At 40.8% G+C, this 288,358-nt stretch overlaps 1 protein-coding gene across 3 annotated transcripts; it reads right to left on the reverse strand.

The window, feature by feature from the left end:
• Positions 1–293: 293 nt before the first annotated feature.
• On the reverse strand, positions 294–160,723 carry NR3C1 (nuclear receptor subfamily 3 group C member 1). Of its 3 annotated transcripts, XM_077825412.1 has the most exons (10): positions 158,992–159,011; positions 156,853–157,709; positions 156,539–156,690; positions 55,553–55,716; positions 44,653–44,769; positions 26,003–26,281; positions 22,586–22,730; positions 8,573–8,703; positions 5,313–5,470; positions 294–4,640 (listed from the first exon to the last, which is right to left on the reverse strand). In XM_077825412.1, exons 2-10 carry the CDS (start codon positions 157,693–157,695, stop codon positions 4,488–4,490), a joined length of 2,142 nt encoding a protein of 713 aa, XP_077681538.1. In that variant the 5' UTR covers positions 157,696–157,709; positions 158,992–159,011; the 3' UTR covers positions 294–4,487. The 3 variants fall into 3 exon arrangements, with proteins under 3 accessions (XP_077681538.1, XP_077681537.1, XP_077681536.1); XM_077825411.1 differs by lacking the exon at positions 158,992–159,011 and adding an exon at positions 160,193–160,723 and having other exon boundaries at positions 156,539–157,709; XM_077825410.1 differs by having other exon boundaries at positions 156,539–157,709.
• Positions 160,724–288,358: the final 127,635 nt, after the last annotated feature.

Genomic DNA, 288,358 nt, shown 5'->3' on the forward strand with positions numbered 1-288,358 from the left:
TTATTTCTAAATCAATTTGTTTTTCCTGGTATTGATTTTAATTCCAATGGTTTTCTTACTTTAATTTAGTTTTACTGAGGGGGCTGCTAAATCTGCACATTTCAGTGAATTCGAGTTTAGCCGTCAGACATTCGTGCACTCCATAACAACTACAGAAGAGGCTGGGGCTTTAGACCAGTAAGATGTTAATTCCTGTGTATGTGGTGAATGGAGAAGAATAACATAAACTGATTGATTTAACTGGCTTCAATAATCCTTTTATCAGGGTACACAACAAAAACTCTATCAAAGCATTTTGGAGCTATTTAATGAAAAAAGCAGAATTTTATTATGTGATTTCTGTCCATTATTTGGCATTGCTGTAAATGGTTCACATTTACTGCAACTTCTGTACAGATGTGTGGTTTTGTATTACCAGAACAGCAAATTTAAATGAAAAATAAATGTTCAACAGTTCCACACAAGATTTTACAGTCCAACATTTCACTGAGTAGGTGAAAACTACAGAATTGTTACTACAGAATTATTCAGCATGAATAAAAAACTACAACTTTTATTTTTAAACAGGAGTCACTGGTTTTAATTTTTACACTGTTTAAAATTACTGTGATAAAAAATAATGAAAAAAGCTTTTTAATATGCCATACACCAGTATAATATAGGATCTGTCCCCATTATATATCTTTTGTTTAATATACAAAATAGAATAATGACACACTGTTGAATCTATGCTGTTAAGCAATGAGTTTAGGGTTGGGGTATATTTTCATACACACAGCCTTTTATCAGAAGTAAAACCCTCCAAAAATGTTTTTTTAAAAAAAAAGCTGTTGTAAAGAGGCTCTATTCCTATCCTGAAAAATTGGTTCCTATGTGACATCAATGGTGCATCAATACCTGGCTTTGGACTTGACAAATGGTGGAGCTTGTAACCATTCAGCTAGTATAGACTACAATCCTTTTAAACATTCTCTTATTGGGTTGGCTCCTGCAGTCCTAACTCACACAAACAGTTCCACTGAAGTGTGGCTACGGGAAACAGGATTTGGGCTACTGCTGCTCACTGCTCCAGGCACTTTCTCCTCCTCCTCGCCCATTCTCAACACTTAATTTTTGTGAGACTACAGAGGCTATTATTTAAGCTAGGTTGGCACTTAGTCCCATACTCTTCCTCTCTTACCAGTTGCAAAGTAGATTCTAAGCAGAATTTTGTTTTACAAAAACACTGTACAAGATTAAAGTTCCTCCTCTCTCCATCCCATGCCCTGGCTTATCCTATGTAAGGCCATTCCTTTCAGTTTCCATGTGCAATTATAACATACAGCATGTATCTCTAGGGCCGTCCAAATGTCCCTTTGTCAGATGTATGCATTATGTGATAAGGCACTGAAGAGACAGAAATCAGGATTCTCTCTGCTTTATCTAAATTGTAGGTTTTTCCCAATGCTAAAAGACTAATCGTGCAGGGAACATGTAAAATTTCACTGCTTGCTAAATGATTACATATTTAAAACGGTGTGGGTTTAAGACTTTAACAGCACATACAGAATGAATTCTCTCTTCCGACATCACAGTTTCTTCTTTTCTTTGAATCTATAACTGAAGAATGAATATATGGGCACACAGATCAAAGGGGTTAGAGCCTCTTTCCTTTGAAGTACTTATTCTCACAAGGTAACACTATTTTGTTCACGTACATTTTGGTTACTTTTCTATTGGCAAACAAATAACAGCACATACCTTTGTCCACACACACTATGAAATTTCTTGAGAGCTCGAATTGAGGTATCGGGGACTAAAGTGAGAGATTAATGCATTGGAGTGTCTCAGATTAAGTTTTAGACCATTCTCTGAAATAAGAACAGTTTTCAAGCTCATCCTTTTAATTAAAGAGCCCTTTTTTAGAGCAAACACTATGAATCTCCTAACTGTACCTCAAACAGCATAAATATTTTTATCCAGTTGGGTTGCCAATGATAGTTAAAATACTTTTTGAGGTTTCGTTTAACTGTTACAAAATGTACATATTCTTTAGAGATCATTCAGAGAGAATAGAATGATTTTTTTAAATTAAATTTGATATTTTACTCCAAAGTACGGAATACATCTTTTTAATAGGTATAGCATTCAAAAAAAGATGTAAGAAACGACAAAAATGCAGTTTCCTATGTCAATTGGAAACAAACTTTTGCTGATCAACACAAATGTATAAGTGTATTGTGAACAACCTATGCTCTATATTTACATATTGCTGGTACCTGTATGCATATTATTGCCAAATTTTTCAAACTGTTTTTGCTATCCCGTGTGAGGCTGTATATGACATTAACCCCATAAGTTCATACATCTTTTCAGTTTACATTTTTTGCAGTGGAGTCAAGTAAACCTACAAAGTCTGAAGATTTACTATTGGAATGTGAAGGGTAACCAAACATGGGCTCCAAGTTCCAAGCTGTGGTTCTATACAGTGATCTAATGAATGTAAATTTCAGCCCTAGGAACAACCCACTCAGCATGGGTTTCTTCCTTTAAAAAAAGTACCTAACACCTTTGCTGCCAGTATTAATACTTCCAGAAAAAACACACTTTGTATGGGTTACCATTCAGCATATTTGTGACCCCTACCAAAACTATAATCATGTGTCATGATAAAGCAATCTGTCATCTAAAAATCACTTATTATACACTATACAAGCTATTTAACAATCATTCAATAAATTGCTTTTTAAGCTGCAGTAGCCCTTTCCTTCTTTGCTTAGATTAGTGAATATACCAATTACATATATTTGAAACTACAACTAAATATAAAAATATATTAGAGATTTCATATTTTATCAATTAGATTTTTTCCCCATTTTCTATTACACAAATAATTGGGCCACTTTGAATAAAAATCTAATTTCAGGGTACTTAGTAAGTATTTAAATTATGCTTATACAGAAAGTTGTTAAGGTGCACACAGAAAGGGCTACTACAGCTTCTAAACTATTTAAAACATCATTATCAATGGTGACAAGAAGTTCACAATACATATGGTAATTTTATGGCACACTAGTAATTTGACATGAAGGGATGCAGCCTTACAAAGACAGAAGTCTGACATACAATTCTAAACTACAAAATCAGTAGCGGAACCTTCCTGCTCTCCGGGAAAAGAAGATGAACCAATCAGTGACAGATGAAAGTGTGAAAATGGGTGACTAACCACACTCAGGTCTGAGGTCTGTATACCCAGCAAGTTACAATGTGTCAGTACAGTTGGTCTGTTTTACGGTCTGCTTAAAGGTAAAGGTCTAATTGAAGAAAACCCTTCAAGAACCAATACAATATTAAAAAAATACTCGGGCATCATTACAAGTCGGTCTCATAGGCCAATAACGGGTTTTCTACAAGAACTTGTAGGACGAGACATTTATGTGCCTGGAAAACGTGAACTTCTCCACGCACAACTATTTTTTTTAAGCTATGCGTATTTTTGTGAAAGTTTCCTGATGGGCAGTCAGGACTGATCTTGACATCGATGCAGCCCAAGACTACTGCACATATGGCTGTTGTATGGTATGCAAAAATCGGTTTAGCTTTTTGTATAAAATAACCCGCTTGTTCGCATCCAGTTAGGACTGGGCTAATTTTCTATGATCTGTATACCAACACATTTTCACATATACCAAAAATGTGTGTTTCATTCATGTCTACTTGGGTTAGATTTGAGCATACTCTCCCCTCCACCCTAAAAAAACCCAAAAACAACAACAACAAAAAAACCAAGCCAAATTTTTATGGTCATCTTGACAATTAAAGCAATCAGGTTAGAAAAGCCAACCCATTTTCACATGAATATGCTCAAGGATTAATGGCTAGAGGTCATTTAGGAAAGCTACAAGCTGCCCCACCTTAAAAAATAGTTGTACAATAGGCATCTTGAAGTATTACAAAAAATTATGTAAGAAAAAATGAGCAAGCCTAGTTCACGGTATATAAAGTTAAAGGAAATTGCTAAAACCAGACAGTAATAGCTATAAAAGGCACAACTTCCCTTTTCTGATATACACTTGTAAACTTTCTTCAGGTTACATGCATAAATCAAAATGCTATCTTAACTATACAAAAAACCCAAACCATTTTACTGGAAAACAAACCACCAGAAAATGGTACCCAGCCAACTGCAGCAATTACTAGCAGGATGCTCGTATATCAGCCTCGGATCTTGACACCAGTAGTTTTGGTGCATCCACTGGGGGGGTGGAATCCAATTCCTAGCACGTAAGGGTTAATTACCTTTCCTTTCCTCTCCCTCCTCATTCTAATCATCCAATGTGAGCAATCTGCTGCTTCTGTAGCTTAAGTCTTGGCCCTCTGTAAACCACATGTAGTGCATAATTACAAAAGAAACACCGTTGCAAGACAAAATTAACAAGTCTGATAGTTTGTACAAAAAAAGCTATAGTTTGACTTTTTCTTAAGGCAATCTTTTCATATTAAGGCAGTCACTTTTGATGAAATAAGAGTTTCTTGATATTTCCATTTGAATATTTTGGTATCTGATTGCTGATGATTTCTGCCAACATCTCTGGGAACTCAATACTCATGGATTTATCCAAAAATGTCTGGAAGCAAAAGCTTAGAAGATTTTCAACCACCTACAATTGATAAAGAGAAGATTTAGTCTCAGGCTAATGCACAGAGGAAAAAACACTGCTTTGGTACTGTACTTCTTCACTGTTATTCATATTTTGCTGTAATGGGGGGGTCTTATAAATACCACCTAAAACACAACATATTTGAAAACTTAGCTAAAACATTCATATCTAAAGGCTGTAATGTTATATTGACTACTGTGTCATTCTGTAATGACATACATAAAATGATACATAAAAACACTATAATAGACCTTAAAACTTTTTTGTGTTACTCTATTTTAAAAGAGACACAATCAACTTTAAATCTAGTCAGTTTCAAAACACGAGTTAGAAGTAGTTTCATGTACTATACTACACTTGCCCCTGAGACTGTCCGCCAAAATTCCGTGAAGTGCACAAAGTAAATAAACTAAAAAACAACAACAAAATTCTCTAATAATTTTCTATTAATCTTCTTAGGTGTCGCATATAAAAAGACAAAAAAATACGCTTGATATTTTTAAGCTGACAGTGTCCCATTAACACCTATTTATTACAAAAACTTCAGGAGAACAAAATATTTTATCTTAACCATTTTAAGTGGTCTGATAAGTTCAGGTTCTAAGGGCACAGTACCTTTCCACAAACTTATCTATACAGAACATGTACAGTGCACATTTAAAAAAAACTTACATCATGCATGGAGTCCAAAAGTTTAGTCAGTTGATAAAATCTCTGCCAGTTCTGGCTCGAGTTCCCCTCTCTCTTCACTATGGCTTTCCCCAACTCTTTGATGTACGTCATACGAATCTCATCAAACAGAGCCTGACTCTTCAGGCCCTCCTTGGGAACTGAAACATTGAAATTAACTTTTGAGATGTTACAGATCTCAGCTGGTTCTACCATACATGTGGTTATAAAAGTGCTCTTTTCACACTAATTCCACTTACATTTTAATATGTTCCTGGGCCTAAGCAGGACTTGTCCTGCAATTGCACTTCCCAACATCTCTGGGCCATTTGAGGTACAAATCTGGGCACCTAAACTGAGGGTAGGGAGCCTCTCTCTTCTGTGCTCTGAAAGCTTCTTCCCCTGGTGGGCTCAGACAGCCTGGATGAGGCAGCTGCTCGATTAGAATGCAGAGGAGATAAGAACTGGAAAGGGGGGTGGGGGTGGAGAGTAGATTAGGGAGAAAGCCTGGGAGTGAATTAAGGAGCTGGTGGAGGGAAGACTGCGGCAGACAGGGCAACGAGACTGGAAATGGGAAGGAAGGAAGAAGGGGCAGACGAGACTGTACAAGGAATGGTAGATGTGAAAGGGGGCATAGGAGCCAGTATGGGGAGTTTGGGACTGGTATCCAGTGAAGTGTGGGAAAGGCGGTGGAGGTAGGAGAGGAGACAGATCAGACAGGGAGGCAGTGTGTTTGTGACAGGAGAACTGGGACTGGCTGGGCAGAGCCTGGGACAAGGAGAACAATCATCTTTGAAACATTTTTACAAAGTATCTCATTCCCCTCTAGTGATGGTCCACACAGAGGATGACAACCTACTACTGCTATCAGTTATTCCATAAGTTCATGGGACAGATATCTGCATGGTGAATTTAAATGTCCCAACCTGCTGATGACCCATGTATGTGTCAATATGATGCCATATGATGGAATACAGTTTTTCCAGTTTGTTTTTCAAAAACCTAAGAAATTTTATATGCCCTCCCCCCGCCCCAAACCCTCCTCCATTGGTAAAAGAGATTTATGAAGACTACAAAGTCAAGCACTCAAAAGTTAGGAAATGCTAGAGTTAAGGTTGTCTGTGGAAGCTTAATTTTGCCTTCTTGCAGAAACGCATCATGATACTATCTTTAATTATATGAACACACACTATTTTTTCCACACAAACATTCCCTCATTCAGTGCACAGTCTGGATCCCCTCCATGGATGAATGAGGGACGTGTAGTGAAGAAAATGGTTGTCTGTATGACCCCTGCCTCATGCGTTTACAGAAGTTGGAAGATGTAAAATGAATGAGACAGGAACCGCAGGAAGAGAAAGGATGGTCTCACAGTAAAGGTAGCTGAATGCTGCCCTGGATTCTATCCCTACTTCTGTCACAGAATCCCAGTGTGATGCTAGGCAAGCCACTTAAACCAGTCTCTTCACAGGTGGTCACTAACTGGTGATCATTTCTGGGTACCTGACTAGAAACCCTGTGGTCTAATTTACAGAAGTGCTTATCATTTGCAATTGAAGTCAATGGGAGCTGTGCCTTGAACATACAAAGTGCTATGTAACAAGCTCTAAACATCAGGTTGTAGGTGTCTCAAAGTGGATACTTTTGACCTTAATCCTCTCTGTACGACATCTGTAAATTGGGGCTAATGCGCCCCTCATCTCACAGGTGTTCTGCAAAAATAAATTAATTACTGTTTGTGAAACACTGAGATACTGTAGTCATGAGCGCAAGAGAAAAGCCCAGAAAGTTAATAATTCTGTCTTCAGAGCAGGGTTTGAATAGTGTAGAGCAAATAAGACATAGGGCCACACATAGAACAGAGAGAACAACAAAACATTGAAATAGTGGCACATTAAGTGAGTTCTGTACCATTCTGTGCACTGAATGAGGTAAGAGTCCTGAAGGAAAACGAAAGACTATCATAATGCATAAGCACAAGGGAGCCAAATTATGGTTGCACAGTGCACTTTAATACTGTCATCTCCTAGCTTCTGAGGACTTGACTTTGCAACCTTACTATTCTTTTAACAGTTTTTTGTGTTTTATTATACAGAGGGACCACGTAGTTATATGTCCTACTATTCAAAACATATTATAGTAGCATCCATGAACCCCAAAAAGATGAGCCCCATTCTATAAGGTGCTGCACAGCCACATATGAAGGCATCATATCTGTCCCTTACACACGAGCATACAAATCTGTAGTCAAACTCGTAAAGTTTATGAAATGTGGATAACTTACCATCAATGTCATATGTAAGTAAAACAAAAAACATGAGCCCAAATTATCCCCAAGCACAAATTCACATGCAGCAAGGGAGATCTTTGTCTCAGTTTGAACCACTGTTGCTTTGTGGGTTATTGTACATGGGATAAGAGAAAGTACTGTTGCCTTCTCCCAATCTTGAATGATGATTCTGATTTGAAAAAGTTTTCTCAGAGGCCAAAAATTCTCAAGCAAAAGTTCTTTTGACAATGTTACCCTAAGTCTCAGTTTGAGAAGTGAAAAATCAATGAGACTTGGGTGCTTTTGAAAATTTACCTTTGGCCTGGGGTTTGAAGCAGATTCTTTATTTTGTATAGAATAGCAGCAAATGCATCATCTATAGAATGGTGTCTAGAGAATTAAGAAATGACTTGGTGTAACACCCCCCAAAATTTGTGTTGTATATCCAAAAAATTCGAGGAGTTTAAAGAGAGCTGTCAGATGGCTGTCTCATAACTTCAGTTTCAAAGGCCCCACAATACATGTAGAAGTGTGGAGCTGAAACATTATGAATGCTTCCTTTCAAAAGAACCTTTGTCCCAGTTTTTGGGTTCGGAAGGCAAACGCTGCACTAGGGTCGTCTGTCAGGACACTGAGGAAACTACTCATGGAATAGCTTGGAATTTTGCACACTGAAGATTCTTACTTTGTGCTCTTGAAACAAACTTGCATGGATGTACAATAGTTTGAACATATAGGCTGCAATATCTTACCACTGAATAGTTCAATTTAATAATATATCCAGTTACAATAATCAGAAGTACAGTTTCCTTCAATAGCATGATGCAGTCATGTTGGAAGAGTAGCATTTTTGTACAGTGCTCAGTAAGAAACTCAAACTTTGAGCTTTAACTCTGTGTGAGATGTCTGCCAGACCATCAACCTAATACACACATACAATCTCATGATCTTGCAAGATTCATTCTTCACACAGATTTTGTAACTGGCCACTTACTTGTAGAGAGAAGCAGCAAGGTTTTCATGCAGAGATATTCTTCATATGACACTTGAAGCCGTGATAGCTCATTGGCAACCATAAGCATATGTTTGCATTGGTCATACATACAGGGCAAATTCATTCTCTGCCTGAAAAATGACAGCATAAAAATCAATTAAGTAAAATCCTACGGGTGTAAAAAAAAAAATCCTATTGTATGCACTGAAGTTTCAACAGAAGAATCTTCACTTTCAACAACTGGTGAATTCAATTGTGACTATTGTTCTGCTAACTGGATCTAGAGAAGGCCTGAAAGTGAAGGGGGAATAAAGTATTAAAATCCCACTTTGTATGCTGATAGACAAACCCAGTTTCACAACAGAAGCTTATTTAAGCCAGGCCATGCATTCGGTAACCTAGCAGTCCTACTGGTTGCCAAAAGACAACTTTTGAGATTTCACCACCATCTTGAGGTAACAAACAGATTTTCAGATTGAGTAGCTTTGCGACAGGTTTCTCTTCCCAAAACCAGCAGTCCTACAGATTTAACAGTGTGATCCACTGGCTACAGTGAAATGAAATGAAATGACACACTAAGCTGGGATTTTCAAATGGGTCCAAGGGAGTGAGGTGTCCATATCCCACTGAATTTAATTGGGCACCTTGCTCCTTTAGGCTCCCAGGCCAAACTACCAATCTGTTCACCACTAATGACACCATTACATCTTTTTAGAACAACTTCCCCAGTTATAGCTTAGCCTTCAAAGCTACTTTATTACTAGTCTTGCATCCTGTGATGTTCTCAAAGAGGTCCCAAATCTAGCAGATAAATTTTAATACACATAATCAGGTTTCTAAACATGGTTTAGAAAGTGAAGATGAAAAGCACCAGGCTAGAATCAGTTTGGCTGACACACTATGTTTATGCATTGTGATAGACCCAGGCCAGTTGGGTACAACAGAGTAGCAGAAGGCAGATATACTGGCCACTGGATTAGCAGTTTTCTGTTCCCTGACTGACCAGAACAGGGGCTGCTCCAGGCTAATGAGAACCCCTGACTCCAATTAACCTGCAAAGAGTCAGGTGAGGCCATTAAGTTAATGTGAACACCTGACTCTAATTAAGGCCCTTCTGATACTATAAAAGGGCGCACTCCAGTCAGGCTGAGGAGAGCTAGGGGATGAGAAAGTGTGGCTGAAAGGCTGAGTAATGAAGATACCCTCAAGCCATCAGTAAGGGAGCCCTAAGGTAAGGGTGAAGAAGAGAGAAGCAGGAGAACTGTGGGAAAGTGCCCCAGGGAAATGTAGCAACTCTGGCAGTGAAAGGTCGGCTGCCAACAGCTGCTACCATTAGGCTCCTTGGGCCGGAACCCAGAGTAGAGGGTGGGCCTGGGTTCCCCCCCAACCCGCCACTACAGAAACACCTCCTGGAGGGGAAGATAGGCCCCTGTCAGGACAGGAGGCTAAAATGTTCTGGAATAAGCCCCTAGGGACAACAGAGACTGTGGGAGTTCTCTCACCAACCTCCTTGCTGGCTTTTGATGAAAAGGGCTCCGTAGACTGTAACCCTGGCCCTAGAGAGAGAAGGGCTATGTGGAGGGTTGCAGCGAGCCTCTGAGGCTAGCATAAACCACCTGGAAGCGCGGGACCCACGGGGCTCTGCCGCAGCATTTATCTTCTCACTCATTCTCCATGTCTAATGCAGTCGTTTCCAAACTTGTTCCGTCGCTTGTGCAGGGAAAGCCCATGGCGGGCCGGACTGGTTTGTTTACCTGCCGTGTCCGTAGGTTCGGCCGATCGCGGCTCCCAGCGGCTGCAGTTCGCTGCTCTAGGCCAATGGGAGCTGCTGGAAGTGGCGTGGGCCGAGGGACGTACTGGCCACCGCTTCCAGCAGCTCCCGTTAGTCTGGAACAGCGAACTGCGGTCGCTGGGAGCTGCGATCGGCCGAACCTGGGAAAGCGACAGGTAAACAAACCAGCCCGGCCCGCCAGGGGCTTTTCCCGCACAAGTGGTGGAACAAGTCTGGGAACCACTGGTCTAACGAAATCTGTGTCGGGATGGGAAATCTCCTTCTTAACCATCCTGTTTAGTTTTCCACCTAGCAATTACAATTAAATGCTGTGAATATGGCTCTCACAGGATTACAACTTCAGGAGGGGAACAAGAACCAAGACCACATCAACTCTGAAAGTGGTAGGAAGGAGAGGAATACAGGCTGCATTCACGCAAATTGTTGGTGGGGGGAAAAAAAAAAGGTGGGAGAAGATAAACAGAAAAATGATAGTACACAAGGTGAATTGTTTCAAATACAGTGATTTTCTAATTTTTCAATGAGGTGTTAGCATGCTTTTTTTTTAAATATTAAATGTAGTCTCCCTTAACACAGATCTTATTCTATTACTTTTCAATTTATAATCCAAGAGCTTCAATATAACCTTACTCCTGAGGGAATTCTGCGCCACTGCGCAAGTGCAGAATTAATGTCCTCCCCACAGATTCTCCCCCTGCAGAATAACTGATTCTGACAGGGAGGCAAAGGAAAGCCGTGAGACGTGTCACACTGCAATTACCCTTTTTGCGCACCAGAGGCTGATGTGGCACCAGAAGAGAGGGCAGCTGGCTGGCTCTTGGCCCAGAGCAGCCAGCCGCAGAGAGGGCCAGGTGAAGAGGCATGGCATGTGAGGGGGGAGACAGACTGGGGTTCAAAAGAGCTAGTAGGGGGGACAGACTGGGGTGGGGGCACAGAAGCTAGTGGGGTGACATCGAGCCAGGGGTTGAATGGAGTTGGGGTGCAGGGACTCATGGAGACATGGACAGCTATGCCTGGCTGAGTGGAGGTACAGACCCACACGGGGACTGGGGCATTTGTGCCTGGCTGAATGGGAGAGGCTAAGGGTCAGCCAGGGTCTGCATGGGGGAGGCTCCCCATCTCCCTAACAATCCTCTGTCAAAAACCTGTTGTTGGGTATGGGTAGGAGACACACACAACTCTCCAGGTCCACTCCCAGGCTCCTTCCCAGCAATTATGTCCCTCTCCCTCTGTTACCCCTGTCTTCCCCAAGCTTTTGCACTGCTTCTGAGGGGTGCAGGAAATATGTTTCTGCATTACAGTTTAAATGAATTACTACTCGAAGTTCTGTAGTAATATGCCTAGTAAGGAATCTATTTTGCTGTCTGCATTGTAACAGACATACTTGCTGACAGGTATTTTGAAATAAATTACCAAAATAATTGAAACTGGAGTGATTTATATGGTGTTATTTTGACAAATAAAATATGCAGAATTTTGCAAATTTTAAAATAGTGTGTGCAGAATTCCCCCAGGAGTAAAACTAGGTCTTGTGTATGAAATTTTCCCAATTTTTTTCAAAGCTAGGATCATTTTTCAGGTCTCCTTCCACTACCCCATGCAAGAGAAATATACAATATACACTCACAAAAATGTTCAGCCCAGGAAATACCATTAAAAAAAAAAACTAACTGAAAACAAGAAGACATGCTTCTTCCACAAGGACACAATAAAAAATACAGAAAGAATATGAACTGAGATGGGCAGTTTAAGAAATTGGTGACTGCACAGCAAGAAACATGGACCCTTTAAAGACTATTATAAACAAATCTGAATAAAATTCTGGAAAACCCTGTTTACAAATGCATGTTGCAGTACCACTTTTTGAACTGTATTAAAACTATTATTTGTGACATTTTCCTATATCATCTCTAGAAACTAAAGCTTAATGCCAGAGTTTAACAATCAAGCAGCAGCTGAAAGAAGTAATCTTACAAGGCAACAGGTCATATGGGGCTGTGAATAAACATTAAGAGACCTACCTTTTCTCTGGGATCTTGACATAAATCTACACTAAGTCTGCTAATTTTCTGCTGTCTCCTTTAGGTATCAAAGAGTAATTTAAGTGTTTTAAACTGAGTAATTGTAACACATTTTGTGAGAAGGCTCAGCAATTTTCCTTTTGTAAAATATTACCATTTCTGGGCAGAAGGTTAAAATAAATATTATGAAACAGGCCAGTCTATTTATTTTTATCTAGTATAAATACACCCATCAGTAAATATCTAGGTGCCTGTACAAAGCCAAACACAAATTTTATTACCAAAGCTACATAAAATGCACTCTCTACCAAAAAAACAGAGTATAAACACACCCTACGTCCTTTCAGGCAAGGCTAAGTAAACAGATGAGCTTTGCACTGTGTCCTGAAGGGCAACAGACAGGCTGTGTCAGAACAACGGGAAAGCTAATTCAGTGGTGGGTTCTCAATGCTAGAAAGCAGTCTGGGAGCAGGTCCCAGACATTCCACTCTGAGATCTCCTGGCAGGAGAGCATCAGATGATCTCAGCTGCCACAGTGGTGCACAGGGAGGAAGAAAAGGGACAAAAGGATTATGTACAAATGATGGAGCAGGGAACCAACCAAGAGTCAGGGCTCCTGGGTTTTTTTCCAGTGCTATCCCTTACATATGGCCACACAGCAGGAAAGTAAGAAACAGCAAAATGAATCTGTAGGGTGACCAGATAGCAACTATGAAAAAACAGGACAGGGGGTTGGGATAATAGGTGCCTATATAAGAAAAAGTCCCCCAAAATGGGACTGTCCCTTTAAAAACGGGACATCTGGTCACCTATGAATTTGTTTATCCACATATAAAATGGGTATAATACTTAACGACGGTACCTAAGGTGGCCTAGTCTTTGGATAGTGCATGAAAAGCAACACATACTCAAGGTGCAGAGGATTTATTATTAGGTAGGACACAATAAATGCAGAGGTCTGAGTGGGCGTATACAGACATACCACTGGTTTCAGAATAGCAATACTGTAATACAGGTGACTGGTAACTACAGAGTAGTTTAATTACACTATAATTGGAATGCAACAGTGATTTTCCTTTCCAGTATGTAATTACTGCCTGTTCTTATAAGTGGAGCATTAACTAGATGACTATATTACTTATTATTCCTCTAGTAGGGTTCTTGTTTTGATAGTGATTTTAAAACTGATAAGAGTTGGTCACTTTATTGTTTCTTATAAATCAATTATGTTTCATTCTCTTGATCAGCTACACTGCAAGGAAACAAACTGGTGAGTTATTTAACTATCAAGTACCTCCGTGTTGAGTCATCTGCCACTCTCATGCCATTGGTATAGTAAAGAAGTACACTATGTGTTTCAAACATAAAATAATGGGTGAGTCTCCAAAAGCAAGAACTGGGTACTAATGCTTAGAACTGCTGAGTTAGTGCTATTATCAGACATACACTGCCCCTAGGAAATCCCAGCTCTCATTGCCTAAACTCTTATTCAAAGTGTGCTATCCTATATGCCTACTTTATTTTACAATGCCAGAAAAAAACCCCCAGCCATACAGCATCTGGATGTCACATCTCCCATGTATAGCAAAATTACATATGCTTTTATTAGAAAGATTACGCAGTTACTTAGACTATAATATTTTTATGTTTTAAAGACTGCCTTCTCTGAACTGATCTTAATAAAAATATATAGGATTTTGGAGTAAACTTTACACAGAATATACAGCGCTAGTTAAAATCTATATAATTTACAGTTAAAGGGCACATGAGGTTTGCGTGGGACACAAGAGGTAGTTAAAGGCATGTGATTTTCAACATTCAATATGAGTCACTCAGCTCTATTAAATCTATGAAAGAATAAAATCAGTAAACAAGGTGCTGACACTGAACAACAGGCTATTCTGATTCAACAGTCTGATGTACAAACAAATATTTTTTAAAGAAATTGTTCTGGGAAACAAGAAAACTTGCCTTTTAAAAATTTTTTTCAAAAAGCCAAAATACTTAGATTTATTTTCTTTCCACTTAAATTTTATAGGGTATATAACACTGGAGAAAATGAAACAGAGGAGCAGGCCTCAGAGTTAAGAACAGAGAACTGATGAAGTGGTGAGCAGGCAAACAAGAATAGGAGTTTCAAAACATGATTTATAAAAACCTTTTTATAAGGCCATGCAGTCATTACATGCCGTACACTGCTTCATGGCCACAAATGCATGTGATTTGCTGTTGCTTAATATGTTTCACATACAATTGGGAGACCTTCTCCTGAAGACAATAGCTGAAGTATGCAGACATGGGCTCTGATATAAAGTGAGTATTGCATGGTAATTTTGGCAGTAATGATACAGCACTATAAAATTTCACACTTTTATAGTCCCAAAATACTAAAACATGTTCTGGAGCTTCAGATATGGTGGGCTGCCAAGCTCCACCCCAGCTTTTAAAATGGGTCATATAAGCACATGCTATAATGGTGCATTTGTAAGCCAATACACACACAATTTGGATGTGTTCTTTTTTACATTTCAAGTTGTAACGTGATGTATTGGTTAAGCATAAAAATATTAATTCCCCAAAGAATATGGTTCCCACATGGGAAAAAAATTTAAAATTTGATTTTGTACACTCTTCCCAGTGTGTTTTTTTTTGCCGGGGGGGGGGGGCGGGAGGGTTAAAGAAAAGTTGAGTTCAATGGGCATTAGGAATCTAGATGCTTTTGAAAATCCCAGTAGGTGCCTAGATACTTTTAAAAATCTGCCCCTTAATTTCTCTGTGCCTCAGTACCCATATGTAAAATGTAGATAATACTCACAGGGTGCTGTGTGAATAAATACACTAAAGGAGCTCAGATATTATTGAGATGGGGGGGCAACATATGAGTAGCTGAGATATAAAGAACCGTTTTTCAAAACATTCTGCATAGTTTACACATATTTAAATCCCTTATTTTTGGAATAGCATTAGCAGACACTTTCTCTCCCTCAAGCATCATAGTATTGATGAACCTTTAAAACACAAATTGATTAGATAATAAGCACAAAAAATATAAAAATATAAAATGTACCAGTCTACATCTGTATAGCTAAAAAGCAGCTAAACAAATCGTGGTGTTTTTTCTTTATATTAGGTATTATTTTGCAATTTTTGATATGCCCAAAAATCACACACTTGATAATATGCTAGGAGTAATATCAAATACTGTTAAATTCTCTGAAGCCAGTTTATCTTAGTAACTTTTCCTGTGCTTTACTCTTGCAGCAAATTATGGTAAATTGACTTTATATAGGAAGTAGTTTAAGATCAGCTCCATCATGTTGCTGTACGGGGATGACACAGAAAGATGTGATCTGATGATGTCCTAATCAATAACTTCAAATTATTTAAATAGTGTGATTGTTAACAACTTGCACTGCCAATAAACATGCTACTTTTAAATGTTGTCTGAGTGCAAACTGAGAGGGAGAAAGTATGTTAATAATAGGGATTTCAGATTTCTCAGCTTAACTGCAGTAAAATACATTTAAAATTACTCTCATACCAGATATTTCTAGCTGAAAACTGCAACTGTGCAGATACCTTTAAAATATTATGAATTATTTTTATACTGTATTTTGCATAAAGACAGTCCCTCTGCCCTGGGGAACATGCATTTAAATAGGATCCCTCCTCTCCTCAGTCTCTGATTAAAAGTGTTGCAACAACTGTAAAATTCAAGAAATATGTACATGGATGAAGTACATGTAGTGTTTAGAGGTTGGAACTGTGAATCAAGAGCCAAAAAAAAATTCCTCGCTCAGCAGCAGACTTCCTTTGTGACTTGGGTCACATGACTTATCCTCATTTTCCTGATGGGGAAGCAGGTAACTCAGAGGCTACCTCTTTCCTGCATCAGATGGATACCGTGAGGCTAAATTTGTTGTTTCTAAGGTAACTAGAAATCTTTGGGTGAAGGGCACTATTCATTAAAAACACATTTCATTACTTGCATAAGTGCTTCAAGATAATAATTTCACACCATATGCTATACAAACTGTTGTTTGTTGTTGTAATGAGTCTAAAATCTATCACAAGAACTTTTTTGCCACAGTTTTGTATGATTGAACGGCTATAATCCATCCCATGTGGGTGAGTCCATACAGCCCCGCAAAGTCTTGCCAAATCTTCAGTTATGCAATACTCAGCTAAAAGAAAAGGACTATCTACTGAAATTAATCTCATCTAGTATGATATGGATCAAAGAAAGTGGCAGACAATTCTATTTCTATTAGAGAAAGTAACCAATGAATCAAAATTTGTCCGTGACTGAAATTAAACATATCTGAGGCCAAAGACAGATGATTGTTTTTATTGTTGCAAGTGGGAAATGTTGTGCAATATAAAAGGATGGGAGTATGGAAATGCTGTGGGCTATTTACATGCCTTGAGATGGAAAGCTCAAGCAACTCCTATTTCCTAAACTTTTTTTTTTCCTTGTTAGAATTCTGCAACATTGCCTGGGAAGTCAGAGTTCTGGTGCAGAATTCCAGTGCCTGTGTTGCTGCATTGAAATAGTCTACTCCTAATCTACTTTGCTTAGATAAGAGATAGTCGGATCAAATATAGATACACGATCCTGTTACCACAGCTAATAATGATTAAGTGCCTGATTCACTGGGTACTGAACACCTCCTCACAGGTGCTGAATGCCTTCAACTCTCAGAATCACACCCTAAAACAGCAGTATTCACAAAGAACAATTAATAAATTTCTCCCACTATACAGTATACTAAAAATTGCTAAGTCAATGCTACACAACTGAGAGTTTTGATAATACTAAACAGCACTTTTCATTTTTAAAGGATTAAATATTAGATAATTAATTTAAAATGTTTGGAAACGTTAAGACTTGGGTCTCCCAACAAATGAAACTTATCACTCTGCCTTGGACTGTGATTCTATTCTATTACACAGGTTAAGCACTGTTGAGTCTGGTTCATACTTGGATAAGAGACCTTCAAAACACCCCTAACTTCAACAGAAAGTGGTGTTAGTGATTCAATAGACAGTAGTCTTCCCTTTGAGTTAGTATTGAACCACAGCCCCAGCATGGTATTAAGGGATGCTATGCTTCAGTTGGTGTCATCTTTTGGGTCACAGGTAAAGAAGAGGCCGTGGCCACTTGTGTTTTTTTAAAAAGCTCAAGGCATTTTTTGCAGGTATAGGGACATTACGCCAATGTGCTTGCCAAAGTCTCTAGTTTTGGTAATTATATTCTGCCTACAATGCCCGAAGTGATCCTTGTAGTCTCAGTTGAATATGATATTCTTCTTTTCCTGTCTTACAGCAGTTATGTATTGTTTTTGTGCACTATTCAATAGTTGCCATGCTTCATTCAGAAATGCCTACCATTTACTGACAAGTGACATGTGAGAAATTTCAGCCAGGAAGGTAATTTTGGTGAATATGTAACACTGAAAATAAGACGTTAGAAAGAAAGTGCCAATCTAATTTTACGTACAATGCCACTATCCCCACGCTAATTTCATCTCTCAGTGTACGTGCTTTACTCAAAATTAATGAAGTTGTATATTCAAACAATATTTCAAGATTGTAACTAAATTATGGAAATAAATTAGTTATATCTGAGAATTAACCATAGTTAATAATTTATCGCTTAGAATGTACGCTCCTTGGAGTCACACTGTCTTATCTGTAAAGCTTTATTCATATTTACAGCACTATATTAAACAACAGAAGCTTTCAGAGGTAAAGCATTTTGTGCACCAGTTTAGGAAATTAGATGGTGTTAATCCCATGAACAGTAGTATCAGAATAATCAACCACTTGAAGGTTGCAGCTATTCAACAAAGACATATTCAACATATTTTAATATATAAACAAAGTGAGAATGGCAAAATCCAAGGCTTTTACAACATAATTACTAAAAAGAACAATAAAAGGTTTACAAAGGGCAAGACAAATATTTACACCAAAAAATGAAATGGAATGTGCACATGAAAAGATATTTGAAACACAAATGGCCAATCATATAGAAAATAAAAGGTATTACTGGCTCCTGTCAGCAAACTAAGACAAGACTGGAGAGAAATTCTTTAACAATGTCATATTTTCTGCTTCTACAGTGCCTTCTCTCCAAGGATCTCAAAGTACTTTAACTGCACTACATAAGTCTCAAAACACCCCAGTGCGGTGGATATCATACCCATTTTAAATATGGGGAAATTGAGGCACGGTTTAAGAAGCCACTTCTGCTCACAGGGACATCAAAAGCCACAGTGCTATAATGGTGCAGGATCTGGTCTTAAGTGTTTTGTTCAAGGCTACACAGCAAATGTATGGCACAATCTGGATGAGGATCCAGATTTTCTGACTCCCAGTACAGGGTGGCTTTAACCCTGTAAAGCAGCACAACCTCTTATGCAATGGACACAAAGTCCAATTGTAAAGCCAGAATTAGAAATCAAAACTTAGAAATTAGAGTAAATACAAATCAGCAAAACCATACTGACCTTCATAGCTTCACTGGCATTTTCAGCCATTTACAAAACATTGCCATTAAAATTGTGATAATGATAAAAAAAGCTTAGTGGCACTGTATTTTGAGTGCCCTGAATGTACCAATATTTCATAGTCTGTATGCCACAAAGGGTATGATGTTTGAGTTCATGAATAAAAGAGAAGCCAATTTCACATTTTTCATAGTAAACCTCACATTTACTTTAAGTCTGCGGGTGGTTAAACTGAATCTTGGACTGTTCTGGCCAGCAACCTCAAAGAATTTATTTACAGACTGCTTCAAACAATCAAGTGAGTCAAGAGAGTTTTAATTAAAACGTCACAAAATATATTGTAACAAGAGTAAAAACCACAAGAAGACAAAACCAGTAAAGAAGCACAAAAGCAATAAAGAAGCTGAAGTGACTAATAAAAGTAAAGCTATAGCGCACATTTAAGTTATTTTCTTGTCCTGATAGACAAATATTTTTATGCTCAAAAGCAACCAACAAGCAGTCATACTGTAATCTATAAAAAGTAACAGTGCACACTGGAAACAGCAAGCTAGCAAATAAATTAGTGCCCCTGATCATTCATCCTCAGAGTCATTAGTTTAAACAGCTAAGATCAGATGTTTTTATTATATGATTGGCTCATCTTGACTTCACATTCATCCTGGGCATTATTTTAGCATAGTGATGTCACCTCTGAAATCCATGTGCATAAGGGCCTAATTTTCAAAAGTAATGAGCACCTGCAGCTCTTCTTGCCTTGAACTGAAGTTGGGGGTGCTCGCTACTTCCAAAAATCAGGCTCTAAAAGCTTATTGTTTTCTTGTTTGGGAATACAACAGAGAAAGTGACAATCAAATTAGGTGCTAATATGCTGCATTAGGAATTCTCTAATTTGTTTTCTCCCTGGCTAGTGAACAAAATACATATCCTGCCTCCAGTGCCTCCGGTTAATTTTGGACAGGTTTAGACAACATGATGGTAAGAATGCCTGAGACCTCTACTAGTATCATCAGAGCTGCCACAATGGAAGTTTACCTGAAATAACTATTGTAGAGTATTTTGACCATTTCTATTCCATAGAAGAAATAGGTTTTAAAAGTGAGCTAAAGGAGATGGTTCCAATGAGATCCATCTCAAGTAGAAAGAAGGCATAGAGCAGTGATCTATCAGCCTTGCAAGCAAGTTACAAATTGCCCTGTAACTTCTGAATATTTTGGCATTATGTTTACAAGCAATCAAATGGTGTCAGAAATACCACATATACATCAGTCATATATTGGTTTTAATCAACTCAAATGAATGGGCAGCACCACACAATTTCTTAAATCAGCCTCCCTGTTTCTGCTTTAGCTTTTCTATCAAACACAAACAACCTCCTCCTCCCCAGCCCCCAAGTTCACTAATCCAATGAGACTCAAATCCATATGAAAGGGTTAAAAAACTAAAAAAATGTAAATATTTAAAAATCTTACCTTCAGAAGAGTCCAACAATTCAGTAGAGCACCTACCCTCAGAATGTTTTATTTAAAACTAAATACAACAACACAGTTTGACATCGATGCACAAAATTGTGTTTCGTATAGAAAAAAGGCTCTACCCCTGTTATGTTACTTATCTAAAAAGAGAGGATGGGAGAATTAGTGTTTGAAGGTACACAGTGCTAATCAAACACTATTTATCATAGTTACTATTCATCTGTTTAGGGTGACCAGATTCCCGATTTTATAGGGACAGTAGCAATATTTGGGGCTTTTTTAAATATGGGCTCTTATTACCCTCCAACCCTTGTCCCAATTTTTCACACTTGCTATCTCGTCACCCTACATCTGTTAGATACTTACATGGCATTCTCTCACCGTAATATCTGAGATATAACACCCCTTACTCAGGGGAAGATTAAGCTGATGTGGCAGAGGGAAGCAAGAACTTAATTAAATTCTTTCGGGGCAGAAACCTTTAGTACTCGACTTATTAGGATAAAAGGGTTCACAAATGTAAAAGAGCAGAACGGATATCTGTCAGACCATTGTCATGCCTTCCTAATAGTTTCTGGTCCAGCCTTCAAACAGTATATTTTGGAAATTGTTTTGGTTTTGTGATTTAAATCCCTTTGTGCTTCTCTCTAGAACCATTAAGATGAAAATATTAATATACATAAGTATTTAAAATACATAAATATTATGTTAAATAAACTGATTTACTTGACTGACCAGCCTACCTTGAAGCCATGCTAATCTGTTGAGTAACTAATGTGTTTTATATCTTTTTTCCCCATTGACCTGCCCAACTATTTTCTTCTCCTTCTATGATTATGGACTTTCAGTGAATGGCTTCATTTTTTAACCCCTTTTAAAAAAATTAAAACAATGTGCCACACTTTGCAAGACAACTTATTTGTATTCAAACTAAACACTGAAAAAAAGCAAAAAGCAAGTATGTTTAGACACACCAAGAAGCTGAAGTCTTATTTGAGTTTGAGTGGTTCTACAGTGAACTAGAAAACTTGTAGGAACTGTTACAAAGAGAAAGTCTTTTGAAAACATGTACCCACAGAACAGATACCTTTGTTTTGAAATAAGGCTAGTGTGTATACCCAAATCTGATTTTAAAGCTACAAAAATTGTTCTGCATTTTATCATCAAAATATCAAAAACTAAAAAAGTTAGAACTAGGTTAGACGTAAAGCCTAATGTTATACTTATATTATATAAGGTATGGGCCTGATTTTCTTCTAGACCAATGTTATATGCTAGTGTAACTCCACTGTCTTAACTGGATTTGCTCAAAATTCACAGTAAAGCAATCAGAAAAGTATAAGGCCCCATAAGAACAAGAGAAAAAAAAGTCCAAATGCTTTAGCAAATTACTCAAAAAAAATTGCACAATAAGAACAACGAGTGTTTCCTGAAAATGGATAAAACTGGTTAGAAAAGAGCATTATCCTGGGCACAAGATTTGTCTATAAACTTTGACTTTCTGCAATCTGCAGTTTTACAGTAGATTCCTATTAGGGAGTTCAAAACAGAACAGCTGTGGAATTACAAACAGCAATCTATGGGCCTACTTGTAGAATAAGGGTGACACAGAAGCATAATTAGTTAGCTACACAATTCTTTAAATTGTGTTTTGTAAAAATTTTTTTTATGGGTTCAAATTACGCAAACATTTTAACTATATACCAGCAGCTAGATCAACAGTACCATAAATGCCACCAACTGATTTAACTGATCAGTTCAGTGACAATGATGGTATTATTGTTTAGGAGTTTATTCCATTTGCCAGTCTTCTTTTTTTGACAAAGAATTTTAACAGAAATATCCTGTTAGCATAATTTTTTCCTGAACCTTTAGAACTAATTATTGTAATGAATGATGCAGCTGCATCAACAAAATAGAATCCATCCACCCATCAATCCTCCCCCCACTCTAGACAGAAACACAAACTTTCAGCTAGTTCTAAAAGACCATTAGTTCATTTGACTTATTTAAAAGAATACATATCATGTGCTAAAAGGAAACTGATTTTGCAGGCAAAATGTCAGTACAGTGATTCTTTGCACAACTTTGTTACCTAGTGACATACATTAAGTAGGATTTACTCTCTATAAAAAATACTTATGGCAGAAAAATGGTTCGGGGAGTTTAATACAGCTCTGGCATATGGGGAAAATGACTCATACACTACTTACTCATTAATAATCAGATCTGGTGCAAAACACAGCAGGTTTCCATTTGACTGTTTATATGATCTCCATCCTAGAGCAAAAGCCATCAGGAACATCCATGAGTACTGCAGAAGGGTCATTTGGTCGTCCAAATGTAAATTTCGGAAACCTAAAAAATACAAAATATAACAGTATAGGCAGTGAACAAGTAACGCTTAGGAAATGCTCCTTTTCAAATCTATCAAACAAATCATCAGTACAAATAAAAGTGTTATTAATACACAGCAGTATTTTAAAATGTGTTTCATATTATTTTCTTTAGTTGCAGTGGTGCATGTAGACTTGAAGACATCAAAATTGTGTGTTGAACTGCAATGAACAGATATAATCAAGTACTTCTGTATTTTATGTTGTTAGATGCTAAATAATCTGATCTAACTAAAAGTGCATCTGTATGCTGAGAAAGAACAGACTGCACTTGTGGTGGTAGGGAAGATGAAGACATGAGATTAGAAAAACTAACAGTGCGTCTCTTACCTGCAAATTCTTGCTGTTGATCAAAGTAATATACAAAACTTCAGCATAATTTTAAAGTTACCAAGATTACATTCAGCTGCTTAGCATACGACTGTAATGTATCTTTTATTAGTCTACAAAATTTTTTGCCTATGCAGACGAAACAGTACCCACCCACAGGACCCAGCTTAATGTGGTTATAGTCACAATCTCTTTGCCAGTCTTCGGACTTTGGAAGTCTTTAACATAACTAAATTCTTGAGCTGGTTTGAATTTGTGGCCTTCCACAGTTTTAATTACACAGAATACAGAAATGTACTGAAAAGGATAAGTAGCAGAAAAGATAACATTTATACCTTAATTTTAAAAAATATTATATATTATTCCTGAGTACATGTACACACTCCACCCCTAACCTCCAGGTGATTGTTTCCTCCTGGAAGAGTATGTGTCACTCGGAGATCGCTTGAAAACTACTACAGAAATCAGAAGGGAGTGTAATATTAAAAGTTCAGAAAATGTTATTTTTCCATGTAATTGGAAATGAAGGTGAATGAAAAATATCCTACAAGTGATTAATTAAGTTAATGTATTTCCTCATAACCAGACAAAATTGGTTTAAGTGTCTTGTGTAAATATTACAGTAACTTCAGACTGAAGTCCACTGGCTTTATTTTAAACTTTTATTCAACAGTAGTTTTACACAGTAGTCACAAATCACAGAATATGTACCATGTTACTCATCGTCACTAACTGCCTGTAACATTATAGCAACATACAGAATGAACAGGGCCAACAAAAATAATGAAGAAATGTGTTATATCTTAAAATTGCTCCCCTGAGCAGATTTAAAACGTAGACAGCTTTTAATCTACAGTGGTAGCTCATATCAAGCCCTGGCTGCTTTTAACAAGATTTTCTGCCACACCGAGTCCTTATTAAAATTTAGATTCAAGTTCACTTTATTTAATATCATCAGATACTTGACATCCCAAAAAGGTCACTTCAGTGCTATTTCCTTAAGATGTTTAAAATGATAATATCTGGTGAATTAATATGCCCAAATTATATAGCCTCTCAATCTGGTCTACTCCAAAATAAAGGCTGGCAGCTTTGAAGGTAGGAAACCCCCCCTCCATATTGCTACTTTTAAGACTTAGTAATACTGTTTAGAACTCATTTCAAAATTATTGGGTCAAACCTCGAGGTCCTTACTCAAACATTGCTCAGTCAAAACTCCTCTGAAGTAAAAACTTCAGGATACAGCTCATTTTATTTTCCATACATTTATTTCATCGTTCTTTATTGTTAACTAACGATACTAGGGCTAACAAAATGATCTTTGTCCCTTATCAGTTCCATCTGCTTGCATTGGTTATTTCCCACCTGAGACACTAGTCCTCTGGACATCATAAACATTTCCACAGCAACTAACTGTGATATCCCAAATGGAGGACTACTATGATTTCTGCAGGGGTGCCAGAAATCAAAGTAAGTAAACACAGTAAAATGAAAGACTGTTGTGAAGAAAAGCTTTAGTGATAGATTGATCAAGAAAAGGAAGACAAAAAGTCCTGTTATGATCAGAACAGTTACTAGTAATAATATTATTATTATTAAATTAATAGAGTGGCCTTTCAAGGAGTATCATCTTCTGTAAGATTAAGAGCTTGTCTACCTGGGGAAATTAACTAGAATAGTTCCTCATGTGGACACACTAATTCAGAATAAAAAGTGTGCTTCCAAAGCAAAGTGTTTATCCTGGAATAAAGTCACTTTTATCCCAGACTAGATAGCATCCACCCAACAGTTTTGTTATGCTAACTTCACACCTTTACTTTATTCAAATTATTTTCCCAGCGTAGACAAGCCAGAAAGGACGTTTCAATCTCCCTATTCCAGCATAAATGTTTGAATCTAGTCTTTCCTTGTAACTCCAAATAGGTTTATTTTCAAAAAAAGGTGAGACCATCATGTAAAATTAGAGGGCAAGTTACATTACATCTTTACTTATGTGTACATTGTATGTCACCCTTTAGATTTATTTATGGAAACAGGTGGCTAATAGCACTGGCTAGAGCCAAACACAGCAGAAGCAGGTGTGACAGTTTTCCTGTTTATAGCTCTCCCAGATGCTCAACGGCACCACATTTCAGTCTGTCTGAGGACCATGCAATAGGATGCTATGCATAATGTCAGAACTTGAGGACTCATTTTAGCTACCTGTTTCCTGACGTGAAAGAAAGCCAAAGCAAGCTGTAAATGCAACATCCTTACTAACTTACAAATGGGAGGCATATTGGCAATTCTCCTTTAAAAGTCCCATGTAACACACCCAATTTTGTGGAAGCAGCTATGGTGCCTGAACAAAATGGAATATCAGGCTTTACTCCTGGCCTGGGATTAGAGATGGCAATGACTGTTCCCATTCAGGTAGGAAGGATGGGCAGAGTGGAGGAAGCGTGAGGACAAAGTAGCTATGGAGACAAAAAGATACAGGACAATTCCGTTAAGGAGAAGGGGATCAGATGGGTTGCTCCCTGAATCATGGGAACCCTCTTGCTAAAAATTAATAACGAAGCACTGCATTCAAAACTGCTGTGGAAACAGACCCAGGAACACTTCTCTTTTTCTGTGTTAGTGTTTTTAAAAAAGATTTGTGTTGTGTGTGTATTTTATCTCACAGGGACTGAAGAGTCCAACCTAATTTAACCTCAAATTGTAATCAAAGAAATCAAAAAGAGATTTTGGGTCTGTTTTATGTCTGTTTTGTTGATAGGTATTTGAAACATAATTTATCTAAGATATTAATCAATAAGAGTTAGTCCAGAAAAGTATGGAAGGAAAGCATCAAAGTAAAAGACAAAATACTATAATTTGGGACAAAAAACTGACATCTTTTACAAAACAACATCTCTGTATTACCTGGTATTGCCTTTGCCCATTTTACTGCAGCTACCACTTGCCTTCCTCCTAACATGTTGAGAGTTGACATTATACGCCATGTTGAGTCAGGTAGAGTACTGTCGTAGCCCGAATACAGAACTTCCGGCTCAATGACTTCCAGCAGGGAAACCAGGGTAGGGGTTAGCTGCGGCAGAGATGCAGGAACTATACTCTTGCTTACTGGACTTTCAGAAGCATCCCTCGTTGCTGTCACATTGGACTGCTGAATTCCTTTGATCTTCTTCTTTGTTTTTCGAGCTAGGAAAGATTTTAGAAATTACATGTTAATTAAGGAATCTACAAAGTAAAAAAAAAAAAAAGATAGGAAGTGCTGCTCATGCAGGGAATACTCCTTTTTCTTTACATTAGTCATTGGCAACTTCTAAAATATTTTTTCATAGGTTTTTGTAAAAATTTGCATCAGTGAAATGCAGCTAAATCCCTGTTGTAAACTGATTTATCTCAGAGATTTCTAAGAAAGGAGAAGTCACGTTAATGTATCAGAGATGCAGAACAAGGCAGACAGACTAATGTGGGGCTGCAAACTGTATTGGGTGTGACTGCTGGATTTCAATGAGACTTCTCATAATACTGAGCCCCACTTAGTACTAACTGTTTGCAGGACTGGGCACTTGATCATATGCTGAATATGTGAACTACAGAAAACACACAGAAGAAAGGAAAACTGTATTTTATAAATAGAATGCTACTGAATACTCAGAGCCAGGAAAAACATTTTTGGGGGATGACACTGGGCAAGAAAAGAGAATTTTCTCTGGCATCCCTCCTGCAAACAAATTATTGCTGCAGTAATTAAACAGTAAATAAAATTCATATGATATACCAGATAAACACAGCATAAGCAACACATTGCCAGAGATGTCTGCTCTAAAATAGAAAGACTATTTATTAGTGTATCAAAAGTAACTGAGTCTCCTGCTTCCCTTTTGACTCCCCAGAATGTAGATTGCCAACTGTGTAGATTATTTAGTAAATATTTTGCAGTACAGGAAAGTAACTGAAACAATTCTTTTCTGAAGTCTGCATCTTGGTCCATACAGGGGTCCCACAGATACACCAACAGCACATAATAATGCCACTTGTGTAACTTCTAAGAGGGGGAGGGACATAATTTCTGTCCTCTTATAATTTGACTCACCACCACTGCAGAGTAACATAAAATACAACACAGATATAATATGAGACTGTGGTTTTCTCATTTAATTGTGTCCGTTCCATTGTCCAGATGATTATGAATTGTGGATTATGACAGAAATGGTCTCAATTATTATTTTGAAAGCATACAATGATATAAAAAGATGCCACAAGCGCAAGTCTGATCTGCCATGAATGGCAAATGAACACATAATACAGAGCCTGCCTAGTTATTCAAAAACCTCAGTTTTAAATTCAGTAACTTTTCAATTATTTTATTTCTACCCATGCTGTAGGTAACATAAGTCTCTCATGGACAGACAAGTTACTTGCACTGAATATTGGAAGTAAATTGATATTACTTTTAAAAACATTGCATGACCATACTAAATGTCTACAGAACAAAACTTAAGGATATGTGATGAATGGATAATTTTATTATGTCTCCACGCCAACTAGTGCCTTGATTATAACTAATGCATTATTAGAAAATGTATCAGATAACTCAGTAACTTTACAGTTTCAAATTTTTGGAGGTAATATATACTAAAAAGAAATTAATTGAAAAAATGTTAAGGCAACAGTATGGCAGGCTTTGCAACAGAACAAAATTCAGAAAATGCAAAAGTTTAGATTTACAATATGATGGGTATTTTGTGGGAACGAAAAAGACTTTTAGTTTTTTAAATGAAAAATAGTTTCATACACTACACATGGTCCAGAATCCCGTTTGTGGTTTACAATCACATTTTCTTATTTTTTTAAAATGCTCTCTCCCCTGCTCTTTAAAAGGCCCAAAACAAACATAACAGCTTGATCTTGCAAAAATAAAGGGCCTGAATTTTAACTCTTACTACACTGGTGTAGAGTTACTTACCTGAATAATTAATGCTACTCACATCAGTGTGAGTAAGGGGTTCAAAATCTCTTTCTTATGCAAGTGAGTGCGTGCAAGTGTTTGCAGATTAGGCATAAGTGACTATCTGGACAGTAAAGTGAAATTGACAAAACACAAATTGTCAAAAGCCCAAAGTAAACAAGAGAAATATATAATTTTCTACAATTTTTCAGTTCTGATATTTCAGTGTTGCTTAGTAGTACGTGAGGTAATATAATTTTCAAGGAGAAGCATCATTTTAAAGTTGACTGTGTCTATTTATGTAACAACTTAGAATTGGAATTAATTATACAAGTACTGCAATTTTTTTTTTTTACACCATGATTTTCTACTGTCCCAGATGCAGAGGCAGTGCTTTACGGAAGGATTTATCCATGTGCAAATGAACAAGATATTTAAAATCTCTCTCATGCAAATTATTGCAGCAGCAACCTCTGTGCCTGTCAAGCTAAACAAGTAAAATGTATAGTGAAGCAACAAAGGGGAGCAGTTAGGTACTACTACTGTGTGAAAAAGATAACACTTCTGAACACAGAGGCCTGGTGTACGCTGGGAGGAAGATGGGGAGGAGAAAATAATGGAAATCAATTTTGCAAATTTAGCTATGGGTAATCCCAAACAGATGTTATAATTATTTTTTATTTAGAACAATTTCAGAAATTACCACAAAAACTACATTAAAAGAATGTTATTAAGGTTGCATGGTCAAGCACTCACAAGTTAGGAGATACCACAATTAAAGGTTCCCTATACAACCGTAATTTTCCGCTCCCCTCTCGTCTCTGCACATTATGATACAGTCTTTACTTACATGATTACATACTATTTTTTTCATGGGACCATTGCCTCATTTAGTGCACAGGATGAACTTTGCCCAGCCAGTCCCAACTCCCTGTCCCCAGTGTCCTTGTCCAGACAGTTCCAGTTCTCCCATCCTGACTACTCGTCCGATTCCACCCCACTGCTGAGCTGTTTCCCTTTCCACATTCCTCATCTAATCTTAGAGCCATACCCGCTCTCTCCCTCAGCTCCTTGTCCCAATCCCCCCCGTCGCCTGCCTGGCTCCTTGTCCCACTTTCTTTGTGAAGCCACTCAGAGTTCTCCCCCAGTTCCTTGTCTGATGTCTACTCTTCCTCAAACCCTATTCTCCACCCACTAGTTCTTAGTCTCAGTCTCTTTGCCCTACCCTCCCCTCCTCCCAGCTCTCAGTCCCAGTTTCTCTCTTTCCTGCTCTCCATGTCTCAATCTATTCCTTCCCCTCCCCCTCCCCCACAGTCTGGCTTTTATTTCTTCATTAATTGAATTAAAGAACTTCCTTCTCCATGATACCTGGGTGCCAGGGTTGAGTCAGTGAGAGCTCAGGAGAGAGACGCTCCCTGTTCTCAGTTCCATTGTCTGGCTCTACCCAGATCCAAACCAGCTGGGAGCAGCCATAAGAGGGAAAGTCTGGATTTGCTCCTGTCCACATGCACAGGCCCATTACATGTAAGAGCTGTAGGGCGGTGGCGCATGCAGAATCCGGTCAGCACTAAAAGAGGCTCAAGTATGCTTAGAGAAGACAGTCTTCTGAGATTTAACTGCTAAAATGGACACAAGTCTCTATGATGCATGTGCAAATTGACTTTTTCAAAGTCTTACAACTTGGCCAAATCAGGGCACATTTTCACAATGATGACAAAAGGCACACTCCTGACACAAAGGCCACCCACTTGTCAAGTTTCAAGCCTCTGTTCCAAATCCAGACAGTATTACAGATGTTAAAAGAAAGGGACTTAAGAACTTTTTCATGTGGGCAAAACAGCATTTTTTTTCCTAGCCTCATTCTCAGAAATGACTAAAATATTTTGGCTTAAATTTTTCACAAATATTCAGTCCGAGGCAGCTAAACAGCTGAAGTTTGGCAAAGCAATAAGCAACTAAAAACAGGGTCTTTTATAGTAGAAAGTGTCAAGAAACCTGCTTATAATAACGTGCCAATATTACCCATGAAAAAGAGAAATGTTGAGGTAATGTATGTTTTTTCAGTACACTGTTTTTAAACATGCATCTTCTGTAAGACATAGTATTGGGTTTCTCAACTGTTTACACAGACATGTCTTCATATAGATATTGTCTGATGGACCAACTGCCCTCTTGTTCACAAATTGCACATCATCACTGACAACTAAAGAGGTTTCCCAAGTATTAGAGTCTCTTTTCAGTTTACTGCTATTAAAACTGATTTGTTTCCAAAGACTTTTACTGTCTCTGCTGTTTAAGAGGATTGTGTTTAAGAGGATTAGAGTGACTGACTCCAAAACGACTGTTTGTAAATGTTGCCCCAATCAGTAGGGGGTTTCCCTTCATAGTCATATTAAAGATCTGGAATGAAAAAATATTTTCTCTAGATGTTCTCCTGTGGTAGCATACCATGCCTTTATTAGTACCTAATCTCAAAAGGTACTCAGTTCCCAACATTCTCATTAATTTAAATGGCAACTGTAGGCGTTCAGCAACTCTCAAGATTAAGCCTGCAGCTATAGCCTGAAACCGGATTTGATATATAGTGTTCCCATTTGGTTAGTAAGATCAGAACTTTAAATTATATCAGAATTTGGTGTAAACAGGCATAATTTTCACTGACTTACTTCTCACAAGCTACAGTTGTTTACACCAGCACAGATTATGGCAAACACAAACTTTAAGTGGATAAAGATGATGGTCTGAGATTAACAGTTAGCCTCAGGTCTAAATTAATTAACAAATTACCCATTTAATAAGTTTAAAAATTCCTACTGTCTCAACAGTTGACATTAATGAAACAATTTTGCCTTCCTGGAATTTGCAATACACAATATCGTACATTATGCATACGCAAATGTTCTCTTTCACATACTTTTTACTTGTTTAATTGCTCACTAAATCTGAGTAAACATTCATGACACTAGCAAAAACAGAATCAACAGCAATAAAACTGAAAGCAGAAGAAAAGCAAAAATTGGCAGGTTGAGCTGCAGATGGTTTACAAAAAGAAAAGGAGTACTTGTGGCACCTTAGAGACTAACCAATTTATTTGAGCATGAGCTTTCGTGAGCTACAGCTCACTTCATATCCGATGAAGTGAGCTGTAGCTCACGAAAGCTCATGCTCAAATAAATTGGTTAGTCTCTAAGGTGCTACAAGTACTCCTTTTCTTTTTGCGAATACAGACTAACACGGCTGTTACTCTGAAAGATGGTTTACATACTTTTAAAATTAAAAATACAACAACAGAACCAATATATAACAAAGTAAAAAGTCCACCCAAATCAGAGACAAGGAATATCCATCACCACTACAAAATGGGAACTATGGCCTAAATTTTCTGGACACATTCTTGTGATCGTGGTTGCTTCAATTTCTGGGAATCCAACTTGAGACACCTTAAAGTGGCCTGATATTTATGGAGTGCTAAGCACTTTCCCTCTTAAAAGAAATATTGAGCTTCTTTAAAATGTGTTCGCCCAGAAAAGAGACAACCCCTGCCCCAACCTCCCTCCTCACTAGCCATTTTTGAATATATTACTTGAATATTCAAGTTTTTGAAAGGAAAATGAGACAATTTTCCATAGCACTCAGGGCACTGGAAATGTCAATTTTTTTCAAGTTTTTGAACTTGAAAAAAAAAAGGATATAAATAATGTTACAGTGGTCAAGAGGAAACCAACTGATGAGAAGAAACAAGGGCACCCAAGAGAAACCTTAAGACCCATACTTAGCAGGGAGGGCAGAATAGAACAGATTACCTCAATGCCACAGAGCAGATGGACGCAGCAGTTAATAATACAGAGGGATTCAAGAGTGTAGTTACTGCCATGTGCCAACACTAGTGTGAGAAGAATGTAAATAATAATGTAATGCCTACAGGATAGTTTATTAAACCCAGCAGAATTTATCATTTTTAAAAGCAATGCCCCCTCCCCAATATTTGAAATCTGCTGGATCATTTCATTATTCAAAATTTAGTTGTCTTGTCTGAGATGTTTATTTGCCTTCCTTTCACATACAATTTCCCCAAAATTTTTCATTTATTTTGATAACCTACCTTTCTAGTAAGTTGTAAAAACACATTTTCTATAATGTTTATGGATGGTTGCAACAAGAAAATTGAAGTCCAAAATTCGAGCTGGTGTACAAAAATGTACCCTCAAAAATTTGCACATGGCCTTTTTAAACAAGCAAATAAGGTCAAATTTGTACTCATTATAGAAGTCTTGCTGAAAAGTTGGCCCTTGAGGTTCAGTGCTTAAACTGTCATAGTGGGGCAGAACTGTATTAGAAAGAGAAAAAAATTAACCTGTAAGTGCAAGTTACTGCACCCTATTAAAGGATATATCAGTTATAAACGGACTATACTTGATCTTAGCTAAAAAACTGAGATGATATTTAGATGTTTATTTTGATTAATTTTGCTGTGTTTTTAGAAATACAGTTTAAATATTTTTCACATCTGGAATGGGCTAAGCAGGGATCTTCTGAGGGAACAAAATGTTTGCAGTTCACTTTTAAAACATATTACTAATTTATGTTTTTCAGAAGAAATGCTTAACAATAAGCATAGTGGTAGTCTGGGATAAGCATCTTTACTGACAAAAATCCATACGTCTTTACTCGTATATCATAGCTAGTCAGCTAATTCACATTTGAAATCAATAGCTGCCTCTTATTTTATCTCTGTTTGCCACCAACACTCATTCTGGCATGGACAAAGCATGTAGGAAGGATTACAATGGTCAGAGAACATTTTTGTTCAGTAGGAAAAATAAATACAATGAAAATGAAAACTATGAAACTTCAGTGAGGAGTCCAACAGCAAGATTTTCTATCTATTGCATCATATACTTCTAATATTTTCTCCTTTGGTTTTAAAGATCTGTTTGTATTCTAAAAAGCCTTTAGCTCTGTTCAGCCAATCAGGTTACTCAACTCCTTAAATATACTGAACTCTAGAATAAGAGCGGTCATTTTTCCATGATACTTTTTGGGGAAGATTATCAATTAACTTCAGCAAAATTCAGCAGCAACACTGATTTGTTTTTACTGAATCACCTTTGTACGTCCAGACTTTTGCTGCATTAAGATTTTGTTCACTCATTAAGATAGCAGTCAGGGATGTAGAAATGTGCTTCAAAACATGAAAGTGCACTTATACTCTGTTGGTGTCTGATGGCACCATCAGATGGTAACGTAGCTTCCCAGGCTTGTTCTCTTTGAGTAATTCCCTAGTAAAAGTTTAAAGTAATGGTGTCCCCCACTCCCAACTACCAGCCCAGCAAATTCACCCTGAAATCTGGAGGTCAAATTCCTAAATATACATCAGTTGCTCCTGTCTTTGATGGGTATGCACACGTGTAACTGAAGGGTTGATTTTGAGCATATAATCAGAGTGCAAGGTAACAATTCTGTTGATGAATTGTGAGATAGCAGCACCGCTACGATAGCCATTTTGTTCTAACACAAGTCAAAAAATTTTATTCTCAACACAAAGGTGAGCAGATAAGACTCTATAAAAGGACAGGAATCACCTCTCAAGTAAGAAGGTGCCATTTACACAGTCACTTTTAAGAGTAAGCCTCACTTCCACAGGCATTCAAAGAAGCATTTTTCATCCTTGCACCTGAAGAAGATTACAAACTGCCAAGAGAAATCTACGAGTGATACTGCTTTGTATTTGGCTGCCGTGCTCTTTGTGTACTGGAAACAAATTTATCATAGGCTTTGTGGTCTTATGCCAGATTGCTAGTTTCCTAAAGGCATATATTATCTCATTGTTTTCTTGTACTCCCCTGTAAGTCTGTATGTATCTGCTGTCTCTCATGTTAGACTGTAAGATCTTTGGGGCAGGGTCAGTCTTTGTTAGGGTGACCAGATGTCCCAAATTTATAGGGACAATCCTAATATTCGGGGCTGTGTCTTATATAGATGCCTATTACCCCATGTCCCCGTCCCGATTTTTCATACTTGCTCCCTGGCCACCCTAGTCTTTGTGTTCTGTGTTTGTACAACGGGGTGCTGATCCATGAATGGGGCAGGCACCACAGTAATACAAGTAATAAATAATAATAATACATAACATTACAAAAAACTACATTAAAAAAATTAGGTTTGGAAAATCAAGAACCAAAAACTTAGGAAATCCCAGAATTAATATTATTGGTGCTCTCATTTCAGGTGCCTGGACCTGGCATGGCCCACAGCAGCCCAGAACTATAATTACAGGAAAAGTCCTGCTCAGCCCCAGGCTGAATCACGCTTAGTGTGGATGAAATCTTCAGGGAATTTAGCTGCTAAAAATCTAAGAAGTCTACTGAGCATGCGATTTTTCAAAGGCCTATAACTTGGCCAAATTTTGGGTAGATTTTCTAAGCAAAGCACATCTATGATACAAAAGTTGCCACCATCTCTAATCATGTACCACCCATATTTCAAGTCTCTACAGCAAAGCGAGGGGGGTGCTAGACCTTTTAAAAGAAAAGGTTGTCAGAATTTCTTAATATGGGCAAAACAATGTTAAAAAATTTAAAAAATAAATTCACCCTGAGGCGCCACTTGGCACAGAAAATTTAAGTCCAAACTGTTAGAATATGGCAAAAGTCATAAGCATCTGAAAAAAATAATGGGGAAGTTTAATAATAGGTTGTGCTACTGTCCCCACGTTAACGTTATAGGTTAGGGGTTCTCAAACTGGGGGTCGGGACCCCTCAGGGGGTCCTGAGGTTATTACATGGGGGATCACGAGCTGTCAGCCTCCATCCCAAACCCAGTTCCGCCTCCAGCATTTATAATGGTGTTAAATATATAAAAAAGTATTTTTAATTTATAAGGGGGGGGGTCGCACTCAGAGGCTTGCTATGTGAAAGGGCTCACCAGTACAAAATTTGAGAACTACTGTTATAGGTGGTAATGCTAGCAACACCTACAATTAAAGCTGCCCAACACTTCCCAATATAAACCCTTATTTTCAGCTGCTTATAACTATGGGTCAAATCTTTTTCCTAATGATGGCAAAAATCCCCACTGACTTCAACGGGGCCAGGACTTCTGTTTATAGATAACTAGATAAAACACAAAAACACCCACTAATATATGTGGGCTTTTACTGTGTAATCATCAAGGTGTGAAATTATAAAAACCATGGAAATGTACAGCTGAAAGGTAGAGGTTATTTATATTTAGTCCAGTGCCCTGTGCTGAAGCAGAACCAAAGAATCTAAACTATCCCTGACTGATGTTTGTCAAGCTTGTTCTTAAAAACCTTGAGTGAGGGGGATTCCACAACCTACTTTGGAAGCTATTCAAGAGCTTAACTACCCTCACAGCTAGAAAGTTTCCCCTAATATCTAACTTAAATCTCCCCTTGCTGCAGATTAAGCCCATTACTTTTTGTCCTATCTTCAGTGGACACAGAGACAATTGATCACCATCCCCTTTATAAAAACCCTTAACATATTTGAAAACTGTTACGAGGGCCTGCCTCAGCCTCTTTTTCTCAAGACTAAACATATGCAGTTTTTTTAACCTTTCTCATAAAAGTTTTAGAAAAGTTTTTATCATTGGTGGTTGCTCTCCTCTGAACTTTCTCCAGTTTCGCTACATCTTATTTAAAGTGTGACTACCAAAACTGGACAATACTCCAGTTGAGGCCTCGCAAGTGTCAAGGGGAGCAGGACAATTACCTCCTGTGTCTTATACATGACATTTTTGTTAATACACCCCCAAATGATATTAGCCTTTTTAGCAACTACATCACATTGTTTGATCATGTTCAATTTGTAATCCACTATAATTCCCAAATTCTTTACTGCAGTACTATCACTTAGCCACTTATCCCCCATTTTGTAGTTGTGATTTTTCCTTCTTAAGTGTAGTACTTTGCATTTGTCTTTACCAAATTTTACCTTGTTGGTTTCAGACCAATTCTCCAATTTATCAAGGTCATTTTGAATTTTAATCCTGTTCTCCAAAGCGCTAGCAACCCCTCTCACCTTGGTGTCAGTTGAAAATATATATGCACATTTTTGTCCCATTATCCAGGTCTTTAATGAAAATATTGAACAAACCTAGGACATATCCCTGTAGGACCCAGGTAGATAAATGCTCCCAGTGTGACAATTAACCATACCTACTCTATGTACAATTTTTCAACCAGTTGTGCACCCATCTTATAGTAAATTTCATCTAGCCCATATTTCCCTAGTTTGCTTAGGAGAATGTCTTGGGGGACTCAATTGTAAATCTTACTCAAAATCAAGATATATCATGTCTATGGTTTCCCCTCATCCACTACACCAGTAACCCTGTCAAAGATGCAAATCCAGGGTTTCAAGAAACTTTCCCATAAAGACTGTCCCCTGTACTGTTTGGTTTTGCTCCTGTTTTATTATTTGGAATCTTCCTCTTTTTTCTTTTCTTTTGCTCTTCAATTTCAGTCCTCTGTTCTAATTCTTGACTCATTTCTACCTTCTTTTTTCTTTATCAATAAAGTTCTGGGTAACTCTTCAGCCCCGTCATTGTGGTAAAGCCTTTACAAAAAGCTACTGGGGGAAGTCATGATTAAGGCTGTTTTAGTCATGGGTATTTTTAGTAAAAGTCATGAACAGGTCATGGACAATGAACAAAAATTCACAGCCTGTGACCTGTCCAAGACTTGTACTATAAATATCCCTAACTAAAACTTCAGCCACGGGGCCGCACGTGCTCTGGGGCGAGTGATCCAAGGTGGCGAGGGTGCTTGGGGGGTGGGGCGGTTCAGGGGCGCTGCAGGTGCTGGGGGTGTGGCCCACAACACCTGCTGGTGCTGAGGGGGAAGAGGGATAGGCCGCAACGCACAGCTCAGGACCACTACTAGTGCTCGGGGGGAGGGGGGGTGAATTTGCTGGGGCTGGTAGGCTCCCTACCTGGCTCTGCGTGTCCCTGCAGCTCTTAGTGGGAGGGAAGGCCAGGTGGGCTCCCCGCGCTGCCCCCGCCACAAGCTCCGGCTCCACAGGTCCCATTGACTGGGAACCCCAGTCAATGGGAGCTGCAGGGGTGGGGCCTGTGTGCGCAGGCAGTGCGCAGAGTGCCCTGGCCCCATTGGGAGCTGCAGGGACATGCTAGCCACTTCTGGGGAGCCCCTCACCGAGGTTAGCACTGTCCCACACCCCAACCCCCTGCCCCAGCCATAAGCCCCCTCCCACACCCAAACTGCACCAGCGCCGGCCGCTGCAGAAGTCATGGATGTCATGGAAAGTCACAGAATCTGTGACCTCTGTGACAGACACACAGCCTTAGTCATGATCACAGAGGGAGAGACAATCCCTAAGGCAATTGGATCCAGTCATCATGGTGGGGATTTGAATATGAGGACAGAGAGATTGATATGAACACTGTTTTCAATAGGAAGTCAGTGCAGAAAAGAGAACTGGGGGATAGTGCCCGTATGTATCTGTTGTAAAAATTTAGAGCTGTGTGTCTTAATTTCACTGAAACTTCTACCTGTGTTGTTTCAATAGCTCTCCCAATGGTTTTACACAGATGCTGAATAACAGGGAGATGATTCAAGTCCTGTCTAGGCTCAATGAATCAGAACAAATGTCACCAGAAACCCTTCATGTAATTATTTACATGCCTTTCACTACAACTCTATCAAATCATTTAATTTTAAAAATACTATCAATACCTTCCTGCAAATAATTCCTTTAACTTCTCTATACAGGACATCCCTACTGGCTAGTGGAATGTTTTGTCAGATTTCTTTTCTTCTGCCTAAATCTTTAGTCATACTGAACATCACTTCCTGCTAATAAATGCAATTTAAAAATGAACTGGAGAGTTTTACTTTAAAAGTTAACAAAAATCAAAAACAGATTGTGTGCTTACACAGTGGTGCATTTCTTGAATACAAAACACTCCCCAACTCTGTATCACTTTTCAATTTTCCATTTGGCCTCAAATCCAAGCATTTTTGTTTTTCTTGCTATTTAATTCTGTTTTTCAGTCTTAAAAAATGGTAGTTTACAAAGCACTAAATTAAAATAAAACTAATGTTTAACTCCTGGTTACAGATATATATTTTAAATAAAGAAAAAATGATGAATTTTGCTGAATCTCGTGAAGTTACCTACAGCACCTGGAACTTCAAGGGTGTGCATCTGCACATGTTCATAAGACACTAACTTTTAGTCACTGAATGCCATTTTTATGTTTAATGACACAGTTACTGTTAATCAGGTTAAATGGGATAGATTTATGGAACAGTCTAACACTAGCGGCAACCTGAGTTCTGATTTGTTACAGCTTCCATTAACCTATTTTGCACTTATCTGACTCCCTTTGGATAGCAGAAATGAAGCACCACATCTGACAGATTACAGTCCGTGGTATAAGAAGAAAAGTACATTAATCAAATTAAAGATTGGACTGAAAAAGCTGTGCTATCTATAACTGCAATAATTCTGAAGCAGCAAAGCATGACAGACAACAATAAACCTTCAATGTTCAGCAGCTATGAGTCCTGGAGATCTTTACTGCCTTGTCCTCACTACGTCATTTTGGGCCTATCACTTTATAATAAAACTGCTTGGGGCTCCAGGTAAAAAAATCTGATGGGCTGGAGAATATTTCTTAAGGTTAAAATAATAAGAAATGTAAAATACATGTCTCTTGACACTTCTCCCCTACATCTAAGGCAGCCAACTATTTCTAGCACAAAAATATAGCTTTACCCAAAACAAAGGTTTATTACTAAAATGATCAATACAAAAAATTGAGTTTGACAAACTCTAGAAATTTACAGGTTTCAGAGTAGCAGCCGTGTTAGTCTGTATCCGCAAAAAGAAAAGGAGCACTTGTGGCACCTTAGAGACTAACAAATTTATTTGAGCATAAGCTTTTGTGAGCTACAGCTCACTTCATCGGATGCATGCCTATTTAAAATTTACAGTAAATGTTTCTTGCTACAGTAATATTTATGTCTCGTTTACACAAAAAAGTTAATTTGGAATAAAGTGGAGAGTGAATTTAAATATGTTCTGCAACTATGAATTAGGATTTTTTTCTTCTATGAATTACTGAATATAAGAACATAAGAACGGCCCCAAAGATCTATCTAGCCCAGTATCCTGTCTTCCGACAATGGCCAATGCCAGGTGCTTCAGAGTGAATGAATAGAATAGGTAATCATCAAGTGATCCATTCCCTATTGCCCATTCCCAGCTTCTGGCAAACAGATGCTAGGGACACCATTCCTGCCCATCCTGGAATTATCCTCTATGAATTTATCTAGTTCTTTTTTGAACCCTGTTATAGTCTTGGCCTTCACACCACCCTCTGGCAAGGAGTTCCACGGGTGCATTTTGTGAAGAAATACTTTCTTTTGTTTGTTTTAAACCAGCTGTTTATTAATTTCATTTGGTGACTCCTAGTTCTTGTGTTATGAGGAGGAGTAAACAACACTTCCTTATTTACTTTCTCCACACCCATCGTAATTTTATACCTTACTTATTTTCTCCACACCAGTCATGATTTTACAAGAAGTGGAAGTTTTAAATAGCCCTCATTCTTCAGCATTCCGGAGGCATTATTTTGCATTAGAGAGAAAGGTTTATCAAATCAGATTTTAAAATAAAAAGCTGTGTTTCCGTAACAAGTGTGGAAAAAAGTCTGAAAACCAGAAACATAATACTACAACATAAACTAAAATCCATTTTAAAAATGTCATTTTATTTTTCATTCCAAATTGAAAGTTGTACTCCCAAACCTCCTTTAGAGTGGTCTTTACAGACTTATAAGACTTTTAAGGTCAGAAGGGACCATCATGATCATCTAGTCTGATCTCCTACACACTGCAGGCCACAGAACCTCACCCACCCACTCCTGTAATAGACCCCTAATCTCTGGCAGAGTTACTGAGGACTTCAAATCATGAGTTAAAGATTTCAAGTTACAGAGAATCCACCATTTACACTAGTTTAAACCTGCAAGTGAGCAGTGCCCATTCTGCAGAGGAAGGTGAAAACCCCTCAGGGTCTCTGCCAATCTGATCGGGGAGAAATTCCTTACAAATGCCAAATATGGGGCTCAGTTAAACCCTGAGCATGTGGAAAGACCCCTGGGAAAGAATTATCTGTAGTAACTCAGAGCCCTTCCCATCTAGTGTCCCATCATTGGAGATATTTGCAACTAGCAGTCGCCAGATCAGCTATATGCCATTGTAGGCAATCTCATCATAACATCCCCTCCATAAACTTACCAAGCTCAGACAGTTAGGTTTTTTGCCCCCACAACTCCCCTTGGAAGGCTGTTCCAGAACTTCACTCTTTTAATGGTTAGAAACCTTTGTCTAATATGAAGCCTAAAGGTGTTGATGGCCAGTTTATATTCATTCCTTCTTGTGTCAACACTGGTGCTTAACTTAAGTAACTCCTCCTCCTCCTCTCTGTTATTTATCCCTCTGATGTACTTATAGAGAACAATCATATCTCCCCTCAGCCTTTGTTTGGTTAGGCTAAACAAACAAGCTCGGAGTCTTCTCTCATAAGGTAGATTTTCCATTCTCTGATCATCCTAATAGCCCTTCTCTGCACTGGTTCAAGTTTGAATTAATCTTTCTTAAACATGGGAAACCAGAATTGCACACAGTATTCCAGATGAGGTCTCGCCAGTGCCTTGTGTAACAGTACTAACACTTCCCTGTCTCTATTGGAAATACCTCTCGCCTGATGCGTCCTAGGACTGCATTAGCTTTTTTCACAGCTGCATCAGACTGGTGGCTAATAGTCATCCTGTGATCAACCAATACATCCAGGTCTTTCTTCTCCTCTGTTGCTTCCAACTCATAAGCCCTCAGGTTATAGCAAAAATTCTTGTTAGTCCCTAAGAGCATGATCTTGCATTTTGCACTATTAGATTCCATTTAATTTATATTACTGTAAACTCTACCTGCTACTTGGCTATTACACCCCTTAACAAGGCAACACTTGTCTATTGTATACCACGACTAGGTAAATCATACTTAGATTTTAAACCTGCTTGTTAAAATTGCTCACTTTTGTAAAAATACCTTACATACTAAGTCCATGCACTCTGTAAGAATCGGGAAATAAAAATCCAAGAGCAGACAGTATATGATATGCTACAGTTAAATCCACAATTAGTTTAGTGCCAAGGTATAAAGCCTTAAAAATAGAACCTATCAAAGAAGACTGGGAAACTCAATATTATAATAGGGCTTGTGGAGTCCGATTATAAGCAGTTAAACTAGAGTACAAGCTGCAACCAAGTACCCTGGATACTAATGGCATCTCTATATTAATTTTGTACAGTTAATATCAGATCAGGATGATTAACCAAAAAACCTATTTAAGACTAAAAAGTGTATGTGACACCAATAGTTCTCTTGCCTTTGTGTAGTTTTTAGACTGAAGTTTTCAATGTGAAAAGTTAACATTGCCTCATTGACCAAAGTATCTTAAAATGGAAGCTTAAACTAGCAGTTCCAACAACTCCTTTATTTTACACTTTCCATATTAACCCCTGAACAAGTGCAAAATTCACTATCACATTCCAAGTGTAATCCAAAGTAATGAGGGGTTGGTCATCACCTGCCGTGCGATCTTGGGCCCCTCACAAAACAGCCAAACAGCATGCAGGTCACATCCTGAATGTCTGTGTATAAATGCAATCTGCTAGCAACACTCCAGTTACACACTGGTTTCCACCAACCTTGTGTAGCTCAAAAACTTGTCTCTCTCACCAAAAGAATTTGGTCCAATAAAAAATATTACCTCACTCACCTTGTCTCTCTAATATCCTGGGACTGACACAGCTACAACTACACTGAATGCCAAATTCAAATTCAGATAACTGGAAAGGAAACTCAGCTTCTAGATAAGAAGTTTGGAAGGCAGTACTGATCTCCATCTAAATGATAGCTTTTAACTTGGAGAAACGTGAGAAATATATTACATTTGCCAGTTTCCATAATTGTGATTTCCTCTGAAAGAGATGAAGTTCAAGTCCCCTAAAATGCCACACAATTGTGTTTTAGAGAGAGAAAATACATAACACATTTCTTAGATCAGGATAGTTCATATGTTTAACTTTAGCAGCTGATCACGCTTTGCACCTTAGGGATGTTGAGTTTTCCATACTTTAAAAAGAGAAATACACTTTTTCCAAAATCTGCACAGTTGTTTTGTGTAGAAACAAACCGAGCTGAGATAGCAGATCTTGTAACACCTTTTCAAACTACTAGTCCTGCCAGTCACTTTTGCCATCCAAAAGTGTTAAAGCAAAAGGGCAAAAATCTTAATTTGGATGAGAGAGCTGCTCACATTCTTTTTGGGTATGCCAATATAACAGCTGGAAAGGTACTTCCCAGGGCGGATAAGCAGATGCGCTAGCTCTGCTTGTGCTAGCATACTAAAAATGGCAGCGTGGCTGTGGTGGCACATTCCTGCGTGCACACATGCCTGCGTTGGATTCTTTTTCATTATTTTATTTGAATCTATAAAGTTTTAAAATAGAAACTTTCCATGCTGGCAGGAAATGTTTTTCTATTTTCCAAAGCTATAGAATCTGAGTTAGAAATCTCTCCCTGCACCCTATCTTTCCAATAAATTAATTTTCTCATTCCTATATTTCAACTAATTGCAATGCAATGCAAATGTTTAATATATTTTGGCAAAGAAAAGGCCAGAAAGAACATGTAACCAGTTAACATACAATAAAACAGGAGTTTTGTTAATTTCGTACACTATGGCTTTTAATAACCAAAAGCCAAATCTAGGATTTGAACCTAAGCAGGCAATTCAAAACCAAAATGCTACGAAAGCTTATGCCCAAATAAATCTGTTAGTCTTTAAGGTGTCACCAGTCTCCTTGTTCTTTTTGTGGATACAGACTACCCCCTGATACTTGTCACTATATTGGATACTTAACATTTCAAAAGCTCACTTAACCAGACTCCTGGTTTGCCACGTCATTTTTATAATGAAGGGTAACTCTTCACTTAATATTTTGTTAATTTTCTTTGTTTGTTAGATCAATACAGAGCCATTATTTTGGGTTTCCAACAGCTACCTTGCCACTCAAGCTTCATGTTTTGTTTTTTGTTTAAAATCAACCGCAAATTATTTACAAATTTATATCCAACAAAATATATTTTACATATATCTAACAATTTTGGATACATACATATCTTTGGGATATCTGCACCTAAATAAGCAGGATTACTTTGTACAACTGTCATCATCCATGTCCAAGAAAGATTAATTCAAACTGAAGCAGGACCAGAGAAGGGCTACTTGGATGATCAGGGAAAGGAGAACCTATCTTATAAAATAAGAGTAATACAGCTTGGCGTAGTTGGCCAAGGGGAAATGTGACTGCTCTTTATAAATACATCAGAAGGTAAACACCAAAGAGAGAGAAGAACTATTTAAAAAAAAGCATAATGTTAGCACAAGAACAAATGGATATTAACCGGATACAAATAAATTTATGCTGGAAATTAGAATAAAGTTACTAACCATCAGAGGAGCGTGGTTCTGGAACAGCCCTCCAATAAGTAATGGGTGCAAACAACTTAACGAGTTTTAAGGTGGAATTTCATAAATTTATGAATGGCATTATATGATAGGGTTGCCTGCAATAGCAGAGGAACAGACTATGACCCAGGAAGTCCCTTCTGGTCCTACATTCCTTATGTATGCCTGGCAGTAAAAGGCATTAATCACAACAATTCAATAGAAATGTATCAAGCATAAATAGAGAGCTATACTAATTTATTAGTAGAAAAAGTTTGCTGTGATTATGCTTGATACTGAATGCTAGGGAAAAAAGTTTTAAAGCAGCTAACCACTACATCTGCAGCTGATATGGTTTTGGATTTCTCAGTAGTCATCTATGACTTAACACAAAGCAACCCACACTAGTACGTGTGTATCTGTTAATGGTATATTTTCCAGAAAATTTGGCACAAGGTTTTTAAGGACCAAAATAAGTATTAATTTTCCACTGCCTACACAGAAAGCTGACTCTCTCCACCCAGACTTTCCCTTCCTTCAATTTTGGAAGCACAAATCTACTTCATTTCAGTTCTCTGTCCTTGATCTTTTCTTCATTTGAGTTTTCAAATGGCACATCATATTCCTAAGTGATATGGGATATGTAGGATACTTTCCACATCTCACCCATAGCTAGGTTCCCGCTGTCTGAGATTCAGTGAAGGAAAGAGGGCAAGGGATATCTGTGTGTGAGGGTGGGGGAAAGAAATGTCCTAATTTTTGTGCATGTGTTCTGTCTGTGAATAAAAACAGGACATTGGTTCATACCAGTGGATTGTTAAAAGACAAGTATGGTAAGAGATATAGCTGTTGTAGGAGAGAAGGAAAGATTAGAAGCAGCGCACAAAGAAAATCTTAATTTTTGCCAACAAGGATGTGGGGTTATACCATAAAATAATGAATAACTATTTTGAACATTTTAAGGCACTGCTCAGATGCATGCTTACATGATAAAACCAAATGATCCTTGTTAGGGGTTCAGAGAAACAATCCATTCAAGTATTTTAAGTTACCTTCTAGATTCATGCCAGCTTGAAGACATTTCCGGTAGCGACAGGCCGGACAGTTTTTTCTTCGAATTTTGTCAATGATACAATCATTTCTTCCAGCACATAGATAATTGTGCTGTCCTGTATTTACACAAAAAGAAAATATGTCCAGTTAAAATAGTGGGTACATTTGTCCAGTTAATTTTGGTTTTAGAGTTAAGAAATTGGGAAGTATATAATGTACTGAATCACTGCACCTCATTTTTAGCAGACTTATTATAGTAATATCAGTATCCACAATTCCCCATCACCACGCACATTTCCTAGGCAAGACATATGAAGAACTCAATACAAATAAATGTTTAAAAATTCTGTTTCTTTATGACCAATTTAGGTGGATTTTTCTCTTAAATTTATCACAAGTCATCCTCTACTGAATCTCCTCAAATTCTTTATAATGCTTTTTATAAAGTCACAAAAATATCAAAATTATCAGATGATAGTATGGAAAGTTAGAGGCAAGAGGAAATTATCAAACAGTCTAAATGCACCATATAGCCCCCTTGAGAGAAATTTGAGAATTACAATAAAAAATTAACATTCATAAAGCAGTTCACTTTAAAATATCGAACTCTATTGCTTATAGGAAAATAAGATTTCAGAAACAGCAATATGTAATTCTGCATTTCTGAGATTATGAGAAGCCAGACAGCACCAAGGCCAACTGCCAGAAAGGCCAATTTGAGTGTGTTCATTTATAAATTCTTCAGAATATACTGATTTTACCACTTTTAAAACATGGAGGAAGAGCTCCTTGGGTAGAGTTTGTGAAGTGGACAGACTAAATCCCTTGGTATTTTTATGGAACCAAAACTAAGCTGACCTTGGAAGCCTAGAAAATTGAACTACATAACTTAAAGAGTTGCTGCTCTCCATGATGGATTTCTCAGCAGAGTTAAAACAGGAGGAACACTAGAGTATATATTAATGAGTTTTAACTGTTTTAACTGTGACTAATTTTCTAAAGATCTTTTCCTGTTCAGAAATAACTGTCATCAAAGGACAGCTTCTTCTCCAGTTTGAAAACTAAAATAGACTCCAGAAGCAGGTCTCTCTTCATCTGGTCTAATGCTACTGATACATAGGCTGATTAAATGGTAATTCTAAAATCTCATACTCATTGAGTAAGAACTGAATCCAACTTTTGCTCTAATGGATTATTACAGTCCTGATCACTGTCCTGGCAATTTTCACATAGCATTCAACTACTGCAGAATATAAGTGGGAAACAGAAGAAAGCTTTTTACCTTTGCATTAGGGATTCAGCACGTTTTCTAAAAATACCTGTGAATTTAATATTTTTTTGCTACAATGTATCACCATTATCACCCCACCCATGAAGCAGGCAGAGGCTATTCCAGTCTGTTTAATTCAAAATTGGCACAAATTGTTTAATGAAGTAACTGAAAGCCCTACTGTAGTATGATAACACTAAAGAGGTAATTTCATTATAAAAACTCTTTTACAACTCTGAGAATGAATCAAGGGTACAGGAAATAGATTGAATTCACACTCATTTAATTGGCTAGCATTTAAAGTCTGCTGATTCTATGCCAAGTTTCTGGGACAACAGATACTTCACCTATGGGAGGGCAGTCTGGGAATTTTTTAAGGTGAAAATAAACATTCAACTTTTCCCTGATTATTTGAGCTGTGAAAACCGCCTGCTTAGTAGCAAAAAAGTTTGATTAAGGAGTGCATCAGGTCAATTTGTGTAATTGGCTGTGAAGGTGGGGTACAAAGACTATTACTGTGGCTTCACTCAGGCTTACTTCCTTAGGTAGCTCACTGATTTCTTGATATTCATAGGGAGCTTTTTTCATTCAGTTTTGTACAAGCTCCAAAAATCTTCTATTTGGAGAAGAGGAAGCAACAGGGACCTTCAGGCACTAAGTTCCATCCAGAATGAAAGTAGTAAATGGACGTCACAACCAGGACACTTGTTCTCATTAACAAATATGTATGTAAGTATGTGTATATATAGATACACAAATGGACACTGCAGATCAACTAAGTAGAAATACCAATCACTGCAATAAAATGAAAAAAGAGTAATTTTTCTTGCTTTCTCACAGAGATGCTGAAATTCAGAATATGAATATTGCAGAACAATTACAGATGATGTTCCAGGTAGGTAGTCTTTAGGAGCTGCTCCTCTTTTCCTGACACATGGTACCACTTATGGTGCTTATGTACACTACCATTAGTGATTAGCCATCATTCCTTTTTTAGATGGAATGCTCCATTGCTTCTATGGTGTTGTAGACCTCTGTCCCCCCATTAACATTTTGTGGTGAATGGAAGTAAGGTGATTGCACACTGCTCTGCTTCATGCAAGCCTGGAAGCTATGCAAAGGTATAGGGTTGTATAAAAAACACCAACCTTTTCAGTCACCTTTGTAACTAAACAATGGCAGTTGAGGCAATACAGTGGTAAAGGTAGCTAATGATTAGAGAACAAATTGGAAAGTTTTTAAAAGCGCTTACCGCAGATATGAATGCTTCAAACGTAGTGCTGAGGACTATATTAGACCATGATGGGAGCAGTGAAAGGTTGTTGTTGATCTAACCACTCTTGCTTTACAAACCACACTGCAGGCATGCTGCTTCTGGATATCAGAACAGACCAAACAAATCTGCTGACCCCCACGAAACAGTCACAATATAATTTCCTGATTCTGTCTCTTTTGAGATTCCAGCACCTTCCCACTCTTGCTTGTGTGCCTTTTCTCATGCTGCTCCCTTCTCCGGAAATGACACTCCTCCCCACCTTTCAGCAGGGCCGGCTCCAGCTTTTTTGCCGCCCCAAGCGGCGAAGGAAAAAAAACAACCACCAAGCCTGCTTGAGGTGCCGCCGAAGTGCCGCTGAAGAGGAAGAGAGGGACTGCAGGGCCCGCTACCGAAGACTTGGAAGTGCCACCCTGATGACAGACGGAGTGCTGCCCCTTTCTATTGGCTGCCCCAGGCACCTGCTTCCTTTCCTGGTGCCTGGAGCCGGCCCTGCCTTTCAGTATACTCATTCTCCTTTGAATCCCTCCTCAAAACCCACTTGTTCCATTTGGGTATTCACCAGTCTCCTTCACACCCTTTTCCACTACCTTATTTTCAATTGAAGAGAATATCAGGACTTCTCAACCTATTTGCCTCTCCTCTACCCTCTCTTTGTCAATGCAGAGCATTGCAGCAGGGATCAAGTTTCTTTTAAGTCTATATAAATGTGTTATGAAGTGTTACAATGATATAACTATATAATAATTATCACTGTTATTGGAATCCTCTAAAAAGGAGATGCAGTATTTGTGAGTTTCTTGTATACTTACAAATAAGGACTCTGATAGGTATACCATTTAACCAAACTGTACAAGGATAAAGATTATTTCATTAAAATACAGTAATCCTCAAGGATTACAAATGGAAGGTATTAAAACTGCAGCAAATAAAGACCTTTACTCCCTTAATGACATTTAAAAGTTTAAATTACAGGGCCTGTCATGTCATATCTTATCCCACCACAGTTCATTCAGGAGTGTCACATAGCTAAAACTGCTAATTAAACTTCCCTTCTTAAAGCAGCTTCCGAAAACTGAAACGAGCACACAACCCTGTGGGCCAGATTTTCAAAAGGGCGTGGAATCCTGATTCCCCCTGCTGAGAACAACGGCAACCACTGGGTGCAGAGCACTTTTCACAGTATGGCCCTGCTCTTCTAGGTTTACAATACAGGAGCTACTAAATATGCTTTGCACAAGGAAGTTCTCTGTCACAACCCAGTCCAGTTCCATCCTCTGAATGGATACGAGTCTGTTGTGAGGAGATCCAACCACTGATGACCATATGCTCCAAAGCTCCCTAGGTCTGGATAGTGACTCATCCCTATTAATAGCTCTGGGTCACTCAGGAACACTCTCCCCTCTTGGCAACAGGATGGATAAAAATGGCTGATTTTTAATGTTTTGTATATCGGATTTTTTAATTTAAATTAAATACTTATTTAAAAAAAATAAACCTACTTAAAATTACATTTGAAATTATAACAACCTCTGTTAAGGCCTAAACTTAGTATAATCTATTAAAACAATTTAAATTAAATAAAAAATATTAAGCAGTACATGTTTGCTGCCAAGCTTTTTTTAAAAGTCAGACTGCTGAACTGGTGGAAATCACTCCCTAAGCACCTGAACCTAGAGTTTATGACGTGCTAAACCAGCTTTCAACAGCAGTAACCTCTTCTGCAGGTCCAGAAAGAGGATTTTCTTCATTTCAGTTTATTCAACTAGTTGAGTTCCATGACTAGTTGAGAGGATGAGATTTGCTAGTTCTAAAATCTTTAAGGACATGATGAACAGAAATAATCAGTTCAATTCACTAACTATAGATCATACTTCCTTTGCTTAATAAATCAATTAGTTTTAAATATAAAACATGTTTTGATAACTGTTCTGATAACTTTCTTCTTATGCATGTGGAATATCTTTAGGTAGTTTCATTTAAATAATCAATCAATATTAAAATACTGTTTTTGTGCATTTTAAATTGAATTTCCATCCAAATAGAACTTGACACAAAGCACGAGTAAAAAAATGAATCATCATCTGATAAATAAGAAGTGTATTATTCATCATTTTCTTGCAAAATAAAAGTAATAAAAATTAAGAATCTGAATAAATATACGTTAAGCTATATATATAGTGTATCTGCCTGATTAGCAAAAAGAACCACCAAATATACCATAAAAGGCTATATTTAGTTGCAAATCAGTCTGGATGACTCTTCCTAATGTCAGCTCTCCACCAGGTAAGAAACACCTCCTCCTTTTCCGGCCGTTTTATACATTAAAAACAAGCTACACATATACCAGTTCAAGCTGGCTCCCAATAGAGGACACAAGGTCTGATATAAAATGGAAGTCAAAAAACAAATTAGGTGACATAACTTAGTACAGATCTACAGCAATCTGTCACATCCTCAAACTGTGGGCCCAATCCCGTTATGCTGCACTCCATACCAGGAAAATTCCATGCTTACCTGAAAGTTTCCTGTCTTCAGGCAGTAAAGTCCACAGATCAGTTATAATGGATATTTCAGCCTGCTTGCAGCTCGAAGGCAGAACCAGACCTGTCAGTCACTGGGCAGAAGAGGAATGCCTCACCCAGAGAAGCTGCTGTCAGTTGAGAGAACTTCCACAGCCAGAATAATTCCATTCTAGTTTCCTAAATTATGGATTGGGCTAAATATTCTTTGAGGAAAAAAAGCATAATCTCTCCTTTGGCAGAGAGAATGGGATATTCTTCTTAATGAAACAAATCCAAGTCTTTGGGTTTCAATTTCCATCTATATTCTGGATGATCCATTTGTTTCCAGTGTGGGCTAGATCTGTGGACCTTATTATCTGAAGAAAGGAAATTTTACATATATCCTCTATCTTCTTCCCTTTGGCACGAAGACATTGAGAAGTTTTCTGCCAAAAAATGGCACTGACAAAAGACTGTATGATAAATATGTAGAAGTTGGTGAATGTATGTATTGATGGCTGTGTAGCAGATATCAATATAGGAAATACTCCAGAAAATTTATTACTCTGGGTGTGTTTCTACTTTTTCTCTCTGTACAGAACGATGATAAGAAAAATTGCCCTTTGGGACAGATAAAGGTGAATCAAATTTGGGAAGCCACCCCCAGCCTCCACAAAAGCTACCATCCATATGCACACCAGAAGAACTGTCTATGGAACAGTACAATGGGAAATGGAGATAAGCCTCCTTTAGGAACTTATTCAGATGTATCAGACAGAGCTCTGCTATGTGTGCTCCTGATTATCTGTGGCTAAAAACAGCATGTGGAATAGGCTGTATGTCTCTGATGTGAAGTAGATGATGGGTAGTTTCATTCAGGTCCTGACATTTCTATGGGGTTGCTAGAGACTGGGAATAGAACAAAGTTGTTCCTATGATCCTTGCACACCTCCACAGAATATCCCCTTTGGACAATGTCCAGTGACAACAGTTTTTACCAAAGCTATAGGTAGCCATATGCTCCCAAAATAAAAGACTCTGACATCAATTGGGGGTCTAATTCCAGACAGGGCTGGCTGGAGGCCACGCGGATAGCTCTGAGGCAACTGATAGCAGCTAGTGATGTCGCCTCAGCCCTTGTTCTAGCTACCACTTGCAAAGTGGTATTTTTTCCTGTTATACTTCAGAGACTGCTTCAACTTTCTAAAAATCTGTATTCCTTCCTATAGTGTCTGGCAGGAGCCAGGACTGCAAGATGGCTTTTCTGATAATTCTGAATAACCTCAGGTTTTCATAAAAGCTTCCCATTATATCACAAAAAGAGCTGGGAGCTGCTTTGCCTACACATTTAATTTCAAGGACCAAAGCCCCACATACCTGTATGAAACAGATTTGTATCCCACTGTTTTCCGGGGAGAAGCCCTTAGAGATATTTTGGTTGAGAATAATGTCCCCCCATGTTGGCGTTGTTTGTGAAAGATGGGTAGCCAGCTAGGATGATTCATCTCAAAATGAGTAAGGATTGCTGCAAGCAAGAGACATCAGACACCAAACCTTTTCATCTGCCCTTTAGGAGCTAGCATGATTCTTCCAAGGCAAGACTGACATTATGTAGCTTAGGGTGTGAGAATTATGGTAAGCTTTTAATTAAAAAAAAATCTTCCCCAACAACTGCAACTTGCCCACATCTTTCTGCTGGTCATATAAGGAGGCAGAACCTGGTCCATTTCATAATGCTTGTGTATGCACCCCAAAATCATATTGGTGCTGGGGGAAGGGGAAGAAGGGTTGAGCTGCCTTACACATTGTAAGTTCATAGCTTCTCTCTCTCTCTCTCTCTCTTTTTTTTAAATTGTTGCTTTACTACTACTTAGATCAGGGAGAAACCTTGACAGTCGTTTATCACAATGCTGTCATCTAGTGATCTCAAAAAATACATACACTCATTTATAGAATATAACAGGTTGATGAGCATAATTGTTTACAGCAAATGTTGTAAAACTGCTATAATACTATTATGGGATTGTTTAAGATAAACTTATCAATTTCCATATAGGATGTCACACATAGCTGGCATACAGTCTACTTAAACTTTGACCTTCAAAATCACATGCCCTATATAAGTTTTATCACATATTAACACACACAATTTACATAAAAATGACACCAACAACACAACCAATGAAAGAAAAGCAAACAAAAATAAATGATACCAAGCAAAGATAACAATAAACCCTCTCACACTCTCAGTGAATGGGTGTATTATATAAATGTACATGTACTCCATGCTTTAGGTACTCACACCACTATCAATTTTTTTTTTTTACTAGGAACATAGTCTAGATATGAGAAAGTTACTTACTTTACAGTAATTGGAAATTTCTCAAGATGGGTAGTCTCCATATGTATTCCACTGTGGGTATGCATGTGCTTCATGCACCCAGAGCTGGAGAATTCTGAAAGCAGCGTCACTTGGCTCATGTATACATCCTCACTCTCCTCATGGCTCCAACCATGAAGGTAGAGCAGACTGAGCATCTCTCCAGTTCTTTCACTCCCACAAATTGAAGAATGCAGAGGTGAAGGAGGGGGTGGGTAGTGCAATATAGATAGGGACCACAGACCTCAAAGAATCTTCACTTGCGATACGGTAAGTAACTTTCTCTTCTTCTTTGATTGCTGGTTCCTATGTCTATTCCACTGCAGGTGACTGATAAGCAGTACTCAAATAGGAGGAGGATACTAGTGGCACAGCTATTTGAAGAACCACTGTCCCGAACAGGGCCATCCCTAGCTATTCTTGGGCCCTAAGCAGCACCCCCCAGGGGGCCGGGGCTAGCTTGGGGGGTAGGGGGGAACCCCGCCCCCCAGCACTCACCAGCAGTGCGGCTGGGGCCGGGTCACTGCACTTCCCGCTGCCGGTAAGGGCAGGCCCGGCCCTGTAGCAGTCCTCATTGGGGGTGGGAGTGGGGGTGGGGTGGGGAGAAGCAGGGCGGGAGCTTTTGGGAAGGGGTGGAGTGGGGGCAGGTGGGGGTGGAGCAGGGGCCGTGGTAAAGAGGTGGGGCAGGGGCTGGAGCAGCATGCAGCTGCACAGGGCATCAGAAAATTTGGTGCCCCAAATTTCCTGGTGCCCTATGCAGCTGCATACTTTGCATATGGGTAGGGACAGCCCTGGTCCCAAAAGACGTGTCACCCTTTCCTTGGTGCTCAAGAGGAACCCGCTCTATTGCTTCTTGCTGTAAGGAGGACTCTATTTCTTATTTGAGAATCTCCTCATTAGAATGGCCCCTGAAAAGGGGCAGGAATGAAGGATTTGGAGAGAGCAATAGGGTAAATTAAATTGCATAATTGGAATGGATGAAGATTAACAAACACTTGTCCATTGTTATTTCACTCCAGGTCTGGAAAAAGAATGCTAGGATGTGTGGGAATCAGCAGTTGGTGATGTCATACATTTGCAGCTCTTGAACGCCTGTCAAAATGTTCATTTGGCTGGGGGCAGGATGATGCTGATGCTCAGGCTGGCAGAAGGTGCAGGGAAACAGGACTTCCGAACCCACCGCCCCTTACATGGTGGCTTACAAGGCTGCTGGTGGTAAAGTGGTTGATTGCCTGCGGAATTTTCTCTTGGGGCCACTATATATGTTCCCAGGGAGAGGAAGGTGGCCCTGGAGTTCTTTAGAATGTGTAAGGACCCATCTATCTTTTGGTTAGAGATGGGTTTCATCCAAGGGCAGGTTCTCCACAGTGTTCTGGATCTCTCTGAGAAACCCCGAAGCGTGAAGCAATGATTCAAGGCACATGACAATGGCTATTGCCATTTATCTTGAAGGTGTGTCTGCTGCTTCTACCACTGATCCTGGCAACCGACTTGCCTTTCTCAATGAGAGTGTGGAATGGAGCTGTCGTGTTAAGGAAACTTGTTGATGAAGTCCATGGATTTGGAATATTTCAGGTAATCATACTTAGGCAACAGTGCTTGGTAATTGGCTATTCTGAACTGAGGGTTAGAAGAAGTGAAGACCTTCCTTCCCAATAAATCTAGGTGTTTACCTGCTTTGTCAATCAGAGTAGACTTAGGGTATTGCTGTCTAGAAGTCTCCATAGCAAACTGGATAACCAAAGAGTTAGCTGTAGAATGAGAAGACAATAGCATTTTTCTGCTCTCTTAGGGGTACGGGCACTAGTGGCTGGGGTACGCCAGACTGCTCTTGCTGGTTCCAGAATGGCTTCATTAACAGGAAACACTATTTGGCTGGATCCAAAAGCCTGTAGGATGTCCAGGAGTTTATGTTGGGGATCCTGAATTTCCTCAAGGGAGATCTGCAGTGCCACTACCATCCTACATAACAGTTCCTGGAACTGCTTATGGTCACTAGGGATATGTATGGGAGAAGATATTGGAGAAACTGCTTCATCCATAGATGATGAGGACAGTCTTGTCGGTACCAGAAGAATTGCTGGATATGGCTCATAATCCTCCCGCTTCCATGGGGTCAGATGGAAGCTCTGGCTGTCCTCTTGCAGGGGAATGGTGAACTGACTCCCTAGCGGATCACGTCAACTCTGCAGGGTGGTACGGCCCCAACATGGCCAGTAAAACAAGTCAAAGTGTGTTTGTGGAGGTGCCCACAGCTTGGGATACCAACAGCTGTGAGGCAGGTGCTGAGGTGGAGGTTGGCTCCAGACTAGTGCAGGTCCCCTGTCCTCAGAGGAGGAGACATCAGTTCCTCAGGGGTTCAGAATCTACTGAGAGAGAAAATGCCAATTCTGGATCCATCAGTGGTACTGACGGTTCAGCTGGAAGGAAACCATGGCTGGACAATGGGATGGGGAACACACTCCTCCCTTAAGGAAATTGGGGGATCAAGGAGAGCAAAAATGTCATCAGGTGGAGCATGAGACTCTGCTGTCCCTGGAGTGTGAGGGGTCCTGTCTCTCCGAATCAACTTATGCAGGGTTATATCCAACTTCTTAGAAGTGGACCTGGAGGAGGATTTGCTCTCATGTTTATGAGAATGCTTCCTGCCTTCTTGACAAGACCCCGATGGGGTCTGTGGGAGTAGATTCCCTTGCCTAACTCAGACCTCATGGCAGGAAGTGCAATCCTTGCTGAGTCAAGCTGCTGAATGGGGTTGGGGGAAAGGTCCCCCAGCCCAGATCCGACTGTGATCTCTTAGCTTTCTCTGTTAAATGCTTCTTAAGACAAATTCCTGCACTTCCTGGTACTACTGGGAAAAGTGTACCAGACACTGCACCGTGCCATGACACAAGCTTCCCCATGGCAGGACAGGCAGCACTGATGGTCATCACTGACTGAGAAGGAGCATGGGCAACAAGTACGGATCTTGAAGTGTACAGGCCTGAATGTAGTACAGCACCCTTAACGTGGTACACAAGGATAATTCCCCAAGACGGGGAATTACTTAACTATAAAACTTAGCTAAAACTATTGAGTAAAATTCAAAACTATTTACTATATATTTTTACAGACTAAAGAACAAAGGAAGACAAAGATCCGGATGCTGGAGGATCTGACGTAGGTCACACGGTGGTAAGAAGGAACTGGAGAAGTGGTTGGTCAGCTCTGGTCTTTACCTCCACAGTTGGAGGCACAGAGGACAGTGAGGGTACATGAGCAGACCAACAGACACTACTTTCAAAATTCTCTGACTCTGGGCACATGGCGTACACGTGTACCCACAGTGGAATACACGAGGTCAGCATTTGTAGAAGAAATAGTTAATTTCCCATAGGATTCTAGGAAGTAGCAAGGATGCCTGCAGAGGCATTAGATTGTACATATGTTTTATAATTTTTAACAGATAATAAACTCTCAAAACACATCCTACCTTCCACAGCTCTTTTGAAGAATACTTTGCAGCTGCCGCAAGTTAGGACACCATAATGACATCCAGAGGCTTCATCAGAACAGACCAGGCAAAGCTTGGGAGGTGGTCCTGTTGCTGTTGAGGTGGTGGATGGAGAAGAGCTTACATCAGATCTCACTCCAGGGCTAAAAAACAAACAGGAGGGAAGAAATTTCAGTCATACTTCTTGGAAAACCATGTCATAGTCAGAAGAGGAGTCACGTATGTTAAGTAATTTCAGTAATGTATTTACATAGTATATTTTGCATTTAGACCTGTTAAATCTATCATCTTTGTTACAGATTATGTACCCAGTGATATGCAGGTATTAAAATGTTGTATTGCTTATATCAGAGTCATGATTCAAGAAATTCAACAAAAACAATATTCTTTTTCCAGGCTACTAATTAATCACAGAAATTCATGATGGAACTTCACATCTTAGTCAGCAGGTGGAAATTCCTACAGCTTTCTAGATTTTAATCCATACTGAAAATTAACCCCTATATTAATAGAAGTAATGGACCCACTCAATCCAGGAGCTTAAACTAAGATATTTAACAATACTAGGGTTCCCAGATATCCCTAATGGGCAAGAGGGGGAGTTGGAGGAGTGAGAGAGACCCTGTTGCTCTTTAATCTTCTACCCTAAGTCCCCCATACTTTGTAAAATCCTCAACTCTTTTTTTTTTTTTTTTAAATATTGCTTTAAATCGGTATTTCCCAAACTGTTGAAAACGGAGTTTCAGGAATAAAACCCAATTAAGTGCCACTGCCCGTTCCATGAGTTGTTAAAGGCCTGCCCATCTTAATTTATGCATCTTCAGCCTCATTTTCCCCCTCCTCTCTGCCTAAGCTAGTCCTACATCAGCCTGCCTCCACTTTATAATACACTTATAAATCTTCATACCACTTCTCCTTTCTTACACATTTTAATGAGATGTGAAACAATTAAAATATTCCATTTGCATCCAAGTGAGCATCAGCTAAATGAATGGGACAATTCACACCAGGCTCTCCAGCAGATATTGCTGCATCAGTTATACTTGCTTCATGCTTTGAAGATTTTCTTCGCAGCCAAACAACTTTCAAACAGAGGCTTTCAAACAAATAATAATAAATAAATAATACTAATACTACAACTAATAATAATACATACAAAAACCGCTGGAGAACAAATAGGCGGCCTTTGCTGCAGCTGGTCCTTTGTATCCTTTACTAGGGAACAGTTAACCCGTTGGGATCACCACTTTAGGTCAACCTTAAATGCTAGAAAGTATAATTCACAAATGTCTCTACTTCTAACCTCCCACTTTACCTAACATTCTTGTAGAAAACTAAACTGTAGTTAATGTGTGTTTTTTTGAAAATTTACATTCAGAAAGCTTTGCTGACAGGCTCAGTGTCTCTTGTCCAAACACAAGAGTGTTTGTCTCAGGGTTATCAGCAAGAGATAGTTTAATAATTATTATAATATTTTTATATATATATATTATATAATAATAATAATAATTATTATTATCCTTTGGGCTATCTGCAAAAATAATAAGGAAAGAAATTTAGCAGAACCATGACAAGCTTACACTACGAAAGAGTTTAACAACATTTCTCTTTTATGGGATTAATGTCAATATCTAAAGATTCGCAGTTAGAGAACATGTGGAAATTTGGCTGAGAAAAATTAAAATCCATGAGAAGAAAGAGTACAAACTAGTCAGAAACAGATTCTATTGAGACAAACAACAACGAGCAGCAAAATGCAGAATTATTTAGAACATCTAAACAAAAGATTGCAATGTAGAATAAGAAAGTAGGATTCTTTATCAAAACAGACTAATAAAAACAAGCAAAAATCCCATGTGGAGGTAAATCCACATGCTTGTTTATCAAATGATTAATAAAAACAAGCCCAAGTTCTTGTCAGAGAAAAATGAAATAAGATCAAACAGTTAAAAGCTAAATCTGTGTATCATGATTTTTTTTTAAATGGATTTGGAAAGTATTAAGCAAAATAAAAATAAAGCTCAACGCATCTTGATAACACCAAATAATAACTGAACTCAGAAGACAGGGAAGCAAACATGTTTAGTAGCAGGGCTCAATAATTACAGGCAGCTTTGATTAGTGTTATGGAACCAACAGAACTTTCCACATAAATAACTAATGGGGAAAATAGAGATGTAAATTTTTTATTCAAGTCTATTTTGGTTTTCTAATGATATCATTTGTTGATTTTCTTACACCTAACCCCCTGTCCATCCTTCAAGCCCCAGACTGTAACTTCTGTCTGAAACACAGACAACTTAAAGTGACCATTTTGGCAAACTGTATGCAAAGGAGAAGTTTCTTTAAGGGTGTGGATCCAAAACCTTTGAAGTCAATGGGAACTATGCCATTTACTTGAAATGGGAGAAGGATAATACCCTAACCCAGGAGATTGCTTTTATTATAGTTCACTTTTGTTCACTGCACAGGGAGTCTTTCTTTGTTAGAGTCAAAATATCAGCATGAAGAAATCATGAATACACAATTCATAGTTTTAAATCATCCCATAAATAACGAATACTCATTAATTTGCTAATTTTGCACATTTTTAAGAATAGGTTATAAACTGTATCCCTTTCCCTCCTTGCAGAATCACCTACAAAGCACTGCTCAAATAAGAGACAGAAATCATGCATGGAAGGTAATTTCTAACATTATTCTAATATTATTTCCTCCCCCCTCCCTCCACACACCTTGGAAAATGAGGGTATGTCTACACTATGGAATAAGGTCGAATTTATAGAAGTCGTTTTTTTAGAAATCGGTTTATATATTCGAGTGTGTGTGTCCTCACAGAAAATGCTCCAAGTGCATTAAGTGCATTAACTCGGCGGAGCGCTTCCACAGTACCGAGGCTAGAGTCGACTTACTGAGCGTTGCACTGTAGATAGCTATCCCACAGTTCCCGCAGTCTCCGCTGCCCATTGGAATTCTGGGTTGAGATCCCAATGCCTGATGGGGCTAAAACATTGTCGCGGGTGGTTCTGGGTACATATCGTCAGGCCCCCGTTCCCTCCCTCCCTCTGTGAAAGCAAGGGCAGACAATCGTTTCGCGCCTATTTTCCTGAGTTACCTGTGCAGACGCCATACCAAGGCAAGCATGGAGGCCGCTCAGCTCACTTTGGCAATTAGGAGCACATTAAACACCACATGCATTATCCAGCAGTATATGCAGCACCGGAACCTGGCAAAGCGATACTGGGCGAGGAGGCGACGTCAGCGCGGTCACGTGAGTGATCAGGACATGGACACAGATTTCTCTGAAAGCATGGGCCATGCCAATGCATGCATCATGGTGCTAATGGGGCAGGTTCATGCTGTGGAACGCTGATTCTGGGCTCGGGAAACAAGCACAGACTGGTGGGACCGCATAGTGTTGCAGGTCTGGGACGATTCCCAGTGGCTGCGAAACTTTCGCATGCGTAAGGGCACTTTCATGGAACTTTGTGACTTGCTTTCCCCTGCCCTGAAGCGCATGAATACCAAGATGAGAGCAGCCCTCACAGTTGAGAAGCGAGTGGCGATAGCCCTGTGGAAGCTTGCAATGCCAGACAGCTACCGGTCAGTTGGGAATCAATTTGGAGTGGGCAAATCTACTGTGGGGGCTGCTGTGATGCAAGTAGCCAGCGCAATCAAAGATCTGCTGATATCAAGGGTAGTGACCCTGGGAAATGTGCAGGTCATAGTGGATGGCTTTGCTGCAATGGGATTCCCTAACTGTGGTGGGGCCATAGACGGAACCCATATCCCTATCTTGGCACCGGAGCACCAAGCCGCCGAGTACATAAACCGCAAGGGGTACTTTTCGATAGTGCTGCAAGCTCTGGTGGATCACAAGGGACGTTTCACCAACATCAACGTGGGATGGCCGGGAAAGGTACATGACGCTCGCATCTTCAGGAACTCTGGTCTGTTTCAAAAGCTGCAGGAAGGGACTTTATTCCCAGACCAGAAAATAACTGTTGGGGATGTTGAAATGCCTATATGTATCCTTGGGGACCCAGCCTACCCCTTAATGCCATGGCTCATGAAGCCGTACACAGGCAGCCTGGACAGTAGTCAGGAGCTGATCAACTACAGGCTGAGCAAGTGCAGAATGGTGGTAGAATGTGCATTTGGACGTTTAAAGGCGCGCTGGCACAGTTTACTGACTCGCTTAGACCTCAGCGAAACCAATATTCCCACTGTTATTACTGCTTGCTGTGTACTACACAATATCTGTGAGAGTAAGGGGGAGACATTTATGGCGGGGTGGGAGGTTGAGGCAAATCGCCTGGCTGCTGGTTACGCACAGCCAGACACCAGGGCGGTTAGAAGAGCGCAGGAGGGCGCGGTACGCATCAGAGAAGCTTTGAAAACCAGTTTCACGACTGGCCAGGCTACGGTGTGAAAGATCTGTTTGGTTCTCCTTGATGAAACCCCCTGCCCCTTGGTTCACTCTACTTCCCTGTAAGCTAACCACCCATCCCTCCTCCCGTCAATCACCACTTGCAGAGGCAATAAAGTCATTGTTGCTTCACATTCATGCATTCTTTATTCATTCATCACACAAATAGGGGGATGACTACCAAGGTAGCCCAGGAGGGTGGTGGAGGAGGGAAGGAAAATGCCACACAGCACTTTAAGCACAGCACTTTAAAAGTTTACAACTTTAAAATTTATTGAATGACAGCCTTCTTTTTTTTGGGCAATCCTCTGTGGTGGGGTGGCTGGTTGGCCGGAGGCCCCCCCTACTGCGTTCTTGGGCGTCTGGGTGTGGAGGCTATGGAACTTGGGGAGGAGGGCGGTTGGTTACTCAGGGGCTGCAGTGGCAGTCTGTGCTCCAGCTGCCTTTGCTGCAGCTCAACCATACACTGGAGCATACTGGTTTGGTCCGCCAGCAGCCTCAGCATTGAATCCTGCCTCCTCTCATCACGCTGCCGCCACATTTGAGCTTCAGCCCTCTCTTCAGCCCGCCACCTCTCCTCCCGGTCATTTTGTGCTTTCTTGCACTCTGACATTATTTGCCTCCACACATTCGTCTATGCTCTGTCAGTGTGGGAGGACAGCATAAGCTCGGAGAACATTTCATCGCGAGTGCCTTTTTTTTTCTTTCTAAGCTTCACTAGCCTCTGGGAAGGAGAAGATCCTGTGATCATTGAAACACATGCAGCTGGTGGAGAAAAAAAAAGGGACAGCGGTATTTAAAAAGACACATTTTATAAAACAGTGGCTACACTCTTTCAGGGTAATCCTTGCTGTTAACATTACATACATAGCACATGTGCTTTCGTTACAAGGTCGCATTTTGCCTCCCCCCACCGCGTGGCTACCCCCTCAACTCTCCCCTCTCTCTGTGGCTAACAGCGGGGAACATTTCTGTTTAGCCACAGGCAAACAGCCCAGCAGGAATGGGCTCCTCTGAGTGACCCCTGAAGAAAAGCACTCTATTTCAACCAGGTGACCATGAATTATATCTCACTCTCCTGAGGATAACACAGAGAGATAAAGAACGGATGTTGTTTGAATGCCAGCAAACATACACTGCAATGCTTTGTTCTACAATGATTCCCGAGTACGTGTTACTGGCCTGGAGTGGTAAAGTGTCCTACCATTAAGGACACAATAAGGCTGCCCTCCCCAGAAACCTTTTGCAAAGGCTTTAGGAGTACATCTAGGAGAACCGTGAATGCCAGCGCAAAGTAATCCTTTCACATGCTTGCTTTTAAACCATGTATAGTATTTTAAAAGGTACACTCACCAGAGGTCCCTTCTCCGCCTGCTGGGTCCAGGAGGCAGCCTTGGGTGGGTTCAGGGGGTACTGGCTCCAGGTCCAGGGTGAGAAACAGTTCCTTGCTGTCGGGAAAACCGGTTTCTCCGCTTGCTTGCTGTGAGCTATCTACAACCTCATCATCATCATCTTCTTCGTCCCCAAAACCTGCTTCCGTATTGCCTCCATCTCCATTGAAGGAGTCAAACAACACAGCTGGGGTAGTGGTGGCTGAACCCCCTAAAATGGCATGCAGCTCATCATAGAAGCGGCATGTTTGGGGCTCTGACCCGGAGCGGCCTCTCTGGTTTTCTGGTAGGCTTGCCTCAGCTCCTTCAGTTTCACGCGGGACTGCTTCGGGTCCCTGTTATGGCCTCTGTCCTTCATGCCCTGGGAGATTTTGACAAAGGTTTTGGCATTTCGAAAACTGGAACGGAGTTCTGATAGAACGGATTCCTCTCCCCAAACAGCGATCAGATCCCATACCTCCTGTTCGGTCCATGCTGGAGCTCTTTTGTGATTCTGGGACTCCATCATGGTCACCTGTGCTGATGAGCTCTGCATGGTCACCTGCAGCTTGCCACGCTGGCCAAACAGGAAATGAGATTTAAAAGTTCACGGTTCTTTTCCTGTCTACCTGGCCAGTGCATCTGAGTTGAGAGTGCTGTCCAGAGCGGTCACAATGGAGCACTCTGGGATAGCTCCCGGAGGCCAATACTATCGAATTGTGTCCACAGTACCCCAAATTCGAGCCGGCAAGGTCGATTTAAGCGCTAATCCACTTGTCAGGGGTGGAGTAAGGAAATCTATTTTAAGAGCCCTTTAAGTCGAAATAAAGGGCTTCATTGTGTGGACGGGTGCAGGTTTACATCGATTTAACGCTGCTAAATTCGACCTAAAGTCCTAGTGTAGACCAGGGCTGAGAAATATTTTTCCTTGGGGTACTTAATGTTTCTCATTGAGATAGTCATACTTAATACTAAGCCCCCCCATGCTCAAAGATTCCTCTTCACTTCCTACTGTGGAGAAAATCTTCAGCTTCAATAACAGGTCAAGGTTACCATTTAATACAACTATCCATTCAGAGAATCCAGGAGAATGAAGGAAAATGTACGTGGAATGGAGTTACTTTTTGAATTCACTTTGATATTTGGCTGTTTTCTCACTAATGGTAAATATTTTTCTAACAATAAGATCAACAGATTGGACCAGGAAATTCAATATTCAGGAAAGTTCCTGAAAGAACCACTGCTATTATCAGCATCTGTCTCTACTGTCATCTACAGAAGCATTCAAACCTTTCTAAAACTGTGATTACCACATGACCACTTGGCACTTTCTAACTTCAACACTCCACTTTTTCTAAGACAATATCCACTTTGCACCTCTTCACACATGGTCTTTGAGTGAGATGTTTTCACCATTTGCTTCTGCAATGCTTCTCTGGAGTACTTTAAATCATCAGTGGCTGAAGACTGTATGATGCATAAGTAAGCCTATGACAGGATCTCAGCCTCCTCAAAATCATAGGTTTCAGAGTAGCAGCCAATGAAGTGAGCTGTAGCTCACGAAAGCTTATGCTCAAATAAATTTGTTAGTCTCTAAGGTGCCACAAGTACTCAAAATCATAGTCTGCTATTTTCTTGATTTAGGAGGGAGAGCATGGGCGGTAAGTAGAGCCCTCCTTCGGGGAGGCTAGCCCCCAGCTCCACCTGTTCTGTTCCCTGAGGCCAGAGCCCCGCCACCGCTCTGCAGCTGGAGCCACAAGACCCCTGCCACCGCCTAGTGGCTGGAGCCATGAGCCCCTTCCACCTGGAGAAGCACCGAGCATCCCTCCCGCCCTCCCTGGCTAGAGGAGGTCCTGAGCGCCCCCGCAGCCAGGAGCCTTGGGCTGGCCACAGCCATGCCGTGCCTCCCCAGCCCAGACCCCAAGCTGCCCCAGGGAAAAGCGTCTCCTCCCAAAGAAACTTTTCATATGCCCATGCAGGTTCCCATGTGGCTAAGGAAGTGGTATTTGCTACTCAGCTTCCTGGGTTCATCAGTAATCTCTCTGGAGTCAAGGAGATTACTGATGAGCCCGGGGAGCTAAACAGAAACATACTGCCTCCTCAGCCGCCCCGAACCTGCATGGGGTGTAATAAAGCAAAAACTTCGCCCCACCAAATCCCACAACCCAGCGTCCGGCAGCTTGTTGACTCATTTTCAATTTGTGATCCACTGTAATCCCCAAATCCTTTTCTGCTGTACTATTGCCTAGCCAGATGTTCCCCATTTTGTAGTTGTACATCCGAGTGTTCCTTCCTAAGTGTAGTACTTTGCACTTGTCTTTCCTGGATTTCATCTTCTTGATTTCAGATCAATTCTCCAATTTGTCAAGGTCATTTAGAATTCTAATCCTGTCCTCCAAAGTGTTACCAACCCTTCCCAGCTTGGTGTCACCTCTACTCTGTTATCCAATTAGTTAATGAAAATATTGACTAGTATCAGACAGGCCTCGCCCCTGTGGGTCCTCCCTGGATACATCCCCCCACTTTGACAGAGAAGCATTAATAACTACTCTGAATACAATCTTTCAACCAGGTTTGCACCAATCTTATAGTAACTTCCCTAGTTTGCTTATGAGAATTTCATGAGAGACTGTGTCATAAGCCTTACTAAAATCAAGATATATCACATCTGCAGCTTCCCCTCTATCTACTAGGACGGTAGCCCAGTCAAAGAAGGAAACGAGGTTTACTTGGCATGATTGGTTCTTGACAAATCCATGTTAGCTATTACTGAGGCTGAGAGTTTGTCACAAAGGTCACAGAAGTCATGGATTCTGTGACTTTTCACGACCTCCGTGACTTCTGCAACGGCTGGTGAGGCTGGCCTGAGGGCCACCTGAGCAGCTCGGGCAGCCCTTGGGCTAGCCGCACCGACCACTGCTGGGGCAGTCCCGGGGCATCCCCCTCCCCCCACCCCAGCAGCAGCAGGAGTTTGGGGTGGGGGGGCAGTGGCTCAGGGTCCAGGAGGAGGTGAGGGCTCTGGGTGGTGCTTACCTCGGGGGGGGGGGAAGAGGGGGAAATGGGACGGGGCTCCCCAGAAGTGGCAACATCCCTCAGCTCCTAGGGGGAGGCGTGGCCTGCACGCCACCTCCGCCTGCAGGCACCTCCCCTGCAGCTCCAATTGGCCGCGGTTCCCGGCCAATGGGAACTGCAGAGCCAGCACCTGGGGAGAAGGCAGTGTGCAGATCTGCCTGGACACATCTCCGCCTAGGAGCTAAGGGAAGGGGATGTTGCCGCTTCCGGGGAGGTGCAGAGCCGGGTAGGAAGCCTGCCAGCCCTGCCAACACCCCTCTCCCAGCACCAGTGGGGGATCCTTGCCCCCCTGGGCTGCCCTCCCCTCCAAACACCCATGCTGCCCCCGGGCCGCGCCCCTCCCTAAAATTTAGTCAGGGGTATATAGTACAAGTCATGGACTGGTCACGGGCTGTGAATTTTTGTTTACTGCCTGTGAACCTGTCCATGACTTTTACTAAAAATACCTGTGACTAAAAGGTAGCCTTAGCTATTACTAGTACCCTTTAGGTGCTTACAATTGGTTAATAATTTGTTCCAGTATCTATTCAGGTATCAAAGTTAGGCTGACTGGTATATAATTCCCCAGGTTCTTTTTATTCCTCTTTTTAAAGACAGGTATTACTGTTTGTCCTTCTCCAGTCCTCTTGGAACTTACCCATCCTCCATGAATTCTCAAATTTCTAATGGTTCCAAGATTGGTTCAGCTAGCTCAAGAACCCTAGACTAATTTCCGATTACATCTAACTTATCTAAATACTCTTTTAAATCTGTTATCTCCCTATTTCAGGCTGCGTTCCTTCCCCTTTGTTAGCATTTATTGTGTAATTATCTGGTCACCATTAACCCTTTTAGTGAAAAATGAAGCAAAATAGGCAGACACCTCACTGATGCCATCTATTATCAGCTCTCCTTCTCGCTAAGTAGAGGATCTACGCTTTCCTTTCCAGAGAGGATATGGTGGATAATAGTCTCACCAACACTAATTGAAATTTAATGCTTGAACTTAAATAGACAAACCAGCATGTACAAAACAGCAAATCCAGTTAGAATGATTGACCTCTGAGACCTGAGCACTGAAATGGGATAAAAAAACTTCCAAACTGTGTGTCGGACAAATGAAAACCTTATGTTATATGAGATTTTCAGGCATCTTATACTCTGTCTTTTATTAACAAAGGTTAGAGACAACCTACCAAATCTTTTCCATAGTGTTCTGTGACCTGGGCTTATTTCATTATGGTTATTTTATCTCTACTTCTAGTACTTTCTTTCATCTAAGATTACTTGAATTGGGTCTCGGAAATGTTAGCTGGGGCAATTAGTAATAGATGCCACAGAAAGAGAACCTCAATTCTGATCTTAGGTAGAGGGAGAACCACGATTAGGTAATGGCTTGGATACACAGGCGAAGCTACAGTTCCCCCATTGCCTCAAATTATGACAGTGATGGCCAAGGCAGCTAGGGTTTGGAGAAGTGAATGATCTGAAAGGTCTTAGACATTATCCAATGTAATAAAAAAAATATAACAGGGTAGTCTGTGACCATACTATGAAATTAGATGATCCCACCATCAGAGTGAGCCTCCAACATTTGCCCTCAATGCCTGCATAGGTTAGTTAAGTATTATTAGTCTCATTTTACAGCTAGGAAACTGAGGCAGGGGTGGATCAGGTGACTTGTCTAAGCTCTCACAGAAAGTCTGTGGCACAGCTGGGAAGTGAACAAAGGCCTCCACTCCCTAGTGGAACCATTCTGTCTCTTTAGACTAACCTTTTCCTGGGGGGAAGAGGGAGAAACATTTAAAGAAGACAATTTGGCTACCATTTTGATAGTGTACTCACCGCTATTACCTGTCTATCTTTGAACCTGGGCAGAGCGTGCTTCTTTTGCATCGTCTCAGTGTGCCTCCCAGATCAAAGGAGCTGCTGCTGTCTTCAAGCATAAGCAAGATCAAAGCTCCCATGCCTACTTGTTTGCTCATGTAAGCAAACTCCTATTACATGAAGAAAAGGAGTACTTGTGGCACCTTAGAGACTAACAAATAGAGACTAATAAATTTGTTAGTCTCTAAGGTGCCACAAGTACTCCTTTTCTTTTTGCGAATACAGACTAACACGGCTGCTACTCTGAATTCTATTACATGAAAAAGTTCCTTTTTCGTGCCATAACACAAATAGGGTCCAACAATGCACTCCTATTGCCACATTAAAACGCTACATATACTCCCTGAATGGTTGTAAGATTAAGTGTAAAATGATCTGCTCTCAGTTCCAGAAAACTTAAGCTCATTAGCTTTTGCACTTGCTGACCAATGAGCTTTATATTCACAACCTTTTTGAATTCCTTAGTCGTGATTACTTTTCTTACTGTTCTTTTAAGAAATGATTCCCATGTGATTATCCTAGTACCTGTTAACCCATTAAAGTCCTTATTATTGTCATGTTCCCGGCAGACAGGATAACACAAGAAGAGCCATACTGGGTCAATTAATGATCCATCTATTCCAGTATCCAACACTGGCTAATACCAGAGCTTCAGGAGGAGCATACAGAATAGGGGTGGGGGTTGCAGATATCTACCTGTTTTCCCCTTTATATACTGGCATTATATTTTCTGTCCCTTTCCTAATAGTTCCTAACATTCTGTTAGCCTTTTTGACCACTGCAGTGCACAGCCAGAGGAACCAAGAGCAGGGAGTCTGTCCCTCTTGTGTGCTCAGTAAGCCCTGCTGGCCCACTGACAATGCAGAGGAGGAAGCCATCTGATTCAAGTGTAGGGGAGACAAAGGCTGGACAAGAGAAGAGCAAAAGGAGTAGGAGGGGACTAGAGGGAGAAGAAGAGAAACTGCCTGGGAGTTGGAGGAGAGGCATTGACTCTATTTGGGCAAGAAGACTGACTGGGAGCCAGTGGGGATGGAAGTGACACGAGACACAGATTGAATGAGGAGCTAAGAGGGGACTGGCTGGGCAAGGGAGACTGGGACAAGAAGCCTCAAGAGTGGACACTGGGACTGTTTACATGAAGAGAATGGGGTGGTATGAGACTGGGAAAGGGATAGGTTGGAAGGGATGGGGCAGAAGGGGTCAAGCTTGGGGAGAATGGGCAGAAGAGTTCACGTCCACTAGAGCACACGTCCCTCTGGAGCTTCGAATGGAACCTAAGTATCTCAAGTCCTGTCAGCATATATCTGCGAAAGCCACTAACAAAGCATGTTTCACTCTCAGTGTTAGTCCACATAGAGCAGTGGTTCTCCAACTTTTGTACTGGTGACCCCTTTCACATAGTAAGCCTTTGAGTGTGATCCCCCCTTATAAATTAAAACAACTTTTTAATATATTTAACACCATTATAAATGCTGGAGGAAAAACGGGGTTTGGGGTGGAGGCTGACAGCTAGCGACCCCCTGTGTAATAACCCAACTCCCAGTTTGAGAACCCCAGACATAGAGGGTGACAACGTAACTGCTACCACATACTCCATTAGCTCAAGTGAAAGGTATCTGTGCAGTGTATCTAATCCTGCTGATGACCATGCAAGTCAACATGATGTTTTCAGATTGCTTTTTTAGAAATGTAGGAAATTACATAAGTGATGGTAAAACGATTACAGTTACAAATTCAAGCACTCTAAAGTTAGAAGGTGCCTGAATTAAGGCTGATTGTGCAACCTTAATTTGGTCTACTTGTGCATATGTATTATGATAATTACATGATCACACACTTTTTCCACAGGACTCTGCCTCATTAAGTGAACAGAATGGATGGTGTTCAATTAATAAGCAGCTATTCCATTTTGTTTTATTCTCATTATTCAACGTATGGCCTTAGTTCTTATTTATTTCACACTACTCAAACAAACACAGAATGGCCTCTTGAGCTTTTCTATTGAACTAACCACTACTGAACCTGAGTGCTTCACAAACACAAATTGATATTCAAAACACCCCCGTGAAATAAACAGGTATTATCGTCAGCATTTTATGGATGGAGAGCTGAGGCATGAGATTAAGATTAAAAAGTATGTATTAACTTTGGGCGCCAAATATAAGATACCTAAGATCTGCTTTTTCAAAGTACTTTATTATTATATAGTACTTCATATATTCAAGTACACTTCTCATTTTCTTCATTTCCAGCTGTGAGTGCTCAGCACTTTTGCAAAAGAGACTGTAGTGTCTCAAGCTGGACACTCATAAAATTAGGAGGAATTCACGAGTGATCACCTATGAAAAATTTGGTTTGAGTGACTTGACCAGCAACACATAAGAGCTCTATGAAGAGAAACTCCAGGTCTCCACAATGGCATTCAGCTGTCTTCACCAAGAGACTATGCCCTCTCTTCCTCCAATTTACTCTCTCACTCGCTAGGAAACTCCTAAATATTCAGTGCTGGACTTTGCAACACTGAGTGAGTGTATGTCTCCAAGTTTAACAGTCTCCTACATAGCAATCATATGTATGACCAGACTTTTTTTTTTGATACCCTTCTTTGAATATCTCAAACTATCTTCAATCCTCCAATTCTGACACTACACAAATACTTATGTAGTGATTTTAGAGCTTCTTCAAGCAAGTTCATGAGAAGTAGATACCAGATTCTGATGACACTGCTTGCTGTTTGTTTAGATAATTTGATGTCTGTGTTTAATGGTATACTATAGTTTCACCATTTCCAACATTCACTTGACTGAAGAATTTTTTGTTCACAACACAAGAAACATTACCAGTTTGATTTAGATTGTCAACTCCTTGTGGCAGGGAGCTGGCACTGGGCAAATATAACTGTGCCAAGCACACTGCTGGCATCAAATAAGTCGATTAAAAAGATTCCCTATATTTTTCAGGCTGGTAGAGAGAAGAAAAGCATTACCGGTTTGATTTCCAGAGAGATTTCAGAAAGCAAGTCCAGTGGGTAAGGCATGAACCTGGGACGTGGGAGACTGGGGTTCAATTCCTAGCTCCACCACATGGTCTCTTTGTTATCCTGGTAAAGTCATTTAGATCTTGACTTCACTAGAGAAAAAGGTGTCATTTTATGAGGTGGGAACTAATGGTGATAAAAATACATCTCTTCCCCCCCCAATCCCCCCAGTGTGGACATGCCAGTCTGTATAAAATGAGGATAATAATGGTATTTTGCTGCTTCATGCAAGGGTTCTGCAAGGGTAAATTCACAGAAGTTTGGGTAGTGCTCAGATACTACTATAACAGGGGCTACTGAATTACCTAAACTAGATTTGAATACTGAAAGATTATCAAGTTACCTGATGTCTTGCTTCTCCTTCCCTAAAACTTTGTAAATTCATGACAATGTTTCCTTGAAAAGAGTTATTTACCAATTTTCATAGAGAACGCTAAGACTATGTCAAGCATATTCTACAGCTCCATCAACTTTAATTTTTAAGAAGGCTCATTTGCTCTATGAATACCATATAAAATGTAGAATGAGACAGAAAGCAGATAATATGACTTACAAAACTAAAAATAAACTGATTAATACAACAATAGCCAGCACTCTACTGTCTAATCTGGGTTTCTGGCATCTCTTACATGCAAGACTACATCAGATAAAGACAATATTTACTGACTGTATGGAGAACTACAAGATGCTACCTTTTCATAGTTGTGTGAAATTGTATTTTGTTTGCCACACAAACATGGAAACTAGGATGGATCACAGTGAATGAAAACAAAAGAATTTCAGACAACAAAATGCAATTTTTAATAAAATAATTAACAAACTAGTTGTGTAATTAATATAAATCTTTACCCATAATCTCTTAAAGTAAAGCAGCATAAAAAGGAAACAGCTACTATCTGAGCAAAAAAATTAGACTTCATGGTCTATCCTTTCACTGCAGAATTGTATTTTTAACCATCCTCAGAAAAATCAGTTAACTGACTCTTCTCGAATTAAATGAATAAAAAAATTGAGGTGACAGGAAGGCACATGCAAAAAGGCAAGAAAGTGTTCCAAATTGTAGACTTATGTTCACACACCCTGAAATAATTATTTTAGGATTTCAGGGTCCTAGTCCAGTACTCCATTTGTAGGGAAAAACTTCCATTAATTTATATATCATTTAACACATCACTTCATATGTAGGGTTAAAATACCTTACATAAACTAAATAAGCAGCACTTTCCTACTGGGCTGCTCAAGTGACACCAACATGGGGGTTGGGGGAGAAGGCGTTATTTGCTTCTCTTTAGAGGGAGAGAAAAGAAAGACAAAGACAGAAATAAAGACTGGCTGGAAAGAGAAGAGAAGAGAGAAATTAGCTCTTCCTAAATCAAGTTATTTAACTAACAGCAATTTTTTTTGGTTAATGATTTGCCAGAGACTTCTCAAAGCAAGCTCAGAGTCCAAACATAGGCAAAGAAGGGGGCAGTAAAACTCTTGGTGCTGTGAGCCAGATTTTCACTGTACAACGTCCACTGCCATGAGTGCACATGTTTGCATGAAGAGGTAAAATAAACATTTTTACAACTGGAAAGAGAACCTAACATCCATTTGGCTCCAAGTGAGTTACACTGGTCAAGAGCCCCGAGCAGACTGGGAAGAAATATCATAGGAAAATAGTGAATTAGTGATACAAGAGACTCTTATTGCTAGAATATTAAAACAGAGATAGAGACATGGAAGCTCAGAAAACTGACAGATCTGTAATTAACTATGAAAACTTTAGAAGAAAGATGTGACAGATAAAGTTATTCACTCCCCTGAAGTAGTAAGCCTTCCTTCAGTTCAATTCTTTGCTACTGAGAAAAACCCTTAATGTTTTAAAATACAACAGTTCATCCTTGTTTCTTTCAAATCCTAATTATAAAATTTCCCTGATACAATGTGGTTACAGTACTTTTAAGCCAAATTGCATTAGAACACTTCAAAATTCTACTAGAGCACCTTTTAAAAATATTTTGCATTTGTTTTTTAAAAGTGAAAAATTTCTATTGACACATGTGAAGGCAAACATATTCAATACTTACCTCTATTTTTACAGAATCATTGGAAAGAATCAGTAATTGTAAGACATAATTAACCTTCAACCAGTGCATAAAGACTTTGAATTTTTTTCACGACTTAGCACTCTAAAATTGGTCGTGTTTTCAATTCTATCTACTGCTTGTTTAAAAAACAATGAAAGAAATTGCATAATGTCAACTTGTTGACATGGCCAGAGCATGTTACACTGGAATACAACGAAGCATAACAATGGATGGACCACTAAAGATATGCATTTGTCTCCAAGATGCACTTAGTCTACAAGTCTGCACCTCTATTATTTAGTCTTGCTAATGAGCATGTGAAGTTATATAAGGTAAAACTAAGCACATCTCCTCTTCTTCAAAAGATAGAATTATAGAAGACAGTTGTCAGTTCTAAAGGGTATATTCTCCCCTCAAAAGCCACATGAAACTAGAGTCATTAATGATAATGAGTTATACTTGTGCAATGAGATGAGAGGCTTAATAGTCTAAAGGCTAGGAGTGGCTCTGAGAAAAACATCTAGAACCTACAAAACAGGCTGAGCAATGCACCCCAGAAGACCTATGGTGGTTCTAAGTACAAGCTGCCATCTTAACATTACTAAAGTTACTCCAGAAAAAAGTGAGAAGAAAATACATACAGATACATTCTTTAAGTTATTAAAAAAACCCTACCAATTAATATGAAAACTGGCAACCCTTGTCCCTTAGTACTACATTACAAGCATAGTACAACAGCAGCAACTGACTGCTGGAAAACTGGAGCAAAAGTTGGAAACAGTGGACCATCAGTTTTGGTCTAAGAAGCAGACAGTATGGGTCAAAGTGGAAAAAGAAAATAGGTCAGAGATTTGCTAAAATCTCTCAAGTCTGAATCATTCGAAGGAAGATCAGTAATCTTGCTTCCACTGAGCTACTACTTTGTACACAGGAGTTTCACTGATTCCATGTTAAGTCCAAATCATGAAACATGATATACTTCACAAAAGGACTGGTTCTGGCAGCTTGATTTAAAAATTATGCTAAAGTGAAGTAAATTACTGACCAACAAAAACTAGATCATCAGGATTGCATTTTCTGGCTTGCTCATGTATTCCTGCTTTACTTTAAAAATGATAAATTATTTACTTCATACCCTGGCTAAGTAGAAATATAGTTTTCAAATCAAGTATGAAAAAAATCTCAGAAACGGGATATTACATTATTGAAAATGTAATCTCACTAGAATATTCAACTCAATTTTTCCTTGCCAATTAAAAAAAAGTAAAAGTTTAAAAAAGAAGATTTATTTAAGGCAGTCTCACACTGCCTGTAACGTTTTATTGGTAAACTATGATGATACTATTTACTCATTATCACAGTTGTACGGATTTGCCCATAAATGGAAAAAAGGCTGAAAAAGTACTGCTGTTATTCATTTTGGTAGATTAAAAGACAGGACCATGTGCACATTATATAGATAAATTATACGCAGGAATTGTAACATTGCCTATTATTAAGGTTGCCCAACTATTCCTATCAGACTATCCTTTCAGTTGGATATAACTTTTGACTAACTTTCCCTATTTGGGCTGAAATTTTCCATGCTGGGTGTCTGTGTCAGGCTCAACATTTTTTGAAGATTTCAGACAAAACAATTCAGCTATTTTTGAGAAGGAGGCTAGGGAAAAATAGGCCCATATTAATTTTCCATTTCTTTCAGAAGCTTGAGCATTCTCATGCTTTGGAGCAGAGACTTGAAATTTGGCAGGTGTAGTCTGTTTCAGGGTTGTGGCTTTTGCTGTTTCCATGAAAAGTCTGCCTAAATTTGGCCAGGTCATATGTCTTTAAAAAAAATTACAGTTTGGACATGCTTAGTGGTGTCTTCTTAGACTTTAGCAGCTAATTCCCCCAAAATTTCATCTGCACTGAGCATGCTCCAGACTGGGGATTAGCAGAGCTTTCCCTGCAATTGCAGCTCTGGGTTACTGTGGGCTATGTCAGGTCCTGATCCTGAGAGCAGAGAACCTGTCTCTTCTGTGCTCTCAATGTGCCCCTGCTGGCTTAAAGGAAGAAGATGCTTGATGCTGACACAGCAGAAACAAAAGAAGAACCTAGGGAAAAGGATATGGAATCTGGGGACAGATTTCACAAGGAGCCAGGATGCTGGGAATTAGATTGGATAAAGAGTCCCAAAAAGGGGTTTAAGACTGGTATCCAGTGTGGACAGGGAACTGGGAATGGCAGGGCAAGAAAACTGGGACTGGGATGAGGAACCAGGGTGGAGAAAAGAGACAGACTGGGGGGATGGGACAGAGAAGTTAGTGCCCACTAAAGCACGCTTCCCTCCAGAGCTTGGAATGGAAGCCAGGATTCCTGAGTCTTACCTTTCCTCTGCTGCCAGAAAATATCTGTGAAACCCACCAAGAAAGTGTTCCATCTGCTTCTGATTGCAGGTCCACAGAGAGGATAACAACCTACTACTGCTATCATTTATGCCATTAGAACAGGTGTCAGAGATTTAAGTGGTGGATCTAAAGGTTGGAACCCTGCTGATGCCTCGTGTGTGTCATGTGATGTACATGATGAATTTTCTGTTTACTTTTTAAAACCTAGGAAATTATACACCAAAAACTAAATCATCATCACAAGGTTTCAGCGTTAAATGCTCAAAAGAGAGGAAGTGCCAGAATTAAGGTTGCCTGTGCAAACTTAATTTGGTCCCCTTGTGTGTAGGTATTATCATAAAGCCTTTAACTATATGATCACATTCTATTTCCCCCCCAGGACCTCTGCCTCATACACTGCACAGGATGCATTTATGAGTCTATCTTTACAAATCCAAGTTTGAAAAGTTTGACCGCAATGTGTATGTATATATTATGTGCATATGCATACACATGTACTTGTGCGCGCATGCATATACACACAAATACACATCAATTTCTTGATATGCCCTGGTAACATTATTAAATACATCATCTTCCTGGTTCTACCACTAAGACACATCAATCAGAATGCTACAATAATTGTTAGGAGAAAACTGACTGAAGTGAAAAGGAGGCTTTACATTAATTCTGACACCTTGTGTGTAAGTAGGAAAAGTCTGAATAATGAGGTGTGTGGGTATTTTGTTTTGTTTTTTTATAAAGAAAAAGCACTGGTCACCCTCACAACAAAAACAGAGGTGACAATTAACTATTTCAAACCAGCTGGCATTTCAGTTTTGGGTTAAATAATTTCCAATACTACCTACCTAATTTTTTTACTTTAACTAATACTGGGCTACTTACCAGATTTACTAACACTCTCACCAATCTTTCATTAATGGCCCAAAAGCTGTAAAAAAGCGAGCATTAGGCAGTCTCTTGCCGACCAAACATAGGGAACTACATGCGACAGATCTCTCATAACACGGTCACTGTGGTTGACAGTCTCTGAAGATTATTGCTGGTAAGATTTTCACCTATGCTTACATTTCAGACTCTCTTTTCAAATCCCAGCTCCGTACAAGCCAATAACAGCTGCTGGGGAATGAACCCTTTGGTATTTTCCATGTAGTAAACATGGAGATCCTCAGCTTAAATATTTTCAGTGGAGGTGAACATACCAATTTGCTCGAAGTCAGTGGTCTCCCTATGATCTGGGGAGTGGGTTACTTTATTTTGGCTCTCTCTACTGACTACCTGGCTCTACAGCAGTTCTACATAAAAAGTATCTATTTTTAGTTTTTAAACTTTTCAAACACAAAAAGCTGGATTATTTCGGTTAAAAGAAAGAAGATATATTTTGGATCATGAAGGTATTTCTGACCAGACTGCAACAATTAAAAAAAGGTATATCAAATCTTAATCTTACTTAACCAATACCTACAAGACAACAAGATTAGCACCATTCCCCCATCACTCACCTCCATGAAGTACTTTATCACCAATGGCTAAACTGCATTTTATTTTTGAAGCCACGATCAGTGGCTTTACTTTCTGAGTAAAGATTATTAAAGATGCTATTGATCTGTCACCCAGAGTGTGTGAAAGAAAATGCCATGTTCAGCTTTCACCTTTGAAACTTCACACCTCTGAATATAGAAACTCAACCCAGATAAATGCATGCTCTCTCAGAATCAAATCAGCACATACCTATCATCACCCCTCTTCCTTCTGGATCCACCTCTTCTTCAGAGGCCTGATGAATATAGTTTACAACTAATTTAAAACTACATACAGAATCTGGTAGTTTCAAAGTGCAATCTATTTTAATAGTGTGATGGTTTAGGTGAAATATATGCTTCACTGTCACATACTCTACTTACTGTGTCTATGTAATAGCCCTCATCATCTTTGCATTCTTTTTTATCTGCTTTTAAAAGTATCTTTGCATTATGAGTCATTGCTCAGGGGTAAATGTATTAAGCAAGTTTTTCTTATGCTTCTAACCCTTTTACATAATAACGAACTCAGCACAGGTATATAAAAACAAGCTTATAATGGGAATGTCTTCAATCTAATTTATGGGAGGACTATGCATCTCTCCACAGTGAAAACAACATGACAATAGGTAACTTGGGCTTTGCTAGAATACTCAAGCTGCTGTCTGAACATACAAAGTCCTTAAACACCTTCAGTGCAAAACTGCACTTAAGAGTCTGTCAAAGTTTCTTTTAAATTTTGCTTGTTAAATCATACCTCTTCCCCTTCACCCACATATCCTGTGAGTTATTTGCAGGGAATCTTAACTAAGACCCAGAGGTCAGCTTTGGATATATAAATGCCAAATATTTGTTTTCTCACTGCACAAGGCTAATGGCAGAAAGCACTTATTGGAATCCAATGATCATATATTAAATTGTTATTGGCCAGGGGTAATCTAGACATTTACTTCTCTCACACCTGTATATATCATATCATAACTTACTGAACAATAAGGAAATACAGAGAAATGTAAAGTTTTAAAGGGATGTAAAATAGTTTTAAAGTTTAAATAGACAAAACATTATTTAGGTTTTCTATTTTGCAGTATGTACAATTTAAGCGCAGCCAAATGCTTTTATACGTAAGGCAAAAATAAAATTAAATGAGTACACTCTCTGTAAATTTGTTGCATAAGAACCAGTCAGATTCTTGATGCCGAGATGCTTGAAGTCTGTATATCCCATAGGTCAACTGGAATCTGGAGAACAGACCCCAATTGTCCTTTATTAAGCATCCCAAGGACATAATAAAATTAGTATTATTGCAGCAATAATGTTTTCTTAATAATACATATTTACCAGACCTTACTAACCCTTAGAATGCATAAAACAAACAGACATTTAAAAAAAAACCTGAAAGCTAAACAGCCTGCTAAAATCCATTAGAACTACTGGTGCTGGCATGAAGCTGGCATCTAGGTAGACCACCTGGTCCAAAGAAAAGAGGGAAGTGACATGCAAATGCTACAGTGTGGGAATGGTATACAAATGTAAATAGAATGAACTAGTTTACAAGACTTCCCACTTTTTGGAAAGTGTATGTAATTAGCAGAGTTAAACCTCAGATTAAAAAAAAGTGTCAATAAGGAGTTTGCGTTTTCATGGCATCCTGGCAAAAGGGATCTCAACAACTATCTTCTACAGTTTATTACATTTTTTATAAATGACTTTCTATTGGTATACATGTACCCTGAGGCAACAGGTAATGGGAGTGTAAATACACACACAAATTAACAAAGAACGGCCTATCTGTGCACAGGGTTCTATCAAAAGACCAACTGATTAAAAACAAAACAGGCAATTCAAGCGCTGTGGTTTCCCTGTGAATTTATTGTTGTTTTACTTAATTTTTCACAAAGTCCTGTGAAATTTCTTCCAAAACGTGCACTTGTTTCTGAAAAGCAAGGCTTTCCTAAGATCCAATTTATGTTCATTTCCACTTTATTTGGTGTTCAATGATCATCTTTACTTTGGCACAGCATGTTGCTAACAAGGATGAGAACTGTCACCTACCGCACAGGGTCTCAGCTTTAATTAATTTGCCAAGCTCAGAAGTTGAAGTTACTGGAGTTTGTTTACACTCTAAAAAGTGTGCATGGATTTGGCTCACTTCAGAACTACTTGCATTAGAGAAATTCTTCTGCATTTCTTTAAAATGGCGTCTGCTACCATTTTAGAACTCACACAGGAGTGGAAAAGAAACATCTAAAGCGAGTGAGTGATGTGATTTTTTTTTTTTTTTTTTTGGATACTGTCCAGAACGTAAAGGTTTCAAGGGCACAGCCAGAGCTTTCTTGGAATGGATAAATTGTAATTGCTGTTGCAGCTGAAACCTTAGGTAGAGCTCTGGGGATTTCAAACAAACAGTCTTGAAAACTACAGTCTTATAGTATTTATGACAAATATAATAATTCAATTAAAGTTTAATATTTTATTTGTATTAATCTGTGTTACAGTAAAGCAGAAAAACACACTACACTCAGACCCAAGGATTTATATGTAACTCATGTTTTCCAGAAAGTCTTTTCAATGATTTCCATTGTGCATCCTTACTTCCTTTCCAGAATGGCCTGCAAGACAGTCAGACAGTAGAAACCAGCATCCTGCCTCTCAAAGGCATTTAAGTTAAAATACTGACTCAAGCCATTATGGAGCTTCCTAAAATCTCAATGCTTTGAAGGATCAGATCTTTAGGCCTCAGTGTTGCAGGGACTTCTTGCTTTATGCATACATGTAGTTCCTTTGGTGTCAATGTACTGTGTGCATAATGCTAAGCACATACGGCAGTCTTTAGTTTGGAGGATACCCACTGCTTAAAAAGAGTAATGAGGTTTGAAGTAGGTAGAGCCAGGCTCAAAAGTCTAATATGGACAGGAGTTATGAAAAGACAAATTCTGATTTCAAACAGAACGTTTGAAACTGTTTGTCTCCTTTTAATCTGGGAATGTAGCAAACATTCTTTTTGAAAAACTCTGGTAACTGTTTCCATACATATATAAAATAAACACATTTTTCTGGAAACAGATTTTTAGTTTACCAATTTTACAATACTGTATTTCACAAGAGAACACAAAGTCAATCACCTGCCAAAACATGAATCATAAAGTTGATATTTTAAGGACATGCCAATAATTTGTTCCATAAATATCTTACAACATTGGATTCACTGAAAGCCTGATGTTTCTGCAGACAAATATTTTCTAAATGTTATACTGATTAAAAGTGGCTAAGCAAAGGTACATTTCTTTACCTCTGGGTGTAATTCCCATTCTGGACAATCTAACTTTTGTCTGCTGAGCCAGTTGGCCATCACATTAAATTTTGCAAAGATGCAAAGGTAGCAAATTAACTGAAGATTCTCCTTTGTCCAAATCACCAGAAGGCGAGCTTCTCTTGGAATGAATGTACATGTAGGATACAGCTGAGATACTGTCTGTCATAGAATCACAGAATATCAGGGTTGGAAGGGACCTCAGGAGGTCATCTAGTCCAACCCCCAACTAAATTGGTTTGAGCATTGGCCTGCTAAACTCAGGGTTGTGAGTTCAATCCTTGAGGGGGCCATTTGGGATCTGGGGCAAAAATCGGGGATTGGTCCTGCTTTAAGCAGGGGGTTGGACTAGATGACCTCCTGAGGTCCCTTCCAACCCTGATGTTCTATGATTCATTCTATGATTCAAATCATCCCAGCCAGGGCTTTGTCAAGCCTGACCTTAAAAATATCTAAGGAAGGAGATTCCACCACCTCCCTAGGTAACGCATTCCAGTGTTTCACCCCACTCTCCTACTGAAAAAGTTTTTCCTAATATGCAACCTAAACCTCCCCCACTCCAACTTGAGACCATTATTCCTTATTCTGTCATCAGCTACCACTGAGAACAGTCTAGATCCATCCTCTTTGGAACCCCCTTTCAGGTAGTTGAAAACAGCTATCAAATCCCCCCTCATTCTTCTCTTCCGCAGACTAAACAATCCCAGTTCCCTCAGCCTCTCCTCATAAGTCATGTGTTCCAGACCCCTAATCATTTTTGTTTCCTCCGCTGGACTCTTTCCAATTTTTACACATCCTTCTTGTAGTGTGGGGCCCAAAACTGGACATAGTACTCCAGATGAGGCCTCACCAATGTTGAATAGGGGGAACGATCACGTCCCTCGATCTGCTGGCAATGCCCCTACATATACACCCCAAAATGCCATTGGCCTTCTTGGCAACAAGGGCACACTGTTGACTCAGATCCAGCTTCTCGTCCACTGTAACCCCTAGGTCCTTTTCTGCAGAACTGCTGCCGAGCCATTCGGTCCCTAGTCTGTAGCAGTGCATGGGATTCTTCCGTCCTAACTGCAGGACTCTGCCCTTATCCTTGTTGAACCTCATCAGATTTCTTTTGGCCCAGTCCTCTAATTTGTCAGTTACAGCTCCTGTTCTGGTTCCAGAAGGCCACTCCACAGATTCACTGTTGAATCTGATCTCAAAGACACTTTGCTGCAATAGACTCTTGGATGCAGTGCCTAGCCATGAAAGAGCCGCAGAGTGAAGGAGTGTGACTGATGGCTAGAAATCTCCAGCCATGCATTATCCAGCAAAACAGGAGCAGTGCTGGCCTTCCCCTTAAAGAAAATAATTTCAGTTCACACCACCCAGCTGCAAAAACGTATGAATTCCACAGTGCAATGCATTAAATAGCTGCAACATTGTACCAGCTGTATGGCAGCCCCTGTAACTAACCACATCCCTGGCAAGTGCTCCATTCTCACCACAGCTGGAGTTCAATTTCTGGTCCAGGTGGCTGCTCCCTAGAGTCATCCAGATCTTCTCCTGAAGCCAGACTGGACAAGTAGCCTGAGAGCCTTGGGGCCTGGAGTTCTCTGGTTAGCCCATCCCCTGTACAGAGTAGGAGCCCTAGGACCAGCTCCCCACACATCCGCTGCCATCTGCAAAGAGCCAGGAGTCCACAAGAGCTGGGGAGACTGTGCAGGGAAACCAAAGCAGTAGCCACCAGGCTAAGAACAAATGTGACAGCTGCCCTCTTGGCCAGCACACCGAGCACTGAACCAGGGACCCCTAGAGCTCTCTGTTTATCCCACACCCTGTGCAGTGCAGGACCCCTACTGCAAGATCCCCTCACTCCCGCTGCTCTCGCCTATTGGGCCCCAGCCCTCACCCAGGGGACAGGAGCTTGGTCTCCGTGGGCCAATGAGTCCCTGGTGTCTCTGCTGGGGCTGACAAAAAGGGAGAAAATCAGTGTGGGCCTTGCTTGGTATGGTTGTGTGAGATGGGGTCACCTGCCCCACTAGGGCCTATTGTGTGGATTCTCCCATTCCAACCTGGCCCCCGAGCCACTATCAGATGGACATTCAGCCTCTGTATGCTGGTGCAGAAGGCATTGGGTCATTGCCCTGGGGGAAGCTGCTGGGGGAGGGAGGAGATTTCCTGCTCACAGCCTCAATGATCTGGTTTTACTTTAATTCCCCACCAGATAAGGAGACTGACAGAGATTGTGGGAGAGGGAGAAAGATTTGTGTCTGTTTCCTCATCCCTTCCTCCACATTCTTATTTACAATGTCACCAGAAAATGAGAACAGGTATTTGGTCATGATCAGCACAAGTTAAATCCAGTTACAGGAGCAGAGCCTTGAGACCAAACTGGATGCCCTAAGCTTTCATCAGTTTACGCTGTGCTTGTTTTCTTGTTTGGACCAGATCCTTTGGACAGTCCTTGACCTCATGTGAATGACTCGAGAAACCTCCTGGGGTGAGATATCTTCAATGAGGAAGCGATAAGAGGAAAGTATGTAGTGGCCTCATATGAGCACTGGCGCACTAAGAAAAACCACATGGGAGACCACTTATCCCAGAATGGACACTCTCCTTGAGAAGCTGACTGTTTTGGAAAGACTTCTCTGCTTCTTCTGTCTTTCTTGCAATAAGAACTTTGCATGGGACAGTGACTGTTCCCATTCAGAGATTGGGAGTATGCTGAGACTGTTACCTGATTGTTTCACAAAACCGTTGCTCTGCAGCATCCTTATTGCTTCAGTGGTACAGTCTAATACTGACTCCGGATGAGGCTTGTATAAGGAGGTCAAAGTCACCTGGGAAGGTGTAAACATAGACCATTCCTGCCCAAGAGTTGATATTAACACTACCAGAACCTTCATAAACACTTTCAGTGCTGTTGCTAAACCAAGAGAAAAGGACCTCTATTAGTACTGTTGTGCTCTGAGAGAAAGGCTTAAGAAGCATCTGTGAAACTGCAAAATCGGGATATGGATATAGGCATCCTTTGCATCTATTGTTGTCACGCAGTCCCCTCTACTGATGTGGATTTTAAGGTCTCCATCTTGAATTTTGATTTTTTTTTTTAAATGGATCTGCTGAGATACTTGATCTCCAGAAGTACTCTGTAGCCTTCTGACTTTTTTTTTAAACTAGGAACAATATGGAGTAAAGCCTTGCTTCCGCTGAAGAGGAGGGACAAATTCAATTGCTTCCATTGGGAGTGTAGGAGGTCTAGGATGGCTCTCTGCATGCTGACTCCTCCTTTTCCACAGACAGAAGCCCTTAGGTTGTGTGATTTTTTTTTTTAATAGCTTGAGAGTGACCATACTTGTAATACTGTCCACCCACATTAGCACTGCTTGTGAAAATATGTGGGGGCATTCAGGATATTTATACACTGGAATAAAAAAAATCTGCAGCACTGAACCCTGATCTACCCTGGGGGAGGTGGTGGGGGGGAGAATTGTGAATAACGTAGCTGAAGTCAATGTACTTTGATCAAGACAATGTACTTTGTCCCATCTGAGGCCTAGTGTCTTCACCGCGGTGAGTTGTCTACTGCTGCTCCCCCGTCGACTCTGCCTGTGCCTCTCAAGGCACTGGAGTACAGGAGTCAACGGGAGAGTGGTAGACTAGAATAGACGCGATAAATCGATGCCCGCTGTGGAATTCATACGCTGGATTGATTGCTGCGCGGGTAGTGAAGACATACCCTTAGTCTCAGAGCCTTGGTCATTTGACTTAAGCGATAAAGCTAAAAACTGCAGTTGTAGACACTAGGCCTCAGATGGGACCCATGCTCCGAGATCCATCCCACTCACAGGGTCTCAGAGCCTAGGCTCCAGCCTGAGTCCAAATGTCTACACTGCAATTTTTAGCCCCCAATGCAAGGCCAAGTCAGCTGATCCAGGCCAGCTGCAGGTCTTTTACTGCAGTGTTGATGTACCTAGGGTGTTAAGATGACAGTTTTCTTTTGTTTATTTATTCTTGTTGGCCTGATGCCCGGACAGTTTTCACACTCGAAGGACGGGGTGAGATTATGCTTGCCTGTACTTGGCTGCCTGTAAAGGCCACTCTTTCAGGTAGAAATTTTTCACAATTAAAAATGAATTCTTGACCACCAGGGAGAAAAATACACATTTATCCTTGGTTGTGACACCAACACACATTTTGACTGGTGCACACCAAGGAACTTTCTAGCCTTATAGAAGGGAAGCCAGAGGATATGTAGGGCAGAAAGAAAGAAATGGAGGGCCTACAGGCCCCTCAGTGCATGCTGGTTCTTCCACAACTGGACTTTTGTCCTTCATCACTCCATCACTTCCTACTTCACTGGGGGAAGGAGATGGTGATGCTAGCAAGGCATGGCAACCTGCAATAGAAGCTGGTAGCAATAACCAGGACACTAGGGCCTTCTCCTGGCACCTGGGAATGAAAGCCCAATAGCTATGACATGGCAACCTACAGTGGCAGCTGAGGACAACAGCCCGATACTTCCCAGTCTTCAGATATAGCAGGAAAATCCCTATCCCACAATCACACACTCAAAGGGTGTATGAGGAGGAATATACAGCTATAGCGTCTCTAAAGCACCTGTTGTTCTCATAATTGTAGTTCACAATACTCAGTGCACTTTTTCTAAAAGTCTATTCTCGGTGTGTTTTGGGTTGTTGGTTTTTAATATTTTAGTCTTTAGCTATGATTTGGATTGCTTGCCTTCTTCCCTTAAGCAGGGAAAATTCCCTTTGTGGGTTAATGTATATGTATGCCAAGAGGAAACAAACATATGTCTACAGCCTGGTCTTTTCTGCATTGACTTGCCATACAGTAAGTACTCTGCAAGGGTGAAGATTATCTGCCCTGATGCACTCTGCAGATTTATGCAGGTTGAGGGAAACAGATTTCATTTTGTGCCTCTAGTATGCCTCCTGGAGGAATCCCCTGAATCAGACTCTTCAGAAGATGAAGGGGACGGGGGACTGTCTTGTGTGTGTACGTGATTTAGGTTGGGGCGATTGGAAGCATCTGTACAGCTGACAGAGCTCTTTCTTATGCCTCCCCTTGATCTTCCTCCTCAGGAGAGAGAAATTTCAGAATGATGGTTCCCTGGAGAGGAAGAGCAAGGAACTTTGAAGTTACTCTTTTGAGAAAGAGTGGTTTTGTGCTGGACTGAGTCCACAAGGGGGCATCCCAGGATCCCAGGCTTTGTTCAAATGAGATTCCTGGATGTAGCTTGGAGATAGGCTCCAACCCTGGACATTCAAAGGGATTCCTTGGCCCATTACTACACTGGGAGACAGTGCTGGGCTTACATTGCTGGCAGGAAGTAGCTCTGAGCCACTGCAGGGCTGGATTTTGCTGCCAAAGTGCTGTGAGCTCTACTTCTGCCTCTGCCTGAGCATTTCTATGGAGACCCAAGCCTCTCTCAACAGGCACAGATCTCCACACAGGAACGTAATTAAGAGTGGAGATGCAAGAGACACTTCTGTTTTTTCCTCTCAGTTGTTCTGCCATGCTACACTCTGCAAGGGTGAGCAGGGTGAACAGAGAGACCAAGCACCTGAGAAGAAAGGGAATCCTCTCTGCTAATAAAGGCAAACCCTGACAGCCAGGAGATTTTAAGCCTTTCTTCCTCTGTCCCTTCTTTAAATTTGCTCTGCAACAGGGAGGAAAGTCCTGCCTGCACCTACTGAGTTTCTGAGGGATTGTGCCCGCCCACATCTAAAGGCTTCCCCACCTCCACCCCCACCCCCTGCCAGAGGCAGATGAAAACTCTGGTGGTTTCTCAGAAGTGGAGCCACAACTCTCCTGTCTCGAATTAGCAGGTTTGGTCTGCCTCCAAGGCCGCATACACCAGCATACCCAATGTCTGTGGACCTCATTGGGAATAAGAAAGTTCTTTAAGAATCTAAATGTTTGCATTAATTAATTAATTAATTAGTTACTATTATTATTTGCATTGAGTTATTACCCAAGCAGGATCAAGGTTCATTTTTCATATAAAACATATAGAACATAGAAACATATAGAAAGACATAGTTCCTGCCCCAAAGTGCTTACAATCTAAATAAGTATAACAAAGTCGCCACCCCAACATGCTGCCTCCTGGCTGGATGTGGCATTTGCCTCCCCTTTGCCTCAATTTCCCCCATTGTCCTTTAGCCAACTCTGATTGTAAGAGGGTCCTGGGCCCCCAGCCATATCACTTTACAAAGTCCTGCCCGCTCTGGGACCACAGGGTCTTTTACCAAAGTCCAGCAGAAATGTATATAAAAAACAAACCTTCAGCCTGGCTCGGCTTAGAGGGCATCCACCTGTCACAAGCATGCCTCCACTGCTCTAGACTGTCCTCCTGTCTACCACAGGTTTCTTTGTCTCTGTCTCTACCAAGGGCTTCCGTACGGCTACAGCTCCTCACAACCTCTGTCTCCAGTTGGGCTTCCAGTGACCTACGGAGAAGCCTGTCTGCTCTTCTCAGGCTTCTTTCATGCTGCTTCCCACAGAGAAGGAATTCTCCACTCCAGCTTCTCTCCCCCTCCAGCCCCAGTGCTCTACTGAAAAAAAATCCCAGCCACTTCACCAGCTGGGCTTTAGCTCTAATTGGTCTGGCCCACCCTCCAGGTGTACCAAAGTGGTAAACCGGCCTCCCAGGCCCCTATTAACTCTTTCACTGCATGTGTGGGGTAAACACTGTAACACAACAACTGTAACAGGAGGAAGGAGGACAAAGGTAAGAACAATTCATTCTTTGTTTATTATTAAAATATTTAACGTGAACTGTGATAAATGTAAAAAAGTTACTGTACTCATATATAGACCTCTTTAAACTTGGTAGAAATTACAAAACTGCCAAATTCTGCTTGCTTTCTTAACATGAATAACCCCACTGACTCCAGCATACTGATTCACGTGAGTAAAGTAAGTAGGCTTGGCCCTGTGTCTTGAATTCATATAGAAATACAGTATGTGTGCTCTTCAAACAAAAACAGTAGAGTAAAACCATGCAATCTGTTACCAATTTAGCAACAAAAGGGTGGTGGGGGGGAGCAGAAAAACAAACATATGCAGAAATCTCACAGAGAAACACAAGAAGAAAATCAAGAATTTCACTGGCCATGTGAAGAGCATCGTTTCTCACTGCGCCCACGGAACTGCCCACGGAACTGCCTCTCTGCCCTACAGCCCAATGCCATCCTGCATAAGCCAGATTCAACATTTTTTTTTAAATTGTTATCAAAGTTGACCAAAATGTGGAGATTTACCTATGATCAAAAATATATGAATGATGAGAATTAAAAAAGTTTAGAGACGACAAATCATACTTCCCAAAAATAGAAATATTTCTTTAGCCATTTTGTATTTTCATTTAATCAGAAACTGGATTTTCTGCTCCCCCTCAATGAACTCACTCTTAAAAAAAATCCTTTCCATTTTTTGATCAACAATAAATATAAGACATACACATACATTTTTTCCTTAAATTCATTTTCTCCAATTCTAATTTGGCTGTGCTGTGCTCTTTGGGTATTAACCTCCAACTGCTGGGATCAGAACTTGAACTGCTGCAAACTGCTTTCTTTGAAGCCATACATACAATCTTTTCCCCTAAAGCACAGATTTTTTTTTTACTCTTAGAGAATCCTACTTCACATTCCAAGAATGTAGTAATGTGCTTTAATTTTAGATAAGTGCCAAGCCCATTTATTCTATGAAATGATTATAACGACCCCTGCAAATGAACACAAGCAATATGAAGAATAAAATAACCTTCACAAATGCCATAAAACTGTCTTAGCTATGGGTCACAGATGTACAAGTCTCTTTTTAGAAAGAATTTTCACAGTTGATCTATTATTGAAGTCTATAGTTAAGGTGTGGCACACATCCTTAAGCAGAACTGACTTTTTAAATAAAGAATAACAGAGATTCCTGGTACTCTAAATCATGGGCATTTGTTCAGACGAAAAGCTACTGCAGTTAGAAAAAATATGTTTGCAATAAAGGAGCAAATATATTTATTTTTATTTGCTATTGACCTTCCTTTTTGAGCTTTGATTTATAAGCTGCATATTTAAATCTATCCATCCTACTATATGGGTTAATTAAACCTTACCTCTGCAAGTTGAAGAGTACCTACCAACAGCAGCGATCTCATAACTGAGAGTATGGGTTAATTGCACCATATGTAGACTTAACTTTTTAGCCCTACAGACTCGAGTTAAATTTTGGCTTAGTTTAAAAGTAAAACTGAGGTTTGTGGCTGTAAGCATCGGCACCATTTCTTCTTCTCCCTGGAGAACTATATAAACCTGTCAAACTTCATTACAGGATGATACATGTTTATTCATGCATTTGCCAATGGTTTGATGGAGAACCCAGAAAGCATAGGACATATGTATATTAAGGCCCTGATCCTGCAGTATTGCCAACCTCACGTGTTCAAAAAAATCATAACACAGGCTATCTCCCAAAAGTCATGAGATTTTTTTTTTTAATTAAGTTGAATTCTTTTTATTTGCCTTCTGGTTTACATGCCTTTATGGTGCATTCAGGTCATAATTTTCAAGCTTTTCTCAGCAACCAGGAGGGATAGAAGAGTATTTTTTTTTTAAATAATGAAAGCTGAGATACTCATGCAACTGCTTGATGCCGGCAGCAAGGGCTTAAAGAAAAACACCAAATATCACAAAGACTTGTGGTTAAATTGTGAGAGTTGCAACGTGGGCTCTGTTCAGGCAGACGCCTGTGCTTGTGAAAGTCCCCAGTGACTTCAGCAGCAGACTCAGGGTCTCAATTCTAACTAGTAGAAATTAAAAGTAATTAGAGTATTTCAAAAGGAAGCTTTTAAAACTTGTCCCCTCTCCCCTTGGTTCCTTAATGAAGAATCGCTGTCTAGAATTTCTGCTCAGATGATAATCATGACAGGAACACATCAAGTGGATCTAAACAAAGGTCCATAAGAGTACCTGCATGGTTTTGTACTTACCTCCCTTCATAGGGACAGGCTTTGTGTTGTGGAAAGTCTTTTCCAGAAGGTTTGGCTAATGATCCCTTCTTAGGCTTATTCTAGATAGGCTGACATGAGTAGCTTATTGAATCAACATGAAATGTATTTTAGTCTACTGCTAAGCAGTATGTTGGCTATGTTTAACAAGACCTAAAGTAGCCATCTGCAGACTGATGAACATACACGTCATTAGAAAGTAACTTAGAAAGTAACCCCTGCAAAGGCTCTAGGTTTCCTCTTTGCATTTGTAACATGTAACCCTAATAGGGATGGATATTAACTTGCAATACTCACCAAGCACATAGGATATGTTGTGGACATTCCAACAGAATGCAGGATTAGCTATCATAGATTTGAAAACCAGATTTCAGAATGTATTTATCCTTCAAATTTGTTATTCTGTGCTGTCAACATTGGCCTCAGATTCCCAAATCCACTGTCTGGGCAGAATTTGTTGAGTAGGTGATTGTGCTGTAACCGTAGCAGCTATAGGAAGGCCTAGAGTCTAGAGCAATGACCTGTAGAGTTCAGTTGTAATGTTACAAATGTAATGTACAAATACAGAATATGAGGGTCTAAAACATTAGTTTAAAGAAGTCTTGTAATTGACAACTGGCAGTGAAGTGTTCTTCTATGGAAAGAGAAGTACATAAAGCAAGATCATTTTAGACAAAAGGAGGATGAGTCTATATGGATGATCAAGTTTTTCTTTATGGCTCATTTCACTGAAGTTTTATAAGGTAACTCTTTGAAAAGGTACACTGTCAACTTGGAAATCTCATTCCTGTTTGATTTCAGAAACAAACATACATATATATTTACAAGCAATACCCGTGCATTACTAACTGAAGTTAGCAATACATATGTATGCTATTTTTTCAGTGTGTTTATTTTGTGCCTGACAGCACTGTGTGTATAGTCACTTTTTCCTTTGCCAGACAAGCAAAAATCAATAATAAGGGATCAGAAAACATGTTGCAATTCCTGTTTTTTTTAAAGGAATATTTTAAAAAGAGGCAGGGCATACTACTTAAAGGGTAGTTTACTACTCTGTGTAAAACTGGAACCAATACAAAAAGTAGGATCTGGGTCTAGTTGATTGTAAGCTCTTCAGGGCAGAAACCACATCTTTCTGTTGGTCTATGCAAAACCTAGTACAGGCTTATCTTGACTGAGGTCTTTGGGCACTCCTACACTCGTATTAAATTTACATGCAAACCAGTTTATTATGGAACCTTAACCTACAATACCATTCTAGGTTCTACTTCCAGGGAGCTGTGCAGTGAAGAAGGCAGTCAGGAGATAAGGAATGTGTCATAATTTTAGATTTTGGCTTCAATCCACCTGATACAAGTCCAGGATGACTAGGTTGTCCATTGAGTCATATGATATTCAACTGACACCATGTTACACTGGACTAGTTATTGTTTTTCAAAATTTGAACATGACTCCAGAGGTTAAAAAAAAACCCAGTAAACAAAACAGTCGGAATCTTTTTGAAATGAGATTCATACACAGAAAATATTCCCCTCTAAAGCTGCATCTACTTTTTAGCTGGTACAGCTAAGAGCAATCACATTTACTGCTAGAACATAGTTCTTCAATGTTATCTGATGCCAGTTAAATATTAAAATAAAATGTCAATGTTTATTCAGTATCTTTTGTGCCATCAAAAATTAAGATCCGATTTGATGGAAGGTAAGGGGAGAAAGTTTGACCGCTCTCTTTCACTGCCACGTCTGAGTAAGCAATGAATCAAACTGGTGATGCAACTTCCTTCATTAAGGAATGCTGTACTAGGTTACTAAAGCACTTATCGTTAGTGCCTTGTCATAACTCAGCTTACCCAATGCTCGAAAGTGTGATGCTGTCTTCTAAAATATTCAACAAAGACACCAATTAGAGACAATGGAAGGCCATTAGCCAAATGGGCTATAATTTCTTTAACAAACACAAGCTTTTTATTGTAACCCCGGCTTCTCAGTGCCAGTCTCTTTTAATGACAGACAGAAAGGTGTGATCAAGTCAGTTTATGATACAGATTTGGGTCTAACAACGAAGATGTACAGCTGAGATTGATGCTCCATGTATTGATTTTCAGCATGTCCACTTGTCTGAAACTGAACGTTTTTTTTTTTTTTTTTCGAATTTCAGACAACAGGTCTATCATCAGTAGGATTTGGCCTCCACAAAAGTAAATTTTAATTTCAAATTTAATGTTGCATCCATTGGTCTTTAGATAGGGCTTGACAGTTAAAATAGATGATGACAAAGGGAGCCCCCGCTAATGGAAAGTTTCTGTAGAAGCAATATACGCAGCTCATAACTGTAAGGATAATAAGGGAAAGCGCTACAGTATGAGTAGAAAGCATATCTGGAGGATTCAAATGTCTTACACATTAGTTTAAAAAACTGAAAAACCCAGAAGATTTACAGCATTGTAAGTTCGACTGGGAAACAGGTAAAGTCTTCTCATTATTTTAGTTCTGTGTTGTGGATGATTAAAAAACACTGTGACAGGCATCAGAGGTCAAGATTGAGGAGCACTGGCAAAACAGCCCAGGGAAAATTGTATACTGCCAACCCACATACCTGAATGTAGCCAGCCTAGATCATGAGCAGTAAGTTCGTTTAAAAAAAAAAAAAAAAAGCAGTTTTGAAGTTCCAGAAATAGGTGATAAAAATACAATTCTTTACCTCTTTAATTAACAATCTTCAATTGTTAATTATTGTTAATTATTCTTTACAATTCTTGTCCTCAAATGTTAATTATTGAAGAGAGGGTGGGAGACCAAATTCAAGGATCAATGGGTGAACTGAATGCTTGTCTTGTAAAACCAAGAAATTGCTAAAAGACAAAAGAAATATGAGGGCATGGTGCTAGGCTCCCTGAGGCAAAGATCAGTCTGCCCTGCAGAGAAATCTACTGTAGGTTATATTTTAAAAGAGTCCCCATTTTCTTAAACTGTGGTGTACATTCATAAATTATTTCATATCAATTCTTTGTGAATGTATATTTCAAACCATGAAACCCAGCCAACGCACCAGAAAGGTATTTCTCTAAACAAGAAAATAAAAAGCTTTATGAAACCTCTTTCTTTAATTACCCAATTTAAATTTTGCAAGTGTCCTGCCATCTGTGTTGACACTAAAGTTGAACGGGGAATTAAAAAAAAAATTGGAACAAAAATGTGTAATAGATTGGTAGTTAATTGCAATAAAATATACACAACCTGGTGTAATATTCTGAAGAAAAACTTCATTACCACAAACTTACAGTATGCCCACAGTCTTTGTATTCTATGCACTTGTAGGTCAAATTCAAGTCTCCCAGTGGAGTGCTATAATTATACTTGCTAACACCACTATACAGTTAATGGTACAATTTCCATTATTACATCTATGTTTAGTAAATTATTCATCTGCTTTTATTCCATTTGACAAACATAAATAATTAGACTACCATCATGATTCACCACATCTGTCATCTACGCGTGGGCTGTGGACAAGTGTTTTTCCGGAGACCACTTGCCCAAAGTATAGGAAAACTGCCAAGGTTAAAATTAGCTTTGAATCTGTGACCTTTCATACAAAATTCTCATTTTTTATAGTTTCCTTTTTCAAAAGCACTTTTGCAAGTTTAATTATATAATACTAGCATCTTTACAATAAGGTGCAAAAACTATTGACTACACTTTAAAAACAGTTAAAAGTCTAAAATTTATAAACAAAAACAAAATTAACTGTGTATTCAAAGAAAAATGTGGACCTTTGTGAGAGTCTTACCTTTAACAAACTCTCAAAATTATTAAGTGCTTCATACTGAAGCTCTGTTGAAACCACTAGACTCCTAGGTAACAGGTTTAAAACAAATAAAAGGAAATGCTTGTTCACACAGTCAACCTGTGGAACTCATTGCCAGGTGTGAAGGCTGAAACTATAACTGAGTTAAAGAAAGAATTAGGTAAGTTCATGGAGAATAGGTCCATCAATGGCTGTTAGCCAAGATGGTCAGGGATTGCACCCCATGTGCTGGGTGTCTCTAAGCCTTTGGTTGCCAAATGCTAGGACTGGACAACAGGAGAGGGAGCACTTGATAACTGTTCTGTTGTTTCCCTTTTAAACATCTGGCTTTGGCCACTGTTGGATGATAGGATATTGGGCTAGATGGTGATTCTTATGTTCTATGCCCTATTAAATTGAAGCAGGCCATCAAACACACCAGGTAGTTGTTTAGCAAGAGTATTTGTGTAAACATCTGTGTGTTCCACAGTTGTCAAACAGGCTATATCACCAACTAGTAAAAGGTCTGCTATCAAATTCAAATCCCATCTACACTGTGAAAAATACACTACTGGTCACAGCACAGTAGTGTCTTGACATATTCAGGGACTGCCTACATGATGACACTTAGGAAAGTTAAGACAAATTAACTAAGGGGTAAATTAATGCTCAGAAGCTAAGCACATTAAAATCTGTGTGGATGCTCTCATTCAGAAATAAAGTGGTCTTAGTTCACTGTAGCTTAATCTTCCTTAAGGACTGTTGGTTCTTTAAGTCTTTGTAGGTTTTTGAATAGATCTTGTAAGAGGGACACGGTAATTTTTTTTTTTAAAGCCACAAATTAGCATTTAAAATATAGACAATGCATCACGACAGAAGATTATTCCATGTAGAAATCAGTGTATCTCATTAATTTTTTCCTTTTTCAGTTCCACCACAGCCACCATTCTGTACTTCCTGATATGATCAAAACATTGCATTTGCTGAAGCGACTGTACTTAAAACAAGTAGCATAATTCTAAACTCTGGCTTTGCAGACACTGCCATTTCAATGGAACATGGCTTTTATTTTTAACATTGCTACTTTGCACACATTTTATTTAATTTAAAAGGAGTTTAGTTCATAGTCAACCACTGTTTCCAATATGCTCTGCAGAATACTACTGCTCATATCACAAACAGTTTCCAGTTTGTATTTCTGTAAAAATCTAACTTTTAAATCAATTGATTTTCCAAACCTACTTATATGATATATATTTCTTGGGTTATGTGCTTACCTCAATTCCATTAACTGCTATATATTTATTGTTGTATAGATACAGTACTATGGTTTGATTGTTGTATTTCTTGGTTATCAGTTCATACAACTTTTTGCATTGCTGTGGCAGCCCATTCTGCACACACGCTAACTTTACAAAATTGAGAATAGGAAAATCTGAAGTTCCTAAAGTGCTGTATACATATATGGCACTACATAAATAATTCTCGGTACTACAGCCAAGCTGAAAAAAGACACACCAAGTTTGTGTGTGTCTCCAATTTTCCCGGGAAGTAGCAGTAAGAGAGACAATTTAGAGCACTCATGGGATGGTGTGAGGAAAGAAGAAACCACCACACTATTTAATATCACATTGACCTGCAACTGTTGTGTTGGTTTATTTATTTTAAAGCAATTTTATTGTGTAAATGCACTTCGAGACTTAGACAATGGGTGCATGTTTGTAAGTTACAAAAACTAAATTTTTAAATTAATTTTTAAATACCTGACTAGATTTTTGGATTGTCTCCATATGGTTCTCACCTAAGTTAGTATTAACTAATAGAAAACACACCCAAAATTCTCAGATCACATTCCCACGATTCTTAGGCACCAATCACAGAGGACACTGAGAATGACCCAGAGCGAGTGCCATCCACAGCCACAGTGTCCTCAAGTGGAGCAGAGCAGATGCTCTCCATAGGGGGCCAGAGCCACTTGGACCACACTCAGGACTCCAAGGAGGAATGAGAAAAGAAGGAAGTGGCAGCTGCTTCTATGCTTCACTTTAAATCCAGATGGTTGCTACGTGAGAAAAAGACAGCAAAAGCCACAAACTACTAGTATAAATTTTCCTACGTATTGTTTTGCACAAAAACAGAAGTCCACCTGAAGGAGATAATTTTCAAGACAGCCTGCAAGCAGAAACTCAAATGACAATTTCTCTTTTCTGTAAGAAAAAAGGACCTTTGTTTCCTCAGATACTATCAATAAACATCACACTTACTAGATTTATGGCCTTCATCTGTGTGCCTCACAAATACTTAACATAGAAATAACACTTTTTCTTTCTTCCTTTCCAGCCTCTAGGACAGAGGTGGGCAAACTACGGCCTGCAGGCCACATCCGGCCCGCGGGACCCTGAGCTCCTGGCCTGGGAGGCTTCCCCCCGGCCCCTCCCCCGCATGCTGCTGGTGTAGTGTATTAAACTGCTCTGCGTAGGAATGTGCTACTGGTAGCAGTTACGGAGAGCAATTTACTACATTACACCAGTGCAACGCTCTGGGTGGGGTGGCTGTAGAGCCACCAGCGCTCTGTGCTGCGCGGTAAGGGGGCAGGGAGAAGGGGGGTTGGATAGAGTGCAGGAGAGTTTGGGGTGGTGGTCAGGGGGCAAGGGTGTTGATGGGGTCAGGGTGGTCAGAGGGCAGGAAATGGGGGGGGTTGAACGGGGGCAGGGATCATGGGGGGCAGTTAGGAAGGGGGGTGTTGGATGGGGCAGGGGTCCTGGAGGGGGGCATCAGGGAGCGAGAAGCAAGGGGGGGCAGATAGGGGGCAGGAGCACAGCCTGGTACAGTCTCCCCATACCGGCCCTCCATATAATTTCCGAAACCCGATGTGGCCCTCAGGCCAAAAGTTTGCCTGCCCCTGCTCTAGGAGAAACAGCTTGATTAGTTTGGACATAAAAGTGTGTGTGCGCATGTTATATAAACAGAGAAAAGGCCAGTTCAAAGAAGATGAGTTCTGGATTTTTGAGGCCAGTGATCATTATCTCTCACAAGAGTGAGTTCCACAATTTAGGTCCAACTCCTGTGGAAGTTGTTTCCTGCATCACAAGCTTCTTCAAGTTGGTTCACAGTTTCATTCTTTCAGTGAAACATGTGGGACCGCATGATTATGGATGCAGAGGTGAACCCTCAGACAGCTAGGCCAATTACATGAAAGACGATGTCAGAACACACACTTTGCACTGGTTCCCCATTTTATACTCCGGTTAAAAGAGCAGGTCACCAGGTTTTTGCTTTTAGGAGGAAACAGGCAATCTACTCTTCTTTCAATACACCCTCCTGATCAGTGAGTATTCATTTTCAGCTATAATCTTTTCTGCAATAAAAGTACTCTCCTTTTAAATCCATGCTTTTAAAAGAGAAATTGGAAATATATGCCTGGAAGGAATGCGATGGCAACTGCTGCTGCAAATGGATTCATCCTCACACAAAAGCAATGATAACTAAATCACATATCAGTTGTATATTTTAATATCTAAAATAATATCTTTTTCTACTTTTAAGTGTGTAACTCCTGTCCTTCAGATTTATATATATATATGCTTCTGTATATGTACCTAAAATAAAGTTTTCAGCATCAGGCATTTCCAGCTGAGTAAAAAAAAGACAATACTTATAAATAAATGAACAAATAAATAAATAAATGGGACAAGGACTGACGATTGGCTCAAGGGTGAAACCCTCACCCCACTGAAGTCAAAAGCAAAACTCCCATTGACTTCAATAGGACTTCACCCAAAATATGACCTAACACCCTTTTCTCTTTGAAATGAGCTCCCTCCTCACGTTCCTACCCTTGCTGCAACAATTAACTTAAATTCCACATTTAGCCTACAAAACATAATCACTCGGTGTGTCTGTTTTGTTTTTGTGACCAATATTCTGGCGCTTCCATACATTTTCCAGTGTCATGTCCTGTTTAAGAATCCCAAATGATGGGGCTTAACCCTCTTCCACTGGGAGACTATTTCCCAGCCTAATACATCTCACCCTCAGCCATATGGAGATATACTATTGTCTCCTTGATCTATAAGAGGGTATGTGAATGAAGCCCAAAACAGCATTGTTTTCTCTGCTGATGTATCATTGCAATCTCGTTTATTATGCTGTTTAACATTCTCCTAGGTCCTGCTTTCCAGATTTCTCCTAGATGTTTCAAATTGCATTTTTCTTCTCAAGCTGTAGAAGGAGGCTGCTGAATGTCACATTATTTCCTGACCATATTGTTAATCTATGCCCCTTTGTATTCTCTCTCTTCCTCCATTGTACTCATAACTCCTCCCAATTTAGAACCATCTGTGAATCTCATTAGCGTGTTGTTTATTCCCTCCTTTAGAGCTTTCACAAAAGTGCATAATAAGGCCAATGCTAACACCCAATGCTGCTTATCTGTACATGTTTGTCTCCACATAGTCATAGAAAACAGAGCAGGAAAAGACTCATCAATACCTGGCAGTTCAGAACTGCTGTGTACATCATCATCAAGTTTTATACACTTTGAATGACTGGGTGGCTCTCACCACTCTTTTGAGATAATTCCCCATCTAACAGACCTCACTGTCAGAAATATTTTTGTGGTCATAGTATTCAGATCCCTCCCCCGCTTGATTTCATCCTATTGGTCCAAGTTACTATTTCTTCCCCCAAAAAACCTTGAGAATGGAGAAATCTCTCCCACACACATTTCTACCTGCTTTACATTACATAAACTAATGCTGGAGTTATAAATGTTCCAGCAGAATTGGTTAGGATGTCACAAATACAAGTTTTCATCATCCTTTCTTTCAAACCTGCTAGTGGCTCCCCCCTTCTCTATCGCATGAAACATAAGCTGATTGTATTCACTTTCAAGGCTCTTCACTGTCAATCCCCACTCTATCATCTCTCATGTGCTACTGAGTTGTCAGTCCTTGCTTCTGTTCAGCCCATGATGCCAGCCTTCATTGTCCACTTGTCAAATTTTCAAACACAGACCTGTATGCTTTCTCCCATACTGCCCTTCATACTTGAAAGGCATGTCCAAATAAACCTCCACAGAGCTACCTCATTATCCTCCTTCAAAACACTCTAAGAAGAACCCTTTCCTGTGCCACGATGCCTATAAAAAAAAAACAAAAGGACAATGATTACGCTGCTACTGTGCAGAGACCACTGCTTATCGCCCTGACCAATACTGTCTTACTGTTCATTTGTACTCCTCCACCTGTTGCCTCTTCTATCATACTAAGTTTGAAGCCCTTTGGGACAGGGACCATTTTTTTGTTCTGTGTTTATACAATGCCTAGCACAATGGTCCATGACACGGTCCATGACTTGGGCCTCTATTCACTACAGTAATACAAATAATTTATTATTTGTATTAATAACTATTATTTATATTATTGTAGTGTCTAAGAACCTCTGACCTGGACGAGATCTCACTGTGAATGCCACTGTACAAACACAGAACAAAAAGACAGTTGTCTTTCCGAGGCCTGTACCATGTACACTTTTGTTTGGTACATAAAAGTCTGTAGCCCCTGTGGTTGCAAAAAAAGTCTTCCAAATGTGAAGGTGAGATTATTAACCTTGCACAGTATCTGGAGTTCTTTGAGATGTGTGTCTGTATGGGTGCTCCGCTTCAAAGGTGCATGGGTCATATGTGCTCATGATCAGAGACTTTTGGTAGCAGTGTCCATTCATCCTGCACATGCACCTTACCCTCCTCATACCCTATACTGAGGAATTATAGGACTGCACAGGCAAACCACCCTCAGTTCCTTCTCCACCACGAAGTCCCCCAGATAGAACTCTGAAGCAGAAAGCAAGGAGGGTGGATAGTGGAGCACCCATAGGGGGACACATCTCAAAGAACTCCAGTTACTGCACAAGGTGAGTAACCTCTCCTTTGAGTAGTGTCTCTATGCATGGTCCATTTCAGGTGACTTCTGAGCAGTAGCCTTGAGAGGAGGGATCTTTGGAGTCAAGCCCAGTACTGAAGGAAAAAAAAAGAGTGCATTCCCAATGGCAGCATCTAATCTAGAGAATGAACCAATGCTTGGAAAGACCAAGATGCAGCCTTGCAGATCTCAACAATGGGAATGTGTTTAAGTAACGCCACAGAAGTAGACAGAGACCTCGCAGAATGAACTAGCACTCTAGGAGGGGGTTGTAAATTGGCAGATTCGTAACAGGAAATAATGTAAGTAAAAATCCATCTTGAGAGTCTTTGGGTAGAAACTGCAGACCTGCTGGACCTTTCAGCAGCAAAGATTAACTGTCTGGAAGACTTTCTGAATGATTTGGTTCCATCCAAATAAAAGGCGAATACCTCCTGATGTTTAATATATGGAAGGTAGCACGACTGTTTGGTTTCAGACATAAAACGTAAAACTTGGTTAATGAGAAATTCAGACAATACTTTTGGTAAAAATTTAGGTTGCAGTCATAAGGAGGCTTTATCTTTAAGAAAACTGTAAAGTGAGGGTCCATTATTAACATTCCTATTTCCTTGACTCTTTGAGTAGAGGTGGTGGCCACCAGGCAGCCATTTTCATTGAAAGTGAAGGGAACAGATGACCATCAGTTCAAAGGGGGGTTTCATAAAGGGATTTAAGTACTACATTTAAATCCCGTATAGGGGTAGGTTCTCTAATCTACAGAAAAAGGTTCCTCGATCCTTTAATGAATCTTGTTGTTCTGGGAAGAACAAACACTGAAAATCTCTCAACTAGGGAACAAAACATCATTATAGCTGCCGCTTGTACTCTGACAGAGTTCATAGATAACCCTGATCCTTTTAATCCCAACAGATAATCAATGGCAGCAGGGAGGGATGAGTGAACAGACTAAAGGCATTGCTAGATACACCAGTGGTGGATCTCTTACATTTCTGGAGATAAGTATTACATGTAAATATTTTCCTACTATTTAATAACGCTTGTTATACCTCTGTGGAAAACTTTTTATTCCCACGAGCAACGGAGTAACCAAGTCTTGACAAGAAGGTTCGGATGGAGAATGCAACTGGTAGCTTGAGAAAAAAGGTGGGGAAATGGGTGGAAAACTGAACGCTGTACAAACTGTAAGGCAAATCAGATACAGGTACCAGACCCATCTGGACTATGCTGAAGCTAGCAGAATGACCTTGGCTTTGTCTTGCTTGATCTTGTTTCCCACTTTCAAAATCATGGTGTTGGAGGAAATGGAGAAGGCCCCTTGTTCATGGAATAGGGAAAGCATCTCTCAGAGAGTGGGGGGCCCAATCTGTCCCTCAAATACAAAGGTTTATATTTTTTTTTGGTGATTTTGGCAATCATTGAAACCCCCAAATCAGAAAAACCTGAGAATCCCCAAGTCCAACTCTCAATCCTTGTCCTGGGAGAAGTGCCAGCTGAGGTAGTCAGCTGTGGTGTTTTGTATGCCCAGAAGGTAAGCTGCCAAAATTTGGATGCAACTGGCTATGCACCAGTTCAATAATCTAGCTGCTCTACCACAAAGAGAAAGGGATCTCACCTCACACTCCTCTGGTGATTGATATAAAACATGCAAGCTACGTTGTCTCTCATGAATCTTGCCCATATGCTCAGGGTTTAGCTGACTGCCATATTTGGGGTCGGGAAGGAATTTTCCTCCAGGGCAGATTGGAAGAGGCCCTGGAGGCTTTTCGCCTTCCTCTGTAGCATGGGGCACGGGTCACTTGCTGGAGGATTCTCTGCTCCTTGAAGTCTTTAAACCAGGATTTGAGGACTTCAATAGCACAGACATAGGTGAGAGGTTTTCTGCAGGAGTGGTGGGTGAAATTCTGTGGCCTGCGTTGTGCAGGAGGTCAGACTAGACGATCATAATGGTCCCTTCTGACCTAAATATCTATGAATCTATGAATTTGATGGATGTGTTCACGATTAATGGAAGGAAGTGGACACAGACATTCCTGACCACCCTCAGCTCCCGTAGGTTGATGCGTAAATGAGATTCCTGTGTAGATCACTGGACCTGAATGGCGTTTGTCCCTAAATTCTCTCCCTGGGGATGCATCTGTTGTTATGGTGATGACTGGAGAATGTTAAATGAAAGGAACACCTGCACAGACATTGTGAGGTTCCTTCGACCAATTGAGCTAATCTTGCACTTGTTGAGGAACCAACACCAATCTGTTTATGCCGTCTTTGGTGTATAAACCATTCTGAGCCATTTCTGGAAACAGCAGAGACATAACCTGGCATGTTGCATCAGAAAAGATACAAGCTGCTGTGTGTCCTAGTAGCTGAAGACAATTTTTAGTTGATGTCTGTGACCTTATTTGAATCTTTGCAATTAGATTTATTAAAGTCATAAACTTGTGCTCAGAAGCTACGTGCTGATGGTTACTGAAACAAATGAGGCTCCTATCCTTTGTACTAGTGTCAAAGTGGATTTTTTGACATTGAGCTGGAGACCTAACCTGAGAAACAGGAACAATCTAGTCCTTATGACCAAAAGAACTTCATTGTAAGATCAGCCTTTGATTAGCCAATTGTCAAGGTGTGGAAAAACTATTACTCTCAGTTGACAAAGTCAGGCAGGAAGAGTCTACTGACAAATCCATGGAGAATACTCTTGGAGCAAGCAAAGGGCCAAAAAAAGGATGTGATAATGAAAATGATTTTGGCCAATCATAAACCAAAGAAATCTCTTGGGAGATGGGAGAATCACAATAGGAAAATGTGTCCTGAAGATCAAGGGCCGAAAACCAATCACCTGAAACCAATGATAAACCCTTGACCGGTACATCAAATTGAGATTTTGATGATGAGAATGGTGGGATGGTTGAAGCAGGTGCAGTGCATTGTCTCTTTCTAGTCTCTTCCTGCGTGGCTTAGTTAGGAACCAGAAAACTGGAGCAGGATCTCTGGGTCATTTGGATTTACTATATCTCAGTTTGCTTGCAGGTGTACAAATCCCAAGAAATCACAAGATGGCCCTGGAGTCTTTCAAAGTGTGCAATGATTCGTGAGCTCTCTCAACAAAGTGTTTCATCTCATCGAAGGGGAGGTTCTCAACTGTATTTTGGACCTTCCTAGAGAGCCAAGAGAGCTGGAGCCATGATGCCCAACACATGACAACTGCAGCAGAGATGGAACAAGCAGCAGTGTCAGCGGCATCTAGGAACACTTGTACAGTCATTCTCATCAACAGATGACTCTTGGCTATGATGCCCTGGAACTTTTCCCGATATTCCATCAGGAGATATTCAATAAACAAGTTGAATTCTGAGTAATTGGTATGACTGTACTTTGCCACAGGAACTTGATAGTTCATGATCCTGAACTGTAGGGTTGCAGGTGAATAAGCCAAAACCATAAAGGCATTTTTGGTTCTTGTTATGTGAAGCTGATTTAGAGTGGTGCTGTCTGCCACATTTATTTACACCATCAACTACCAAGCAGTTAAGTGGAAGATGCGAAAATAAAAATTAGGAGTCCTTGGCTGGTATGTAGTTTTTAATCAGCACACTTACATGTAGATCATGCAGTTGCCAGAGTCTGCCACATGGTTTTGGCAAGATAGCGAATGGCTTTGCCCATAAATGAAGCCCTTTGTACACAGGGAGACATATGTAAAACATCCAGGAGTTTGAGCTGAGACTCTTTGACCTCTTCTAATGGAATCTGCAGTGAGTCTGCAACCCATTTCATAAGGTCCTGAACTTGCTTACAGTCATTGGCCATGAGGAGTGTGGGAGGCATAACAGCCTCATCTGTTGTAGATGAGGAGATGTTAGTTTGTTGAGCAGCTTCCTGTTCTTCAAAGTTCTCTTCCTGAAACTGAGGTGGCTGAGGAGGACCATATACGGTAGGAGGCTGCTCGTCTTGACGAGAAATACTAGAGGCTCATGAAAACTGCTGTCAGTAGGCAGCCCAATATGGCCACTGAGGGGGACCATAAGGCACAGGAGATGGCATCCATTGTTGCTCATACTAAGGAGGCGGAGCATGAACATGTCCATCCTGAGAACAGTCCTTTTCCCCTGTCGGTATTAGGAAGGAAGCCCCTGTACTGGTAAGCAGGGGGGTCTTGCACCGAAATGTTAAAGTACGATGAGAGGTCCTCCACAACATCAAAGGGAAGGAGCTCCGCTTGGTTCAGAAATTGGTGCAGAATTGGGGAGTACTAGAGAGAACTGCAATTCCAGTGGCCATGTCACCTTTGGTACCAGTAAGTACCCACTAACAGGAGAGAGACTGGTTCAGAGACATACAGGTCCTTAGGATAGCCACACTCTTGAGGTACTGGATGAGGTGCCAGAGACAAGGAAGAGGTCTGCTTCAATGAGTCTCCTGTAGTGGAAGTCATTGGTACAGATGATGCTGACTGTCTCAAAGAGTAAGTAGCATGAGGTTGCTTAGACTTCTGCAGTACCAAGGGAGTGATGTGGTGAGGTACTATTGATTGCAATATAGAGTTTATTGGTATTGTCTTGCCAGGAACCAAGTGTATCTTCTTGTTACTCCGGTCATGTTTTGACAGTACTGCAGATAATTTAGGTACCAAAGGCTGCTTGGAACCATGGCTGTTAGATGAACTCGGAGCCTTGGAAGCACTAATAGTACCGGAGGACCCTAGAATCTTAATGGGATCATGCCTGGCTCCTCAGGGTTCAGAAAGGATCAATTTCGGTGGAGGCACAGATCTTTTTGATCCAAGCTGTTTCTGAGCAGAACTAGAACTCCTCTTCTTCAATACCTTCCTGTTACCTTCTGATGTCTTCCCTTTCCAAGATCATGATGACTGCGATGCCAAACCAGACAGAGCACTATGTTCACTGGAAGGCTGATGTGCAGGGAGGGTTTCCTGACTCAGATCCAAAGCTCAAACTAGAACTATTTAACTAATATCATTACTTAGGAACAAACTTACAGGGATTAAGTATGTGTTATGGCTTCAATGTACTCCTGTAACAGCTGAATGTATCAGAGACAACTGATAGTGGGCAGAAGAGTAAAGATCCCCCATAGTATGCTAGATATTTCTGGATCTGTTCAGCCTCTCATCAGCCACCAGTCAGAGAAGTTCATAGAAGAATCATGATGCATCTAACTGGAAAACTCATCATTGTTTGAAAGACTGAAGCTGCTACTTGATTCCACTGAAAATATTTTCAGATATTTTAAAATATGAAACTTTGCAGTGTAGAGGAGACTTTTGGGAAATGGAAGCATTTTCACAGCTGCCAGGGAATAAAAGCTTTTGTTTGCAGTTGGCAAGCTTTTTCATGAAGAGTTTAGGCAAAAAGGCTTTTCCTTATATGACTTGCCCCACCTTTCCCCAAACAGCACAAGCATTAGGGGTGAAATCTTGGCCTTATTGAAGTCAGTGTCAGACTGCCCATGGACTTCAACAGATGCTAGAATTAATTTTTGGAATGTGGCAGCTGCCTCGTAGTAACAGATCAAGAAGCTTCAAGAGTCATTCAATCAAAGAACAGACTGCAGTGCTGTTCAGGATTTTCAGCACTGATGTCAATAAAGAATACTTGGCTAATAGCGAATATAATGGGGATCTAAAGGACAGGACGTTAATAAATAGTAAGTACTTAACCATTCTATAGTTCTATTCATGTTCACAGCACTTTATAGTAATTAACTAACCAAAACAATATTTCTGTGAGCTAGATTTTTTTAAGCAGATGTGGAAACTGAGGACAAGAGTTAAGTGATATAGCCCAAAGCTATAGAGGAAGTCAGTGTCAGATTGGTTCCTGGCCCTGTCTAATCCACTAGAGCAGTGGTTCCCAAACTTGTTCCACTGCTTGTGCAGGGAAAGCCCCTACCAAGCCGGGCTGGTTTGTTTACCTGCCGAGTCCGCAGGTTCGGCCGATTGCGGCTCCCACTGTCTGCGGTTCGCTGCTCCAGGCCAATGGGAGCTGCTGGAAGCGGCGCGGGCCGAGGGACATACTGGTCGCCACTTCCAGCAGCTCCCATTGGCCAGGAGCAGCAAACTGCGGCCCCTGGGAGCCACGATCGGCCGAATCTGCGGACTCGGCAAGTAAACAAACCGGCCCGGCCCACCAGGGGCTTTCCCTGCACAAGTGGCGGAACAAGTTTGAGCATGCCACTCATTTTCTATAAAGATTTAACCTACCTATGATAGATTCAGATGCCATACGGTAACCAAAGAAGCTGTAAGAACAAGAAATCACATATGATTATCTCGTTTGTGTCAAATTTTGCTACAATATATAGCCTTTGAAGTAATGACTTGAAGGCATAGATATGATGTTTCTGTTGTACAGCTAACAGTATTATCCATCTGAGAAACATTAAAAAAATATTGAATTGATAAAGAAGAAAGTCTGCAGGCAAGGAACAAAGTGAGCAGTGGTCCCAGGCCTAACTCCCTGTTCCACTAAGCTCTCATTAAAGCCTGTGGTTAAGTGCATGTTTTAAGAGGGATTAACTTAAAACAAATTTATGGTTGTATATGCAGTGCGATGCTAGTTATGCGATTAGGCATTACTTGTAAATCTGTGCTACATTTGCCCTGCTTGCACACAACAAGCCACATTTAGCCTTTCATCTCTATAGAACCATTTCACAGTAAGTAGACAGAACGTTTGTGATTTCTAACTTGTTAAAAGCAGCATTTCATATACTTAGTAACAACAACAGAGTCTAGCTGAAAGAGGAGAGAAATAAACTAGTTTTTAAGAGATACAATAATGCCTGAACTACGTGAAATTGCTATGGTTTTTAGGATTCAAAGTCTTGTGCGAGTCACTTTCCAAAGTTACAAAGAAAGTAACTTCCACAGTTATGATGTGATCAGGAAGTAGATTCGCAGAGTTGAAAATGCAAAGAAATAGCCAAGAAGTTACATATTTTATTCAAGATTAAAAGTCAAATTATTTTGACTACAAATATTTCAAGTCTCTAAAAGTATATTATATGGCTTTGTTTTTATATCTGTATGTATCAGCAGCCATTTGTAAAAGTGTAAGTTTACATTAATATCATCCTAATATAAAAAGCCTCTTTAGCCAGGTATTGGATCACTAGTCAGCATCAACCCGCACCATATTTAGCTGCTAATAAATAGTGTACTTCAGAAGCAGATATTTAAGTGCGCTAGGAATCTTTCAGTGCACTTTTGATGTATATTTCATACATATCCTGTTACCGGCTTGGTTTTCCCATTTATTTGTATTTTATTTTTTAATTTAGGGACCAGTCAGATAGAGCTTGATCCTGCAAGGTTCTGAAGATCCTCAAGTCCCACTGATTTTAATGGGCATTGAGGATGTTAGCGGCTCTCAGGAATGGCATCTTACCAGATCACACCTCTAGTATGGTTAAGAGCACTACCAATTTAGTGGTGCACTACAGAATATAGTTTCAACAGCCCCTAAAGTGCCAAGACATAAGGAGAAAAAAACATCTAAACTATTAATACTAAAATGACAGTTTTCCCTTCTGGGATCATTAAAACTACTACCATAGATTAATGTTATATTTACTAAGAAATCTGGAATGGAAGGGTGCAACTTCCACCTAACTGCTTTTCTTTTGCAATGGACATAGAGAAAAGCCAAACAGAGACAAAGGTCTGTAGTTTTTCATCTTAATTGTAGATGGCTTATTTGAGTGAGCATTTCCCAGTACTGATAACTTGCAATTTTATCACAAGTCTCAAGGTTTTATCACAACTCTTGCAGTATTAGGCATTTTTCTTACAGCCCCAACTCATGGAATTATGTGAGACACTCAGCTTCCATTATTTAAAAAAGAGTTTCTAGCCTTTGGCTGTAGGTATAAAAACTTGAAAATCTATGAACTCTAAAGGCTCAAAAACCAGAAAACAAACACAAAGAACACAGCATTTATTATTTTTCAACATCTCACAATTTTAGAGACCAAACTCATATTTTCAGATACCCGGTGTTAACAATACTTATTTCCTTCCTCTTGATGAAGAGTTACAATTTTAGGTCCCGACTATGTAGCTGACCCTGTGCAGGAAGACATACAAGCCTCCCTCCTCCAGTCAGCCCATGCCTCCATAGCCCTCTTGTCAAATTTTCAAACAAGCACCTTCATGCTTTCTCTCATGCTGCCCCTGACGTTTTGGAGTACTCCCCATAAACATCCACAAAAGTAACTCATTCTCCTCCAAATCCCTTCTTAAAACTCCTTTGCCATGATGCCTTCAAAAAACTTGACAAAAGTTATACTGTTGATGTGCAGAGACCACGTCCTATCATGCTGGCCAACACAGTCTCATTGTTCCCTTGTATTCCTCAGTCTGTATTATCTGTTGTCTCATACTATATGTAGATTGTATGCTCTTGGGGACAGGGAATATTTTTGTTTTGTGTCTGTGCACAACTAACACAATGTGGTCCTGGGTCCATCTCTGGATTTGTAGGTGCTAATACAAATGATAAATATTAAGTGTGTAAAAATACTTCAAGCATTTTGGGGGTAGGGACTGTGTCTCCATGTGTGTACACAGTACTCATCAAATCCTGAGCACAACTGGAATATATACTGATTAATAATTTTAGCTAGTGGCTGGGAGCACAGAGTGAGTAAACAAAGGGAATTTATCACAATGATTTCTGTATATCGTATGTTTGTTTACACTAAGTTTTGTACTTATTAAAATAAAAAGCTTTAATGTTTGAAAACTGTTTAAGATGTAGAATAGAATGGTCTGATATGCCCAAATAATCATGTGAAAATCATGCAAGATGTTTGGGGGAACAGTAGGGAGTTCTTAATGGACTAGACAATCAGAATGAGAATACTGTCAAAAAGCTAGAGACAATGAATATTAGGAAAAGTAGTTTTCACGGACTATATCCCCTTTAAAGTAAGATTGTTTACTCATCTGTATTACTGCTGGACCTTTCTACAGCCACTAAATAGTGAACATAGGTTTATACAATGTTACTGGGAAGAAAAAAAAAAACCATCATATGCATATCCCTCAACCTTGAAAAAGGACAAGGAAATCCAACTGCAACGAAGGACTGGTAAGTGTACAGGAGGGAGCGCATGCTATATGCTCTAAAGTGTTTTAATATGAAAATATGTGTAATGGAAACAACATTCAGAACATTTAGAAATACTCCTCACAAACAAAAATGCCTAATAAATTACTTTAATGTTCGCCTCAGACACTCAATTTAATACTGAATTACAGTATGAAAAATCTTTTCCCAAGTGACTTTAGAGGAAAGGCCCCTTCTTTCCCCTTCTCCGCCAAATGAAAAATGTGAAGCATTTTATCCTGTACTTTTATTTATTTTGGGGGACAGAGGGTGTTATAAATGAAGGAACCTCTTCTATTCCGTCCTCAGCCTTCTAGAATCTTGCTACCACTCACAAAACATATCCAGCTGCTAAAGCTGTTCTGTTTTTCCAGACTCCAGAATGCTGAACCTCCTCTGTGGTTAATGCCAAGCGAATGTCATTTCTGCGTAACTATCGAGTTTATACTATTTGGTTCCACTACCATAAAAAAAATGCAAAGCAACCCCATAGTTGCCTGCAGTGCATACTGTTGTGAAATGGTATTGTTTGGATGATAACCACTCTGTTAAAATAAACCTTCCCCCCATATTATAAAGAGAGGTTAAATTAAGTTGAAAACAGGATTTCTATAGAAGGCATAAGTAGGCCAGCCCCAAGGAATGTTTGCATAGTTTCAGTTTTATTGCAAAGGCATTCATAAACTTCCTACTTACCTCAATTAGCACATAATGCTTATTGAAAGCAAACTAAAGGGGCAAAAATAGATGGTATCAAGATTTCTATTTAAGTAATAACATGAATGCACAGTACAGTACATAGGTATTACTGTATATATACAGTTCATTTTAAAAGGACTTTTGTTTCAGCATCCGAACAGACTTAACTCCTAGGTACATGCAACATTAGGTTCAAAGGACACCTAGCAAGGCTAGCAAGCCTAAAATAACCTGGCCTATTTTACTCAGTCGTCTGGGACTGAAGAGCTCACCATTTGGAATGCAGGAGAGAGAGAGAGAGAGATCCGTGTTGTTCAGAGCAAAAACAGAGAGGCACAACTGTGAGGCCCAGTATACTACTAAAGGTTTTGTGAGCATAGCTATGTCTGTTAGGGGTTAAAAAAAAAAACACACACACACCCCTATACAGCTATGCCAGCAAAAGCCGCAGTTATACAAGCAAAAAAGCCCTTTATAGCTTATTTTGTTTGGGGGAACTTGTATAAGCTGCATCTCCACAAGGAAATTTTGCTGGTGTAGCTATACCAGTAAACCATTTCTAATGCAGGCAAGACCAGAGTCTCATTGTAATAAACTAAGTGATCTACGTGATGTATGTTTCATATGCCCAAGTTACCAGTTTATCATGAATCTCTCAGTAAATCAAGGCTATTTTAACAATTTTCTAAAAAGAAGAATGGTTTTATTTTAACGATTTTCTAAAAAGAAGAATGGAAGAGCAGAATTACATCCTTGTAATCCTGAAAGGTGTAAAAACACCAGAACACATCAAAAATCAGAGACAATTCTCAAGGTAAGCCAACTTCTAGGACTACCAACCTCAACACTGTCCCTTTAAGACTTCTAACTAAACATATGCAGCTTTCAAACAGCTTAAGAAAAAAATTCTTGCACATTAGTATTTGATTATCTCCACCCCCCATTTTTGTATTTATGCCAGAGATGCTATCTAGCAAGTTTTTCCCAGAGAATGCCAGTGATCTTATTTTTTGCATTTGAAAGGAAATGAACGAGTTAAAAGACATTTTTCTAACCCTGAGTGCAAGTCACAAGCTTCAAAGTAACCTGGATGCCAGCTGGCAAAGAGCCTATTTACAGTAAGTTGTTTACTTGCTGTCCACCAATCATAAATACAAAATGAATCCATGAGTCCAAAGAGAATGAAGGTTTCTGCTAAAAACGAAAAGAGGAACAAAGCAATGATCCAGACATTCAAGGTTGATTAGCATTTTTGGGCTGTTGCGCCACACAGATTGCTGTTACAATCAGTTCCACATCAATGCAGGCCAACACTTTTTAAAAAAAAGGTGTGTATCAAACTGCTATGTTAATCAAGCTAAGAATAGACAACCTATATATCAGAAGAGGTATAAATATTTAGGTACAAGTAAGAAGTGTGCTGTTAAAGCAGAGGTGAGCAAACTACGGCCCGTGGGCCACATCCGGCCCACGGGACTGTCCTACCCGGCCCCGAACTCCTGGCCCAGGAAGCTAGCCCCCAGATTCTCTCCCGCTGCTCCCCTCCCCCGCAGCCTCGTCTCGCCGCGCCGCAGTGCTCTCGGCGGTGGGGGGGGGGGGGGGCAAGCTCCTGGGGAAGTGCAGCTGCAGAGCCCAGCCTGACCCAGTGCTCTGTGCTGCACGGCTGCCTCTCCTGGTGCAGCTGCGCTGCCAGCCACCAGTGCTCCAGGCAGCGTGGTAAGAGGGCAGGGAGCGGGGGGGCGCGGAAGGAGGAGGAGGTGATGGACAGAGGGCAGGGGAGTTTGGGGGGTGGTCAGGGGTATGGATGGGGGTTGAGGTGGGGAACAGAGGGGTTGAATGGGAGCAGGGGTCCTTGGGGAGGGGGGAGAGTCAGGAAGGAGAGGAGGGGTTGGATGGGGCGGTCAGGGGACAGGGAGGTGGATGGAGCAGGGATCTGATGGGGAGGGGGGGAGAAGAGTCAGGAGGGGGGGGGGTTCATGGGGGGGGGCAGTTAGGGGTGAGGAGTCCAGGAGCAGTCAGGGAGAAGGGGTGGTTGGAGTGGCGAGGGGCAGTTAGGGGTGGAGGGTCTGGGGGCGGTCAGGGGACAGAGTGGGGGGGGTGGATGGGGCAGGGGTCCCTGGGGGGCCATCAGGGAACGGGAGTGGGGGGTTGGATGGGGCAGGAGTCTCAGGGAGGCCGTCAGGGGGCGAGAAGCAGGGGGGTCGGGGGCCAGGCCATGCCTGGCTGTTTTGGGAGGCACAGCCTCCCGTAACCAGCCCTCCATTTCAGAAACCTGATGCGGCCCTCAGCCCAAAAAGTTTGCCTGCCCCTGTGTTAGAGAGAGACAATGTTGCTATATATGCTCACATTTAAAGGGTAATGATTATACTTTAAGATATATGTGGTATTTTAAGGCTATATTTATTGTTTACTATTAAGCTTTTTATTTATATTTGCAGTATGTGTGAAAGCAAAATAGAAGATTTATTCCTCCTTTCCGTGAGGTCAGGGCTGTGTGCTCCCCCAAGCAGGGAGCAGGAACCAGACAGAGCATAGCAAGAAATGTATCTCCTCCAGTTGCTTACTTTCGTAATTTCATTTCAAGACTCACAATATTCAGTGTTTTTTCTTAGAGCCCCAGCAGCTAGAATCTGGTTTCACAAGAATCTCTGATTTCATTTTTAAAAAAGCTTTAGCAGTCATGGCTGCAGAGAGAAGCTTGAAAGTGTGAGTGAACATTACAACATCAGAAGCAGGGAGGAGAGATAGCTCAGTGGTTGGAGCATTGGCCTGCTAAGCCCAGGGTTGTGAGTTCAATCCTTGGGCCTTGGGGGCCATCTAGGGAACTGGGGCAAAAATTGGGGATTGGCCTGCTTTGAGCAGGGGGTTGGACTAGATGACCTCCTGAGGTCTCTTCCACTCCTGATATTCTATGATTCTATGAAATAAAATCCAATTAAAAAAGAAAACAAAATAAAACTCAGTTTTTAAGTCCATCTTATAATGGTTGAGATCTTGGGGTTGGCAATACTGTGCCTGGCTGTTAGTTATGTCGACTGTTGCAATGTTATTGACTGATCATCAGTCAGGGAGTTTCAAAAGCCTTTCAGTTCTCTCTCTCTCTCACACAGAAGTGTTTGTATAAAATAATTGTGTATGTGCTATATTCCTGTACAAATAAAACCTAAAATGATTTAAAATGTTACTGTCCTTATAATTTCTGAACTAGCTAGTGAACGAAAGAACAGAAATACAGCCAAGAGTTTATTTTGCACTCCAGTATGTCCAGAACAAGATTCCATGATGTAAATCAGGAAAGCATCCTGTGGAGCCTACTTTGCTCTGCTAGAGGAGCAGAGCACACTTCCAGTTACTGCTTGGTGATCCCAAGATAGATGGCATGCCCCACGTACAGACCACTCTTTTTGGGGACACAGTGTGAACTTGCCATTATATAGACACATCCTAGTATTAATATTCATTCACACACACTCTTTTGCAACTACAAAGATTTAAATTATATATAGTTTATTGTTAATGTTATTTAAGCAGATTAGTTCAGCATATTTCAATGCTCCAAATTTTACAAAATAAGTGTTCAGTAACACAAACATGGTTTAATAGTTATGGGGTTAAGTGGCATTCAGATTTCAAAGGACCAGTTTCTCACAACTAGTCAAGGCTTGTAGCACTCTGGCAGATAAGTACAAGTGATTTCAGGACCAGCAGAAGTTTAAAAGCTCTGATTTTGGACCACTTATCAAAAAGAGAAGTCTTCAATCCCTTTATAGGCGATTTGTATTCATTTGAGGTTGGTGGAAGGTCACAGTTTATTTGGCAAGCATATACTCTGTGGGTAATTGTAACTAGTGACTCCAACTCCTTGAGAGATAATCTTTGTGCTACTACAATTCACATTAAATAATACTAATTACAAGGCTCACATCTCACTCATAGACTCATAGATTAAGGTCAGAAGGGACCATTATGATCGTCTAGTCTGACCTCCTGCACAACGCAGGCCACAGAATCTCACCTACCCACTCCTGTAACAAACCCTTGACCTATGTCAGAGCTACTGAAGTTCTCAACTCGTGGATTAAGGACTTCAAGGCGCAGAGAATCCTCCAGCAAGTGACTCATGCCCTACGCTGCAGAGGAAAGCGAAAAACTCCCAGGGCCTCTTCCAATCTGCCCTGGAGGAAAATTCCTTCCCGACCCCAAATATGGTGATGAGCTAAACCCTGAGCATGTGGGCAAGACTCATCAGCCAGACACCCAGGAAAGAATTTTCTGTAATAACTCAGATCCCACCCTATCTAGTGTCCCATCACAGGCCATTGGGCATATTTACCACTAATAGTCAAAGACCAATTAATTGCCAAATTCTTTTATGGCAGAATCAACATGTATGTAGCTCAGGGGTGGGCAAACTATGGCCCATGGGCTGGGGCCGGCCCACCAGTCGTTTTAATCCAGCCCTCAAGCTCCCACTGGGGAGCGGGGTCTGGGGTTTACCCAGCTCCAGCCGGGGAGCAGGGTCGGGGGCCACATCATGCAGCTGTCGGAAGCAGCGGCATGGCCCCCCCTTCCGGCTCATAAGCGTAGGGGCAGCCACGGGCCTCCGCTCTGCAAGCTGCCCCCTCCCAAGCACTGCCCCCGCAGCTCCCATTGGCTGGGAACCATAGCAAATGGGAGCTGCCAGGGTTGGCGCCTGCGGACAGTGGCCATGCCTCCACGTAGGAGCCGGAGAAGGGACATGCCGCTGCTTCCAGGCACAACTTGAGGTAAGAGCCGCCTGGAGCCTGCACCTCTGAGCCTCTCCCAGCACCCCAATGCCCTGCCCCAGTCCTGATCCCCCTCCCACCCTCTGAACCCCTCAGTCCGAGCCTGGAGCACCCTCCTACACCCCAAACTCCTCAGCCCCACCCCTGAGCCCACACACCCCCTCCTCCGCCCAGAGCCCCCTCCTGCACCCTGAACTCCTCATTTCTGGCCACCCACCCCATGGCCTGAACCCCTAACCAGAACCCTCACCCCCTCCCACATCCCAACCCCAATTCTGTGAGCATTCATGGCCTGCCATACAATTTCTATTCCCAGATGTGCCCTGAGGCCAAAAAGTTTGCTCTCCCTGGTGTAGCTAGTTATCCACTCTCTGTGCCCCTTCTGGATTGTACTATTCATCAGCCAAATTCTAATACAAAATCTTAGTGGCACTACAGCAGAATAACTTCCTAAATGTACAGCATGTGTAACAGTCAAATGTGCTAATCTGTTGATACCAGAGTGTACGGCGGTCACTGACAAATATGGCAATTTCCTGTTGGGGAGACCTTATAAATTAAAGTTTAAGTGTTGTGGGGTCCACTGTACTAAACAAATGGTTTATATTCTATTGTGATCCAGGATTGTACACTCAAGGGGGAAGATGTGATAGATGTGAGACTTGGGGGGTTCAAAAGACTATATTGAAAAAGAAAACACTTTTTGTTCCAAAAGTCCAAACAGTGGTTTTCGTGGAGAATATCAAAGGTGGGGTGAATGCAAATTGCCTACCTCCTGTTCTGCAAAAACCTAGCCTTTTTAAGCTACACCCTGAGGAGTGGGCCTTTGTCTGCTGATCCCGTTACATGATTAGGGCCATACCAAATTTACAGTCCATTTTGGTCAATTTCACAGTCATAGGATTTTAAAAATCGTAAATTTCATGATTTCAGCTATTTAAATCTGAAATTTCACGGTGTTGTAATTGTAGGGGTCCTGACCCAAAAAGGAGTTGGGGGGGGGGACAAGGTTATTGTAGGGGAGGTTGTGGCATGGCTATCCTTACTTCTGTGCTGCTGGTGGCTGGGTGCTGCCTTTAGAGCTGGGTGCCTGGCCCACTGCTGTCACTCTCTGGTTGCCCAGCTCTGAAGTCAGCACAGAAGTAAGGATGGCAATACTGTGACTCCCCAAAATAACCTTGTGACCCCCCTGCAACTCCTTTTTGGGTCAGCACCTCCAATTTGAGAAACACTGATCTCCCCCGTGAAATCTGTATAGTACAGGGTAAGAGCACTCAAAAGACCAGATTTCATGGTCCGGGACACATTTTTCATGGCCATGAATTTGATAGGGCCCTATACATGACACCAAGATCAAATGTCCAAACTGTATAAAGAAAAGACCTAACTATTGATGGTTGTTCTAGTTCTGAATTTGCGACAGCTATGATTTTGTAACCACAGGATACCATATTGGTCTTTGTGGCTTATAGTGGACTGCTAGATGGGTTAGGGATTATTTAGATTTTATGTAAGAGGGTAAGATGTGGAAAAGTTTCAGACTCGACTCCAGTAGAAAAGTAGGATCAGTAGAGGTGCTTTCCTATGGAAGGTCGCTGATTTATATGTAGCTGACTGAAAGGGGACGTGAACAGGAGTTATGTCTGAGACTGGATGTATTTCTGTTAAGGGTAAACTGGTTACACAGTTTTACAGCAAGGAATGTTGTAGTTGGGTTGTACAAGAAACAAAGCTCATAAGAAACACAGAGCACCCACAGTACATGGCTGTAAGGGTGGCTCAGGCTATAGTTATAGAACAATGAGGGACAAAGGGAAATAGGATTGGGCAAGATGAAATTGCCTTTATGTGGAATCTCAACTTCTATTCCTGATTTTCAATCTATGACATTCTAATGGGGTTCTTTTTCCTTAAAGTGGGTGTTTTATTCCAAATAGTGACTTCATAAAAATGAAATAATGGGGCGTCATTTATTTGTGACTCCTGATCAAATCTGTTTAATTTACAATGTAAAGAGATGTTTATTTTTGCTCATGGCAACCACTACACATTCTACCTGGAATTTAAATAGCTGGATGGGTTATTTCTGGCTCACATATCACCAACAATACATATTCTACAATCAAAATGGCATCATCAATTCTCTCAATACATGACCTGGGATAGAGTACAGCTCAGTTTCCAGTTGTCTTGTATCTGCAGCACTAACAAGATTAAAAGATAGTGAAAAGTAACTTTAGTAAGAAATCATCATTTTTACACTAGGATAATGATTCTTCTGCCTCCTGTGCACATAGGATTTTTCTTTTTCCTCAGCAAGTATATTACACAGGTGAACTATTTATACTCTAACGCCTTCTCAAAGAGTGTGCTTCTAAAAGCACTAAAAAAATTTCAAAACAAGAAAAGTGACAGATACACGGGGAAGATACTCCTAACTAAAGAACGTCACTTTGACAGCTATGAAGTGACCCTGTCTTGACTATACCTTCAATACCAAAATAAATAAATAATAAATGAAACACAAAATAGAGACTTACCCAAATCAATAGATCCCATAGAAAGAGTAACCAGTCAAGAAAATATTGTTGGATTAATACTGAGAAAAGAACCAACTCCCAACACACACAGTTCAAAACTGAAGTACTGTATAAAAAGAACTACGGTGATATAGGAACTCTGCTTTGTGTATGTTTTATATTTATATTATATAAATATAGAATATATATGGAAAGAAATTGGCCCCACAAACTCCAAACAGAAACTTCAAAACAGAAACTCTATAACAAATTCATGAAAATAATCTAGAAAAAAAAATTGTAAATTCCTTATCTCTGCATGATTGAATCCATGAAACGGCAAGCAGATACAACAATGGGTGCTATATTAAAGCATACCAAAGCTATAATGTTGCCATCAGCAACTTATAGGCCTTGCCTCATTTGTGCTTATGGCAATTTCTTGATAGGATAAGCCAAATTATGTATTATGTTCACAGCAATAAATATGAAGTCAGCAAAACAAGCTTTAGCAATTTAATGTGTGCATTACTTATTGTTAGCCTACTCAACCACATCATAAGTTCAAAGCTTTTATCTTATAGATTTCATCAAAGCCATGTTTACATTTAAAACTCAAGCATCTACATACTCTTCAGCGTCAGAAAATATCAAATAAACTCCAGGTAATTCACTGTTTTTTCCAGAGTGAAAAATAAGTGCATCTTTAAATAGCAGCAGAAATCAGGATTTTGTAACTAAATGCACCAGTGCACCAAACTAGTGCACCAAATCCATTTGCTGTCACTTAAAATTAAATAGTTAAGACTATTTCCATAGTATACAAATACCTAGCAATCTTCAATGTATTTATCTCCACAATATTCTAATAGATTGGGAAGCACCTTTATCCCCATTTTACAGAACCAAGGAACAGAGACACTAGGGGACAGATTTTTAAAAGGTACTTGGGACTCTAGGTATATTTAAAAATCTGGCCTTAAGTGCTCAAAGTCACATAGGAAGTCTGTTGCAGACTTCTGCCCTAAATATTGGGCCCGATTTTTTTCAGTGCCCAAAAATAAGGAGGCAAGAGATAATAAAATCTTCAAAAGTACCTAAATCCCACTGACAGTCAATGGGAGTAGGCAACCTAAATAACCTTTGAAAAATGGGATTTAGGCCCGTTTGAAAATTTTACCCAAGGTATTTACCCCAAAAGAGTCTAGGTTAGACTTGTTATGAGCGAGGGTAAGTAACAAAAATTGGTGTGGAGAGTGAAGAGCAGAGTTGCAATAAGAAGATCACACAGTTAACTCAGCATATCTTGAATGGTACTAAACTTGTGTGTACATGTATCCACACACTAAAATACAAATTTAAGAACTTCTGTTTAATAACCAAACAACATTATTTTTCATGTACATATACACACAATATATACTTACATACAAATATATGTAGTATGAATTCACTCATTTCTGGTGACCCTCACAACAGCAGGAGTGAGCTTTTAGGAGGGATTTGAATGAAGAGAGGGCGGTGGTTTGGCTAACAATTTAAGAACAGCCTGCACAAGTATCCAACAAATCTTTTGAACTAATTTAATCTGATCAACATTTTCAAAAATAGCTGGCTATTAACAAGTATGTACAAATACACCTACACTAATCAAAAGGGAGGGTGACTAAAGGTAAATCTGCATGCTAGTTCTCTGACAAAAATGTGGTATGATTATTAGCAAGAACTCCTCATTCAGTTCAATAAGAATTAGGATTTTGCACCCTGTCTGGAAAGAAAAATCAGTTGTTAAAGTGCAGCAATCCAAAACTATGTCCAATGTTTTTCCATCCAACAGACAGCTCTACCGTATGAATTCCAATTATGGGAAACTTGATTAAGATGCATGAATGTGGAGAAGCTAAAATGTAATGCAGCCTACTGTATATTGGCTGCACATATGGAAAATTATTTGGACAGTCTTTTTAGATTAGTGCTGAGAGAAGAGGATTTAGATGGGGACTGGCTGGATCTCAGGGTAATGTTAACTATTTGATGCCAGGGGTCTGTGTATGTCCATTCCAAAAACACTAATCAGCATTCCCTCCCACCTCCCAACCCCACTTCCCCACCAAAATGCCAGACTTGGTGCAATGGGTTTTAAAACTACAGGAAGCAGAAAGCAACATGAAGTACAGCTAAGAAAAAAATTAAGTAAGTATCATCTGTATAAGAGTAGACAAACAAGAGTGCTGAACTGGATCCTTTGCTTTTAGAGAAAAGATATGGAGTTAATGACACTGTTGGAATAACTGCAATATTGTTTTAACAAAAAAAAAAAAAGATTAGGAGTTTAAAGTACCAGGACACACCACACACCAAAGGGGGAAATAGTACAACAGAGCTGGAGAGGGTTGGCAATATTAGTGGAGGATAATGTTAAAAATCTGTGAATGAATGATATGAATGTTTTGGCTGACACATCAGAAACAGAGAAATTAAGGACAATAAAGAGTCATAATTCTTGAATGTTGCTATATCAATCTAAGGCTGAAACTAGAGGAAGATGATCAGGAAATACTGTAATAGATAGATATGCCAATCAAATAGCCAGAACTTTGATCATGGGTGATTTTAATTACTCACATTTGTTTAGAACTACAACAGATACATAACGCAGAGGCAGGACACAGGTTTCAAAAGTGAAATAATTTTCTTATGCATAAGGCCCTACTTGAATTGCAGGATGATTGTCAAATAATTGCTGCTGAGTTGCGGACAAGACATGGAAAATCATGGAAAAGTAATAACTGACCTTTACTAATTGTGGTAATTTGGAAAAGCCAGATCACTCAGTATCAGTGACCTATCCTTTTCATTATTTACTCCTCCCCCAATATTTAGGTCAACTGACAAATTAATCAATGATAATTTTCTATTTTCTTAAGTTGTTAAAAATATTAAATGCAACAGTCCAGTGATCATTATTTTATTGTACTTGAAATCCTCATGGGAGTAAATGATAGAATATTTCTGATTTATAGAAGTGATTTATGAGTAAACGAAAAATATCCTAAAGAACTTTGACTGGAATCCTATTCTATACTATTGCAGGAAAGTGATAATTTAAGAAAAAACTTTGAAACCTCAATTAATATTCATCCCAGTATAAATGAAGAAGGGAAAAGAAGCCAGAAAATCCCTGAGTAGGGATGTAAGAATTAATATACACACACACACGGCAAAAGGCTTTTTTAAAAATGTTAATTATTTGGTGACATATATTAAAATAAACAGCAAGTTAAAAATCAGGAGTGAAACAAATATTACATATTAAAGTGCAGATAATGTTAAAAATGAAGAAATCTCAAAAATATAATGTATATGAAAATTTTCACATTTAAGAACATAAAAAAGAAACTTTCCTGCACTAAGATAGCCTAAGAGCTTGTCTACACAACCCTGCCATATGGACTACAGAAGTGTAGGGTGCAGCACACACTGAAGTGTTGTAAGGCAACTCCCTATGTAGACCCTGCTACCATGAACTAAAACATACTTCATTCATGTTAATGTAGTCCCGTTTCAAACAGGACTACGTTAATGCAAATTTTTAGTTCACGCTAACAGGGTCTACAAGGGCATTACAATACAGCACTTCAGTGTACGATGTAATTCCCGCACCCCCATAGTCCACGCTGCAAAGCCAAGTAGACAAGCCCTAAGTCACCTTGGAAAGCGGGACCATAATTACAATGAATATAGTTCTCTCTCATATACACATTATTCTGATCACTTGGCTTGTATTTTACATTCAATTCTCTTTGAGGCAGGGGCTTGCTCTTATACAAACACACAAACCAGATTGTACTGCAATAGTGCCCCAGCACTCCAAACAACTAAATTATCCAAAAACCAAAACCCTTTACAAGTGTTTTATGATAGTTGATATAAAACTGAGTAATGGACAGTGAATAAAGGACATAGATTTGATGCATCAGCTAAGGCAATGTATGCAGGCGCAATCTACCATTTAAATCTTTCTGAATTTTTTAAACCTATGTCCATCATCTTAAGAGAGTAAATTACAACATTTAGAACCATAAGCTATTAATAAAGCCTTATAGGGTTCTGGGTGCAATCCAGACCAGTGAAGGGTGCAACTGTGTGTGCCTTGCAACGCCCTGCTGCTATAGCTCCCAGCCTGGGACACTCAATTAGCTTACAAGCATGCAGGTTCTGTGTGCACATGTACACGCGTAGACAGCCCTGGTTTAGCAGCAACGACCCAAGCAGCTTATCTACACTCTTGCTTCCACCAGCCTTGGTTACAACTACAAAGTGACCCCACCACACTCCCATTTCAAAGTTTCACCAAAACTGTGTGCTCTGTAATGTCCAGCCCTCTCCTAGACAGTTCAGAGAAATAATATGGTCCATTTGTTCCTCTAAAGACACAAAAGCTCATCACAGCTTATTAATTTAACTAGGGTAAATACACCCTTCAGTTTAAACAGCATTAAGTTGGTTTATAGTACAAATATAACAAATTGATTAACAGTAGGACACAGGTTAAGTGATGCCAAATAAAAAAAACAAAGTTAGAAAGTGTTACAAGCAAATAAAAGTGAAAAATCATCTAACAGTCTAAAACAATCTAGCAAGATACAAACTTTGTTCATGATGGGTTTCTCTCACCAGTCATTCTTCTTCACAGCGATGGCTGACTTTCCCTTAGTCAGGACCTTCCACAGAAGTACACAGTGCTGGCTTCCCTTGTCTTCTTAGGTGAAAGATCTTTGTCTAAGCATGTTTCTCGCCCATATTTAGTTCCAGAGACTCCAACCCTTCCTCTCCCTATGCTGAAGGGCCCATCTTTCTCAGGTTGCAAGAGCTCTGGCTCCTTGAGTCTGTCTAGTGATGGAAGCCAAAGATAGCTTCTGTCTTTGCTTATCTCTTCCAAAGTTTAAATTACTGTTTCAAGAGGTAAGATGACCTCATGCTGTTCTTCCCTTTCTGTGGGCTTCCCATCCCCCTGTATGTAAATAGGGCTTCCATTGTTTTGATTCCACCACGCTTAAATTATGTAAGAGGCAGGTAAATAGCTCCTTCCCTCCTGTCTGGAAACGATCTGTTTCTTCCTGTTAGGCTACAACTTTTAAAACATAGCATCATTACCTACCCAAATTTCCTCATATAGTGTTAATACACATTTCACACTGAAATTTATCACCAGTGTGTCATTAGCTTCCAGACAGGACCTCACTCTAGACAGTCATATAATACAGTAATATTGTATTCAGCTGATTCAATTGTTCATCCCTTGAGGTTCAGCCTCCCACCAGCTCCTATCTTTACAGAGCAGTAAACCTTTGAAATGGATTCTTCTGAGGGTTACCGCTGGAAGTAAAATTTATTCAAGCTGTGAAGAAGGCGACATGGAGTCTGGTGGTGAAGGAAGCGCCATGCTCTTTCCTCCCCAACTTGTGTTTACTGAAAGGCAAATTGTTGTTTCCTGCCATCTCCTCCCACTGCTGTCCTGATGGTCCTATTTATTTCTTATACATAAACTGAAGTAAATACACATTACTTTGTTTAGGATAGACCTGTTTATCAACCTCCAAACATACCTGGTTTACACACATTTTCGTCATAATTCTAGCATGTATCCATAACTCGACAGCCGTTGCGTACATACATCATGCAAGAACATTAATGATCCGTGTGTTATTAGTTTTCAAATGATACTTCACAACACACATTTTGTACAAAGATTATTATAATCTTGTGTAGGCCAGGGTATGAATACTTGAGTGCTTAGTGTCAGAAAATCACAGTTGAAGTAAAATAGAATCGTTTCCTATCCATGTATAAAAGATATAAGTGATCTCAAACAGATGCAAAGGGCAAGAAAAACAAAACTTATGCTTGAACTAATTCAGATGGAAAGAGTCTCATTCCCCTCCACCTTCCAACAATGAGGAAGAAATCACTTGGCTGATTTGTAAGTATCCTTAAGTTCATGTGCAGTTCTGCTGTAGTGTTGGTTTGGTGATGCAGACTAAGGTTATTATTCAAATGGAAGTACTTCCAAGAAAGGTAACTAGGACACTTAAAAAACAACAAACAAAACAAACAAACAAAAAAGTGTTCCACTGAGAATTACCAGAATGAAAAGCAAAAATTAAACATTTTTCTTTGTGAGCAAAGTAATTATTCTAGACTACGAGTGATTTATTGCAAGATATAGTGTTGACCCTGGAATGTATTACAGGTTAATTTCCCCAATGTAGACAAAGTCTAAGCTTTCTCTTCCCCCTTCTACTTTTTTTTTTTTTTTTTTTTAAAGTGCCTTGTGATGGACTACCCATGTTAGGAGCTGTCCTTGTTTAACATTTACCTGCTCATGAGACGCTTATGAAATTGTGTGCTATTGGGATAGGTGGGAGGAGCAGTAGGCCATGGTTACTGCACATGATTCAGGAGTTTTACACTTTTAGCTTTAAGACCGCGTTATGTGCTCATGGGACAATCTCAGCCAGAAATAAATTCGGACTCTGTTTATATAGTTCACAGTAAATCACAATAAATAGAACATCTGGTATGATCTTAGAATTCAATGAATTAATGCAGTTAACTTGTGTTCTTCCCACTAGCTTTAAAATTGCAGTTTCATTTCATATTCAGAAAGCAAGCATCTTTTTTCAGAAGCAACTTAATATGCTCTATTTTCCACTAGCTACGTGTGGTGGATTTTTGTTTTGCTTTGTGTTTTTCTTTGTGGCAAGGACTTAACTCAGCAAACTAAGTAGTACACCTACCATGAAACCACAACACTGTAATAAAAAGTTAAATGTAGGGTTTCCCTAAAAGTCGTAACTACTAGTGGCTCAAACATAGTTTTGTTTTCTACTCTTTTGCATTTCCCTCTTTTCAAGTGAGCCCTCACTTTTTAAACTTGAATACAGAAGTAATCAATTTAAGGTGCATTTTTAAATTTCCATTTTTGTAGATAGTTGTTGACTCACTACTCACCTTCTTTAAGGTTTCGTGGGATGTCCTAGGCTATGGCTACACTAGACTGCTTACAGCAACAAAGCTGCACGTCTCCCATTGACCTAATTAAGCCACACTCAACGAAGCTATGTTGGTGGGAGAAGCTCTCTCACCAACACAGTACTGTCCATACTGGTGCTTAGGTCGGCGTAACTTATGTCGCTCGGGGGTGGTTTATTCACACCCCCGAGCAACATAAGCTATACTGACATAAGTGACAATGTAGACATAGCCCTAGCTGTATATTTAAGTAGGGTATCTCCCAAGATTTTAGAAAGTGTGAGGAGCAGGTCAACAAATACCTCGTGGACTCTAAGGTGCTCATCACTACAGTATCTGAGTGCTTCACAAATGAGTATTTTCACAACATATCTGAGATGAGTGGGTTCTCTTATTTGGAAAGAATGCAGGATTTCTATTTGAAAGAAGTTTCAGGAGACAGGGGAAATTCTTGCGAAATGTAATGCTAGAGTAGAGACTGGCCAGGAGCAATGTTAAATAATCCCAAATTGTCCCCAGGACTGGTCTAATATAGGTCAGCCAAGGAAAAGGGGAACCAGCCCATTTCCTCTTTCCACACCATACTGAAAGAGTTGAGCATGCATTTCTGTTCTAAAGGTTGTGACAAACTTAATACATTTGCTTTTGCCAGGGTTAACATTATTCTATACTTTTCCTTTTATATTTAAAAACATGTCAGAGACCATATAAACCTTAACTACTTCAAAAAGGGTTTAAGAACTCCTCACTGGTTCCAAACTCATCTGACCTCCTAGCAGCCTACTTGTTTGCCAGTAACTGTTAAATAGCTAGTGAAAACCACACCACCTTGCAGGCACCTTGATCATAACTGCTAATTAAAAAAAGAGAGAAAGACTTGAACAGAGTCAAATTTAATGCTTTACTATAGGAAATATTTGTACAGATTGCAAGCAGTAGGATTTTTACAACCTTTACATTTTATCACAAGAGTTTTATTAGCAGTGTAGTGCATCATATATAAAATGCTTTCGTTACAAAATAGTTGAATAGTACTGTCTCCTCTAAATTGTAAAAAGTTAATTCATTTCAAATGTTTTACTAGATAACTAATTTTCAGGTAGATGGTATTTTGAAAATAGGTTCTTACTGAAGGCTGAGAAGTCAGAATTGGATGCCTGCTTGCTAATTAATCTGAGGAGGCTTAAATACGTGTGCAAGTTGACGGGAAATAGGTACTTGCCAGGAGCAGCAATGTGAAAATTCCCCAACTGAAAGAGAAAGATATATTTTGGGAGTTATGCAGCTAAACCATAACAGAGATGGGATTAGAAAATATGCTTGTTGGGGTGGACTTGGAGGGATTCAGCTCATGAATTCTTCAACAAATCATGGCTGTTTATGAAGGAAGAGGAGTTTTCTTCCATCTCTTGTGCATTTTAGACTAACACAGAAACGGTATATAATTTTAGGTAGCAAAAGAAAAGAGTATTAATTTATGGCTTAGCATTTTATATTGTCTAAGCAAATAGGAATATATAGAAAGCATTATTAAAGGTTATTTTCCAAAGAAAAAAGAATCATCAAAAGAGTTAGAACGGATAATGGTCAACACAAAGGAAACTTCATTGTCCTCCTGTAAACTTTGATTTGACCTCTATTTGCTTAGTGATCTAGGGAAGCAGAACAGATGCTAAAGTTTCTTTGCTTATACTATTCCAATAAACACTGTTTGGTTAATCTATACTGTCTTCTACGATTTCTTCCTATACTGTTCTCAATTTTAAACCACTGTCGTCTGACCAATACAATTTTAATATTCTCCATTGTCTCACTGAGATTAGTGGAAAGATTTCCATTAACTTCAATCAAGCCCATAAGGTCAGCCATTTTCAGGGCATAGCTATATGCAAAGAGAAATAAAATGTGGACTCTTGGAATGGATTTGGTCTTTATCATCACAAAGCTGGAGCTATGGTGTGTAAGTTTCAGAGTTCCACATTCAAAACTCAGTCCTACATCCTGCATTTAATTCAGAGTTTACACTGTCTCTTTTTGTAGCAGGTTCCTTCCCCACTATGGGTTTCAATAGCAAACACACAATTATGCTGGTATCAGAATTTAAATAGTTGCTTTTTTGGTTCAGAACCAAAGACCTCCAATTGTCTTAGGTTAACAGGTTCATGTCAAAAGAAAAAAAAAAGGAGTCAGGATCAGAGTTATAACCAATTTATTTGTGCCTGAAATGTAAGTGATTCCTCACTTAAACTTCTACATTAAAATACTGTATAAGTAGGAGAAATTCATATGCTGCTGGAAGAAAGAAACTCCAGTTTTAAGAGTATTTAAAAATTCAAACAAAAATACATTGTTATAATTGCTGAAACCCAAGAATTTGATAATATATGTAAATAATATTTCCTCTAAAAAGTCAACACTACATAATAATTTCTTACCTAAATCAATGGAGAAGGATTGATTTCAAGCAGATTAAAATAAAGACGGTAACCCAAAAGGCATTAAAGTTTTGCTCTTAAAAGCAACTAAAAAAATGCACCATAGAGTAGAACCTCAGAGTTAGGAACACCTTGGGAATGGAGGTTGTTCATAACTCTGAACTGTTAAATGAAACAAGCACAGGAACAGTTTCCTCACCTTAGAAATCAAATCTTTTTTTAAAACTTCCCCCTTATTTTTTTAATAGTTTATGTTTAAACACTGCACTGTACTGTAATTGCTTTTTCTTTCTTTTTTTTTTTGGGGGGGGGGGTTCCTCTGGCACAGTCTGATTGCATACTTCTGTTTCCAAGTGAGGTGTATGGTTGACCGATAAGTTTGTAAGTCTGGTGTTCGTAACTCTGAGGTTCTACTGTATTTGTTGCCTCTCAATGACTTCTACATCATCATCATTCTAAATTTGAAATTGAAGGCATCAGGAAACCACTCAAGAATTTTAAATATAGAATGTTAAATACAGAGAAGTTATGTAATAATTACATAATTCCTACACTCATGGTCCCTTTCTTTTAAAAGTTTCTACAGAGTACTGTGGGATTATCTCTGATACCTCAACTAAATTTTTGTATCCACAGGGAGTGTATGTCACTGTTTACATTCCTATTCTTCGAAAAGAAGGAGGTCTTTCCACTCTCCAATATATGGGGGGAGGGGGAAGTAATCCACATGCAGTAAAGATGGATATACCTCCATAATATTCCTGATTCTGCCCACATTAGTTACTGCTATGGAACAGTCTTCTAAGGAAAGCAACAGAGTGGAGCTCTGCAAATTCTTCAGAAGACAGGTAAATGAGAGTATTGTACTATGTCTTGTTATTACATCATAACTTCACTTTAAATGGTGGTGTATTAAGCTTGTATTAAGACAGCACAGCACACAGGGGTGGATTAGCTGACTCAGGAGGTCCTTTACAACCCTGTCATTTACATATATTTTCTTCCTTGACTAGGGTGACCATATAGCAAGTGTGAAAAATCAGGACACTTTTCTTTTTGGGGAGAGGGGATATTATTGCATATACAAAATAAAGCCTCTAACACTGGGACAGCCCCGATACTATTGAAACATCTGCTCACCCTATCCTTGAGGCTGGCATGGCTTTATGAACTTTGAGACCAACCCTTTTTCCTTACCACTAACCGATAATTTTTCTAAGCTTCCAAAAAATTGTGTTTATGGACAGTGGATAATGGATAACCTATTAATAAAACTAGCTTTAAAGTATAATATGCTCAGAAGTACAGTTAAAGGATATCAGATCTCTCTAACTGAGACTTGTTTATTAAAATAAATTTTACAATGGTCTGAGGTTCAGTAAATTTTCTCAGTACAGAAATTATGAAATGTAAGTGCTAATATGTGACCATTATTATTATTTGTATTATTGTAGTGGTTAGGGAGCCCCAGTCATAGATCAGGACCCTATTGTGCTAGGCGCTGTACTAACACTGAACAAAAAGTCCTAGTCTGTGATATTAACAGCAGCCTAAGGGCAGAGGGGAAGGGGCACTCAGATATCTGGTAATAAACTGCAGCTGGCATAACCAGTTCAAGTGTACCCCAATTCCTTAATGTCTGATAAGTGTCATGCAAGGTGTCAATGAAAAGCTCATAACTCACTGTTTATTAATACTGTCACATAGGCGCAAGCAACTGATGAAAAGTTATGGATATAAACTGAAATTATAATTTTTAAAATATGTTTGCCAGCCAAGCAGGAGTTACCCCACTCTAGACAAAGGAATGCAATTTCCCCACCAGGGAGTTACTTCCAAAGTACTTTGAAAGACAATGAGAATGTATTTATGTATCGCATAAACAGACCCATCAAATTAAAAAGAGGTGGAGGCAAACCTCACACGATCATGGCAGGGAAGGAGATTAGACATGATTGTCAATGTTCATTCAATTGCACCAGAGGGGGCAGGAATTAAATAATTGATATTTTATCAGACAACCCCAGCAGGAAACTTCCTTCACCAGAAGACCCCATGTCACCTTCCTCATGGCTTGAATGAACTTTATCGAGGGGTAACCCTCAGAAGAATCCATTTAAAAAGTTCACTGAACTATGAACTTTGGATTTCTTTGCCCCTCTCTTTATCTATCTTTCACCGAAGACAACAAAAAGTATCAGCCCTTTCACTCTGGGGGACAGGTCCTGACCCAGGAGGTCAGTCAGTCATCTTGATGGAAACATAGGTAGGATTTCATCTTGAACCAAGTCTAGCTTGTTAAGTTTCTCTTGTAATCATTCTGACAGTATTCCTTATATTTGTACTCACTTAAAATCTTTTTCTTTGGAATTAAATAAGATTGTTTTACTTTTATTATGGTTTTATACCAATCCAGCACTGTGTTTGAACTGAAGTGTTTAGTAACTCCAGGTAAAGTAACAAACTGGGGGATCCTGATTCTTTAAAAGGAGCAACGAACTTTAATATTCCTCCGATTGTTCCAGGACATTTCAGAACACACATTTTTGAGGAAATTCAGGTCATAGGAGACTCTGTGGAGTCTTAATTTTTTCAAATGAAAGGTTAACCCACTAATTATGAATAACCAGTTTTTCCTTGTAAGAATTATGAAATTCACAAAATGTCCGATATGGTCAGTCAATATTTAGCTTGCTAATATTTTAGTAAAAATTGTAAATCCACTCCTCACTGTAACTGTTATGAAGCTAAGAATGTAAACTGGGACTCCCTAATCCTTGAAATCTAATCTAAGTTTTCCAGCATTCAAACAGTATTTTTTTATATGAAGTATGGGATCCCTCAAGTTCTTAAATATTTATTCTCTGTTTAGGAAGAACAATTGGCATAGCCTTTTCTGTTGCAAATATTATCATGAAGCAAATTCAACCCTACTATATAAGGCATTTTATACGTACCTCAAACTGGCCGCAAAACATGGTGCTACTTTACAGGTGAATTGATGGATCTGATGTAGACAAAAGTATCTTTTACCAAAGGAAGTTGATATAGTCATGGCAGATGCAAAGGGCAACATAGATAGGCCCTCTAGAGAGTTTTTCCATGAATTTCAATGGGAGCAGAATAGGGCCATATATATATACCTTTGCTATCTACTTATTGACACCATTTTAATTTACTAAATATTTTAGAGAACTAGGCCACTAATCTCCTATATTCTAGAAAATATTAGAGGTTTATGTAGCAAGACTGACTTTAAACAGCAGTTTGACTTAATTTTTTAAAAATTAAGAATTACCTTTGTATAAGCCAGTGGTCCCCAAACTGTGAGGTGCCCAATCCCCCCCCGGGAGACCTAGAGGAACATTTCGGGGAGGGGGTGCAGCAGGGCCTGGGCCAGCCCCCACAGAGAGTGGGGAGGGAGTGCCACCCAGCCCCGCTCTGCCCACAATGCCACTCTTGGCCCTGGTCCCAACCGTGGCCCCACTCCTGACCACAGTCCCAGTCGCAGGTCTGGCCCCGGCCCACTTCCAGCCGCGGGACCAGAACCACAGCCATGAACCACAGGTGCTAGTGCTGCAGGTGGAGTCACAGTCGGGAGCCTGGGGCCACAAAATGGAGGGGACCAGGGTGGAGCTGTGGGCAGATCAGGGCTGGGTGGCGTTCCCTCCCCACCCAGCTGCAGCACTGGCCCCACTCCCGGCCGTGGTTTCTCTCCCAGCCCCCCACTGCAGCTCTGGCCCTGGCCCCCCGTCACGCCATAGCGGCTCTGGCCCTGGCCATGGGGCCCCAGCCTAGCACCCGATCGCAGCTATAGTCCTTAACATATTTGAAGATTTACCAGATCTCTCTCCCCACCTCCCCAGTCTTCTTTTCTCAAGAATAAACAAGCCGAGATTTTTTTTTAACCTTCCCTCATAGTTCAGATTTTCTAAACCTTTTATGATTTTTCTTGCTCTACTCTAGACCCTCTCCAATGTAGCCACATCTTTCTTAAAGTGTGGCACCCAGAAATGGACACAGTACTCTAGCTGAGGCCTCACCAGTGGCAATCAGAGTGTGATATTTACCTCCCTTGTCTTACATACAACACTCCTGTTAATACACTCTACAATGATATTAGCTCTTTTAGCAACTGCATCACACTGTTGGTTCATATCCCATTTGTGATCCACTAGAACCCTACGATCCTTTTCAGCAGTACTGTTACTTAGTCAATTATTCCTCATTTTGTGGTTGGGCATTTGATTTTTCCTTTTTAAGTGAATGACTTTGCACTCGTCTTTACTGAATTTCATCTACTTGATTTCATACCAATTCTCCAATTTGTCAAGGTCTTTTTGAATTCTAGTAATGTGCTTTCGACCCTTCCCAGTTTGGGGGCATCTGCAAATTTCATAAGCATTCTCTCTACTCCATTATTTAAGTCATTAATGAAACTACTGACTAGTACCGGACCTATGACTAGCCCCTGAGTGACTCCACAAGATATGCCCTCCCAGCAAACTATTGATAACTGAGTATGGTCTTTTAACTAGCTGTGCACCGACCTTCCTAGACCACATTTTTGTAGTTTGCTTATGAGAATGTGTTGTGGGATTCTGTCAAAAGCCTTACTAAAAATCAAGATTTATGACAATGAAGGCATTGTAAACATATATTCCACTCCTAAATGATCTGATGATTTATATACTGCATCATCCTTTAATGACAGATCATTCTTTAGACAGCCAGCATCTTCATTTAATTAATTTCCCCTCTAAAGCCATACTACACATCATCTGCTCTTAGAAAACTGAGAATGAACTTAAATTTAACAGCTGACTCAAGACAACACAGCATCCAAGTTCCTACACAGCATCATAACTCATGTTGATTTCAGTTTACCTTGGTAGAAAACCAAACAAGTGAAGTGATAATTGTTTTTACAGATCTGTTCTATCCAGCACGCTGGACCTGTTACTAGATAATGGCTAACATATGGTTCCAAATAATGTTGGTAACAGTTCTTCTCCTATGGAGAGTTCCATTGAAAGATCATCATCTTAACATCCACTTTTACAGAGCACCTCCATCGATTCTTTCTGGGGTAATGGAAGTGTTAGATAGTTCCATTTTTTTATACTAGTAATCTGAACATGTCTTTCAGTGACTATTAAATCTACTAGTCGGCCCATGTCAACTGGGCTCTTCAACTGGAGTAATGACAAAAACAGAAACTAGGTCCTCTACTTTTTTTTAGTTTAACTATGAAACCACTGTCATTTGTTGAGGGAACAGTATATAGTCATGCTGGCCTTTTGAAATTGAGAGAAAACGGTCATTAATTCCAAACCATTTTAGTAAGTATACCTCCAAACATGCTCAATTCCATCATCTCTGTATCCATTATAAATCCATTTAGCTCTGCCGTTTTGAAAAATATAGGTGCAGATTAACTCCTCTTCTTCCCTATCATAGTTATTAAGTGTGCTGTTCATCCTTACATTTGCAGATCACCAAAAGGAAAACTATTTAACCACAAAAGCCAACTTCCATAATTAGTGGATTACCAATTAATTTTTACAGATCCAATACTGCCACCTTCATTCATGATGAGTAGGTAATACCTTACTTAGAAAGAAGTTCTACTGGTGACAGAATCTGGCCTTCTTGGATGCAAAAGTAAAAACCATAAATCTCAACTATGAAACTGGAATGATATTTCACTTGCTTTAGCTGGCACAGTTTTTGGACCTTAAAGCAAAGAGCTGATTTTTAGTAATGAAAATTTGAGGAACAGAAGGCAAACTTATGATCTTGACATGAATTTGAATTACAGAAATTAGATATGAAAAACAGTTAGGTCATTTAATCCACCCTACTGTCAAAGTAAAATAGCCCTCTACCACATTTTTTTCAGAATTTTGTCCAATTTTAAATATACTTGCAGAAATGTAGCATCCAAACATAAATTCACAAAAATTATGATGCCTCAGACAGACTGAAAACTTTTAAGTAGACATCTTTCAAAATTCAGGTTCAACATGACTTTTAGCCCAAGATTAAAATTAAACTGTAAGAGCCTTGGCATGCTGGGGGAGGGGGTTGTCCATCTGATGACATGGACTAAGAGCATGCAATGCTGCTTTTGAATATAATGAGCAATGGAAGAAAGACAAGATCATTGTAAGACTGTGATATTCTGCACACTGTCAAACAACTTCATGCTCAGGATTTGGTTCTGTCAAACTCCTGGAGTTGGTAGTAGCAGAGGCTTTTATTCTGGTGCTGTTGTCATGGTCTGTCATGGCTGATTGCCTCCTTGGGACTGGGGAGATATCAAGGTGTTTTATTTTGGGGGACCCAACCCCTTTCCCTGGAACAGATCCATCCAACAGATGCTTCCTGGGGCATGGGTGACTTAAGAAAATCTAGTTCTTTTTCTGTCCCATGTGGTCCATATATCATGGCTTATCCACCTTAACTACAGTTGGGGAATTTAGCCCTCATGCGCTGGACCCATTGTTGGCCTTTGCTCATTACCCTGAGCACGGGCCCTTATTTGATATTACCAACTGCGGTCCACTGGACTGGGTACTCGTGTGGGCAGGGACAACAGCAGCCTGAAGTAGAGCATCTTACACCACTACAACTTGCTACCCTGCCAGCAGTAATAATATTCTAATTTGATGTCCCTTAGTGACTCAGATTTGGTTATCTCAGGCTAGTCCTTCCTTGAACCTACATAACTAGCAGCTCCTTTACTATTTACATAATGAAATTAACTAAATGAAACCAACCCACAGCTTGCTCCTAGAAGGATGTCTTTGCAGCTCAGGAGTGAGGTCATTTACACAGTAATATTGGATTGTCCGTATGGCTGCCTCAGTCTTCTACAATTCCAAGAGCATGGCTGGTCTGCCACAAAAGCAGCCATAAGGGGGAAATTCAGTTCTACATACAACCTGTTAAAGTTACATTCTCACTACTCTATCCAATGTACTTTAAGGTTGTTCCCCCAGGTGAGCAAACAGGAATAATATATGGCTCCAACCAGTTATACATGGGATGCCATTATCCAAACATTTTCAGGCTGTCCATGGGAAATAAAACCAGCACAAACAAACAACGCTGCATGCAAAAGATGTAGGCCTAGCGAGATAAAGGAGAAATTGATCTCACAGCCTAGGGGAGAAGGGATGATCTTTTGAACTAATATTGTTGCTTATTTGTACATTCTTGGTACTAAACTTGCCAGAAGTGTCTTTTGAGAGTTCTGGTATCCAATTACAGAATTAAATATTTCTATAGTTGAGATTTTTGAATGAATTCCATATTTAAATTTTGGTAGAACATACGATGGCCATTTCCCCTGCATAGTTGTTATACCTTAAAATAAAATAATTCAGTATGTATTTACACAACCCACATTAGGACATCCATCTACTATTTTGTAGCTTGAGTTTGATTGCTGCACATCAGTTTTAAAAGGGAACTGAAAGTATTTTTATCTGCCAAGGCCATTGTTCAAGACTGTGCACTACTCCTGAAGCAGCTGACATGACTCACCTAAAATAGCAAACTTTAAAAAATATATTTATTATTTGTATTATAGGACTTAAATCCCGCAGTCTAGGGCCAGAACCCCATTCTGCTAGGCACTTTACACGCACTGAACAAAAAGACAGTCCCTTCCCCCAAAGAGCTTACAAACTAAATAGACAAGAGAGAGACAGTGTGGGGGAAAAGAAGGATAACACACAAACAGAGTGAATAATGTGATGATGGCAAACAGTATGTTAGTTCCACGTTTCTCTGTTTTCCCCTCTTTTAGGTGGGTATACTGAGGAGGGGATAAGCTAAATAGAAAAAATGGGAAGTAAAAGGAGACAAGGAAGAAGGGATGGAGGGGCAGAGGGGACAGGGTAGGGAAGAAGAGGTAAGAGGGGCAGGAGTGGAGTGATGCTGAGGTGAAGAGACTGAGGGAGGCGAAGAGTTGGACCAAACAGCCAATCAGCACAGGACAGAGAAAGTACAGTAAAAACAAGAGAAAGTTCTCCAAGGACATACAAAGAGCTATATTCACTGCACTACTTTAGTTGTCAGTGGTGCAACCCTCTGCTGCATTTAGAGGATGGCAAGTGAAGGAGGAAATGATTTTCATATTTTCTTTGAAAAATATATGAAGCAACAGGATCTTGTGGTTAAAGCATGAAAATGGAAGTCATGAGAGCAAAGGTTCTTGCCCCAACTCTGCCACAGAATTTCTATGTGACCTTGGGCAAGTCAGTTAATCTCTCATGCCTGCTTTACAGACTGATAAACTGCTGGAAAAATATCTCAGAGGTGTGTTGTGAAGCTTAACTCATTAAAGTTCATGAAGTACTTTAAGATCCTTAGATGGAAAACTTTACAGAAGTGACATGTATTAGGTCAGTGATATCAAACAGATTTTCTTGAAACTTTTAAGTCTACACTGACATTCTGTCATGGATTTTAGCTCTTTATGCCTTAAAAGATTTTCAGTTATCTACTGAAACTTTTAATATTCTAGGTTTCAGAGTAGCAGCCGTGTTAGTCTGTATCCGCAAAAAGAAAAGGAGGACTTGTGGCACCTTAGAGACTAACAAATTTATTTGAGCATAAGCTTTCGTGAGCTACAGCTCACTTCATCGGATGCATTCATTTTTACAATGTCCAGTGCATTTAAATGCTATTAGCAACGGATTTGGAAGATGGCACTGGTAAACAAAACAGAAAATATGGCACTAAAATTAAAAAACCTGTAATTATCTATGGTATCTAAGTAAGTCTCATCATTATTAGAACATAATTGCAGAAATTAGTTTTAAAAAAAACTTAAGAAGTTGACACATTTGTCTCACAATATTTGTAAAAATGGAGTTGCAGCAAACTACTGATTACTGCAGTTTCAAATAGTAAATAATACCACATACAGTATTACAGAGCAGCCTGTTGCTATCAGAAATAAAGTAAACCCAGTGCAGTACTTGGGGAAGCATGATGATAGTGTCTCCCCTTAAACTAAAGAGACTTAAAGGCTGACACAATGAAACAAAGATGCCTTACACTCTGCTCCATACTAGTGACTTTTGTTGTTTATTTTGAACCTCCAACCCTCAGTAAATAGCAACACGCAGTAGCTGTTTAGTGTACATGGACATCTGATACCAACGTAAGTGGATGATGGTTAAGGAATTTAGCAATCACGTTTAGCGTGTTGGTTTTGGTTGGTACAGACCATGTGGAGTAACTCTAGACTCAACACTTCAGAGTTGAAAATACAGCCACAGAACCAGCTGATACTGAGGACAAAGCTTTGTTTTATTTCCCATCACCCACACAGTTATTTTGGTCTAGAGTTAATTTGTGACATGTAGCATAGCTAAATATCCTGAAAAGGCATTAATATATATCACAGTTCTGCATGCCAATATACAGGCAACTGTGAGGTTTTCTCTGAATGTCAATTTTGAATGTCAGGCTAGAGATGGTTGTGCAGTATATGTGATATGCAGCACTTAAGTGGCATCACAGAGACTTGGAGGGATAAATCTCATAACTGGAATGCTAGTGGAGACCATAATAACTTGTTCAGCAATGTTTTCTCTGTAATGTTTTTAGCTAAAGAACAAACAGGTTTGCTTACAAAAAACTGTTGTGGGAACTTGTAACTGTTGACAACACACTGCTGCTCATAGGCCTCAGAGAGAAAGTAAGGCACAGGTGATGACAACCCTTATGCAGACAGACTTGCTGGGGATATCCACAGTGTAAGGCAGGGAGCTGTTCACACCCAGTCAGTAGGAAGAAAGACAGGGGTCTCTGCCCAAGAGAGATGGCAGTTAGGAACCAGAAACCTTAATCAAGGGTCCTCCAGAGACCACAGAGGGGGAATATAGGAGCAGTTATCCTCAAACTGTGACATCACTATCCCCAATTTACAGTTGGGTAACTGGGGCACAGAAGGTGAAGTGGCTTGCCAAGCAAGCCAATGGCAGATGAGATTTTAAAAGTATTTCATGGATTTTTTTAGAAAAATTAATATGTATGCAAGTATTTCAGTGTTAAGTTTCACAAAGTGTAATTTTATACATGTAACAACTATTCAGTATATGAACTCTGAAATGAAAAATGTATAGAAGTCCCAAACTTGCATCAGGCTCAGCTAGCAAGGATTTCTATGCTTTACAGTGCTTCCATCAATCCTGCAGTTAACAACCATGGAGGCAGAGGCCTACACACATGTGAAGCCCATTGTAAGTTCAGGGCCATAGTTTGTTTGCCATATGTTTTCTTTATAGGACTGAGAAAGCAACATGATTATACTAGAGGGTTTGGAAAGATCACTGGATTATTGGTAAACAGGCTTTCAATACTTACCAGCTGAAAAATTTAATGATTTCTCTCTTTTTTTAAAAAAATTCCCTCCTATCTTTGTGGGGGTGAGAAAATCTTTCAGAATTCTGAAATGAGAGCAACAAGAGAGGGAAATCTCAGCTTCACAGCTGGGCCAACTGCCAACTCCTAACCAAGGGAACTGAGTTTGTTTGTGATCACAAATGTGTATGTATAGTCTGCACTGTCCCTCCTCTCTGCCTGACTACTCAACATTCTTGTGAACAAGGAGGGTATTGAGATTTATAAGAAACTGGTCTCACTGAAATTTTTAGCAGAAGCATCCATTTGAATAATTAAAAATAGATACAGAATAGTAGACAAAAGTTTGCTGAAATAAGAAAAATGAAAACCCATAATTTAGTTTCACCTATGGCATAATAAGTTCTATATAACTTAATATTTAAAATGTTGATTTATAAAGAGCAGTTTCAACACTTGTGGCCCAGTTTTCTAAAGTGCTGAGCAATGGGAGCTGTGCGTACTCAGAACCTGTGGAAATCAACCTTATGGTTTCAATGTAACATTCTCTATTTAAGTAATCAAGTAATAATGACAAACTATGCAGAAAGTCTATTCAAACCAGCATTCCTACCTGATACTGCATATTCCACACGTGGTGGTTTTGTGATGCACTGCTCATTTGTGACCTGGCTTTATACCAAACTAAGGAACTGCATGTTGACTTGAATACTGCCACACTGTGAAAGGCAACTGCTTCATCTTCCTGAATGGTAGAATGTTATTAAAAGGCATGCAACTAGAAATTTGAAGTCCCCAAGAACTTAAAGCAACTGTATAGTAAACTGTTCCCTGTGAACTGCTAAACCGCTTCAGATTAAGTTTTCTATGACCATAATGCATAAATATAAGCACGATCACCAGCTGCTTGACACACAAAAAGTAACTGTAAAAATCCATCACATAGAAAGAAGACTGTACTATTGCAAAATCTAATTGTGAAGTGGAGTTTTCTAACTAAATTATATAGCAATGCACCTAGCTCATGAAGGTATACTACTAAAGCATACTGCTTTCGGACACAGCCAGCACCTTGATTTTGGAATGGCAATTACTTAAAGAGGAAGAGAACACTTATATAGCTTAAGGGCACAATCTGACCTGACCTTTTGCTTTTTCCCTTCATATATCTTAGTAAATATCATTGCCACCACTAGATGAAGTAGTGCCTTACCGATGACTAATTCCTATCATTCTACGAAGATGCCCAGAGCAGGTCTACATTTGAAACACTGCTGTGACTCAGCTGCACCAGTGCAGCGCTTCTCACTTCGGCTTAGTTAATCCGCTCTGAGAGAGGCAGTAGCTATGTCGATGGGAGAAGCCCTCCTGTCGACATAACTCTGTCTGCACCAGGGAGTAGATCGGTATATCTGCATCACTCAGGGGTGTGGATTTTTCACACCCTTGAGCGACTTAGTTACACCAATGTAAGTTTATAGTGCAGATTTGGGTCCAGGTTTCAGCCATTTGTCAGTCTCATCCCCACCCCCAAATCCAAAGAAAATGAGTTAAGGAAGTAAATAGACATAAGTATGTCTACACTTAAAACACTAAGGGCCTCTCCCAACAGCATAGGTAGTCCACCTCTCCAGGAAGTGATAGCTCGGTTGACAGAAGAATTCTTCCACCTACCTAGCACTGTCTATTCTGGGGGTTAGGTCGGTACAGCTGTATCTCTCATGGTCATGGATTTTTCACACCCTGAGTGATGCAGCTACACAGAAGTAAATTCCTAGTTAGACCAGGCATAAAGATTGTCTACAAAAAGAAAAAAAAAGAGGGGATGGGGGAAAGTGGTGTGTGGCAGAAAGTAGTGTGTGTGTTATGCAATTAATGGGGAGCAGCACTCTGGGAGTCCTGACATACCCTTAGAGTTGTTACAAGAGCTATCAGTCTCTGCTTGGAGTCTGATGGAGGACAGAAAAACTTATTAAAAATACTCAAGCAAGGTTTGATTGGATAGTGCACTTGTCTGGCTATGCCAGAAGGAGGACAGAAGGCAATGGATATGTATTAATTAGGCCACAACTTTATTCCTAAATATCTGGGAATATGCAGCAGATAAAACTGTACAATGCAGGTAATTCCATAATCATTTACATATGCCCAAGGAGCTGCCGACAACCCTTCCCCATTACCCATCCTGGTACCCCGGCATCCCACTGCTGCCTTTCCCAACCCTTAAATGAGGATTATGGGAGGCTATAAAGGAGGTGTGGGTTTGACTCCTTGCCATACCAGTCAAGGGAGCCACAAATCCCCCACCATCACACCATTTCCACTCCTTTAAACAATCTCCCTTTTAAATCCCTTCCCAATCTATTTTATCTGATTACCATATCCAATCCCTACTAAGTACCTGCACTGGACATCTGCCCCAAGCTTACATAATGAGTTGCAAGATCACAGCCTAACCCTCCTTTCATTCTTTGCCCCTGCCCCTCAAACCCCAACCCTTGCCATGGCCAATATAGCAGTGAAGAAAAAATTCTTTCCCAGCCCCCCAAGAAAGGAGTGACTAGCAAAATGTCCAAAGCAGATCATAACAAAAACCTGGTGTTTCAAATACTTCCATGTGCAAGAGGGCAGGTGCTGCACAGCCTGTTCAGGTGAAAAGAGGGCTTTCACTGTCCAGACATGGACATAAATAGTCCTCCTCCCTCTGATCACCGGATGGAGGGATGGATCAGTGTCCCCACATGGACATGGGATGCAGCTGCCTCCATGTTGCAATTAACTCACTAGTTCTCCAGCTGTCCTTAAAGGGGGCAACACACCTTCTGCTCTCTAATCACCCTTAAAGGAGCAACAATTGTCCCAACCGCTTAATGTGGGGTAAGGTCATTCTGCCAAACTGGAAGGAGAGATGTTTAATAAACCAAAGTTTCCTAAAAGTATTTTTAAGAAAAAATCATTTTAAGAAGCTCTAGGTTATGTACTATGATGTACGGAATGCACACCTTCATGTGTAGATGATTAATAAAATATGAATTATTACACCATAACTCAATTGATGATATGTCACCACTTACTTACAAAATATGGGAGATAAAATTATTTCCACTTCTATGGAATGACCATAAAGGACTGATCTGGGGCTCTGCCAGATCTGAAATCAGGCACTGATTCTAGTTCTTGAATCTACATTATTTAACCTGCACTCCAGCAGTGAAATCCTGATCCCACTAAAGTCAATGCACGAATTATTTTAATGGGTCAGGCATTTCACTCTAGGATTTATTTTCTACTTGTTTTACTTCCTTGAAAAGTATAAGCTAGAGGATGTCTTCAACCCAAGCCTATATGGCACAACAATAAACTTTACACTTTCAGTGGTCACGGACCTGCAACTGATTGGTATATCCCTTGTCCTGAATTCAATATTCATGTTTAATTTGGGCTTAAGGACACAAGATTTATACTTGTTCTTTTTTAAGTCAATGCTCCATCCAATTCCCAGTCTCCTAGTGTTGAAAAAGCTTAAAACAGAGAGCTGTAGTTAAAAAACAGATAGTCCTTTATTGAATTTATTTTTATTAAATGGTTTTGATGCAAACAATACTCCTGAGGGCATTCTGTGCCAAAAAATTAAAATTCTACACCAAAAAAAATAAAATTCTGCTCACAGTATTTTAAAATTCTGCACATTTTATTTGCCAAATAATTGTGGAGGCTGCATCATGGCATTGGGGAGCACAAGCCATAAACTGCAGAGGTGGGAGTTCACTGTGCAGCTCTCCCACGTGACACAGACTCAGCGGTGATGCTGCACCCAACCCTGACACAGCGCAAGGACTGGGCCTGCCCCAGAAACACTCCAGGACCCTACCCCTCTGTGCCAGGTGCACCAGGTGAGGGAAGGCAGGCTCAGCAAGGCAGGATACACATGTGGAGGGGCTTAGTGTGGGGGGATCCAGGTGTGGGTTGAGAGGGTTCTGTGTGGGGCAATCTGGGTGTGGGAGGCTCAGTGGGGAATCCAGGTACAGGGGGGATCTGGATGCACAGGGGGGATCTGGATGCACAGGGCCTTGTTGCGGGGGTTCTGGGTGCAACGGTATTGGGACTCTGCAGGGGGGTCCAGGTGAAGGTGGTTGGGGCTCAGCAAGGCAGGGTCTGGTTGCGTGGGGATAGAGTTTGGCAGTGGGGTCTGGGTGTGGGAGAAGCTCGGTGGGGGGGGGGGGTCCCAATGCTGGGGGAGTAGGGATCCAGGTGCAGCTGGATGCCTAAGAACTTGTGCAAATAGCCCTTTGGTTAACACTACATACTACCTAAAAACGACCACTGGTCAGATAAATATATATCAGTATCCCGAGCCTAGTATCCTGTTTTCCAGTTCCTGTAGAAATGAAAGAATTCCCATAGAAACCTTTGTGGTAAAGTTACAACAAACAGATGTACTACCAAGGGACTTCTTCCCATTTTTTTGATCAAGGCAACACTGGATCTTCATGGAAAAGATAAAATAGGGAAAAAATATCTAGAAGGTTGAGTATGTGTGAGAGAAGGAGAAATAAATGCCTCATGTACTAAGCAGCATTTTAGAAACCATTCACCACAACTCTGCTTTCTTAAACATTTATTTATAATAAAAGGGTATATAAAGATCATAAACACCACTAGTGGTGCAGAAACATTTATCAGATCTATAAGAAATGTATCTATCAAGAAACTGACACCCTCCCCTTCAGTCCATTAACTCATCTCCTCAAAACTACCATTTTGATTTTAAAATCAACCACTGAGATTTCTTTATATAGCATACACTATACACACTAACTAGGATTCTGATTTTGCGGAATTACTTTCCTAAGAGTCATTTGAGAGAGGCTGAGATGAAGTCAAAGCCTTGGCATTCCAGCTACAGTGAGGACCTGAAGAGGACTACTAACAGAATTTAAATCTTCTGACACACCAGATATTCCAGCTGTGCTGATTCATTTCCCCGACATTGGGGTGTGGTTACTCCCAGAAACAACACTGATAACTGTATCAATTCTTGAAATACTTATGAACATTTTAGTTACTTAAACCAATGTTCATTCATTAAAGTGAAGAGAGTAAGAAATACTCTGTCATGAAGACTGTTTAAATAACGCAAATATTAAACCATACAGTCTCTTATTACTTTAGGGTGCATCAGAATTTCAATTCTGATGTATGCACTGTCAAGATTTGAGAGACAAAGGCTGGAAAACCAAAAAGACAACTTGTCATTATGGAACATGGTTATACCTCCTGTTTGCAAGTCAACAGATAGTTTTATTCACCCAGAATCGAGGATTTTTCACACCCAGCTTCATATTCAGGCTGCAGCCTGCCTTTTCTTCTTTAGCTAGTAATAAACCCATTTCAGAACACCATAGTTGAATACTGGATGACCTTTCTGAATGAGAGAGCACCATGGAGAAATCCAAATATACCAGCTCATACTAATATTTCTTTTTCTGTATTGGCTTCGCTCATCTGTAACACAGGTCACATCTAGCAGAGCCCACAAATCCCAAGTGGGACTACAATATTCAAAAAATTGGACCAAGCTGCGTTGGATTACAGCCTCCAAGATTCTGCAACTAGTTAACACAGCTTAAAAAATACTGACACTTGAAGGAGTGGACTCACCGCCAGGTGGCAGCCTAGCAAAATCTCTTACTGCACAGGAAATGATCATTCCTTTGGCGGAATGTGGCTTGACTCCCAGTGAACTGAAGAGGACTTTGGCTATGAACACTGGCAGCCCTACTGACAACTTAGAGAAGGAGACTAAGAAGAGGGGTTCAAAATTAGAAGAAAAACAGCCAGTGGAGAATCAAAATTAAGGCCTAGGACTGGTATGAGACCTAGCAGCCAGGCTTAGCACTACACAAAATTTAGAGGCCACTGCATCAGAACCTATCAATAGATTCCCTATATACACCACTGCTAACCTCTATCAATAATGCCAGACCCTCATGATTCTAAGTGTTGCTTCTCTCTAAAACTCTTTATGAAAGAATTTCAGTACTTGAGAAACAGAATAGGGCCCGTCTTGAGAAATAAACAAGGTACCCAGAAAGACAATTTTCCCCAAATTCAATTTAAATAATCCTCTCAGTATTTAAAATACTTTCAGGAACTCAGGAACATTCTGATGACCTGACACTCCAGGAATTTCCTCTCACATACCAAGTTTTAAATTGCAGGTAGTCCAATACACCAAGAGCTACCAGCCCTGATGCTAGAGGATATGAGAGTCAGGAGCAGGAACAGGTCTCTGCCATCACAGTCAAAATCTGATACAAGACAGAGATACAAGACAAAAAAACCTTCAGATACAGTCAGGAGCTATGGGGACCAGCAATCCTTTGACTGACTGGACCTTCCTCAGGACTTGTTGTCAAAGGCAATGCTTACACATGGCCTTTCTAGTGGATGGAAAAAGATATCCTCATGGTCAGGAGCAAAAAACAGCAGATTTTTCCTTGAATCTGAACAGCCACACCCCTGGATCTTCCTGCTGTGGCTGCAAACAAACAACAAAAGCCAAACAAACCACACTGCCTGAATCAGGGCATCATAGTTCTTAGTCCCAGACAGCCAGAAGTATTCCTGCATAGTGGGAAGTGTCCTCCCCCTCTGGGGAACCCAAGCACTCTTCAGGAGAGGAGTGCCTGCCCTGAGCCTACGCCAATAGTGTATGAAGAGGAGAGCATCTCCTAGCTCTCAAGGTGGATAAATACAAGTTACCTCTCTGGACACCAGAGCTGATGAGATGGACAGGAAACAGCAGAAGCAAAGGCCATGGGACCTGAAAGGGAATCGTGCCTCCTGGTGTCGTCACACCTGAAATCATTTCCTAGTAATGCAGTCCTCTAAAGGATGGAAACAAGCAATCATTACTATGCCCTCCACCTGCCTCTTCAAAAAGGCACCAGTTTAAGTGCTTCAGAGGAACTGCAATTAATCCTGCATAGTAGATTTTCCTGTGGTACAGATTCTTATAAACTTTCAAAAATTAGGTATTAGTTTAAGCCCAGAAGAAAGATTTGTTTAATCTGAGCATATCTACATTCTTTGTTATAGCAAAAATACAAATTTATGCAGAATTCATTTTTGATTAATTCTCATAATACATAAAAACTAATCTCAAAAGAAAACAGGTTTTTTGTTTTGAATACAGAAGAATTATGAACTGGAATTCAAGTAAAGGTTCAATTTATCATTGTAAACATTTTTATGTGTACGATTTCCATTTGCTTTCTCCAAGATATTAAAAAAAAACTATGCAGGTTAAAACTATAAACTGGAGTTTTGACAGTGTTTAGGGGTGTACATAAATGATACTGTATTAAACTTCAGGAATAACTGGAAATCTATTATAAAACCAGTATTATAAAACCAGTGCAGTTAACCATAAATCACAAATGTGCAGCTAACACCAACACAGAAGACACTTTCTCAAAGGCATCAGTCCTTTGAGAGATGCTGTGGTACCTATTTAAACCAGGGAGTTGGCAATTTTTAAAATGATCACAACCCTTTTACTCCAGTTTGTCGTCCTTCCTTACATCAATTTAAGATCATCATCTGAAAGAGGTATTAATTGGAGTGCTAATTTCTAGAATAAAAATTACATCTATGTACTTTAAGTCCATTCTGACTAATAATGATCTCCAGTCTGTGTCTTGCAAATCCTTCATCTTAACAAATGCTTAGCTCTGCCTCCAATTTATGACACTTTTAAAATGCCATCTACAAAGTGGATTTTTTAAATGCCTTTAAAAAAACAACAGCTCACCTTTAAAATATCATTTTTTCATGGGTCCTCAAATAGGCAGATTATTTTGAGTGTATATTTTAAAGTACATTTCTGTGTGCCCCATACCAGCTACAAGTCCAATACCTAAATAATCAGAAGGATTAGTTCAATATCTCTGCAACTCAGTGATGGGTAATGGAGGAAGCTGAAAAACTAATTTTCATCCATGTGCTATTTATCTCAAGCTCTCCTGACGAATGACAACACTGGATATATCTGCTGAAAGAGACACCTCTAGTCAAGTGCTGGTATATTGGTGGCATTGAGAAACATGGGGAGGCTAACAATGTATGCTGAAATGGAGTTGAGATAAAATTAAGCTCTCAAGGATTCCACACACGGGTTCTTGGTGGAGAGAAGATGTTACCCACCAAAACATACTGGAATTTGTCCAAGAGACAATGAACCCAATACTACAATGTCCACTCCTGATAAATCTTGAAGGTGAGTTTGCAGCACCCTGTGACAGACTGGGGTGAAGACTGATGTCTGATATATCCAACAGCGTAGTCATGGATGCTCATCCTCTGCCCATAACGATAAAGAGATCCACCACCAGTGCCACTAAAGCCACTGAGTGGCATATTCCATACTGTACAAAGAGTGTTGACAGCTGAAATCTGCCTTATCTGACAATGAACATCCTAGGAAGGACCATCAAGTCACAAACTATTAAAAACTGATTTTATAACCTTGACAAAAAAAGACTAGGGTCAAATAAGTTACAAGGGCACAGAATTAAGTAATTTATTTTTGAGGAGCTGAGGGAATAATTACACAACAGCCAGACTGGGTCAGAACAACAGTCCATCTACCACAGCTCCAACTGTGAAATTGGTAAGAATGACAGTGAACAGCCAGCCAATGTAAATAACGCAATGTCTACACAGACACTGTGTTGCTCTAATTACACTGACATACGCCCTATGCCTCTCATGGAAATGGAGTTATTATGTTGGTGTAGTAGGGCACTTAGGGCTTGTCTACACTTACCGGAGGATTGATGCGTGGTGATCGATGCATCAGCGGTCGATTTCGTGGGTCTACTGAAGACCCGCTAAATCGACCTCGGATCACTCTCCTGTCAACTCCAGTACTCCACCTGAACAAGAAGTGCAAGGGGAGTCAATGGGAGAGCATCCCCCATCGACACAGCATAGTGTGGACCCCGCGGTAAGTAGATATAAGTACGTCAACTTCAGCTATGTTATTCACATAGCTGAAGTTGCATAACTTAGACTGATCTCCCCCCGTAGTGTAGACGAGGCCTTACATCGGTGGGAACAAGGCTTTAGTTTAGACTCTTGACATAAGGCAGCTTACATCAACCCAATTCTGTAGGATAGATCTGGCTACATTAAAGTAATCATATCTACTTCTAGACAGTATTTATGCATGTTAAATATTTCATTAGGAAAAAAATAATTAAGTGGAACATCTGGTTTCCCAAGGCAAAACAAGAGCAAGACAGCAATATCCATCTCTAGGCAAATATCTAATACAAAAGAAAAAATAATCAGGGTCTATTTTTATTGTTGCAAGTTTTTAAACCTCCTTTCTATAGCACAGGCTGATACAGTGTTAGTTTCAATATATGATCATCAGAGTTTTCCATATGTGCTTCACAGTTCCAGACAAAAACGTGACAAATCATTTTGTGGACAGGTGGCCATTTCAACAGTAGCTTTCACATCTTGGTAACCAAATGAACTTTTACATTTTTAAATGCTGCTTCTGATCATAAAACAGATTGAAAGTTAATCCTTTGCAAGGGATGTTTTGTTATGAGACACAGCAATTGCTAAACAGTTAAAAGACAGAAACAGTGAGAAGGCTTATCCAAAACCCTTGGAGATTAAGTTCCTGTTACATATTTATATTTTTCCTGCTAAGGGTGCAACTGGAAGCATTATTTTTAACAGTTATGAATTAAGAGTTTAACCAATGAACAAACAGTTATCCTATCCAGACAGTATTTTATTAGCTGTAGCCAAACAAAGAATAACTAAAAGCATTTGTTTTTAAAAAGGTGTCTTATTACCATTTGAAAAAGTTGGAATCAAGAGTAATCTTTATAACAAGTTTGGAATTCAAAACTTAGGTCAGGATTCAGAGTTATGTTTAAACTGACATGCTCACTAAGATAGGGGACAGGCCCTTTTCCTTCCCGGTGTAATTGACTTCTGCTTTTCCTAGCAGACATGAGCTATCTAAATAATTAATAGTGTCACTAGTGGTTTAATTTTTCTTCAAGACAGACTCATATTTAACATATGCACAAGACATTAGCCAAAACTGTGTTCATTGCAAAATTATATTTAAACCATGACCAGCCATTCCTTGTGGTGTTTTTCTTGACACAGATATAACTAAAGTAGTACTGCACTGAAGGAAAAAGGGTGAAGCACTTAGCCAAACAGCACAAGAACCACATAATTTTTACTTTAATCTTCGTCAGTGATGGTCCACTGGTGTTATTTCTCTGAAAAGCAACTGAATAGACCAGTGGTTCCCAAACTTGTTCCGCTGCTTGTGCAGGGAAAGCCCCTACCGGGCCGGTTTGTTTACCTGCAGCGTCTGCAGGTTCGGCCAATCGTGGCTCCCACTGGCTGAGATTCGCTGCTCCAGGCCAATGGGGGCTGCTGGAAGCGGTGGCCGCTGGAAGTGGTGGCCAGTACATCCCTTGGCCAGCGACGCTTCCAGCAGCTCCCATTGGCCTGGAGCAGCGAACCGCAGCCAGTGGGAGCCGCGATCGGCCGAACCTGCAGATGCGGCAGATAAACAAACTGGCCCGGCAGGGGCTTTCCCTGCACAAGTGGCGGAACAAATTTGGGAACCACTGGAATAGACTAAAAATAAATCTAAGCAGAGACAAAACTGTCAGAGAGAGTGATTTTGCCCTAAAAGAGAAATACTAAATACTCTATGCTGTAGCACTCCATGTTAAGTGAGAAACAAAAGAGATGATTACTAGCTATTCTCAAATTTGTAGTTTTCTTTTTCGTTATGTAGAAGAGATGCTAGTTTATTCTCCTCTCAATGACTACATGTCGTTCATTAACTTTAATTTACTGGTTCCTTCCAAATTAATCCCCAAAACCACTAAGTTTAAAAAAACAGACCACACATTCCCTTCCCTAAAAGAGTTATCCTAAGCCACCATTAATTTAAAATAGTAGCCAAAAAGGCAAGAAGGGCTACTTTTCCATATTTTTAATCTTCTACCATTGGAGGCAGGGAAGAAGGGGAACCATACGTTACCTTGTGCTCCACCCTCCATTGCTTAAAACCTTAATAAAGAGCTGTAGTTATAAACACTGCACATCAGGGACACAGTGTTTTGTACAGTCATAAGAACACTGCTGGAGCTAAAGAAATAGTAATACACAAGCATCAAAAGGAACAGTAACTCCTGTCATATTGAAGGTAAGTCTCAGACAAAAATATTAACAGATACATTTTAGATTACTTATGGGGCTTAAGCTACAGGTTGCATCAATTCCCATCTGATTCCTGAGGCTGCCAACACATCATTTGGCCCCTAGCATAAGTTACAGCATCTTTAATGCTGCTCTAACTTGCACCCGGCTCCAGTGGCCCCAAAGGCGCTACTCTGGTAGCTAGGGATCACCAAAGGGCAACTTTGTCTAGACACAAACCCTGCACCAGGCGCACCGACATATCCCCTACGCCAGAAGTACCTGGAGAAGGTGCTGCTGAAACAGGTATGCCAGCTTTATGACACCTGGGGATTCCCCAGGAAGACTCAGTCAGTCTGTGCAGAGGGGCCTATCACAAAGGAACCACACTGGCGGCCAGGATCTGGCCTGTAGCTTCCAAAACTCAGTGAAAGATACTTCAGAATATGAGTCCTACCTACTTTCAAAATAAAATACTGGTTGGCATATTAACGGGTAATAAATACTTTAGCAAAATGCAAATTCCATCACCCTTATGCACATTTGGTAATATCTTTCTTCTGAGACTATTCTCAGAATAAGGTACTAGTCAACATGAATACGAGTGGCAGAATCTGCCTCAGATTACTCAGGCATAAAATATACGAACGCTATGGGCTGAACTCATTCAAATTCATGTTTACTGTATACAAATTAACAGTACATTCAGTGTTTTAACTAAACATAACACCTTAAATTCTGCCTGTTACAAGTGGTGCGGTTTTATACTGCATAATATTAACCAACACCACCAAAACTAGTTTTAGGCCCTCATTTTAATGTGATTTAAAAATGCTTTCTTAAAAAAAAAAAAAAAAGGTGAATCCAAAGACAATCACTCTGCTCATTTTCTGAGTAAGAGTGGAAGTCAAAAGAAAACAGTATATTGAATACCATTTTATTTATTTTTAAATTAAGTGGCATGGTGTCAGGTGAGGCAAATTTGAAAAACTTCCCTGGACTTCTAGATGTTTTTCTATAAGAGAATGTAAAAGAGGACTTTGTAATTCAAACAAAAAAGTGATTATTTAAGAATTTGAGATGTGATCTTTTTAATTCTGCTGCAAATAGCACTAAATAATTGACAACTTATTTTTGGTTACTCTTAAGTAAAGGAAAATAAATCACAGTGATTTTAGAAATCCACGTTACCTGAAGAATACACATGAAAAATTATAGGAAAAGTAGAGGCTGAGGCTTGTCTTCATCCATCAGACAATTAAATTGCAGTGTAAAAGGCAGCAATCTTTAATACATTAATTTTACACACACTTGTAACTGCTGCTTCACACAATTTACTTATACAGTTTTTCAAAAAAGTCAATAGGATTTGATTAAATTGTAGTTTTATGGTTATCCCCAGCTGAAGAGTAAAACTAAGCAGTAAAAGTTCAATCTACTATTTAAAACTGGTTAAAGTATAAACAACACAGTATGATCAGATTGTTTTCTATAATTAAAACTAGGTTTAAACACAGATCACTGTACTAGAAAATTACGTAGACTATAACAACTCTAGTAAGGCCTATACAGCTTTTCATATAAACCTACTCAGCTCTCCTCCTAGTACAACTGGGTATTTCAAGCACAGGGGGACAAAAATGGATTAAATCTTGCACAACTGATCATTTAATGTAAATGCCCTGAGTTTCATAATATTTTAAGTCATGTGCTATAAAACATTCCTGATACAATCCCTTTTTGCCAAAAATGCCACACTATTTTTTAAAACTGTAAATATAGTAGTATTCCACCAAATTCACATAATCAAGACAAACACTGTAGTCCTAAATGCATTCTCCCACGCTGCAATAAATCTATTCTTTCAACAAGTTTACTTCTGTATAAAAGGATACATTTCAGCATGTATGCCATACAACCAACACACTGCAAACTCAGTCATGTTACAGACTAGCTGTATTCAATGAAGGAGCTAAATCAATAGTGGGTTTAGGTTTAAAAAATGAGGTGGGGAAGGATAATCTTTATCATCCATAAAGAATTAGCCAAAGGAACCTCACAAGCAGGAATGTCATTCAAGTCTTTAAACTGTTTAATTTCCCCCTCCCGATCCCCCCCCACCCCACACTTTTAGAATCCATATATTCTGTCCAACAGCCTACTTTCATTTTTCATTCAAACATCCCAGAATCTATGAGGCTGCTGACATCAATATCACCCCAAATTAGCTCTGACACAGTGGAGTCCACCTATGCCTTCTATGAGAAAATGGTGAGTTGTGCTTAGATCCTGTGGTGGATCACATTTTCTCCTATCAAGCACATCACTGTAAGTACTCGGGTTTCTATACACTGCAGGCTATATAAATAAAATGTTGAAAACCCAGTGAGCCACCAAGTACTCAGTTAAAGATGTTTTTAGTTCTCTCTTTAGCACTAATTACTCTAACAACCCCTCACATATTGTGTGACTGAATTTCCCGAAACAACTAGCTTTGAAGAGTCAGGCAGCTAATAGCAGAACCTAGGTACCAAAAAGACAGACAGCAGTTGATAGGTATAAGGGAGGAGGCAGAGAAAATTCATTTCAGGAGACTCGCTAGAGATCAACATGAGAACAGGTCAATTTCTTTTCTTTTCTTTTTTCTTACCTGAAGTCAGTTGATTCAGCCCTCTCCTAATTACTCCTTCCTCTTGCCAATATCTACATGGATATTTTTGTTTTTGTTTGTTTGTTTTTGGAGGCAACACCTCTTGACTGCAACTGACAAGAGAAACTGCGCCTAATGAGATATACATTTTCAGTTTTTCCTCCTTCGTTTATGGTCTTTGGCCTCTTTTCTCCTTTTTTACCTTTCCCATTAACCATTATCCCCTAATGTCTTCTAGCATTGGACATATTAGCAGATCCAGGGCATAACGACAGAAGCACTACCAACATTGGGACCAGCAAGGCCTGAAAAACTATATACAACTTTCTAGCTCCAGGCCTACTTCACAGGATGAAACACTAACCATACTCTGTCCCACAGAGCCAAGTCTGTATCTGAGAGGAATAGCACAGTTATGTAGTGGATTTAATTGTAACATTGCCAATGTAATGGTTTTGGAAGTTAACTTTTTACTAGGGCAGAATGAACTATATGAAGTATTTATTAGTAGTTGTGCAACAAGTTTCACTGGTATTTATGGCATATATTTGAACCAGTCACACATCACAAAATGCATTATTCAGTGAAGTTAACTGAAAAATATATTTAGTGAATACTGTTCACCCAACCAAATACTATTCCCCCAAACATGTTTAATACATTTCCCCCAGATTTCACCTCCCTTTTTCTGTAAGAGATCATCAAGGTGTATCTTCTCAATTGCCTATATCCATTTCCTCTTTCTTTTCAACTGATTCCTCCACTTCAGCATGATTTCGACTCTTCCAGTCCAGCTAATAGCTCCAGCTCATCTTTCTTGATGCTCAGAATTTGTATGAGCAGCAGAGGCGTGAAAGTGAAGAGAGATTAATAAGACTAGGACTTTTCAGCTTGGAAAAGAGACAACTAAGCGGGGAGATGACAGAAGTATATAAAATCGTGACTGGTGTGGAGAAAGTAAATAAGGAAGTGTTATTTACTCCTTCTCAGAACACAAGAACTAGGGGTCACCAAATGAAATTAATAGGCAGCAGGTTTAAAACAAACAAAAGGAAACATTTCTTCACATAATGCACAATTAACCTGTGGAACTCTTTGCCAGAGGATGGTGTGAAGTCCAAGACTATAACAGGGTTCAAAAAAGTACTAGATACATTTATGGAGGATAGGTTCGCTAATGGATATTAGCCAGAATGGGCAGGAATGGTGTCCCTATCTTCTGTTTGCCAGAAGCTGGGAATGGGCAACTGGGGATGGAAGACTTGATGATTACCTGTTCTGTTCATTCCCTCTGAAGCACCTGGCACTGGCCACTGTCGGAAGACAGGATACTGGACTAGATGGATCTTTGGTCTGCCCCAGTACGGCCGTTCTTATGACTCTTGTCAGTTTTCCTGCTTCTGCAAGCCTTCTGAACATCAGTAGCTGAAAAGCTGCTGTGATACAGCTTGGAAAGCTTTGAGGAGCAGCAGAAGCAAAGGAGCACACTGTCTGCAGGCTTAGGAATACAGTACTGCAGCAGTTACACCCAGTTCACATTTGGAAGACTATTTTCATAACCATAAGGTCTAGAATTTTCTTAAAGTTTAGATTCTGCAGAAAACTGACAGCATTCACCTTCGAAAGCTTTATACGCTACATGGGCAAATGGACTTTTCCAAGTCCTGATTACCAGTGATCCCCCTGTAAGACAGTATGCTAAGAGGTTGAAATATTTTTAAAATTGCCTTACACCAATTCAAGACTGCAAGCCTAGGGACCAAGTCAGCATTAAGTGTTTTCATTAAACAACATCATTAAATACCATTTGACCAGAAGAGAAGCTTAGCTTTCCTTCCCATGTATGTTTAATCAATACTTAACAGATTAACTATGCTAAAAACAAAGAGGATATGTCTACACAAGACCCTATGCCAGCATAACCCTCTAGTGTATCATAGGTTTCAGAGTAACAGCCGTGTTAGTCTGTATTCGCAAAAAAGAAAAGGAGTACTTGTGGCACCTTAGAGACTTCATCCGATGAAGTGAGTTGTAGCTCACGAAAGCTTATGCTCAAATAAATTGGTTAGTCTTTAAGGTGCCACAAGTACTCCTTTTCTTTTAGTGTATCATAGAATATCAGGGTTGGAAGGGATCTCAGGAGGTCACCTAGTCCAACCCCCTGCTCAAAGCAGGACCAATCCCCAATTTTTGCCCCAGATCCCTAAATGGCCCCCTCAAGGATTGAACTCACAACCCTGGGCTTAGCAGGCCAATGCTCAAACCACTGAGCTATCCCTCCTCTACATGTAGCAAACATCAACAGAAGGTGTTTGTCTGCCAGTGTAGGAACATCACCTCGTCAAACGACATTAACTATGCCAAAAGAATCACTCTTCTGTCAGCATAGCTGAAGCTACACTATGGTTTTTGTCGCACAGCTATGTCACTAGGGTTGCGTAGTCTTTTCACATCCATGACTGACAACGTGATGCTGGTATAAGTTTTAAAAGTAGACCAAGCCATAGACTAAAATACTGACAAAGCACTTTTTTGGAACATAAGTTTAGCTATTCTCCTCCTCCACCCCATCAACATAGTAAGTACAGTCATAATTCCAACCTTGACCTAAAGGAAACAGTTTCTCTAGAAATAAGGAGAGTAAAAGCTTCTTGGCAACTATTTCTGTGACAGGTGACCAGCCTCGCTATATTTTTTTACCTTTGGCAAGTCTTGTCTATAAAGTATCAATTTTTAAACCAGCAAAAGCTTGGACTACACAGCTATGTCAATACTTAAGAAACAGAATTTCTATTATTTTAACAGCACTGTGCCTAAAACTCATTAGAGACTAAAGGACAATTTTAAAAAACAAAACAGTGAAACAGTCTCATTTTCAATTGAAAAACAAAACAAAACACAATAAAGACCATATTTCTGGGAATGGATTCACAATTTTAGTAGTCATTTAAAATCAGAGTAAGAAAGCATTCTATCCTCACCTCCCCCCATACCGCATTTGGATGTTTTAGGTTTACTGACAAAAATCCAGCTACTGGTTTCAAAAGTTCCCTTTCCCTTCTCTGTCTGAATTAAATTCATTTGGGGGGAAATTCCTCATCTCAAAGTATGAAGAAAGAAAGAGTTAATGACAGGTAATGAAGTTCTGTGGGAAGTGAGAATGTCAGCACTTTTAAATAAACCATTTGTCATTTGAACAATGATGGATTATCAGTTTTGTTCTAAAGATGTCAGTGGTCACGGCTAATGTCTGGCTACAACCCTATAGCTTTTTATCTGGCAGGGTGGATTAAAACAATTGATAATTTAAAACAAAAATTGATTTCTTATTCAATTAAATACAGATTAATTTAACAACTATTTAAAATTAAATTTGAAAGTGACAACCTATATTAATTTAAATTATTTGAATAGATGTAGGCCTTAAGTACAAAAAATATTAAGGAGTAGGTTTGCTGCCAAATTTTAAAGAAAGTCAGACCACTGAACTGGAGTTTGCTGAAGTGCTAAATCAGCTTTCGACAGCAGTAGCCTCTTCTGCAGGTCCAGAGAGAATATTCAGTTTAATCAGCTAGTTCGATTCAATGACTAGTTCATGTAAAGTTAAGAAACCAACTGGGAGTTGAAAAAGCAGAAAAATGGTTTTCCTCTTCCAAACTATGAATAAAAACTAGGTGTGAAAGGATGAAATCTACTAGTTTTAAAATCCTGAAGAACACGGTGATCAGAAACAATCAGTTTAGGTCACGAACTACAGATCATACTTTGTTTAATAAACCAGTTTGTTTTAAATGCATGTTGTTAAACTTTTTTTCTTATGTATGTATGAACACTTTTAAGGTAGTTTTATTTAATAAAAAAATTAAAATGCCACTTTAGGGCATTTTTAACTGAATTTGAATTTCCATCCAAATTAGCTTCTGTGATAGATGTGCACCCTCCTGGTTAGCAAAAAGCAGGGTGGATAAAAATCAATGATTTTTTTTTAAATCTGATTTTTTTGATAAAATGCTTTTTGAGAAAAAAACCTATCTAAAGATAGTTTTAATTAAGATACATTATAGCTCAAAGATATCTAATAATGGAATAGGGATTATAAATTCTAATTCTATAGTATGAGACAATATATTCATGTAATGTTTAAAAAAAGTTTTGTAAATGAGTTCCAATAGGTCATGGATTAGGGACCCAATCTTATGGGGGGTTGGGGAGGAGGTTTCCCAGGGGCTTCTCTATAGATTATTTGGGTTAATCTTTCTATCTACCCTTCCAGACTCAGTCTAGAAGATATCATCAGAGATGCTTAGTTTTGCATTTCTCAAACTGTGGATTTGTGTCTCCAGATATAACATGCTTGTTAACAGCAAAAATGTTTTAAAATAAATAATAAATAAAGGTGAGAAATAACAGACCTCAACCCTATTGTCCCTCTGCAAATTTGTGCACACAGAGTCAATCCCTTTGCACTTTTAGAGAGAGGTAAGTTTCAAAAAGTTCAATGAATAGAAGATTGTTTGAGGAATAGATCTGGATAAGGAGAAGAAGTCTGGAGATAAATGTGAGAAGGGACGGACAGGCAGTAGAAACAAAAGTGAAACTGTTTGAGCAGCATATTCCAGAAGTCTTGAGGTCTTTCTGAGTGTAGCCTTCATTGATTTGAGGTCTGCCATACCATTCTCTCACTAGAAGGAAAAGCCTATAATGGCAGCAGGCCGTAAAAGAGACCCAGTTTGGGAATATTTTAATGAAGTTCTTCTACCTGTTGGTAAAACAGGCATGCATGCAAAATGCAAAAAGTGCAACAAAGAAATGCAAAGCCTCGTTGCCCGAATGAAACAACATCATGAGAAGTGTTCCTTCTCAGGAGGAAGCTGCGTTGAAGATGATGAAAGGAACATGTCTGAACATGCAGGCTCTTCAGGTTGGTAACATCCAACAAGAATGCACTTTTATGTAGAAATCCATGATTAAATCCAATTTTCCTGACTAGTGATTTAAATCAAATCGACCTTGGCAAAAAGAAGCACCAAATTTATTGTGAAGGCTACATTTAGTTGCAAACAACATGTTTTAATGGTTCCAACGAATGAGAATCAATCTCTCTTCAGGCAAATAACTAGACAGTACAAATGCAAAACCCAATTAAAATCAGTGATTTAAGATCACTTTGCTTTAGCTCAATCCACCCTGTCTTCTGTTATGGGTCCCATCCTTCAAGGGGCTCCACTGGACCCTTGTATGGAGTTTGATTAGTGAAATACAGTATTTCCCAATGGAAAATTTTAAACACATTGCTCAAGTCTGCCTCATAATAGCAGCAGCAACAAATATGAAATGCTGCTCTTTCTAGTTAATTTGGACTAGATACATTCTACACACAAATTACTAGAAAAGAACACTAAAGCAACTAACCTAGTGACAAAAATATAATACATAAAATCGGTGAAATAAATACATCCAACTAATGCATTTCTCATTAACATATTTAAATGTGAACTATTCCTAACAACCAAACTGTAGTCATCCTTAACTTCATCCTGTAATATAAAAGTGAAAAAAAAAAAATCCACTAATGATGCAGAAAAAAACCTTATAAGGGTGGTCTGACAATTTACACAGCATTAATTTATAGATTATTATTTCCATGTGGATCTCTACAGTGGGATTTTTCTACACTTGTCTACTGAAGTTAAAATCTCAAATTTGAAAGCTTTGTTTTTCTTATTCGATTACATATTGGTTTTATAATGCTCATCATAAAATGCAACATATGATTATTTTTAACGTGCAAGGAAATTACAAGTCTCAAGGGCTACCACCACCAAATACTTTTAATTAACTTATCAAAAGGAATAATACAAGGACTCTAAATATTCAAAGTGCAGTATTTCCATTCTGGTATAATTCTAGTTCTCTGAAATTTCTATAATTCTCTGAAATTTCCCAGGTTCCCTACACTACAAATTGCTGTAAAACTCTAACAAAGAAAAAGACATTTATGATTTTAAAAATTCCAATACTGCCAAGGAATCCCAGGAACAAAAGTTGGTAAAAGGGTCACTTCCTGAAGCATCAACTACGCATACTTGAAAAATCAAAAAAACTACGATAAGCAATTTATAATATGTCTCATTTCAATGTGAATGGAAAAGGTGTAGCTTTGAAAGCTGTATTTGTACACCAGTAAGATCTCCAGCCACTAACTTGTAACTAGCAGAAAACTAACACAGTATTAAAATAAAAAATTCAAAAAAAAAAATCAGAAATATGGTTTTCTTCATAAAAAGTATCAGAGGGGTAGCCGTGTTTGCCACTTTCACTGATCCAGGCTAAGAGTTCTGTGGCACCTTATAGACTAACAGACGTATTGGAGACATATTGGAGCAGAAGCTTTCGTGGGTGAATACCCACTTCGTCAGTATTCACCCACGAAAGCTCATGCTCCAGTACGTCTGTTAGTCTATAAGGTGCCACAGGACTCTTTGCCGCTTTCATAAAAAGTGTTTATGCATAAAGCCAATAGTTGTAGATTTCTAAAACAGACTACACAAAAATTCAGTGAAAGCTGACAATTCATTGAGACAGATATCTCAACAAATGTTCCTACGAATACATACTATATAAGAAATAAAGAACTACTGAAGCCATACCACTTAAAAATAGGTGTTCCTACAAAGGTTAGGTCAAGCACCTGTGGTGTGAATGGGTAAGGAGGAAACGGATGGCTGCTCACTGAAAAAATTTGGGAAAAAAATTGGCAGTACCGTATGTTTCTCATCCAGGAGTGGAATGTGTTATTTCCCAGCCCTTACATACCTTAATTCAAGAATACATATAATTTTTTTAAATGGCCATCCCAAAATAACTTTTGGAGTGTTAGTATCAATTTTAACAAAATGGTTATTTTTATTTGTGAATCAAAATGTTCATCTGATTCAGTTCCACAGTTAAATTTTGCAAACCTGGATTGCCAGATGCAGCTGAATCTTACTGCAAATACCTTTACCTCAGGGGTGGGCAAACTTTTTGGCCCGAGGGCCACATTGGGGTTGCAAAACTGTATGGCGGGCCGGGTAGGGAAGGCTGTGCCTCCCCAAACAGCCTGGCCCCATGCCCTATCTGACCCCTCCCACTCCACACCTCCTGACTGCCCCCCTCAGAACTCCCGACCCATCCAACCCCCCTGCTCCTTGTCCCCTGACCGCCCCCTCCCGGACCCCCATCCCAACAACCACCCCCCGCCCCGGATTCCACCCCCTATCCAACGCCCCCTGCTCCCTGTCCCCTGACTGCCCCGACCCCTATCCACACCACTGCCCCCTGACAGACCCCCTGGGACTCCCATGCCTTTCCAACCCTCCCTGTTCCCCCGTCCCGACTGCCCCCCCCAGAATCTCCACCCCATCCAACTGCCCCCGACAGGCCCCCCAGGACTCCCACACCTATCAACCGCCCCCTGCTCCCTGTCCCCTGACTGCCCCCTGGGACCCTCCGGCCCCCTTACCAGAGCAGCATGTCTGGCAGCCGTACCACACGGCCAGAGCCAGACACTCTGTCGCGCTGCCCTGCAGGAGCGCGCAGTCCCGTCGCCCACAGCGCTGACTGCAAGGCGGCGTGGCTACAGGGAGGGGCCACAGTGGGGGAGGGGCCGGAGGCTAGCCTCCCCGGCCGGGAGCTCAAAGTCCGGGCAGAACGGTCTCGCGGGCCGGACGTGGCCCGCAGGCCGTAGTTTGCCCACCTCTACCTTATCTTTTATATGTTGCTATTAAACAAACTACTGCTATGGCTTTCAAACTTGGAATTTTGTTGTCCTGTGTACTGTACAATAAATACAACACCAAGATAAACCTAGTTCAACTTAAAATCTAACTCTACAAACTTTCCCAGCAAGCAAATTATTTTTGTGACGAACATTCAGAGTAACATTGAAAAGAAAGAAAAAGAGGATATAATTATTAAACCCCTAATTCCTGAAAGTAAAATGACTTTTCCATATGCTTACAAATTGGTCTGAATCATTTTGTGTAGTAGATCTCTATTGAGTCTTCATATTTTCCCCTTATGTAATCTGTTATAGTGTGCTTTATAAACAGAATACCAGTAATTTTCTTACACCCATAGATGAACAAATAAAATTACTTTTCTTCTATACTGTGTACGTGAAATGAAGTCTGCTATGAAAACCGAAGGTTACAAATGACAGAGAAAAGATGACCAACTTTAAAGAAAAGTCAGCTCATTTAAATTACAATGCTGAATAGCTATATTTCTAATATTTTAATAAAATTAGAAATAAAACTACTCTTACCTCAAATAGCCATTAGAAAAAACAGGCCTGCCAGAAAAGTTCAGGGCTCCCAAGGGGGTCATATTGTCATCCCCAGATCCCTGGCACCTATTCCAATTTTCTGAACCAGCAGGAAGAGATGGAATGACATTAAAAACTGGTTTCTGATCCTGCTGTTGAGAGAGAGATGCGGTATTCAAGTCATAATGATATAACTGTCCTCCAGAAGTACTGACGCCATGGACAGAAATGGCAGACATTTTATTACCCATTAGGTTAGACCCAGAAAAATTAGCTTGACAATAAACTGGGCCCATTTTCTCTTGTTTTATTACCCCGGGGGTGCAGAGTTCAATGAAGTCTTCCTTTTCTGTCTTCACTTGAGGCATCTGCATTTTGGGGCTGGGTGAAAGATCTCCATGCTCATTAATTTTAGGCTTAGTGTCTGGTAAAATGGGAGGCTTGCAATCTTCACTTGCATTTCCTTCAAGGAGAAATGCCTCATCCGCAGTCATAGGAGACAACAAATCCCCTTCATCTAGCAATGGGTCCAGTCTCCATGGGCTCCCATTTGGTTCCTTACCTGGCGACACTGGTGGCAATTCTAAATCCTGCAGAATATCAAAGGTGCTTTGGTCTTCAGAAAACAATTTCAAGTTGCCACCATTAGTGCCAGCCTGGCCTAAAGGGAGACTGCTGTTAGCCATAATTGGGAAGTCCTGCTCAAGGGGCACCGCAACAGATACTGTCCCCTTTGAGCCCTCTGCCAGGCTTGAGGACTTGTTCAAGCTTGCAATGCTTTCTTCCAAGAGCCTGAAATCTGTCTCCCCAGAAGAGATGCCAATTTGGCCCTGCTGTGGAAATCCAAGTTCGTTTCCCATCACTTTTGACTCTGTCTCCCCCATATAGAGTCCCATTGAGAGCAACACTGCCTTTGAAAGATCCGGCTGAGGCGCATTGCTTACTAGTCCTTTTGAGAAGTCACCCAAAACAGACTGCTGTTTAGAATCCGACTGAGAAGACGCAGGCAGGGGAGATGTAGATGCAGGAGCCCTGACAGTAGCTCCACCCCTGAAGGTTGGACGAAAGTCCATCACAGTCCTTCCTTTGTCACTGAAGTGCACATTTTTCCCTGCTTCCTCCCCATCCGAGGGGCTTAGTGATTCTTTGGGGTCCATTATTTTAACACTGGCTATTAAAAGAAGAAAGATATTTGTGCAGTTAGCACAGTAGTAAATGTTTTCACAACACAAGAAACGCAGATTAGCAGCATGGTGAACCTAGTTTAGCCACAGCAGATTGATTTTACACAAGCCTAACATTTCTTGCTGTCACTGAACAAATTTGACTGCTGGTAACTATAACATTGACTATATTTAAAAGCTTTTCTGAACTCTAGTTCTGTAGTAATAGCAGGCAAACTGACTTTTCCCCCCGCCCTTCCTCAAGATTAATTTTTCACAATTCCACCTATCTCAGCTATTAATCTGTCCAATAAAAGGAATATCAGATTAATAATGTCTTTAATTAACTAAGTTACAATTGCTTATGTGTGTTTTTTTAAAACCTTAATTAGGCTTGCAATGCACTTTTCTTTTTTAGAAGACAATATATTATTACAACCTCCCTTTCCAAATCAATCTCCCCTTTTTCTGGAGAGTTCAGATGCATCTGCTGGCATGGGTAAATCACTGTTAGAATTCTCCACCTGCTTCCTCACAAATTCCCCACTGCCTGACTAGACACACAACCCAATTGTATTACTACCGCTCTCTGATCTACTACTGTAACCTTTCCATCAGAAATTATGTATGTATATATATAAAAGATGGAAAGTTTGCTAACTTCTGATCAGATGATCACTGCTCCCAAAGAGTTCTCAAATGTAACTTATACACCCTGAAATCTGAACACAAAATGGAAGCTTTTAAAAAAAAAAATACAACCCTCATTTCCTGATCTTCCAATAAACATCTAAAGGAAAAATAAAGTCTTATTTTGATTACATCCAACACTACTATGTAAATTTCAACCATGCATACTTCCTTCCTTAAAATTTGTGCTTATGATCAGTTTCATTGCCGTTCACTTAAGGTGTTGAAATAATTAGCGTAGTATGGTCTCTTAAAAGTGTCCATAATAAATTTACATCCATCTTAATTTTAAACCCTCTTCACTTTGGGGCCCATGCTGATCAGGAAAATAAGACACCCTGCTATGTCTGTATGAAGAAGTTCATGCTTTCTGTACACAAAAAGTTCAGACTGCAATCAACAGTCAATAGGTGCTCTTATGTGCAAAAATATTTTCAAATGTCAAGTTAAGGCAACACGGATTAAAATGTAATTGTATGGATGAACCCTCCTGCCCCAGAAGTTTAAAAGCATGAGCTTTCTTATGCCCCAAATAAAGTTAACATAAAGCATTAAAATACGATTAACAGTGCACAGAAGAATCTTCTAGCTTCCCCTCACCTTGCAGAGTGTTTAGGTGAGAACATGTACGTACATACGTACGTACACACACACACATACACACAAATGCTGCCTATTGTATTTCCACGCCGCTTTCCTGACAGCTGCCGCCGAACTCGAAACCAAATCAGCGAGTGCAAAATTGAAACGAGTCCTTCAGTAACATCCTCTCTTTTAAAGTTGAAAACAACACTGAAATATTATTCAGCCATTTAAAGTAAACGCCACAAAATAAATCGGGGAAAAAGCAGGTTCTGCTGGTGGTGGGAGGTGTGGGGGGGGGAGCAGAAGAGGTGGGCTGGGGGGAGCAGTAGAGAACTGGAGTTACTGCATTTCACAGGTTTGCAAAAACCCAATGTCATAACGCAATACACGGCCAAAATAACCAGCATGCCAAAAAAACCTAGCAGCACGATTCGATTTAACTGGGAGGAAGAGAGATGGGGGGGAGGGGGAATCCGCTAATATTTATACTCGTTGAACTGAAATAAATCCCCCTTTGCGAAGAGCAGTTTTCAGAGGAGAAAGGTGTGGAGGAGACCTGTTGGGCTTTCTCCTGGCACGCCCACTTCTGCCAAACACCACCAGCGCCTGCTACAAAAGTCGCCAACTCGGGCGCTTTCCAGCCCCTCTCGGCTCTTCCCTTTCTTTGCCGCCCAACCCCAGAAAAAGATCAAGCCATCAGCCACGTTTGTTGGTTGGAAGGGAATTCTTCATCGATCACAAGAACACCGAGCAATACAAATATATCAATAAAACCAAACAGAGCGGAGGGGATTCACCCCCCCCCAGCCCGCCCGCCCCCAATCCTCCGGGAGGAAATAACTCGCACAAATACAAAACCATCTGCTGTGTTCAAGAAGCACTTAAGTCGGCCTCTTAAAGGGGCTGGATCGGGCACGGGCTTGGCACGGCCGAGTCACCCCACTTGTCCCACCTCCAGACTGAACGATAACGATTTACAGTAAAGCGGCCCAAAGGAAAGGGACGCGGTTCCCAGTCCCAGCCCCGCCCCACGCTCTGACAGGCTCGGGGGAGGGGGCCGCGCTTGGCGGAGCTACCCCCCCCCCTCTGCCCGAGGACGCGACTCCCCACAGTTCCCAAAAAGTTTGAGGGGGTCACCAAAACGGGAGGCACTCCTCCCCCCGCGGCTCCCCTTCGGGGCTCGGAGCCCCCCTCCCCCCGGTCAAACTCCCCTTACCTTGTCCGGGAGGGCCCGCTGGCTCCTCTAGCCACCCACGTCCATGGCTCCCGCCGCGGCGGCGATCGGGGAGGAATAAACAAGTCGGCGCGCGGAAGGAAGAGCGGTGAGGGGCGAGCGGCAGCGGCGGAGGAACAGCCGCCCCTGCAAGGGGAGAGCCCGAAATCCCACCCGGCCCGAGCAGCCCCGCGCCCGAGTCTGCCCAGACACTCCTCCCGCCTTCCTCAGCCGGCGCTGGCGGCGCTCCGCAGCCTCCGCCCGCTCCCGTCTGCGCCTCACGCCCGGACGGACCGTCCCTCCTTGCCCCAGGCGGCCCGCGACTCTAGCCGCGCTCGGCCCCGCCACAAAATGGAGGACGGCGGCGGCCGCCTCCTCCCAGACGTGCGGCGGCGGGAGCGCACTCGGGCAGGGAGGCAGCGCTGCGCTCGCTCGGCGGAGAGGGGCAGTCAGCGCTCGCTCGTCCCCGCGGGGCAGAGCCGGGGAAGGACACGGGGGAACGGTGCAACCTGTTGGCTGAGCCGGCTGCCAACTGCGCCCCAGCCACCCTCCCTCGCTCCCCTTCCCGGCTCCTACCCCCGCCCCGCCGCTACAAACTCCCCCTGCGAGCTGCTTTTCCCCAAGTTCCTTCCCGCGGCTTCCTTCTCCTCGCTCCCCTTCCGTCCCTGCCCCCTCCCGCTGTTGGGACGGGGCCTCCGAGTCCTCAGCGCTGGCTGGGCGGGGGCTGGCCTGGCTGGGGGGCGGACAAGGCTGCTGATGGGGGGGCTGAGGCGAGGCGGAGCTGGCCTGGCGCAGGGCTCGGGCTGGGTTGGGCAGCCCCTGGTTGGTCACGGGGGGGAAGCCACCGGCGGCCCCGTTTCTTCCCCTTTCCACTTGATCGTTTCCTGAGCTAAGGAGGAAACCCGGGGCTGCTGCTCCTGGGTCTGCGGCGTGGCGACACCCGCCCGCCCGAGAGGTGGCTGGAGACCCCCGCTCCTAGGGGAGGTGGCAGAGACTCCGTCTTTTTGCGTGGGGTGGGGAAGAAGGTTGCAAGCGCCTTATATATACACACACACACCCTTTTTTTTTTTTTTTTTTTTTTTTGCACCGGAGAAGGCTGCCTGGTGATCACTTCTTTCTCTCCCTGTTACACTGGGGAAGGTTTTATCTCTCTGTCAGTTACTGTGTTTCCAGCATGCCTGTCACCGGGGTAGCTATAGAGCGGTGCGCGGATACAGAATTTGGATCCGCATCCAATCCGCAAAAATGACCCGCGGATTTGCAGCGCTCTAGGTATCTGAACATTAGATCCTCTGCTCTATGTTCCTCATTAATCAGCTCCTTTTGGTAAGGTTGATCACTCCTTGCTCTTTCACATATTCTCTCACACACGCATCCCTGGTTGTGGCTGCTCTGTCCTCTGATCCTATCTCACCTGCTGTTCCACCGGTGGTTCCAACCCTTCTCTTCCCCTCCCTGCCACTGTCCCTCAGATTTCTGTCTTCAGTCCCATCCTCTTCTTCCTCCAGTCTTTCCCTGGGCAAACTCATCCATTCCTATGGTTTCAACTATAATCTCAATGCTAAAGGCAACCAAATCACTCTCTCTCTCTCTGCCACCTACTGTCTCGCTGACATCTGCTCCTGGATGCTGCACCATCATCAGACCTCTCAGCTTAAACAAATTTTCTGTTCAAGTTAATTTTTTGTTTGTCTTCTGGACAGCTCCCACTTCTTCCTATTGGAGCTACCAGTCAAACCTGTCCCTGGCAGCGTATAAACAGATCTTGCGGGGACAGGGAAATCAGTGATAGATGGTAGACTAAAGCTGTTTCAGCCCTAATACGTTTCTATCTTCAGTAGCACTAAAGAGCATTTCTTCAAAATAGCAGCATTACCGCTCCTGCATGCTCCTGGTAGCAAGGGGCAGCACTGAAGAGGAAAGCCCAGAATAGGCGGTGCAATGGGGTAAATATGGGGACAATTCTGGGGTAGTAAAACTTGAGCTGAAGAGAATGAGAGTCCAAATCTTGGAGGGGGGATGTATGGGGCGTAAAACATGGAGGAGAAAGATAAAAAAATGATGCATGAAGGGTAAGATTAGGGGAGGGAAGAGAGTGGTAAAGAGGGTGGAGAGAAAGGAGCCTGGGGGAGAAATGGAGGACCTGACCCCTCATAAGCAATGACAGTTTAACCATTCTCATCAAGCAGGATTGCTCCCTTCCTACTAGAAATGGCCCCACCCTTTACAGAATCATTCTCTCCCTTCTCTGGGATCCTACGGATGTCCCTTTGAGTTGGGGCTCAGAACAGTTGTGGGGGGCAGGGCTGAAATGAAGCAGGACACTGTCCTCTCACTTTAACACTGACTTCTGTAGGCTGGCCACATTTCTGCATTGAAATCCCTGGGAATTTATATGGTTCAGGTGGGAGTTGCATTAATTCCCTGTCTGTGGCTGCTGATGAACAGCTGCAGGAGGGCTTAGCCAATGGCAATAGGAGGGAGCAATGATGAAGTGTAAAGACAGCAGTTGTCACTTTTTTCCACAGATCCCCTGTGCATCCCCTGGATATGTATGTTTGGGAGGCCTTACATCTACAAACTCTGCAGGGCTCCAAACACCATTGCCTTCATGTAATGCATAGCAGGAATTGCCAAGAGGGGAAACCATGATTTAGGTAGATTTTTCCACAGGAGTGGATGGTCTGTACACTACTTTCACTGAAGTAGCTATAACAAGCTCTGAACAGATGAACGAAGATAGTGGAGGGTAAAACAGTGAAGGGATACTGCTCAAATAGTAAATAAATAACAAAACATACAAGGAAATGCCTTTCAAATTAGCAGCTAAAGTTTATTCACCTTGTTATGGGGATCTCAGAAGTTGGAGTCCAGCTAGACCATCAAGTTCATCCACTGCAAAGGCAGGACACAGGCTGATAGGAAACTGCAAAAGAAAAACAAAAATTAAAGAAAAACACTGACGCTAAACACAATATCCCAAGAGTATACTGCCCCCTGAGAAGTAAGAGATGATAGGAAATAGGTTGCCTCTTTGGGTGTGTAAGGCAGATGATCCTCTTTTTCTTGTGGACTTGCTATAATTTCTGGGGATGACTAATACATTTGTGTGTGTGAAAAAGCAGCAGTTGTCTAGCTATGAAGATGACAAACTAACAGAAACAATTGACCATAGTCTTCAAAAGTGATTAATAAGTACTATGCACACTCTGAAAAACAGGGCTTCTTTAAATTGTTTTACGTTAGATACATAAAATCGGTGGTCATCTTGAAAATCTTTGCCATACTTCTTTCTATCTAGGTCCTTACAGGGCCCTAAGAACCATGGTACCTGGGCACCTGTAATTCTCTACTAATATTGTTAGTATCCCTTCCTGAGCTTGCTGATGTTAAATAAAAAGGAATGTTTATTATAGTATGTTGAAAAGGATTCCATTTAAAAAAAAGATCTGCAGGCCCATGTGGTTCAGGACATCTCTGCCCACCCTTTTTAGGTTTTAAAAACTCTGATTTTCATTTTTAACAGAAAATGAGAGACTTGGTCATTTACTCTTCGGAAGCTGACCTTTAAATAAAGCATTCTGCTCTCATGCCTCCACAGGGGATCACAGAGATATAGGAATATTTGTGTGCATATTGTAAGTGAGAAAACCATCTTATTCTATTCTGATTTCTCTGGAAAAGTGATGGTTAAGTCTGTGAGCATGGGTGACTAATGACTTTTCTTTTAGCAGGGAAAAAACTGGAGGAAAATGCTGAAATGATGCTTGGATTTGAATTGTACTGTTCACAAGCAAAACGTGTCAGGCATTGTAAGCACTAGTTGTAGTAATATTTTAATTAAAGTTGTTTAACTTATGTGGCCCAAAGCAAAGAAATATTTGTCTCCTCTGCATTTTAGATGTTGGGGGGGGGCATATTTGGGGGTGGAAGATTTCTTAGCTAAAAATTGACAAGCAGCTAAATGCTCTGAACTCCTAAAAACAGACAAGATTTTTATTTATGTTTTTGAATGTTACATTTTCCAAGAGGATATTAATACATATCTAAATATGCAGTATAAATGCATACGAGTCAATTTCACATTAATTTACATCACAGTTATTGGACAAAGGCACTTTAAAACCTAGAGACATTTCTGTATAATCATCTTTATCCTAAAAACTATTTTGGACTGCCAAATATGAAATGACATTGCAGTGCAGGCCTCCACTCTTTTGGGGAATGATGCAATGGATTTGTAACCTAAAATAAAACACGTGCCCCATGCTTTCCACCAGCAAAAAAAAAAAAAAAAAAAAATGGTGGGAATGGAAGACCAAAGTTACAATATCCATGAGTATTGAAGGAATCTTAGGAGGAATGTGTTACCAGGTGCTCAGAGGTGACCAGGCACTCAGATATTATGATGGGCTATATGAGAACCTAGAATATAAGTTACAGAAGAGGCTATGTGAAGCACTAAAATTCTTGGGGGAAATCAGGGATCATTGCCGTTAATCATCTGGGTCTTCACACACAGAAGGCCTACTTCAATTTGCTGATGTATTGATACCCTGCTATATGCACTGTACTGCCTTGTCCTACACAGAGATCCATCTCTGAAAAACCAGAGTCCAAATGTACAGAGTAGATGTACATAGGTATCTGCTAGCTTGAGGGAACTGGGACAGTATAGCACATGGCTCCACTCCTCTTCAGGACAATTTGTACCCCAGTTCCTGCTTCTTTCCACCTCCCTAAGCTGTCCAGCAAAGGACACATTTAAAAATATCACACTGAAATGCTTTTTCAGCTGGTTTTGCATTGTAGTGTGTAGGACATTCCTTCTGAAATGAACAATAATAATACCATATACTAATATTTCACTGTTTATCCAGAAGAAACAAATTTTAACTTGCTTACAGAATATATAGGAGCATTACTCAGCAACATTATACAATACTGTAGGACAGTGAGCAAAGAATATCTTTCTCATTTTAAAATGAAGAGGACATTTAAGTAGATCTGAATGTAATTTCCTGTAATATAATATGATCAGCATAGCAAGGCATTACCTTGCAAGGTGGTGCAATGCCTTGCTTATTACCTTTTAAACATCAGAGTATTTGTTATCTGGTCACTATTCATAAAGCTTGCAACTTGCTAGAAAGTTGTAAATCAGCAGCAAAAGCAGAAATTCATGTTTGTTTTAGGTGAAATATTAAGTTCATATTGCTCATTGTCCTAGTGTCACTGCAGTGCACATGCATTCATTCAGATTTTTAAATTAACACATTTTTAACAGATTTGTATACAATAGAGCAGATGAAAAATTCATTGCATTTCCACTTGGATATATCTACTTCTGTTTCCAGTGTATAATGGTGCTAGGAGAAATTATTATTGACTCATGGTTCTGCTAGCTACAAGTGCTACTGAGACTGAGCTAGTGCAGAGCCTACAGCTTCATGCACAGGAGGCCTTCCAGAGTGGTGGAAGTATGAAGCTATCATACTTCCACATCTTGCTTACCTGGCTTCTTGCCTCATTAACATAAGTGATCCAATGTGATTGAGCAAAATGATGCATGATTTGTCCCTTTGGTCTCCTTCAAAGCGCTGCACAGAAGTTTCTTAGGCCATGTCTAAGCTAGAAAAATGTGTTAGCTAATGCATTTTGATTTGCATTTTAACGCACTAGTGTAGATTGGGTGGTCATGGTCAACCTTAGGTTAAACCTTGTCTTCCCTAATGTATACAAATGTAATACATTAGACTGGATGTCTTTTTAAAAGCTATGCCCTAGCTCAATGAGAAGTTAGAGATTGATGGAGGAATCAGTGGATCACATCTATGGAGTGCATTATGCTGGTAGCCAGACTAGATGATTAAAATGGTCCCCTCTGGCCTTAAAATCTGTTAAACACCATTTCAGACACTTCCTATTGTCTAGTGAGGTGTGATAGCATACAGAGTATGTCTGTGCAATGTATGTGAACGGTGACTACAGCAGATTCTGATTTCTAGATAACGCAGAAAGGCTTCGGGTTCTTGAAGTGTAAACCACCTAGAAGCAATTCTAATTACTAAAAACAATATTCTTATTTTTTGTACCACTCTACCACCTCTAATCTACACTCGAACTGAAAATATATGTAAGTGTCTTGTGGTCAGATTAGTAACAATGTTATTCTTACATTTTAGAAGTGTATATAGCATGCTGACCAATCCTGCACTGAACCACTTCCTAATACTACTCTATCAAACCTGACCCAGAGGACTGCCTATCCTAGCATTACCACCACTGTTACCACTACTGGAGCTGCACTGATGGCCGGGCTATGGTGGGAAATTTGAGGGGGGGGGGAATCCAGTGTAGATGACGCAACCAGAGCAAATATGCAGTTCTAACTGTGCATCTGTTGTTCAGTCCTTGGTTTCTCTGTTCAGCTCAGATTGCCCATGTGGGTTCCAATGCATTTAATCTGGGATACTTTTTTCCTGATGTGAATTCCGGTCTTCTAGGAGCTGTACTAAGACCACTAACTCATTTCACATAGGCCACAGAAAAGCTATTATATTCTGGTTATTTACTATGAACCTAAACAGAAGGTATACTGGTGATATTTGCTCATTTGATTTTAAATCCCCAGGTGGAATTCATGGTGTACATGTATCCTAAATCCTTTGCATGCTCACTGTATCAAATCTATACAATAACACTTTTCATACAAATGTCTTGTGTTATTTTATAAAAGAATGACATATAAAAGCAATTTAAAAGGTTAAACTAAAAGGAGTATGTTTTTGTTCATCTTAAAACTTTTCCTAAGGCAGAACAGCAACCACAAGTGGATAAGGAATTAAATCAGAATAAGAGGGAAAAGCTCTTTCCACAAGCTTAGAAGTTTTAATTTGAGGAGGTTGTAAATGGCTTGGGGGAAAAAAAAAGGTAAAAAACAGGGTCTAAAAAGCAGAAGCAAGATCACAGAGGTCCAATGTGGCTTCCCCATGAAGTATCCTCGTATGAAATCAAATTCTGCTCTCAGTTACACCAGGAAAACTCCACTGACATCACTGAAGAATTTGGCCTAGAGTCTTTAAAAGTCAATCCATAGCTCTGTGTGAGAGAACTGGAAACCTCTCAAAACTGATGTAATGCCGTCTGGGGCCCACTTCTGGTGAATATCCAAAAATATTAATATCAGGTGAATGCAAACTTATTCCATGAGCTGCTACAGTATTCCACAGATCAGAATGATTTGCAGTTGTCAAGACATTGGGCTAAAAAAAAAAAAGTATCAATAAGTGATGAAACACTCCTCGAGATGCTAAAACTCACAGTATAACAATAGTTCAAGGATAGTGACTGGTAATGTTGACAGCCTAATACGGGCATTAAACAAAGTTCATTATGTAATGTATGGATGTAGATAGTATTTAATCTAGACAGCCATTTGACCATTAAAGATATAGTTGTGATCAGAGAAAAAAGAAAAAGTGTGTGCATTTACAATATTCTAGAATGAACATCAGAAAGGCCTTTCTGCCAGCACTGAAGGACTTTCTTGTGGACCACCAGGAACAAAACAAAAATACTGTAAATCTGTCTTTTCTTGGCATTATTCTGGCTCTACAGAGAATCCTATTTTTAAACTTCAAAACTGTGTGTATTATGATCTATCACAGATCATAAAACACATAATTTTGAAGTTTAAAAATGCATAATGTGAATGGAAACAGATGTAGATAAGCGGGCCCAGAGTTTTAATAGGAAAAAATGTAGCACCCACACTAGAAGTATGGAAAACCAACAGTAGTAAAATGCTGCCGTGTAAATAAGTTTAAATACTGAAGGAAAATTCCTTAGTTACAGACTGCTGACAGGGAGTTATAAGAGTAAAACTGACAAATGCGTCACAGATATGGAGGCCACTGAAGACAGAACTAAATCATTCTTAATGCTAGAAGTAGGATAGAAAAAACCTGATTGAAGTTTTTCACATAAATCATTTGCTGAGATGCTCATGAAACAAGATAGCAACGATCTTCTCCAAAACCTTCATGAAATCAGAGAATGAATTGGCAGCTCGCAATTAATTGGGGGGAGGGGGTCAAGTTTCAGATGATATAGGGTACTTTGTTCAGATAGGACCGAAGAGTATATTAGGTAAGAGATTGATTTAACGGTATTTCAGGTTACAACGGTTAAAGCACTCAGATAAGCCATGGATGACATTCCTGACTTCTGCAGTAATTAATAAAGGTAATGTGAATGAAAAATCAGATGCTGAATAACAAGAACTATACACCAACATAAAAGGAATAGGAAATGAACACATGGTGACTGAATACACACAGTGGTCATTTTGTCAAAACAACAGCAGAAGCAGCATAAAACAAAAATTTACGAATTAAATATTTGCAGATATCAGGAATTATGAGAGTGCTCTTCAGAATTTTAGAAAATGAAGAGCTTGAACTTGGAAGCAGGTTAATAATTGTACTAGATCATATCCAAAAATAATAAAATCAATCACATTTTCCTTAGAACATTTTGATAATACTTCCAAACAGAATGGGGAAGGTAATATAAGTAGCTTTCCACTAATTCTCCAGGCCACCCAGCAGCTTCTTAAAAATAAAACAAAACAACTTTACATTCAGTTGAGTAGACCTATGGCTTTGCAAGAGGGGTAGTACTTGAAAGCAAAGTGAAAATAAAAATTATGAAAATGAGAGTTATGCAAATTTGCTGCCTTTCCATGAAAGGCAGTGAATCACACAATTTTCAATGCTTTACACAAGCAATAATCGTCAAGGTCACAGCTGTTTTACAAAGAGGTCAATTGTGTTTCCTGTCAGTTTGTAAGTGCCTTAGGTCAGTTCTCAAATAAACATCATGTCCTTCAGCCAGTCATTGTCGTGAATCAGTAGCTTTCCAGGTGAGCCAGAATGGAAAAAGAATGTTCCCCAGCAGCTATTTTCACAAGCACAGTAACAAGTATGCTTAAGAATCTCCAATCCTGCAAGCTCCTTCACATGCACTGTCTTCTGGGTAACTTCAGTGGGGCTCTGGTGGCATAGGGGTCATGCAGTGCATATTAGCCTGTAAGATCGGGACCATAGTGTCCCAACAGAAGGTCTGTCATAGTGTCTGAGGAAGGAGTAGCAACCCTTGGTCCTCTCCTTCATCCTTTTCAGGCTAGTACAAATCCATTTTACTTTACTACTTCCTCCATGTCTTCCCCTGTCCTTACTCCCTTCCACTGGTCCTGATATCCTTCTGCCTCAGTTAGATTTATCCATTGCCCTCACCTGCACCCACTTTGTGCTTCTCTATTGCCCCCCCTCCCCGCCTCCAAGATGTTCCCAATTATGTCTGTTGGTTTGCTCCATCTTGCATCTCTGGATTAAAATTCCTGTTCTGTCCTAGAAACTTCACCTTCCCTAGAACCTGCTTTCCAACAGAGTCCTGTAGTCTGCTCTCTCTGCCCCCCCAAAATGCTGGAGCCTTAGGTATCCTTAAGGCTCACTCAGCTCCAAATGAAATTAAGAGTCTTTCCATGGACTTTAATGGGAGATGAATTGGGGCCTTCGATAGAAGTCTGGCATTGAACTCAACCAGCTAAATGGAGGTAAAACAGGTTAGCCTGGATCTATACTAGGGAAAGGACTGTGATTAGATTGGGTTAGCCAACACATGCTACACTTAAAAAAGAAAAGGAGCAAAAGAGTGAAGTAAGTGTGTGTGCGCACGCATGCCAGATAGCTGTGCTGGTGTGAAGGATCCAGTTCTGTGAGCGACTGAACCCTTTTCAATGGCAGAATCAGGCATGAATAGAAGAGTGAGATTACAGGAAAAGGAAATTGCTCATCAGAGACAGGAAAATGTGCACAATGAAACTTAAAATCTCATCATATAATCAAATACAAAATGCAAGTAATGCCAAGAGCCTGCCTATGTCGAGCCACCAAATTCATCTTAGCCTTATAGTGAACAAAATGCAAGTTCATACCTGGCTAATGAACCAAAACATAGGGCCGGTGTAACTTGACAGATCCATTGACTCCAATGGAGCTGTGCCTAGTTACGCCAGCGAGAATTTGGCCCATAGTGTTTACTGGAGGAACAAAAACAATGTTGAGTGCTGAATCTAGCAGTCACTAGGATTTGCATTGTAAAAACATTGAGGTGTTTTTGTTTGTTTGCACTTCTTTTGTAAAAAATACAAGACATCTCAGCTGTGTTGGAGATTATCTTGAAAAGGTTTAAGTTCTACTGAAGAGGCTTTCTGAAGAGTCGGATATAGTACAATAACAAATGGTTGAAATGCTGTGACAAATAAGACAATAGAAATGCTTTATAAAGAAACTGGAGGAAACTTAACTGGTTTAATTGAGGAGGAGGAGCAGCAGCATTTTGAAGAAGGCATTAGGGATGAAGTCACATACACCAGTGCACACAAATAACTTTGTTGTTTTTAAGTTTTGTGGAAACATCTGGCAACAACATGCAGCAAAGAGGAAACTTTTCTGTTTTGTGCATCAATATCTTGCTGTGAAGAGAAGAAAACTTTAGCTAATTACAGGATGCCTGCACAAGAACCACCACCTTTATGTTTCACAACTAATTTTTCCTGTGATTCAATGTCTAATATAAAATTGGTAGGGTGTAATGTGGGGAAAGCGTTGGATAGAATACTGTGCAAGACAGATGAAATTCAGCTATTGGCAAAGGAGCCATACAAGGATCTTTGTGCTGCAGACCCCCCGCCCCTTCCCCCCACCAATACTGTATTTGGCAGGGCAAGGAATGAATTGGCTATGCACCGAGGCTTTCATACCCCCTGCATACCCTCTTCCAGCTTTGAATACGCTGGTATTGAGGGGAGTGCTGAGAGAGGGGCCAATGATCCAGAGGCCAGGAACATCTGCATAAAAGAGATACATATATAGCCATATGTTAGAAGTTGTACAGAACCCAACAAAAATAGCTAATTTTTATATGCTTCTGTGGAAGAGTCTGGAATGCTTCAGTAAGAACAGTGTTGTAACAGGAGCAATAAAGTGGAATTCAAAAACAGCTATGATGTTAATACAATGGACATTTGAATTCATAGATTCTAAGCCAGAAGGGATCATTATGTCCATCTAGTCTGACTTCCTGTATAACACAAGCCAGAGCACTTCCAAAATAATTCCTAGAGCAGAGCTTTTACAAAAACATCAAATCCTGATTTTAAAATTGTCAGTGATGGAGAATCTACTACAACCCTTTGTAAATTGTTCCAATGGTTAATTACACTCACTGCCAAAAAAAATTTATGCCTTCACAGTCTGAATTTGTCTAGCTTCACCTTCCAGCCATTGGATTGTGTTATATCTTTGCCTGCTAGACTGAAGAGCCCATTATTAAATATTTGCTCCCCGTGTAGATATTTATAGACTAACCAAGTCATCCCTTAACCTCCTCTTTGTTAATTAATATACATTTGTATATTGTAGTGTAATCCTCATGTGAATGATAAATTTCAGGAATATGGAACACAATAGATGTTTACTTGTTTTAAAGTCAGTCCTATCTTTCTGAGTTAGTAATTTCAGGAAAAGTTTAAGAAATTTGGAACCTGCCACATTAAAGTAGAATTCTAAGTGAATAATTTGCTAATGAAAAGGAATTCAGAAACCAACACTATGCAGTTTTAAAATTCAGGTTCATAAGTAATATGTAGGAGAGGAAAAAGCAAGTGAGAGAAAATATTGTGATCACTATGTATTTTCTGAAATGTCATAACTTTTAAAAACATCTTTCTCTACTCAAAATAGGAAAGCACTATGTAATGTCTTTGAATATTTAAAAAAAAAAATCCAAATTTTAAAACATGCTGCAATAAACCGGTACTGATTTAGGTCCTGATCCACTGCAACACCGAAAGACCTTGGTCATCGGTGCGTGGGATCAAACCTGGGATCTCTGGAGCAAAATGCATGAGTCTACTCCATGAGCTAAAAGCCACATGGCCCTTAGTTAAGGCTGTAGCAGACTCATTAATCTCTAGGTGGTCTCGGTGCCACTAGAGGGGACATAGCAGCACACCCAGGAGGTGTGTGGGTTACACAACCACCAGTGGAAAGGCTTCTATTAACATATATGCATTCTGGATCAGGCCCTTCATACAAAAAGAACTTATCTTTTTTTAAAAACTCAGACCCAAACAGTACAATTCTATTCTACAAAGAGTGAAGTAAACAGCAAACAGATGGGAGCTGAAACTTAAAACAAGTTTTCCTACAAACAACAAGAAAGCACAGTATAAAATGAGTTTAATACAAATCCCTTATCTACTGGATCTTTATATAAAGCTTTGGGGGGAAAATCCTCTGTTTATAGAGGGCCTTCCTTTTATATCCTGTTTTCTGTGTTACTCCTCCACTGTGTTTTATTACTTGGACATTTACGAAAATATAGCTTTGATGGACCATCAGTTTTAAAACAGGTGTAGTTGGTGACTTTAGTGGGGAGCTCTCCTTAAAAGTCAGGGGCTTGACAGGGTCCTTGAATTTTAGGATTACATCTGTTGCTTTTGTTTATTGTCATCTGATGTCAGAGGCAGATATCATAGTTGGTTGGTAGAGATATGATTATGACAGAAAGATTTAACTTGAGATGGGAAGTAAGCAGGAGGAGAAATAAAAGCAAAATAATTATGTTGTATCAGTACTGAAGGAATTAAAAGATGACCTAGATAATAAGACACTGCTAAGTTCTTTGGGGCAGGGACCATCTTTTTGTTCTGTGCTTGCACAGCGACTGGCATAATGGGGTCTTGGTCCCTGACTGGGACTCCTAGACACTACCTAGGTAATATCAACAACAAATAAATAATAATCACACCAGTGTCAGAACCTGTTTCTAAATCACTGTTTTAAAAAATGTCACAGTCATCAGCATCTTTCCATGTACAGTCTCAAAGGAATATATGATTCCTATTCTACGTCTGTTAGGACCCTCCAGATCTCTCACTGAGTTCAGTAGCAATCTGGGGTGCCATAAAAAGGCAGAAGGCATTATCCTGCAAAATGCTGACCACCCTGAACTCCCACTGACTTGAATGGGAGTTGAGGGCAGTCAGTATCTTGCAGTATCAGGCTCTCAGTAGGTAAATTATTTACAGCAGGACCAGATCAGAGTTTTCTCTATCTTTTTTAATTTGACTTTCTCTTGTTCCAACAGCTTAATTTACCTATTGGTAATTTATATCGTAACAGTGCCTTTAAACTATTCCCAGAGTGACAATTCAAATACATTCTGCTCAATAGCTTGCTATAATCACATATGTGTAATTGGAATGCTTTTAAAAAACCTGAATGCAGGAATAAATAACCTCTGTGCTTAAACCCAGAATCAGACATTCCAGTTTCCATCTCAGATGCTCAAGCTAGTACAATTTGTAAATGCCTTATATTACAGAATTATGGTAAAAGTTGCTTTGAAAGAATAAAGCAAAATCAGTTAGAGCCTTTTGTGCAATGAGAGTGGCCAAACATCTATTAAGATGCACAAAGATCATCCACGGCTATCTGTGCCACAGCCATTTAGCTTGAAATTTTTAATAAAAATCAAACTGCTTCCAACAAGTGCTGGCAGCCTACACAGCACAGAGGCACATTAATCCACATCTCTGGCACTGCCTGAAAATGCCCCGCCTACTCTGGCAAGGGGCCTGATAGACTCAACCTACTTCTGAACTTACACCATCAAGCACACATGCTGCTTAATATATTCTTCTGCTAAATCTGAAGAAGTGCTGGACCATGCTAGGAAAGTCTGGCTTTTAAGGGCATCTACAGCCTCCCTCATAAGTCTCATATCTTGACCTAAAATTTTTAAATCAGGGCTAAGAATAGACTAGTGATACTGCTCTATATGAGATAGATCTAACCTTTAGTATTGGTATTGCCATAGGGCCTAGGATCCCCAGGACCCCATTGTGCTAGGCACTGAGATTGAGAAAGGGTTTCTCAGCAAAACTGCTATTTTCAAGCAGTCATAAATTTGTCAGAAAACAGTTATTTCAAGCTGAAAATTTATATTCATGGTCTCAGTGATTTTTTTTGGGGTGGAGGAGAGGACAAGATTTGCATTTAATATTTTGCAGGGCTCAGGGAATTAAAAAATAACTTCATTTTAAACTCTGAAACTTAGCATGTCAGTTTCCAAAGAGAACTATTTTATTTTCCCCCTTTCCTCCCCTCCCCTTTTTTTTTGCAGTGGGGCAGGGAGGAGGGAGTGGAACTATTCAAATTGACAGGGTTATTCACTAGTATAAATGATGTATGTAATACGGTCATTATGGGGCAAATCCTGCAGCTCCCTACACAAGTGTGAACTACTCAGGGGAAACCACTGTCTGCAGGAGCCATATCCCTGTTTTGTTCTCTAACACAGCGTGATACTTGTGTATCCCTGTCCAAATACATATGCACAGACTGGCATATATATTACAAGGATAACAGAGGCAAACCAGAGAATGAAGGTCAAATTCTGTCCTGACTTAGGCCTTGATTCAGCAACGCATGTAAGCATGTGCCAAACATTGAGTGCTTTAGTATCATGACTTCCGTGGAATACTCAGTTGCTTCAATTAGGCACCATCCTGAATCAGTGCCTTAGATCTCAAAGAAGGGCAACATATTGCAGAGAGCTTTACACCACATAGCAACCTGCATCCAAATTGCAAGATATTGCAGAGAGCTTTACACCACATAGCAACCTGCATCCAAATTACAAAGGGACAATAATGACAGATGGGGGCAGAAATAAAACCCCAAACATTGTGAAACCCCATTGCGGGTGGACTGTACCTACTTTTGAGAGACACTTGTAACACATTAGGACTAAGACATTAGGCTGAGACTTGGGAGATCTGTGTTCAAGATAGTTAGCCTCTTTGCCTCCGATTCCCATCTATACAATGGGGATAATACTTGCCTTCCTCATCTGCTAGGTCACTCCAATCCTTGACTCTGGGAGCCAGCCTTACCCTGCTCTGCTGTGAGAACCCCCACTCCTGGGCTGTTCATGCACAGCCTCTGGCATGTAAGCTGTTCCTTGGACTGTGCAGCTGAATGACACTAGCCAATATCTCTGGTCCCAGACACAACCCTAGGAACCTCTGTCTTGCAGTGTCCAGTTATGCCCACTGGATGCTGCAAGCTTATATGAGTTCATCAATTTAACAAAGAAATTATTGTTATCCTAAGGGAAGCCTCTGACACACTTAAAACCAAATGCACTGCTTCAGGTAGAACAAACACACAGACTTATAAACTATTAAGGTAGATTTTAAGTGATTATAAGTCAAAGCACAACAAGTCAAATTTGGTCAATGAAATAAAAGCAAAACACATTCTAAGCTGATCTTAACACTTTCAGTGCCCTTACAAACTTAGATGCTTCTCACCACAGGTTGGCTGGTTGCCCTTCAGCCAGGCTCTCCACTTTTATCAGCACTTCAGTTGCTTGGTGTGATGTCTGTGGATGTAGGTGGAAGAGAGAGGCAGAACATGGCAAACGTCTCTCCCTTTTATCATATTCTTCTTCCCTGTTGGCTTTGCCTGCCCTCCCCCGTCAGAGTCAGGTGAGCATTATCTCATTGCAGTCCCAAACTGATCAAAGGAAGGGGGGTGACTCACTCGAGAGTCCAACAGATCCTTTTGTTGCTGCCTAAGCCAGCGTCCTTTGTTCCTGTGAGGCTGGGCTGGGTTTGTCCCATACCTGCCCTGAACTGCGTCTCTGCTTGGAGAGTTTTTGCCTGGGCTTATTTTAAGCCATGAGGATACATTTTCAGCCTCATAACTACATATATGAAATTATAACCTATAACATTACTATAACAACAATGCTCAGTGCATCATGAGCCTTCTGAAGACACACAACATGACAAACTTTGCACTGGATACCACACAATCATTTTACAAGGATGAACATGGGGGTGCTGGGTGTTCCCCTGAGGTACAGAGCATCACAGAGGGTTTTTCCCCCAGTCAGAAAAAATCAGTTTTTTTTAATCAAGATGTTTGAAAAAACCTAATGCTTTTTCAATTTTTTTTCATGAAACATACTTACCCATTTCCCAACCAGGTCTATTCATGGGGGGGAAAAAAAGGAGGTCAACTGTGAGATAATTTAACAAGAAACAGTGACATACATTTTAAGAGCACAGCATAAAACAAAACAGGAAAACATATAAACAGAAAATGAAAGCATCATGCTTAAAATATTATACATACAGTTCTCTCCCCCACTCACGGTTGTGAACTTTGCATCACAGTCATATCATGACACACAGGTAAAAGACATTTTTTCCCAGTGAAATCAAACATTTTTTGGTTCTGAGTAAGATTTTGAAGCACCAATTAAAAAAAGGCAGACAATTTAATTGCCAGCCCTTGAACTCATCTATTTTCAGCAACAACAACAAAGTCTTACAAACTACTGAAAAGAGGAAAAGTGATTACTATACAAATGTTGGAGACTGAGTGGAGAGGGGAAAAATAAAATAGCAGACTTCAAATTGTGGCTGCATGCCAGACAACAAAGAAGGAAATCTATGAATTCAAGGTCTCCATATCTGTTATTTTCCTTTGCTAATACTTCCACCAGGAAAACAGTGCAAAAATCAAATACCACCCAGCAAAGATATCTCTACTTTGGGAGAAGTGTGGGAGGGGAATTGTGGGAAAGACAGGAAGAATCCCTCAGTGGAATTGAAATGAAATATCAGAGTCTTTTCCTTCTATCAAAATGCTTGTGCACACATCACCACATCCTTGGGCATACATCTCAAGGAAATCATTTACATAAATACAAGGGATTACACCGCCTAATACAATCTTCAATTTGTGTCAAATGTCAGCAAACAAAGCAAGCACAACTCAGAGGGGGAGAAAGTATCCATTAATATTTTATTGTATGGGAAGAGCTGCTTAATGCATACTTTGTAAGAGAAGTACTACAATAGAAGCCAACAACAACATAAAAAATACTGTACTAGATGACTAGTGCCATGTCCCCAGTAAGGAAGGGATTAACTCCAGCTTTCCTTCCCTTTCTCTCCACACACACGGATACAAGTAGGTGCTCAGGGCATGCATATGGGATGGACTTTACACCTTGATTCAGAGATCTGTGCAAACTTGAGACCGACGGTGATTTTTCTGGCTGTTTATTTTTGCTTGTTGTAATTTGTTTTAAAGTATAATTATAAAGATTTGCTTCTTCTGAAGCATCCTTGCTGATTACTGCAGTCTTCTTTCTCCTGGATAACATCACTAGTTTACAGTAACCATTCTCTCTCCATGTTGTATCATCACATGATAGCAGCGAAGGCATTTGTGCTGCCTCCTATGAGAAAAGGTTGGTAGCAGAAGAGATTACTGTGAGGGACCCATCATTTTGCAATTCACTTCCCCACTCCTTGGTTTGAAATAGACTGAATTCAGCGACTTACATGGCACTCTGCAAAGCCTGTATTTTCCCCTAGGCATTTGAAAAGGAGTCTGGGTGTGTAATTCAAGATTTTGAGTCTCCTGGTTTGCAGGTAGCAGATTATATTCAATTATACTGCTGCATTTCAGTTATGTTTGGGCATTTATTTTTCTGGTACTTTTAAGTTATATCAAGGGTGCCAAGAGCACATGGATACCTGCTGGTTTTGCGTGTGTGTGTATACACACTTATCTAAATAAATACATTACTGCAAAATATGCAGGACCAGATTCTCAGGTGGCATAAATCTGTGCAGCACCACTGAAGTCAACATAGCCATGTGGATTTACACCAGCAGAAGATTTGTCCCCAAATATGGATACCATGGATTCTGAACTCCTTATTCATTGACACCAACAGGAATTTTATCTGAGTACAGACTGAAGTAGCAGGACTCCTTATTTAGGCTAATGGTCCAACTGAAGTCCATTGCATTACTCTGCTGAGGAAGGGTTTGCAGGAGTTGGCTCTTGATGTCAGTGTTAAACTTTTCCAAAAAAGATTGCTATTAAAGAAAATATTGCTCCATTGTTTTTCCATGCATTATGTGAAACATATTGGTTAATTTTCATGTAACAGAAGGTTGCACCCATTCTGTCACAATGTGAGAGGTTATGTAAGGGGAAAGCGCTGCAGGGGAAATGATTTACGAGGCTACAGTAACAGCAGAAAGGTCCGGAGTTATTATTTGCAGTGAATTATTGTAAACATTTCCTGCATAAAGATCTCTGGGCTGCGAACACTACACAAACTAACAAAAACCACTGTGCTACATATTATTACATCCTTTACTTCAGATGGGGATATCAAAGCTTGTGCATCTCTTAACTTGCAAAGACTGCCAGATCACCATTTACCTACAGAAGATTATTAAATACAAACCAAAGTATTTAAGTCTCTTGTTTCCACAGCACTACTCTTTTATGGGTATATTGATGGTATCAATCCTCTGTCACCTGGATCTACCGTTGGCCACTTCAAATTATTCAGTGAGTGCTCTTACCCTGCATTTGATTTAGCTGGAGAAGCAAAGGGAAATACTGACTGCCTTATTTCTGCTCCAGACCATTTTGGAATTGACAAGTTTGGAACTGACAAGTGCAAAATAAAATAAAGCTAAGAGAAAAATACATGAAAAACTGACAGAATTAAGGATATTTTTAAGTGATTGATCTCTAGGCGATTTGCTCTGCTCTGTCCAGCAAATACAAAATAACTATGAAGTCGCTTCCAGAAAATTAAGAATACTAATTATAGAGCACTTTCCATGTTCAGTGCACTGTACAGATATTAGCTTCCTTTAGCAATGGGAAACACCTAATGACTTCAGAGGGAGCAGAATCAAACCCTTAAACCTCTCAACAGCACCTTGAAATAGGTAAGTAATATATTCCCCATTTTACAAGTGGGGAAACTGAGGTACAGAGTGCTGAGTTTTCAGCTGCAGCCACACTGTGCATGGCAGTTTGGGGGAAGGGAGAGAGGGTAAAGATATTTACTGATTTTATACAGCTGATTGTGGATCCAGCTTGACACCTGGTGTAATTTAGAGTAGACTTGTAATGCCTTCAAGGGGGTGTTCCAGAATCACTGGAGATCAATAGCACTCAATATGCCTCCCCCAGCTCTACATCACTTGGCAATTCTCCTGCACTGGGGAACAGTGTAATACCAGAGATCCTATTCCTGACCTCGAACCACTAGATTGCACCTCCTTTCAGACATGGTTTTATCCATTTTTTTTATGGTTAATGGGCCTATAAATTCAGTTACTGCACACTTAACACACATTCTTGACCTGACTGTGCACCACCCTACACCAAGTGGGTACAAACTCAGTGTGAAATATTACCATTTTAGTTTGGTACCATGATACATTCACTTTGCAGCTATACATTGTCAGCAATAAGAAAAGGAGTACTTGTGGCACCTTAGAGACTAACACATTTATTTGAGCATAAGCTTTCCTGAGCTACAGCTCACTTCATCGGGTGCATTCAGTGGAAAATACAGTGGGGAGATTTATATATACAGAGAACATGAAACAATGGGTGTTATCATACACACTGTAAGGAGAGTGATCACTTAAGATGAGCTAATACCAGCAGGAGACCGGGGGGGGGGAGAGGGGGGAGGGGAAGAAAATCTTTTGTAGTGATAATCAAGGTGGGCCATTTCCAACAGTTGACAAGAACGTCTGAGGAACAGTGGGGGGGGGGGGGAGGGGAATAAACATGGGGAAATAGTTTTACTTTGTGTAATGACCCATCCACTCCCAGTCTCTATTCAAGCCTAAGTTAATTGTATCCAGTTTACAAATTAATTCCAATTCAGCAGTCTTTCGTTGGAGTCTGTTTTTGAAGTCTTTTTGTTGTAATATTGCAACTTTTAGGTCTGTAATCGAGTGACCAGAGAGATTGAAGTGTTCTCCGACTGGTTTATGAATGTTATAATTCTTGACATCTGATTTGTGTCCATTTATTCTTTTACGTAGAGACTGTCCAGTTTGACCAATGTACATGGCAGAGGGGCATTGCTGGCACATGATGGCATATATCACATTGGTGAACGAGCCTCTGATAGTGTGGCTGATGCGATTAGGCCCTATGATGGTGTCCCCTGAATAGATATGTGGACACAGTTGGCAACGGGTTTTGTTGCAAGGAGAGGTTCCTGGGTTAATGGTTCTGTTGTGTGGTGTGTGGTTGCTGGTGAGTATTTGCTTCAGGTTGGGGGGCTGTCTGTAAGTAAGGACTGGCCTATCTCCCAAGATCTGTGAGAGTGATGGGTCCGTCCTTCAGGATAGGTTGTAGATCCTTGATGATGCGTTGGAGAGGTTTTAGTTGGGGGCTGAAGGTGATGGCTAGTGGCTTTCTGTTATTTTCTTTTTTGGGCCTGTCCTGTAGTAGGTGACTTCTGGGTACTCTTCTGGCTCTGTCAATCTGTTTCTTCACTTCAGCAGGTGGGTATTATAGTTGTAAGAATGCTTGATAGAGATCTTGTAAGTGTTTGTCTCTGTCTGAGGGGTTGGAGCAAATGCGATTGTATCGTAGAGTTTGGCTGTAGACAATGGATCGTGTGGTGTGATCTGGGTGAAAGCTGGAGGCATGTAGGTAGGAATAGCGGTCAGTAGGTTTCCGGTGGCACCCTGACAGCAGGATTGTCTGGCTATGTAGACTCCCTCCTCAGGCCCTACGCTACCAGCACTCCCAGGTATCTTCGACATATCACTGACTTCCTGAGGAAACTACAATCCATCGGTGATCTTCCTGAAAACACCATCCTGGCCACTATGGATGTAGAAGCCCTCTACACCAACATTCCACACAAAAATGGACTACAAGCCATCAGGAACAGTATCCCCGATAATGTCACAGCAAACCTGGTGGCTGAACTTTGTGACTTTGTCCTCACCCATAACTATTTCACATTTGGGGACAATGTATACCTTCAAACCAGCGGCACTGCTATGGGTACCCGCATGGCCCCACAGTATGCCAACATTTTTATGGCTGATTTAGAACAACGCTTCCTCAGCTCTCGTCCCCTAATGCCCCTACTCTACTTGCGCTATATTGATGACATCTTCATCATCTGGACCCATGGAAAAGAGCCCTTGATGAATTCCACCATGATTTCAACAATTTCCATCCCACCATCAACCTCAGCCTGGACCAGTCCACACAAGAGATCCACTTCCTGGACACTACAGTGTTAATAAGCAATGGTCACATAAACACCACCCTATACAGGAAACCTACTGACCACTATTCCTACCTACATGCCACCAGTGAACTGGAATTAATTTGAAAACTGGATACAATTAACTTAGGCTTGAATAGAGACTGGGAGTGGATGGGTCATTACACAAAGTAAAACTATTTCCCAATGTTTATTCCCCCCCCGCCCCCACTGTTCCTCAGACGTTCTTGTCAACTGCTGGAAATGGCCCACCTTGATTATCATTACAAAAGATTTTCTTTCCCCCCCACCCTCCCGCTCTCTTGCTGGTATTAGTTCATCTTAAGTGATCACTCTCCTTACAGTGTATATGGTAACACCCATTGTTCATGTTCTCTGTGTATATAAATCTCCCCATTGTATTTTCCACTGAATGCATCCGATGAAGTGAGCTGTAGCTCAGGAAAGCTTATGCTCAAATAAATTTGTTAGTCTTTAAGGTGTCACAAGTACTCCTTTACTTTTTGCGAATACAGACTAACATGGCTGCTACTCTGAAAATTGTCAGCAAGACTGCACAAAGTGTAGGACAGTGGAGTATCAAGCCTATTGCCCTCCATGGGAGTTTTGGGTATGCAAGTGCTGCAAGATCAGGCCCTGGACTGCTAATGAAACATTGTAAATGGATGAATGAGTTAACATAGCAATAGGGAGAGGGAGGTGAAGAGAAAGCATAAGTTTGAAGAGAAGGCTAGCAAGTGGATTCGTGACTCATCAGTTAGCTTTGAAGTAATTTGTTTCAATTTTGGAAAACAAATGATGCAGATAAAAAAAAGAGGAGCGACTACTCCATGCAGAATGAATGTTTTAAGCTTATCCCAGCACAGGAGGAAGTTGAAGAAAGAATTGTTTAAAAATGCAGGGAATATGGTGAATGGGTATGGCTGGAGAGTGGGAGTCAATATTGCTGGGTTCTTTTCTTAGCCAGATTGTTGACTTTCTGGAGGGTCGTAATTGTCTCAGGAGCTTAAATCCCATTTTCAAAAGAGATGTAAGCACTTAGGCTCCAAAGTCACTCAGGTGCTTTTAAAAAAATTACCTTTAGCCTCTCTATCCCTTAGTTTCCTCTTTTATAAACCTTATTCACTACACAGGGCTGATACAAGGCTTCATTCAGTAATGTTTATAAAGCACTGGGAGATCCTCAGATGGAAGGGACCAGAGAAGTATTATTAATAGTGATAATTATTAATACTAATTGTTGAGATTTTTTTGTCTCTTGTTCAGATGGGGGAAGGAAGAGTCTGCAAACAGCTGCATATAAATTCTGATTTCTATGCAGAGGTCTGTAGATTTGAACATATTGCCACCAATGGTCCTTTTATGCTTGTATGAAAGGTCAGGACACACCCTTCATACTACTACATAATGAGGCCCAAGACTTGAAGTGATTGCAAAAGAAACAGGCATTAATTTAAAATCTCTTTACCAGAACACTATTTGGTACAGTTCAACATAACAGCTCCTGAAGAGCAGGGGTTAAGAGACAAGAAAATTAGATGCCTGGCGATGGCAAAAGCCTGCATCTCTCAGATTAGTCTGACTAGTAACTAACTGTAGGTTGCAAGGACTTCCAATTGCCTATTAATGCTGTCAGCTCTTATGAGAGAGGTGTCTCTTTAATCCCTCCTGAATGGTACGTCTTAAAATGGTAAATGTAGTGCTGCTTAGCAGCTGAAAGGCACCTTTTTGATACAGTTTGTTTTAGTGAGACACACATACAAGCTGATTTTGGGTGCCCAACCAGCTGCTACAATATTTGAGAGTATAGAATGCAGTCTCCTATTCATCCTGAATGAAAGTGAAAGCAAGCTGAACAGCTCCTTTTGTACTCATCCTTAGTCTAGAAGTAATATAGATTAAACCCCCGTCTCTCCCTATAGAGAGAATGTCTTTCTTGGTCTAAATGCTGTCTACAATTTGAGAAATTACCTTTCACATGACACATTGTATAGTATAACTTTCAACTGTTATATCCCAAAATAATAGCATTCTTCTCTGGCCATTTATAAAGAAAGGGCCTTGTTACATTTGAATCCCAAATAAAGTATACAACATATCCAAGACAAATTGCTTGGGCTAGATAACAGAAATGGGTTACATTTACTTAGAAAGTAAGTGTATTCAAAGCACATGGTATGCTGTTGGCATTATATAAACACTTAATAATAACTGGCCAGTAGTACAGAAACATATCAATGTACAAATTCAGTTAGGAAGGCAAAATAACAATATAATCTGAATCACTGAGCTAGCCTAACACATTCTAGCCCTGAGTTCAGAATTTGTTTGAATTAGATGAGAAGCTATAATCAGATTTAAGGTAGGCTCCATAAACTTAACAGATATGAATGAAATAGATAATGATTTTCATTCTTGATTATGGCAGGTTTCACAGTAGCAGCCGTGTTAGTCTGTAGCTGTAAAAAGAAAAGGAGTACTTGTGGCACCTTAGAGACTAACAAATTTATTAGAGCATAAGCTTTCATGAGCTACAGCTCATTTCATCGGATGCATACAGTGGAAAATATAGTGTGACCAAGGTTAGGAATGGAAGATAGATGTGTAATGAAAATAGTTGGCTAATGCATTTGCAGTTTGTCCGATGAAGATTAACACCTTTTTAAAATTCTCTTTTCTTTAGTAAGGTTAAGGAGGAGTGTCTTCAATTCGATCTGAACAGAGATACTGACAACCTCAAACACACATTTCTTTCCATAGCTGCTTGATCCATAATTTAATCAGTAACTGAGTTTTGTAACTTGCTTGTCAAAAGGTAAAACACTTACCATGTAGAAGTAATGCCACAGTAATTTCTTAATGTGAGTGGATGCTAAACCACTAACCAGAATATATAGGCCTGTGGGTATTCATTCACACGCATAATAGCTAGAAACTTAATTTAGAATGTTTGAATTGACAGAGTGAATAATGTCAGGAGGATCTAGGTGCAGAGACAAAAAGCCTACCACTCTCCCCTTCTATCTAAAAAAATATAATAAGGATATTCCAAATGCAGTGGATTCAGGCCAATGTAGCTGAGCCATCTTTATAGATTTACTTTTGACCTCTTAAATTATTGACTTCCACTTCAGGAATGCAAAAGCATTAGACTGAGTGATTTGTTAGATTAATTAACTAGACTCTTAAATTGTAGCCCTCACCATTAGTAATCAGCTATTTTAATCCTTTTAGTTTAGATTTGAAGGGTGAAGGTGTGGTTTAGAGGTCACTTTGACTTTCTATATTTTACTTCTTGCTGTGACCAAAGTCACTTGTGTGCAAGAAGTGACACCAAATACTTTACAACTTCAAAACAAGGCTACAGATCTAAATACTAAATAACACCAGAGGCAAAAATAGGTTAAAAGGGAAAGGTAAGGGTGAAAAGATGGGACAGAGCCTCAGATGGGGTAAATCAACATAGCTTTAGGCAAAATTTTGAGCTATGTCAATTTACACAAGCTTGATGATCTGGCCTGATGTTTTTAATCTGAGATTAAAAATGAAATGGAGAGTCAGTGAAGCACGGAGGTGTTAGAAGTCTATTCCAGATTACAGGAATTGCACAGGAGAAGACTTTTGCATCAATAGTGGTAAGACTGGTAAGGGACTGAGGAGGCAGGTGCTAGACAGATAGAAGAACAGGAAGGTTATTACAAAGAGAAGGTGCATAAGTAATATTTGCCTGCATGGAGGTGATATAATCCTTCATACTATCACCTATGGTCTTTGCAGCTGGAGCTAGGAATGTTCAATCACATTATTTACTGAACTCGTTCCTAGTTTATTTGGAGTAAGACACTCCTATAGACAAACACTACTAAAATCAGGCTAGAAGCATGCTCAAAGACTTGTGAGGAGAGTGAGTGTCTTGCACCCTTTCCCTCTGGCCAACACATAGAGCATCACTGATAGACTTTGGAAGAGACATTTATAGCTCTCCCCAACCTCACAGCCAGTTGTGACAATGTAGGGCCTTTGAGGGAATGAAGTTTTTAAGAGGCACTCAGAGAGATATTTTTAGCAGCTAGATCTGAACTCCATGGCTTACACATATCTTTATGATAAGGTTGAAACAAACCCAAATCTCAAATACAAACACTCCCAAGTGTGAGGGAAGTTCAGAGGTGGATTTGAACTCGGTAGTTCAGGCCTATCTCTTATACTATTCAGAGTAACAGCCGTGTTAGTCTGTATTCGCAAAAAGAAAAGGAGTACTTGTGGCACCTTAGAGACTAACCAATTTATTTGAGCATGAGCTTTCGTGAGCTACAGCTCACTTCATCAGATGCATACCGTGGAAACTGCAGCAGACTTTATATATACACAGAGAATATGAAACAATACCTCCTCCCACCCCACTGTCCTGCTGGTAATAGCTTATCTAAAGTAATCTTCAGGTTAGGCCATTTCCAGCACAAATCCAGGTTTTCTCACCCTCCACCCCCCCACACAAATTCACTCTCCTGCTGGTGATAGCCCATCCAAAGTGACCACTCTTTACACAATGTGCACATTGTGTAAAGAGTGGTCACTTTGGATGGGCTATCACCAGCAGGAGAGTGAATTTGTGTGGGGGGGTGGAGGGTGAGAAAACCTGGATTTGTGCTGGAAATGATTGTGTAAAGAGTGGTCACTTTGGATGGGCTATCACCAGCAGGAGAGTGAATTTGTGTGGGGGGGTGGAGGGTGAGAAAACCTGGATTTGTGCTGGAAATGATTGTGTAAAGAGTGGTCACTTTGGATGGGCTATCACCAGCAGGAGAGTGAATTTGTGTGGGGGGGTGGAGGGAGAACTAGATAACTGATTATCATCAATACTTTATGTGGCTGGGCTCAGTCCTTACTCTTAACCAGTAATGCATGAACTCTGCAACTCTGAAGGCCATTATGGACAACTTGCCAGAAGGCTGCATTTAATTTGCATACAAAATCAACTTTTTTTTAAAAAAAAAGAAAAACAATAGAAGAAAATGGCTGTAATATTTGGTCATTCTTTGGTTGGCACAAGGCGCAGAAATTGCTTGTTCATTAGCATTGGTCCTTCAGATGATTAGCTTTGTACTCACCCTGCAGTTTCATAGCGATTGACTGCATTTGACCTTCAGGCCACATGTTTGTCACCAAAGCAAGTGGCTATACTTCTGGCTTTAGTGGGACCAAGGAAGTCATACTATATGAAGTTTGATACTGCCTTCAGATTTATGCAGTGCTTGGATTCTGTCAGTACAGGGCTGCATCAGTGCCTCTCTCAAAAGCTGTCTTGTTCTCTAGAATCCCATTCTCTTCACTATGTTTTTTTAAAAATTAAGTCTCTAGCTGTTGTGGTGCAAGGAAAATCGGACATGTCTGTGTGAGTCTTCAGAGGGCCTGGAACAATCTTTCTGAGTGAGCCCCATCTCAGTGAGGAGTTAATATGAATGCCCAATTGTAATAGGTTGTACCTCTCTGGTTTCCCCTTGGGATGAGAGGAGAACATCTCTTGTCTTGGACACCCTTCTCTGGACAATGGCTTGACTGTAGTCTGGGTTCCAGACTTGAGGTACAGGTCTTTGGCTGTACCTCTTAGGGAGTCTGCCCGTGTGTGTGTGTGTGTGTGTTAAAGGAGTCCAAAAGGAAAATGGCAGAATACCTCCATGGCCCTCGAAAAGAGCTGGGGCCCTGCAGCCTCACATACGGCAAAGGCCAATAGTCCTGGGGAAGGAGGACTGGGCTCCTTAGCTCTTGTGTGTCCAAACAATCAAGGCTGAGTCCCGGCACTCCAAAAATAAAAGCAAGGAAAAGCTGGTCCCTCTGCTTCCTCAGAAGGCTCAGGTGGCTGGTGATCTCAGTTTCCCCAGTAGACAGCTCCTAGGGCCAGGAAGCTCTGTGCACTAGTTCTGTGTGCTCCTGAAAGCCACCCAGTCTGAGCCAGAATCCTCCCTTTTAAGGACCTGCCATTCTCCAGGACTGACAAGTCTTACAGATGCAGCAGGTGGGGTTGATTAAGCCTAGAGGTGCTCTTTGACGTCTTCTTAACTGAGGCAGGGAGCTGCTCCACCACTTCAGTGATAATATAGTAATCAAAATTGTTAACGATTTCATTTCTCAGGTAATAAAGGAAAGGGATGTTCACAAATCTAAACAGTTTACTGTGAGTAAAGTTTCATGGTGCCACAAGTGGGTGACATTTCGGAGATCTCTTTGCCCCCATCCTCCCTCTCACCCCCACCATCAACAAAAAGCCAAATCCAATGAGCCTAGCGGAGCCCAGAGGCACATTAAAGTTCCACTGAGAAGGAGCCATGTTCAAGGAGTCCAGCAAAACTCAGAGTTATTAGATATTTTCAACATCTGTCTGTACAATCCATTGTGAGCAGCATCTCATTTTGGCAATTCATATATATGGAGTTTGGATGAGTACCACCACCTCAACACCTTTTCTTCTTCCCTGCCCTGCCTCCTCATTTGATTAGCCACATGAATGCATAGCTTGTGAAGTCAGCTCCTGTGTTCATCTACACACACACCAACCGTGATTCTGAAGTCTGAGCTATACAGATGGGCCCCTGAGCCACATTGGCCCCCATTGACTTAATCAGGATTTTGTACCACTACAGGGGTCTGTCTGCATGTATCAAATTGCAAGATTAGACAATGGGTGTATAATATATTGTAGCAATGCAAACTTGTGTGTTAGAGGATAGGACTAAGCCATGCATTTTTGGATTATTATGCTCTTTTATGTCATTAGTGTATTTTACCTATTATACATTTACAGATGTGTAATTTTTGGAGGGCATTCATAACTGCTGCAAAAATTAGATGTGTTCTATGCAGTAAGCTATATAGATTTTTTAAAATCATATCACTCATCATTTCATTTTGTTTAAGACTGACTTGCTTACGTTCAGTTGTGGAAAGGAATTGTCATCAATACTTATTTTATAAACATGACCATAGTAGGAAGCTGGGTGGTGGGTTAACTTTTTTTAAAACTGTAAATCTTCACTGTGCTTTTTATTTTATTTTGTTAATTTATTTTAGAATACTTAAGATTTGGGTGAAAAGGGAATGTAGAGACAGATATGTGGTTTGCTTGCTCAGCCACAGATGGATGGAATCAATTTTCAGAGTCCCTTAATCTCTCAGCATTGAAAAGTTTCTGAATGTATTTGCTTATTTACTTGAAGGAAGCTTGCCAGATCTTCTAAAATTATATAGAATTTATTGGCATTACTAACGTTTATTTAAAATAATGTTATATAGGCATTGTATTATTTGCATGTGACTATGCTATTTTCAAGATGCCATGCTTAATGTAATTATTAACCACATTTGCTGTTTCCTGGGTCCCTCCTTGCAAAAGTAAGCTGTTGCACCTCATGAAGCTGTATACTAGTTAGCAAAAGTTAGGGGAGAAATAAGGCTCTATCCACACACATTTTCCTAAAGCTCTTTCATTTGACCAGAGGGCAAACTGCCCAAGAAAGTTGGTGATGAAGTCATTCCCATCCCTTCCAAAGTAGGGGATTTTCATCTCTTGAATCACCAGTGCTGAATGAAAATGTGATGGGTTATGCCCCTTAGGAAGCCATCTGATGTGCTGAGATACTACTGAGTCTACTTGTTCTGCCAGCATGGGTCCCCTTTAACCTGTCTTGCTGAGACAGGCTATTAAAGCCTCCTCTAACACACACACACAGGCAGGGCAACACCCAGCAAGGAAAGACACCTGAAAGCAAGAACTGAACTGTGGAGAGAAGGACTGAGCGCAAGCTGGAAGGGTGTCCAGTTTGTGAGTAATAATAATTTAGGTTTCAAGCTGGAGACCAGTGCATCTGCCTTTCTAGACTTTCTGTAATCTGCCTGCTACAATATCTAGGGTGAGAAATACTATTTGTAACCAATTTCTTTTTCGTGAAACTAGCTTAGTTTGGGTGTTTTGTTTCATTTGCTTAGCAGTCTGCTTTTTTGTGTTTGCTACCCCTTTTACCATTTAAAATCTGCCTTTTGTAGTTAATAAAACTGGTTTTGTTTATAAAATAACACAGTTTCTGTAATTTCTAACGGGGGGCGAGAAGTTGTGAATACCTTCCTCCACACTGAGGGAGGAGGTGGATTTCATAATATACCTTTGGATCTGCACTACAAGGGAGGTGGACATATGAGTGCTGAAGCAACTCCCTTAAGGTGATTTGCAGCTGGGTGTGGCCCTGCCTCTGTGTGTGTGTGTGTTAGAGGAGTCTTTAATAGCCTGGCTCAGCAACACAGGTTAAAGGGGGACCTATGCTGGCAGAACAGGTAGACTCAGTGGTATCTCGGCACATCACGTGGCATCCCAAGGGGTCCAACCCATCACAGAAGGGCTTGAAAGTTATTTCACTACCACTTCCTTAAATCATGCCTCTTTTGGATCATAGAGGGCCATAACAAATTATGCCATTGCTGAATAAGGAAGACATGCCTCCATGCATGATTACCATTCCTACTTATTCTCTTTGGCCATCTTGCTCTCAAGATGTGCAGTAAGTGACAAGAACCATTGAATTAAACACACCAGAAAACCAAAGAAAATGCAAGAAGATCACTCTGTATCCAGCCCATTCTGCATGCTAACCCCAGCACTTAATTTAGTTAGCTCTCATGAAATTGTGCTCACTGATTGGGGAAAGTAGATGCATATTGGCTGAGTTGAAGGCCTCAGCTATTCCCAAATGTTGTCTTAGCTAGACAGAACACAATCTGCAATGCCTCTCTCACTTTGTCCATTTCACAGATATTCACTTCCTTCCTGTTGAACTGACTACTTCTTCAGATAGTATCACTTCATAGAAAACTATGTTGATAGACATATTATTTTGAGTCATGTGACAACCAAATGAAGATTTGAGACTCATTTTGCCACTGTCACTAAAGAGCTGGAACAGACCTCTTTATCCAGTGAAACCCTGCACTTCATGAGCCCCAGAACTTCCTGATTTAGAAGCACTAACTGGGCACTGATGGGAGTAGTTCCAGTGAAGTCAAATCTTGAGAGGTGCTATGCATCTGCAATTCAAACAGACTTTAATGGAAACTGCAGGTGCATTGCACTTCTCAGCATTTGACCTAGAATTCTTCCATCTCTTTATAGCTCTTTACACCAATATTCCACATAAGGATGGACTACAAGCTGTCAGAAACAGTATCCAGAGGCCATGGTATACCTGATGGCTGAGCTTTGTGACTTTGTCCTCACCCACAACCATTTCAGATTTGGGGACAACTTATACCTTCAAATCAGCGGCACTGCTATGGGTACCTGCATGGCCCCACAGTATGCCAACATTTTTATGACTGACTTAGAACAACGCTTTCTCAGCTCTTGTCCCCTAGCGCCCCTCCTCTGCTTGCGCTACACTGATGACATCTTCATCATATAGACCCATGGGAAGGAGGCCCTTGAAGAATTCCACCTGGATTTCAACAATTTCCACCCCACCATCAACCTCAGCCTGGACCAGTCCACACAAGGATATAGGTCAGGGGAGTGGGTGGGTGAGATTCTGTGGCCTGTGTTGTGCAGGAGGTCAGACTAGACGATCATAATGGTCCCTTCTGACCTTAAAGTCTATGAGTATATAAGAGATACACTTCCTGGACACTACAGTGCAAATAAGTGATGGTCACATAAACATCACCCTATACCAGAAACCTACTGACTGCTACACATACCTACATGCCTCCAGCTTCCATCCAGGACACATCACATGATCCATTGTCTACAGCCAAGCCCCAAAATACAACCAAATTTGCTCCAATCCCTCAGACAGGGACAAACACCTATAAGATCCTTATCAAGCATTCTTAAAACTACAATGCCCACCTGGGGAAGTGACGAAACAGATTGACAGAGCAAGACGGGTACCCAGAAGTCATCCATCAGGTATACCATGGCCTCATTAGGGATACTATAGGACAGGCCTAACAAGGAAAATAACAGAACACCACTGGCCATCACGTACAGCCCCCAGCAAAAACCTCTCCAGTGCATCATCAGCGATCTACAACCTATCCTGGAAAACGATCCCTCACTCTCACAGACCTTGGGAGACAGGCCAGTCCTCGCTTACAGACAGCCCCCCAACCTGAAGCAAATACTCACCAGCAACTACACACTACACAACAGAAACACTAACCCAGGAACCAATCCCTGCAACAAACCCCATGGCCTACTCTGTCTCCAAATATACTTTAGCGACACCATCAGAGGACCCAACCATATCAGCCACACCATCAGGGGTTCATTCACCTGCACATCTACTAATGTGATATATGCCATCATGTGCCAGCAATGTCCCTCTGCCACGCACATTGGCCAAACCGGACAGTCTCTACGTAAAAGAATAAATGACACAAATCACACATCCGGAATGGTAACATACAAAAGCCAGTAGGAGAACACTTCAATCTCCCTGGACATTCAATAATAGATTTAAAAGTAGCTATCCTTCAACAAAAAAACTTCAAAAACAGACTTCAAAGAGAAACTGCAGAGCTACAATTCATTTGCAAATTTAACACCATTAATTTGGGCTTGAATAGGGACTGGGAGTGGCTGGCTCACTACAAAAGCAATTTTCCCTCTCTTGGTATTGACACCTCCTCATCAATTATTGGGAGTTGACCACATCCACCCTGACTGAATTGGCCTTGTCAACACTTGTTCTCCACTTGTAAGGTAACTCCCTTCTCTTCATGTGTCAGTATATTTATGCCTGCATCTGTAATTTTCACTCCATGCATCTGAAGAAGTGGGGTTTTTTGCCCATGAAAGCTTATGCCCAAATAAATCTGTTAGTCTTTAAGGTGCCACTGGACTCCTCGTTGTTTTTGTGGATACAGACTAACACAGCTACCCCTCTGATATTTGTTCCCATCTCTTGTTTTCCTGTGACAGGGAGGATGGGCATGGCTGTATGTTTGGTGCATCAAAAATAAAACATGAAACAATATTCAGAGAAAGGAAGTTAAGAGTCCTAGCAAAAACATTTATGCACATAAGTACCTTTTATGTATGCAAATAGTCCCAGTGAGTTCAACAGGACTGCTTTCATGTATAAATATTTGCAGCATCTGGCCCTTAATTTAAACCTAAAAGCAAATAAACTATAATTTCTAAGTTATTTTTTATGTCAATGTGTAAAACCAGTGTCAAAAAAACCCCTCTATCAAGTAATATATTACTGCATATTTTCCAGGAATATGATCCCATGGTGATGAGATTTACAAAGAACTTTACTCCAGACACAGTGCAATGGATGTGCAATGGATTCTCCTTGCCAGACTGTTTTTTTCCCCCCAAACAGAATTCAGTTTTTAATAATGTTAGATTTGCACATGGCTGAAAATAGTTGTTCTATGTCTGGTTTCAGAGTAACAGCCGTGTTAGTCTGTATTCGCAAAAAGAAAAGGAGTACTTGTGGCACCTTAGAGACTAACCAATTTATTTGAGCATAAGCTTTCGTGAGCTACAGCTCACTTCATCGGATGCATACTGTGGAAACTGCAGAAGACATTATATACGTAGAGACCATGAAACAATACCTCCTCCAACCCCACTCTCCTGCTGGTAATAGCTTATCTAAAGTGATCACTCTCCTTACAATGTGTATGATAATCAAGTTGGGCCATTTCCAGCACAAATCCAGGTTTTCTCACCCTCCGCCCCCCCACCCACAAACTCACTCTCCTGCTGGTAATAGCCCATCCAAAGTGACCATTCTCTTTACAATGTGTATGATAATCAAGGTGGGCCATTTCCAGCACAAATCCAGTTCTATGTCTCTGTCCGTAAATAAAAAGACTTCATTTTGCTGATGCCAAACCCATATTATTTTGGAATCTTATGTCTCACAAGCAGGCACTGAGCTGTGTCAGTATTTGCATGGTAGATCTCAGAGGAACACTAAGCGGCTGCAGGAAATGGTAATGTTGATTCAAAAGGGGAGATTCTTCCCTTCCAGTCAATACTGACCCAATGCAACAGAAAGATAGGAAATATTGTACTGCTGGAATGGCTGTCTTTTGGATAAGATGTAAAAGTATATATGATCATTAGAGACAGCATGACTGAGTCAAATTTAAAGCTCTCTCAGATCTTCCAGGATGAAAAAGACTATATGATATTCTACATTTATTAATAATAATGTACACACACTTTTGTTAAACAGCCAAATTCAAGATCTGTTTACCTGGCTTTTTGGAAACATTTATTTTCCCATTTTCTTCTCTGTCTGACTTAGTATGGTTCTGAGACAAACTGAGTTTGAACATTTTGGTTTCATTAATGTAACTTCTAGAGGATTATACAACCCTCCCCCTTATTTCCATAAATAAAGCATAAAGTAACACAAGATATAGACTTTATCCTATGACCAGAAGCTATACTTAGAGACTGATATATATAATAGTGCTCAGATATCATGATGTAAATACCCAAATAAATGTTCCAAATAGTTCATAGTTGAAAGTATTTTCAATGGCACTGACAGGATTAACAAGCAACATTAACCTCTGTATACCTCTGTGCAGAGGAACTTGCTGTCAGGATCCTGGGTAAAGGTAGGCAGGACTAGTGGCAGGAGCTTGGGAGCCAGGAACTGAAGCCAGTTTCAGAGCTGGTGTCGGAGTCAAGCTGAGGGTCAAAACCATAGTGTGAGTAAGGAATTGAGCTGAGGGTCAATACCAGGTATCAGGATCAGTGTTACGGGTGCCCGGTGTCAGTCAGGGGTCAGGATTCAAATCAGAGCTGAGGTCAGTACTGAGAGTTCAAAGGCAGAGAGACAGGACAGTCCTAGCAGCTAGCTAGGGATGTAGATTATTGCCTTGCTCCAGGGGCTTATATAGGATCAAGAAGGCACTCAGGGATGGCTAAGAAAACTGTTAATCAGATCACTCGAGATGGAACTTCCTGTGGCATTCAACCTCTGAGAATTGTGAGTCACAGGGAGCAGCCAGCTTACAGCTGCTACTAGGTGGCAGTGTGAGGCTCTTGGTTGTTTGGGTGCCTTACAGGGCTGGATTCAGGTCCTGCTACTCTTCACACTTGCTGGATCAGGACCCCAGTTCTCATTCATGATGATTTATAATCACCTCTGACCTAGTAGAGCTGTTCAGCTCAGCACACACAATCAATTTCAGGTTAATAAGAGCGTTCTTTTCTTCTTTTCCCAGTTTAGAAAAGAAAGACTGTAACCTTCTTAGCTGTAATAGCTGCACTATAGCTGATAGGGCTTCTCACTGGGACTTATCTTTGGGCTGAAATGAAGCTGGAATGTGTTTAATGGTAAAGAAAATAAATTCCAGTGTGTATCTAGCTAAAGCAACTTTGTTTTCCAAATGGAAAACATTGCAGTCATTTCAATCTGCCACTTACCTTAACCAATGCCATTTGACAAGCACAAATAGAAAAGAACACAGAACTACACACATAGTATATTAGTTTTAAAAGAGGCAATTTTTTCTTCCTTAGGACTGAATGCTCTTTGCCACTGTACAATGTGGAGAGAAGCAAAAACAAAATAAAAAGGGACACTTTGGTGGAGCAGGTGGAAGTGAAAGGTGGCTATTGTGAGGGCCGTTATATTTTCCCATCCACATAGACATGTAGTTTTCGATCTAGATTTAGTTTATTTAGGCTGGGATTTTCAAAAGAGCTTTTTGAAAGTCCATGAGAGTAGCACACTTAACGCTCTTCTGCCATTTTGAAAATTCCAGCCCTAATTTATTTTATTTATTTATCTAGCTGCTTCAGTGATGAGTACCCTAGAAAAGTCTCTCAGCATGTCACACGTGAATACATTTCCTAGCACAACATAGGAAAGTAGGAAAACTGATGACTTATTGAATATTAAGGAAACAAACAGAACAAATACCAAAAGAAAAGGAGTACTCACGAAAGCTTATGCTCAAATAAATTGGTTAGTCTCTAAGGTGCCACAAGTACCTTTTCCTTTTCTTTTTGCGAATACAGACTAACACGCTGCTACTCTGAAACCAGAACAAATACAGTCGCCGTCAGATATGGCAAAATGCTAACACTGAAATTTGCCCCTCAAAATAGCAGCTGCCCTTGCAGACTGGCAGATGCCTTAGAAATGTAACAGTGCAGGGAAGAGAAAACAAAGTCATAATTACACAGCTACATACAACACAGGTGGCACATGCCCCTGCTTCAGCATAGCTACTGATAGATTCTTGCCCAGCAGTCACAGAATCATAGATATGTAGAACTGGAGGGACCTCTATAAGTTGTCTAGTCAGGTCCCCTGCACTGAGGAAGGACTAAGTATTATCTAGACCACCCCTGAGAGGTGTTTTTCTAAGCTGCTCTTAAAAAGCTCCAGTGACAGAGATTCCATAACCTCCCTAGAAATTTGTTCCAGTGTTTAACTATACTGACAGGAAGTTTTTCCTAATGTCTCCAACCAAAATCTCCCTTGCTGGAATTTAAGCCCATTACTTCTTGTCCTGTTCTCAGTGGATAAGGAGAACAATTTATCACTCTCTTCTTCATAACAATCTTTTACATACTTGAAGACTTATGTTCCCCTCTCAGTCTTTTCTTCTCCAGACTGAACAACCCCAATTTGTTTAGTTTTTCCTTGTAGCTCATGTTTTCTAGACCTTTAATAATTTTTGTTGCTCTCTGGATTTTCTCCAGTTTGTTCACATCTTTCCTCAAGTGTGGTGCCCAGAACAGGACACAATACTCTAGCTGAGGCCTTATCACTGCTGAGTAGTGAGGAAGAATTACTTCTCATGTCTTGCTTACAACACTTCTGCTAATACATCCCAGAATAATGTTTGCTTTTTTTTTTTTTTTTTTTTGGCAACAGTATTGCATTGTTGACTCATATTTCAGTTGTGATCCACTGTAGCTCCATATCCTTTTCTGCAGAACTCCTTCCTAGGCATTTGTATTTTGTATTTGTGCAATTGATTGTTCCTTCTTACATGTAGTACTTTCCATTTGTCCTTATTGAATTTCATCCTATTTATTTCAGACAATTTCTCCAGTTTGTCCAGATCATTCTAATCCTGTCCTCCAAAAAGCTTGCAACCCCTTCCAACTTGGTATCATCTGCACACTTTATAAGTGTACTCTCTATGCCATGATCCAAATCATTTGCAAAGATATTGAATAGAACCAGAGCCAGGACAGATCCATGTGGGATCCCACTCGATAGGCCCTTCCAGCTTGACTGTGAACCATCGATAACTACTTCTGAGTATGGTTTTCCAATCAGCTGTGCATTCACTTTATAGTAGGTTTGTCTAGGTATATTTCCCTAGTTTGCTTATGAGAAGGTCATGTGAGACTGTACCAGAAGCGTTACTGAATTTGAGATATATCACATCCACCACTTCCCCCCTATCCATAAGACTTGTTACCCCTGTCAAAGAAGAATATTAGGGTAGTTCAACATGATTTGTTCTTGACAAAGTCATTAGGTGCTTAAAGACTGATTGTTTGGATTATTTACTCCACTAATTTGTCAGGTACCGAAGTTAAGCTGACTGGTCTATAATTCTCTTGGTTGTCCTTATTCCCCTTTTTTATAAATAACTTGTGTTGTTGTATATGCACACCTAGGGAAATATTGCCGGAACCACGAGGATTGAGGCTAGGAAGCACTCTATATAACATGGTTCAGGTTGAAAGGGTCCAAGGTTCTGCATCAATTCACTTCAGAGGCTAATGGTGTTCATTGGAGCATTACATAAAAACATAAGAATGCCCATAATGGGTCAGGCCAAAGGTCCATCTAGCCCAGAATCCTGTCGTCCAACAGAGGACAATGCCAAGTGCTTCAGAGGGAATGAACAGAACAGGTAATCATCAACTGATCCATCCTCTCTCACCCATTCCCAGCTTCTGGCAAACAGAAGCTAGGGACACCATCGCTGTCCATCCCAGCTAATAGCCATTGATGGACCTACCCTACATGAATTTATCTAGTTCTTTTTTGAACCCTGTTATAGTCTTGGCCTTAACAACATCCTCTGGCAAAGAGGTCCACTGGGTGACTCTGCATTATGTGAACACCTACATGTCACAGGGTGTGCCTGCCCTGTGATGCCCCCCTCCCCTCCCCTGGCCTCCAGGACCTCCCTGCCTCAGCTTCCCTTCTCTCAGGACCCCTTAAAAATTCCACAGCATCCAAAATTCCACAGAACCCTGCTGGGATTCTACTTCATTAAATTAAAATAAACTTGAAATAGAGTCTTTCCCCTGGGCTCAGGGATTGCACAGCCTTTCTCATTGGGGCTTGTGATCTCAGGCCTGGCCTCTTCTGCCTGTCTCTCTCCCTGTGGATTCAGGGGGCTGCACTGCCCTCCTAAGGGAATTTCTCTCTGTGAGCATCTATCTACAACTGAGCCCTGATGGCCTTTTATCTGCCCCAGGGGCTTATTACTCAGTTTACTACCTAGATGGGCTTGTTCACCTTAAATCAGCTCATCATGGCTAACTTGGGCCTGGACTCCTTAAAGGAGCCAGCAACTCCGTGTTACTCTGCTTTCCTAAAGAGCTTTAACCCGCCTCAGAAAGGGAGTTAGTGTGCAGATATTGTATTGCTAGAGGTCAAAAGGGCATGTTTCTAACTAAGGATGTGTCTACACTGCAGAAAAGCCAGCCAACCAACAAAACCCCTAGGTATTCTTAACTTGGGTTAGCTAATTGATGTTAAAATAGTGAAGTCACAACAACTCAGCTTTTAACTTGGGTTAGCAGCTCACGGTAAAGCCAAAGCCGTAGAGGAGCCTGGAGCTTAACTCGAGCTTCAAATCTGAGTTAAAAAACAAACTGCCAAGTCTTCAGTGCTATTTTAACCCATGTTAGCTAGCCCAGATTGAGACCACACCCTTTTTGCCATATAGACACTAAGGCAAAAGAGTTCAAGACGCCACAAGAACAAACAGATCGATTTGCAACCAAAAAGAATAAAAAGATGTTAAAACATGCAGGCACTCAGAGTGCAGGTGAAGATCTAATGGTAAATGCACATTAAGAATACAATAAAGCTGCCTTTTGAGGAACTCCAGGGGTCCAATTCTTTATAGTCCCCATCATGTGCCCCAGTGCAAAGGAGGTGCAAATTGTTACCACCCTGATTTAGAAGCATTTTTCATTCACTTTTTAGTCATTTTTGCCCTGGTGTAGATGACTTAATTAGGTACATGCCAATGGAGAATCTAATCCTGAATGTGCACTAACAGAGAAGAGCCAGAAATTTAACCAAAAATTCCCAAAGTGCATTGAATAGCCTGACTAAAAACCCCTTCCCCTCTCACTAGCATAATTTTCATTTGCCTGGCTTTTGTTAAGGTATCATTCGACTAGTTCTCCACCATCATCAAGACTTTCAGGCTCAATTTCTAACATAAAACACAAGCAGAGAAAAACCTCTTTTCTTAGAAGGGAGGAAAAAATCCCCTTTCAGGCCTTCTTTATATAGCATAAAGACATTAAAAGGGCACAGGCTATTTTGTTCTTTTGCAGGTCTCCTTTATGATATTAAGACAGCTTTTTCTTATTTTGGAAGATTCAATGACATAAACATAGGCTTTCTTCTAGGATATAAAGAAATGAAGGTGGAACTGACTATAAAGAAAAGAAAACACTCTGCAGAACTACTTCTGGGATACTAGGGCTTGTCTTCACTACGGATGTAAGTTGACCTGAATAACGTAGCTGGAGTCGACATAGCGTAGATCGACTTGCCCCGGAGTCTTCACTGCACTGTACCCATGGGAGATGCTATCCAGTCGACTTCCCTTACTCTTCTTGGAGAGCTGGAGTACCAGGGTTGACTGGAGAGCACTCTGCTGTTGATTTAGCAGGCCTTCACTAGACCAGTAAATCAATCCCTGCTGCATCCCGTTGTGAAGACCAGTGGGTCAAATTATTCTCACATCAGGAAAGAGATAAAAGATCAAAAATTTCTACTGGTTTTAATTGTGAGACCATTGCTTGGAAAGAAGTAACACTTCAGTTTAATGGCTGCCTGTCAATGGGAATGAATATTTATAGGCATGCTAAAGATAGTACACAGTGCTGCAAACAAGTCACTTTGAGAGTCATAGATTATAAAGCCAGAAGGGACCATTGTGACCATCTAGTCTGACCTCCTGTATAACACAATTCAAAGAAGTCCTATGGCCTAATTCCTGCTTGAACTAGAGAATTTTTTTTTTAATCCAATCTTGATTAAAATTTTTCCAGAAATGGTGAATCCACCACAACTGTGGTTAAGTTGTTTCATTATCTTCATTGTTAACTTTTTGTTTCTTATTTCTAGTCCAAATTTGTGTCACTTCAATGTCCAGCCATTGGAGCTTGTTATATCTTTGTCTACAAGTCTGAAGAACTATCTATTATCAAAACTTAAGACTACTACAGTAAATCCATTTACTAGCCCATTTCATTTTAAATTATATAGATGACGATTAAGTCATTTAGAACAAACTGTGCAACCCACAGAATACATTTTATTCATTTAAAGTGCATTAAAATTGTTCTATGCTGTGAACATTTTGCAAATCATTTTAAATTACACATTCCCATATGCTAATAGATCTTTGAAATAATATAACCACCATTTGTAACTTAGTTCTGCTAGTGTAGCACTTACAGTAAACTACTACCCACAAAGATAGTACCATACCTGAGACAATGATTTCTTTATAACCTTCCGGGCAGTGGTGTACGTGAGTTCTATATATCTGATGTTTGTTGTTGCTGTTGGGAAATCTGGACACCAAGGAGCTAGTTAAATTGATTCTTTAAATATCTATAAATTAGATTGAAAAAAAAATTGTGACCTAAAAGAGCAAATTTAGAAGGATTTTACAGTGCTTGTTGCAATTTTGACAAACTACTCTACTTGCAAAAAGAAAAGGAGTACTTGTGGCACCTTAGAGACTAACCAATTTATTTGAGCATAAGCTTCACGAAAGCTTATGCTCAAATAAATTGGTTAGTCTCTAAGGTGCCACAAGTACTCCTTTTCTTTTTGCGAATACAGACTAACACGGCTGTTACTCTGTACTCTACTTTCTTTATTCACAACCATTCAAAACTAAGGTGGCAGTACAACTTCCCTTCTTGCTGTTACCAATGAAGTTTGCATTGGGTAATAAACCAGAAATCCCTCCCATCCATATGTAGAGCCCCCTCTCCACCTGGTCACCTCCTTTAATGCCCATCCGCTTGCAGGTTTGATGGACAGGTCTGGGTTCTTTTGGATACTGCCACCCACTCAGCGGGGTGTATCTTCTTTCTTTTTTTTCTTATGAAATTATTTGGCAGTGTCTCAACCCCCCTTGCTCCTTCCTGGCAGGGTCACCAGGGCAACTTGGGCGGACAATTCTAACTACAGAGTAATCCCCACTTACTTGCCAGATAGTTGGAGACTTCCAAGAAATAACACAAACACATAAAAATATATTCAACATAATAATTATATTAAACAGGACACAAATACAACATAACAGGGTAAAACACTATTTTTAGGGTCACCAGTGCCCACACTGCAAATGTAATTTGATGTAGAAAATGTTAAATTAGTGTCCCGTTGGTATGCGTACTTTGCTGGGGCCCTTGATGACCTATAACCACAAAATTCTTCTCTGCATTTGTGTGCTTACTGGGTTTAGTAAGCCCAAAGGACTCACAAGTGGGAGAAGGTGGTACATCCCTCCACAGATGTAATATGAAGCAGGTTATAAAATCCTCAAACCCTTACTCCCTGGCTTGAGGACACAGTTCAGGGAGTAGGAGGTCCCCAAAGCAAATTCCCTGACTAACTAACTAAACAGTGGTGCACTCACAAACTCCATGAATGATCCTCAGGTTCAAAGATGACTCTGGACTCCTCAGTCACTGCAGAGGGGCTGATCTCTGCTGGCAGGGATCCTCCTCAGGCAGGAATCAGGCTGCGTCGGTCCCAGGATTTCCCCTCACCATAAAGGCATGCAGGGCTCAAGGTGTAAGTTACACAACTACATTAACATCCAAACGGTGGCCTCCTAGCCCAGCCTCCAGTCACACACTCCACAGGCAGCTTCCCTGGACTAGCAGTCAGAGCAGAGCTGACCATGTGGTGACTGGTCTCCCCTAGGGAGCTGGAGGGCAAACTCAGCCTGGCTGGGAAGTTTCCCAGCAAACGCTACAAATTGGGAATCATCAGTGGGGAAGGAAAAACCCCACTGAGGGATCTGCTGTCAGGTCCCTAGAGGCCTGTTCTTGGGGGAACCCTGCATGCAGGCCTGGGACTCACCAGGTCCCCACACAGCCGGTCCTGCCCTTTCCCTCACTGGCTCCAGACTGACTCCAAAATGGCTTCTCCCTGGGAGGGCCTCTCACTCCCTATTAGTTGCTGGGCAGACTCTGAGTCTGCCTTGGGTCTCCCTCCCTAGCAGGGACAGTGTGCCTCTCCCTGAGCTGCCAGCAGACAGAGTCCCAGGAATCTATGTAATCTCCCTGGGGATTACATGTATATTAATAACATGGAGTCAGAAACATATCAGGCTGAGGGCCTACTTCTGTCTTTTGTGTCTCTGATGCTGGTTCTGTGGCAGGCAGCTCCGCCGGGGAAGCATCAAAAAGCTCCTTCAATTAGGGACCCACAATGTGCTGCAGCTGCTGCAGTGGCAAAGCCTCCTCAGAGACTGATTTGGGCTCAAGAGTCACTTTGTCAGCCTCATTTGGTGTTTGCTGGCTCCCCTCCAGTCCTATACTGGATTCAGAGGTGAAAGGTCACTGTCCCAGCTGACCAGGCTGTAGGGAAGAGCTGGTGGCTCAGTGCATAACAGAATACCCAGCACACGGTCAAACTCCTCATTAAAAAGACATTAGGATGGTGGCAAGTTCTCAGAGCTGTGGTTCTCATCCATGGCTTTCCAGTGTCAGTCTTGAGCCACTTAATCTGCTCCCTGCACTGGTCACTGGTCCAGTGAATCCCGAACGCTGCCAGCTTCTTCACTATTAGCCAGGACGTCTGTACATTCATGGAACTCCTGCTATTTGCTCACCTTACACCAGCAATTAACCAGAATCTGGCTGTGCTCCCATTACCAGCTAGCAGCATGCTTGGCAAAGAACTTCTTCATGCTAGTGGCCATGACAAATGCAGGAGAAGGTTCACTTTGCTTGCAGCTCAGCTGTCAGAACAAAACGGAAAAGTTAAATGCTGAGCAGCTGTACTTGAACCAGAGGGGTTGCTTCCATTTCCTGGGAATTGATTGGGCAATCTTGGGATAGAAAGGACAAATGGGATTGTGGGATAGCAGCAGTGGACTCTCAAGATCCAAGTCTGTGGGGCCCAGACCTGAGTTGTGCCCACACTACAAAGTGATGGAGTTTGGGCCCAAACCCCCAGGAGACTTGAGCTCAAACCCCTCCATTCCTGCGGGATCTTGGGGCCCGGGACCAGGCCTGAGTTAGACAGAACTGTGTGTAGACAGAACGGGATTTGCACATGAGTCTGAATCTGAGCCAAGGCTTACCTTGCAGTGTAGACAGACCCTCACTCACAAAGGATCCATTCTGATTTCCACCTTCAATCTTAATTCCCTAAAACATTTAAAGAAAGGTTTCCTTCAATGCTCTGGACATGTTTTCTGAAAGGTAGGGCTTAAGAAAACCTCAAGTAGTCTTTATTTTTCTTCCTGCCTTTTTACTTTCCTTTTTTAAATCTCAAGCACATCTTCCATTTCCCTAAAGGAAACACATTCATGCTGATTAGAAACCTTCTCCTCCCCCTTGCAACACTTGTCACAAAGTGTAATCAAAATGTAATCACAAGCAAATTGCACAATGTTTTATGCCTTAAATTCGGCTTATGTGCTCCGTCAGGTCAGTGGACAGCCCCTGTCCACTAGTGTTTTTGTCAGAAAATTGGTTGTGCTGCAGATGCTTTCGTTTACACTTTTTCAACAATACAATAGGTAGTCAAATTGCATGGGTTGGTTTGTGTAACTCCTTTTAACTGAAAATGGGCATGGCAGGAGAAGGACTAATGCAAGATAGTTTTTCCCAAAGTAACAGCCTGATGATCCTACAGTCAACTGATAATCTTTTAAATTCAGTGAAAGAGGATTTGTTCAGCAGGTTATTTAATACATTAAATACATTATTTAATACACATTTAATATTATTAAATATAACAGTTATGTTCAGTGTGATAAATAAATGCACAGGAAGATACAAGAGCTTAACTCCCTCTCCCTCTGGGGATCATTTTCCCCCTTCTTTCTATTCTCAGTGCTGTGGTCCCAGTCTTTTAAGGATGGATTTTCTCTTCATCTGAACTATAAGGTTTGATGCATGCTTATACCCACATAACTATGTCTATCAGGAATGTGGAAAAAACGACAAGCAATATGGCTATGCGGACAAAACCCCCAGTGTAGATGCAGCTATGACAATAGAAGAGTGCTTCTGTTGGCATAGCTAACATTGTTCACGGAGGTGATATTCCCATCCTGGCAGAAAAACTTCTGTTGACATACACTGCATCTCTTCTAGGGGGCTGTGCTGGTACAGCTGTGCCAACATAGGTTTGTCTACCCTGCAGAGCCGAAGTCGGGCATAGCAGGAAATGTCCCTCACTTTCATAAGGGGCTTGATTAATCATGATGAGCAGCAGCACCTTCACAAGCTATTCTTTGACTGACTTTGATGGCACTACTTGTCAGGTATACAGGTGGCAGAACTGAGCTCCAATACAGTAATATATGCTCAATACCTTATTAAATATACAAACACCCTCACAACTTCTTCATTTGGGCCTCCTATTTATTCCCTGTATATTCGCTCTACCCACCTACACAAACTCTGGATCTGCCATAGCTATCTTTGACCTGCAGCCGTCAAAGTGATGTAACTGCCTATGTGGCTGAAAAGATGATGCAAACTGCACATTTACTTTCCCTCAAATATTGAATATTGAGCCTTGGAGTATGAATATTGATGAAAAACCTCAGAATCCTGAGTGACACTGGATTGGGCACATCCCAAAATGGAAAAGTTTGATTTGCAGATATATTATGCACCTCTTAGCATATCTTCAAAAAAATTCTCATCAGTGGGCTCCTAGAATGTTTCGCACATCACTAAACCACCACAACAATAGGACACAATTGTTGGTTCTCTGCTCCAAAGATCCATTTTTTACTTAGTTTACATCAGTGAAGTCTGAAGAAAACTGTTTTTGTATAGCACCCAAATATTCCTGGAAAACCTGCAGATCCCATTGCACAATAGTTTCTCATTTCCAGAAACTATTTGCCATTAATAAGATAAGAGCTTACTTAATGGTTCTGCTGGGGTTGTTACTTTTGTCTAACTAGTTAGTGAACATAACACAGGTTAAATGTCTCCTTTAAGCCCTCATCCCTCCAACAATTCCCCTCCAAATCGTCAGCCATTTTTTTACCTCATGTCATGGACATTGTTCTTCAGCTCTTTTTAGGAGAGAAGCAGAACTACACATCTGGCTTGATCTCCTGTTTGGTTTTCCTTTTTTATTTTCCCCAGAGAGGCAGTTTCTCTAATGATAAGAGACTTCTATTGTTGTGCTACACTTGTCTCACCTCCGGCAATCCCCTACAATTTTCAGCAAGATAAACCCTATCTCAGGCAAAAAGATGCAACCTTAGGCAAAACCACATTATTAAAAAAAAACCCAAAACAAACAGTAAGTGCTTGAAAACTAAATACATTGCATAGCACAGCAATAGCAGTATAATCTTTAGGCAACAGCACTGCCCTGAATAATGTGTAAATGAAACCCTGATCATGCTGACAAATACGGTCTGATTCAGATCTCACAACACAGAAAATAACGACAAATTTTACAGGAGGCAATAGTTTACACTGGTAGAAAGCTGGTGTAAGCACATACAGCACCAACACCCACGATTCACAAAAAGCAGTAAACTGGCAAAGAGAGCTTTTCGTAGCAGATATTTCCAGATCAGATAGTAATGTTATCTGCCCAGTCAGTCCAAGTCCCTCCCTTGCCCTTCCCCCGTTCCACATCTGATCTCAGTCTTTACCCACCAGATTCCTTGTTTCTGTTCCACCTCACACTCCTGCTTCTCAGTTTCCATGCCTAGCCAGTAATAGTCTTCCCCTCGCCCCAGCTCCCAGTCTTCCTGACCTCCCTTACTCCCTTCCCTAGAATCTTTGTCTCAACCCACTCCCTCTGCTATCTTCCAGGGCCAGTTCTTGTCCCTTCAGCATTCCAGTCAGGCATCCTCCTCCTCCATGCAGCCTAGGTGCCAGGCATTGGAGCACTAAGAGCACACGAGACACAATATTCCTTCATACGGGCACCACAGCAGTGATTGCAGGGAAAGTCCTGCTCAGCTCCTGAAACCACAGGATGGAGCATGCCCAGCACCAGCACTATCTCTGGAGAATTTCACTGCCAAACTCTAATAAGTTGTGTGCAGTGTTGTTGTAACCGTGTTGGTCCCAGGATATTAGAGACAAGGAGGATGAGGTTATATCTTTTGTTGGACCAACTTCTGTGGGTGAGTGTAGCTCAAAAGCTTGTCTCTCTCACCAACAGAAGATGTTCCAGTAAAAGATATTACCTCACCCACTTTGTCTCTCTAAACTCTAATAAGTCACTACTGAGCATGTGCAAACTGCATTTTTTTAAAGGCTTATAATTTTGCCAGATTTTGGCAGTTTCTCAAGGGAACAGCAAAAAGCACATTCCTGACTTCAGGGCAACACCCCTGCCAAATAAAGTCCCTCCTTCAAAGCAAAGAGGCACTAGAGATTCTCCATGAATTTTTTTTTAACATAACCAAATTACATTTTTTCTTAATCTTGTTCTTGAAAATGGTTGAACCATTTTTGCTGAAGCTTTCCAGAAAAATTCAGCTTGAGGTAAATACCCAACACGGAAAGTTTAAGCCTGAGCAGTTCCATTTAGCAAACTTACAAGCGACTGGATCTTAGTAAAGCGTGGAACAACCCTAATTATGGGTATCATTACCAGCTCCACCTATTATTATAGTCATGGTCCTTTTCTAAAGGAAGAAAGAAATTTGCTGCACCAAAGTAGCTACCTTCAGCACTAATGTTTTATTTTGTGTGGGATTAATTAATGAGGTGAGGCTACTAATAAATAATATAGTAATAGCCTAGCCTATTTATTATCTGTTGGCTCCAAACCTGGATTATTGTTGCTATGGTCTCTGAATTACTAACCAAATAGCCCTTAGCTAAATGCAGGGATGAATATCACACACTCATTTACTACAAATGGGCCTAACAGAAATGCCAGCTCAGGGTTAGCAACTCAAACCTATCCCTGTCATAGGCTGAGCATTGAATTACAACAGTGATTTTTTTGGATTGAGATTCTGAACCCCCCTTGAGCTGGGCAGCATTCAAACATGGGGTCTGAGCTGTGGCCCATCTCTAGACTTTGCCAGTTTAGCAGCATAGTCTGGAATTTTGCTACATTGCTTGGACAGGTGCCCCATTCCATGTTGTAATTTTCCATTGACTTCTGTTAGCTGTTGTAGGCCACTAAGTGGGTGGGGAGATGTGGGGTGACTCTACCTCCACATCCACAGCTTACTTTTATTGCAGATGAAAATATTATTCTTTGTACGGTAACAAATACTCTTGTAGAGACTACTTTGTTGCTGTAAATACTCTGTCTGTTGAACTGACAAATACTCTTTATTTGATTGTTACTGTTGTTGTTGGGGCTGCTCCAAGGTCTGTGCAAGTTGTCCTTTCTTTCTGACCAGCATACTAAAACCACAACAACAGATTTGTCTCCTCCCTCTACCTTCTTTTCTCCAGTAAATTTCCAACTCCGGGGTGAAAGTCTGGCCCCATTAACACCCCATATTTTTTCAGAGTACACTTTTATTTTCCTCCTCAAAAGACTTCCCATAGTAAACGTGGCAGCAAAGTCTGTGCTTCAAAAAATATACATGACTCTTAGAGCTAAATTTCACTTGCCTTACCAAACATGCATCAGTGCTTTTTCTCTCAAAATCGTCCCCTTTTCTCTCCCTTCTAATCACCTCATTTTGAGCGAGATTGTATGTCATTAAGGCAGCGCTCTAAGGAGGGGTCAATATAGAACAGTGCTATGCCAGGGGGAGCTTTGGGTGGCATTGTGTCTCCTGGGGGAGCAAGAGTTGCCACTGAGATGTGACTTTTATAAAGCTGTCTATCTCTGAGTCTTTTCTAGTATCCAAAGTTATAACTCTTGAGTTGTTCAGAATCATAACATTAACACTACAGTGTAGCATGCATGCAATTCTAGAGCTGAGGAGTTGGGCACCAAATTTTCTTAGGCTCCTCTGAAAATACTCAGCAAGAAGGAGAGGAACACTTTAAAGGTAGTGTTTCAAAACCTGAAAACCCCTCCTTTGATTTTTTACATTTATGCTACTCAGCATAGTGATGGCGGAAGGTTACAAACAGAGCATGTAGGATGTGCCAGATCTGCTTCAAACTGCTATACACTTGGTTAGTCCAGTGTATTTATCCATAGCTGTAACAGTTAATATAATATCATAAACAGGCCTATTTGGTGACAGTTTTGATAGCTGAACTTTGAGGAAGTTTTATAACGTGCTTTCTTACATTCACAGGAGACCTTACTCTGTGTTTGCATATGTGGGGCCAGATCCTGGTCCAAATGAAGTGAACAGCAGAACTCTCACTGACTTCACCTTCCCAAACACCAGAGGGACAAATTCTGTTCAGGATACACACGTGCAGCATAGATGGTCTTCAGTAGGTAACCAGAGTGTTCTTACACTGGTATACCTAGATCCCACATGTGACAAGTTTTTTATCCAAGTGGATCCCATGCATTTAGCTTTATTTTTGTAACTGATCATCGCTTCAGTCTGTACATCTATTACTAAAGTGACTCTTTATAAGACTATTTTTGCAGGGAACAGTTGTTTATATGTTATCAAGGTAAATGTCTATTAAAATAGGGACATTTTTACAGGCTGTAAGACACTGAAATTCTATATTGGAAAAATATGGATGCATTAGAAAGATACAGGAGACATGTTATGGAAGGTGCAGCTACTATTCCAAGGTTAACTTACTGACCCTACCCCACAACACTTGATTTTTTGGGGGCAGGGGGACACTGTAGAGTCTGACAGACCACAGTGGTATAAAGGCTTCAATAAGTTATGTTTCTTGACACTCTCTTATAGTAGAAATGTTGGTAGGTTCACTTAGTTTTATAAACCATTTGTCAGTTCAGCCATTGGTACATATTACAGCACAGGACAGCAGTGCATAGAACGCCAATTATTAGCTTGTATTGCATCGATTCCCTCTGCACTATTTTGAAAAAGCATTCTCCAGAATCATGATGGAGGACTGGGAAAGATGACAGAGCTTGCCTGATTTTGCAAATTGCTACCTTGATTTTAAATTGGGCTATTTCCATAACACGTGGACCTTTTATAGTACTTTTTGTCTATTGATCTCAAGTCACTTCAACAAAGGTAGGTAAGCTTTATTATCTTCATCTTACAGCTGGCAAAAATCAGGTACAGAGACGTGATATGACTTGCTGAATGTCATATGGTAAGCCAATGCAAAGATGGACACAGAATCCAGGTCTTGATTCCCACTCTGGTTTTCTATCTACAGGACTATGCTCCCTTCATCAAAAGGGTTTGCAGAATCAGAACCTTCATTCTCCATACAGCCATGGGTCAGAGCAAGGCAGGGAGAGAAGATGGTATAGAAACCCTCTCATTCCAACATAAACAGTAGGGCAAAATTCCTCCATAGCAGTCAGTTGGACATGACATCACATCCCCAAGATATGGTCAGCTCTTCAAGGTTTGCATCCAGAACTTCATGACTAGGACAGGAACTGGGGTTAGCAGCATTCACTAGTCAAGGACTCCGAAGAGGATCAGTAATGGGTGATTTATCATCTTCCCAGTCCACCCCATGGAATTCCATTCTACCCAGAAGGACTCTCATGACCGAGGATGCACAAGCAACATCGCTGCCCATCCTAAATCTGCTGCTTATGGCAGGATTTACACCATATGAATATTTGCAGTGCAGAAGGATAGAGATTGTATTATAATTCTTAACAGCTTTTTATAGGCTCATTGTGAAGGTGTCTTCTCCCCACAAGTGCTGCCTAGTGGTAGGGCGAGGGTGTGAGGGTGTGACAGCTGCTCTTCTGGCTTGGTGTCACCCAGTTGATAGTCGCTCTCATCCTGCAATGGGTTGTCCCCTTCTGTGACTTGGTCCTCCATCTGGGTCACAAATTGTGTCCATCCTTCAGGAGTACATAGAACGAGTCCAACAAAGGCTAGTTCTGTTGCCAGGCAAGGGGCTTTAGGCGTCACTCCACCAAAGTCCCGCAGTCAGGACTCACTGGGATATGTAGTCTTCCTAGTCCTGAGTCTGATGCATGGGATAGGCTTTTTGCCTCCAGCCCATCAGGAGGTGGGTAGAGGAACCCAGGCCCTCCCTCTCCGTTGGGTTCTGATCCAGGGCCCAAAGGTAGACAGCTGAGATCTGCAACCTGGAATGGTATGTGGCTGCCTCACTTCCTATTGGCCTCCCCATGCAAGAGGGAAGATTGAAGGGTTGCAAAGAAAATAAATCAAAGAAGAAGTCTCAGACCTTGCAGATGTCCAGAGTCCTTTTCCTTCAGTAGGCCAGGTAGATCATCAATAATCAGAGTCCACAGCATCTGGGCCTCCCATGGTGCTTCTTCTGGCTACCTGCAAGTGAGTTACTCTTCTTTCCCTTTAAACTCCTCCTCTAGCCTGTGCAGGCTTTGCAGGTGTGGTGGGGCAGAGCTGCTTAGATCCAGAGCAACTCCTTAACCCCTTCCTCTCTAGTGTGAGGTTGGTAAACCTGCCACACATATGCACCGACAAGAATGTAAAAAAGTTAGCATCTTTTAGATAAAGTTTTTAGATTTACAAAGGAAAACAAGAAGTCATAGAATCATAGAATATCAGGGTTGGAAGGGATCTGAGGAGGTCATCTAGTCCAACCCCCTGCTCAAAGCAGGACCAATCCCCAAATAAATCATCCCAGCCAGGGCTTTGTCAAGCCTGACCTTAAAAACTTCAAGGGAAGGAGATTCCACCACCTCCCTAGGTAACGCATTCCAGTGTTTCACCACCCTCCTAGTGAAAAAGTTTTTCCTAATATCCAACCTAAACCTCCCCCACTGCAACTTGAGACCATTACTCCTTGTTCTGTCATCAGCCACCACTGAGAACAGTCTAGATCCAAGTCGTACATGAAGGGAACTACAAAGAGCAATGACTCATAGTGAGATGTTTAAAAGTATAGAAAGATGTGTTAAAGGAAAGGACTGTGAGTCAGGGAATCTGAGTTCCGTTCTTGGTTCTGCCACAGTCTTGCTGTGTGAACTTGCTCCAGTCTCCATGCTGCAGATCTCCAGTTGTAAAATGGGGACAATGCATACCTCACAGGATTTGGAGGCTTATGTGTAAAGTGCTTAAGACATTCTCAAATAGAAGGCACTATAGAAATGCAAAATACTATGTGACAAGGCAACCTCAGAGAGCAAGGAGAAAAAAACTAGTTACTTTTACTGGCTGTCTTATACCGCATCCCATGGGCTGCTGGGGCGGGGGGGGGGGGGGGAGGGGGGAGGGGGGAAGAGAACATAACTAGTTCACTGGAAAGAAACAATTAAATTATAATTAATTAATTAATTAATGTGAAATGAAATAGTTCACAATGTCTATAAGTAACTAGTAAGTTAATTGTTTAACTGACCTTTTGGGGACTTCGTAAACGATTTAGGGCAACAGCAAATAAAAGGGCAAGATAAGCAACACACACACATGCACACAAACACAGGTGTATCTGTATATATATGTTTTTCAATATATATTGAAATATATTCACCAAAAGGAGTCAATGTGATTTTAGAACTGATGATGAAGGAGAAAAGAAAATCCTAAACCTAGTTAAGGAGATACTCTGTGCCACTATCAAGAATGAGCTAAAAATAGATAACCTTGAATAAGCAGCGCCGCAACCTGCGGACACTACTGGATCTAGCAAAGGACAATAATGAAACCGATAGTGACTGGGTGGAAAACAAACCTGCAGTAATTCTGTGCAATAAACAGAGGAAAGCCTTTGAAGGATGTTAATTTAGAGAAGTTACAAAGCTTGAGGCTTCATATTAAATGCAAATCAGAAATAGTTTAGAATCATTGACCTTGAACACATTCAGCTATGATGGCAATAATAATAAAGAGAATGTGATGGTTCCTCACTTAGTCTGTCGGTTCAGCATGAAAATGTCATTGTTATCTCTTTTTGTGGATTCTGGAGTGACTCTGAAGTCTAAAGCACTTGCATGCTCGTGAGCAGATCGGGCAGACAAAGTCATTGGTGAGTGTCTTGGTAGCTATAGCAATGGTGTGATGCTTTCCCCTTGCAGCTAACATCAATTATGTCCTCTACAAAGGCTTGAAAAGCTCTGAGTGTTGTGTGTTGCCATGCTGATCTATTTGATGCAGACATCTCAAGATCATCTGGTTTTATTGCACCAAAGTGTATGCTGATCCTAATGCTGTCCTTGTAGTGCTTTCTGGGGAGGCTTTGATTCCAGTGTCCTTGTGCCAATTCTCCACAGAATATTTTTCTGGGGAATGGATATTCAGGTATCCTAATGATGTGTCCAACCCAGCGTAGTTGGGCTTTTAGTTGGTCTCGATGGTGGTGAGATTTGACTTTTGGAGAAACTCCAGGTTGGTAATTTTGTCTTGCCAGCGGATCCCCATAATGGTGCTCAGAGACCGCATATGGAAGGCCTCTAGCTATTTGATATGCCATTTGTATCGTGTCCAGGTCTCGCAGCCATAGAGGAGAGATGTGAGCACAAAAGCATTGTAAAGTTTTATTTTTGTTGAAAGGATTATGTTGTGGGATTTCAGGACTTTCTTGCATAGCTTTCCTAGTGACTGAGAAGCTTTCTGTATCCTGTTTGTGATCTCGTTGTCAAGAGATCCATCATTGGAGATGTTGCTGCTGAGATAGGTAAAATTATCAACTTGCTTTAGTTGGATTCCACTAACGGAGATGGTAGGGGTTATGGCCTGGAGTGGTGAAGATGATTGATTCAACACCACAGGTTTCTTCAAGCTGATTGTGAGGCCAAATCATTTTGATGGATCAGCAAAGCGATCTACGATCCACTGGGCATTCTCCCTCTTGTGTGCTAGGAGGGCAAAATCATCCACAAAGAGTGCCTCTCTTATTAGTAATTGACGTTGAACAAATTAGGAAATGATGACAATAATAATAAAAAGAATGTGATGGCATGAGACAGAAAACATCGGTTTCTGGATGTGGGCTTCTTGCTCTGATCATTTATGTAAATGTATATTTTGTTACTCAGAATGTACCAAAGTATTTCAAACTGTACCACAGATTTAAAAGGTAACTTACACACAAGTCTAGTAGGAAATATCAGCACAGTACCCTACATGTTTGGAAATAGTAAAAGCCAGATTTCAAGAGTCAAGGCATGCAATTTAATGAGCAAAATGCATGTGCAATTGAGAATCTATCTGTGCAAGCAAATACAACTGCATATGCAAATTAGGCAACTGCATGCACAAATAACTGGATCTGATTATATACATATCTAAATTTCCATTTTGCATATGTAATTAGTTATACCTGCCCTCGTGCTTCTAAACTTTAAAAACTGGACCTTAAATTTATAACAATGAGCTATAAGCTTCTCACCATGTAGATTTTTCTGTGCTTACAACTCTACATATAGCAATGGTCAGCATGCACACTTACCCCACTTTTACTTTTCATATGAACATTTGACTGTATTGGAACATTTTAAAAAGGTTTGTGAAAGTTTCCAGTAAAAAAGTCAAGTTTTGTGTAAAATATTTTCATTTGAAAATTTTTGACAAGCTGTAACTGAGAGCAGAAAGGGTTAAGTAGATTTTTAAAGGAAGTCTGCAAGGTGTCTCAGTTGTGAGAGTTTAAATCTCTGGCAAAAACAGTTCATTGCTGTTAAAGTTAATTCGCGGATTTAAGCAGATTTATCTAAGAATGCCAAATTGAATATTATCTCAGGCTATTGGGCTATTATTGTATACATGGTATAGTTCTTTGCATTGAGAAAGAAATATAAAACAAAAGTGCTCTTGGTTTAAATACTTGTATATCATTTGTAAATTTATGTAGATAAAGTATTATCTTCCTTTTCCAGCTTGGGTAAGCGGACACTTTTCATTGCTAAACCTATGAGAGAAGGGAGTAAAATCAGCTTCAAAAGGGCCTTGTCTAAATTTAATATATAATCTAGTATGCCTTTTCAACCAAAAAGGACTTTGAACATATTTTAGTAAAGAGAAATTACTGCAGCCTTGAGCAGCAATAACTTATGCACCAACAACTTACATGGGTTATATGCATTTATTTTCCCTGCGATTCCATAAAATACGTATATTTGCCATGGCAATCTCTTCATAACATGTCAATATTCCATTGCTGAGATATAGAACTCCTTCTCCAAAGAGATCGTCTCAAAGGTCATTGGGGTTGCTAAACCTTTAGGGACACAGTGTGTGTGATTTAGCGAAAAAGGATTTGTTTTTGAAAATATAACGAAAAGACTTAGATATGCTCACTAGAAAAACAGAATTAATTTTTTTAAAATACTTATTGGGGAGATGGTAGTTAAGAGCTCTTGTATGGCAAAAGGTCATGTTACCCTCATGCCATTCTTTGTATTCTTGCTTTTTATATATATCTTTCATGGTGATATGAAAACACTTATAAAACATGAATTCTTTTAGGCAAAAGATGTATTTAAAAATGCAGAATATTAAACTGAACAGGTAACTTAATATTTAGATTATGTAAATAATATCCACTGTAATTCATAGAAGCCCACCTAAGGGAGCAGAGGGGTGGGAGAGGAGAAGGCCCTAGGCTGAAATGTCAGTCATTTTGGCCAGTTCTCTCAACTAATCTCTAACATGTTAATCTATCTCTCTATCTAAATTCTAAAGCTATTCTATTGTGATACAAAATACTATACAGAAATTAGGAACACAGAACCAAAATTCTCCTGTCTTTCCTCATTTTAAGCTACTCCCCAAGAAGGGCTCTTCATGGTTGATTGTCTTCTCTGAGGACTATTGTTGGGATTCTCCATAGCTTCATTGCTGTGGGAAGATCTGTGCAGAAATATGGGTCTTGACTCATTCTCTGAAGCTGAAGACTCGAGTTCTACATCCAAGGACCCTTCACTGAGAATACCTTGCCCTTGGCAAATGTGGGTTTCAACTGTGGACCTTCAGTTTAGTTGTGTCTCTTGATTGCAGATCTGCAATTAGGAGGAGAGACTGAGATCACCATGAAGATACCTCAACCCTAGCCCCTGTGCTCTAAACAAAGTAAGGCTGTTAAAGCTGTATATTATATTGAAAGTGCTTTATAAGTTTTTCTCTTTCTGACACTTGTTAATTTCTCTCGTAATTTAGAATATACAGGTATTGCAGCTCACAAATTCCTCTATCAAAGGAAATCAGAACATACAGGAATTTGACATGCTATCAAATGATCTGTAAGATCTAGACACAATGCGACTAGCCAAGGGCAGCTACTTAGCCTTAACTCTGAAATCCATTGCTGAAATCCAATGTAATTAAGGTAATTCCTTCATAACCTTTCCATGAAAAAACAAAGATGCCTTTGTGAAACCTTTGAGCAGTGATAAAAACCAGGGTAAATTATTCTTCAATGAACTGGATAGATAGTTTCAGGATTGCACCAACATCATACACCTACACAATTTAGGGTGAACATATTTTCCCAAAGAAAAAACAGGACACCCCATGCGGCTGGCCCGAGATCCCCCTCTCCCCCTGCATGCGAGGCTGGCCCAAGACCCTCCCTGACCACCCATCCGCCCACAGGGCCGGCCTGAGACACCTCCTGCCCATGCTGCCTGCCTGCCCGGCCTGAGACTGCCTGCTACCTGCTCATGCATGGGGCTGGCCTGGCCCAAGCTGCTCTCCTGAGCCCTCCCTTCCACACAGGGCTGGAATTGCCACTTGCGCTTCCCCTCCCCATGTTCCTCTGTGCCTCGCTATGGGTTGCACTCCATTTTTTTGGCAAAATTGTGCATTTGTCCTGTTTGCTCTTGCCATCTGATGATCAGTTGGCAAGAACAAACAGGACAAATGCCCAGTTTTTCAAAAGAAAAGTCAGGACAGCTGGGACAGGGCTTAAAAAAGGGACTGTCTTGGCCAAAACAGGATGTATGGTCACCCTAACACAATTGGACAAAGAAGGCAGCTTACTGAAATACGAAATGGGCCTGGTTCTCCTCTCCACACTCTGGCAGCGTAAAGTAACCATAAAGTGGGTGTAAGTTACATTCACACCTGCAGTAAGGCCTCTTTATACTGCTCTGGAAGAACAGAGGGCTAAGAGTGGAAAAACTTTAAACATCAGGACTTTGAAAAAGATTTATTTTCCTGGGCAGTGCAAGGAAGATGGGAAAGACTGATGATGGTAAACTATTTACAATATCTCCTGGCACAAACTGTACCCCACAGAGCTAGCATTAGCATTTTATTTTACTAAATAGTAACGCAAAGGAACCTACAAGCCTGTATCCTGTAAGACATTCACTTAAGCAGTTAGCATAAGTCTTCGAGGACTGTGAACTCTGGCACAGATAAATGGCCCGACAGTCACCCTGAGTTTTGGGTTCCCGGGAAAGTGTGTTTAAGGGGGAAGTTTATACCGGGTAACCGCATGTGAGGCCAATAATATAATGGACATTTGCTCACCTCGTGCAACCTCCACATACTTTGGCACCGTCAAGGTTCACTGCTCAAATGAAGCTTATTCTGTGGAACAGCAGATTTGTAGCAAGCAAGGACTGAGACGCATTGGCAGAGTGTCATGAGGAAGCCCACTCCATATACCGTGCAGGCGGTATGTGCCTGTAATTAATACAAAAAGTCTATTTTCATGAGCATTAAAAGTAATTAACCCCAGCCTCACAAACAAAATGAAGATATATATATGCAGCTCTAAACCTAACACATTACATTTCTCTCTATGGTCCAGTTTTCCAAAGGCTCTAATCTCTCCAGAGGAACAGATTGTAAATCCTTTATTCACACAGATAGCGGCTTATCGGAGTAGCCCCATTCATGTACAGTAATCTACCATAAAGCTTGTCTACACTGTGCATTAGTTCTCACTACAGGGATGTAAATTCTAGTGTGCACTGCACTATCATGCATTAATTGGCCCTCATGGACCACTGTGCAGTAGAAGTCCCTAGTCTGCATTAATGTCGTATTGTTTGAAAATGGGCTACATTAAAGCGCAATGAAGAACTTCTAATGTGCGGCAGCAGAGTCCACATGAACCAGTTAGCAAGTGACACCCCAGTGTTCACTAGAATATACACCCTATAGGTAAACTAATACACAGTGTAGAGATGCCCACAGAGAGTTGTTAAATGATGAAGTCCAGTCAAATAGTAACCTACTAAATAACCTACTGATTAGGGGAGTCAATGCAATAGAATGACAAGAATTTATTGTTGAAGTTGCACCCCATTGTGATGTTTCAGTGCAGGGCATAATCTCCTCACTTGAATGGGACTATACAGATGAACAATTGTCCAATGATGCAAGGAAAGGTTTTGCAAGCTTTCCTCTCTCTTAGGAAGTTTTAGCTTTCAGAAGGAAACATGATAATATACAGCCAGTTGCTAAATATTTCAAGCACAATGGGTCTCAGAACTGACAATTGAATGGCATGCAAGCTTCTTAATTAATTCTTGCCATTCAAATTAATTGAGTCACCTAGTCAATAAGCTATTATCTAAAATGCTATCTGGCTGGACTTCACCATTATTTACCAACAACTGTACCGAACATTCACTTTGGACCCAAAAGGGAACATAAATTTATGCAGAAAAGAGTTTAGTGGAGAACTCAACATTTCAGATTATTTTTTATGTTGAGTTCACATGTCGGTAATAGCCAGTGGAATATTGTGGGTTACAATTCAAAAAGGTTTGTGGGTGAAATACTGATTTTAGTGAAGTCAATAGGAGTTTTGACTTCAATGGACCCAGGATTTCACCCTATATCTTTAAAAGTTTATGCATGAAAGAACAATGTTATGAAGAGATTATTAGTAAAGACTGATTATTAGTAAAGAGATTATTAGTAAAGACAGGGGTGGATACCTGAAGCACAAACTCTTCCAAATATCTTGCACTTTATGAAGCACCCCAGGAGTATTGAGATTATTCTTATGTGAAACCCCTGGAAAGCTGTACTGTATCACAATATTGACCATTAATCATCATTGTCTGCTACTACAGGTAATTCCCTAATATACTACTTTCATTGGGCAGTACTGAGAACTATGGGGAGAATCCACACAAGAGGTAGTTGGGCAGGCAGAATAACCCAATTGTAGCTGCACTGTGTGCATAGTCTGTATGGACAATCTGTTCTCATTAGGCAGGATTATTTTAGATTCAACTCCAACTAACTGCTTCTCAAGTGACAGAAACATCCTGTCAACCTGGGCATACAAACAGTGTGTAAATGATTACTACTTGTTGAGTCCCAACCATGTGTTTAGCACTATCCAGAACACATAGCTGGGGAATAAGGACATGAACCTGCAAAACCTCAGTCATGTGAGACTTCAGACAGAGGGACCAGTTGCCTGAGTAGGGATGATTTATGTGAGTAAGAGTTTTCAGGAATGGATATACTCCAACAATTCTGTGCCTTACAGATTGTAGACCCTGTGATTCAATCATGAGCAGGGCCGGTGGGTACTCCCACAGTATAGATGCATTATAATTATATCGTATTAGATCTTGCTTTCCAAGAGAGAAATACAGTAAAATCCTTTTCAGTGACTGCATGAAGAACAATCTTATTGGTTGGCTGGTTTGCTTTTATAAGGAAACTTCTAGCATTACCAAGGCAATAAGCAATAGCAAAAGAACCTGTCAGACAAAGATGCAATTCTCTTCTCTCCCATATTACATTTAAAAATGCTATTTAAATCTAAACAAATTAAATCTAAACAAATTAATGATAAACGAACAGACCTGTTAGAATGATGTTTTTGTTCAACAAGATGTATTTAATAAGAGCCTTACAAAGAAATTCTGCTCTTTTCATGTTGATAAAATAAATACTTGTGAGTCAGTGTGATCATTATTTTGATGCTGAACAGAGGTGAGCAATTACCAGTGGCAATGGAAAAGGCACCTACTGTATCATGTCTTCCAGTGTTCATTCACAGGAGCGAACAAAGAAGATACATGCCATGGGATTCTTTAGATCTGAAAATAACGTTACTGCATAATGAAAACATAATTATGTCAGTTGAAAGAGTCATACAGTGAGAGCTTTTGGTGTTTAAGAGTAAGCCTAAGAAAAACTATAAGCTGTAAGAAGGCATTTCCACCTCTTGAACACTGTAAATCACTCTGACTATGAACACTGGCACACATGTAAGCTACATTTTCATCAATGAGCTTTCCACATTCCCAAGTGTATCATAAATACACAGGTGGGAATTTTCTCAGATGCTTGTGTTAGAAGCTAATACTGCAGGACTTTATCAGTCAAAACTCTTGTTCCATAGACTTCAACAGGAATCTTGTCTGAACATGGACTGGGTAGTAAATGATAGCTTTAGATTAAGAGTGACTAAGAAGGAAAAATTAACTCCTTTACAATTGTAGAAGATAAACTGTGAGCACGAGGGAGAAAGGGTAACAGAATAATGGGGGTAACTTGCCTTAAAAAATAGAGAGAGAGAGAACCAGATTGTATCACCCTGGCTGAAGTTGAGTAGCACCTTATTCCGCGTATAGTGCCATTGATTTCAGAGGGACTGCTTGCAAAGCTAGGTACTATGTAGCTGAGGCAGGGTTGCAGAATATAGCCCCGAAGTGCTATGCTTTGGTAAGTATTTAAACTGTTGGAAACAAACAAAAACACTGCACACAGGTGTCAGATCAGTTTGTTTGACGTGTCACCTTACATGGATACAGAGCATCAAGGTAATAATTCTTGTCACGCTGTAAATACTTGTTCGACAATGATACTGTTCAGACAGATGCTTGAGGTATGCAAGGATCAGATAGCAGCAACAGCAGCCAGCCAGTGCAAGTCATTTTCTGTGGGCAACTGGCAGAAAGGTATGTGTGTAATGGGAATGGTGTGCAACTGCAAAAGGGGAAAAAAGGAAACTTGTGTAACATGATAAACCAAAAAATGCTGCTTCTATTTGGCTAGATCTAGTAAATGTGGATCCCAAAAAACAGTCTACGTTTTGTACATTTGAAAATATTTGTTTTTTTTGTATTGTATTTTCTCCCCTCACCCCCCCACTCCAAACACTCCCTCCACTATGAAAGTCTAATCTGAAATCTATTGTCTACATCTATTTTCTGGAATCTTTGCTACACACATATAGCAAATGGGGGGAGGGATAACTCAGTGGGGGGGAAGGATAGCTCAGTGGTTTGAGCATTGGCCTGCTAAACCCAGGGTTGTGAATTCAATCCCTGAGGGGGCCATTTAGGGATCTGGGGCAAAAATTGGGGATTGGTCCTGCTTTTAGCGGGGGCTTAGACTAGATGACCTCCTGATGTCCCTTCCAACCCTGATATTCTATGATGTACATTCACACTGGTGTGTAATTGTGGAGTTTCTTGCACATCCTATGTATGTATGAGCACTGGGCAATTGACATAGAAATTATATTTATTCAGAATTTAAAAAACAAAACAAAACATGGATTTATGGATAAAAAAATATAGATCAAATTTTGGCTCCTGCAACCAAATTAGTGTCCTTTAAAATAATTTGTCGGTCAGTAGCTTTGGGCATAATATTAAATCCAGTACTTTGAAGGGCATTTTAAATTGTGCTTGTAGAAGAAAACTGCATCCATTTTGCTCAGTCTAACAGTATGACAGTTCACAGGGAAATAAATTCAGATGTATAGAATGCCTGCCCAGATACAAACTTTAGATATTGGAACCTGCACAATTACACCATTTATACATGTGACTAGAAAAACTTTTGGAAAGGTTTTCACAAGACTGAACAGCTTGGAGCATGCAACATGGTAACTTCCCTCAAGTTATAAACTGGTGAATTGTGTGTCATGTATTATTAGTGCAATGTGAAATGTTTACTGTGTTTCACTTGAACAGGAAATGCTAAAAGAATGATAGGTTTCAGAGTAGCAGCCGTGTTAGTCTGTATCCGTAAAAAGAAAAGGAGGACTTGTAGCACACCGTATGGAGTGGAAATCTATCAACTTCATGAAAAAACTCATAATGCTCTAGTAAAATTGTTAGTCTCTAAGGTGCCACAAGTACTCCTTTTCTTTTTAAAAGAATGATGTGTGACAAAGTTCCTCCTCTACCTTGGTGAGTCTTGCGCTTATTGGTGGATTTGCTCACCTTGGAGTTTCACGGCATCCCTTAGTTTGGCCATTTTCGTGAACCCACAGTCCAGGTCAACTCCTCCTGTGTCTGACCAGGAGTTGGGAGGTTTGTGGGGAACCCGGGCCCCTCTACTCCGGGTTCCAGCCCAGGGTCCTGTGGAATGCGGCTGTCTAGAGTGCCTCCTGGAACAGCTGTGCGACAGCTACAACTCCCTGGGCTACTTCCCCATGGCCTCCTCCCAACACCTTCTTTATCTGCACCATAGGACCTTCCTCCTGGTGTCTGATAATGCTTGTACTCCTCAGTCCTCCAACAGTATGCGTTCTCACTCTCAGCTCCTAGCACCTCTTGCTCCCAGCTCCTTACACGTGCACCACAAACTTAAGTGAGCTCCTTTTTAAACCCAGGTGCCCTGATTAGCCTGCCTTAATTGATTCTAGCAGCTTCTTGATTGGCTGCAGGTGTTCTAATCAGCCTGTCTGTCTTAATTGTCTCCAGAAGGTTCCTGATTGTTCTGGAACCTTCCCTGTTATCTTACCCAGGGAAAAGGGACCTACTTAACCTGGGGCTAATATAGCTGCCTTCTGTTACTCTCCTGTAGCCATCTGGCCCAACCCTGTCACAGATGATACTCTTCACATTTAGCAGGGACTGTTGAGCAGATGATGTTTGAAGAAGGAACCCTTCCATGTGCCAACTGATCACTACCCTACATGGAAATAAGTCTGAGGAAGTTTTGTGTGCTAGCTCAGTAGGAGACAAACGTGAACACCTTTTGCCTGGACCTAGTTTAGAGACCTCTGGAGATGGTGTAATTGCAAATGGCCAATGTAGATCTTTTATGCAGGGCAAACTCATCTTTATGTATCAGGCAAAATCATGACAGCAAAGAAACTGCTGGAATGTGCTTATTCAAGGTCTAATTCTACAAGATGCTGGGAGCCTTCAGCACCCATTGGGTTCAGTGAAAGCTGAAGGCATGTCACACATTAAAGTAGGCGCTCAGAATCTCACATGATTCAGATCTTAGTTGTTGTGCATTCTATTCAATTAACTAGTAGCGTTTGGTACAAGGGCACAAGTTTAGGGCCTGATTTTGCTTAAGACCCATTTCATAATTAGAACCAGCTTCAGTCTAACCATTTACTTTAAAACCAGATTTTATGCTGTGAGCCAAATCCTGTCCTCTACTGCGCTGATGGGGGAAAGGGGACATCGGGAGATGTATTCCCCTCCTCCTCCACCACACATTGTAACAGCACTTAAGAGTGCCCTAGGATGAGGGAAGCATATACTGCCTGGCCAGATTAATATAAGTAGCATGGGTTGCTATCTTGGAGCACAAGCAGGTGCTTTGGTTTTCTCCACATAAGCTGTGGAGAGAAGCAGGCAATAAACTTTGTACAGTAACAAGTGCTTCCCACCAAGCATGCTTTCCCCCACCCTCCATGGTCTGTACTTGGATGCATTGTCATGGTGGCTCTTTTTCCAACACTCCACCCTCTCATTCCATCCAATGCAGCTCCAAATAGTATGGACATGTCCCCTGTATGTATAAGAACCATGGAAGCTGTTATCTAAACCTTGCTTTGATGCCATGGTTCTGGCACAATTTTTATAGTAGGGTTGCTGAGAGCTTCTCAAGTCAGAGGGTGCGGCAGTGGTTTGATGTGTTTTTTGGTTATTTCAAACTTTATCTTATTCCACTTATTCTTTTTTCTCCATTCTGAAGTTATCTGAGTAATCTGGTACGAGATCAAAAATGTGCTCCCAGATGTATTATACCAGTGGTGGGTGATGAGATCTTTCTATATTACATATGTTTACATTTTAGTGTATTTATTCCTTTGCCAGTGCTAGCCCAGTGGAACCTGTCCAGATTCCACTAGCTGCTCCACAGGGGGCTAGAGGAGGGCCAGTGAAATGTAATACATTGTTGGTCACTGCCAACATATTTAAACATTTTGTTTATTGAGTAATTTATCTTTGGCACATTAGGAGGTCATTAAAGAGAACTGTGCTAGAGAGGAATAATTGCTGTTCCAGTGATTAAGTTGAAATGAATGCAGATGTATGATTAACAGGACAGGGTATTTATATAATATTCTCATCATATAAATAGAGTTTCTGTGTATAATACTAAGGGCAGAGCCTATGAATCATTCATATGGTTTGTGTAACTGAGTGAATTTTGGCTCCTTCTGTATTATCATCACTGAGGAAACGGACTGGAATTGGGGGAACTATTTGTCACAAATCTGACACAGGGGAATTTAATGATTATTTTCCATTTAGAAGCCATAATCCAAAAAAGGTTTTTATTCAAAATTACATCAGAAGTGTAACCATTTCCAGCAGGGGCATAAGATAAAACGTGGTTTTAATATTAGTGTATGGAGTTCTTTGTTTCCTCAGCAATAATGAGTCTTAAAATCCTTACTTGGGTTTAATTCCTTTTTGATGTCAATAGGAGTCTGTCTCTGCTCAGATAGAACTATCAACCTAGAAGGGACCCCATGGTTTGGCCATATAAATATAACAGATGATTATAGATAGGGGCGTGTCATAAATATAAAGGGAAGGGTAACCACCTTTCTGTATACAGTGCTATAAAATCCCTCCTGACCAGAGGCAAAATCCTTCCACCTGTAAAGGGTTAAGAAGCTAAGGTAACCTCGCTGGCACCTGACCCAAAATGACCAACAAGGGGACAAGATACTTTCAAATCTGGAGGGGGGAGAGGCTTTTGTCTGTCTGTGTGATACCTCTGCCGGGGACAGATCAAGAAAGCAAGCAATTCAATTCCTATAAAGTTAGTAAGTAATCTAGCTAGAAAATGCGTTAGATTTTCTTTTATTTTTTGGCTTGTGAAATTCACTGTGCTGGAGGAAATGTGTATTCCTGTTTTTGAGTCTTTTTGTAACTTAAGGTTTTGCCTAGAGGAATTCTCTCTGTTTTGAATCTGACTGCCTGTGAGATTTTCTTCCATTCTAATCTTACAGAGTGTTTCTTTTATCTTTGTTTTGTTCTTCTAATAAAGTTCTGATTTTTAAGAATCTGATTGGGTTTTTTGGGTCTTAAAAATCCAAGCGGTTTGTGATCATCTTGTTTATTCTCAAGCCTCCCCAGGAAAAGGAGTGTCAGGGCTTGGGGGGGATAGCTGGGGGAAGAGGATCTCCAAGTGATCCTTTTCCCTGGTTCTTTGCTAAAACACTTGGTGGTGGCAGCGTTTTACCTAATCCAGGGCAAAGACTTTGTGCCTTGGGGAAGTTTTAACCTAAGCGGGTAGAAATAAGCTTAGGGGTTCTTTCATGTGGGTCCCCACATCTGTACCCTAGAGTTCAGAGTGGGGAAGGAACCTTGACAGGGCCAAACAAAAAATCCTTTTCCAGACTCCTCTGAACTTTTGGGGAGTTTAGATTTGGATAAATTGAGGTCCACCTCCAGAAAACTGCAAAACCACCCTTCAGAATCCCAAAGCACTTCCCAAGCTGTGAACCAACCAAATCCCATGACGGCAAGTGCTGTGAGACGAAGGGGGAATGTTGTCTGGAACCCCTTCCACTCTGGTGCTGGATACAGGAGACACTGCTGTGCCTTTAGAATGGCACACAAAACACCCAGCTAGAGTATTCAACAGGTATAAGAACTAGCGGTTGGCCTTTAGGAGGGGGTGTTTCAGTGTGGTAGGTAGCCCATGTGGCTAGCATTCTGCTGAGCACTAGGCAGCAATGGCTGATGCATGGAAGAGGCTGCCTATACCCAATCCATGCTAATTCACTTGCAGAGTATAGGGCAGAAAACAGACATGGACCCATTTTTTCAGCATTCATATTTGGATGGAGATCGAAATGTCTCTTAAAGAATCACACAACCTGTCAATGAAATGCAGCCACTTCAAGGGGAGGTGGGAGACAGCTACTACATAGGACACTGTTCACCAGCGGAAAAGCAGGAATATAGGTGGCTTGCCCTTAGGGCTGTGAGGCTAAGGGCTAGCCAACCCTGATTACTAAAATGGCAAACCTGGGTTGGATCAGGTAATTCCTTTGCATGTGCCTGCAGCAAAGGGAGAAGATTAGGAAACGACAGGCAGTAAGAAAGGCTCCTGCAGGGAAGACCTAGGTACTAGGCTGTTTGGAAGTTGGAGCCAGAAACCTGAGGCTCCAGCCCTGGAGGACCCAGGAATGACTCGTCAAAACAGGAAAGGCCCCAAACCAGAAGGCCTTGGAGTAGGGTAAATTGGAGATTGCTGGGAGTGAGCAGGCTCCAGCAGAAAGATGTGGGGGTTTCCTACTGAGACTACAGGCATTAAAAGCCTGGGAATGGCCCAACAAGAGGGTAAATCCAATGCCCATCCCAAGACACATTGAACTTTATTTTGGAGCTTTATTCATGTGGATCCCCCAGAAAAGGGGTTAATGGACAAGAAAAGCCTGTGTGGAGTTTTAGAAGCCTGTCAAGGGGCGCACAGGAAGTGGCTGACTCCACTACAGGGAGAATTTTAAAATGAGAGCGTTCTTGCGTTACTGAAAAATGCCTTGGGATCCTAAACATCTATGCCCCCATGTTGAAAGATCTAATCTGAAATACACCTACACTATAACCTGCATAGAACACTTATCTAGCTTGGAGCAGCTAATGGCTGAGCTGACTCCGGTTAGCTCAGAATCAGTGATTACAAGAGTCCAGGTGTTTCAGAGATGATGCTTTCACCATTAAGCAACCTCTGATCTAGAGAAGTTTTTGCCATATAAATAAATATCTTAAGTTGAGTCCCACCAAATCTCCACAAATACTCTATCCATAAATTCATCAACATAAAAATCCAGAGGGGGGAAATAATTCTGTAGTCCATGTATTCATGCAGTATGGATAAATGAGTTTGAGTGGTTATACTAGGAATTTCATAGGCTAGTATTCCCACGCAGCACCCATGTTATTTCTCGGGAAAGGTATTCTCCTGGAACTAGTGAATGAACCTCTGTACCTGCAGCCAAAAGGATCATATTGACAGGACCAACAGAGAAAACCAGAGTTGAGGAGGAGGAGGAGGAGGAACTAATGTCCTATAAATATAACTAAACTGGGTTATCTACTGGTAGTTGAAAGACATTGTTTTAAATGAAACAGGAACCTCCACATACTTATATCAAACATTTTGAACTCTACCAAATGAACTCAATCTTTGAGCCCTAGTTCAGCAAGCACTTAAGCACATGATGAACAATTTTAACATGTGCATTACTGAGTGGCTTCCCTCTCCTGGCTTCTGGTCATGTGTCTGCTTCAGTTTCCCCTTGGATGGGGGGACTTGCTGTCTCTCCCTGCTGGTCCTCCAGCTCCCAGTTCTGTTGGGTTGATGAGGCGACTTTACAGAAGGGGTGGAATTTTGTGAGTTAGCCTGAGTGCTACCAAAACAGGTCCACAAACAAGTTTTTCACCCCACTTTCTCAGGCTTACCCTCCTCCAGCTAGATAGGTTCTTTACTCTTCTCTAAGGCTCATCAGCCCAAGGACCCCATATTCCCTTCCTGCAGGGGTATCAGCTCGCTCTTCTCCTGGAGGCACCCTTGAGTTGAAGGGGAATTTCCACACTCCCACCTCCAGATGGCATTGTAGGGGAAGACAGATCCTCTCTCTACCCTGTGTTTCATTCCAATGACTGTGGCAAACACAACCGTTCTACGTACTCAGACCAGTTGCTTCACCTTCCTGGACCACGGCCACCTACGGGATGAAGTAAAAACAGTTGATTGTGTGTTACAGGCTGACTGGACTGGTTCCCCAAAGTTCTGAGTGGCCTTGATGTACTGCAGACACAGTGGTGACATTACTAAATGACTATGGGTTTGTTGTTACAATATTTTATGGTTAACTTGTAAAAGAATCAGACACATTAAAAAAATCCTTGAATGAGAAACCTTAATCATAATAGGAAACATAGCTGTAAACTCAAAATGAATTTCTCTAATTTCAATCAGAATATGTTTTACAGTCTCATAGTTTCCCTATTCTGGCTATTTTGTTTGGAAACAGTGCATAGTTGTGGTGATGTCATTTTGAATGGCACCCACATAACATATTTGTCACTGAGGTATTTAATATTTCCAAAACACAGCTAATAAGTATAAAGCATTATCCTACAGCTAGAGGGACACATAAGCCTGATCCAATTTGAATATTGGTAGGAAAACCTATTAAACCCAACTGACTTACTCTGTTAATTGACCAAAGTTATTTTAGCTTTGTCCCTGCTCCTGTTCCTAGTGCAAGAAATGGAAGTTGTGTCACCAAGAGCAGTGACAGTAGGGGAGATACTAGGGCCCCAGTTCAGGAAAGCACTTAAGCACTTGCTAATTCCATCCATCAGGAAAGCCCTAAGCATGTACTTAAGTCCCATCATATGCTTTAATAGCATGTTTAAGTGCTTTCCTGAGCAGGGCTACTTTCCTTAAAACTCTAGCAACTTACATTTTTTATCTGTTATTTGACTCTAATGGGGGTGCATGGGATATATAAATCAGCACAGAAATTATCTTTACAACTGAGACAAGCATGAGGGATGATTTTTGATACAATTCAGTATTAAGTGAATTACACTTTTCAGAGTTAAGAGGGCTGTAATAATTAGAAGGGGAGAAAAAAATACTAAACAATAGTTGGATAACGAATTCCATCCATCACTGCTGTAATAGACTAAAGGAATGAATGTTTGTGTTCCACTGGAACATATTATTTATGTTAAAGGACATCCAGAAATATTTAAGTCAATATGGGATCCATATATGGACTTGAATATGTTTAAGTATATGTCTGAATTTACTGACAATTAATAGACTCTACAGTTACATGGATTTATAATTTTTTAAACTTGTGTAGAAAGATTTCTATAAATATCTGTTTTCTTGCTGTTTTATAGCAATTAATATTTAAAAGGTATGAAACCAGACAAATATTTTAGACAGTGTCCAACACAAAGATTTCAGTGTATATGCACCTTTGTTACAGTGCTATTGATAAGGAATAGCTGGTGGATCAAGATAGCGGTGTCCAATGGGCTACAGACCTCTGCTAAAACAGTTCTGTACCCAGAGAGCCTCATCATGATTTACTGTAGGGGCAGTCCACTTCCATTCTCTTCAGATGGAAAAGTGACAATTCACTGAGGGGTGAGTTTGCTGGAATTAAGGAATTTTTTAATATACATTTTAAGAGAACTGCAACACTGGATCTGAACACAAATGGACGTTGGGGATGTTTAGGTCCACATCCAGATATGGAGTCAAAGTTCACTGTTTTAATTAGAGCTGGTCAGACAGTGTTTTTCCCCTCTGTGCAAACTGTTGATAAAACAAGAGCCCTGCAAGTGGCACCATGTCTTGATTTTCCTCTTCCAGAGCCCCCAGTAATTCCATACCAGCCTTTTGAACATAAATAACCCTTTGTAAGGTTAATTTACTACAAGAGTCCCACAACCATAATCCAGAATTCCCCAGCACAGTCCAAACAGTACATTAAATCTTCAGAATACACCAAGTACAGATCTGGTATCTCTCACCCCACTTGGACTCTCAGATATGACTTTGCTATCGCTCACCATGTCTCACCCCAGCCCCCGCAGCTGGGATGCTTGCAGGGGTGGCAGGTGTGTATAATTTTGGTGGTGCCCAGAACCGGTCCAAGTCCCGCCCTTCCCCCCCACACCTGCCTAAGACTCTGGGAGGGGAAGGGCGGGAAGGAGGTGTGCGAGCTCTGGAAGGGAGTTTGGGTGCAGGAGGGGGTTTGAGGTGTGGGCTCTGGGGCTGGGGCAGGGGGTTGGGGTGTGGGAGGGAATAAGGGCTGCAGGCTCTGGGAGGGAGTTTGGGTGCAGGAGGGATGAGGGGTGCAGGCTCTGGGAGGGAGTTTGGGTGCAGGCTCTGGGCTGGAGCAGGGGACTGGGGTGCAGGAGGGGGTGTGGGCTCTGGGAGGGTGTTTGGGTGTGGGGTGCAGACTCTAGGCTGGGTCAGGGCGTTGGGGTGCAGGAGGGGGTCAGGGGTCAGCGCTTACCTCAGGTGGCTCCTGAAAGGGACCCGCACACTGCTCTGGCAGCAGCTTCTAGGGTGGCGGGGCCGGGAGGGGGGGTCTCTGCGTGCCGCTGCTCGCAGGCACCACCCCCGCAGTTCCCATTGGCCAGAGTTCCTGGCTAATGGGAGGGACTGCGGAGTTGGTGCTCGGGGCAGGGGCAGCACGCAGAGACACCCATCACCGGGGCTGCAGGGACAAGCTGCGCCGCCAGTGGTAGCAGCAGTGGCCAGGGGCCCCCAGGCCCTTTTAAATTGTGTGGGGGCGGCAGGCCAGGGCCGGGGGAGAGACCTGGCCCTGAACATTGGTGGAGCTGGGCCCCTGGGCCCTGAATATTCCGGGAGTGTGGGCACCAGAGGCCCATGTAACTCGCGGCTCCTGGATGATTGTCCACTGTGTTTTATCTTCAGATATATCAGCAGGCCTACTCTTCCATCATTCCCCTGCCTTGAGGCCTCTGGCTTCAGCTCTCTGGCTCAGAATGCTAGTGGGCATCTCCCTCTGCTGCTCTCAGCCCTTTCTGGCTATGGCTGTCTTGCCTGGGGAAGTTTGTAGGTGACAACCCCTCTACGTTCCTCCCGCTTTCCTGCCTCTGCTTTCACCAGCCTGATCTGGCTCCACTGCTCAATCAGGGAACTCTCATACTCTCTTCTTCAGGGACATCCCATCCTTGACTCTCCCAGCCGACGTCTGCTCTTCCTCTGAGTTCTCTCTCTCTCTCAGGACCCGGGACTCTGAAGTATCTTGTGCCTTTGGGCTGTCTCCCATTTATAACTCCCAGGGGCAGCCCTGCCTTCCTTATTATACAAAACTAGGGCCCACTTGAACAGGAGCAGGAGATCTGGGCCCCATTTCATTTAAGATCATTTTCATCTAAGCTTCCATTCACTGCGTGTTGAGAGGACAGTGGGAGGATGTCTACACTGGGAGCTGGGGGTGTGATTCCCAGCTCACGTAGACATACTCGAGCTAGCTGGCATTGAGCCTGCGCACTAAAAATAGCGGTGCAGCTGTGATAGCACGGGCAGCGGGGCCTGGCGCCGTGGGTTAGCTGGCCTAAGTATATTCGCGCCTGGACCCCGTGCTGCTGCCGCTACGCTGCTAGTTTTAGCAAGATGCTCAATGAGAGCTAACGCAAGGACATCTGCGCGAGCTGGGAGTCACAGCCCTAGGTCCAAGTGTTGACGTAAGCTCTGGGAGGCATTGTGCGGTGCTGCATCAGCTCATAGCTAGATGAACCCTTCTTTTCTTGCAGTTTATCTTTGTGTTATGTCCATATTGGGAGTACTGGCACAGACAATTCTTTCCTGCTCTACCTGATCGGCATTGTGTCTTTCAGGGTGGAAGAGATGCTAATGGAAGTACTACTTAAGTAGCAGGATTGCACTTTAGTTATCTGGGGGGGTATTTGTAATGGTATCTTTATCATTTTTGTTTCTCTCATGTCACACTCCCAATCATAAAGTGAATTCCCTTCTCTCTCTCTCATTTTTATTGTTTTGTTTTTTCAATAAAAGGATACATGTAATATTGGTCCTTTTTTGCGCATATATGAACATCTCTCTCGGGCTGGGAAAGCAGGGTTGAGGGCATCAGTCTGGAGAGAGACAGGGACGAATGTAGATGAGCAGTGAATTAGAACAGCTGGGGAGTAAAGCCACCCTTAATAGAGTCCTGGATGTGGATCTAGTCTTAACGGCAATTGTTGTCAGGAGGTCAGATTCAAAAGGACATATTTCTGGTAAGTTTGCGAGACTCATTTATAAACCAATGTGGGTCACACACATCCCTACTGTATTAATGGATTTCTTAATTTTGCTTAAGGGTGGATTCTACCATTAAAAACTTACAGATAATTTTTTAAATCTAATATCTCCACCCTTTCCCTCCTTCCTGAGCAGATAAAAAGCAGCCTTCCTTGGTGTAACTAAGCCATAGAAAAAAATAAAACCTTTGTCTCTATAGGCACTCTTGTCTTCACTCTCTTGGCTTCATCAAGGGGTGTTGCGCACTATAGCCAGATTTCATACACACTCATTTTGAACAGCTGGCTCTGTTCTCACATAGGGCCCTGTCTACACTAGGGACCTTCCAGCGGCACAGCTGTACTGGTACAGCTGCGCCGTTGTAAGATCTCCCGTGTTGTCGCTCTCTGCCAACGAGAGAGAGCTCTCCTGTTGACCCAACAAGCAGTGGTAGCTATGTCAGCAGGAGAACGTCTTCCACCATAACAGTGCTGTGCACACCAGCATCTCTGTCAGTGTAACTTATGTCCCTCGGGGGGGTGTGTGTGTGTGTGTATATGTTTGTCACACCCCTGGGCGACATAAGTTACACTGACAAAAGTGCTAGGAGAGACATAGGAGTAGTTATGTTGGTTCAGCAGTAGATCTACGTCCCATCTACCATTGGCATGGAGATTACCCCCAACATTTTATATCTTGTATAATGGCCATGCACAGTGAGGTTGCCAGATAGGAGAATGCTGAGGAACTCAAGATGGCTCACTTCCCCCTATTGCAGCACACAGTCCTGCACCTATCACAGCGGAGGAACAAACCTATTTATGCACCGTTTCTTTCCTGCTCGTGGTTATGCAATGCTTCTTGTTTACAGAGCACAAATTGTTCTAACAAACAATTAAAATAGAATATAGCACATGGCTACAAACCCCTGAATATTCCTATTCACAGACAGAGAGCTACAGTTACCAAAAAAGAACGTGGAATTGATGGCACTATCTAACTAAAGTGAATATATTCACTGATAGAAGGTGAATCTCTATCCTGAACTGGCTGAAACTTTGTTTGCAAATTGCCCTGTTACACCTTGGTGTTGCATGAGCCTGACGCAAACATGTGATGTTATATACTCTACCTGAAATCTCGAGATGCAACACAGTGAGTTAAGGACAGTTTCCCCCATAATAATCTTAGTGTTTTTGTCATTGTTTTCTTTAAATTTGCCAATGTGGATAGAAGTGGCTTATGGAATATAGACAAGTACTTGAAATAATAAGTTTGGGTAAAGTGGAAGACACAAGAAGGGTCTATGGAAGTCAATGGGAAGACTCCTATCGACCTCAGCGGGCACTGGATCAAGACAGTCTTTCACTGAGCTGCTTCACGTCATAGTGTAGGAAAATATGGTGCTCCTTTGGATAAACGTTAATTTAAATTTAATGGTCACTAACATCTTAAACTTTGACCAAATTTAAATTTTGTAAAGGAAGTTTTTATTAAGACAAAGAACAATGTTCCCACAATAAAAATTCTGATGAATCAGATGTTTATTTAAAAAAAAAACACAAAACCTACTCCAATCCCCTGCAATATCTGAAACCCAAACTCTGCAGCACCAAAAGTGAAACTGCAAAACCAAAATATCCTTAATTGGTTTTCATTGTCCACACTCAGTTGTTATTCAATAATATACGTAAATACATTTGTTTGCATGATTTTTAACTAGAAATATCTGATTAAATTAGCTAACATACTGAGACATGCCAGGAACAGGAATAGACTTTTAGCATCATATCCTTTTGGGAATACTCAGTGCTCACTCCCATAATGCTCAGAAGCACAGTGACTGCCCAGGATGATTGGATCATGGATAGATTGGCTGAGAGATACAACTGATTTTAAAATTACCCATTACAAGAAACTGCAAAACTAGTATCCATTTTCTGAAACTATTAAGGTTCCTCTTAAACTTGAATCTGATAAGAGGCTTTTACTCATTTGTTCATACCTTTAGACAAGCAAAAAGATAACCAGCCCTTTTATGAAAACAACTATGACAATGCGGAACTGAATATTTTGGCGTTCTCATGAAAAAAGATTTGCTGTGGAAATGCCTTTCCACCCTAACACATGTACATGCATCTCAATGTTCGTGTGTGTGTGTGTGTGTGAGTGAGAGAGAGAGAGAAACGTTTTCGCCCTGTAGGATATTTGTGAGAAATTGAAATAAATTTACAGTGCCACTTTCTCTTGTTTTGCATGGAACTTTGTTTCAGTCAGCATAGCCTTGGCCTAAAACTGGTTTAAATGACCCAGGGATGATCACCCAGTGGAAGAGCGAGCCTGTAGTTGTGCACAGCTTCTGTAGGCCTCTTCTCCCGCTCTATCTCCCTGCTGCCTGCACAGCAGGAGAAAAGAGGCATCACTAGAGGAAAGGGGTTGCTGCCTGTAGGGTAGGCCAAAAAATAAGATGTCCATGACCCAAAAATTGTTGAGGGTTTTGATATTTGTTTCTGTTCCACATTGGAAAGAAGACTAGACTTTTCAAAAAATTCCCAGTGGCCCGGTGATTAGGGCATGTGCTTTAAACGTGGGACTCCCAAGTTTCAGCCACTGCTGCTCTGCCTGACTTAGAGCAAGAACTTTAACCTGGGTGTTCCGCATCACAGCTGAGTGCCCTAACCACTGGGCTACTGACTATTTTCTCTCTCTCTCTCCTCCACCCCGCCCTCCTCCGCCCAGCCTACCCTGTGGTCTGAGAAACTTTCCCAACACATTTTTGTCAAAAACAAAACGTTGCCACAGATAGTTCTAGTTTTGACAAATTGGCATTTTCTGTCAAAAATCCTTTTTTTGAAAAATTCCCAACAAGTTTTGCCACATTTGCACTGTCAGTCCCCTGTGGCCTTTGCACCCCAGAATATGTTAGAGCAGCAAACCAGCCCAGTATAGAGCAGCCCCAGGATTAGGAAAGTGCAGAGATGAGCTCTAAGTCACTTTGAATAGCATCTCCTGACTTGTACTCTGTGCAAACGAGAGGCATCCCAAGGTTTAACGTGTACATTCCAAAGTTGGCATAGGGACAATGCTGCATTCCATTATGTCAAAATCATGGCACCTATGCATTTTGCCCGCTTAAGTCCCATTGACTTCAATGAGATTTAACCGTGTTAAGTGCCCCCCTCTTGCTTAGGGATATTTTTCTGAATTGAGGCCTTACTTTTCACAGTTCTGTAATATATAGTCTCAGTGTTCTGCAAATAGATGCCCCAGTGGAGCATGTCTCTGCATGTCATCACAGTCTCAAATCACAAAACCGTAAGCGAACCAACATACTGTTTTTCCCAGTTTTGTAGGTTGTTTCATTAACTTGTTAAGCAATATTTGTAACAAGCACACCACAGATCATCCCAGAATGGTCTTCACAGTTTGACAAAATGACTAGCCCCTTCAATACAGGAATCACGAGCCTGATCATCGGCTCTGATGAACCCATCAGATGTGTCAGTTTGATCAACTGAGTAATGACCTCAAGAATCTCATAAGTGATTGCGTATTGTGAAGGCCAAGACTATAAGAGGGTTCAAAAAAGAATTAGATCAATTCATGGAGGATAGGTCCATCAGTGGCTATTAGCAAGGATGGGCAGGGATGGTGTCCCTAGCCTCTGTTTGCCAGAAGCTGGGAATGGGCGACAGGGGATGGATCACTTGATGATTTCCTGTTCTGTTCATTCCCTCTGGGGCACCTGGCACCGTCCACTGTCGGAAGACAGGATACAGGGCTAGAGGGACCTTTGGCCGTTCTTATGTTTATGTTCATGCCAGATCCTCAGCTGATGTAGATTGGCATAGCTCTGCTAAGTACAAGAGATCATCTTGACTTCAATAGACCTATACTGATTTATACCAGTGGAGGCTCTGGCCCAATAGATATAATGTATTCATGGACATTTGAGAAGAATGTTAAGTTTCAATAAAGCAGTAGTACTTTCATGGTTTCATGAAGTAGTTTACATCTGATTGGTGTAATATCTACAGCATTAAGGAATGATCTAAGAGAGGAATTTTCAGCATACAAAATTGTCAATGTCATCAGGTACAGGAGACTTCAGGGTAGATATATTTTATTAAGATCCTGTCGGTGGGGGTGGAACCCACTCCACCTAGGTAGAGCAGGGAATAGAATCCAGGAGCCCAGCCTCCCTGACCCCTGGTCTAACCACTAGCATAGGGAAAAATGACTGATAATAGAAGAGAAAGGAGCATTTGCCCCAGAGAAGAAAATGTAGAGGAAGTTAGAGAGAACCAAGAGGGACTCAGTGGCATTCAGAGGGGCAGATCCTCTGCTGTGGTAAATTTTCATAGTTCCACTGAGGATTTACTCCAGAAATTGGATTTTAACCCTATTTCCCACCTTCAATATATGGATAAAAAGATAAACATAAGATTTTTAAACAGTTTAAAAATGATGACAATGATTAAGATGAATCAATATTCAACTGCACTGGAAAGCTGTATCCTGGTTCTCAAATCCACAAACTTTGGGAACTGACTTCTTGAGGCTTCAAGTATTACTAACCATGGTTGGGCTTTGCAGATTAGGAGGGGGAAGCATTCCTGGAAGGAGGGAGGGATTAAGATATGAGAAGAATTTTTACAGTAAGATTTTTGCTAACTCAAAGAATGTTGACATTTTCCAGGCTCTCTTGCAAGGGCCTAATCCTGTAAACTGCTGAATGCCTAACAGAGGTATTGTGAGTACCCTCAATTTTTTGGGCACTCAGCACCACATAGGATCAGCCCCACAAGAGTTCTCCTGGAGGACATTCAATGTAGAGCATGTGTTCGTGTCTGCAGTTGCCAAAGGGTGAAGTAATTTTGGAAGGAATTTTATTTAGCCAGGGAAGATTTCTGGAAATATTTACAGGTCAGCGATTGTATGTTTAAATTCTTTGACAAAAAAGAAAGTAATTGCCTGTGGCCTGAGCTTGAAGAGCTTTGTAAATATTTCTTCAGCTTTTCCACCCCCAGCAGGCTTTTATTATGCTGTCTTGATGGGCAAAGACAAATTCCCCCCAAGTTAGAGAGAGCTTGGGAATTGGACTTGCATATGGAATTTTTCTCTGTTGAATAGAAAGCTGAAATTTCTTTTCAGTCTAAAGCAGACAGGGAGAGAAAGTTGCTTTTATTAAACATAAGCATAAAACTAAACAAGTTGTTTCTTGGAGATAAGCAATCAGATCCCATCTTTTATGTAGCAATGCAGAAATGTCAGTTGTGAAAAAAATTGTAAAAAAAAATTGGTTTGTGAGACCTGTCAACTCCACACTGATGCAAGAATGGAAGTAAAGATAGTCACTGTAAGCTCTTCTGGGTAAGAAGCATGTCTGGAAGATTAGCTGTCCCCATATATTTCAGACAGCGTTCAAAGCCTTGAAGCCAAACTACCCCAAGGGGCTGGAATCCTGGCAAATTGTTCTGTACATTTGCTGAAGTTGTGTGAACCCAAATCAGGAGGTTTCCCTCAGCATCCTGCTTTGACTCCTCATTCCATAACTGTGCAGCTCATGTGGCCCCTTGGAGCTAGACCACTTCATACCCCATATTGGCAAAACAAGCCTAGAGAGAGCTCAGAAAGTTTCCACATGCCCTGGTTTCCCAATAGGTAACAGCATGCACAATGAGCACTTATGGGCAGGTGCTGATGGGCACTGTATAAGAATAAGTATTTGGGTATCTCAGTTTTGTCTGATCCGCGATTTTCAGCCTATCGGATGCGTGTAGCATTTATACAATGTCACTTTACACTCCCCTTCCCCACAAAATTATCTAATATTTAGCTCTTGACAAACACTTTCCAGAGTGCGGCTCAAATATAACTTAAGTAATTCTCACAACATCTCTTTGCAGGAGATAAGTAGGCACTTTGGTTAAAATCCTGGCCCCACTGAAGTCAATAGCAAAACTTCCATGCCACTGACTTCATTGGTCTAGGATTTCACCCTTTATTCTTATGTTCACGGCTTATAACCAAGAGGAGTTGGGATACAGGACCCCTGCCTTGGAGAAGTCACATAGCCTCCTTGCCTCAGTGTCCCCCTTTGTGAAATGAGATTAATACTTTACTTCATCACAGGGTGAGGGGTGGGGGAAGGGATGGTGGTGATTTAAGTTAATTTTTGTTTGTAATGCAATTGTTTGAAATCCTTGGATGAAAATGATAGTAAGTACTAAAAAAACTCAGTTGTTCCTATATATCTTTCTGGGCTTCTGTACTCTGAATGTGAGAGGGAGTTGCTCAAACAGAGGAGGCACAAAGGATCTTGTTTTACTCATACTATTTGGCGAAAAGGCATGGATGAAAAGCATAGGTTACTTGGGAGGAAAAAAAGACATTCTTCACTTTATCTACAATCAAAAACAGTGTATTCCTGCACAAACATGTCTTCACCTTGTGACACCAAATTGCTGATAACTGGAAAAGTGCCAGAAAACCAGTTGCGCGTGCAGGTGTGTGCGTTATTGAAATACGTACTTCCAGTTAACTGATCTGGGGCAGCTTCAGAGGAATCGAGCGGTTATAGCATGGGCCTGAGAGCCAGGAACTCCTAAGTTCTAAACAATTACTCCGTCTATGGCCTTGGGCAAGTCACTAACCCTCTCTGTGCCTCCACTTATGCATAAGGAAAATGGGGGAGAATGTCTATGTCACAAGGATGTTGTGAGGAGCTACTAGTTAATATATGTAAATCACTTTATTCATGCTGAGTATTGAGTGATAGATTCCTTTAAACAGCAACATGAAAATGGTGGTATTTGAAGATAGACTTAATTAATTAGCGAACCTCAGACACTTTGTGGCATCTACTTGATCCATTCTGGATTAGTAAGAAATCCATGAGATTGATGACCAATTCCCAGAGATACAGACAAATCATGGCAAAGTAATAGTCTTTGGCAGATCCAGTTACATTATTCCTGGAGCTATCTACAGTACTTCTGGAGAATTAAGCTCAGATCTGACTCTCCATATATTCGCATACCCTTAGGGAATTAGGCTAGTTAGGTACTGGGCCATAAAATATACAGTAGCATCCTGATTATTCAGATAGTTTGGGCAACACCAGATTTGTTTGCTTAACTGTGAGTTTGTATGTACTGGGAGTCAATGACATGAGATTGGGAAGATTTGAAGTCTGGAGGTTCATAGACTAGTAATTATGACCCTCCTGGATTTCAGTTCTGGCTTATCTCAGGAGAATGAATTCACTATGAGGAGACCACCCATCCAAATATGGCTGTTCACAAATATTTTAATCATGCAGGTATATCCTGTTTTTTTAAAATTGGGTTTAATAGAATTAGAGACTTTTTTTTGTCTACCCCAGATTCTTCATAGCAAAAACCAAATGTGCTTCCAACAGAGACACCAGGGTCCAGTTAGGATTTACCATTTAAGTTGTGTACTTGACAATTTCAGTGCAACCCCTTTCCTTTCAGCATCCTGTGTACTTATTCTAGACACTTTATATGACATTTAACACCATGGAAATGCCTTCACCAATGATCCCACCTCTCTTTCTTGAAAATCACCTATGTGAAATCTCCCTACATAAATCTGTCCATTGACTGTCTCCAAGCAGTGCTCAGACAGGAAAAGAAAGTGATGATAGCTCCCCTCTCATCAGCCTTCCCCTCCCACTCATTATAACTAGCATTAGTAGTTGCAACATGTGAATATGTCATAGCCAGATTTACCCTTTCGATCTGAACACTACTCTCATATTGGAACAACTATTCTACATATTAGATTTGAGTTAGACTGAATGCCGCTCACAGCAGGTGCCCATCTCCTATGTATTTTCCAATATGCTATGAATAAATAATAGTAACAATAAGGAGCAGGTTTTATTACCTGGCAAAATTATCTGAAGACAATTGTCTCTTACATGGATACCCTGCCTTCTTTCACTGTGGGCTCTCATCCCAAGCAGTTACTTCTTCCTCATCCTTGTTTACTTGTGCCACTACACACATTTGGGCAAAGCAATAAGGAGAAACCTCCTGAATTTTTCATGTGAAAAGAGAATTCTATGGTGGCAGAATTTCTGATGTCACTGACAGAGAGGGGTGGAAGGGAAGGGAATTCCATATTGTAGTTCTGTAAGGACATTTGGGAAATACATACAAGTGGAGAAGTTTTGTCTTAAGTACAATAATTCTGTAAATTCAAATATAAAAGACAGTGGATAAAAATAGGTCTATACCTATTACACCGAAGTTGGACTAATTGAAAATAGAAGTTTTGTTGAAGTCATATTGGGGTGGCTCCTGGGATGATAAAAGAGATTTTTACATCAGTTTACTGCTTCTGTATCTAGAACTTCCAAGTGCCTAGAACACCTAGACTGGGACTGCTTGAGGCATGAATTCCTTGATTTGAGATTAGCTAAGAAAGGCATGAAGACTTGTCATCTTGTTATACAGGGAGAAGGGCAAAGGAAAAGAACAGCTCTCCACCAATGTTGCGTTCCTTTGTAATGAACCAACATCAAGAAGCAAGGAATGCTAAGTGTGATGGCCCCAAGGAATGTAAATATTTAAAACCAAAGGTGAAGCAATCACTCTTGGTACCTGGTACACCCTCCTCAGTTCTCCTCTTTCAGCTCCAGGACTGTCATTCACCTGCTCTTGGATGGGCAGAGTCCGGTGATTCTAACTGCACCTTCCAGGGTAAAGAAAATGTCCAACAAAACAAAACCTCCACGCTGATTCCAGTTTCAATAATCCTCCCATCCGTCGTAGCAGAGGGGGCTTTTCACATTGCCTTCCCAGGTGGCAACAAAAAGGGAGGGAAGTATGGCCACCCTTTTATGGATCCCCATCAATTTATAAGAGAGGGGAGAGTGGGCAGGTCATGTGAGGGTTTCAAGTCTCTGGAATTAACTTCTCCCCTCCCCCACACCCTCTGGCACTTTGTTCCAAAATAGCCCATATTTGGTGACCTTCCGGGCACACTACAAAAGACATCTGTTTGTCTTGGTAGTTTTCTTGGGGTGGGTATGCTTCCCACAAGGATGAAGGGATGGAAAGGGGCTTTTCACAGACAGAGTCCTGCTGAAATGATTATTTTAATGCTGCTGGGATTTCATTGCATTTATTATGGTGTTAGTGATTTGTTAGGGTGCCCAGGGCCTTGGCTAGGCAGTTTTAAAATTTTGTTAAATCTAAACAAACAAACAAACAAATCAATAAAGACAGGTTGTTAGCCTGGGGAGCCTGTATCCTGGGCTATCTCTTCTCAAATGCATGACTCAGAACCTTCTGCCTCCAAGCTGTCTCTCCCAATAGGTAAGCCCCTCCCTTTGGGTCCTCCTGTGCTCAGTCTCTGCCAGGGCTGTTTCCCTGAGCTCTTCCCTGGCCTTCTCACTGGTCCACTGCAGAAAACCTCCCAGTACTTTCTGCTGTCCTCCTCCCTCTATTACAGGAGGGCCTTCTTGCTCCCTATAGGTCTTTTCCCTTTTGAGCTTACTCCTTGGCCTTTTATCACTGACCCTACCCAGCCATGTGACCACTCTAAATGCCTCTGTCATTATGAAGTTATGGCCTTTCCTGGGCAGAAGAGGTAACTCTTTCTCTGCTAGTCTAGGGACAGCATCTGTATACCTTGTCACAGAGAACAATTTTCTCCATAAACAATGTTGGGGGGTGGGGTGGGGATATTTCCAGTCAGAATTTACTTTTAATATAGATTAAAAGAACTACAAAACTAAAAAAGAATAGAGGTAAAGTCCCACTTCAGGAATATGCAGTGTTGGTCTCCTTTGGAACAGTCTGCACTGAAATTAACACACAATGGCTGCCACTTTCAGAATACAGCAGAGGTTTTAGAGATTAGAAGATATGGAATACAGAAGAAGAATCATCACAGTTCCATAGATACAAACACCAGACCAACTTTTTTGGCCCCCTCACCACCAGGGATATTGTGTAAAGAACAAAATGAAAATGTAAGACCACAAACCACCACATTTTAGGTTGATGTAAAATCCTGTTTGTTGCCTGAAGTTCCTTCTTAAAGGCTTATCAAAAATATTTATAGGATAAATGTGAAAATAAAAACAATCACAAGTATAATTCTGATGAGATTGAGCAGGAGAAGCCAAAATGTAGATGTGGGATTGACAGACTAAGATAATACCGCAACTGTTGTCATCATATTAAAATGATCTCAGAGGACTAGATTATTAAACCAACTGTGATGTGAAATCAAATCTTGTCATTTATAAAGGAAAAAAAAATGTTCCTGGCATACAGACAGCTAGTTATGCATGAGTGTAATACATACAAACAACAATGTTAGAAGAGTCCCAAGAGCCAATAATTCTGCAAATATAACTTATTCAATATATTCAAATGACCCCCCCCCATATTTTACCGTACTCCCCAATCATTTATTGCCATAGCTTTCTTTAGGGGGGACTTTTTCCCCTAGCTAACTTTCATCATCATTTAGTGACATGAAAGCCATTAATATGGGCTAAAAATCATTGCCCACATGGCTGTGAGCAACTGTAAAGAGCAGACATTTGCTGCCACAAACAATTTCATCATCATTATCCTTTAGCAAATGGCTGAGTTCTGAACATAGTCAGAATGTTTTCACCTTTCCCTGAAAAACTGTGCAATTCAGCTAAACAATTGGTTTCTGACACTGCACTAAAGATTTTCATAATACATGGTAGGGAAACTGCTTCTAGTGAAAGTTCCTTTTTACACCATTTCACCATTTAATAGTTTGAACCAAAAAAAGGACCAGCTGGGGGATACAACCCCTTTGGCATTCTCTACTTGGTGTTGAATACAGCCATCTAGCCACATTTCTATCAAACTTCCAAAGCTCAACGGCCAAAGTTCCTTTACCACTAGCCCTGCTTTTTATTCTGACAGCTTTGGTCAGAACTTCACCATGATTGCTCAGGGCATGCCAGTGAGATCATGTCACCCCATTAGCCATGTTTGCCTCCCCACTGAGCCCATCAGTATTGTTCAAACTATTGGTCCTAATGGTGCTGCTCAGTGTGAGGCATGTTATGACTTACATGTTACAACTAATAGGTTTAATAATCTAGTCCTCTGAGATCATTTTAATATGATGACAACAGTTGTGGTATTAGCTTAGTCTGTCAATCCTACAGCTCCTACATTTTAGCTCTTCCTGCTCAAGCTCATCAGAATTATACTTGTTATTGTTTTTATCTTAGCATTTATCCTATAAATATTTTTCAAAGTAGAAGTTCCAGCAGGTAGAGGAAGGAGGAGGAGTCACCAAAGGAGAAAATGAGTGATCCAAGGGAGGGCAGCCACATAGATTTCAGTAATGAGAGATTTGAAACAGGGTGATAATCGGAATCATTAGGAGAAGCTGCTGTAAGGGGATGAGTCATCCCTGAACTAGAGCCTGATTAAGCCCCATGCACTGATATGTCATTCCTGTGCTAGGTTCCGGCCAATCCACAAACCAGGAATTGGTCTGGTGACTCTAAGGGCAGGTACATAAACCTCACAGGAGGAACAGCAGCTCAGTCTGCTCAATGTCACTTCAGGGCTTGGAACTTTCCATTGCCTGATAGTGACAGCTGCCTCAAGCCTTCCTCTAACTCTTGCATCACTCCAACCCTGCTCTGGACTCCTGATGCTGACCCCTTGGCTCTGACCAATACATATGACCATCCTCATCACAGTTTTTGACAGCTGTCTCTTTGCTGTCCTTCAAGCAGGCATTTAGAAACATTTTCAGGAAGTGCCCCAACACCTCCCCTGTGGCTTTTCCCACCCAGGAAAGATTTGGAATTTATTGACTCATAGATTGTAAGGTAAGAAGGGACCATCATGATCATCTGTGATAGAATGTTCAGAAGGACAGGATGCACCAGCTGGTGAAACTCAAGAAAAGAAAAATCTACATGTGTCCACGCAAGAACTGACTCCATTCTCATGGAGGCAGACAGCTCATTCTGAATCACAGTGATCTTATTACTACAATAATAAACACTGAATGGTTATCCGATGCAAATAACTTAGATTAACCAGATTGTTTATTATCCAGCATAGCTGCTGTGCTCAGAATTTTACAGATACTTCACTTTGCTTCCTGGACAGCCTCATTATAATATTTGAAAAACACTCTATGCCACAGTCAGTCCATCTCAGAACAAGATTTCAGTCACTAATCATCTCTCTCATTTCAAGTGTCATGGCTCATCTGAATCCCATGATGTCATGGGAGGATGAAGCCGAGGAAGAGGTTATTTGGAAGCCAGTGTGTCAATGATCAATGACAAGAGATCATTCTACCAAGCCATCAGTAGACCATTCGAGCAGTAAGCCAATATTCTTCCCCAGAACCCTCTAAGGCCCATCAGGTTCCATTAACCTCAGTGGTAGAATATCAGGTCTTTTACCCAACAAGAAAATTGTTGGCCTCAAAATGGATGGGGTAATGGTTTGACATAACAAGACCCAATCTGCACCCTTCTTTCTCTCATTCCCATCCCAAAACAAGATCCAGAGAGTGGCCACCTATGTAAATTAAGCCTGGGGCAGTACCATCCTGGCCATGAGATCCTGAGCTTATCCATGATTGCTATTGTACACTTGAAGTCACCCCTAAACAATTAGCTCAGACGACTCCAAGCTCACTGTGCTGCAAGGTTACCTGTACAACAATACAAGTTCTATCTTAATCCCATGCTGGGACTCAGGTCCCTTGAAACCATTGCAAACTGCATGTCCTTAATACACACATCGTGGGTGAAATCCTGGCCATGCTGAACTCAGAGGTGAAAATCCCATTGACTCCAGCACATCCATTAGTGTAGAAGATGCCCTCTTGTGACAGTGCTCTGGACACACCATTTCCCTACCCCTGTGTTATTTCATGTTGAATAGAATGTCCAGTTGAGCAGTAATCAACATTGCACCTTATCTATCCAGGTTTCTGCTATATATGCAAATTCAGGGGCATCATCCTTAATAAAGGTTGTATCGATAGATAATGTAGGAAAAATGCAATAATTTGTTTACATCTGAACATGGCCCTGTCAAATTCCTGCCTGAAAACAAGTGATTTGGATAGCCTTTGTACCCACTGCATTCTCATATGTAGAATAATAAAATGCACTTGAATTTTGCTATATAACTTATGAGCAGCTGACCTGAATTATCAGTATTGAAGAAGGGTGGGGATATTTGCGTAATTCTTCATTACTTAAAGGTAAAGTGAGCTAATAGATATTTTACCTGCTAATATGATCTGGAATGTTGCTTCCCCAATTATCTCAGATGCCAAAATGAGTGAAATGAGGATTATATTGTTCATTTTATTTGTATTGTCCCAGCTTGGAAAGGAAAATTTCTCTCAGAAGTGCTCCTAAAAGGAAAGCCAAGTTGGGCTGTGAAATGCCAAAGTCCATGAATTGGCTAAAATGCTCCTGCTATTCTAGCATTCCCCTTAGAAGCACATTTATAAGTGAACATGCAAATAATGTATGTTCCTCTTGAGGTTGTAATTAATGTATCTGGAAAGGGAATCAACATATATTTTTATAACACTGAACCTTTATGTGAAGTCAAGTCATTTTTTAAAAAAAAGTTAACTGTAAAAAAATAAAGGATAACGATCAGGCCATATTTATAACACAACACCAAGCTGATTTTCATGAAACTTACTGTGGTCCAAATTTTCAACAGAAGCCTCTAATTTTGGGGGCCCAACATGAGAGCTCTTAGGCCTATTTTTCAGAGGAGCTAAGTACTTGAAAAGCCAATTAACTTCAGAGGGAGCTGCAGGCTGCTCAGCACATTTAAAAATCAGGCCCAACATGTCTCAAGCTGGGCATTTGGATCTCAAGGCACCCCAAGTTAGAGGCTGCCAACTTGGTGTTGGGCAAATTGTTCAAAGCTTTGGCTACAATGTTATTGTAGGTTGGTCTGGCTGAACATATTGCATAGCACTAGTGAGAGAGCCGGAATGAAGAGTCAGTGATCGTGCACAGGCCTGCACTCATGCTGTGAGATCATAACTGTGTCTAACTAAAACCATCATTTGTTCACTTTATGAGAGTTAATTTCTAGATGGTGAAATCAGGCCCCTATTGCAGTTCATGGGAATTTTGCCGGTGAGTTCAATGGGGCCAGGAATTCACCCACAATGTATAAATTAAGCACTTGCAGTCTGCAAAGGCTCCAAACCAACCTTTTCCTTTGTTTTAGTTTCCTTGAGATTTGCACACTGCAGTTTCATTAAGTAAAACTCCACATGTAACATTGCAGATTCAAAGTGGTGATACTTGAGGTGAGATTTGACCTGCTAATGAGTTAGCAACATCCTTCATTACATTAAGTGATTTGCACAGGTCAGTGAAGCTCCTGGTAAAAATCCTAGGGAAATGTGATATTTCTTCTTCATTCTATATAGCAGAAACATGTGTATGCATGTGTGTGTGTATACATATTGTGACAAAGTTCCTCCTCTGCCTTGGTGGGTTCTGCGCTTATTGGCTGATTTGCTCGTCTCAGAGATTCACGGCAGCCCTCAGTTTGGCCACTTTTGCTAGTGGCTCAAACCTGCCCTTCACTCAGCTAACCTCATCACTGGCCAGCATGGGGAAAAGGAAGGAGAATAATCCCCGCAGTCTCTGCTAATCCACCTAGTGGGGTGGGGGACAGGCCAGGGACCTTCCCCTCTGGTAGGACCCACAGTATCCAATAGGGAGCTGGGGGGATGGGGGGAAGTCGGGCCCACCCTCTACTCCAGGTTCCAGCCCAGGGCCCTGTGGATTGCAGCTGTCTATAGTGTCTCCTGCAACAGCTGCGTGACAGCTACAACTCCCTGGTCTACTTCCCCATGGCCTGCTCCCAACACCTTCTTTGTCCTCACCACTGGACCTTCCTCCTGATGTCTGATCACGCTTGTACTTCTCAGTCCTCCAGCAGTACGCCTACTCACTCTCAGCTTCTTGCGCGCCTCTTGCGTCCAGCTCCTCGCACGCCCCTCACTGACTGAAGCGAGATCCTTTTTAAACCAGGTGCCCTGATTAGCCTGCCTGTCTCAATTGATTCTAGCAGCTTCTTAATTGGCTCCAGGTGTCCTAATTAGCCTGTCTGCCTTAATTGGTTCCAGCAAGTTCCTGATTGTTCTGGAACCACTCCTGTTACCTTACCCAGGGAAAAGGGACCTGCTTAATCTGGGGCTAATACATCTGCCTTCTATCATTCTCCTGTAGACATTTGGCCCGACTCTGTCTTATATATACACACACACACGATTCAGAAAACAGAATCCATGAGGAACAAAAGGTGCAGAGTGGATTTTTTTATATTATTTATTATATTTGTATTAATATTTTAATTTGACAAAATACCATAGTTGTACAGCAGGAAGGATTAATAGTGCTGTTCTATTAGCTAGTTATAGCACAGGGAGGCTTTACACAAAAAATGCTTATCTGTTCCCAAGGTAGTTTTTGCCCTTTGTTTCTTTGCTTCTTCTAGTGGATATACATCCCCCATTTCCCTACCCCCCAAAGTGAGTCTTTAAAGGCTAGAAGTCATAGCAACAAGTTTGCCAGCCCTATATTTCATGCATACGTGTATGAACACACATGGCTCTCCAGCACCCTGGAACATATTTTTCTAATAAGGAACATCTAATATAAAAATTTTATGCATCAATGGGCTTATTTTCCAACTAATTTATGAAATAGGGGTTTTTTTCCCCTACACTAATGGCCATCCAAAGTCCATAAAAATCAGTTGAAAGACTCCCATTGACTTCAAAGCCCACCGGGCTTTGAATCATTCCCTAAGTGCCATTTTATGGTGTGCCACCTTCAGATGTGTTTTGAACTTGTAACAAAGCACTAGTGGCACTTCTCTTTAGCAACATAAGCGTAGAGCTCTGGAAGAGGTGGAATTTGTCAATAACCAAGCAAAGAAAAAGTGTTTGTCATATGCTTGTTTTGTAGTATTACACAGTCGTTCCTATTAAATTCCTGTGTTCCTATTATATTCTCAGCCTATCGTTATTAGTTGGTTTACGTCAGTTGTACATCTGCAATCCTTAATTTTGTAGCACTCAGGATCTCAATAATTTATTTTTCAGCCAACTGCTTAAATGACTCATCAACAGGAAACATGGCTTAAAAAATGTCAACAAAAAAGATACATTTATGTTGGGAATAGGAGGCTGTAGGATTTGCTAGGAACAAGATCACTTTTCAGAAAGAAGGATGTTTACCTACATTTTCTCTGCTGCTACGGTAACTGAGAGAGAGTATTGTTGTTTTGTTTTTAATTAAACTTTTTAGCATTCATCTCAGCCACAGTATTGACTTTTTAATATATGAATATGAAAGTGCACATATACTTTATACTCCACATTCTGCATTTATTCACTGTGACATCCAGGATTCCCTCCAGCAAACTGTGTTGTACATTTTCAACAGCATCCTGCTACACTTCAGAAAAGACAAGGGAGGCAGAGGAAAACATTGCCTTAACCCACTGTGTCCTGAAATTTGTATGTGCTCAGCTCAGACTACACATCTTCATTGATAATTATGCTTCTCACTCATATTCTGCAGCAGCCAGTGATTTCAAAACGCTGTGTGAATGTTAATTCTCGCAACACCCCTGTGTGATAGCCAAGTGTAATCTCCACTTTAGAGATAGGGAGACTCATTACCAGAGGTTAAATATATGTGCTCAGACACCACATTAATGTGCTCCATATAACAACTAACATAGTCATTGTTAGAGCCCAGAATAGAACTCAGGAATCCTGACTCCTGGTCTCCTATATTAACTACTATACTGTGGGAATTTAAGAATTGCCATACTTAATCAGGCCAGCTGTCCATCCATCCATCTGACAATGGCCTGTACCAGATGCTTCAGAAGAAGGTGTCAGAAATCCACAGGAGGCAGATGTGGGATAACCTGCCCCAATATTAAGTGTCAGTCTGACCTCTAATAGTCAGAGATTGGCTTGGTAATTCTGGATATCCTTGTGAGACCAGATTTTAAAAGGCATTTAGGTGTTGAAATAAAGCAAATAAGCATCCAAGGGGATTTTCAAAAGTGCCTGGGCAGCTAAGGGAGTTAGGAGCCTTTGAAAATCCTACCAAGTACCTATCTGGATCTTTAGGCACCCAAACACCTTAAAATATTAGTTCATTATCTGTATAAAATAACTATCCTCCTTTCCCTTATTACAAGGCTTACCTTCCCAAGAAATTACTTTTCACTTGGTAAGTACTAACAATATGTTCAATGCTGTACAAGATATAAAAGAAGATGCAGTCTCTGCAACAATGAGCTTACGAGCTATTGCAGACAGACAACAAAGCCTGCATTGGGAGACCCAGATGATGGTGATAACTTAGGTCTTGATCCTACAACGTGATGTATGTGGTTGGACCACTGAGCTTGCACAGCATCCCACTGAAGTCAATAGGGCCCTGAAGAGATACAGAAGTCTGCCTGTGTGCAGAACTGGGGCATTAGTACTGTTTTTTTTCAGAGGTGGGATCATTGATAGCTTTTACATGAGAACATCGGGCTTATATTAATAAGGTAATAAATTTCTATCTGGCTAAGCTGACTATACATTATGTGTAAAGGTTAATTAAAACAGGTAGCGAAGCTTACAATAGGATCTGTGCAATTTAATTTACATTACAGTTTTTTCTTTGAACATGTAGCATACTATTGAGAAACCAGTAAAACACCCGCCTCTAAATAAATAAAAATAATAACGTAATAAATTGGGCCAATTACCCCTCCAAAGAATCCATTATATCATCACTACCAGCCATTATTATTCTTCCTTTCAGCAAAACCTGGCTTGAGTGTTGAAAAACATGTCTTATATGGCCTCATGCAAGGTAATATAAAGTAACTGACTAGATCTGAGTAAAGAGTAACTGATATTATTCATATATTATTCAGAATGACTGGGCCATTATTCTAATATTTTCTGTCCTGTTTCATATTCTGGAGATTGGCAGAGGAAGGTGCATTTACAACCACAAGAAATGGTATGAACCATTTCCCCAAGCTATTCCATTTCCCCTTCTTCTCCCCTCTTTTTAACGAACTTTATTGAAATGTAATTCCATTCACACTTGATAGATACTACATTTCACAATGAAAACACACAGCAATGGGAGGCAGAAAGTAGAGCACTCTCTGGGCCAATGTTTACTGCTACTGATTTGGCAATGGAGATATCATAAGGAGAGGCCCCTTTGTGAATATTTTGTTGTGGCCATTCTTAATGAGGGAGAAAAGAAATGTTGGTAAAGAAATCAACTACAGAACTTCAAAGCCTAGTAAGTATTGGAAACTCACCAGAGAATTCCAGTAAATCAGTATACATTTACTGAACTCATGGAAAGATTTATTTAATTGGCTATTAGAGTACATTTTAAGTATAAGTCACATATAAGCAGAGCTGGGCAAATGCTGCAACATTTTGCCATGAATATTCACTTAAAAGGAAAACTTGCCCTGTGTTTGTGCTCATTTGGGCGTTCGTTTTTAACAAATAGCTTGGTGAGCGAGTACACTGGCAAGGATATTTGCAGAAACAAATGTTAGAGGAGGTTTACAAAAAGAATGTCTTCAACTTATGAACATAAATATTTTGCCAAAATCTTGATTTTCAGAGTTATGGTCACCAATTAGGGATCAGAAGCAATGCCATGTGATCTGCATGTCCAATCAAAACTAACCAACTCAGTTTAAGGACAATCTAAAGGATAAAATGTTCAAGCTGTTTTAAAAAATGATCAAAGTCCCAATCCTGTAAACTATGCAGCATAGGAGGACCCCAGTGCCTGTGTGGACCCTCATTGTCTTCAGTGGTGATCCACTGGGGTGCCGGGCTCTGCCCACACACCTGAAGTCTTAAAACTGGTGTTGAAAGCTCAAAGTCAAAGTCTCTCCCTGGATAATCTGCAAGTTGACAAAAGGGCTAAAGTTGTTGAATAAATTATATGCTATGAATAGTTCACCCTGCTCAGACCTTTCTCTGACTTCCCTTTTTCAACAATTTCACAATGAAATTGTTAGCATTTTATTGAAAGTTAAGGATTGAAGTAGACACACACTCCTAAAATAGTGCTCCGGTCCTGATGTCAACTCCTTGACACTTCCTAGCACCCATATTAGTCCTACCCCGGGGCTGCCTGTCAGACCAAATTATCTGCAGTTCAGAGCCTCATGCCTTTCTCAATCTGGACCCTAGCCCAGGTCAACTCCTGCCTCCAGCCCTTTCTGTTGCCTGGGGCCACCTGCTTGCCCTAGCCCCACATATGAGTCCTGGGGCCATCCACCATTCCAAATTTAACCTTGGCCTCCTTCTGCTTTCACCTCTACCCCTACCCAAAACTACATACCAGTTTCAACCTTAAATCTTTCCCGGAGCATCTTTTGGATCAAAATCCAGCCTTTGGATGGGGACTACCTGCTGACCCCAACCATAACTCTACCGTCGTGTCCCCTCTTGACTTCATCTGTATTGCTAGCATAGGGTTGCCAGCCAGTTGTAGCTGCAGCCATATCACTAGCCTGGGGTTAGAAACCAGCCCAAACCCAACCCTTGCCTGGGCCGCATCCTAGCCCCGGCCCTAATGCTAGCCTGGGGCCACTTTTGCCAGGCCCAACCCTAACATTATCCCTTTGCATCTCCTGGTTTCAATGCTAGACCTGGCCCAAGGTTACCTCTCAGACCAACGCAATATGTAATTTGGAGCAACCTGCCAGCCTGAAACATAACCTTGCCTGTGGACACTGGCTGGCCCAAGCCTCAAACATAAGCTCATTCTCAGTAAGGACTCAGCTATGCAGAACAGCCTATAGAATATTCAGAGTACAATCAGTAATTCTGCGCTTGTGCCTGCTGAAAGCAAGCCAGCAATCCCTCCCTATCATGTGTTTCCTATTGTCATTGTCCCTAGCCTTACTCAAACCTCCATAGTCTTTTTAGAGGATCAGCTTCACAGTGCGAGAGGGAACACTCTACATCATTCATGTAGAGATTGAGGAATATGATCCTGGTGGTACTTCCACTCGGAGTCATCACCAGCCTTACTCTGCAGAAAGGTTTTTTACCATTAGATTAGCCTTGCAAAATTCTACTCACCCACTCACTCAGCCTGGGTGAGTAACTTTTGGTTTGGTTTGTTTTTTTTGTAGGTAAATATAATATTGTTTCTGCACTCTCATGTACAGGACAAGTGAATAGGTTTTGTTTCTGGATTGGTTAATTTTCATGATGGCGCTTAAGTCTGCATCACAGTCTGTGCTAAGTCATTTTATTAGTTGACTATCCATTCTAGGATGATGACCTTTGGTCCTTTATTCACTGACTTTAAGGCCAGTATGCTGTTACATTGACACAGGTAATATCTACTGCGTCAGCCCTTCTTGCTTCCTCCATGATACGCTATAGAAATTCCTAGCAGATTTAGCAGGTAAAATTTTCTGCTTTATTAAAAAAATGTGGACTATTTTTTTAAAAATCAGCATAAACTCCTCCAGCTGTTGTGTGATATCATCATCTATTAATTTCTGTAGACTCATTTACCACTGAGATCACCCCTACTTGTGTATAATTTCCTGACTCCTTTCCAGTTTATTTTATTTTTTTTAAAGATTGGGGTTAGATATTTGCTCCCCTCTAATCCCTCGATACTCCTCCTCTTCAACGAGCTGTTAGAGAGTTGATGATACAATATGGATTCTTTTTAAGAAACACTTCTTTCTGATTAAGATATGAATATGGCTTATATATTAGTGATTTTCTGTTATTGTTTTTCTTCCGTCTCTATTGCTAAGCAGGATATTGGCACCAGAATAAGATTGCTGTGGGTTGCGATGTTACAGTTGGTTCCTGGGTAAATGAGTATGATGTCACAAACAGTGGATTATGACTTTCAGTGAAGACCAAGTAGCAAGAGTGGAGGTGGTTTTTCAAAATTACATTCCTTCTGGGCCAGCTCTTGTGATTTGCATCGACTTCCCAGTATTTGGGCCTCAGGATCCCAAGTCTATCTCTATAGTGATCCGTGGCTGCTTGGATCTCAGCCTTGCTAGTCTTGTTACGATGGATATCAGCTGGGCAATCCACTATTTGATTTTCTCCAGGTCATTACAAAAGATCATATTATGCATCCGAGTATGAAATCGCTCTCCAATCTCTTACAATCAGGGACTATACTTCTGTTTGTATAACACCAAGCACCTTATTGGTGCTAAACAAATAAGTGCTAATAATATTCCCTTCCTAAGTCTAATTACTTCTGATATCTAGACATAAGCTGGTGTCGAGACATGAGCTGAATGTGTTCTTTGGAATCCTAGTACTGTGCTTGATGGTCTACCCTGGGCCTTTCATTTCAAAGTTTACAATGTTGCAAACCTATGAATCTGGCCATCACATACTTTGTCCTACTACTAAGGTGGCCATGTTATCTGTTTACTCTCTATTTGCTGTCATTCAGCCCCATACTTTGATCACTGCATTCTAGACTATAGCTTCCCTCTTTCCCTTCGTGTGATACATTCAAAGTCACTAAAGGATTTGCTGATGAACTCCCTCCCCCCATTTTCCTTAATACTTCTTACTGTTACCAATCCACTTCCATTTTCTCCCTGTGGTTCTTATGCTCTATGAAACAATACATCATGCCCTGAATGCATAAAATCAGATTTCAGAGATTACCAGTATCTAATTACCCACTTAGATACAGTGTAAATTAAGTATATTACAGTCACCCTTAAGGAGACGCTTGCACAAACACGCAGGGAAGCTCCTAAGATGAACCTAGGTCCCAAAATGTTATTTCCCACAAAGAGTGACTTCAGCATTTAAATTCAGAGACTCAATTAAATATTTGTCCACACACAGACTCCCAGCAGAGAATAGCCACAAACAGAAGCACCAAAACATAAACCCATAAAGCCAACTATACATAGCACAAGACAAAACAAAACAAAACATCCATAGACCAAAGTAAAAGGTAGTAGGATATGTATTCCTGGGCATGATCATTTGCTCCATAGGCTGGCAGGAATAACATTGGGGAAGCATATTCAGTCCTTGAAATCCCCAGAAATCCTTGGAAGGTTTTGGTGTTTGGTTTGGCTCAACAGTGCCCCAGCATTAAATTAGCAATTCTGACAGTCTTCAAAGGGAACCCTTCCAGTCTTCTTCATCTGGAAGCATGGTGACTGCACTGCACCTCTAGAGTGGGGCTGCATAAGGGGGAGAAAAAAGAAGGGAATCCTCAACTCTCTCACAGGAATTTAAAGTAACTCCCCATCTCAGAGATAGTAAGTAACTTAGCAAGATAAATACAACACAGATATAGACAAGATATCCTCCTTGGCTTTGTATTTACACAACAGCTATATGCTACAGCTATATGGGGAAATTGTTTCCAGGCAGTGGGTAGCAGTGAAGTGAGGCTGACCTAACATTGCAGTTGCTAGTCCAGCAGTACTTACTATCCTATTGAGGCCTCAATTTGCCATTGCCCTTGAGCCTTGAGTTGACCAAATGCATTAATTGGCGGTTATATTGGCCTGTGGTGCCCATGCTCCACCAATATTCAGGAATATTGGCCCAGCTCCACCAATGTTTGGGCTTATATTTTCAGAGCCATCCCATCCATAGGATGGACAGGGGCAACCGCCCCAGGCCCTGCGCTTTCGGGGTCCCTGTGCTTAAGGGGGACGTGAGGTCCAGGGAGGCCTGGGGGATTGGTGGGGGGCCTGGTGCCAGCAGCAGTGAGCAACCCAGCCCCAGCCCACTCCACCCTCCCCTCCCTTCTCACCCCTTCCCCCAACCCCCCGCCCTGGCTCTTTCCGCCCCTGCTCCGCCCTGCCCCCTCTCCACCCCATTCCACCCGTTCCCCAAACCCACACCCTGCCTCTTTCCAGCTTCTGCCTCCTCCCCCGAGTGACACCAGGAGCTGGTGGGGTGGATTGGGGTGGGCTGGGGCCAGGTCGCTCACTGCTGCCAGTGCCAGGCCCCCCACTAGTCCCCCAGGTCGCCCTGGACCCTGTGTTCCCTTGAAGTGCAGGGCCCCCCAAAGTGCGGGGCCCAGGGTGGTTACCCTGGTCCGTCCTATGGATGGGATGGCTCTTCTTGGACCCATTCTGGGCACCACCAAAAATTATACAAACCTGGCACCCATGAATGCATTGTAGTATGGGCAATGCTATCCACATAGTAAATGGTTTGGAAACCCCATTACATGTTGGCGAGTCTCAGCGGAATTGGGTGCAAGGCAAGTTGAATGACTGACTCTGTAAGTATTTTGGCAGTACCTGCAGATAGTGTGTATTTGTACTCTGCCCATCTGTAATGAAAAATACGCCAGAGATGGATGGATAACAGGCAAGGAAAACAAAATAGGTATGTTTATCGAGTGTCTGTTCCACAGTAATAAGGTTGAAAGTACAGAAGTTATTTACGAAGTTCCTTACAGTAAAAAAAAGCAACTTGCTTTTTATTAAAATAAATAAATAAATAAAATAAGAGTCAATCAAATTAAAACTAAAAGGAAAATCAATTGTAAAAGATAAAGGTTTAAGAGGAAAAAGTGGCACTTGGGTAACATTAACTTAGTATTCACCTGAATTTAGGGGTGAAAAAACCCAACGTGTGTAAGGCCAGATCATCAGCCCCTGTCCTATAGTGCAAAACATCCAGAAAGGTGCCCAGAAAGGTGCTCCAGAAAGGCGAGATTCTCTTGCTGTAGGGAAACCCCAAGTGTCATAAAGCTGGTGGAGCAAACTTTATGCCACCCACTCCTGGCTCCCACCAGAGGGGGTGGGGCAAGTGCACGTGGAGGCATAGCAAGGGTGCTCCGGTGACCCCTGGCTGGTGAAATGTTCATGTCAGTAGTATAACTTAGAGCAGCCCTGGTGGCTTAGAGTCTCCTTTCTATCCATCCCTGAGTTCTGCACCAACACAGCTCAGCCAGACCCAGGAATCTGGCCCATAATATCAGTCTTTACAATGGAGTGGTCCAGATTCTGATCTCATCTACATTGGTGCAAATCAGGAGTAAAGCCCCCATTGAAAGTGGAATTATACTAATATCAAATCCAGTCTAAGTTAGATCAAACTCAGACTTTATATGCCCAGAACATGTGAGGAAAATAAATTATTCCTGCTGTGGACCATGGCATATTGGTCTAGCATTGGTCAGTGGACCATTAAAATAATCAACATTTGTCAACAGTTGTCGTGGTTTTTCCTGGAAAAAGTACAGTGAAAATCTGTTGAAGCTTAGCTATCTCTGTGTAGCAAATGTTACCAAATACTGAGATCTGAATGGTGCTGATGAATCCAAGGAGGCTGGTCCTGATGGGGACTCTGCGGAGGAGGGCCGCTCATCTCCACACTGCATAAACTAGACATAATTATAACCATCAACATGCTGCAATTTTGCTGTCAATTTCATTAGTGCTAGGCTAATGCAGCAACAATGCTAACAGACTGTCACTCTCGGAAGCTGTTAACGTGGACAGTGGGACTTATAAAGCCATGACTGAAATTAATGACAGGAAGGCTAAACAAAACAAACAAAAAATGGTTGCCATGACAGTAACAGTAAAAGAGATAGCTCAGCTTCAAAACAAGTAGTTAGACAGGACATTTGTAAACACAAAGCAGAAGGCATTTTGAGTGTATAAATCCCAGTTTGTGGTTGCAGAATTCTCTTCGGCTTGTGTTGCACTAACAAATGGACAGGAATTCGAGAGAAACCTCAGCTGTGTCTGACATAATAGTAATGTTGGCTTCCTGCTGCAAACCGTGGCTAAGCCGAGAGCTTCCCCTATACCATACCACAGAATATATGGCAGCATAAAACAGCAAGATTTAGGGCAAGGACTGATGGAGTTAATTAAGGGAAGATTGTGACATGCGCTTAAGACATAGCACATGGATAGAGAGGCCTCCAAAGCAAGCCATCAACTGGGATGGAGGGAAAGTAGTGGACAGGAGAAGGGAATGGGCAGACTCTTGGTTCTGTGCCTGACCATCAACATGTCAGCCAGTGCAGTTGAGCTTTGTGGAAGTGGGTGAATGGTGAAGTAATCTGCTACAGGTATTATCAGTGCAGCATCTAAACACTGCTTAGATATTAGACAAATCCTCTTTGGCTATGCAGTTGTGCCTCATTATGGTCCATTTCTGTATTTCCCTAGTTGTCCTGATCTTGGAAACTATTCATTATTGGCTATAAATCAAGGACATTATTTTAACAGTCTTTGGATAGCTGGGTGTTGGTTTGCCTTTTCCTGGAAGAACATAGAAGAACAATAATACTGGGTCAGACGAAAAGTCCATCTAGGCCACCATCCTGTCTTCTAACAGTGACCACTGCCAGGTGTTGCAGAAGGAATGAACAGAACAGGTAATGATCAAGTGTCTATTCCCAGCTTCTGGCAAACAGAGGCTAGGAACACCATTCCTACCCATCCTGGCTAATAGCCATTGATGGACCTATCCTCCATGAACTTATCTAGTTCTTTTTTGAACCCTGTTATAGTCTTGGCCTTCACAACATCCTCTGGCAAGGAGTTCCACAGGTAGACTGTGCGTTGTGTGAAAAAATACTTCCTTTTGTTTGTTTTAAACCTGCGGCCTATTAAGTACTACATAGATCTTCATATGAAGACCCTGTCAACTGAAAGCCTACTCACTAAAAGACAGAAATATACCTCTCATTCTTTATGATCTTAGGCTATACCCAGTAACAGATTACTTCCCTCCCTGGAGCAAGGAGTTATGGAGTCTCAATTCCCTTCTGCTCCTGGGGGCAACTCAGCTACATACTGTCCCTTGCTCAGGGCAGATTGTAATTTAACTACGTAGTTGTATGAAATTCATCAGTTCCATGGTCCAATCCTGTATTTTTCACCACAATGGGAAGCCAATGGAAGTCTTGGGGTACATAAAAATGCAGAATCATGCCCCAGTGAGCAAATCAGAAGCTCAGTCTGTGAAACACATACAACCAAATCAGTCAAAGGAAGCTTTCTTTGTGCAATTCTTTAGTACTCATAATGGGTGGGTTCTGCAGTGCATTTATGACCAATTGTCTGTTACCCATTTATATTTCAAGCCAAGCAGTCCAATGGCTCATCTGTAAAAATTGTTCAAATGCAGGACCGAGTATTTCTTTAACTGAGATGAACTGGTATTTATTAGAGAATAGCTGATGGGGGAAAGTGACTTGAGTACTTTATTTTGAATGTACCAATAAATCTTCCATTTATATAGCACCCTCGACCCAGAAAGGTTCCCAAATCAGTTTACAAACTTTATTCATAACAGAGCCAATTTCACTCGCCTCTGAAAGGCAGACACAGGAAAACAGAAGCTGCTCAGACGCAACAGTTTAGAACAGGAAGTAAAGAAAAATACAGTCTTCAAGTGAAAGTGCTGGGGAGAACGGGAGCAGTATTGGAGGTAACCAGAATGCTATTAATCAAACTGCAAGCTGGCCAATAGTTTTATGTTTGTTTTCCCATTTGTGTTTTGGCACCTGAAAATCCCTTTAAGGACCCACTGGGTTTTTTGGTGCAAATTATCATTGCTGCTCTTGCAAACCAGCACTCATCTTATTTAGTATAAAGAGATCTTTTTTTCCCTCCTCCCCCATAAAGAGTAGGGAGGAAGTTGCAGCTGACATCACACAGAAGGGAACAATACAGTCTGTAGTGAGCATTATACTGCTAAATAAGATAGGAACACAGTTTGTGATAGGGACCTGCTTATCCCACACAATCTGATTTTACCTGTAAAGCTGTTTGGCATTGGGGCCAACGCGTGTCTGACGAAGTCAGTGTTCAATTCAAAAAGCATCCCTCTGATTCTGCTAGGTCCCCCATTCAGCAGCAGCTGGAGTAAGGGGATTTATGAGCAGGATTTGTTCAACCTTTCATGGAAAAATGGCATTTGTTTTAATATATAGAAGGATGAAAAATACATGTGTGGTTTAGAAATATTTGCATACTATAATTGTCTTTAGGAAAGATCAGCTGGGTTGAATCTCACTGGGGCCACTTTTTTCCTTCCTGGGTGGGACAGCAGAGTTGTTAACACATTTCATTTCCACCACTCAGCAGCTAATACATGATCTCTCAGTCTGATCTTCTGCTTCAAAATGGCACTTCACAAAGGAGAGCTTCTAATTTAACATTTTCCCTTAACATTGGGGGTGGTGGGAGGAATGGTTTACCCAGATATGTGAGCAAGGAGCTGGAAGTCTCCTCAAAGTGCAGCGAGAGAGCTTTTGGATGATGGGAAGAGGGTGGTGTTGGTGGTGAAGGGAGGCAGACAAAGAGCTAGAATACAAATGTGAATTGGGTTGCTAAATGTGAGACACCATTCTTGGAATGGAGGAGGCAGCTGGGGATCTGGGACTCAAATTCAACATCTGAATTTAATGTTGGCATTGAATACAAAAAAACAATTGTTAGTGCACGTTCAATCTACCACCTTCCTCTGGATTTTGAATTGGACAAAGGATTAGATTAATTCTGGATTCCCTAAAGGGTGGTGAACCTAATCCAGGATGAGTAGTGGTGGAATAAATAGTCTTCCATGGAACAGACAGTGACTTCTAGCTGCTGGGTTCACCTACTTGCCTGGCTAATCCATTCCTGCTTGCAGGAAGCCTTTGCAGGTTTTTTCCCGGCCATGGAGGGCTTTCTATGGAGAGGTTTAGAAAGGGAATGGGAGGAAGAAGAAAAGATGAGCATGAGACTTCCCTTCAGGGAACACTTGGAAGAACTTAAGGCTGTATTAACTTTTCTATGGCCCCCTCTCCGCATCCAAAGTCTGAGCTCAGATGAGCCTGACCCAATCTTCTGAACTTCAGAAGAGTTTGGATCCAAATTTTATGACTTGAACCCATCTCTAATTCCAAGTCTTTATCAATACAGCATTACTCGTCTTTAGGGTTTTCTCATTGCTTAATGGCAGATGCTGTAATGCAAAGATTGTAATCTACACTGACTCATAGAATTATCACCAAATAAATCATTCTGAAAGTTCAAAATGGATAGAAGATAAAAAAGGTAAGAATTTCTGTCAGAGAAGGGAGGTTGTGCTACAAGATCTCCTGTATTGTCAGGAGATTATAATGATGTGTTCTGGGAAGAGGACACAAATAAGAGAGTATATGCTAATCATGTCACTAAAGAAATGAAGAACAAACTCTGTGCTCCTTCCACCCCCAAAATGAATGAGATTTGTTTATTCTCAGTGAGTCATGGAAATCCAGGGGCTGATTGTAGGAGATTCTCAACACCCACTGACTGTTGCATTAACCTCTATTGATTAGGTCCTATATCCAGCTCCATTACAACTTCACTATTCTGGTATAAATCCTGGTGCCAATGAAGTCAGTGAGAGGTTACAGAGTAGCAGCCATGTTAGTCTGTATTCGCAAAAAGAAAAGGAGTACTTGTGGCACCTTAGAGACTAACCAATTTATTTGAGCATAAGCTTTCATGAGCTACAGCTCACTTCATCGAATGCATCCGATGAAGTGAGCTGTAGCTCACAAAAGCTTATGCTCAAATAAATTGGTTAGTCTCTAAGGTGCCACAAGTACTCCTTTTCTTTTTAGTGAGAGGTTAGTCATCAACTTCTGTGGGATGAGGATTTGGTCCTATGTGCTCCATTGTAATCTTGAAGCTCTCCAACTGTGGATGGATGTATTGTGGAGAGGACAGCAGAGATACAGTGTGGGGTGGAGGATGAAAAAGCTTTGATAGCATGGGAAGATTTTAATAATGTCTATTTTAATTTCCTATATTTACCAACCATATGGTCTAATAGGACATAATGGGAAGACTGGATTTAGTCATTTGCTTTATTATTAGGTCTTGATGTACTTCTGTCAACTCCAAAATACTCATTACATGTAATTAGGAAGATTAGAGTATACAAAACAATGATGCAGCTCAACAAGAGCCAGTGGAAAAAATAGCCCACTTAGAATACAGTCTCAGAACTGCTGGACAGAGGAGGGACACTACTTGAAAAGGAGAAAGATGGGGTTGGTGGTTAATAATGAGGGCTAGAGTTTGAAGTGGAAAAGGTTCAATGTGATTATTCTGCCTCCTCGCAAAATAAACCTCTGGTGTTTATTTAGATGTTTTGGAGTAATGTTAGTACGAATTTCCCAAAAATCTGACACATATTAAATGGGATAGTTAATTTCAGAACATTATAGAAGAATTTAGAAAAGACATAGAGATAGAGGTGGTTGTCTAAATGAGACAAATTGTGACTGTTTAAAGGATATAAAACAGTCTGGTCATTTATGCAGAAGAACTAATTGCCATATAAGAGGGCTGATGATATAAAACATAATAAGCTAGTATTTCAATCTCATTTCCTTAAGTGTGCTTCAATTTATTAGATCAAAAATACCAAATTGTAGATTAGATTTAAGGTGAAATAAGATTTCTGTATTTGAGAGTAGTTCATGTTAGGATCCAGTAACTAGATAAGGTAAGAACTAAAAGGATTAAGTGGGATGAAAAGTTGGAAAGACAGAGGGGCATTTCAGAAAGTTTCTTTTAACAACATGGCCACCTGGTAAAAACTGGGAGATAAAGACAAGAAAGGAAAATGAGACTGGAACTGCATAACAAAGAAAGATGGTAATAAAGAGCATAACATAATGATGAAAGCGTGCTACTAGGAGCCAGTGATCTGGGATCTATTCCCAGCTATACTATCAACTCTATGGCTGTGGATAAAAACAGGATCAGTTTCCCCTTCCGTAAGTAGATACAATTACAGTGTTACTAGGAGCTTGTACAAGACATTCAAATAAAACTGCTCCAGTTTGATTCACAGCTATTTGTGGGGCCATACACTTGTCCAAAAATCACACAGCAGGTCAGAGACAGGAATAGAATGTAGGATTCATGATTTCCACTTTAGTGTTGTATCTACTGAACCATGCAGCCTCCCAAAGAACACAGGTAGGTAGGTCAATTAATTGTTTGTCAAGGCACTTTGAGATCCTTGGATAGATGGTGTTACGGGATTATTATTTATTATGAATACAAAAGTTATTCAAGATCTATATGGGGAAATGAGAGTCTTCGTCTTCTGTATTAGTTACTGCTCAATTACAGCTTCATTCAAAATCATTGATACAAAGGAATAAGCCCGTGCAGTTACTATAATGCAGCATGCTATTTCCTTTGCCCCTTCATCATATGATTGTAAGAGAGTGGCTTGCTCTTGGGCTGGAGAGCCTGGGGCCAAGCCAACGCTGATTACAGAATGAGCCTCACCTCCAGGGAATCAGGCAATTGCTTATAAAGAGCAGGAGGTGGCTGCTGCAAGGCAAGGCAAGGCAAAGCAGAGCAGGATAGGATAGGATAGGATAGGATAGGATAGAGCAGAGCAGAGCAGAGCAGAGCAGAGCAGAGCAGAGCAGAGCAGAGCAGAAGCGAGAGTGTAGAGGGTGTCTCCTGCAAGAAGAAAGACCCTGAGACCCAGAGAATTGCTGCAGCTAGGAAGGGCTGGGAATAGCCTGCTAATAGCCTGGCCAGAGCAGGGGAGTTTGGGCTGCACCTGGCTGGAGGGAAGAATCATGTGTTTAGTTTTGAACCTCAGGTTAATAAATCAGACCCTAAGATGGGCTGTTGTGACTGGACTGGAAAAGGGCTGTGTGGAGTTTATTTGGGGATCCAAGAATGGAAACTGATGTGAGGGGCTGTCCTGAGGTCACTAGGCCCTGGGGCCACTACTCATATTCTAGACTGATCATATTTGGGAAGTCTGTTAGTCTTTTCTAGCATCTGTTCAGTAAAGCCACTAACAGTCATTAAAAGAGCTGGACAACACGTGTGTCAACTTCATGAAAGCAAACGGAAGCTGTGGGGGAAGAATGTAATGGCATAAAAAGGAGATGATTAGTAGATGAAGATGCACTAGTCAAGGTGAGAGTTTACCATATAAGCAAAGTGGAGGATGCATTGATGATTTAGCAGTGCATGAAAGGTCATGCAAATGGCACCCAAGAGCTAGGTTCTGACAGGTTTTTGAATAATTACTGTTATACAGTGACTGTGCCCACCTACCAGTCTCCTCTACTGGATAGAATCTGAATGGCTCATCTAGAGACTTTAGGGTTGGATGATTAGATTTTTATCATAAACATTGATTTCACCACACACAAACTGATTAAGTGTTTCCATGGATAATAATCAAATGTATAGATAGGCAAAGTAAGAAAAATGCTGCTTGAGAACTGAGTTTGTTTTAAGGATATTTATTTTGTATCATTTGACACAACATTGACCATTTGTATTTTAAAGGTTATAAAGCTTTAACTTTTTGAAACTTAGCTGTGGTTACTAAATATTATTGTCTGACCCGTCCTCCCACAATTTCCCACAACTGCAAAAATTTAAAACAAAAATAGAAAAAAATGCATGCAAACAAACATTGATAGCTGCTGTAATTATTAAAAATAAAAAATGTTGAACTCTGCCAAACCTGCTTATACTTTAATAGTGTATAATCTATCTAGATATGGTATTTATATGCGCCCTACTACCTGAGTGTCCATCTTTCAATGTATATATCCTCCCAATACCCCTGGGAGAAAAGGAAGCATTTATAGATAGAAAACTGCAACCCAAGTGTCTTGTGCAAGGCCACGTAGGAAGTATATGGTAGAGGAGGGACTTGAACTCTGGACTTTTATGTCCCAGCCTATTGCCCTACCCACTAGACCACCCTTCCTTTGGCAGACCCTCCTTTAGCTCATGAGGTGAGGACCTAGGCTCCATGATCTCTCCCTGCTTTTGCTGTACAATTCCTATCAGTCATAGATGTGCATAATGTCTGACTAACCTGAATAATTGAGGCTGACCACTGAAATCTGGGTGCTTAGAAAGATCTCTTTTCTAAAGACTCTAGTTAGCTTGATGCCTTATGTAGGGTGAGGTGAAGGAGACATGCATGGTGTGTGTGTAGAGAAAGGTCAGCTTATTTTGGCTGCCCAACCTACAACATTGCAACACGTCCACAATGGCAGCCCTTAAAACATAGAATTCTTCCAGAATTTAAAGGTATAGAGACACAGTGTTTCCGCAAATTTGTCACACTCAAACCCCTATCTGGGAAATATATTCAATGACGAGATTAACCAAAGAAGTTTTGCAGACACAGAAGAATCCTGAGTTTACACTGCATCTGGTCACATACTAATTGGGCAGATTAGATATTTCGATCACTAAAAATGTTTAGGTACAGATGCAGTGAGGAAAGTCAGATATCTGAAGACAGAAGTTGACAAAGGCTTGAATACGAAATCTAACTAGCACAAAACAGACAAATCCAGTGCAGTATATATTTAGGCTACAAGAAACACTAAACAGGCAGTTAGTTTTGAGCAGTTTCATAGATGGCTCTATTCATGTTGTGCTTTTAGCATATACAAAAGACATGTCTGGAGAGCTTTCAAGATTTTTTCTAGTTGATTTGCAGTGAGTTGCAACATCTGAACAATTTCAAATTTGAAAGAAAGAAGGAACGAAAGAAAAAGAGCTGAGAACACAGGATAGAGTAGGGGGCATTTTATAATGAACCAAAGCAAATACCTGAATATAAAAGAGCACAAACCCAGCTTGTTTGTAATGGACAGTCCATCCAATTCGTTTCTGCGGCTACAATCTCATATTAAATTAGTGTTCAACTGATACACAAATGCAACATTACTATGTGATTATTGTGAAATATTTGCTTACAGATGGCTTCAGCTCCTAATACCTTTTTACAGTCAGGAGACAGTGCGCAAGGTACTTCTAAGCAGCACACGTAAAAACATGTACAGAAATGTATTCAGGTTCCAAAGAAGCACCCCTATACTCTGAAAATGAGAAATGAAGAGGATTTTAAAATTCCAGTTCTGGCCAGGGAACCTCTAACTAGTATATCTATAAGGACTCATAATAATGACCAGATGTTTCAACTTGGCCTAGATAAATTAAATGAGGGAGAACAGCCAGTCCTCTTTCATGCACAAAAGTCAGATGCCAACTAGTAGTGAAGAATGATGATTGAAAAGCAAATCTCTGGTTTTATCTAAAATGTAAAATTAGGAACCAAACCAAAATGAGTGGTAAGTTCTAGGTCAAATGTTTTGTTAGTTTAGGTCAGGTTACAGAGGTGGGAATAAAATGCATGCAGTATATTCACTTTACATAGAATTATATTCACAGTCTCATGAAACGTAGTCACCCTTGCAGGGTTGTTTTTCTAAGATCTTTCCCAAGTCCTCAGTACTGTTCGACAACCCTCTGTGAGACTGTGTACTATGGACAATTGTTCCTTCTTGTTTCAAATACCCTTATGAGTGATCCTGCTTTTGGATCCCTACTCCCTTAAACTACGGAGATTTTTAAAAAATATGCAACTTCAATTATTCAGCCATAGCATTTTCTATAACCTTAGCTTTATGACTGACTATTTCTGATAAAAATAATTTACAATGATAAGAAGGGAACGATAAGTATGCATGGACTGGAGGTCTTAAGTGAGGGACGTCCTTAAAAGTTTGTGTTTACAGTCATTCCCTATATATTATACTTCCCATCAATAACTTAACGTTCACAATCATCTGGATGGGAATAGTTAGAAATTCATTAAGAGGTATTTAAAGACTCTAGAATGAACTAGAGTAGGATGAATAATGGAAAAAAATTATTCTGAGAAAACATGCTCACCATGAATATTATTTGCAGTGTTATTCATCCACACACAGAGCCAGTCAAATAATGAAAACATTTGTGTGTGGTTATTGATGAAAACATGACAAAATTTACAGCAATCACATTTGATCAGCTCTCGTTTGCACTTTTATTTGGTCTCAAATATGAATATAAAACAAGCAAACAAATCATTGGAGAATTTTAAGCTCAGTAGGGATGCTCAGCCAATCGCTGCAGTTGTTTGGTTGAATATTCTGAACATACCAAGTCAGGTGCCTTGCACCAGAACTTTGGATCCCATTTTAAGATTATTAGCGGGCATGTACAGTTATGGGTCACCCTTAGGTTAAATAAGACATTTAACACATACACCTGACCTTCCTGACTTACGCTGCTGTATTATACCATATTAGTCTAACCTGAATTACTTGGTAACATTTCCTTGAGCTTTAGCTTCACATGAATCTCAGTTATTTTATTTTATTTTACATTTAATCTTACTCTGACACCATTTTGTATCTTTATTATGGAGCTTGTTACACAGCAAGTGAGTTAACAATATCACCATCAGAGGGAGCTTTTCTGACATAGAAGAACTTTGTTTCATGGTAGTTATTACACACTGGTGTTGTACCCTTTCTGTTGCACAGGACAACTGGAATCAGACATTTTGCATGAGAGGGGCACGAATAAAACCTTCAATCCAAAAACCACTGAATTTTGAGGAGTTCAAAATTCAGATCGTAGCTTTGCTGCTTGGGTTTGTCTTTAATTTATATTAATTTGGGGGACAAAATGACACAAAACAGTGTGGCCAGTTGTTTAACAGAGTGGGTCTGGTTGCATCAGAGAAATAGATGATGGGAATCAGTGACAGGTGGGCCTTTGGTATCTTTCTTCTGAAACATCCTTTTGAACCACTGACGTATACTTTGATCCAGTTGTTCATTTGGGTTTTATTATCCAGTGCTCAACCTTAACTAGTAATGAGCGCCAGCAATGGGAGTGACAGATGATCAGGGTCAGACCCAGAGGAAATGGTCAGAGATAGTGACAGTGGTGGTTGGATCTGAAATATTTTTAATTTACTTAAAAGATTCTGGTGATGTGTTATCTTGATTCCCCCTCCCCTTTTTTTTAAAGGCAGAATATGTGCCAGAGAATGTACAATAGCTCTAATGGAATTTATAATGTTTAACTGAAAACCTGATTCTGCTGTCCCACCAATTTTACTCAAGGATAAACTCCACTGACTTCAATGAGTTTGCTCCTGATTTACAAATGTTTCCATGCAGCAGGATTGGAATCTGCTCCCAGATTTAAGTGTAGTTTGCAACAAACACATTTTTGCTTTTTTGGGGGGACTGGAGACAGTAGGAATTTGAAAGAATCATCCATCACTCAACTGTAAATCTGAATTGAAGGCCTTAAGGCATGAAACTGCAAACAAATATCTTGGCTGAGTGCCACCATCACAACTGTTAGTGTAAATACTGAAAAGACTTTTGTATTTAGCCAAAATATTAGTTTACATATTTTTTTTGCTTTAACCACATACTGTACAGTAAATTGACTGACCAAAGCATTTTGTTTGATGATAATTTTATAAAACTGCTATTTATTTTGTGGATTTTAAATGTATGAATAGCTGGCCTGTAAATCCTTCTCCAGTAGACTATTTGGAGAGGAACATTACCATATGTTAGTGGAATGGCAACATCTCTTCTCTCTTCCCTTGGCTTGCCTGTGCTTCCCGCTTCCCTTCCTACAACTTTCTCCTCCTTCTCCTCTGTCACAGACACAGAAGTTTCTCATCTGCTCTCCTCCTCTAACTCCTGTCCGTGTTATAGTGACCCCATCCCATCTTCTGATCTTCCTCTTGATCACTCTCATCCTCGCCCATACTCCTCTGGCTCATTCCCCTCCCAATACAAGAATGCTTTAATCACTCATCTTAAAAACCCCACCACTGACCTCACTTGCCTCTCCAACTACTTCCCCATCTCCCAGCTCATTGAATACACTGTCTACAGTTGCTGTCTGGAATTCCTCTCCTCCAATTCCAACCTAGACTCTCTCCAATCCAGCTTCCAGCCTTTGTACTCTGCTGAAGTCAGGCTTGACCAAGTCTCTAATCACCTCTTTCTAGCCAAAGCCCAGAACCACTACTCTATCCTCATCCTCCTTGATGCCTCCAAACTCCTTTGACACAGTTCATCATGTGCCTCTTCTTCAAATCTTGTCCTCCCATGGCTTCCCTGACTCTGTTCTTTCCTGGTGCTCCTTCTGACTTGTAACCACTCCTTCAGGAGGACCTTTAGAGAATCCTTCTCATTACCCCCACCCACCCTACCCCCCACCCAACTTCTCTGGGTGTTCCACAAAGCTCTGTCCTTGGTCTCCTTCTCTTGTTCCTCTACACCTCGTCTCTGGATAACCTCATCTGCAAACTCAAATATAACTATCCTCTGAATGCTGACAACTCACAGATCCACCTCTCTACACCAGACCTGTTCCCTTCTGTCCAAATGAAGAACTTGGCCTGCCTCTATGACACCTCCCTGAGGAGGTCTAACCATCAGCACAAGCTCAACACAGCTGAAACAGTCCTCTTAACCTCCCCTGTCCTGCCCCTCATCAACTCCTTGCTCAGTCATTCTGGAATCTGCTTGTTAATCAGGCACAGACTGTGTATCATCTTTGAATCAGACCTCCCTCTGGGTCCTCACATTCAAGCTATGTCTAAGTCTTGTAGAGTCTTTCCGCATAACATCTAAGATATGGATTTTGCTATCCGTCCACACAGCTAAATCTCTTATCCAGGCTCTCATCCTCTCCCATCTTGATTACAGCAACATCGTTTTCTCTGGACAAATGCAGTCTTGCCCCGCTCATCTCCATTCAGAATGCTGCTCAAAGATCATTCTCATAGCCTATTGCCTTGACCATGTCACCCCTCTCTTAAAATCCCCTCCATTGGCTCCCTCTTCACTATGACTTCAAACATAAGCTGTTTGTGTTAATTTTCAAACCCCTTTATGGCCTATATGGCTCGCCCTACCTGTCACCTCTCATGTGCTATCAAAATATCAAATCCTACCACCAACTTCCATTGCCTGCTTGTTATGTTTTGACATGGACACCTTCGTGCTTTCTCCCAAATGCCCCTCAGGCTTGGGAGGAGCAACCCATAAACATCCGCAAAGCTACCTCATTATCCTCCTTTCAAAACCCTCCTTAAAACAACTTTTTGTCTACCTACAAACAACGTGACAACAGTCAGGCCACTCTTGCGCTCGTACCACCATATATCATGCTGACTAATATTGTCTCATCGTTTCCTTTTACGCCCTGTGAGCCTATATCCATCTGCTATAGCCTGTCTTACATTATAAGCTCTTTGAGGCAGAGAATATCTTCTTGTTCGGTGTTTGTATAGAGCCCAGCGCAAAGGTGTCCTGGTTCATGATGAGGGCTCTGAGGGGTTACAGAAATATTAATTATTATTAGTAATAACAACAGAAGTCTGAGGTGGTCTCAGATTTAATGTATGCCCTTAAATGTATGATAATTTTGCCATTAGTATTTCTATATCTCAAATGATACCTTCACTAACAGATGAAATAATAGATTTGATTATATACTAGTTTATGGAAAAGATTTTCAAAGCCACCTGTGGGATTTAGGTTAAAGTTAATGGGATTTCAAATTCCTCTTCAGGTGGTTTTGAAAAATCTCACTATGTGCTTTAGATATATTCCCAGAACAAACAATACTGTGTTAAATTGGAGATAAGGATGATGGAAGCTATCAGTAATTTGAGGTAAGAAGCCCTGGCAAGAGTCATGTCATTATCACTAAAACAAGTAATGCAACTCCAACTCCAAACCTGAAATTTAGAGATCACGTTAAAGTTAAAAGAAATCAGAAAATGTGAAAGGCATGAAAAATAATAGGTACGGCACCCAAGCAACCTTAATACTGTCTTGTAGTGATGCCATGATGGATAAATTTTAAAAAAACCCAACCCTAATTCCTCTTTAACAATCAATTTAAATCTAAACTGTGTGTCAACTCAAATAATTCGGGCTTTTGTCTGAGTACCGATAGCAGGAGTTAAGTCTCTCGGGAGAGGATGGGGGAGCCATTCTGTTGAAAAGTGCTCCATTTCCTACATTCATTTGTGACACATGATCTGGCATTCTCAAAACTGTTAGCTGGTTGGGGTTTCATCCATCTTTTTGTCAAAAGAAATTATTTTCATCCTATCTCAATCTGTTTTTTCCCCCTTCATATTTTTAATTCAGTGCTCTTCCTGGTTTAGAACATACAATGGAGATGCAAGGCCAGGAAGGCTCTTGCTATCACTGGATCCCCTGCTTTTCACAGGTTAATGGTCTGCAGGGTTGGGGAATGTTACAGCCTTATCTTCGGGAGAGCAGCCTGCTGATGCCTACAGAAAGTGAACTCATTCTCTAAGCATTCTCTCCTAGCATGCTTGGGGAAAGCCGAGAGTTCATTTTTCACAGCAGACATGGCTTACAAGCATTCTGGAAATCCAATAACCTTGAGATTAGATCTTACAGTCTTATTATTTAGGTTCCCTACCTAATCTTTTAAGAGTTTAATATCCTTTAGAACTAAAGTTGTCACCGTTCCTGAAGCAGCAGTACCGTCTCCTGTTTCATTAATTAGGTTTCTGATCCAATTAGATGATGACCCCACAGACCAGAGCTTTTCTTTTGCAAGAAAATGCCATAGATTCATTGGGCTAGATTATGCCATGCTCTCCTGTGACTGTACAGAGCTGTAGGTGGGAATAAGACCACACCCATTGGCATATATTGGCCACAATTACAGCGGTGGTGACCCAGGGAGGATGTCCAATGTGATCACCCAGGAAGCTGAGGGAGAGAAGAGGTGGGCAAAATGGAGAGTAGGGCCACAGTTCTGTGCTTCAGTGGACTGAGCAGTGGAGCTGGCTGGTCAAATGGGAGGAAAAAGTATTCCCTAGTGATGCAAACAGAGAGCCCACATAGGTACTGTGCACACTGCCCAAACCTACTTCTCTAATACTTGTTGAAGCATGACACAGCCTTCTGTGGACCATATACATGGCTCTATGCTTTTCATCTACTGCAGGTTTACTCTTTAGAGGTGGTGGGAATGAAAGGTAGAAGTCAGGTATGGTTTTAATGGGCTGATTCTGCCAACTTTGTACCCGATGAGTTGTCCCATGCTTATGGAGTAAGAAAACATTCCATGTGAGTAACGGTGGCAGCATCTGGCCCTTAGTCTTTTTGTCAATTTTGTAGTCACTCTTTTCATTGCACCATCCAAGAAATAGTATGTGTAAAAGTGTAAGAGACTCCCCGTGCCTCACTTGCAAGCCTCCCTAGACAGAAATGATGGACATATGCTTTTCTAGAGGGAGACTCTCATTTGATTCTAAAATTCAAATCTTGTGAAGGTGGTTAATAACGTACAGCAATTTGCAATTTCCAGGCACTCCAGCTGATCTATTGCATCCCTCCCTCTGTGTAAGCATTATCTCAGACAGACCTGTCATTACATTCACTGGGCCAAATCAGTGCATAAACAAAACTCCTCCCGAAGTCAGTGACTGAGGACTGCTTGAATGGGTCCATTATGAGCACTGACAAAGCCAGAGTGGTTAGATACATCTGTGTGTTAAAATAAAAACTAGACCACTCACCAAAAACATGCTGCTAATTAAGGAAAGTTGTTCTGAGATTTTTTTTTTATAAAAAAAAGCCCTGGCATATGTTGCATGTGTATGTACCTAACTAGCAGGAAGGGGCTATACAGTGGGAAGGGGGTTGATGGGATCTACATTCTCCTGCTTAGCCAGATCATCAGACTTCTGTGATTCTACACCTATATACCTTTCAGAAGCAATGTCTGGGGTTTGATTTATGTGACACCACGTCTTAGTGATATTAGTGGAACCCACAAGGCTAGATCCCAGCAATCTGATTTGAAAATGAATCTAAATAGATTAATTAATAAATAGAAAACACAAATGAAAAGCCTGGAGGCTGATTTTCTGAAGTATCCTCACAAGCAACAGTGCAAACTCCCTGCCATGAATTCATGGCTGAATTCATCCTTCTAAAGCAGAGTAGTGTACTATAAGCAATAAAGCTTCAGTTGGGATTAGGTCAGATGAGGTGGAAATTAGAGAATCAGTGTTACTAACTGTCATGATTTTAATGAGAGTCATAATATTTGTTTATTCCCTTAATGTTCCAGCTCTCGGAATAATTTAATTACATGAGAAAAAAAATTAAATAATGAAAACAAACCCCACAAAACATGCTTCAAGACCTGATGGTTGCAGAGAAAATCTTGAATATGTAAACCCTAAAGGCTCAAAACTCAGAAAGCAAATAGCAAGAGCCCCAATTTTTAAAATCTCATGATTAAGTCCTTTTCATGATGGGGCAAGGGGAAAGAAGGAGAGGATCTGACTCATGCTATTTGAACATGTGAGGTTGTCATTAATGGAAAATTTCTAACCTTAAACTCACCGAGTGACAGTAGATTTATGCCGCATAACACAAAAGAACAGAGGAGATATTAGCTGCCAACAGAACCTCTTAGTTAGAAATATGAGGAATTACAGTAAAAACAAACAAAATAAGAAAACCTGCAGACAGCATAAGCTTGTAAATACCATCAAGATAACCCTTTAAGGCCAAATTGTACTCATGGGTACACATGTACACTCCTACCCGTGTAGCTGTCCATTACTAGCAACAGTGGGAAATTCCTGTAAAACTTCCCTAGTGTAAACAAGACTATTTTGATCAGTACTAGAATGTAAATGTGTTTCAAAGCTATGTTCGGTGACTATATTCTTAAAACACTGAGTCAAACCATGTTATAAACCTCTTCAGCTAGAACTATGTTTAAAGTGAAGGTTAGATCCTCAGCAGGTGTAAATCAATATAGTCCCACTGACTTCCATGGCACTACATCAATTTAAACCAGCTGAGGATCTGGTTTTGAGTTTAAACATGGCCCCCAGTATCAATTTTGGCACACGGTGAATAGGGCCAAAAAAATGGCTGAGCAAGACAAAGTAGTGGAAATAATAACACTCTAACTATACCCACTATTGTAGTCCTTTGTATTTTGTATTAGATAGAGGAAGTGATATTAAAAGCTGGTAAATAAACCTTGTCTCCCAAGGGAATAGGGCTACACATTTTCCCAGCTGGTCAAAAATAGACCCAAGCAGAGAAATGGACATTTGTTTTTAAACAAAGGATTTATTTGTAAGTGGCGATGTGGTTTAGACTAATTGTTTGGAAAGACATTGGTAACTCAGGATTGATAACTATGGGGGCTGCAATTTAGGAGAGCACTTAAGCACATACTTAACTCTATTCCCATTCAGGACAGCACTTAAGTACATCCCTATGTAACCCCTCTGCCAGGCCAAGTTGATAGCAGCAAAGGCCGGGTTCGGTACATAGGGGTTCCCTCTCAACAACTCAATGCAAAACCAGCTCGAGCCCCTATCCAGTGACCTGGGAAAATCTTAGACACACCCCTGGGTGCCTCAAAGAGGCAGTAATTCCCCTCTCGCAAGCAGAGTCTCGGTGTAGCAGAAAATCTTTAATAACATGAGGTAAACGACATCAGCATTAAATTGGGAAAACACCACAACTAGGTTCATAAACCAAACCATGAGCAAAGACCCACCCCAGCAAATTGGGCCGTGTCCTTTCCCTTTGGTTCTTGAGTCCAGCAACCCAAAAATCACCTAAAATCCCAAAAGTCCAACAACCCCTGTCCTTGGTCAGTGCAGCTCCAGAGTTCAAAAGTTTATCTGCAGAGTTTAACCTCCCAGCCTGGGTGGAAATGGGGAGGGGGGGTGTTAAGGGGCACCTTATGTGGTCCGAGGCCGACTGCCCTGCCTCTCCGTGGGGTTCTGCTGCAGCCTTCACCTCAAGCTGCTCCGTTCTGCTCCACCAGCCGCTCTGCTCTGCTCCACCAGCGGTCCCACAAGCCACTCGAGCCATCCTGCAAACTGCTCTACTCCACTCTACCAGCTGTCCCATGAGCCACTTCAGCCGTCCCACAAACTGCTCTGCTCTGCAATATATCTTCAGGCCCCCCCACTACTTACCACAACACTCAGTAATTTCACCTCTTAGTAATTTTGGCTCTTTAGTGATTTCAGCTTGTGTAGGGGAGTCTCAGTGCTGGTGCACCATTGGCCCAAAGCAAATTCAGCTTGGCAGCCTGTAACTAGACTCCTAATAGAACCAAAATTAGCTGATAGTCCACAGTGGAGAGGAGGCAGTACAGTTGGCATTCCAAGCTCAGCCTATTCCATCTGATACAAATGCTCATCCCCAGCCTTTTTCAATTCACTGGGTTTTGGAACCCATGTCCCTTGTCTAGCGAGTGCTACTTAGTTGATGGCAAGTCCCTCCATCATAAAACAGTTCCACTGTCCTTGAGTCACATAATCAGGGTAACAACACTTTATTCTTCCTGCCCCAATAATAGAGAAACTGGGAATCCCACAGCAGCCAAAGTGACCATTTGGACTGCTGTGGGCTCATGCTAGGCGGAGTGGGTGTGCTTATGCAAACAAGATCAGCCCCTGAAGTTCTTTTCCACAATTCACCACCAGATGTCAGGGTAGAGCTCATCCTGACTCTGCTTACACCTAAATTTGGGTGCTTTTATTTATAGGATCTGATATTAAAAGCATATATAGGCCATTGAATATTGTGGCAATAGTTTGGATGATTTAGAATAACTTTTGGATAGAACAACGGTAATAATGGGACATTATCAAACCCAGCAAGCCAGAAAAGACTAGGGAAACAAAAACAAACAAAGACTTTTTGAACCAACAAATCTTGGTAATAAACAGGTAACAGGTTCAAAACAAACAAAGAGAAATCCAGAGAGCAATCAATCAATCATTCTTAATATTGTTTGGTTCTGAGTCCAATGCCAAAACAAGACCAACACTGCCAAACATTCTTTACTGGATATTTAGGTAATTAGCTGGGAATCACAAGGTCTATCACCTCTGGAAGAAACAAAGATTAGCTATTGGGCAAATGACTGAAGGACAGTATCATGCTCAAAGCATTGCTATACAAACTGCACCTCCAAAGAAACTACAACATTTTTATGGTGCTCCAAAACATCTTTTATTCCCAGTAACTGGTACGTGGCACCAAGAAACCTAACTAGGGATACAGATACTGAGGTGCTAATTTGTTTTCTAAAAGGAAGCAAAGAAATGTAACTTCTTAATCTAGTAAAATAGCACTTAATTCGGACTTTACTGATTTCCAGTGGACTCATTTGAGATTAATGATACTAATTGACGTGTGATTAGTATCTGTTCCCTTTTAACTAATTAAACCTGAAAAATTTTATTTTATTTATTTAAACTTTCTGTGTAAATTCTAGCAACTCCCAAAAGGACAGAATGTCCAAGATAGATATTTGGTTAACTACTAGGGCTTTTTTTTTATTTGGCATAATCCTTCTGGAGGTTTTTTATATCTGGTTAATTAATTGGAATGAGATGCTATATTTGTTGTCACTTTAAACTTGTGTGTAGGAGCTAGATTAGATAATCCAGGAGATCCTTACTAGCACCACAGGACTTGCAGTCTGTCTTTGGTTTATTATGACATTTTTAAACTTAAAAGAGTGGTCATCCAGTCTGGTATCTGGTGAGTGCCTGGATCATTTTAGATTTTATCCAGCTTTTACAATTACCACATGTAGCCATTTTGCATAAGAACAGGCAGAGCCTGACTTCCACCTTCCTTACCACTATGCTCAAGCTCAACCACAAGATATGGGCTTGATGGATGAATCTCTGGGTAAAATTCTTTGGTTGGTGTTGCTAGATGATCCCAGTGGTCCCTTCTGATCATATAAATCTATGCATTACCACTTGAGGGATAGCTTTTTTGACCTATCAGATTAGAAACCACTAGTCATTCCTGAGAGGTAGGAGGTGCTTGTTAATTGAGTACACAGTTTCACAAAGGATTGAAAAATATCATTGAGGACTTTGGAAAGGCCTTAGAAAAATGACACTGCAGTTTGTGGGTTTTAACATTTTTATAACCTTTAGAAGGTGGTGAATGGAATTTCATGCAGAGTGAAAGTGCTGCGGGTGGTTTATTCCAAAACACATGGATAAGTGGTAAAATCTTACAATCTCATCCTTCAACTCAAGCATATGGCCCAATGTCAGACAATTGCTTGCTATGATTATCAGACATGAAGACTGTATATACATATGATGCTTTTTACAGGTACTAATGGCAGCAAAGGCTGGGTCCATTCTCTGTAGAAATGTTTCTCTAAAAGGAAACTGTGGCTCACGCCCCCACCCAGAGCCATATTCTTAGAAAGAAAAGCACATTGAAAGACATAATCCCAACTATACATACAAAATGATGGGGTCTACATTAGTTGTTACAACTCAAGAAAGAGGACTTGGAGTCACTGTGGATAGCTCTCTGAAAACATCTGGTCAAGGTGCAGCGGAAGTAAGAAAAAAGCTAACAATGTTAGGAACTATGAGGAAAGAGACAGAAAATAAGACATAAAATATCATAATATCGCTATATAAATCCATGGTGTGCCCACACCTTGAATACTAAGTGCAGTTATGGTTGCCCCATCTCAAAAAAAGACATACTGGAATTAGAAATAGTACAGAGAAAGGCCACAAAAATTATTAGAGTTACGGAACCATTTCCATATGAGGAGAGACAAAAGACTGGGACTATTCAGCTTAGAAAAGAAATGATTAAAGAAAATATGATGGGGGGACATGATAGAGGACTATAAAATCATGAATGGTGTGGAGAAAATGAATAAGAGTTATTTGCCCCTTCACATAACAAAAGAACCAGGGGTCACCCAATGAAATTAATAGGCAGTGGGTTTAAAACAAACATAAGGAACTACTACTTCACACAATGAACTGTCAACCTGTGGAATTCATTGCCAGGGGATGTGAAGGCCAAAAGTATAAATGGGTTCAAAAAAGAATTAGAGAAATTCATGGAGGATAGGTCCATCAATGGCTATTAGCCAGGATAGTCAGTGATGCAACCCCGTGCTGTGAGGGTCCCTAAACCTTTGACTACCAGTAACAGGGACTGGAGGACAAGGGACACATACCTTAAAACTGCCCTTTTCATTACCTCTGAAGGAACTGGGGCAGGCCATTGTCAGAAACCACAACATGGGACTAGTTTCAGAGTAACAGCTGTATTAGTCTGTTGGTCCTGACCCAGTATGGCCATTCTTATTCCTGTCTCTGGGAAATTAAATAAAACCACCCCCATTACATTTGCAAACATTTTCCTCCCACTTGCAAGTACTCAAGTGTCCTTGGAAGCATGGGAACACAAATATATTTTTATTTGCATAAAATAAGCTGAGAAACCTAAATCAATACACCAAGAATTCAACCAACAACCCAGTCCAAGATAATAACTATCTCGCTGTTGGAGATACGGAATTCTGTCCCACACAAAACCCAGCCACCTAAAACTCCTCTGTGACATTGCACTCCATATGATTTTATGAAAATATGCTAAGGAGTGTGAATATAATCTAACTGGAATATGCTTCATGCAAAAGGTCTCTTGTAAGGTATCATTAAAAAATTTATAATCTACTGACTGTGGTCATCCTATTTGTATAAATGTATCATTCTTGTATCTGAAACAAGAAATATGAAATATAACTCTGAGGTCCTATATTAATTATGCAAAGTGTGGGCCATTAATGGTGGTTTGGAACCTTGATGGCTCCCATCAACTAGGACAATTGGTTGTAAATAGTTCTGTTTACTTGCAAGCCTTCCTGTGAGTCAGACCAGGAAGAATGAAGGCTTGGGGTCTCACAGGTCATGTGACCATGTCACCTGGTACTGGAATCCATCTTAAACCTGGGGCTTTTCCATTTAGAAGGAGGGGTGGGGACCCAGAGAGACAAAAGATTCCGGCTTTGTGCCAAACCTATATAAGGGGGTGGAACAAAACAAAGGAGTCTGCAGTCATGAGAAATCCCCTAGTTACCACCTGAGCTGGAACAAGGACTGTACAAGGGGAAGGACTGGGCCCAGACTAGGAAGGAGTCCAGTCTGTGAAAGAAGCTTATTGGAATATCTCTGAGGGTGAGATTTTATCTGTAATCAGTTTCTTAATGTATTAGGCTTAGACTTGCATGTTTTTGTTTTATTTTGCTTGGTAACTTACTTTATTCTGTCTGTTATTACTTGGAACCACTTAAATCCTACTTTTTATATTTAATAAAATCACCTTTGTTTATTATTGAGCCCAGAGTTAGTGATTAATACCTGGGGGGAGAAACAGCTGTGCATATCTCTCTATCAGTATTATAGAGGGTGGACAATTTATGAGTTTACCCTGTATAAGGTTTATACAGACAACTTGGGGTTTGGATCCCATTGGGAACTGGGTATCTGGGTGCTGGATACAGGAGTACCTGCTAAGTGGTTTTCAGTTAAAGCCTTCAGCTTTGGGGGATGTGGTTCAGACCTGGGTCTGTGTTTGCAGCCGGCTAGTGGATCTGACTCAACAAGGCAGTGTTCTGAAGTCCCTAGATGGCAGGGAAATTGGGCTCAGAGGTAGTCTCAGCACATCAGGTGACAGTCCCAAGGGGGTCTCTGTGACCGAACCTGTCACATCCACTTTTGGGTCAAGTTAGTTCCCATGGTAGCATCTAGTGATGGCTCTCTTCCACTGACCTGCTCCTGTCCACAGAAAATTGGGCCCTGCTCCACTGTGCAACTGTCAGGTCCAGTCCAGCAATTTCAGCTCTGCTTCCACCAGCCTGGGTGGGCTCAGCTATGCAATCAGCTCAGCACTGCTTCCTGCGTTGCTGTAGATTCAGCTGTGCTCTTTTTGCTGGTGCCTGGTCTAGCCCAGCAGATTCCTCCACACAGGAAGCAGAACTTCCAGGTGGGGAACTCTTTGCAAAGCAGGTCGTCCTGGATAGCACTCCCCAGCTCTGAGGTAGAACCCTTTCCCCTACTTACTTGCTGAGCCTGAGCGTCATTAACCACCCAAATGTCCATGCACTCAGGATGACCCCTCACCCTGGGCATATCCTGCACAATCTCTGTGCCCTTTCATGACAAAGATAAATAGTCTATTATCACATACACTTATCAGAACATAAACAAGTTCCAACCAAAACAACACTCAGGTGGAATGATGTGTAAACATTACAATTCATGTAAATAGAGCCGGACAGAGCTGGCTTTCCTCCTTCTCCATTTCTCTAGGTCTTCTAGTCTTCGGGCTTATTAACATGCTTTTATACTCCTGTATATGAGGTAGTAGCGTTTTTATCATAAAAATGTCCACATAAAAGTTATACGTTAGTATAATTTTTTTAAAAAATTCCTGGGATGGGGGAAGTAAGGAGAGAAACAGAGAATCCTCTACAAACCTTCACTTATTTATCTTCTTGTTCCATTGAATCTTTTGGGATGATTCTTTGGCAAGACAGCACTTTTCTTCACTGCATCTCTCTCCTCTGTTACTATGCAGCCTGAAGGGTGGTATCTAAACTCTAAACAGGGGTCAGTGTGTCAGCATAAATCTCTTTTCTATGATCTCTGGGAATAGCAATGCTTCCACAGCCTAACATTAAGGTAAAACTATTTCAGAGCATTATACATGAGCAATCCACTTTAGAAATCCTATTCTGAAACTGAATGGAGCAAGCCATTCAACCATGCAGCCTTACAGTGCTTTACCAATTATACTAATTAATAAGAGTTGTATTGTAACAGTGATTTGCAAATGGGCGATGAGGGTTTGTAATTCTTCAAGGATTAGCGAGATAAAATGTTCAGTTGCTAAGGAAGATTAGATGGAATTATCCTTTGTAGCACCCTTTAAAATGGATTAGTCACTGCTCATCATACTGGTGACATGCATATTACAATAACAAGATGTTAGCCTGTTACAAAGAACATTAATTTTTTTAAATGTTATAACAGAACAGAACTCAGCATTATAAATTACTAGTCAAGTGATGATGTTGATTTATTTAGTATTATACAGTAACAGGCTTTGCTAATATAAGTAAAATCAAAGGTTGTTCCTACATTTTGAGGGTCAAATATACAATAGGAAAGTCTTTCATCATCACGTGATGCTTCAGATGTCTAAGAACTTCGACAGTCCATCCTTTTTCTCCTTCATACAAACAGAAAACTAGCTCCAAAATGTTTAGTAGAAGAGAGAAGCCCTGCTTAGAGAGCTGGCTTCAGCCACTTGTTCAGGCAGAAAGGGGAAAAGAATTTATGAAGAATGGAGTAGAATGAAAGAGATGGAATTGTAAGAGATGCAAATTATTCATGCAGACAGAAACAAAGGGAGGATGGATTGATGTAATATAGAGGGCAAGGACAGGTGAATGGAGTTTTAATATGGCTAATTCTGTTAAGAACTGGTTTCTAATTCCTGTGTTACTGATTATGTATGTTCTCTAGCTGTTCTGTATGTTCTGTGTCTTGTATTACAGCTCTTATATTATGGGTAACTATAGTTCAGTTTCCCACTGGTAGCTGTCTCTAATAACAGAAATGCTATCATCATTGCCCAACCATAGATGCACGTTGCACAGAAGGGCAGTTAACCACCAGATACTAAAATGTCAGTGTTCTTTCATTTCGGGGCATCTACTCAATAGGAGGAGGGAGTCTGAGAGCTGGTTGAAAAATGGGCCTGTGTGTGTGTGTGTGAGAGAGAGAGAGAGAGAGAGAGAAATGTGTCCCACTTCTTTAACTTGGAAAATTTTGATGTTTGAATTTTTTTTTACTAGCTCTGCTGAATTTGCTGCTGTAGCTGAGAATAGTGTGAATCTGGGCTCCACACCTTCATCCCTGCATCTCAGTCCTGCCTTAAAGCATCCTGTCTCTTCCGAGGAGTGAGCTGTGCTGAACTTTGAAGTGGATTTCTAGTTTGGGCAAAAGGGGATGAGGAAGAGACTTGCCCGCTGCCACCAATCGCTACATTCTTTTTTGCAGCTGTGGCCAGATTTAGAAAATGAAAAGCTTTTCAGTAACTACCCATTGCATCACCTACCTCTGCAAGGTTGTTATCATTACTATAGCCCTGTCTTAGGACTTAAATTGATTTGCAGGAGATAGTAGGTTATTATTCAGCATGGGCAGCAGAGTAGACATTACAAAGAGGAGCCATAGGCAGCTTAATGGAGACATGGATAAGGGCTTGCTATACAGTGTGGCAAAGCACATCAGAGGAGTGTGATTTGTATCGCACTCTAACATGTTGGGCTCTACCTGTCCTGTGTAGACTCTGCTGGTGTGCCCAGGTATGCGAACTAGGTATCTTCTAGAGCACACCAGCAGGATTTATGCCGGGCAGTTAGAGCACAGCACACTAGAGTGCTACACAAATTACACCCTCCTGGTGCACTTTGCCGCACCATGTAGACAAACGGTAAGTAAACAACGCGCGGCCTCACAAGCCTCTGTTGTGCATCTGTTAGCTGAGAAGACGGAAGTGGCAGAGTATACACTTCTGCTATCATAGACTTACCAATGTTAGAACACAGAAGGAGCTTTGGGAAGAGTCCTACAACTGGCAGCATCACTCTGTACCTGGTCTAGAGGCCTGTGCCCTAGCCAATGGCATGGCTGTATGCTTCAGCCAGGAGCGGTGTTCTGGGCTTGAATTTGTGGTGATGACCTCGACCCTGAACCCACTGGCATCACATGCCTTTACCTGAGCCCTCTGCGCAAGTTTATAGATGCAACTAAGCACCTAAGAGCCAGCAAGTTCTATCTGCCTCTTTACGAGAACAGGGCAAAATTTTTCAATAAATGTTTTTTGTGAATTTGTTTTTGTGGGGGGCTGCTTTTCGGCCAGCTTGTCAAGTGGTGGATGCTTTTGGAAAAGTCAACATTTTGTCAAAACATTCTAAAAAAAGTTTGCAACATTTTTTTCTGCATTTTCAAACATCTCTAGTCTTCACCCTCTCTCTGTATCAGTGTTCTCTGCTTTTAATCTGACATAATTGCCTTTGAATTAGTAGAGTCTGCCCTATTCCTGAACAAATTATTTAATTTTTACTGGACCCAACAGCATCAACCTGTAGATCAGCCTGCAATATCTTTATCAGAAACAGTTTATTGTATTTAATGAAGCCAATATTTTTTCCACAGTTGCAGTGGCATTAACTCATACTGGAGCCAATATTCTCTAACTTGTTCAACTTTGCTGTTTACATTGGACCCACTCCCAGGTCCTGATTGTTGCTACTAACATTATAACTATGCTCATCTGATCTAAAGTTCCCGCCACGTAGCCTTAGTCCACAAATAGTGTCTCATATCTAGGTCAGTGATGCTACTCATATTAGCCTTCTCCAAAAATATCCCCTAAACCATATCTGAGCTGGTGGCTTCTCCTCCAATAACTAATTCATCTGCCTGTACTGCTGACAGTACTTGTAACTGCACCAAACCAGCAATATCTATTCTGTGTCCATGCTGTGCTTACAGAGGCAGCAATCATTTTGTAACAAATCTTTGGCCACCAAGGACTTTGCAGTTATTATTGTGCTGCACATCACGACTGCTTCAGCTACCCTGACACGTTGAGGAAACACAGGCTTTTCCCTTTTCACCTCAAGGAGAATCTCCACCACCTGTCAGCAATATAGGTCATCTCTGATTTCCTCCATGTGTATATATTCACAGATGTATAGAGATTAAGGGCTTCTCTACACGATGTGGCAAAGAGCTCTAGAGGGGTGAGATCTGTAGAGTACTCTAACGTGTTGAGCTCTAACTGCCCCATGTAGAACCTGCTGGTGTGCTCTAAAAGGTACCTACCTCACGTTAATGTGATCCTGTTAACATGAACTAGGTAACTAGAGTGATTGCCGAATCACCCACCTCTGAAGTGCTTTATCATGAAGTGTAGACGAGTCTTTTAGCCTATAGACAGGATAAATACTCCCTGTAGCCTGCTGTTACACCCTCTCTGATGTCACTATGTCCTTTCTGCTACTTTTCCCCTCAGAAAGAACTCACAATATATTTTATGTGGTTTCAATTAAAACACATAGTAAAACCTTCCAGCAGTTATTTCCATTGGCAGCTCATATGATTGTCTCGGCTTTCCCCCATAACCCCCGCCATACAGTTTAACGCTGGCACACGTAAGGGCTCATTTTTCACTTGAGCAAAGAGTCTAAATACACTTCACATGGTGCAAAGTCCACACTTTATCAGAAACTGAACAACATAAAATAAAACGATCAACAGACAATAACACGTTAACTTAGCTTCTACGCAGAATTGAGAGCCATTCTAAAACTTTTTCCTTCTTACAGTCACTATTCTTCAAGGTGACAGAGAAGCTACTTTCTCTAAGAGGTGCAGTGTGCTTTTACCCTCCTGTGATTTTGGCTAGAGGTTGTTAGATCACACAAATGAAGACATTAAATAAGTTAAGAATTCTGTTCTTTGTGACTGACGCCGAGAGAAATGTAAAGGCAGTGAATATAGGGGATGTAATGGATCACTTCATTTGTTGCAGGAGATTAAATATGTGCTATCCAAAAATACCTAACGTACATACTTTTCTCTGGAAAATGAAGGCAACTTCCAAAGTTGAAGGTGCCAGCCATGGATGGGATTGATGCTACAGAGACAGCATCGTCCGTCAAGGGAGCTGTGTGCAATTTTCATAAGAAAAACCAAGCAAAACTTTCCAGGTTTTGGATTTTGCCACTAACCCAAAATTCAAATCAGGGTCATGAGGCTTTCAGCAAATTTGAGCCAAACTATGAGCAAATTTCAGCTGGACAATGCACAGCAAGAGAATTCAGTTCCTGGTGTGAAAGAGGAAGAAATATTTCAGCACCATCCAGAGACTCCCTTCTGGCCCACCTGGGACCAGCACCAGCAGACTTCAGGCTTTTAATCCCTGCCATGGGAGTTGGGGGAAGGAGAGAAGAGGAGTAGCTGCTCTGAGATGGGGCCTGAGGAAGTTTTTATTATTCAGAGACATGAGGCCACATGCATAATAAGCATGGCAGAAATTAAGAACTGGTGAGAACTAGGTTTACTCCTCTCACCTGCCCCTAGTACTTGAAGTGTAAAATTTGGTCTGTATTAATCCAAACACATTTACTATCAGCCTGGATGCTTCTTCCATCTTTCAGTTTCATCTACAGGCTGCACAGACAAAACACACATGTATCAAAGAGCAGCTGATGGCTCACAGGAAGTTATGGATAAGGACTTATTTAGAAAGCTTCTGTTTTGCAGGGTCTCAACTCTTCCCTCAGTCCTTATGAAATTTGTGTGAAAACGGGATCTTGTGGCTTAATATTTCCTCTATTTCTGCTGTTTATTTCCCACCTGAGGTCACAATTCTCAGTGACAACATAATCATTTCCACAGCTGCCAACTGAGATGTCACCCACAGAATGATGAATTCCAGCATGGAATATACAGCAATAAGATCCATTAAATGAAAAATGCATTAAAATATGTATCCGTGTAAGTGTTTTAATCAACTTTCCATCTGGTTACATCATTAATTTGCTCTTCCTTAAAGCCAAAGTGCTAGCACATTCATCTCATGAGAGCCAAAACACTGATACATCAGCATCTATGCTAGAGTTCTGCTTCTCTGGAGATACTTCTTACTTCTATGGACACAGTCTTTTCCTTGTGAGCAACAGCATCTGCACTCAGGACAGGAGGAAAGGGGAGGAGAAGGCAGAGTATTTGCTTTGGAGTGGGGGCTGGGAAGAGAGGAGGAGACACAAGAAAACTAAAAAATGAAATGTTGATGTTTTAAGTTGCAGATGGTGGCATTTTAAGGAGTAGCTGAAATTGGATGAAATTTTGCAACTGTTTTAAATTCAGCTGCCAAGTTTTATAAAGCAAAACCCAGAGATTCCTCTAATGGGGAAAAATCAAATCCGGGATCAGATGCAATGGCTGATATTCTCTCACCAGTAACTTTAGCCTGCAGGTAGACAAACATATTTAACAAAGTGCAGTGCCAAGTGACTGGTGTCTCTTTAAAACACATATACAGCGAGGAAACCCAGTAGTTTAGTGGTAAAGCCATGGGAAACATGGGTTCATATTCCAACCTTCTGCTCTTCTCTGCAGAATGAGGAATAGTGTGTGTGTGTGTGTGTGTGTGTGTAGACAGAGATGTGATTAAAAAATATTGAGAGCTTCTGGGCGCTGAACTCTTTTGAAAATCTGGCCCTAAATGACTTTCCAAGATCATATAGTGACTGACAGATCTAGGATTAAAAATCTTTCACCTGTACTACTCAATCACACCTCTCTCTCTATACACACACACACACACACACACACACACACACAGAAAACAATGGGAGTTGCTGGATGCTGGGCACGTTTTGAAAATCTGCCCCCCATGAGCATATTTGAAAATCTGGCCTCTCTGCCTCAAAATGGAGATGACATTTACCTACCTCACAAGAATATGATGAATTAAATCATCAAAGTTAGCAAATTGCTTTGCAGAAAGAGTGCTGAATTATTATTATGGGGGTGAGAGGTTTACAAGCTCTCAAGGGGATTGTGAGATTAGTTCTTAGATGGGCAAGGAGCTTTATGTTATTCTACGGTGACCTTTGCTGAGCGATCAGAAGTGTCAGAGAAAGAGTTATACTGTCATAAGAGGATTGAGGAAAATTACTTGGGATTAAAAATAGATCTCTTGGAAGTCACATAGGCGTTACCTCTGAGCACTTCTCTCATGTTCCCCAGCCTAGCCTAGGTCAATGGATTTCAAGATCTGAAAAGGATCCTCTGACTAGAGCAGACCCAATCCAAAGAACAGAGCCTGGTGTCTTTTCTGCAGATTTGGGAATGCATCAAGCTGGGACAGGGTAACCGAAGTGAGAAAGCAATAATAATAGCTTTATAGATCAACTTAGTAGAGATGGAGAAAACCAGAGGTGGTTTTATTTGACATGACCTCAGGCAGATTTTCACATTGCATTGCGTACATTCCATTTAATGCCAGCCAGCACTGCACGGGCTTGGAAAGTGGGGTGAGCTTTGGGGGGGCTATCTCTATTAGGAAATATGAACCTTACTGTATTTCTATTATTAGTGATACTGATTTTATAGGATGTTCCTTTAAGCTTTCAAAAAGTTGTCTATGAGTTAAAAAGACAGAAAAAAGCCAGCTTCATGCCACTGAAATCATCACCTCCAAATAGTTCAGATGCCAAATATTCACTAAGTACAAAAGCCTTTTCCACAAGATTGAAATCTTTAAATAAACCATGCAAGTTTTTTCCTGGTTCCACACCCACACACTGGTCTGGCCTTTGACCACATGTGGTTTCAGTGTCTCAAATCTGGAACTCATACATGGCTACCTGCTTTATTCTTTACAAAGGGGAAATTGCTAATGAGCAATTATATGCCAAATGGGCAGTTTTCCAGCTGGGTTGTTTGGTGTGTTGGACAAATACCAATGGTGGGAAGCCAACAGAGTGTGCAATGGAGGTTTTTTGGAACATCCATCCTTGCTGTCAGGGTAAACATATTTTGCTTTTCAACAGTAAAATGTAATATTGAATGATTCTGTGCGTGTTCCAGATTAGAGATGAGTGTATCAAGGTGAAGGGAAACATGTTTGGTAAGAAACTGTACAAAATATATTTCAGAATTATTTGGTTTTTGATTTGCATGAACCACAACTTGAAGGAACCCGATGCAATATTTTTCAGCCGAACATACTGCTATAGATCAGGTAATAAGGCATTCATGTTTGAATTCTACTTGTTGCATTAAGTTATGCTGAGGCTGCTTCCACTGTGTTAGGCTAAATCATGTTGTCTGTCACAGCAATGAAAAGAAACAGGATGTGATTGAGAAAGTGTGAAGCGCATTTGTCTTGCATGAGATAGGAAGTTGAAAGTGTGCAGAATCTGGTTTGCATTTGTCATGCCAGTGTTAGTTATGATTACGAGAAGTTGGTAATGCATCTGCCTTCTAGTCTGTTTGGAGAAGCAAATGTAGAGAATGACTAATACTTTTGCATTTTTAAAAATTAAAAGAAAACGCTTCCAACTTACAAAGGCAATGCTTGAGAAGGTTTTAGGGTTTTTAAATGTCAAAATTAACATTAGTCCCTGCATTAGTTTTGTTGTTAGTTAGTTCATTTAAGTATCTGGTAAATCAACCTTCAAGACAACATCTCAAAGCACGGTGCACACATAGCCTGCACAATAAACAAGTCATTTTCTGAACACTCGAGTCTTATTCTAAGCTTGGTTAAACAGCAGTTGCTTAAACCTCATTTTGGTCTCAATCTTAGTTATGCATGTAGATGCTTGGCAACAATCCAGGCTCAGCCTAACTGGGGTGACTGGAACCGTGAGTCCTTCTCCATGGTCTCTAGATTCTGGCATTACTGGAGAAGTTCAAAGCTAATGTTAAGGACATCCCCCAGATCAGCTGGCAGTAGGCAAGGGAAGGGGCATACCCAGGCATATCCTAACTCTCAGTCTTCTGGAAGGCAGAGCAATGTGTTACCATGCTGGATTAGACTTATTTTAAAAGCATACTCAGGGAGGGGGCTGCTGTCTTAATTATTTTTTCCAAAGTATATTTATTGCTGGTGCAAGTTTCCAGGCAGACAGCACTGGAGGGGAATCACAGCTACGGGGGCTGTACTAAAGGCCCCTGCTCCACCAGATATGCCCAATGTTTTTCTGGGAGGAATCCCTTTCAGAGTGAAGGCAGTTCAGTCTACATGCTTGAGTGTCCCAACAAAAGGAGAAAATCCACTGAGAACTGCCATTGAGCTGAACTCATTTCACAGATGCCACCAACACCTTGAGCAAATCCCCTTCACAGTTCCCCAAGGGACCCTGTCTGCCAGTGATACCCAGCCGTACAAAGACCTTAACTCCAGCAGATTAGAGACAAAAACCAAAATAAACTTGTCTACCCTACATCTAACATACTACAGAGAATTCTTTCCTGGGTATCTGGCTGGTGAATCTTGCCCATATGCTCAGAGTTTAGCTGATCGCCATATTTGGGGTCGGGAAGTAATTTTCCTCCAGGGCAAATTGGAAGAGGCCCTAGAGGTTTTTTGCATTCCTCTGCAGCGTTGGCCACGGGTCATTTGCTGGAGGATTCTCTGCTCCTTGAAGTCTTTAAACCATGATCTGAGGACTTCAGTAGCTCAGACAGGTAAGAGGTTTATTGCAGGAGTGGGTGGGTGAGATTCTGTGGCCTGCATTGTGCAGGAGGTCAGACTAGATGATCATAATGGTCCCTTCTGACCTTAATATCTATGAATCTATAACATTAGAGAGGGAACATTAGTGTGTGATCGGAGGAATGCCAAATGTAGTGTGAATGAGGAGATAATGTATGAATAAAAACAACAATAGATGTGTCAAGTAACGTTTAAGAAAAGCTTACGTGGAAGGCTCAGCAGAACTTGGACCATGTTAGCCACTGTCCTGGTAGAAAGCAACTGCCCGTAGACTATAAGATTTAAGTCTATATTAGTGAGCAGGACAGGCTGCACCTGCCATTGGGATTCCTACCCCAGAGTGCCCCCTAGGCCATGGGCCAGACCCCACTCCTCACATAGGCTTCTGCTTTGTGGTGTCCAGCTGTTCTACCATGCCAGTATAGTTAGGGGCGTAGCCAGAATTTTGCTAAGAAAGGACCCAGGTTACCTGCCTGGCCACCCCAAATTTGAGTGGTGTGGCAAACTGGCACACAAGGTCAGAACACCGCTCAAACTCAGCCCATGCCTGAACGCCCCTCCATCACACCAGCAAAGAAGGGGCTCTACTGTTACATCACCCTGCTCCAGTTGGGTCCAAGGGAAGGGCCCAGGCTCCCTGTCCCTCTCCACTATTATGCCCCTGAGCATGGTCATAAGAGGCTCAGCCCACGTGGTAAGCCCTGGATAGGTCACATCCTCCAGGGGATGGTCAAAGACAAACAAAACCGTCCCACAGATGTGGAAAATCTTCCTCCTTTCAGAGGACTTCTCTAAAGTTGTGGCCTCAGCTAGGCTCACTGACTAGTGTAAAAGAATAGTCCCTTCCTACAAGTGGATCAGGATCAGGCCTCCTTCCCTCCCTCCCTTCAGGAAGGGCCAGTGGGAAGTGGTCATCTGAGGAGTCCTTGCTTTTAGCCAGCCCTGGTTCCAGGAGCTAAGGACTGGAGATCTGCTCTCCTCTCTGGTCTTCCACCATTTGAGCTGGGTTTCTCCTTCTTAAGCGCCTCTCTCCAAGTCTGACCTCTTTCACAGGTGTGGCAGAGTGGGGCCACCTGATCCCACATTAGCTCATTAACCCTGTGTTGCCCAGTGTGGTGTTTGTAGACCTCCATCACACCCCCATAGTCACTCCATCCTGCTGATGCAGAATTAAATTACTGCATCAGCAGTAAATTACCGGATTCTCCTCTCAGTGTAAAATCAGGAGTAGCTTCACTGAAGTCAGTGGAGTTACACCCAGTGTAAAACTGGGGTAAGTGAGATGAGAATTAGGCCCAGCGTATTTAGCCACACACAAGGCAAAACAATCCAGA

The sequence above is a fragment of the Eretmochelys imbricata genome, chromosome 8 (assembly GCF_965152235.1).
Source record: "Eretmochelys imbricata isolate rEreImb1 chromosome 8, rEreImb1.hap1, whole genome shotgun sequence".
NCBI lineage: Eukaryota > Metazoa > Chordata > Testudines > Cheloniidae > Eretmochelys > Eretmochelys imbricata.

What these genes read in the sequence shown, in the direction of transcription:
- NR3C1 (XM_077825411.1), bottom strand. Translation starts at nt 157,695, where the DNA reads ATGGACCCCAAAGAATCACTAAGCCCCTCGGATGGGGAGGAAGCAGGG. An exon ending in TTTTCTAATGGCTATTTGAG is followed by an intron (nt 55,717 to 156,538) that starts GTAAGAGTAGTT and finishes TTTGTTTTTTAG; the next exon opens with CCCTGGAGTGAGATCTGATG. An exon ending in AGCTGGCATGAATCTAGAAG is followed by an intron (nt 26,282 to 44,652) that starts GTAACTTAAAAT and finishes AATCTTTCCTAG; the next exon opens with CTCGAAAAACAAAGAAGAAG.